The sequence below is a fragment of the Heterocephalus glaber genome, unplaced genomic scaffold (genome assembly GCF_053883595.1).
Source record: "Heterocephalus glaber isolate CG9 unplaced genomic scaffold, H.glaber_assembly_v1.0 deba00000071, whole genome shotgun sequence".
In the NCBI taxonomy this organism is placed as follows: domain Eukaryota; kingdom Metazoa; phylum Chordata; class Mammalia; order Rodentia; family Bathyergidae; genus Heterocephalus; species Heterocephalus glaber.
Window position 1 is genome coordinate 1,451,902 of NW_028258137.1, and position 238,382 is coordinate 1,690,283.

Sequence of the window (238,382 nt, forward strand, 5' to 3'; positions counted from 1 at the left end):
CTACAGAGCCATTTCCCGCTGTGGTGCCGCCCCAAGGGCAGGTGCAGTAGTGGCCTGGAAGGTGCAGGCTTAAAATAGGATTAGATGTGGACAGCTGTGCTCTTGCTGGCTGCTGGTGTGGCGCCACCCCGTGGCCAAAATGAAAACAGCGCTCTGTTCTCCTCAAGTTTTTAAAAGTTGGAGATGATTTATATTTCTTGAAATTGTGTACAGGAACCACAACTGTCCCTTTTTAAAAAGCCTGTCCATAGTGCTGCTCCATTGCTCCCTGGGGAGCCCCTGAACCCCCCCCCCCAAGCCGTCCCTGGGGGCCAGCTCCCATTTTGATGTCCACGGACCGTAAGTATTGATCTCTCCTTAGCTCCTGGGGTCCTGCCCCCACGGATCCTGCCATGCCTGGTGGTTCCTCTGCTAGGAAACCTGACAAGGGTCACCGACCCCAACTTAGACACCTCCACCGAAGGGTGACCCACCCGCCAGGCCCCCTCTGCAGGTGGGGTCCACCTTCTCCCACACACTCAGGGCACCTCTGATGTGCCTCTCTGGAGCCATCCAGGAAACCCAGAATCTGGGCCAGGCCCAGCCCTCAGGAAATAGGAAGGGGTGCAGCACTGCTCCTCAGTTTTCTGCAATGGCAGAAACGATCCATGTGTGCTCAGTGAGCCACATTGGCCGGCAAAGCCCAGGAAGTGAGAGATTCAAGTTCCTTTGGATTCCACTTAGAGGGCCTCACACCCTGGCAGTTACCGCAAGGCTCAGAGAAGGCCCCATGGGCCACGCACATCATTTCAGAGTAGGAAATAAAAATAGGCGCACAGCCCACTCACAAAACAGCCAAGACTTAAAAAGAAAATACCAAGTGTTAGCAAGGAGGTGGAGAAATTGGAACACAGCAGTGCTGATGGGAAGAAAAATGAGGCGGCTGCCGTGGAAGAGTCTGGCGGGTTCTCAAGAAGCTAAACAGACATCGTGTGCCCCAGCAGTTCCACTGTCTCCCCAGCCTGAGCACAAGGTGTGCAAACGGGTGCCTGGACGTGGGCGGTCAGCACTGTTCACAGCAGCTGTTCAGAGCACAGGGCTCGGTCAGGCATGGGAATGCTGTGTGACAACACCAAAGGACCAAGGACAGAGCGAGAGGTGCTGAGCCATCCCGGGCCAGACCCAGACCCAGACCCAGAGACGGAGCAGACCGGCTGGCTGCTGACTCGGCCCTGCACTGTCCAGTGCTTTGGCGCTGGACAGAAGCAATGGTTGTACACATTGAATTGCACGCTTTACAGAGGTTAATTTTGTGTGATGTGCATTTCATCTTTTTTTTTAAGAAACCACACGACCTTTCTGTGCCCTTCACCCAGGCGGTAGTGTCAAGGGTCAAGGCCCAGGAGGTGGGGTGGTATCAGGGAGATGGGGAGGCTGAGCCCTGCTCATCTGAGAGCAGCTGTGTGCCCGCCTCTCATCTCAGGCTGGGGCTGGGGGGCTTCGGTGGCTCTCAGGGCCTCCAGCCGATGTCCCCATCCTGTGAGGCAACCCAGGGTCTGCCCCAGGAGGTGACTGCCCCACCCGACCCAGAACAGCAGATCCAGCGGGGTAGAGACAGGCAGGCTCGGCCCAGGCCGTGGACAGCTGCTGGCTTGAAGACCGACCTGGTCCAGCCAGGGACACCGCCACCACTGCCAGGGGCAAGGCCAGCAGCAGGCCGCAGAGGAGTGCCGGGCCACGGCTTCGTGACCACGGCTGGAGACGGCACGGAGCCGCCCCCTCGCATGGGGACAGCGACTGCCTGGCCCACAGGTGCCTGTGTCCTCCTGAGACCTCACGCAGATGTGACTGAATCACATCCCTGGGACAAGGAGATGAGCCTGGACCCCAGTCCGAGTCTGTCCTCAGGGCCCCCACAGGGACAGGTGGGGACAAGAAAGGAGAGGCTGCTGCCTGGGGCAGAGGAGGGGTCCCCGGCCTGGCACAGGGAGGGTCCTCCTCCAGCTGCCCCAGAGAGAAGGCAGCCTGACCCCACGCAGGCTTCCCATCCCAGTGACCAGGAGGACAAGAGTCATCACAGCCGGGAGCGGAAGCTGCCGCCCCGCCCTGCCTGGCGGGTAAGAACGCTCCAAGCCCTCGACTGGGCCGTTTTCTGTCCCTCTGTCCACCCGCCCATCCCCTGCGACCCAGAGGGGACAGAAATGGGGCTGCCGGGCACCACGTGAATACAAACACCCCAAACAGTTCATGAAACAGAATTACACGGAAAAGATTCATCCTTGTTCATCAGAAATTCCAGCTCTAGCCAAGCTCCAGGATTTTATCTGGCAACCTTAGACCAAAAGGGAGCCACCGGGAAGGAGGGGAAGAGGGAGGGGCTGCGGCGGGCCCTCGAAGTGAAGGGGTGGAGACCGCTTTGGATTCAAAGTAACCTGGGCCTAAGTTCCTAAGAATGGACAGGAAAAACTCCTGGGGACGTCCGGGGTCTTCAGAGGGGACAAGTGGTCACCCCCTCCCCCCGATAGGTTTGAGGGACCCGGGAACAAAGCTGACCGTCCCCAGGTCACCTTGGACCCGCTGCTGCGAGGGTCATGGCCCCAGTTGCTAACCAAGTCAAGATCAGAGAGGCGGCTCTGAGGAGGAGCCCTGAGTCTGCTTTGCATCTCCCGCTCCACTAGATCAGGAGTCACTGGGGCCAAGAAACGGCCTTTTCCCTCTCTGAACGCAGGAGCGGCCTCAGGGTCATTCCTGATGTACCCTGGATCGTTCAAGGCCAATTGGCTGAGTGCCCACAAGGTGGCGCTCGAGGTCCCCGCAACAAAATACTGTACCGCTAGGGTCACGGTCTACATAAAAGTTTAATTTTCTGATACAGTAGTTTTAGATTTTATATGGACATTGCGAATGTGATATAGAGACTTTCTGTGTAACCTGCACCCAGATTCGCCTAACATCCTACCCTGCCCTGGAACAAGTGTACGGATGCATTGTTAGTTACCAAAGGCTACATTTGATGCAGATTTCTTCAGCTGTCTTTTGTTTTTCCCCAATACTAGGAATTGAGCCCAGGACCTTTGCACTGAGCTCTTTTTATTTACCTTTTGAGATAAGTTGCTCAGACCGGGCTCAAACTTGTGGTCCTCCTGTCTCAGCCTCCCCGTGTGCTGGGATTGCAAGGGTGCAGTGCCACACCTGGCTTTGGTTGCCCTTTCTGGTTTCCCTTTTCTCCTCCAGGACCCCAGATGACACCCAGCCACCCTGTCTCCCTAGCTCTTGTCCCTAGCAGTGACGGTTCAGGCAGGTGTTTTGTAAAGCGCCCACCATGGGCAAGTCTGCTGTTCTCATAAGACTGGAGTTGCGGGTGTCGATGCCAGAGGGGCGGAGGGAGGTGCCTGGTCACACCCCAAGTGTCCCCATGGCAGCACATCTCAGTCCTGCCCGCCTGGCTGAGGCTGTGGCCGGCTTCTCCCAAGGAGTTATTCCTTTTTCTCTCTTCTCATCCCTTGCTCCTTGGATGTCTTGGGAGTCATCCCCCCAATATTTGGGGATTGAATACAGGGTCTTCGTACTGAGCTACATCATCCCCAGTCCTTTTTAGTTTTTGCGACAAGCTCACTAAGTCACTAAAGTGCCCAGGCTGGGCTTGAATTTTCCATCCTCCTGACTCGGCCTCCCAGAGTGCTGGGATTACAGGTGTGCACCATTTGTCTGACTTTCCCTTTTTTGGAAAGCCATCCCTGCCCCAGGGTGAGGAAACAGGGCAGGGACAGGTGACACCTCTGCAGAGACTGGGGGCAGCCAGTGGGGCGGGGCGGGGTGGGGGGCGTCTGTCCAGAGCCTGTGGGCACGGCCACGTTTCTGGCACTGCTCTGGTTCCACCCGCATTTCTCATGCAGAAGGCTCGGTGTTGCTGCTTTTGTGGCACATGGGTCCTTCATCCTCCTGGAGGCCACACAAGGTGTCAGAACCTCCTGGCCTCTCTTCCTGCCTGCTCCTGCGGGGGGTGGGGGGGTGGCTTTGCTGAGGGCGGCGGCCTGCTCACCTGAATCTCCGCATTGGCAGGTGGCCTTATATGGCAAAAAAAAAAAAAAAAGCAGCCACTGCTACCACACACAGCTGGGTGCACACAGGAAGTCCCCGGTCTCTGGAGAGTGTTGCGCAATCTGCAGAAGGCCTGTTCCACGGGGGTGGCCAGGCAGCACTTTCCATGGGCCAGAGCAGCCAGGGGTCGTGGGAGCTAAGGGGAGCTGGCCCTACTTCCGGGGCGATGCAGGGGCCGGGGCTGGCATCTGGGGAGACAGGCGGGGTTAGAGCATCAGGCGGAGCTTGGGGACGCTATCGATTGGCTTCTAGTGTGGTCACTGTGGGCAGGTGCAGGCCGCCAGGCACCAGGCGCTGTGGGCCAGGTCGTGCTCATTCAACCCTCAAGTCAAAGCCAGACAAGTGGGGGTCGCCTCAGGAAGCCCACCTGGGATGGACAGCAGCCCCAGCCCCAGGAGGCTCCTGAGCTCCCGAGCTGGCCGACCGAGGCCGAGAGGGGCACTGGAGCTGCGGGCTTGGAGCTGTCACTGAAGAATGCCAGACACCTGGCACTTTAAAGCTCTGAAAAATCAGTTCCTGGGAGCTGCTGAAGGTTCAGAGGACCCATCTGCCCTCAGCAGGGCCCCCAGTGGGGATATCTTTCATGACGGTCACACAATACGCAAACCATGACGCTAGCGCAGGCACACGAGTGGGTCTAATTGCAGGGCCCCTCATCACAGGGGTGACAGGGCCACTGCACGGCCACAGGGAGCCCCCACTGCCCCTCAGGGACTCCAGACTGCACAGCTGGCACCCTAAAAGCGTCACTTGGCTTCATTGCATAAATCAGACAGGTTTCTAGTTCAGGCCATGCTCCTCCCACTTTTTGTGGCACTGGGGACCGAACCCCAGCTATATCCCCAGCTCTTTTTTCCTTTTTTGAGACACCAGCTTGCCAGGTTTCTCAGGCCAGACTTGAACTTGCAATGCTCCTGCTTCAGCCTCCTTAGTGCTGGGGTTACAGGCTGCACCACCACACATGACCTCATGTTTCCTTTTTGTAGTACAAGTGCTCAGAAGTTTAGAGTCCCAGGTGGGGCTTGCTTTCCACTTCTTCCCATCAGCTCTGTCTTAGCTCAGCCTGGACACAGCCACTGCAGCAGGCCTCAACCTCCTGAGCTGGGCTCAGGGGAGACCAGGCATCCAGAGTCTGCACAGCTGTCCACACATTCCTCGCATTTATGGAGCACCTACTGTGTGCTGGGTGGCAGGCAAAGGGCGGGGGACACGGAAGGAATAGACCATGACCTGACCAGTGAGGAGAAGCGGGCCAGAGGTGCTCCATAAACCCTGGAGGACAGGGCTACATTGTGTGGCAGCTGCCCCAGAGAAGTGAAAATACTGCCCCTGCCTGCAGAGGGCGCTGATGCGCGGCTGGAGTTTCCATAGGTCAGTGAGAGCCACTGGAACCCGGGCCCCAAGCACCAGCAGCCCAGCCCAGGGCCTGCCCCAGGTTCCTCTGCCTCGGGGTGTTTCAACCCAGCCACACCACAGGGACCCCTGGGGGGCTTTTTATAATTTGTTATGAAAACTTTAACTTGCAAACGATCAGGTGGATAAAACACTATGCGCCCTGAAGCTAGGCAGCGCTTTGCCGGGTTCCCTGCACTCATGGGGCTTTGAACCAGTGCATCCTCCTGACTCTTCAGCCTCAGGAGGTCCAAGGCCTGTCTGGTTTTAAAAATAACATACTCTCCCACCTGTAACTGCAGGACTCAAGAGTCTGAGGCAGGAGTTCAAGGCCAGCCTAAACTACATAGTGAGACCCTGTCTCAAAACAAAACAAAAATGACAAATTCTGATGACTCACAAAACCATGAAGGCAGCTGACAACACTCACAGTGGTTCTGTGGCTGTGACACACTGCCCCAGGCTCTGGCCACATTGCATGCCCGTGCAAGGCCAGACCAGGCCCAGAGCAGGCCCAGGAAGGGACTTGTTGCTCCGCAGGCTACTGTGGCCGGTAGTTTCCCCTCTAAGTCCCACCACGGAGGCCTCGCCCAGGCCCAGGAGGAGAGGTATAAGGAAGCAGTCACACAGTAGGGTGAGGCCTGCCTCAGCATGACCCGTGTCTTCATTTTTATAGTCAGAAGCGGCAAGGCTGGGGATGTAGCTCAGTGGTTCCGCCGCCTGCCTCACAAGCGCAAGGACCCGAGTTCGACCCCCAGTACCAAAAAGAGAGAAAGAAATCAAATAAATGCTGGCCAGGCTGTGGGAAAAAGTAGTTCTTCTGCGTTGTTGGTGAGGTGTAAACCAGTGCAACAACTGTGGAAATCATCATCACAGAGATTCCCCAAAAAGCTAAAACTTGAAATTCCACTGGACCCAGCTAGTCCCCTCCTAGGTATCTTCCCCAAAGGGCTGGAGACACCATATTACAGTGGTCCATGCACACCCATGTTTACAGTAGCATGACTCATGAGAGCTAAATCTTGAAAGCAGCCTAGATGCACAGCAGCAGACGAATGGATAAAGAAAATGAGCTATTTACACACAGTGGAGTACCACTCTGCCATAAAGAAGGATAAACGTGAGTCACCTGTGGGAACATGGATGCACCTTGAGACCATAATGTTAAGTGAAATCAACCAGAAACAGAGCTTAAACATTACATGGTTTGTCTTATATGAGAAACCCAAAGTATAAACAAAGACCAAAATAAAAGATAGATCATAGAAAGGAGGGAGATGGCTTTCAAACGGGGAGGTGAACAGGAGTTGGAGGGAGGACAGGGATGGAGAGGAAGGGGCTGTAAGAATTGAGCGGTGTTCCACGGGTGTACAAGCTGCCCACAGATGGAATCATGTACGCCGTCTCCCTGCTCAGCAGAGTCCCTGCCTTCTTGAGCCACTTGGGTGAACTAGTTCCCGCTCCCCCACACCCTCACTTGCAGGGGAGGGGCTGCCAGGTGTCCCGAGGAAAAGTCCCCCCCTGGGGGAACCTCCTGCTCCCTCCCTGGGGTCCTCACTTGGGCTCCTGCCTGGAGGGGCACCTGGGGCTCGTTAAAAATGCAGACACACAGCCCCCTGGGAGACTGAAGCAGGAGGATCACAAATTGCAGCCCAGCAATTTGTACTGACTTAGCAAAACCCTGTCTCAAAAAAACAAAAACAAAACCCAAAAACCAAAACAAACGAAAAACACACACACAAGCACTCGGGCCCCACAGACTCCAAACCTGAGCCCAGGGCTGGTGCCTGAGTGTTTTCAGGAGCCTTCCAGGGCCCCAAGCTCAGGCAGATCCTGCTCCTCAGCCAGCCCGTGGGGATCCTGGGCGATCCGCGCTCCCTCCCTCAGGAGGTCTGAGGAAGCAGCAGCCCAAGCGGCGGCCCTGACCCTGCCCATCCTCCCTGCCGGGCCCGCCGGTTCTCCTGCCTCTTGCTCTTACAGAACACAGTGGTTGGTTGGTTGGTTTGGTACTGAGGATTGAAGCCAGGGCCTTCATACTGAGCTACATCTCCAGTCCTTTTTTATTTTGAGACTGGGTCTCACTAAGCTGCCCGAGCTGGGCTCAAACTTGCAGTCCTCCTGCCTCAGCCTCCCAGAGCACTGGGTTCAAAGGCGTGCGCCAGCTTGGCACGGTCTCTACCAACCTGGAATGCCGTTGTCTCTTTATACAAAAGGCTTAAGATCGAGACATCTCGCAGGCCAATTAAACCACCTCAGGGCTAGCGTAAGTTTGCCTACTTAGTTTACCAACTTAAGACGTTTGAAGAGAGACAGTAATGCCAGCCGTCATCCCCTCTGCTTCATAAATTTCATTTCTGCACCTAAGTCTTAGAAAAGATGAGCTTTAAAGACGCGGTGCCTCCCTGCAGAGAGCCCTGAGGTCTCAAGTGGGACACAGACCTGACAGCAGCCTCCTGGGCTGGGCTCCCGCAGTTGCCGGTTCTCAGAGGGAAGAGGGGGCGGTGGAGCTGTCCCCATTCCTGCCCCCCAGCTCCAGTGCCTCCACAGCATCATGGAGAGAAGAGAAGAGCTCGCCAGCTCCTCTTCCCATCTAAGGACACAGCGTGGCTCCCCAGGCTTTTCTAATTTACCACAGTGCGGCACTCGCTTGTCCCTCATTAGATCTGCAGACCCACCCCAGGGGCGAGTCCAACCAGGTGCCCAAAGACACCAGCGCGCCAGGCCCAGCTGTGGCTCATGGAGAGAAGGGCCGGCAGGTGCCCTTCGCTCCAGGCAGGCACGGGCCCATTAGCGCCATCAAAGCCCAGCTGCTGCAGGCTCGAGGGCCAGAACTGGTTGGAGGCTGCACCTGGTCTGGCTCCGCCCGGCCTCCCAGTCCCTCTGTCAGGTGGGCTTGGAGCCAAACCCTTGCTCCTAAGCCTGCGCTGACCGACGCCGGCCCGGAGGTGGGGTGCACATCAGCGCCTGAGAAGCCCTCCCAGGAGCGGCCCTTGTGGCTTACACGGCTGAGGAGCCTCGCTGCCGGGCTCCCAGGGGACCCATGTGTCCCGTCCCCAGTCCCTGCAGGGAGGAAGACAGGCTGCAGCCTCCTCTAAGGAGATTCCGTCCGCTGCGAGCTCCTTCCCGTCCTGGCTCCCGGGGCCTCAGGATCGGTGGCATTACAGGGAACTGGCCGGAATCTGGGGCTGGAGAAGGGCATGAGGCTGTCAGGCACCGCCCAGGGGTGGGGGCCACCCATGTGCCACAGTCTCAGCCTGAAGAGGCGACCCCACCCAGCAGTCTGCATGGCTCATGGCTTTCCGGGGACCCCAGCACCTAGGGGAGGCTGCCAGGGGTGGGAGGATCGGCCTCCAATGGGAGGCTGTGCTTTCTGAAACCTCAAGGCCACACAGGAGGGCCTGGGGTGACCTGAGCAGCCCCACTGGTGTGGTGCCCAGGTCCCCGATGCTCAGGCTTGGGGCAGCTACAGAGACGACCCGCAATGGGGCGCACGGGGACACACACGCCGTGGCAGATCCACGGGAGGGAACCGCCGCCTGGGGCCACACGGCCTTCTCTCCTGCGTGAAGAGTGCACCAGCTGGTGAGACTCGAAGCCCCAGCTCGGGACCCCCCAGCCAAGGGCAGAAGCCCTGAGGTCACCTGGGTGAGGTGGGGCTCCGAGTCAGGCCCAGGTGCCTGGGCGGAAGGAAACCTGAGGCCTGCAGGGCCGGGCTGCCGCCATTCACTTTTCCAAGTCTGGAAAACAGTTCGAATCCCAGATGACAAAATCACCCTCTCGTCCCTCCCTAGGATGGCGCCCGGGGTCCCCGGGGCTCTCCGGGGTGCAGACGTGGTCCCCACTGTCCACCGTCCTCAGGGGCACCTGTGTGACCAGTGGTGTCTGTGTGACCTGGTGCCTGCCTTCTGCCACCCAACCTTCCCTCTTAGGGTCGGTAAAGACCCTGTTGCTTTCCTACTAGCGACCAGAGAAGCTGCCAGTTTGGCCTGTGAGAAATCCTCACACAACACCCCACTTTCCCATTTTTAGGTCACAAGCCTGGGGCGCCCCTACTTCTTCCCTGTCCCATTTCCATGCTTTCCCCTCTTTGGGGCCGGAGGGCACCCAGGGCCTCATGCATACTAGGTAACAGCTTGGCCTCTGAGACACACACCCAGCCCTTTTTATTTTTTATTTTGAGACAGGGTCTAAATTCCTGGGGCTCAGCTCCAACTGGAACCCTCCTGCTTCAGCCTCCTGAATAGCTGAGATTACAGCGCTAACCTCCATGTCGCGCCCACCACACAGCTGCTGCTTTTTGACAAAAACAGGAGCCCGTGGTGGTAGCACACTCCTGTAATCGCAGCACCAGGGAGGCTGAGGCAGGAATATCAATTCGAGTTTGAGGCCAGTCTGGGCTACATAGCAAGACCCTGTCTCAAAAATCAAAAGCAGGAGCCTTTGTTCACTACGTGTCTCCTAGGGCCCTGGGGACCCCACCCCAGCCCTCAGCTAGGCCTGGAGCTCAGTGCAGGTTCCTGGAGTCCAGGCTTTTCCCAGGGTGGGGCTGCAGGTCCCAGGGAGCAGGTTGCCTCCATGTGCGGACCTGAGCTTTGGCTTCCCTCGCTGCGCCCAGTCTGCTCCCAGGGCAGCAGAGATTCCTGTTCACAGCCATTCGGTCAGCCGGGCTTTGCCGCCATGGATCTGCTCATCTCCTCCAATCTGACCCTGACTTGCCTCAAACTTGTGATCCTCCTGCCTCAGCCTCCCCAGAGCACTGGGGCCTCAAGTGTGCACCGCCACACTGGACTTGGAATCACTTTAAAAACCACAGCGTTCACCATATTTTCCACCCAGGGGTAGACCTGGATAGAAAGATGGCTACAGATACAGGGATGGCTTCATGCAGCCCAGGCCCACGAGCTTTCCTGAGGGCCTGGACTCCGGGCGGGGACTCACAGTGAGCTGGGGACAGCCCTGCTGTCCCAAGAGTCCCCTCTGGAGGGAAAAGCAGACTTGGGTTCAAATCCCAGCTCCACCTGTCCTTACAAGGGCAGCTGTGCATCTCAGAGCCTCAGTTTCCCGTCTGAGAAATGGGTCAATCAAGCCAGCAACCCTGCAGGGATCCACCACACACGCTGGCGCACTCGGCTGGGACGGGGCAGCTCCTGGTGATGCCCAGGGCCTGGCTCCCCTCAGAGCCATGCGCTGGTTTCTCAGCAGCACAGAGTGCTGCTGGCTCCCACTTACAGCTTCAGCTCAGGGCCAGTGTGGCGCCTTCCTTTAGCCCAGGACCCCCAGGCCCGGCTTGTGCAGCTGCCACCTCTGGGCTGGCGGTGCCCCCAGGGGACCTTTTGGTGCCTGAGCCAGGGCTGGTGAGGACGCACACCGCCCTCTCTCCGCACCCTGCCCCGGCACCAGGCCCACCCTGCCAGCCGGCTTGTCCCCTGGTCCCCAAGGCAGGCTTTGTGCTTGGGGTTTTCTTTCTCTCTTTCAACTCAGCGATGCCTACCCCCCAGCGCTGCCACTGCAGCACAAATCACAGGTGGGAGGTCGGGGTCCCCCACAGCATCTGCTCAGGGTGCTTATAAATCTCCACAGGGACAATGGCAGCTGTGTCACACGGTAGGGCTGCTCGGCTAGAGGGGGCCTGGGGCCCCATGGGCTGTGCGGGACCCCACAGTGCCATGGAAACCGGCCCTGAGGGGAAGGTTGTAGAAGGCCTGACCTGGCTGGCCGGAGCCTGTGGGTTTTCAACCCCAAGCCCACTGTCCCATGCCCCTGTTCCTCTGGCTGAGGGCTCCCCACTCCCACACTGGCCAGAGCGAGGACATGAGGCACCAGTCACTGTGGCAGAAACCTCCCAATCTGAGCCTTCTCCCGGAAACCAGGAGATCGGGGACACAGGCTGCATCAGCGTGGGGTGCAGCTGCCACACCAGAAGGGCCTGTCCCTACCACGCTTCCACGCCCACTGCCCCAGCACCTCCCTGATGCCCGCCTCTGTCCTCCTTCCTCACGACCCAGGGCTGGGGGACCATGAGGGCAGAGCAGGGCTCACCCCAGCAGGGACAAAGATGGGGCAGGGGCCCCCCCAGGAATGGGCCAGGCCCAGGGCTGGGGACACAGATGCTGAGTCCCAGCCAGGGGAGTCGGCTTCAGATGAGAGGGGTTGGGGGCCAGAGATGTGGCCCCGCTGCCAAGGAGAGTGTGGGGCGGTGGCTCAGCGGGTTAGGGCTCCCTTTAGGGTGACGTGGCGGGTTGCATGCTTGAAAATGATCAAGGGTATGCAACGCGGATTTCACTGCACTTAGAAGCCTGACTACCGCCCAGCCCGGGCCAGGCACAGCGAAGCAGGGTTCGGCATCATTCAGCACCCAGCTTGGGGGCAACCCGATAAGTCACGGGAGGATGTGCACGCTTGGCCCAGAGGTCCTTCAGAAAGTGTCCAAGGAAATCGGAGTGAAGACGTGTGGACCAGCAGGCTGGGGACAGTGCTAATGAAAGACAGATTCCAGAAACAAGCTAATGGTTGCTGCAATAGTTCTCTGTTGTCCTGTAGGAGATCCACAAACTTAACCCCGCAAAGCCCCACTTCCCAGTTTGCAGCCCTGTGAGCTAGAAGTCCCAGCAGGGGCTGGTCCTCACCCAGGGGACTTGGGGTCCACGAGCTGCTCACTCCAGACCCAGGACCCCTCATGACTCGTGCAGTGGGTGGATTCACTTCCACTTCCAGGCGCTCTGGGGGAAGGAAGTCCCCGGGCAGGAGTCCCCCACAGGCCCTGGAGCCCACTGTCAAGCCCTCTCCTCCTGTCCCCGTGGCCGTTATCCTCCAACAGTCTCGGGCCAAGCTCCTCTGCTCAGCCTCAGCGTGGCCACTCAGACGTCCTCTGCACTCTCACCGAGGGTGCTATTGCTGATCCACACGATGCTGGATACCATGCAGCAATGCCAGCAGATGCAGGATATGGTTAGCACATTACCATTATTTAAAAGACGATACTGGGAGGCTGAGGCAAGAGGATCGCCACGAGTTTGAGGCCAGCCTGGGCTACATAGTGAGTTCAAGGCCGGCCTAAACTACACAGCCAGACCCTGCCTCAAAAATAAATAAATAAAAGTAAAGACAATAAAACCAAGCCTCAGAGTTTTGTAACTTATCCTGGGTCACACAGCAAGAAAATGACAGAGCTAGGATTAGAACCCACTTACTTCATCCTAATGTCGCAATAGCTGTCATTCATTTCTATTTTCTTTTTTTATTCATCAAGTTTATTGGTCCATTTTAGGTATACAATATGATGACATTCATCATTGGGAATTTGTACCTTTACAAGATATATCTTTTTTTTTTTTTGGTACCGGAGATCGAACTTGGGTCCTTGAGCTTGTGCAGCAGGCGGCGAAACCACTGAGCTAAATCCCCGGCCCTACAAGTTCTATCTCGGTTCTCATTTTTTACAAAGACTTTGTTTCCATTTTTTCCTTTTCTTTATTTTCTTCTTAAAGGAGAAAATACGCATGTGCTGCCTAAATGCAGTTTGCTTGGCAGACAATTATTCCAGAGGTGAGGGGGAGGGAGACACAAAGGGACCCCGACGGCGAGGAGCCCACACTGCACATCCCCCCGCTGGGGCTGCTCCCCAGCCTCCTCTTACTGTGCCCAGGCCAGAAGTCACCACCTTGGGGTTCAGGCTGCTCCTCAAGGATGCTGCCATCACCCCCACCCCAGCAGTGCACAGTGTGGTCCCAGAGTCGCCATGGCAACAACTGGGGCCCATTCACACGCAAGGCAGAGAGCTGTCTGTCTCTCCCCACTGAGGCTTCAAGGAATGACTCCCTCCTCTATTCAACAAATATCTACGGTGTCACCCGGGGTGACCGACTCCCCAGGCACTTCCAGGCCGATGGCAACACCGAGGCGCTAAGGAGAGGAGGGAGGACTGAGGAGGACTGAGGCCAGAGACTCAGGCTTTCCTCCTTCGGATCCAGAGCTGCCGGACAGGTGGAGAGGACAGAGCCCAGGCTAGGGATGGCTGGGCGGAGCCAGCACACAGGAAAAAGCGGAAATTCCCACCCTCTGCCTGAGGAGGTGCCGACGATCCAAGCTGCGTCGGCGCAGTCCAGGCTCTGCGTGCGGCTTGGGGAGCCAGGCAGGGCCGCACTGCTCCCTGTCCAGCCTGGGGCTCCGGGGAGCCCATCTCTCCAGCCTTCGACGTGCGCCAGCCGTGTGCCAGGCCCACCCTGGAGAGGCTCGAGGGTAGGAGAGGGAGGAAGAGGCCCGTGGAGGACTGGAGAGCGTGTTCATGGCTGGGGCTACCTCAGCAAACTACGCCTCACTCTGTCTTCACCATCTTTTCCTCGTTTCTCCCATCTGGTCTCCCTGTCTCAAATCTCCCTGTCCCGTCATGGGAAACGTAAGCACATCTGTAAGATGCTTTTCCCACTGAGGCCCCTCGCCCAAGTCCTGGGTATGGGCCTGTCCTCTGGGAGCCACCATTCAGCTCCCTGCACAGGGCATGGGGAACCTCCTGGAAGCAGCAGCTGGGAACTGAGTGCTGAGCCACCCCCATCTCTATTTCTTGAAGAGTAGCTGAACTTTGGGCTCTTGTTCTTATCTCTGCTCTGCAGCTCACTGTGGAGTAGGCCACCTCTCCCCTGGCCACCACCACACCCCAGAGTAGAGGGCCGGCAGGAGAGCAGGGCAAAGTAGGGAAACTGAGGCACCCTGGATGGGTCAGCACTCACCACCACCATGTGCTGGGCCCGGAGCTGCAGGCAGGTGGTACGGCCACATTGCCCGGCCACAGCAAGGCATGTGGGTCTCCCAAAGGTCACAGAGAGCTAGGGCCTGGCTGGATCTGAGATGCATGGCACTCACCCCCAAAACTCCCAGAGAGCAGGCAAGTTTTGAGAACAGGCTGGGAGAGCACACAGCTTTTCCTGGTTCTATCGCCATGCTGGCTCTGGGGAGGCCAGTCCCACCACCCCCAGGCCCCACACCGAGGGCAGAGTCCAGTGCTCCCACCACAGCCCCACTGAGCTTTCAGACACCAGCTGGAAGCAGCTGCCAGGCCCAAGAGGCCAGCCTGAGTGTCCAGGCCCCACAGCCAAACCAAGAGAAGTCTCTGCCCTGGAGAACTGCCCTGCTGAGCCCTTCCTGAGTGGCCGCCCCAAATTGAAGGCAAATGAACCACTAGCTGCTTAGGGCGGGGTGGGGTCACACAGAGAAACCTGACTGTAGCAGTCCTGGGAATCAGTGAGCTGAGGTCGGACCATGCCAGGCAGACCCAAGCAGACCCCAGGGGGCCTGACAAGGGGTCGAGGACAGCAGGGCCATCCCACCAGCACTGCCAGGACCCTCCAACTCTGTGCCACACTTCCCCAGGGAAGCCCCCCAGGACAGCCCAGCTGGGTGCAGGGCCTCCTGACCTTCCCACCCACGAGGGTGCCTCTCTGTTGTGTGCAGACACTTGTCTTTTGCCACTGGATGACCTGCCTGGGTCAGCACCCAGCTTGTGGCCAGGGTTCCAGAAAGCTCTGCATTCACCCAGCGCTTCTTATTGGAGGAGCCTCCCTTCCGACCCCGCCCACCTGCAACACTGGACAGAAAAAGGGAGGTGTCCTTCGCCCACCTGGAACTGGAATTGCTTGGTCTGGGATGGAGGCTGCTGTCCTTCCAAAGTGCTCTCAGTGGCCCTGGCTCACAGCCTTGGGGAGCCGCTCATTCCTGGCGCACCTCCCAGGCAATAGGTGACATTGCTGCCCACTTTGTGAATGAGGAAACTGAGGCTCAGAGAGGTGACCTAACTCACCCCAAGTCACACAGCTGCCAGCAGCTGAACAGACATTAGAACCCAGGTGCAGCAGGGGCTGCCCGGCTGTGGGGTGACCTCGGCTCTGCAGCCCCAGAGTATGGCAACCTGCCATCACACCACTGTCTCTCGCCCGGGGCCCTGCACCCTGCCAGGCTGCAGTACCGTCTCAGGAGCCCTGAGTTCAAGCCCCAGCTCTGCTGCTTTCTCCCTGGTGACCTTGGGAATTCATCTGACTCAGTTTCCATAAAACAGGGACAAAAACAGTGCCTACTTCTTACAATTTTTTTTTTTTTTGGTACCAGGGATCAAACTTGGGTCCTTCCACTTGCGAGGCAGGCGGTGGAACCATTAAGCTAAATCCCTGGGCCCTTACTTCTTAAAATTGTTAAGAATAAGCTCCCGACTGTGCCCGGCCCGGCCCAGCCCCAGGCAGCCGCAGCTGCCTGTGACATCTGAACAGGAAGACAGGCTTTGTTCTCTCAGTAAAGAAACTGCAAGACAAAGCAGAAGCCAAAGTTTTGTTGTTTTTTTTTTTTAAAAACACAACATTTATTTCTGTAAACTGCTTGGTGCCAGAGCTGTCTTCGCAGCACATACAGCAGTTTTCCTCCCAAAATGGAAGGAGCGAGGAGAAAGGAAAAAGAACCTAGAAAGAGTGCTCACAAGGGACCAAGCCAATCCCACCTTCCTGCACACGGCAAGGCTAGCCTGGGGTGCCGGGCTCGAGTCACCCCCTCCTGAAGTCCCGCTCCCCAGGCGCCCTCCGTGAGCCCGAGGCCAGCCTGGAAATGGTCCTCAGACCTGAGTCTCCTCACTCGGGAGGATTCAGCCCGGAGGGTGGGGACGGGGGTTCCAGACCCGATGGCTAAGCTACTGCCGGGCACGTTTTAAGGCAAATGTTATAATTTCTTATTTGGTCCGAGCCAGACCTAGACTTCTCCCCAACGAGCAACACTACCTCCATGCAATTTTGGGCAGGGGGGGATGAGGGCCCAGGAGCATTTGCAGGAGGCCTGCACCCGCTGATGGGTCAATGTGTGTGTTCAGGAAGGCTGTGGCAGCCTCCGGTGCAGCAGCAGCCTAGCAGGAAGCAGGAGGCCCAAGGAAACCAAGATGGCACAGGTCAGGGCCAGAAGCAATAAGAGGCCATGGTGCCCAGACCAGGCGGGCTATGAGGAGCACAGGGAAACACCAGGCACGGCCACCCCGGGAGGCACGTTGGGGCTGACGACGTACATGGCCTCGGCATCAAAATGATTTTTCTCTAGAAAAAGGAAAGAGAAGAAAAGAAGATCAAAGGAAGATGTTCTGTGAGCATCGAGAGACAGCGGGGTCTGGAGGGGACAGAAAGGGGCCTGCGCTGCAGACACAGGTGGCGGGGAGGCCTCTCCTCGCCTGTCCTCTCCTGGTGGGCTGCGGCGAGGCCGGCGGTCCCCTCCCGGGACAGGACGGGGGCGACTGGGCAGGGTTACTCTGTCTGGGCGTCGTAATTCACGCCCCCCGCCTTCTTCAGCTCGTTCTTGATGAAATCTTCCTCCAGCTCCTTCCGATCGCTGATCACGAACTCTTTAGCAAAATTCTGCAAGAAAAGGAAAACAGAGTCCCGTCAGGAGGAAGGAGCCGCGCGTTGCTCGGGCGACACGGCGGGAGTCTCAGTGCCCAAGACTTCCACAAAGGCTCGAACGCGGTGGCGGCGACAGCAGCGCTGTCTGCCAGAAAACGGCCGGGCAGGGACCAAGAACTGACGCACTGCGTGGGCCTTGGTCTGCAGGCCGGGGCCAGACCCGGGTGTGACTCACTGGCACCGCCTGGCGGTCACCGAGGTTGCGTCCCTCCTCTGGGAAAGCCGGGGTGCCGGGGAGGAGCGGTCGGAAAGGCAGGCTCGGAAAGGCAGGCGGGGCGCAGATAAGAGTGACACCCGGCTCTCTGGAAGAAAAGGAGCGATGGAAAGGGAGGGAAGGAAGAGGAAACAGGAAGGGGAGAGGGGAAACGCCAGGCCTGGGTTTGGAGAGCGGCCGTGTGGTGCGAGTTCTCACAGCTGATTTCCGATATCCCGTGTGCGGGGCGGAGGCAGGCAGGGTTGACCCACAGGTGGCTTTGGCCACTGCCAGGCACAATGACGCAGCGGCTTCTGGCTGGGTCTGAGGCTCGGCCTGGCAGGGCGCTAGGATTCCCAGTCGCCCTCATTTACTTGCGCACAGGGACTTGGTTTGCATTCATTCAACAAACACGGCGGCAGGAAGGATGAGGACATGGTTAGGGTGGCTCGTGGTGCGCGGGTCCCCGTGCATATGGCGCGTGGCCGGGCTAGCGGGTGGTCTGGCTCACTGGCTCACCCAAGGCTCGGGATGGATGGGCACTGTCTGCGGGTCTCGAGACTTCGACAGAGAAGGGGGTGGCAGGATGAGAGAGGGGCCAAAAACGTGAGTCTGGGGCCGGGGATGGAACTCAGGCTCGAGGTCCTCAGTTCCATCCTTGGTACAAAAAAGAGTATGAGTCTAGAGCTCAGAAAAATGAGCCACCGAAGGCCCCAGAAGGAAGCGGAGTGCACAGCAGCGACCATCATTAAGCACCTGGGTGGGCGTTCACCGACCACACTCGTCCCTAGTCCCTAAGATCCCCACAGGCAGCGGTGCGGTCACGCAGCCGGCTCACGCTCGCCTGACGCCCCTACGCAGCCTCGCCCATCACACACCAGGCCCCAAAAAGGCAACTCCACCACAGCCTGCAGGCGAGGTTCCGGTGGGCGGAGACAGGAACAGGAAGTGACAGAGGCGTCCTCAGACTGCAGGGCCTTGAAGGCTGTGCAGCTCCGCACCGTAACCGAAAATCGCTGACGGCTGCAAAAGGGCGAGCTGGCGCTGCGCCTGGAATCAGATCTCCCCTAAAGCGTGTTCTAAAAACGGCCGAGGACGAGCAATGTTACCTCCACTGGGAAGATGAGAGCCCCCAGACCCTGCCCTGTGGTTCACAGCAAGGTCGGGCAAGAGCAAAGCTGGCCCCAGAGGGTCCCTCTCGTTCTGGGGAAACGACAGTTTCTTGGAACTAGATGGGTGGTGCTTGCACAACACTGTGAATGTCCTAAATGCCATGAACTGGGGGCCTTTAAAATGGCTAGTGAGTCAGAAGAATCCGCCACCAAAACCTGGCTGTGAGCCAACACTCAGGAGGCTGAGGCAGGAGGCTCTCTGTGAGCTCAAGGCCCTCCTAAGCTACACAGCAAGACCCTGTCTCAAAAAGTTTTTTTAAATAAATGGATAATTTTATGTGAAGCAAATTTCACCCCAATTTTAAGAAAACAAAAGTCTCCAGAGCCCTCAAGGTCGAGTTTGGAGGTATTAACCATTCACTGAGCAAAGCCCCAAGCCCATCACCAGAGAGGGATGCAGGGTGGTGGGTAAGATTCACTGAGAGCTGGCAGGCGTCAGGCACAGGTTTCTCTGGGAGCCCCGTTATCAGCTTCGTGTTTGGTTAAGATAAAGCTCCAGGCTGTGCTGAGCTGAGCCTGGCCCAGACCCCTGGCAGAGCTGCACTGGGACGTGCGTGTGGGCGATCACTGCAGCACTGAAAGCCAGAGGCGGAACTTCGAAGCTATTTCTTCCTCATCCCCGAGCCCTGGCCTGGGGGAGGGGCCGACCGCCCGGGCAAGTCAGGAAGCCGCCCGCCTCACTAGAAGGAAGTCCAAAGTTCCCTGGCCCGTGATAGCTATATATGGCAATGTAAAGAAGCGGTGGACACCTGATATTTTTCCTCAGTCAGCTATTAGGAGATCTAGATTAAGAAGAAAGAAGTTTAGAGCCAGGTGCACACCTGTAACCTAGCCCTTTGGGAGGCTGAGGCAGGAGGATTGCAAATTCAACCCCAGCCTGGATAACATTAACAACTTAGAGAGACTCTGTTTCAAAATAAAAAATAAAAAGGGGTGGGGACAGAGCTCAGTGTGAAGCCCCTGGGTTCAGTCCCCAGTACAAAAGAAAAAGGGAAATAAATTTGATAAGACGCCTAAAGGGTAAGAGACAGGAACTGTACACAGCTCAACTGAAACCACAAGTGTGGGGCAAACCAAACACTAGCCAATCTCACAAGTAGTGCAGGACAGCAGAGTCCAGCACGGTGTGGCGGAACAAACCCCTCTGAAGAGCAGGCTGGGACCCGAACGACAGAACCAAGGCAGCCCCCCAGAGGATTAGCAAGAAAAAGGTTCCAAATCACAGCAGAAAGCGCGTGGTGTCGCTGGGAGTGTTCAGAGAAACTGAGTCACTGTGATGAACAGGGCCACAGCACTGGACGCCCCTCCACCAGGAGTCCTCTCCTTCCACTCTCAGCAGAAGAGTGGCAGAGGGCAGCACCTGAAGGAGACATGCTTTTGGCTTGTCTCAAAAGTGAAACTTAAGGCAGAAACCGAGCGACCCCAGCCCTGGCCAGACGGCCGGGGACGCTGCCCCACCACAGCTGAAGCCACAAGAACAGATCCATGCACGCACAGGGCCTCCCCCACAGCCACGGGGCCAGCGGCGACGGGAAGGCCCAGGACGGGTCCTTATTCGGAGTGTTTTAGGGTCTTACAGATCGCAGCCACGGTGACAAGGTAAAAGAGAGCCAGGTGGCACTAAGTTTAGTTGTGTTTTACCCAAATATCTGTACCCCAAACATTGTCACTTCATGGTGCTCAGTCCTAGAAATCACCTAAGGTAAGCCCTTGCTGTCAGCCGCCAATGGGTTGATGAGGAAACGGGCAGGGTGCGGGGTGGGGCTTGGGGGCAACACTTGCCCAGCCTGTGCCAGACCCTGGGTTCCACGTCCAGGAGCAAAACTTCGGGGGGTGGGGCTGAAAGAACAGAGCCCACCTGGTGGGGTCCTGGCCACCAGATCCCCGACCCTAACCCCGCCTCAGGCTGCTGCCCTTCCCCATGCCCACATCGGCAGCCTCGGGCTGCCAGGCAGCCAGGCAGAGCTCTGAGCAGGACGTCCCGGCTCCCGAGGCTCTAGAAAGCCCTTTCTCGTTCTGTGCAGGAACGCACCGTCCGACGCTCCGGACAAGGCCTTCCCTCTTGGGCCACAACTGGACTCCAGCAAGTCGCACTCCCAGCAGCTTCGGCCACCCTCAGAACGGCTCGGAAACATGAGAGCACCAAGCCAAGGACGAGCAATGTTGCTGTGACTGTCCTCTGCTGCCTGTGTGTCCCTGCCTCGAGGATGCGAAGTGGACACTGGTGCAGAGAGGCAGCTCTGGGGAAGCGGTGGGGAAGCCCCACACAGGCGGGCATCTGTCTGTTTGCAGGGCTGGCTTCAGAATGTGTATGTCCCCCAAAAGGAATGTGCATAGCATGTATCGAAAACATAGACCCATAGAAAGGACAGACTTATAAAAAATAAAATTCAAAAGAACATGTTTTCCTACCTTGGTTTTAAATCCCCTTCATTTTTATTTATTTATTTATTTATTTTTTTTTTTGGTACCGGGAATCAAACTCGGATCCTTGTGCTTGTGAGGCAGGCGCTGGAACCACTGAGCTAAATCCCCCCCCCCCCTTCATTTTTAAATGGCTCCCGGCTGCCCGGTAGAAATCCCAGCTCCAGCCCCAAAGCACGCTGGGCATGGGTCTGCCCCACACAACTTGGGTCCCGGTGCCTCTCCCGCAGCCTGTCCCTCCCAGGGCGCAACCTCCCCGAGCCTCAGGCTCTTCCTCTGCACATGGGGCTGGGGACAGGAAGAGCAGCCCATCCTGGCCTGGAGGCTCGGGCCCCGCATATGGGGAGCCCAGGGAGCTTTAGGGAACAGCCCCAAATGGCTGTCTGTGAGGCCCCAGAGGGCCTTGACCAAGGGAGTCTGGGAGGAAGGAAGAGGGAAGCACAGGAAGTGGCCGCTTCCCCCCTGCACCCCCAAGTTCAGTTCTTAGCAAAGGCAAGTGCCAGGAATCCCTCCCAACATCCCAGGCATGGATGCCGGCTGCGGGCCAAAAAGAAGACAGCAGAGCCCAAGCTGCACTAGAAGTCCGGGCGGCAGCGGCAGCGGCGGCTCCTCCACTCAAACACCTGGGCTGTGGGGTGCCCCAACCAAGGCGCAGAATGGGGTGCAGGGGGCGTTCCCGGCAGAAAAGTGGGCAAGGAGCCTGACAGCAGGGTGGGACGTCAGGAAGGCTGGCATTCATGCCATGGGCAGGGCAGGAAGCATCCTCACTGTCCCACTGCGACAGTGAAGGAGCCGACGTCACGCATTCCGCGCCAAACCTGTGTTCACTGGAGACCACTCTCCTACACCTGGGAGGTCCAATTCTGGTACCACATGACTCCCTGAGGGGCTGAGAGCAGAAAGAGCAAGCTGGGGGCTCTGAGACGCCCTGAAGGCAGCACTCTAAGCTGAGCTGGGTGTGGTGGCACTGTGGAAGGCTGAGGCAGGAGGGCTGCAAGTTCCAGCCCAGCCGGGCAACTCAGCAATTAGGTAAGACCCTGTGGAAAAATACAACACTTTATAAAGGGCTGGGGACTTAGTTCAGTGGGAAGGCCCTTCTCTAGTAATGGGGGAGGAGAAACTAGAGGAGGAGGAGACAAAAAGGAAGAAGAGGAAGAGGAAGAGGAAGAAGGGAGGGGAGGGGAGGGGAAGGAGGAGAAAAAGAGAAGAAGGAGGGGAGAGCTGGCCCAAAGGGTCTCCCAGGCTCCCGCAGCCATCCAGGGACCTCCACCCAAGCAGGCCCTGGAGCGGGGCCCAGGGGACACGGGCCTGTGGGATCAGGCACAGCTCTCCAGCCAGGGCTGCGCACGGCTTCTGGGCCCCAGCAGCCCGGCAGAGGAAGCACAGGGACGGCCTCTCCTCACAGCTGAGGGGCGCGGGGTGGATGGGCACCTCCGCCCGTGGATAGAGAATCAGAACCCAGAGAGCTGCAGCACTGAAGAAAGCCACAGGCCCCACCAGCCCACAGCCCGCCAGGAGGAGGAGCCTCGGCACAGGAGCGAAGGGCACCGTGACCCCCACTGCTGGCGTCCAGCCGCCAGGCCCTGGTCCCCACGGCACCCTCCTATGCCATTCTCAAGTGCCTGGCAGAGCAAGCCTGCGATTGGCCAGCCCGGTGTAGTTTACTCAGAAAGAGCAGGTTCTCGGCAAATCTGCCTCATCACAGGAGAAGGGAAGAAACACACGATCAGACGGGGATGGCCCCGCGCCTGGCGCACCTGTCACCCAGCCGGACACAGGTCGACGGCCACACCTCAGTGGGCACAGGGTGATCCTCCAGAGAGACAGGTGGATGTCGTACTAGCACACCACACCCAGAGCAGCAGTTTCCCCAGGCCTGGCCCCGGGCCCCTGGCCCTGTGTGGCCACCCTCTCTAGGCACCTGCGTGGCTGCCGGCACTGTAACCTCTGTGTTCCTGGCCTCGGTGATCTCAGACACCCAGCTCCCAGCTGTGGCTGACTCCACTGCTCCTGCGGTGGCCACGCAGACATCACCAATCAAGCACGCACCCCGCACCTCAGGACCCTTCACCAGAGCTGCACAGAGCTCCAGCCTCTCCATCAGCAAGAAGCCAGAGACTGAATCCAGGTTTTATCTCTAGCTCCTGCCTGTCAAACATGTTGTGCCTAGCACTTCCTGTTCCGCAACCATACTCACATTTGGGAACTTTTCCCAAAGAAATAATTCAACAGAATTTTTAAAAAATGATATCACATATCCTCAAAGATGCTGTCGGTAAATACCAGACTATTTCCATATTTTAACAAAAAATGAGTAAACAAGTAAATAGTATCTCTTTTTTCCCCCTTTTCAGTACTGGACATTGAACCCAGGGTCCTTGCACTGAGCTATAGTACCCAGCCCTTTTTTGATTTTTTGAGTCAGGGTCTCACTAAGTGTTAAGTTGCCCAGGCTGGGCTGGAACTTTCGATCCTCCTGCCTCAGCCTCCCAGAGTGCTGGGCTCGCAGGCATCACCACCATATAACCTGGGAAGAACACAGAGCCCAGGGCTGTTCCAGAAGGGCACAAGGCCTCAATCACGCTCCAGGGTGAAGCCTCTGGGGGATCCCCCTGCCCTCCCAATAAAGAACCACCTTCGAAGCAGCCTCTGACCCCCCACAACCTGGCATCTGCCTCACACTCACCTTGGCTCAAGGACTCCCCTGCCTCAGTTTCCCCATCTGTACATGGGGGTTAAGTCCAGCACCTGGCCCCACCTGGCACTGCCGCTGGCAGCTTTCCGCTGTGCAGTCAGCAGTTTGTGTTGTCCAGTGTTTAACACGCCCCCTTCCTGCATTCAGGCTGCACCTCCTGGAGGCTTCAGGACAAAGGCCCAGGTTCAGAGGACACGGGCGCTCCCCGCAGGCAGACACGGGTGAAAACAAACAGCTGGGCCCCAAGAGCAATGCACAGACCCCAGAGAGATGACTACAGTCCCCTGTGATGGTCCCCCGGTGCGCAGGAGCCCACCGATGCTCTGCAGGGAGCAAAGCCCTGCAGCCCTGTTCTCCCTGCCACCCCCCAAACAAAAGCAGGGCCCAGATTCCAGGCACCAGCCCTCCAAGGTGGGACTGGCTCCCCCAGCTTAACTCCGCCCTCAGAACAGGTACATGGCGCTTCTCCCTGCTGTTCTACAATCATGGAGCAGCAACGTGAACAGACTCGTGTCTCTTCCGAACAGCTCTGCCTGACACACTGCGCCCGTGGCACCTATGCTAACGCAGCCAGGACTCCCACCCTCGGGCGCTGCTTTCCCTCTGGGCACTCGAGCCCGGGCCACTGCAGACACTACAGGAGCGGCTCCTTCTGATCACAGCTGGCAGGTGAACGGGGTAAAGAACCAGGGCTTCACAGGGGACGATTTCCATCCAGTGTCCTAAACCCCAAGCAATAAAAACAAAATCTCTCTCTCTCACACACACAGAATCAGGATTTTAGCCAGGCGTGGTGAGAGGCATTTGAGCCCAGGCTGGGCAACTTAGTGACTTAGCAAGACGCTGTCTCAAAATAAAAAAGGGCTGGGGATGCAGCTGAAAGTGAAGGAGGGAGGGGCAGGGGAAAGAATAATTGGAAGTGGTTTTTCTTTTTTCTTTTTTTTTGATTCCGGCGATCAAACTCGGCACCTTACACCTGCAAGGCAGGCGCTAGAACCACTGAGCTAAATCCCCGGCCCCAGAAGCGGTTTTTCTTTAATTCTAACAACTCTGTGAAAACTTAAATTCTCTTTTTCGTTAAGTGCAAACACAGAGATTCCAGAGATCAAATTTCTTGGCCAGGGGTCGACAGAGCTAGAGTAACAGCAAGGGAAACACTGAGCAGCCACATTCCATCTCCAGCTTCAAAGTTTCCACCATCGAGAGGGACTGGAAACAGTAAATTCAAACACAAATGAAAGTGGAGCGTAGGGGCGCATACCTGTGATCTCAGGACTTGGGAGGCTGAGGCAGGTGGGTTACTATGCGTCTGAGGCCAGCCTGGGGTACAATGTGAGTTCAAGGCCAGGCTGAACAACATCTTGAGACAGTGACTCAAAAAAATAAATAAATAAATAAAAACCACACAAACGAGAGGGCGCTTCCTGCAGGACTTCTCGGGCCCTCTTACTTGCTGCTCACAGCCCAGTCGTTTCCAGCTCCCACTGGCCTCACTGTGGCTCTCGGTGCTGGGCACTGGGACCTGGGACCTGTGCATGGTCACCACACCCCGCTTCCCTGGCCTCGACTCCTGGTCGGGAAGCTGGGGAGGGAGACCCGGAGAGGCCTTCAGCAGGGACACAGCAAAGGGAGGCCCAGCAGAGGGGCCAGCCCACGCAGGCCCTCATGGGCCCTTCCAGCCCCTTCCCAGGGCTGGAAGAGGAGGGATTTGAGACTGTCTCAAAGTTCCAGAGATGGTCCTTGAATTCGAAATCCTCCTGCCTCAGCCTCCTAAGTGGCTGGGATAACAGGCGTGCACCACACACCTAGCTCAGATCATTCACATATGTAAGTGCGGAAAAGTGAAAATGGTAACGGTCAGGAGATTACACCACAGCCAGCAGCCAGCAGCCAGCATGGTGGCACTCGCCTACAGTCCCGGCTACTTGCCGAGGGAGGGAAATCGTGCCTGAGCCCCAGGGCAGCCGAATCTAATGCTGCAGCCCCCTTCCCAGCTCCCACAGCCCAGAGTCCCCTCTGGCTTCCCTTACTTGAGCCTGCACACAAGTGAATTGTAGCCCTCTTCCCCAGGGGTCTCCCGGAGCCTCCCGGCCCATGGAACCGCTCTGAGATGGCTCCGGATCGGACAGAAACCTGCACACTGCAAGCCCAGGGCCCGGCCACCTTGGGGTGGACTCGCCCTAGAACAGACTCTGGTGGCCTGCGACTCAGGATGTGCTCAGGGCCCCGCCAGTGCGCCTGGAGTGGTTACAATGCCGAGTGCTGTCGCTGTTCAACTGCGGTCTTAGAAACTGAAAGAGAAAGGGAAACTGCCCACTGGACACCTGCCCAGCTTTGGGAGACCTTGGCCAGGAAACAGGATACCCCTGCAGCCGGTCAGCCTTTACAACCCAATTGGACTGAGCAGGAATGGTGGCACACAACTGTAATCCCAACCCTTGGGAGGCTGAGGCAGGAGGAGCTCCAAGAGTTCAAGGCCAGCCTGGAATATATAACAAGGTCCTGTCTCAAAACACCAGAAGAACAAAACCATGTGGGCCGAAGGAAGCTGTGCCAGGAATGGGCAGGCTCGGGAGCACAGCAGGACACAGGGGCAGCACTGAAGTGGTCCTGGCCAGGCAATGTCACCAAGGCCATGCAAAGTCTGGGCAGACCGCTGAGCCTCTGAGGCAGCCGGGCAGCCCAGACCTCTAAAGACGGACTCTTGTGCCTGTCAGCCCTGCTCCTGAGCATGAACCCAAAGAAATCATTCCACAGAGAGAGAGGGAGCTGCCCAGCTGGAAATGCTGCTCAGGACGTGATTTATAAAAATGCAATCGGAAGCGGCTCCTGAGGCCAGGAGCAGGGAACGTTCAGTACAGCAAGGGGAGCCTGTGAAGTGGGGCACCCTCCTGCCAGGGAGCAACAGTTACAAAGGCTGTGGTGCCCACAGAACTGGCGAAACCTCGTGTTAACCTAAAAAGGAGCTGCGGGGGAGAGAGCGGCCGGGGGCTGTGACTGCCACACGCAGAGAGGTGGCAGGGACACGGACAGGGGCTGGCGGGCGCTCACCACACCACAGAGCCGGGACAGCAGGCCTTCAGGTCCTCCTCTAAAAGACAGGTTTATTCCGGAAGAGCTAGGCCAGCAGAGAAGTTGCAAGAGACAGGAGCCTCTCAGCCCCGCCCCAACACACTCAAGCCAACTCCTGGAGACCAGAATACTGGGGAAGCAGAGGTGACGTGGATGGCAAGCGACAGCACGGTGCCTCCTATACAGGAAACCCAAGGATAAACAACGGAAAGAGCAAAATAAAAGGCAACAGGAAACAGGGAGGCCGAAGGGAGGGGGGGACACAGGCGTGGTGCGCGGGGACCAGCTCCCCTCGCCACAGGCATTGGCTACGTATCACGAACACGGACTGACATAAATTTTAGGGAATCTTTAGCATCTCCCACTCCGTGACACCTCTGCTGCAATGATTTTTTGGGTTTTGTTTTTTTTTTGGCACCAAAGATCGAACTCAGGACCTTGCACTTGCTGGGCAGGCAGCAGAACCACTGAGCTACATCCCCAGCCCTGCCTTACATGGTTTTGATTTTGTCTTTCACAGTCCAATGGTTTTTAGCATTTGCACAGCTAAGTGAGACCATCGTAATAGTCAATTTTAGGACATTTTCATCACCTCCAAAAGAAACCCCGTACTCTTAAGTGTCACTGTCCTCATTGTTAGCCCATGATTTTTTAAACTGATAGGAACAGATACTACATTTGATCTTAGCCAAAAGGCCGAGAAGCGGTAGCCCATGACTTTTTAAACTTTACTTTGGACCAGTTACACTGCTTCGTGTGTGTGGCGAAGGAGAGGTGGTGGTACCTGCACCCCTGCAGCAGGCGGCTGCAGACAGGGCAGCCTTGTGGTGCTGCTTCTGGTCGCTCGAGGGAGTTTCAGTGCTGAAGAGGCGGGGAGGCCTGGGCTCCCCTGCACACTGCAGCCCTGCGGTGAGGACAGAGCGCTGGCCCTTGACCCAGCCCCGCTGTATCTGCCTGGGATCAGATGCTCTTTTCTCGCGGTGACCCCAGACCTCACTGCAAGCCACCAACCTCAAGAGTTCCCAACAGCTCCAAGTTGCTTCCACTGCAGAACAAAAGGGCTCCAGGCCAGAGAATGCGCCCCAGAGAGCGGTCAGGGCTTGGAACCAGGGCCAAGAGAGCTGCTCCCTGTCCTTCAGTGGGACCCGGGACACCTTTCACCCTGAGGTCACCAAGTCATAACCCCGCCGCAGTCCCTCCTACCGTGGAACAGCTGGCATTGCCAAGAGTGACCAGGCCCCGTGTGCTGGCACTGAGAGGGCACAGGTGCGCTCCATGGATGTGGGCGGGCACCTCCGGGGCCGGCGTGATGTGCCCAGGTGGTGGCCACTGGGATGGCACAGGTTGCCGGCCCCAGCCCGCACCCGGAAGCGCTGTTAGTCACATCTCCCCCACAGCCCCGCAGTCCCCCCTGGGGGACGTGGCCATTACCTGCACCACTTCCTTCACCAGGGTCTTGTCTGTGCCGGTCTTGGCACGCTGTAGCCCGCTGACATTCTCCCCGATCCATGTGATGAGGGCAAACTTGGACCGCTTGCTCATGGCGTCCCCCGTGGTGAAGCGCACAAAGGCGAACAGCCGGACGTCATCTGTGCCAACAGCAGAGAAAGCGGGGCTCAGGCAAGTCCCAAAAGCCCCCGCAGGCATAAGACAGTCCCATCACCCCAGACACTGGGCCGTCACCACTTGAGCTGGCCCAGCCCTCAGTGGTTCAGGAAGCACGTGTGTATCTCGCGTGCCCTCCACAGCAGTGCTGGGCTAGTGCCACCGCCACCATCTAATTCCACAACATTCCCGTCATCCCCAGAAACTCCGAGCCATGAACAGTCACGTCTCCAGCCCTGGCTACCACGACTCTGCTTCTGTCCCTGTGGACAGGCCTGTCCTGGGCATTTCACATAAATGACATCATACGACACGGGCCTTTTGGGACAGTGCTTTCCGCAGTCCCGTTTTCCTGTATGCTCCTAGGCCCTGAGGGACCCATCATGATCACCATTCCCTCCCTGAGGACACTGGCTGCTTCCGAAAGGGGGACCGTCCTCCTCCTGCATCGGCAGACCCTGAGACATGGCCTGAGGGTTCGCTGTGACAGCAAGTTGCTCCCGGCCCTCCAGGAAGAGCTCCGCCTGATGGCCCTGCTGCTCCGGGAGTGGGCGCACACAGGAAGCCAGGCTGCTACAACAGGGACTGAGTTTAGGGGAACACACACAGCACCTGGGCTGAGCACGGGTGCCCTGAAGCACCCGGCATCTCCACAGTGCGTTTAAACAGCAGCCTTGACCTGACTGGGAGCTGGACTCCCATCCCCGAGCCCTCGACGGATCCCGGCCTTCACAGGAAAGAGAAGGCTCGGGCTCCATCCCCATGGCGACCTCTCTCAGTCCCTGGGACAGCACTGGGAACCAAGTGCCGGGCCCTGGCCCAAAGCCCCCACGCAGGGAAGCCGCCAGGGCCACCTTGGCAGACGGGGGTTCTGGAGCCCTGCCCCTCCGTACTGCCAGGTGCCCGGCCTCCGGGTGCCCAGCCTCCGGGGACCTTGCTCTCCCAGCCTGTCGGTCCTGGCCACATCTGTACCTGGCCTTTCCAACACCCCCAGTTCTCGAACCCCACTCCTCCTGCAGAGGGAAGGAGTTCAATCAACTTCTGGGGGTCTGGGGGGCCCAGACCCTCTAGATGAGTCTGGCGTCACCCTGGCTCCGACTGCTGAACCACAGGCAGTAACAGTTCCACCCCAAGTTCCACCCCACCCCAGGGACGTGGGACCTTCCAGAACCACAGGCTGATGTCATCTCAATTATCCCAGGGGAGCCAGTGAGGAGGGACAGTTTCCTGGTGACTGCTCCGGGCTTATCTGACCATGCTTTGGTCAACAAAGACTGCTGACAGCGCATCCTTGCGAGTCACGTAGTCCATAGCTCAGCTGCCGGCCCAGCGGGGAGTCCGCAGGGCAGAGGGGGGATGCGGGGCGAGCAGCATTTCTGCGTCTTTGTCCCCGGCCTGTGCCCCAGGGATCCTGGAGGAGAATCCACGCCAGAGGATGCTGGCCCCACTCTGCCTTTCTCTCCTCTGGGCCACATGGGCCCCCGCATTGGGACCAGGCAGGGCGCCCTGCCCTCCCTGGCCTCCTGGCAGCTCCATGCTGCCCGCAGGAGAACATGGGCAGGGCCACGCATGTGCCCCCTGGGTGCCCGGGACCAGGCCGGGGCACTGCTACGATGGCAAAACTGGCTGGAAGCTTGGTTCCTGAGCTTGTCCTCACCCCAGATGGGCCCCCGGGGCCCCAGCAGGACCCAGGTGACAAGGAGCCAGTCCACTCTGCCTGCCCGTTGGGAAAAAGTCAAGAACTATGGTTCTCAAAGTGTGGTCCTCAGAGCTGCAGTCTCAGCAGTGCCCACAAATTCAGCTTAGATGTGGGTTCCCAGTGCCCAGCCCAGCACCTGCTGATCGGAAGCCTGGCATGGGCCGTGGGGCGGGGTGGGGCAGGGACGGGGCACAGGAGTCAGCAGGGCAGAGTGCTGGAGCTCAGCACCCCCTTCCTCCCCACGCTGTCCTACAAGGGGCTTCCTCTCTGGGCGTCCTCCATCCACACCAGCTGCAGAGTGGAGCATGCCTGGCGTGGACCCCAAGCTCAGCCCAGGTGAGGCTTCAGGCTGTCCCTCACCAAGTCCCACACCAGAGAAGCCACCGCACCAAAGGAGGGCTGGGCAGTGACACGAGGTCCCCGCTCCCCATGGCCTGCGCCCCACATCCAGGTCCCCCTTCCTCCATAACCCAGCTGCCCAGGCTGGGTGGGGGCAGCGGGGACCGGGAACCAGGATGACACTGAGCAGTGGCAGCAACAGGGACAACAGAGAGTGGGAGGGGTGACCGCGAAGGGGAGGGCAAGGACGAAGACGGGGGAAGGCAGAGTCCTCTGAAATCACATGAGCTGCTGCCACCCTCCCCCAAAGGAAGAATGGCGAATAACCCCACCCCAGGCCCACACCTCGGGCCGTGTGGGGTCCGACCAGTCCCAGCCTGTGTTCACAACAGCTGGCCGGGCAGAATCCACACGGACTGAGGCCCCTTCTTTCTGAGGCAGGGTCTGGAGAGGTTCTCCCTCCAGGCCGGCCTTGAACTCCCTATCTTGAGCCAAGCCTCCTCCTCAGCCTCCCGCGGGTGAGGACTACAGGTGTGGGCCACCGCGCCCGGCTGCCCTGTCTTCTTGCAGAAGGAGCTCTGGATTCCCCTGCTGACCCCAGAGCTAGTCTCTCTGCCAGAAGCCACAGCCCTGGGACTGAGGCTCTACCATGCACAGCTTCCCTACACTTCTGCAAATGTGTGCAATGGGTTTTCTCCTTGTACACAGGGCACACCCTAAGTGTGGGTGCATGAGAAATAAGAGTGAGCAGAACCAAGCACCCCCGCACTGGCATCACCCCTGCACACCTCTGGGCACGACTGTCCTTGATCTCCACGTCCAGCCCTTGTCTCGTCCCTGGGCCATCACATGTCCGTCACCCGGCCACCGTGGGGTGACAGGAGAGACGGCGGGATTTCATCATTTCCATCCCTCCATGAACGCCAGAGCAGGGTGAGGAGAGGGGTGGAGGTCAGGAGGAGGCTGCCGGAGCACCCAGGGGTCGCCTCGAAGGAGCGAAGCCAGAACACCGGCTTCCACGGGGAGCTCAGGGCGGTGGGGTAGGGGCCAGGCGCCTCGGCGAGGCCACTGCTGGGCACCGGCGTCTCCAGGGCAGCGAGGGGGTGCCCCGAGGGGAGAGAGGCCCCTCCACAAAGAGGATGGAGCGCTCTGTGGGCACGGGCACCAGGGCTGAGCTCCTGCCCTTCGAGCCTGAAGGGACCCCTCGTCACCAGGGCCTCGGCCCTCTTGCGCTCTGCCCAGGCCCTGCGTTTTCCTTGAATGAGCAAAACAATGAAGCAAGACCCTCCTGCCCCATTCAGAAATATTTTACAAAATCTTAAAAAGTATTTCAAAATGTGTACCCCGGCCGAATGTGGAGGTGCACACCCATGATCCCAGTACACGGGAGGCTGAGGCAGGAGGATCGCCACGAGTTCAAGATGCTACACAGTGACTTTGAGGCCAGCCTGGGCCACATAGCGAGACCCAAATATTTAAAGTTTAAAGCTCCAGAAGTCACGATGCCTCAGAAATAAAAGTGCTGTTCAATTTCAGCGCATTCCTGTTTACCCCTGGGGTCTACACCGCTGTGCATGCCAGCATGTCGGGTCGCAGCTACCGCGTTTGCACTCAGGTGCATGATGTCATGATGTCTGACATGCTGTCCCTGGTCCCCCAAGGCCAAGGGCTTTGAAGACGCTCCTGACCGGGCTCTCATTAGACGTGAGCGACCTAGCTTCCCAGTGACAGGAGGGGGATGCTCACGCCCGCAGAGCCCCAGGGGGCCAGCTGATCCCGATACCCAGATTGTTCTGTGCTCAGAGGCCCGTGACAAAGCACCAGTCCCTCTCAGAAGTGCCTGCTCCTCATTCCCTTAAATGGAAGTCAGTGTGGCCGGGTCCTCTCCACCTCTGACTCCGAAAGCTAAAGGGTCCCTGGAGGTCTGAGAACCTCACCGCAGAATCTATGCTGAGATCCTGGGGTCACTGCAGGATCAGAGTCTGACTGCCAGGGCACCGACAGCCCTGGTGTGCACTGCTTTGTCTTCTTACATCTCCCTTTTGTAGTTTTGCTCCCAGTCAATTGACAGACATTTGACAACCTGTGCTGCAGGGACTTTCTTGAAGAAAACACAATCCCTGCCCTCAAAATCTGCCCAGGCCAGCAGGACAAACCAAAACACTGTGTAGGGTTGGGGTGCTACTCCGAGGCAGAGCAGCTGCCCAGCACCACACGCACGATAAGCAGTACGCAGAGACAACGACATTAACCCTAGGACAGGCTGCTCTGGGAACACGGAGAAAGAGGTTAGATCAGGGCAGGGCGGCTGGGCAGGCTTCCCGGAGGAGCTGATGCCTGACCTGGTCCTGAGGAGCCGGTGGGGGGCCGGGCTGGCAACCCCAGGGCAGATTCTGACAACCAGGCCAAGCTGGGCGCCTCCCTCCACCTGCCCCTCCCAGTTCCAACTGCCAAAGGCCCCAGGGCCTGGCAGCGGGCGGGCACCTCCTTCCCTCGACACCAGAGCACCTTGAATCCCAGCACAGGCTCAGTGAACAGTTCTGGGGGACAAAAGTCTCGTACCCCATCCTTCCTCCCGGGAGGGGCCGCTCCCACCCACCCTGTCCAGCAGGATCGGCCGGAGCAGATCCCAGGGATGGACTTGCCAGCCCTGCCTGGGGACAAGGGGGCAACCCTGAGCCTCACAGGGTAGCAGGGCATCGCAGGGGCTGACCTCGGGGCAAAACCACCCAGAGCCATGAGAGTCCCATGGAAAAGGTGAGGGGAAGTCCTTGGGATGAAACGTCCCCACCCCAAGTGCAGCCCAAGTGCATCGCAGCTCCTCACTGAGGCCCAGGCCCTGGCCCTGAGCCCTGCCGCCTGTCCCAACTGTGCGTGATTTCTGTCCTCCGCCCCCTTTGCCTTTGGAGTTTAAAAACTGACACTGTTTCTCAGCCTCCTGCCCAAGACAAGTGCAGTTTAAAAACCTGAGCAGCCACGTGCAGGCACTAAGCCCACCTTTGCTGGTACAAATCCCTAGGTCACCAGGGCCACAAGGCTCCTGGACGTATGCCTTGGCCCCCCAGGGCATAGGGTGGGACCTCGGGGCCCAGCACACGGTGGGTCCCAGGCCGTGCTTGCCGGGGAGAGGATGGACACAAAGCAAGAGTAGTTGCTCCCCGGCCAGGCCGCGAGTGCCCACTCTGTCCCCCGGCTTCGACACTGGCTCCTGCACACCAGGCTGGCTCCTTCCACCCTCCTCAGCCCCCAACCTGGCTGCCGACATGGGCTCCAGGTGCTAGAGGACATGGCGCCCACGGCCGCCCCACAGAGGTGGACTCCAGCAGGTGCGCGACACGCGAGCACCAATGGCCCCGGCCTGCTTGGCCCGCAGAGACCCTCGGGCCACCACCGGGCGCCTTTCTCTCAGGTCTTGGAAGCTGCCGGACCCCAGGTGCAGCGCCGAGCTGGGCAGCTCCAAGGCCCGGGGAGACCTTCCCAGTGGGATGGGCCAGGGCCAGTGCGTTTCATCCCCCCGCTGCCTCCCTCTGTCCTCCACACCAGACCCCTGCTTCTCGGGCCCCCGAGCGCCCACCCCTCCCGGATCCCGGCCTTGGTTTCAGCTTGGAAAAGACCCCAGGTGAGACCAGAGCCACCGAGAAGAAAGGACAGCAGGACAGAGCGGCTGGCCTTCAGGCCAGCAGAGAGGAGCTTTCTTCCCTTCTCTTCACCATGCTGGGGGTGGAAGCCCCGGCCTCCTGCATGCTAGGCATGCGCTCACCACTGAGCCACAGCCTCGGCTTCTTTTTGTAACTCCATTTTGGCTGGGGATTTGGCTCAGTGGTTCTGCCGCCTGCTGCGCAAGCAGAAGGATCCGAGTTCGATCCCCAGCACCAAAACTTCATTTTGAGACAGGCCCTCAGTAAGTTGCCCAGGCTCAAATCTGCGATCCTCCTGCTTCAGCCCCCTGAGTTGCTGTGATTCCAGCCTGTATCCGGCTCGAGGGTCCCCCGAGCAGAGCCCCGCTCTTCCTACCTGGACACTGAGGCACGAAGAGGCTAAATGACTTGCCCAAAACCACACAGCTCGTGACAGGGGAGCGGAGCAGAGCAGAGGTCCTGGCATGGGCAGGGTGAATTCTCTTCTCAAAGCAGGAGACAAGGGCTAGACATGCAGCCTGCACTGCCAGGAAATCAGCACCCAGGCTTCGGCCCACAGCCTGGCCATGCAAGGGAGCAAGCACCAAAGGGAAAGCACGCAGGCGCTGGTGACAGGAAGGGCAGGGAGCACTGGCAGCGGACACCGATGACCCCGAGGGTCAGAGAAGCCCACAGCCACGCCCTCTGCTGGGGTCAACACCACGAGAATGAGGGGGACCTCAGGGTGGAAGGGACATTGCCAATGGGCCTTGATGGGTGAGTAAGAGTCCCGCAGAAAAACAGAGAGGAGGACTTGGAGGAGAGGAAGGCAGCCCACAAAGGCTAGGAAGGGAGAGGACAGGCCCAGATCTCGACTCCACCACCTCAGAGCTGGTGGGGCGGCAACTCTGGCCACGTCAGGTGCCCTGGGGTTGCTCTCCCATGAGACGGGCTGAAGGCCGCCTTGCACAGACCAGAGCCACGTGCTGGGGACACGCCCTGGGGGCTGCTGGCTTGCCTGCCACAGGGACATGGTATCTGAGGGGCGCTCAGCCAGCCACCTCCAACTCCAGTCACGGAGGCCAGGGAAACAGCGGCTCAGGGCTTGGCACGTAGTAGGTGCTCAGCAAATGCCCTGCAGAAGACGAGGCCTCCAAGAGGGGAGACCTGCAGGCTTCCAGGCAGGGTGGGAAGGTGAAGCCACAGAAGGAAGTGAGAGCAGGGATGGAGAAAGAGAACGGGCAGGCGGAAGGAGGGGACCCACCCTTATCAGCCAAGCTCTGTCACCAGTGAGGACAGGGGGAGGGAAGGGAGACGCAAGAGAGGACGCTGCTACATGGGCAGTGAGCAGCTCCCCAAGCCCGGGGCCAGGGTGCCTGGGGGAGAAAGGAGGGCCGAGGGCGTGGGGATCCCACGGAGCCACAGCGATGCCTCCAAATGCCCAGCAGAACCCGGATGTGGTGGTGCCTGCCTGCAATCCTGGCACTCAGAAGGATGAGGCAGGAGAATCTTGGAGCGCTCAAGGCCAGCCTGAGCTACACAGTGAGACCCTGTCTCAAAAAGCGAAATGCAGGCGAGTGCACGCACATACACACACACAGAGACAGGCACACATACAACTGCCCGCACCTGGCTGTCGTCAGGAGCCACCCGGTGTCACCTCATGCCAGTGAGCAGGGAGGGCCGACCCCACCCTACCCGGGCCTGGCCAAGCACTCTGTCACCGTGGCAGAGGACAGCGCCTGGCCAAGGAGGGCTCCGCTCAGTCCCCTTCACAGCACCTGGGCCAAGCGGTGAGGCAGTCTCTTCTGGACCCCGACAAGGACGGGCGCTCACTACCACTCCCGTGGTCCCCATCCCAACCTCGGGACCGATCTTCTGACCCCTCCCAAATCCACCCCTGATGTTTTGGCCCCTTTACCGTGGGGGGTGGAGGACAGGACAACGAGGAAGCACCACACCTGCCATGCGGCCCCTCACACTCCCATAGTCAATACCCAAGGTGTCTCTGCTCTAGGCAGAAAATTCCCCACTTCTTCAGCCAATGCCACACAAATGTTGGTTTTGGTTTGCTAAACCCAGGGCCTTTGCACTGAGCTCCATCCCCAGCTTTCGTGTTTATTATTATTATTTATTATTATTATTATTATTATTATTATTATGGTAGCCAGGATGGAACTCGGGTCCTTGCACTTGCAGGGCAGCTGGCAGAACCACTGAGCTACATCCCCAGCCCTCATTTTTATTGTTTATTTCGAGACAAGTTCCCACTAAGTTGCCCAGGCTGAGCTCCAACTTGCCATCCTCCTGCCTCCGCCTCCCCAAGTGCTGGAATGAGAGGTGTGCTGCTGAGGGAGGTTCTTAATTCCTTGCCCAACTTGCATTCCCTCATCTCTGAGCCTGTGCCAGCTGTCTTACCTGGGGACTATGCCCAGGACTCTCAGATGAAAGTCATAGCGAAGCCACTGAAACTGGTTAATAAAAATAAAAATAATAAACCAGGCAGAGTTGGGCTTGGTGGCACACACCTGTAAACCTAGCACAACAGAGGCTGAGGCAGGAGTATCTCTGCAAGTTCGAGGCCAGTCTGGGCTACACAGTGAATTCAAGGCTAGCCTGGAAAACACAGTGAAACTCTGTCTCAACAAACAAACACAAAAAGTGCCAGACATGATGGTACACAGCTGTAACCCCAGCATTCTGGGAGGCTGAGGCAGGAGGATTTCAGGTTCAAGCCCAGTCTGAGCAATTTTCCAACTCAGCGAGACCCTGTCTCAAAAAAAACCAAAAAAGGCTGCAGGCATAGCTCAGTGGGAAGGCCCCAGGTTCCCTCCAGTACTGGGAATGGTTACAACAGTAGTGAGAACTTCTCATGTAAAGGGGCAGTGTCAGGACACGGCTTCAGCCGTGTGATCGTGTCTGCTCCTGCATGGTCAAGCAGATGGCCTGAGAGCCCAGGCCCTTGCTCTTCTTCCCTGTTTTAGCCCTGGGGACAGAAGGGGCTCTCCCAACGGCTCTGTCCAAAGTCCCAGGAAGGAACCCGACCAGCTTGACTGAGTCCTATGAGCCCAGCCTTGAACTAATCAGCCCAGGGCGTGGCTTCCTCTACGGGGTCAGGCGGGGAGGGAGAGGCCCCAAAGGGCAGGTGCTGGGCCCCCGAAACCTCAGCTCCACCTCCTGTGAGTGGTGCTTAGGGCTGCGCAGAGCATCATGGGAATATCCAGCCATCCTCACAGGGCTGCCCGGCCAAGCCCCCCTGTGACACTGCGGGACCTCCACTCACCGAGAGTCCCGGGGGGACCTCAGGCCACACACAGTCACCTGTCAGCCTCAGTGAGGGGCGCGTGCAGGAAGCACAGTGTCACGAAGCACCACTGAGGCAAAGGCGGTTCCATAGACAGAATCATCATGCTATACACAAAACACACGGCAGTGCCAACTGCCTGTGACACCTGAGAAATGAGGTGGCCACCAGCCCTCCCGGGCCCCTGGGGACTCCATCAGCACAGAGGGAGGGACGAACCTGCCCGGGCCATGCAGCAAGGCGGCAGCTGATCTCAGGGTCGGGCAGGTGGCATGAGGAAGGCACGGCCCCTGCCACAGGGTGGGGGAAGAGGAATTCCACACAGATGGAGCCTCAGAGTCAGGGTGCAGGTGCCCAGGAGGGCCGTACGCAGCTAGCAGGCAGCCTGTGCTAGCACAGCCGGAAGCAGGGACCCACGGGTTAGCAGGCAGCCTGACTCGAGGAGCCCAGCCGTGTGGGGCGGGGGCCCCGCCAAGGGAGGCCAGGGTTAAGAGGGGCAGGAAGAGTGGGGCTGGGGCACTGCATCTCACTGGGCCCCTCTCCTGGAAGCAGAGCTCACTTTTCCCCACCCTGGGCCCTGCTCCAGGGCTGGCGTGGGACCAGGCCTGGCCACCGCAGTCCTGGCATTGCCCCCGGGATTGACACAGGACCTCAGCAGGCCAGAGTGGGACCTCTGAAGTCGCTGGCAAAGGAGTCACAGCTTCCTCTCCACGAGGATGCTCTACCCACGGGCTGACCCTGCAGCGGCTGGTGGCCATGTGCGTCACTGCTGAAGGAGAGCCTACCAGGAAGGGACAGGGGCAGAATCCCCGGCGACAGTGGCCTCTCCGGCCACAAAGAGTCTCTGCCTCGACTGACCTTCGCGGGCTTCTCCCACTGCACTCAAAAGGCCCCGGTGGCCCGTGTGCCCTGAGCTACAGCCCAGGCCAAGACAGGACCGTGCAGTCAGCGAGGATGGAAGGCGAGAGCAGGCAGAGTCCTGAGCAGATAGGAACAGGAGGAGGAGGGCAGCAGAGAAGCCAGCCTGGAGCAGGGGACAGAAGAGAGGCAGATGCAGGGACAGGCTGCGTCCTGGGGAACAGGACCAGGGGAAGAGGACAAGAGGGATGGGGGCTGGTGCGGTGCCATAGCCTTGTGGTCCCAACACTCGGGGGCCCAGCCTGGGAAACTGCAACTTAACAAGACCCTCTCTCAAAATTAGAAAATAAACAAAGAAATTAAAAGAGCTGGTGATGTGGGGGATGGATCAAGGGTTCAACCCTCAGTGGGGGAAGGGGGCGATACGGCCTCGGGGGACTAGAAGCGGAAAGGGGGGTTCGGAGGAAAGGCCTGAGAGTGGGTTCACAGGAGCCCAAGGACGCCCCCACCCAGCTCCTCCAGGAAGCCAGGTGCTGTCGGGGCAGCCAGGGGCAGCCGGGCGGCCGCACACACCTAGTGAGACGTTCAGGACCAGATGGAGCCGCAGGACCCTGCCTGCAGCACCAGTGAGCAAACATGTTACTCACAGTGTGCAAACCAGCCCACAGGGTGGGAGCCTAACCACTTCCTCTCAGGCCAAGAACATGGCCCGAAGCCAGCTGCCTGGCTTCAAGTTGGGGCTCTGCCACTTCTCAGGGAAGCCACTCAGCCTCCCTGGGCCTCAGTTTCCACACCTGTAGAAGGGGAACAACATCAGTCCTGCCCCACAGAGCTGACAGGGACAGGGAGAGGGCAGGAAGCAGTTCCTAACCACAGCACCCAGCCTGTGATCCCTGGAATATGGGGACAGAGCTGGGAGAGGAACAAAAGCAGACACAGCAAGCAGCGCTCGCCTGCGCTTTTCCCACCAGATGGCTGGGGAGAGAGAGGAAGCAGACTTCAGCTGGAGCAGAGCCCCAAGCCCGAGCCCATTCTCCAGGCTCCACCAGCAGCAGGGAGGCATCTTCAGCTCCGCCCGCCTGTCCCTGAAGAGAAGAGGGCATGGGGTCAGAGCTGAGCCCCGGGCCCCAGGAAGGACGTGCTCTCTGCTGCAGCCCAAGGTCGGCATCTGCTGAGGCCACAGACAGGATGCTCATCTTCCTCAGTCGCCTTCTCCCGCTGGGGGCGAACAATAGCCTGAGGCAGAGCACTGCCGCCGGGAGGGGCGAGATTCTGCTGAGTGGACCAACTGCACTGACCGACTGCACAGGGACTGCACTCAGCCGGAGCCGGAAAGCAGTCTGCCGCAGGGGGCTCGCAAAAGCCCTCGCAGCACAAGCGGCAAATCTCTGGGCTGCAGGGCCAAGGCCGCACCCCAGCTGCCACCTCACTCTCCAGGCTGCCCCGCGCACCTCGGTAAGGCGCAGGTGCCCAGTGCTTTGCGCTTCCAAGATTTTAAGCAAATTATTTACAAAGGAGATGAATGAATGTCTAGAGGCGATTCTCAAGGGGAAAGTTTAGTTGGGAGAACACACACACACACGCACACACACACGAGCGTGCACACGCACAGGAATCTTAGTACTACCCAGCATGTAGGAGACGCTTAATAAATATCCTTCGAATAAAACGCAGAGGATAATTAGGTTAAGAAAGCAGTTAGGAAAGAAGTCACGTGATCCCGGGGAAAATCCTGGACTTTTATTTCACAGGAGAGCCTGTTGTTGGCCCAGACACTAAGCACAATGACTCAATCTCACGACAGCTCCATGAGGTTACAGATGAGGAAACCGAGGCCCCCAGGGATTCTGTGACTTTTCCCTACCGGCACGGCTATAAGAGGCGACCCTGGGATTCAAACCCACACCGGTGGGTGCAGAGCCCACGCCCTACCTCCAGGCTGGGCTGCCTTTGTTTCTTACAGAGCACCAGAGAGGGGAAGGGAGCTACCTTCACCAACTCCTTGGGGTCCCCCACCAGCAACCCAACCCTTTGTCTGTGTCGAGGGGCTCCTGGCTCCTGGCCACCACCCGCGTTCTTGCTGTCCATGGTCACACGCGGCAGAGACACGCAAATGCCCACTCTTAAGTATGAGATCTGACGATCTCCACCTACGCACACACCTGTGTGGCTCTGGCCACGTCATCCCCAGCTCCCGGCGGCCTCCCAGGGGTCTCCCCAGGGATGCCAGCCCTTCGGACTTCACGCCTGGATCGGCGTTGGACCTTCTCCTCCGGAATCTCACGGGGATGAGATCCGGGGGCGGGCAATCTTTTGTGCCTGGCTCCGTAGCCTTCAAAACTCATCACCAGAGCACGGACCGCGGCGGCGGAGAGGAGAGGACGGCGAGACCCCCAGAAGGGCGCGGGTCGGAGCCCGGGGGGCGGCGGGGCCGGGCCGGGCCGGGCCGGGCGCCGCGACGGCCGCGCTCCTACCTGTGCACTGCTGGACGAAGTGCTGGTACTCGGCGCCCTGCTCGCCGGGGACGATGGTGGCGCCATCGTATCTGAAAGTCACCCTTGGGGGAGAAGAAAGGACACAAGTGAGCTTGGGCGGGCGAGCGCGGGCGGGCGCGGGCGGGCGCGGCCCTCACCAGATGACCGCCGAGCCGTCGTCGCGCACCAGGTTGTACGCCTCGCGGCACGCCTCCTTGTCGATCCTGGTGGCCATCGCCGGGGACTCCACCCCGAGCGGCAGAGCGCGCCCCGGGCCGGCGGCGGGGACGGAGCGCAGCGGGGACGCGCGGAGGGCGGCGGGGCGCGAGGACGGCGAGCTCCGAGGGCGACAGCGGCTCCGACTGCGGGCGGGCGCGCGCGCGGGGACCCCGGGCCGCGGTCCGCCCCGCCCTCCACCGCCATTAGCTGCCAGTGCCGCGGTCCTCCCAGCCCCCAGTCGCCATTGGTCTGTAGGCCTCGGGGGCGGGGCGTCTTTGCTCTCCAGCGGCCAATCCCGGCCAGGGTGGGTTGCGCAACTCTGCGGAGGGGGCCGGAGCCGGGGTTTTCGCCTCCCTCCCAGCCCTTCTCGGTCCCCTCCCCCTCCCCCTCCCCTCCCCTCTCCTCCCCCTTCCCTCCCCTCTCCTCTCCTCTCCTCCCCTCTCCTCCCCTCTCCTCCCCTCTCCTCCTCTGCTCTCCGTCCCGCTCCGATTCTCCCTTTCCCTGGACTCCTTGTCCATCCCCTTTTCGTACTCCCAACCCATCTCCTTCCCCTCACCCAGCAACACTACTCTAACGTCCCTGTCCCTCCTCGTTTTTCCTCATTCTCTCTCCCCCCCCCGCTTTTCCCCTCCCCTCCCCCTCGCCCTGCTCCCCCTCTCCTTCGCTAATTCTCTCCTTCCTTCTTCCCCTGCTCACCCCGCCCCTCCCCCTTCTTCCCCTTCCCCCACCCCAGCATCGCCCCGTTCCCGTTCCCCTCCACCTCGTCCCTCCTCTCCACCCCTTGCCCTGGCTGCGGAGCTCGGGGACCGCTCAATGGATGACCTAATGCAGTGGACAAGGACACGGGCTGGCCACTGCCCCCACCCCAGCGTGGAGTTGTGGGGGGCGGGTGGAGCATTTTAAATAGGAGAGGAGAAAGTGGAGTGCTTCCAAGACGCTGGTGGGAGCCCTGTTTACTTTGTCCGCCCTCCCACTCCAGCCAGAGCTGACTCAGGGTCCTCCTCCAGCCCCTCTCCCAAGGCAGCCACCCCAGGGCCAGGCTCACGGATTGCACCTGGTGCTGTCACAGTCCACCTCTGGCCCTGGACAAGCCTGAGACCTGTCTGGGTCTGCTTTCCTCAAACGGGATGGTGACAGAGTAGGTGTCACTGCTGTCTGAGGTGTAATTGAAATGACACGTGTAAACACAGAGGAGGCACCCGAGAAAGGCCGTTGTTAGTTATTAGTAATTAAAATAAATCCTGAACGCAAACCCAGTGGGTCAGGTTCAATGTATAATAAATGTTAGAATTCGTGCCAAGCAAAGGAAAAAGGAAACGAATGAATGAGCCCACCCATGCACGGGTGAATGGCTAGGTGGACAGGTTTACAAACAAGTGGGAGCAGATGCTGCTGTAAATAAAAGGACAAAACAAAGAAACTCCTGATGGATCTATGAATAAGAAACCCCCAAGGGCATCAGAAGAGGACTAGGCAGCTTGCTTGGTAAGCCTGGGATGGGAGAGGTCCTTCCAGCCAGAAGCCATAAAAAGATGGATATTTTCAAATCGTAAGAACCCTGCTTCAAAAAGAAAAAATACTACCACGTACAGAACGCAGGAAGAAAGGCCACAGCCGTGAGAAGTCTTTGCCACTCAGTTCACAAAGAATCAGTGTCGACGGCATATGGAGAGGCCCAACCACACAAAAGAAGAGCGGCACAGATGTGACTGGGCGGATCGAATGGCTCGAGTCCCCAACCTCAACCCCAAGAAGAGAGATGCAAACTAAAGCAGGACCAGGACACCTGCAAGATAATAATAGCAATAATATATCAGGTTGGGCCGGGGATTTAGCTCAGTGGTTTCGCCGCCTGCTGCGCAAGTGCAAGGACCCGAGTTCGATCCCTGGTACCAAAAAAAAAAAAAAAAAAAATAGCAGGTTGGTGAAAATCAGAAAGTTAGACAGGTATCCTTGGCAGATGTCGAGCCTATGGCATGCGTGCCAGAGCAGGCTGCTTGTCACTGAAAGCTGTAAAAGGTTCACGGCCACTGGGCTATGTAGCAATGCGCTCACACCTTCCTCATGGGGGCCATTTGGGGAATCTGGCAGAATTTCAAATCTGTGTGGCCACAGCCAGTTTTCCCTGGCAGTCCTGGCTAGACCCTGGGATGCCAGGTGAGGAGTGCCCTGGTGCTCAGATTCTTTAAAGTCCCACAGGTGACTCATTGCAGCTGGGGCCGAGAGTCACTGCTATAGCTCTCCTTTCACACAGGCAAAATACCCACAAGGTTATTTGTTGCTTTATTTCTGGCTGTGGAAGTGAGCCCTGAGTTCCCACCAGTAGGGGACTGGATGACTGACAGTGGAGTCCTGTGCCCCTGTAAAAGGAAGAAAGATGAGGACCTCCTGCTCTCAGTTGGGCTGTCCTGGCTGCCTTGATGTCCTGAAGCGACTGAAAACATTTCCCCTTCCCAGCCATTCCGACTTTGGGGAAGAGCCAGAAGTCGCACAGTGCAAACCTGGTGAATGAGGATGCACACTCGTGTGTTTGTGAGCCTGCCTTTCCTGTCAGCCGCAGCAGTCACTGTGTTTTTATCACACCTTTCTGTAAAGACACGAAAGAGGACTTGTAGAGCTGGTTCAGAAAGTGACAAGGAGATTGCAGTGTGTTACTGTGAGTGTGTGTGCGTGTGCATGGATGTGTGCGCGTGTGCATGGATGTGTGCGTATTGAGAACTCAGAGAGAGAGAGAGAGAGGGGAGAGAGAATCTGGAGATGAGGAACCCAGGTGGAGTGGGAGGGAGATTTCACTCTCTGTCTTTTTATTGTACTTTTATTTTGAACCACGTGAAGGCACAAGTTGCCAGGAAAAGGTGGAAAGGTAGAGTTTGAAGGAGGCGGCTGCCAGAGACCTCACTCCAGTCGCCCCAAGCGCGGCTCTCTCTTCATTGTCGCGGGCTCCCTCTGCTGGACAGAATACGTAAAAGTTTGGTTTTAAAGAACTGTCAATTTGCCCAGCTAAGGCAGGAAAAAAAAAAGAAAAGAAAGAAGAAAAAAAACACAAAACAAAACTGCACACCAGAAATAAATACTGTGTGCAAAGATTTGTTTCAATTGGGATCCACACCATATAAAAAGCAATCCAGGGCCGGGGATTTAGTTCAGTGGTTTTGCTGCCTGCTGTGCAAGCGCAAGGACCCGAGTTTGATCCCTGGTACCAAAAAAAAAAAAAAGAAAAAAAAAAAGAATTGGGGGAGTATGGCAGGCGCAGGGGTACACACTTGTGATGCCAGCTACTCCAAAGGCAGAGGCAGGAGGATTACAAGCCTGAGGCCAGCCTGGCTGACTTAGTGAGAGCTTGTCTCAAAATAAAAAATAAAAAGGGATGGCAGTGTAGCTTGCTGGAAAAGCACCCTTGAGTTTGGTCACCAGTACTGCAAAAAATAATGATAACAGTAATGGAAGCTGTGGTCTGCAGTCCCTCACTCACCTCTTCATCTGCTGATTCCTGGCTGGCCCATTGTGTGAAGGCCAGTTGCAAAGTCACCGGCCTGTAGGGGGCAGGCATGTGATTTAAATGCGCCCTTTGCTCAGCCTGGGAGGAGGAGTCTCTGGGGAAGGGATCTCTCTGCCCCCCCTCCAGGGGTCAGTTCCCTGCAGCGCAACTTCCACTGGCTCTCAGATCTGGCCCATTTCCCATGCAAGAGCCCAAGCCTTCCAGTTGTTTAAGAAAAGCAAAAAATCTAGATCTCTTATTCTTAAACTTTGGCAATAAAAATATGCCATATATGAGTTGGCTGTGTGTGAACTTGGACTAGGCAAATATACCCCAGCTCCTTTGGGGCTTATAGTCTAGCATAGGAGACAAGCACCGACTTCAGGGTGAATACTATGGGTTGTCAGCAACAGAAAACTTAATTGGAATCAGCTGAACAATAAAGAAAGCAAAGGCCCAGCAACTAAATGATCTAGACCATAGTGGGATTCAGGCATGGTTTGATCAAGGCGTTGCCTCGTTGCTCTGCACACATCTATTTCCCCTCCTTTGGGTATTAGTTTTATCTTCAGGCAAACTCTGCCCTTCTGCCTAGCATACCTAAGCCCACACCTTTGGAGTTGGTTTCTCATTCAGACTTCAAATGTTAGCCCCTCGGAGGGGCCCTCCCCAAGTCCCAAGCCGGAAACAGTCTCTTCTGGAATCTCCCATCAGGGAATCTATCACACAGCCTTTTGCTTTCCACAGCTCTTACTAATCGCTGTCGAAAATCGCCTTTCATTGCTGTCTTCTATTTTCTTTTGTTACCGGGACTGAGCCTTCACACCGAGCTCCAAGCTCCCCCACCAGCCCCTTTTAGTTTTAGTTTTAGTTTTATTTTGAGACAAGGGCTTACTGATTGCCCCAGGCTGGGCTCAAATTTGAGATCCGCCTTCTTCAGCCTCCCAGGTGCTGCGATTCCAAGCATTCGCTGCTACACCTGGCTTCGATTTTCCATTGATGTCTTATGGGTGCTTTGTCTGTCCACTCTTAGGACAGTGTCCTCTCCCTCACCACCTGGTTTCCAGCTGCCTGAGCCACACTAGTGCAGAGAGATGCCCAGGTCGCCGCTGTACAGACAGATGCATCCAGGAGGAGAAAGTGGCGGGAAGGGGTCCTGGTGAGAGCACAGACGGGCGTCAGTGACACAGAGCTCGGAATCCAGAAATGAAGTCCCACGCTCAAGGGCCACTAATCTTGACAAGGCCACCAAGACCATTTGGTGGACGAGGCCATCTTTTTAGCAGCAGGTCCTCAAGAATGATGCTGGAGCCCACCCCACGCCATGTACAAAACTAACTCCAGTGGATCGCAGACATGAACGGAGGAGCCGGCCTCAGTGAAAACACAGGCATAAATCTCCATGCTCTTGGCTTAGCAATGATTTAGATGTGATACAGAAACCAGAACCGACAAAAACATTTGATAAACTGAATTTCATCAAAAGTTAAAATTTTGGTCGGGTGTGGTGGCACACACTTGTAATCACAGCACTCAGGAGGCTGAGGCACGAGCATCACCATGACTTCCAGGCCAGCCTGGGCTGCATAGTGAATTCAAGGCCAGGCTGAACTACATAGTGAGACCCTGTTTCAAACAACCAAAAAAAATTTTTTTTTTACACATCAAGTTATCCTGTGACCCTGCAATTCCACGGCCAGGCACACACCCAGAGAAATAAGAGCACGTGTTCACATCCAAACTTCCCCGTGGACATTCACAGCAGCATTATCCATCGTGGCTCCAAAAGTCCTCATCAGCTGAGGAAGGGAAAGCTAAAGGTGATGCAGCCACACCACGGAGTATTATGGGGCTGGAATCGGGGGAGGACCCGTCTGCACTTCCTCAGGAGCCTTGAGAACACAGAGGCAGGCTCAGAAGGCCCCGCAAGTGCAGCTGTGTTGATGTGAAATCCACAGATGCAGAAAGCAGCCTGGCCCGGGCGGAGGGGGTGAGGGGCTCCTGGGGTGTCTCCAGGGCCTGCGGTTAGATGGCACCGTGGCTGCACCACTGTGTGAAGGCCTCGAATTGTGTCCTCTCACGTGTGTGTTTGAACTGAGGAAGAAAAGAGTCAAAGGCAGCTCCCAGGTCTGGGGCCTGAGCCTGGGGGAGTGACATGTGGAGAGGCAGAGGGGGGACAGGTGTCCCTGGAGCGGCCCATGGGACACGGGAGAGGAGACGTCCCGCAGCCCCAGGTCTGGGTCTCAGTGCTGAGTGGCAGAGGGAGGAAGCGTAGGGAAGGTCTGGGAGGCAGCAGAGGGACAGTTCCATGTAGGCTGAGGAGCTGAAGGGAGACTTGAGGGCCTCCTAGGGTGGGAGACAGGGTTCGCCCCCAAACTCATGATGAAATGGGCCCCTGTGCAGTGTTGGGAGGTGACCTCCAGAGTGGCTGTGGAGAGGGCTCCTGCCTTCTCCAGGGGCAGCTCCCTCTCAGGAACCATTCGCCCTCTGCAGAGCCAGCTGTCCCCGCGCCCACGCCTGCTGGCCCTGCCGCGTCCAGCCCTGCGTGGAAGCAGCCCAAGGCCCCGCAGGACCCAGCAGGTGCTGCTGCACTCTCAGGCTTCCTGGGCCCTGAACCATGAGCCAGACAAACCCCTTCCTGTGTGAACTACCCAGGCCCAGCCCTTTTGCTCTTAGAGCCACAGAAACTGGACAAAGACAGGGCTATTTCCGGAGGTGGGGCAGGATCGGCACTGGACAAAATGAGGTCCAGGCCCGGAAGGAAAGGAGGCAGAAAGGGGGGAGAAGCCTAAAGAAATTGTAGGTGTGTGTATGTGTGTGTGCACACGCCCTGCGTGTGCATGCACAAGGTGATGTCTTGGATTGCACCCAGGGCCTGCCATCCACTAAGCATAATCATTATCACTGAGCTACACCTCCAGCCCCAAAGAAAATTGTGTTGTTGTTGTTGTTGTTTTGAGAAGGGTCTCACTATGTAGTCCAGGCTTGCAGTGGTCCTCCTGCCTCAGCCTCCTGAGTGCTCAGATTACAGGAGTGTTCATGCCACTGCACCTGGCTGGCTTTATGTATTATTGATAGCAATTATATACCACACCTATTACACGTTACAGTAGCTGTTGTTTAAGAGTGGTAATAATAACGTCCTGTGTGCGGTGTGCCATGCCAAGTGCTTCTCGGCTCTTTTCTCATTAACACTCACATCAGCCGGAGGAGATCCCGTCCCTGAACCAACACAGCCAAGGAGCCTGAGGGTTGAACACCACGAAGTCGCTGCTAGAGCCCAGGCTGCTGGCCTTGGGGGATTTGGCCAGGCTTGGAGATGGCAACTGGCCCGGGCCCTCCGAGGCCATTCCCCAGACACCGCCCTTCCACGTGGGCTCTCTTCTCAGTGCTGCAGAAACCCTGCAGCCTCTTTAAGGCCAGTGCCCAGGCCGCCACGTTTTCCCTGGGGCTATATGTTAAAAGAAGAAACAGTCCTGCCTCGGCTGTGATGGGAGGCAGAAGAAAACTGAAACTGAAACTTGCTTCTCACAAGGCGCCCAAGGCCCTGCAGCAGGGGCTACACAGGATGGATATTTATAGAAAATGCTATTTGTGGAATCTGAGCTGATCTCATCACTCACAGCTCCCAAGAAGAGGCTCCCGGGGACCAGGACCGCCAGGGCATCAAAGGGCTCCTGAGAGTCGATCCCCAGGCACCAGGCAGGGCAGAGGGCCCAGGGCTTCGAGGGGCAGGGGGCTCTAATGGTTATCATCAGCAGGCCCTCACCCCCGTCCTGGCTCTGCCAGACCCTCCCTGAGCTTCAGTGTCCTCTTGCTGGAAATGGAGTCCCCCACCCAGGTTGTTGAGGATCATATGCACAGAATATGTGCAAAAGCCTACTGTGGTAGCTGATATTTTAAATGCTAGCCACCCAAATCGGTACATCTGTACTCAATCTGAAAGTAAATCACTAGAAGTAGCCCATCCATCGGATGTGGTGGTGCATTCCTGAAATCCCAGCTACTCCGGAGGCTGAGGCGAGAAGCTGAGACAGGAAGATCTCAGGTTCAAGGCCAGCCTGGGCAACATAACCAAGTCCCACCTCAAGATACAGAAATAAGATAGAGTAGCACACCTAGCTAAAGTCCACACTGCAAACTGAAACTATCGTATTCGTATTCAAGTACCCAAAAGTAGGAAGAAATCGTTTGAGACAGAGCAGAGCTGAGAGGGTGAGTGTGTTAGTAAGGCCCTCGATGTGGGTCACAGCACAAAGATCAGGCACCAGCCCTGGGCTGGAGGGAGGTGGGAGGAGGGAACGCCTCAGCCCGGGTGACTGGCGCGTCACCAAGGGGAAGCTGGGGCTGCTGGAGGTGCTGAGAGGGGCGGAAGTGCCCGGCTTGTCTTCCTTCCTACCAGCTGATCTCCACCCTGCTGCCCACTGACAGGGAGCCTGGGGAAAACACAGCCCGTGGGGCTGGGGATTTAGCTCAGTTCCAGCGCCTGACTCCCAAGCGCAAGGTCCCCAGTTCGATCCCCGGGAAAAAAAAAAAAGTAAACAGCCCATGGGGTGCAAGGCCTGTCCCCCAGGTCAGTGCCTCCCACTGTGCTTCCCCCAGAGCCCCCCAGGACCTCGCTCCCCCTGGCGGACTCATCCTGCCCCCAGGGATTCAGACCAGGACTCACACCCAGGCCCAGGGGAGAAAGGGTTGCTCTAGCTGGAGGACCAGCAGGGCCCTGCCCCGCCCCGCCCCGCCCCTCGTGTGCCTGGAGAGTGGGAAGCCGCCTGTCCTGGGTGTTCTCTGTTCCCCCAGGGCAGGTGCGGATTTTACAGGAAGCCGCAGGGGCGTAGGACCTGTCTCCCAGGGAGGCAGTGAGTTCCGGCTCCCAGCAAGGGCTCCTGAGAATTCATCCGCGATGGAGCTGCTGCCCTTCAGAACTAGCTCCTGCTTCCGCCCTGGTCATTTCCAGGACAGCACCACCTGTGTCAGCCACTCACCGGTCACACCAGCTCCGTACAAATTCTCCTCTCTTCCCCTTTACAGGCTGCGCATTCCGCACAGCAGGAAGGTGTCTGTGTATCTGCCTAATTTCGGCAAACAAACGATGTGGGGTTTGGTGAAACTGAAAAGAAAAAGAAAAGCTTCCTGCAGGAGTCCCTTAAACAATAGTTTTCTCTAGAACAATTAAAACATAGTAGGCACATAGATGATTTTCTCTGAAATGTTTATCATATGCTGCTGGACAAGGGAAAGTCTTATCCTAGGAAGGCCCACAGAGAGGGCCACATCAATGGGGCAAAGAGACTGGTGTGGTGGTGCATGCCTGTTATCCTAGCAATCGGGAGGCTGAGGCAGGAGGATCACAGGGCTCCTGTGGGTGTTGGGGCCGCATCCCTTAGGCCAGTGTCTTCATCTTGGGCCTGAGGGCTTTCTCTCAAACCCCAGAAGATGGCCCTGTCCAGTTGCCCAGGCAGCTGTGGGCGGGGGGGGGGGGTTGTTGGACACCGTGGGCAGCTTTCAAGCAACACCTGCAGGGTGGACGTGGCACCCGGGGCGCCCAGCCCTCTGTGAGGCTCCGCCCCTGTGCACCCTGAGCACCCCTCGGTCCCCCTCCCGCCCAAGGCACCCCAGGCTTCCTGTGCTTGCCAAATTAACCACTTGGACGTGAACCCTCATTTCCGGGTCTATACTTGGGGGGACGCAGACTCAGGACAGAGGCTTGGTAGCAGCAGGGTCATCGCTGTCAGGAGGAGGACAAGGCCACAGCCCTGTCCACTCACCTCCCCCTGTGGGCACCGAGGTCAGGTTCCCAGGTGCAGCCCAAGACCCGCACCCAGCGCCCCTGTTTAAAGAGGCCCCTCGGCTTCGCGTAGCTCTGCTCTCCAGCTGGGTCCCCGCCGGCCTGGTGACCTCCACCTGGGCTGTCACACAAGGCTCTGCTGTCTCTCCCTTCACTCAAACACCCAAGCAAATTCACCACACCCTGGGGCTGCCAAGAAAGTGCAGCATTTAAAAAAAATTCTCAGAGTCGCCTTCACACCTACAGAGTAAAAGGGAAAATCCCTGGGACCGCAGGTGTGTGTGTGTGTGTGTGTGTGTGTGTTTGTGTGTGTGTGTGTGTCTGCGTGCGCACGCACACCCATGAGCCCACAGCGGACACTTACTTACAGCACCCCGGTCACTGTGCTAAGCTCTCTCCACGTGAGGACGCACTCGATCGGCCCCCAAGCCCTAGGACAGGCCCTGTTCTGACCCTCATTTCACAGGGGTGAAAGTCAGGCCCAGAGAGACTGTGCCACTTGCCAGAGGTCACACAGCTGCTAGGTGGCACAGCGAGAGGCGAACTCAGACCTTCCCCACACCGCATGTTATCACAGCATCCGTCACCCAGTGAAGGAATGCAACCTGAAAAACCAAAATGAAGCAAGGTGCAGAGGGGACAGTCCCTGGGCAAGGCCCTGCAGGGGCTGGAGGGGCTAGAACAGGAAGTTCAGAAGCTCTGGCAGCAGACAGTGGGGTGGCCCACAGGGCAGGCCCCTCCCATGCAGCAGGCTCCCAGGGCCTGCATCCCCGCCTGCCTTGGGCTCTGTGGCAGAGCTAGCCCTGACCCTAACTCACTGCTCTAATTCTGCCCAGCACCTGGCTCTCCCACTTCTCCAGCAGGCCCTGGGGGCCTCACGTGGCTCTTGTTGGCCCGGGCCACTGAGCCAGCCTAGAGACAAGCTGTGTTCCTGGACAAGGAGAGGAAGGTGACCCCAGGAGTCCTGTGGACAACACAGCCAAAGTCCACCAGGAGGCAGCCAAGCAAGGAGCCAGGCCCGGCGGCCACCAGGTCTCACGGGAGCAGCCTCCAGCTGTCTAGGGCTGACCACATGCTCACCATGTGGGCAGCAGGCTCTGAGCTTGAACTCTTCAGCCTGGACTGTGCCCCTGGGCTTGTGCAGGACAGGACAGGCAGCTCGTTGGGGACAGTTGAGGTACTGCTGGAAAGCGTGACTTTGAGTTCTGCCTGGTGCTCTGCTCCTGGAATCCCTCCACTACCTCTGAGCTCAGGGGGAGAGTGTGGCGATCGATTAGCAGTGTCTGCCACAGGCACAGCGGGGAGAGGGTCGCTTGTGCCTCGCTTGTACCGCGTGTTTACCATCTTGAGTTGCAGAGCTATGCAGGTGGGAGCTGGGAATGAGCACAGCACCTAACGTTTGTTAGGCACTGGACTGGGCACCACGTTAAATGCTTTTCCTGCTCTGTCTCACATAATCCTCAAAACAACCCTGGGAGGTAAGTCCTACTGCTATCTCTTCTATACAGGGCTCGCTCCATGCAGGCCACAATTGTTTAAAAATCTGCATCATTTAATGCTGTGTCCTCGGCTCCTCAAAGAGCAGCTGGTCTGTGGCAGGCACTCTGTATTTGCACCTGAGTAGATGAACTCCCATTTTGCAGATGAGGAAACTGAGGCTCTGCACAGTAAGTAGCTGGCTCAAAGTCATGCAGCCAGCAAATCCCACAAAACCTCTGTGAAGATGGAAATGCTCCACAATCTGCACCGTCCGATACAGCAGCCACTGCTGTAACTCTAGCCCTAACCCCAGCTCTGCTGTCCTCAGACCCACACTAGGCTGGCAGCCTTCAACCCCACATCCCGGAGTCTCTGCATTTCAACAGCTGACAGGGGAGCAGTGAAATGTCCAGTGCGCCTCAGCGGAGCTGGCTGGAGTGCTGGCAGCCTGCTGGGGACCTGAGCGGTGACTGACTGCTTGGAGCGGTTCTGACCAGGGTAGCACTGACACACGTGGTGTGCTGCTCCTCCAGGCCTGTCTGGGCTGGCATCGTCCCCTGCCACCTCTCAAAGTGTGACCGTAAGAAAACACCAGAAGCTGATGACCACTGTGCCCAGCTGGCGCCCAGAAAACACCCACTTCTAGACGAGAGACTCAGAAGCTTTTGCCAAAGAGCGTCCGCTCCCTGTGGAGCATCCGGTGTCATCAGCAAGAGCCGAGGTGTATGGAGCTTGACCCTACAGGCACTGTTCCGAGTGATGGTCACATATGAATTCATTTAACTCTCAGACCAGGAGCCACCCCACTCAGAGGTGGGGAAACTGAGGCACAATGGAGTTAAGCAGCTGGTGCAGTTTGTATACCAGAGGAGCAGCCAGGCCAGGGCTGAGATCCAAGCAGAGCTAGGAGAAAAACATTGGAGAGAAGGGAGGAGGAGGCGACAAGTGCTTGTGATTTATTATTTAGCTGTACTGCAGATCGAACCCAAGCCTTCGCACTGAGCTACATCCTCAGCCCTTTTTATTTTATTTTTTTATTTTGAAGCAGAGTCTTACTAAATTGCTAAGAGACTTCCCAGGCTGGGGTCAAACTTGGCAATCCTCCTGCCTCAGCCTCCCAGAATGCTGGGATGTGCAGGCATGGGTACCACCATGTGCCCTACTCCCAGCTTTCTTCTTTGACCTGGGCTGAGGGATCACCCCAGACTGGCCTGGGCACCCCAAGGCGGCCCTACTGAGTGTTAGTTACCCTCTGGAGGCCCAGTTGCTTCCTGACCCTGTGTCTCACAGCTCCAAGCTCACGGGAGTGTGTGGCCGAGAACCCCGAGTGCAGAGGTGATGGGGACTATGGCCCTAGGCCTGCACTCTCATGCCAGGCTGTGGCTTTTCCAGATCACTCAGCCTTCGGGAAGCTGGCTGGCCCAACGACTAAACTCCAGCAGGCAAAGAGGGAGTCTGGAGAGCCGGGCACTGCCGCCTCTGCCCAGCCTCCTCCTCCAGGAGCCTTGGAAGGAACAAGTGAGCTGCCAGCAGCAGACAGCCGGGCCAGTCCAGGGGAAGCTGAGAGGTACTGACCCCCAATCTCTGCAGTCCTGGGGCTCAGGGCATGGCAGGGCCAACACCAAAGCCCATGCTGGGCTATCCAGTGTGGTTCCCTGGGAACCACTGGGCGGCAGCAGAAGGGGCCTGGGCTCCCTGTCCCGGTTCATGCACTCACCAGCTGGTGATGCCACCGCATCAACAGTCACTCAGACCCCCAGCCTCCCCCCTGCAAAATGGGCATAACAAGAACACCTTGTGCACATTAGGCAAGCACTTAGCACTGAGCTAGATCACAGCCTGGACTTTTTTTTCCAGCGCTGGGGATTGAATCCAAGGCCCTGTCCTAAGCTACATCCCCAGCCCTTTAGTAATATTTCATTTTAAGAGAGCCTCAGTAAGTCACTCAGTTATGTGAGCTGGGCTCACAGTTGTGATCCTCCTGCCTCAGCCTCCCAGAGTGCAGGGATGGCAGATGTGTGCCAGCTCATGTGGAAACAGCATGCACCTCACTTGTGTGGGCCTCTTTGGTGACAGCCCCAACTGTCTCACCTAGGGCAGCTTCACAGGTCTGCAGCCTGTGTGGTGCTCAGAAAGGCCCAAACTTAAGCTTTAATACTCAGACACGGTTGCCTTGGAATTGGGAATAATTTCACCTTTGCATTTGTGCCATGCACTCAAAGCATGAGGCAGGGGAGCAGGTGCCAGGGGGCTTGGAGACTCAACTCACAACAGATACCGCCTCCCCAGGACACTAGGTCACTCTGCTCCCTCGCCCCTGCCTGGAGGTCCCTGTCAAGTGGTGGGGGCCTGGGCACAGGTGCTGGGGGCGTGGGTGTGGCCTGGGCATGCTGCCCACCAAGTCACATGGATGCCGGCAGGTACCTGAGACTGTCCACCTATGTCCCGAGAGTCCCGTGCCTGAGGGAGTGCAGCAGGAAACCGAATAGAAAGCAGGTAGCAGGTGGAGAGAGGGCTCTGCAGAGACAGGAAAGACTTCCCACCTTTCGCACAAGTGGGGGCGCAGTTCCAATCTGCACTGGCCCTGCCTGCGTCTCAGTGGGACAGCCTGGGGCCACTGTTGGGCGCACCTGCTCCCACCCTCGGAGACTCGCACCCTCTGGCCCGGAAGTTCCACTCTGTCCTCAGAGAGGTGCACAGGAGGCACTGCAAGGATGTTCACCTTGCTGTTACTGACGTTAGTAACACCAGTTGGATGCCCAGGGACAGGGAAAGCCACTGACACAGTCCTCGAAGCCCCAAGGACCATGTCAGAGAAGAAAATGCGTTGCTATGAGAAAAACTTGTGATGTTGGGAAAGGGAAAAAAGTAGGTTAATAAAGAGCACGCACCCGTGACCACATCTGCGTACCTGCACGGGGAAGGACGCACCCATAAACACTGACGGCTGACCAGCTCGGTGGGCCATGTTCCCCCCCGCTGTGCTCATCTGTTTTCTGGTTCTGAGCAAAGCATCTGTCACTTCATCGGTGCCCGGAACCACTGGCTGCCCAGTGCCGGGCCAGGTGCTGCAGGCTGACAGGATGGGTCAAGCCCAGCTTCACTGTTTCCCCGGCCCACCAAAAGATTTTTTTAAAAATTTTTTTTGAAGGTGAGGGGCTGGGGATGTAGTCCAGGGGGAAGACTCAGGATTCAATCCAAAATACTAAAAAAGGGCCAGGGATTTATTTAGCTCAGTGGTTCTGCTGCTTGCCTCAAAAGTTCAAGGTCCCGAGTTTGATCCCTGGTACCAAAAATAAAAAAAAATTTAAACATCCATATAGGGAGAGAGATTCATATGCACGTGCATGCAAGTAGGTGTGTGTGTGTGTGTGTGTGTGTGTGTGTGTGTGTGGAGAGAGAGAGAGAGAGAGAGAGAGTCTTTCACTATAAAAAAGAGTGTGTCTCAGAGCCGGGGATGTAGCTCAGCAGCACAACACCTGCCTGGCAAGCACAAGGTCCTGAGTTCAATCCCCAGCACCAAAAAAAAAGAGTGAGTCTCATTCGAACCTAACTCAGAGCTGCCCACACTGTAACAACTACTGATCTGTTTGTCTCTCATCCTAAAAGCCCTGACAGCTCCTCCTCTAACCCCAGCACACATCAGGTGCTCTGGAGTCACCAACTGAAGGAACAGAGGGCATGAGTCCTGGTAGCAGGCGAGACAATGGCCAGGTTAGCTTCATTTAGGGTGGGAGGGCAAGTAAGGCCCCAAGGCGGGGCAAGTGAACTTCAGATAAAGGAGATGCCAGAATATGGCTTCAAAAGGTAACTGTGTTTGGCCCATAGAAAAGAAGAGAGAGGGTTTTTACCTAACTCGTGTTGAGAGAGATCACGTGTATACGTGTGAGTGTGTGTGTGTGCATGTGTGTTAGGGCACTCTACCACTGTGCTACCTCCCCAGCCTTTATTATTTTGAGATGGTTTCTCACTACACTGCCCAGGCTGGCCTCGAACTCCTGGGCTCAAAAGATCTTCCTGGTTCAGCCTCCTGAGTGACTGGGACTGCAGGCACACACCACCACAACAGGCTTTTATACTTTTGATTCTGAGAAAATTAATATTTCCTAAAATTTTATTGGAAGTAGCCAGGCGTGGTGACCCAACACTTGTAATCCCAGGACTTTGTAAAGCTGGGGCAGGAGGACCAAAAGTTGGAGCTCAGCCTGGGCAACTTAACGAGACCTTGTCGCAAAACTTTTTTAAATGGGGTGACGGTGTCTGAACAAAACCAAAAAGCGCTATAAATGCCAGGCCAGTGTGGGAGGAGCAGCGTGGAGTGGGAGTCAGGGGAGCAGAGGGGGCTGTTCCTGCTCCTACCAACCTCACTCCCGCAGGGCAACCAGGCTGGGGGGGGGGGGGCGCGGAGCACGAGCTCCCCTGCGTCCGGCTGCCCCTGTGCGCCTCAGACCGCGCCCACGCCAGCACCCACAGCCCCCGCTGCACCCCACGCTGCGCCGGCGACAGCTGTGCATCCACTGGGAGCCGCAGTGAGGCCGCCCGCGTGGCACAGACAGCTCCCGCTTCCCAGCTCCCCGGCAGCCCTCCTAGGCTCCGAGCCCGCCCGCCGCGACACAAAGGTGGCGGTATAGGTCCCCTCGCGTCTGCAGCCTTGGGGTCGCTGCTGCTGGGCAACAGGGAGGCTCTCGATTGCCTGAAGGCCGAATTCAGTTATTCACTGCACAAATCCGGGGGCGCAGCCAGGGATAAAAGCGCCAGTACGCTCTGGCCTAGAGGACTCCTAAGGGGAGAGAAAACAGCCCTTAAAACCCACGAATGGCTCAGTGGTTTCGCCGCCTGCTGCGCAAGCGCAAGGACCCGAATTCGATCCCCGGTACCAAAAAAAAAAAAAAAAAACCCCACGAATGATGAGTGACGTAAAGCCCTCGTGGGCTGGGGCGGAACCCCGGGTTCGAGCTTCAGCACCGCAGAAAGGAAATCCTTAAGGGGAGAGGAAGCGGGACGCGGGACAGAAAGAGGGGAGGCGGCTCCACGCCGCGTGGGCAGCGGAGGCCTCCCACAGAAGGGCGCAGGGGAAAGGGGTGCGGCCTTGCAGCCCGGCCTGGCCTCCCGCGTGGCCCCGCCCCTGCCCGGGCCCGGCCCCCGCCCCGCCCCGCCCCCGCGCCCTCCGCCATTGGCTGCGCGCCGCCCCCGCCCGGGCCTTGCACTTCCGGGCGGAGCCCTGGCGGCGCCGCGGGTCGACCCCGGGCCTCCCGCCGCCCGCCGCCAGCCACCCGCACCCTAGCGCCCCTTCCGCCGGTGGCCACGCTCGCCGTGCCGGGGCGCCGGGCGGGGGCGGCGGTTCGCGGTCACCGCGTTGCTTTGTGCGGCGGCCGCCGGTGGGCGTCGTCTCCGCGGTGGAGGTGAGCCTCGCCCCCACGGCCCGCGCCGGCGTCCCGGATCCCCAGCCGCCGGGGCCCAGTCGGTGAGTCCCGGTCCCGGCCGCGGGGCGCTTCCTGCTCCGGCGCCCCCACCCTACCCCCTGTCCCGGACGAGGCTCTGCCGCGGGCCTACGGAGGGTCCCCAGGGGTCCCCACCGCTCTCCTGCTCAAGAAGCCGGGCAGGCAGCTGGCACCCAGCACCCGGGAAAGACCGAGCCCCAGACCTGGCCGGGGGCGGAAAGGAGCCTCCAGTGCTGGGGACTCTGGATATCTCGGCCTGGAAAAGATTGCTTCTAGCGTTGGAGGGTAAACCTGAGGGGGATCCTGTGTTTTCTTCCGTGTGACCGTGGGCGAGCCCTTCGGCCACCTGAGCCCGGGTGTCTCCCTTGGGAATGCTGGCTCCCCTGTCTCTGAGGCCAAGGTGAAACGGGAAGTCATGTGCAGTAGGTACTGCAGGAATGCTGGTCCCCAGGGCGACCCAGCTGCCTGGGGCCACAGAGAAAGGCCTGGGTTCGGGCAGCTTGTCCTGATCACAAAGTGGGCAGTTTGTCCAGAGATCTATCTGTCCCTTGCCCGGAGAGAGTGGGACAGGAAGAAATGTGCCCATATTCATTCCTCCCAAGGGAACACGGGAGTCCCTTTCATGTCCCCATTTGTCTCAGAACAGTGCCGATTTCTTACCACATTGTTCTTTATTAGCAGAGACTTCATGGGTAACAGGTTGGTTCTTAGAGACTCAGCAGGAGAACATTCTTCCGGGAGCCCTCAACCCAGTGTGTGACTTGTGCCCACCCTGCCCTCCCAGGCCTCTGATGCCTGGCTCCAGGTGGTGGATGAGCTGCTTGGCATTGCAGCACCAGGGGAAACCGTCACCCCAGCCTGTTCTGAGCGTGATGGTGAAGTCAGAGGGGTTAACACTCTGGCCCAAACCTGTGTTTAAGATGGTGCAGGGCCACAGAGGTGTCCTGCGGGGTGCAGCAGGCCGTGTCATTGAAAGCTCTGAAAGGTTTGCCAGCACTGGAGGGGTTAAGAGTAGCTGGAAGCCTCCTCCGTTGGAGCCCCAGCTCTGCCACTTGTTGGCTGAGTAAAGCTGAGTGGGTTAGTTCAGCCCCCTGCTGTCCCCTCCTTCTCTGTGACCCCAGGAGAATAATGTGCTGGCCCCAGGTGGAGTGTGGGGGCTAAATGAGGGGAGATGGGAAGAAGCCCTAGGATGGGGCCTGTGTCTGGAGCGCACCATGTAGGTGTTCATCATCACTGCATCGCGTCCTTTGCCTCCCGTATGGTCCCCACAAAGCCAGGACCTCGCTCAGTGTCCTCAGGCACAGGGCCTGAGTGTTGAAGCTGGACAGACCCAAGTTTGATTGTCAGCCATCTGCTAGCTTTGAGACCACAGTTTCGTTGTGCTTATCTGTGAAGCGGGCTAAGTGACGTCTCCTGCCCACATAGTTGTGGAATGAAAGGAGGCTGCATGTGGAAGTCCTTTAGCTTGGTTCCAGGGCCACGGTCTGGGCTCCAAAATGATCACTTAGCATCTAGCCAAGAGCCCCACTGCAGATGAATCCGCCAAGAGCCCCACTGCAGATGAATCCCCCAAGGTGGGTACGGCACACTGTCATCAGATTTTTAGATGGTAAAAGAATTTGAGTTAAGTGTTCACAGCGATGCTGACAACCTGATTTTCTCAACTCATAGTAGCAAAGAGTGTGTTGTAGTACTCTGTTCTCTCCCACTGTTCTCCAAGTGATTGTTTCCGAGCTTGTCCTGTCTGCCAGCGAGGCCCGCAGGGAATCAGTAACCTGGCGTTCATGCCACACACTCAGGATTCCCGTTCTGTTCCAGGGCTGCGGTCTCTTCGGCGATGGAGGCAAGCAGGCAGACCCGAGTGTCTCGGCCATACAGGATCAGCGAGTCGTCAAAGGTCTGTGGACAATGCTCACTGCCTATGTCAGGCTGACTCTGGTTATTGGTGTTGCTCATCTCCTTGAGGACTAGAAGAGGTAGAAACAGGCAAGGAGCATACAGTGCAGTAAAATCAGAGGTAGCTCGGGCCACAAGCCATTCGTGACATGATGGCTGGGTGTTTTCATTTTCCATTCTGGCATTTCAGAGCGTCCTCTGTGTCACAGCTTGGCCCAGTTATTCTCTGTATCAATGGCAGGAGGTCAGTGGGACAGGGTAAGAAGTCCCGATTGGCCATGTGTGCTAGCACAGGTCTGTCATCCCAGCACCTGAGGCAGAGGCAGGAGGATCACCAGGAGTTCAAGGCCAGCCTGGGCTACATAGTGAGGTCAAGGCCAGCCTGAACTGCAGAGCAAGACCCTGTCTTTCTCTCTCTCTCTCTCTCTCTCTCTCTCTCACACACACACACACACACACACACACACACACACACACAGAGAGAGAGAGAAAGAACTAAACATGGCCAGCTGGCTGGAGACCTGCTCAGCTGGAATCTGAGCAATCTGAGCTCAGGTCTGGGTAACCCGACCCCAGATGATTCTCAAGAGGATTCGGGGCTGTTGTGGTGCCCACAGCTGCTCCAGGTAGAGACTGGGGGTGTCACTACGGGGACAGTCCCCATTTTCTTATGTCTCCTAGTTACAAACACTCTTGGTGCCCTGTTTTCGGTAAAAGTGTCCTTTTGGAAGATCTTTTTTCAGTACTGAGGATTGAACCCAGGGCCTCTGCACTGAGCTCCACCTCCAACCCTTTTTATTTTATTTTTTAATTTGAAACAGGGTCTTGCTAAGTTACTCATTTCCCCAGGTTGGGCTCCTCCAGCCTCAGCCTCCTGGAGTCCTGGGACGTCAGATACCCTAGAGATTAAATGTTCTCATTCTTTCAGATCACACATTCTCAGTGAGGGGATACACTGTTCCCAGGGGGTGAAGATTGGTTCTTGAGGTCCAGAAGGAATTTTATCCTTTCTCCATAGAGATATACAGACAGCCCCTAGGTAGACAGCAGTGTGCTGGCAGTGGCTAAATTGGGGGGGATGGGGATGGTGGCTCTAAGGACAAAATATCTTGAAAGGCTTCTTAGTGCAAAATAAGAGAGAAACACTGTGCTAGAAAAAGGGAGTCATGAGCAATCGGAGGTTGAGAGGGGACAAGGCTCTGTGGGTGCAAAGAGAAGAAAAATGGGGCTTCGCTTGTGAGAGAGGCCGGTTCCCTGAGAACGCTCTCTGTTGCCAAGGTCTGCTTTATCTTGTGTGAAAACCCAGCAGCTCCGGCTGCACTCTCAAAGGGGCTTTGTTTCCGGCATCGGCCTCAGAGACAGTGTTGCTTTCTAAGTTTGATACCGCTGGAAACCTTTGTCCTTCGCAGCCAGATTCCGAGTTGGTTCCTCTGGGCAGAGCTCTTAGCAATAGGGTTCTCTAGCCCTTGGCTGATTGTGTTTCTGTTCCTAGCACTCTCTGGAAAAGTGTGCCCTTGCATTTCTAGACACAGAGCGCACCATGTAGCCAGCACCTAGATGGAAAGAAATAAGCAGGATGCGGTGGCGCAGCCCTGTAATCCCTGCACTCTGGGCGGCTGAGGCAGGAGGATCGAAAGTTCCGGCTCAGCCTGGGTAACTGAAGGACTTAGTAAGACCCTGGCTCAAAATAAAAAAGAAGAAGGTCTGGGGATGGAGCTCAGTGGGGAGGTTAGGGTTCAATCCCTGTACTGGAAAATTGCAGTGGGGTCAGTGGTGGCCTTGGGTGCTCCTGTCCCTGTCGCTAAGCATGCCCTCCCCCGCAGGTGTACCACTGGGCCGACCACCCCACCACGGTGCTGCAGCGGCTGAATGAGCAGCGGCTCCGAGGCCTCTTCTGTGATGTGGTGCTGGTGGCCGAGGAGCAGCGCGTGCCTGCTCACCGAAACCTGCTGGCTGTGTGCAGCGACTACTTCAACTCCATGTTCACGCTGGGCATGCGCGAGGCCTTTGAGAAGGAGGTGGTGCTGGTAGGTGCCTCACCCATCGGGCTCAAGGCCGTGGTGGACTTCCTGTACGGCGGTGAGCTGGTGCTGGATGGTGGCAACATCGACCACGTGCTGGAAACGGCGCACCTGCTGCAGATCTGGACGGCGGTGGACTTCTGCTGCGAGTACCTGGAGCAGGAGGTGAGCGAGGACAACTACCTGTACCTGCAGGAGCTGGCCTCCATCTACAGCCTCAAGCGGCTGGACGCCTTCATCGATGGCTTTGTGCTGAGCCGCTTTGGCACCCTGTCCTTCACGCCCGACTTCCTGCAGAGCGTGTCCATGCAGAAGCTGTGCCTGTACCTGAGCAGCAGCCAGGTGCAGCGCGAGTGTGAGCACGACCTGCTGCAGGCGGCCCTGCAGTGGCTGACACAGCAGCCAGAGCGCGAGGCGCACGCCCGCTGCGTGCTCGAGAACATCCGCTTCCCGCTCATCCCCAAGGGCGACCTGCTGCACCGCGTCAAGCCGGCTGTCTGCGCACTGCTGCCCCGCGAGGCCGGCTGCGAGGACTTTGTGGAGGAGGCCGTGCGCTACCACAGCAGCCTGGCGGCGCAGCCCATCCTGCAGACGGCGCGAACCGCACTGCGCACGGACGGCGAGCGCCTGCTGTTTGTGGGCGGCGAGGTCTCCGAGCGGTGTCTGGAGCTCAGCGACGACACCTGCTACCTGGACTCCAAGAGTGAGCAGTGGGTCAAGGAGACGCCACTGCCAGCCCGGCGGAGCCACCACTGCGTTGCCGTGCTGGGCGGCTTCATCTTCATCGCAGGTGGCAGCTTCTCCCGGGACAACGGAGGGGACGCGGCCTCCAGCCTGCTTTATAGGTATGACCCCCGCTGTAAACAGTGGATCAAGGTGAGACCAAAGCCCATTCTTTCTCTACTCCAGGCGTCTGGGGTCCCCTTCACCCAGCCCCGACCTCCCGCCTCCTCTGGGCCTTGCCAGCTGCCGGCTGTGTGCAAGGTGTGGCAGCCACCCACCTCCCGCCCTGGCTGGGGAGAGGAAGGGCGGCCGTTGCCCGTGGCTCTTGCTCCATTTCCGGGAGCATCCTGTGTTGGTGCTGCAGCACGGCAGCCACCGGCCCTGGTGGCACTGACCCCTTGACATGTGGCCAGTGCAAACGAAGAGGCACGTCTTCCGTTTTCTTTCATTTTAGCTAATTAACATTTAAGTATAAACAGCGACACGAGGCTCTTGCCTACCAGATGGTTGTCCCAGCAAGATTCCTTGTGCAGGGCCCAGGATGTAGCTCAGTGGTGCCGCCGCCTGCCTCGCAAGCGCAAGGACCCGAGTTCGATCCCTGGTACCAAAAAACCAAAGATTCCTCAGGCCTCATCTTCTGTGTGGAGCTCTGCTCCTGCAGGGGTTTCCAAGAGGCACTGGAGCCGGGCATGGTGGCACACACCTGTAGTCCTAGCACTCGGGAGGTGGAGGCAGGAGGTTGGCCTGAGTTCAAGTGCAGCCTGAATTACAGAGCGAGACCCTACCTCAAAAAACAAACAAAAAATGAAAAAGAAAATAGGCAGCAGAGCCTGAGCCTGGCCCTGGCTGTGGGGGGAGCCTGGGCCGGACTGGGACTCGACCCGTGATTGCACCGCAGCCCCTCCCGAGGGTGGCCGGGGCAGGGTGGCCGGGGCGTTGCTCTCTGTGCCTACGCCCTCACCTGGTGTCTATTCCACCCCTGGAGACTGGCGTGGCCTTGAGGTCCGGGGCTGTGGTACAGGTTGACTGGCATGCCCCTGGCTCACGGAAGGGCTCCCCGTCTCCCACAAACCCCTCTCCAGGAAAACCCTGTGTGAGCCTTATACTCACCTCCACGTTGCTGTGGACTGGGGGTTTTCCTGAGCTGAACACTCTGGACGGATTCCAGGTGACCTTTCCCTTTTATTCCCAGAAACCTGAGACAAGGGCTGAGTCACGTGCGTGGAGGAGGCTGCAGCCCCACAGTCCAGCCCCAGAAGCTCCGTGGCGGGGTGGATGTGTGGTCTTGTGCATGTGTCCTGCTGAGATTATTCAAAAAGCAAGAGAGCTGGGGTTGTCTGCTTTTTAATTTTCTGTTCAGTGCCGCTTTCTGCTGCTAACAGGGACAGCCATCATCATCAGTGTTTAAAAATATCTGGAGCTGGGGTGTAGCTCAGTGGTAGAGCATGTGCCTTGTACACACGAGGCCCTGGGCTCCATCCGAAGCCCCATGAAACAAATCTGAAGGAGTGGAAGAAGGGAAAGTTGTTTGTTTTTTTTTTAATTTTTAGAAAACTGCTAAGTTGACAGTTCTGAACTGTGTATCCTGCAGAAACTTAGTCCACGAGGTTGAGCACATGGCCAAACAAGTTTGGGGAACCATGTGTCTGTACCTCCTCCCAAGGCTGTGCATGTCCTAAGGACCCTCGGGGACTCTGCAAAGCCTCTCTGGAGACCCCATCTTTCCTTGGTTTAAGTCCTGTTCCCAAGCTTGCTTGGGCACTGTTACACCCTCCTGGGGCGTGGCTTCCGGGACACGGTTGAGGTCACAGCACCCAAGGGGGACATGTCCCCAGCTTGGGGGGAAGGTACAGGTGTCTCACCTCCGCAGGTGGCCTCCATGAACCAGCGCCGTGTGGATTTCTACCTGGCCTCCATCCAAGACATGCTGGTGGCCGTTGGTGGCCGGAATGAAAACGGAGCGCTGTCTTCCGTAGAGACCTACAGTCCCAAGACCGACTCCTGGTCCTACGTGGCCGGCCTGCCCAGGTGAGTGGGGGCCTGCCCAGGTGAGTGGGGGCCTCTGCAGCTCACTGTTCCAGGGTGATGTGGCATTTGTCCGGTCACCTCCCACATATTCTGGCTTCCACGTTTGGGCAATATTTCCTGGCTTCTCATGCATAGCAGTGGGTGGACCAGGACTGGAGCCGAGCTCCGGCTCAGACCGCCCAAGTGTGGGCATGAGCTCCGCTGCCGAAGGAGGCATCCCCCACTTTCCCAGTCTGCCCCACTCCCGCGGCCAGGGAGCCGAGTGTTGAGCTGTGACTTTAAGGCATTTACTGAAGGCCCCCAGTCTGGGCAGGAGTGGGGCAGTGAGCCTGTTTTAAAGTCACACTTGGGGCGAGTCCCAGCCCCTCAAGCTCTAGGTGACAGGTCCAGGCAGGCGTTCTGGGCAGCCAGGGCGCAGTGCTGCACCCCGCTTGCTGAGCCCTGACTCCCAGTTGGCGCCTCACTGCGGTGCTCCAGGCGATGACGCCCGGGTGGGCCCAAGGGTTTCACCGCTAAGCCAGGGCCGCCGAACGGGCAGGTCGGTGGGGTGAGTATCGGCCCACCTCCGGGTCCCCGCGGTCTTGGGGCTCTGTCACCCCACACCCCAGATGGAGGGGTGGAGCCTGACAGTGCGGTTCCTACACTTTGAGCGCATCAGAGTGAGTGCAGTCCATGTGTGCCCACTGCCGCACGTGGTCCGTAGCTTTCCTCGTGTGTTGCCTGCACTGTAGAAGGGGGCGTCCACCACCTGGAGCCCCACCCAGCCCCTCTGTCCGCCCTGGGCTCGGCTTCCACGCACACTGCCCCCGACCCCAGCCCGATCTGTCCCCACCTCCCGCTCGGTCCCCACTGCCCAGAGCTTCATGATGTGCCTACCTGGGCTTATTTTAACCTTTAGTTCCCATTTATTTTGTTTGCCTTTTTAAAAATTCTTTTTTATTTTTTGGTTTTTGTTTGAACTTTTTTGTTTTTTTGAGACAAAGTCTCACACTGTGGCCCAGGCTGGCCTCGAACTCTCAGTGGTCCTCCTGCCTCAGCCTCCTGAGCACTGGGATTGCAGGCTGCACCCATGCCTGGCTGCCTTTTCATTTTTTTCTCTTTTCCTTTTCAGTAAACATAAGCTTTTAGAGGAGTCTTAGGTGTAGAGAAAATTGAGCAGAGAAAGCCCAGAGTTTCCTCACGCACACGTGCTCGCCTGCCCCTAGCGCCCCACATTGGCAGGGTCCAGGGCTTGTTGCTGGTGAGGGACACTGACTTGTTATTATGAACAGAGACCCCAGTCTCTGCACGTCAGGGTCCACCCGCTGTGCCACACGGTCGTGTGCCCTCCATTAGTGTCACAGAGAAGAGTCCACTGCCCAGACACCCGGCCCACCCCCACCCCCACCCCACCTCGGACCCGTGTGTGCTTTGTCCCTCAGTGTCCTCATGGTTGGACGTGTACTCCGTTCCTTCCTTCCAGAATGATGTCTGATCGGGTGTGTGTGCCTGAATAGCACTGTGTCTCGGTTCCCAGCCACTGTGTGAAGGGTCCCAGCCTGGTCCATGCAGGTGTCCTGGCTAGGGCGCTGGCCACCTGGAGCAGAGTGAGGGTAGGACCCTGGCCAGGTGTCCTGACCGCAGGCCGTGCATTCAGTGGCTGTGTCTGTAGAGTGCTCATGGGATATGGGCGTGGTGGCACACACCTGTAAACCCTCCACTCAGGAGGCTGAGGCAGGAGGATCACCACGAGTTCGAGGCCGGCTTGGACTACATAATGAGACCCTGTCTCAAACCCAGTAAGTGCCATGGAGCACCTGGTCCCTGCTTTTCCTCCTTCGGTCCTCGAAAGCCGGATGGGGCAGGTTGCTCCAATTTGCAGCAGATGAGACTGAGGCCCCAGCCCGGGCAGGTGGAGCTGGCCGGCACTGAGCCCCTGTGTCCTCGGTCCCTGCAGGTTCACCTATGGCCACGCGGGCACCATCTACAAAGACTTCGTGTACATCTCGGGCGGCCACGACTACCAGATCGGTCCGTACCGCAAGAACCTGCTGTGCTATGACCACCGCACAGACGTGTGGGAGGAGCGGCGGCCCATGACCACGGCGCGCGGCTGGCACAGCATGTGCAGCCTGGGCGACAGCATCTTCTCCATCGGCGGCAGTGACGACGACGTGGAGTCCATGGAGCGCTTCGACGTGCTGGGCGTGGAGGCCTACAGCCCTCAGTGCGACCAGTGGACGCGCGTGGCGCCGCTGCTGCATGCCAACAGTGAGTCGGGTGTGGCTGTGTGGCAGGGCCGCATCTACATCCTCGGCGGCTACAGCTGGGAGAACACGGCCTTCGCCAAGACTGTGCAGGTGTACGACCGCGAGGCCGACAAGTGGAGCCGCGGGCCCGACCTGCCCAAGGCCATCGCCGGCGTGTCCGCCTGCGTGTGCGCCCTCAGGCCGCGGCCGGAGAACAAGAAGAAGAAGGGCAAGGGCAGGCGGCTGCAGGACTGCGGCCAGTGACCAAGCCGCCTCCCGCACCCCGGTGTCTCCCGAGCGCCCCGGACGCGCCCACGCTCCTCACCAGCTTCTGTTTACTTCTGTGACTTTTGCTATTTCTACGCCGTCACAGCCATCAGTCACATGGACTTCATGCCGTGTCCTGCTTGAGCAGTCACACCGGGACCCAGGCAGTCAACACCCTGGGCGGCCGCCTTCCACCATGGCCGGCGCACGCGGGCTCCTGGCCACCCCGGGAGTAGCTTGCACCTGAGGGATGCAGTAGTTTCTGTAGTGAGACTCGGGGCCTTGGGGGAACACGTCATTTTGGCTTTGAAAAGTAAGATTCCTGGGCTCCACCTCAGAAGTGTCAGGTATGAAACCACCGGGGAAAGAGCCAGGCATGGCAGCACACACCTGTAATCCCGGCACCCAGGAGGCTGAGGCAGGAGGATCGCCACACATCCAAGTTCAACCTGAACTACATAGTGAGTTCACAACCAGCCTGAACTCATAGGGAGACCCTGTCTCAAAAAACCCAGAATAAGTAAAACTTCAGGGAAGCCCCAAGACTGTATTTCCGCCGGTTTCTTGAGCTCGGAGCACTGGCCATGTTTGGCAGCCGCTGACAAGGCCGTAAGCAAGGACCCAGACCTGGTGGACAGTCGGAGGTAGGACAGGGACTTCCCTCAGGGCGCTGCTGCTGCTGCTTCTGAACGGTCCTTTTTTCGCGGCTAGGAATCTTTCTGAATTCTAAAAGGTAACAGGCAACCAAGAAGGGAAGAGGGAAGTGACACGAAGCTCTTTACAAACCTGAGACTGTAACGTGTGCTTTCACTTGTCCCTGTCCCTAACCTACTCACACCACGGTACGGAGCTCCCCACTCGACATTTACTTCTCAGGAAAGGAAGAGTCCATGTGGCGCCCCCTGGCTGCAGCCCCCAGAGCCGTGAGGGCTCTGCCCACTGGAACAGGCTGGGCCCACAGGGTGGCCGGCGTCCTGGGCCTGTACCTGCTGCTGAGCGCTGCTGAGCACAGGGCAGACTCCTCAGCCAGCCTTCCTGTGTCGCTCCTTCCCTAAGCGACAGGGTCAGGGCCGATGGCCGCCGGGCTCCTCCAGGTGACGGCGTCCCTCCCTCTGCGTCGGCTCTGTTGCCGATGGCAGCTGCACCGCCTACAGAGCGGGCCTCCCCGCCCACCGCCCCTCCCAAGCACCCTGGACCGCGGTGAGAGGCCCCCGACTGACTGGGCACAACACGAGAGCCACGGGGAGGGGGATCGGCTCAGTCCTGAGCGGTGACCTGTACCTCAGCGGAGTCTGCTCACAGGAGAAGATTCGTGGTGAGCGCTGACACCCGAAGAAGCAAAGCCGCTTCCTCTTCCCCTGCTCCTCTGTCCCCCGCGGGGCTCGCTCGGTTTGGATCCTCTGCTGCTCCCTAAGCCAGAAGGGCAGCTGGGGAGACGAAAGCCTCCGTGCACACTGTCGCTGGTGGGGTGAGCAGCGTGTGGGAACCTGTGTCCCCTGCGTGTGGCGGCCCCCAGAGGCTTAGGGACCGCAGTGAGGCTCCGTGCGGCCGGGTGTGTCAAAGGCTCTGAGAAGGCCTGTGTTCACTGCTGGCTGCCTCGCCAGCCTTTCCAAAGGCCCAGCCTGCGCAGTTCATTTCATCCCTAGTCCCAGACCTCCGTGAAAGGTGTTCCGGAGAGATTGGACGGCCTGGAGCCCAGCAGAGGGTGCTGTGGTCAGGCCGTTCACACAGGGTGGCCCTGGCCCCAGGAGAGGCGAGCCCCGAGCTTCAGCCTCACCCGTCCTCCCCATTTTGCTGCTGGGCCTTGCCTGGGGCAGCTCTGGCCGGCTCCTGAGTCTCTGGTGCCTTGTGGGAGAGGCAGCTTGCGGGCCATGAATGTGGCTGGTGATGGGTCAGCTCTGCTACTGGGGCTTCGGAACTGGAAACCCACTGCACTGTGCCATCTGGCCGGGGCGAAATGGTGGGCAGAGTGGTGGCAGGGCAGAAGTGGATGGCCTTTGGGAAGAGGTTGGGCCACGGTGGCAGCCAACTGGTCTGAATGAAAACAGCATGCCACTTTTGGGTTAGACTGTCCATAGTCCCAGCACTCGGGAGGCTGAGGCAGGAGGGTCGCTTAGGGTTGGAGGCCAGCATGGGCTGTGTAGTGAGTTCAAGGCTGGCCTGAACTACACAGCGAGACCCTGTCTCCACAACAACAACAAAATAACCTGTCCGTGCTCTGGGGTTCTTGGAGCTTTGAGAACACCTGGATTGTTTTTCCTCAATCTTTCAAAATCAGGATGGCTTTTATTCAGGTTTTGCTTGCTCTTTTTTTTTAAGAATTAAGAGTACCAGCTTTGTATTAGTTGTGGGCTTGGTCCTCACCTAAGTTAGGACCCTGTTTGCATAAGACATAAACGTGATAATAAAAGGGACAGGGAATGGAAAGCTGAAGGGGGCTGGTTGTCCGCAGGGATCTGCTGCTTCAAATATGTATCAAGGGCCAGATGCGGTAGCACGCACCTGTAGTCCCAGCTACGCAGGAGGCTGAGGCAGAACGATCTGCCTGAGCCCAGGGGTTTGGGGTCAGCCTGGGCAACATAGCAGGAACCACCCCCCAGAAGCGCTCACCTGGCAGTTCCAACATTCTGCCCTTTTATCAAGGCTCCCACCCGGGCCTTTGAGGCCTGGATTTAGGCAGAGCCACAGGTGTGTATCTGTATTCCAAATGCTCGGCCTCCCCTGAACCATTCAGTGACCTCTGGGGAATTTGCAGGGACTCCAGAAGCTAACTCTGAGTTTGGGGTGTGAAGGCAAACGCCAGGGGGCAGTGGTATCCATCCTCTGAGGCCCAGGGCTCTGCCCTGAGTTTGAGGGAATTAACTGGTGGTTCCAGGTGCCCGGCCCTAAGCCAAGAGGGACCTTTCAGCGACATGCAGCGGTGGCCAGGCCTCCTGGTGTCTCCTGCATGCTGCTGCCCACAGGACAGTGGCTGGCATCGGGCCCCAGCTGAATCTTCTGCAGCATACGTGGGGTAGCTGCATAGATGCCTAGACACCTGACCCTGCATCTGCCACACCTGGCTGTTTTTAGAGTTTTTTGAAATGTTTTGATACTTTTTGATACAATTTGCTAATCACCATTTTGTAGTCGCCTGCCAGGGGCCCCACCTCACCCCCTACCTGCCTGCACCCCAGGCTTGTCTGGATGAGCAGTGTCCTGTGGCCTTGGCTTCAGGCATCTCTGTGACTGAGTCTGTCCTAGGCCTGGTGGCCCAGAGGACATGGGACCCCCCCTTCTGAGGGCCCACCCGTGGGCTGCCCACGTGTCCCTGTCTCTTGTGGGCCATTTCTCCATACGTGTATGGCCGGGCCTGGTCTGTTCCCGTCTGCCTTTCTTTTAAATAAAAGCGGCGAACCCCCTGGCACGTGAGAGACACACTGTCCTCAGCAGGAGGGGTTGTTCATTTCTTTTTGTTTACATGGATAAAATCAATGGTTTCTGAGGGGGCTGCGGATGTCAAGAAATTCTCCTTCGCTTGCCTTAAAGAGTTGAATGAGGGGCTGGAGATTTAGCTCAGTAGTTCTGGCACCTGTCTCCCAAGCGCAAGGTTCCGAGTTTGATCCCTGGTACCAAAAAAACCAAACTTGAATGAATGTACCCATCTCTGGTGTAGGGACAGACAGAATGTGCTCTTCCCTGTCAGCTCTCTAAGAAGAGCAACGCCAGCTTGTGGAAGTTACTGGAAAGCCGTGGTCCAGGTTTCTTCGTAAGCAAAGGAGAGTTAGATCCTTTGGTTTAATCATCAGCCACCGTCCCTTTCTAAATTAGTTAATTTGATGATTAAGTAACTCATTGTTTATGTTCTGGTTACTAATGTCACTGAAATCTGGAATTTCCATTTAATTTGTTGCTTTGTTGTATTTGTAATTTTATGACATTCAGAGTTTTTTTGTTTTCCTCTTTTAATTAATTTTCTGCACAATGCTTTTTTTTTCTTTGATTTTAATTACATACAGAATATTCAATTCTTGCAAACACATTAAAATAATGTGCCTGCTAGGGTATGGTTTATTTTATAATTACATTGCTAGTCTCGTGTGGCTGTTGTAATGACCTCTATCTTCTGTGCCTTTATGAAAATGAACCCCTTATATGTGAAGCCCAAATATCATTTTAAAAATGAATCAGATTTCCGTTTAGTTTACGGGAGGGTGGGACATTTTGGTTCTGCTTTTATTATGCTCCTAATTACTATGTTTATCGAGGAATTTCATTCAGATCTTTGATTGCAGCACTAAGTCCCTGTGACCTGAAATGCAAGTGTTGCTGAAATTTGTGTCAGTGGGGTAATTTGATTTGAGGAGGAAAACAGGAGCCAAAGGAAGCATTGTGTCTGACGGGCAATCTGTTTCCTCTGCCTGGAAGGAGCAGGAGCAGTTGTGTGGGCACAGAGGCGCCCTGCCCCCCAAGCCTCGGAGAGGGGCCACCTCCCTCCCTGCCTGCAGGCCTTGGCAAGGCCACCTGCAGACTGGAAACCCAGTAGAATTTGCCATGGGCCACCGGGCCAGGACACTGGCTGCCAGTTGCTAAATTTCTCACCTGGGTCCATTTCTGCTTCTGAAGACTGCGGGAGCGCAGACCTCGGGAGTCACTGTCCCCAGTTCCCTCGACCGTGAGGCCTGGCCCCAGTCGGCTTCGCCCTTGGGTTGTGTCGCATTCTCTGGAGAACACAGGACCTGCGGTGAGGCCTTGGACACAGGTGGCCCCTTTGAGGGAAGTGGCGACAGCACAGAAGAGAGCTGGGAACGAAGTGCTTTGTCCTTCGCTGAGTAGCAGGTTGGATGCCAAGCAGCGCTTAAAGCTTAAAGCGTGATTTCTGGTGCCAAGGAGCCCGGGTGTCAGCTGGGCCCAGCTGGGCACAGCTCTGGTCGCAGTGCAGATGGGACATGCAGGCGGCTCCTCTGGCCGACTGGGAGGACAGTCAGCTGCTCTCTGGCTCCAGCTCCTCGCCCTCCTCTCGGGAGAGACACTGCGCGTGCGGTGGAGAGTGCACTGTGACAAGGGGGCACTGTCAGCCCAAGGCCGGCCGGAGCCTGCCCCGGGGGAGGCCACTGTGGCCTTGGCTGGAGTCCTGAGGCCCAAGGGCCTGCTTTGGGACACCAGAGACGCAGCCACCCTGGCGCTCACCGCCTCTGACCAACCCTGGAAAGACTGGGCCAGGGACAGCAGCGCACAAGCCTGACCCGGGGTCCAGCTGAGCCTGCACCCGGAACCAGGCTTCTGACCCAGGAACTCACCGAAGCTGGCACTTGACATTGGCCTCTAGCGCGAGAGCCAGTGGGGCCACCTGGGTCAGCTTTCAGAGAAGACGTGAAAGGACAGCAGCAAAGGCCTTTTGGGCCACTGCCCTCTTGTTCCCGCAGTGATAGGTTCTGCTTGCAGGACTCATCCTCTCTTCCCTCCAAAGCACCCTTTTCCCCTTGAGCAAGTCTCCTTTTTCTTATTTCTGCCCTAAAATAAATGGTAATTTTTCACATCCAAAAAAAAGACTGCATCCAGACCCACCCTGGGTGGAGGAAGGCAACCCAGGGAACCCCTTGGCCTGGCTCTTTCACCTTGGCCAGACGGAGAGCTTGAAGCCTTGAAGCCACAGTCACCTGCAGGCAGGTGGAGGCCACGCCCACTTCTCAGGGCTCCGCCCATGGCCTTCGATCCCGACCAATCATGACACGCCTCTGCGGAGCCTAGCTGGGTGCCAGGCCCGACACCTAGCTGAAGTCCTGAAGTCCGGGCCCTGCTCTGAAGGCCCCTGTGCCCTCCCTGAGGGTGAAGGCAGTGTGTGTGATATCTACATCACAGGGAGATTTTTTATTTTTAACTGCATGGGCAGAGGAGCAAGAGGCACAGAGAGGGCAGAGAGGCTGGGCGTGGGGAAGTGGGCGAGGTGCGCAGAAGGGCCCGGGTGCCCCAGGGGTAAGGAGGACAGAGCCCGAGGGAGCCACCAGGAATCAGCTACACTCAGGTCTGGTGGCTGAGGGCTCAGCCTTTTCTTTATGTCTTCTGCTTTCGTGGGGAGACATTGGGTCACCCGTGGCACCACTTCTTGTGGAGGGGAGGCCACTGCCATGGGACCTGACACCTGGGGTCAGGCACCCAAGGCCGCATGTCAAGGGCGAGGTCCCCACCTTGCCCCTGCGGGGAAGGGCTGGAGCCTTTGAGCCTGGTGGGAAGGTGAGGTCACCAGGTCTCACCTTAGGAGGGGCTGTGGGACACCAGTGTCCCCTTCCAGCCCACCCCCCAGCCCTGGAGGGGGGATCCCCTGCCCACATGCTGCTGCAGTGCTAACCACCCAGGGACTGAAGCCTCAGCACCATGAGCCAAAATAAACATTTCCTTGTGCATGGGGGTGAGGAGGTACTGGGGATCCAACCCAGGACCTTGGCCCTGAGTACACGCCCAGTCCCCCTTTTTTAAATTTCTGAAACAGGGTCGTGCTAAGTTGCCATAGTGGGATCCAACTTGTGATCCCCCTGCCTCAGCCTCCCAGAATACTGGGATTACAGATGTGCCACCATGCCTGCCACCAGTTCCTCTCTTTAAATTGATTTAACTCAGGTATTTGCTACAGTAATGGAAAGCTGACAACACAGAGCTTCTTTGTTCTTTCTCTTAAAAATTAGCATACAAACTGGGCAGGCGGTGCACGCCTGTAATCTCAGCACTTGGGAGGCTGAGGCAGGAGGATAGCTGCAAGTTGGAGGCATTCTAGGCTACATAGTGAGTTCAAGGCTAGTCCGAACTCCATAAAGAGACCCTGTCTCAAAAATCAACAAAAAATTTAAAGCAGTATCTCAACCCATCTTTGAGTTCTGCTGGTGTCCTGAGAGCTACAAGTCAGACTGCCCTGCCTGGACTCTACTGGGCCTGGAAGCTGGGGTTCAGGGCGGCCTCTGTGCAGGGCCCAGGGTGTCCTCCAGGGGGTGCTGTGGAGCATCTGGCTCAGCGGAGGCAGCCACTTGGCCCACCCTGGTGGACCTAGGCAGCCACTCGGGTGAGCTGAGCTGTCGTGCTTTTGCAAGCCCTCCCAGTGACTTATGCGTGCTGAAGTTGCACACACACTGCTCTCCAGAGGTGGCTGCCCCCCCCCCCGCCTGTCTGGGCTGAGTCCCCGCCCACCAGCCTGCACAGTTTGTTCTGGCCAAGTCTTGAACCTGGGGTTCCCCAAGGTCAAGCACAGGCTGCTGCTGATACCAAAGCTCCCAGCTGGGGAAGGCAGGAAAGGCTGGCATCTCCTCGGCAGGGCCCAAACTGCCCTGTCCCATTGAGGAGGCAGGAAGCCCGGGCCCCTGGAGGAGGCTGCAGCATCTGGGGCTCCATGGCCTCACTGTGTCCTGGAGCGTTTTACAGCCCCACTGTGATAGGGATCCATCCCTCAGGGGGCCTGGCATCCAGGGTGCTAAAATATAGCCTCGCACACAGAGCCTGGTTTCCAGTGCAGCGGTGTCTGGGCCTCTTTCATTCCAGGCTGAACTCAAGAGCCCTAGGTTCCAGCCAGAGCTCATTGCTTACCAGCTTCCAACAAGGCCCCGTCCAGGGCGTCCTGTCAGGGACTGGGAGCTTGGTGATGGGAGCAGCCCAGGGCCGTGAATCAGGGTCCACAGCCTAGAGCTTTCTTCCACTCTGTCACAGCCTCCTGGGCCAGAGGCTTTGCCCGTAACATTTCACCTCCCTCGGCCCTGGCCAGCACTGGCTGGAGGCTGCTCTCTGCAGGGTCTTGTTCCCTAGGTGGAAGCAACCTCAAGAACTTTGAGGTCACAGAATGTCTGGGGATCTCAGGAAGCAATGTCCACTGGGGGACGGAGGGTACACATTTGTGTAACACGGATGCTCCAAGAGTCCCATTTAGAACCAAGCGTAGGGCACACACCTGTAGTCCCAGCATCTGGGAGGCTGAGGCAGGAGGATTGCCATGAGTTGGAGGCTAGGCTACACATGAGTTCAAGACCAGCCTGGATCACATAGCAGGACCCTGTCTCAAAAAACAAAAACAAAAAAACACACCCATTTCACTTTGCTGAAACCAGGATCTCCTGTAGTTCTTTGGCCCTGGACTCCTCCCTGTTTCCTATGTCTGTAACTCGAGGCAGTTCGTGGACATGCAGTCCTGGTAAGTGGGAAGCTGGGGGTTTCTGGGTCCCCCCAGCTCTGATGACTCGGTGACTGTCCTGTCACCCACACCGGAAGCTGCCTCAAAACAGCCAGGGGATGCTCGATGGACTCTGTAGCCCAGACCCCAGGGCCCAGCAGCTCGAGCGCTCAGCTGTCGGTGCTGCAGGTGGTGAACCCTGATCCGGCCGGGGCATCAGCCCGGCGGGGCCACAGCCCTCACTCGGCACTCAGTCCTTACCCCACGGTTCCTGAGTGCGTGTTGCTGGTGGGTTGGAGTAAAGTGGCCTTATCCTACCTGAGAGCCCAGCCTGCCCCCACAGAGTGACGGGGGCCTCTGCTGGGAGCTGCTCGAGCCAGAACGGCCATGTCAGCTCTTGGCCTGAGTCACCAGCCAGCTGGGCAGCAGACAGATGCCAGACTTGCCAGGCTCCATAGTCGAGGGAGCCGTGTGTGTTTGTGTGTGTGTGTGTGTGTGTGTGTGTGTGTGTGCACCGGGGGTTGAACCCAGGACCTTTGCATGGAGCTACATCTGCAACATTTTTTTTTTTTAGAATTTTGAGTCAGGGTCTCGCTAAATCATAAACTTGCGATCCTCCTGCCTCAGCCTCCCATAGTGCTGGGATTACAAGCGTGCAGCACCACACCCAGCTCTGAACCGCTTAAAACCAGTTTATCTCTAAATGCATATCTACATCTGTGTTAGCTTTCCCTCACTGTGGCAGAATACCTGAGACAGATGATAACTTCACAGTAGGAAAGGGTTACTTGACTTACAGTCCCGGAAATCTGCTTTTGGGCTGGTGCCACAGCAGCCTGCTGGGAGCATGAGACAGAGGAAGCCCAGCCTCCGGCAGCTGGAAGGCAGAAAGGAAGAGAGGGAGGCCGCAGGGGCCCGATCTCCCTCCGCGGCCACGCCCCATGGCTACGCCCCTGAGGCCACGCCCCTGGACCTCCCAGGGGTGCTTCCGGCTGCAGGCCAAGCCTTCTACACATGCACCTTGGGGAACAGCCAACGTCCGAACTACCAGCAGGGCAGGGGAGTGCACACCTGTAATCTCAGCACTGGGGAGGCTCAGGCAGGAGGACTGCTATGAGTTCAAAGCCAGCCTGGGCTAGGCAGGGAGACCTTGTCTCCAAAAAAAGTAAATAAAAATAAATAAATAAATAAATAATATTTAGAAAAAAATCTAGAGGTTCTACCCTAAAAAGCCAACAGTGGGGCGGGGATTTAGCTCAGTGGTTCTGGCGCCTGCCTCTCAAGTGCAAGGTCCCAAGTTCAATCCCCAGTACCAAAAAAAAAAAAGCCAACAGTATTCATCTTTCAGTAAAAGTGCTTTTTCCTACTTGCCTTACCCTCTCCCCACATTGAATCTCTTTTCCCTTTGTTTTGGGACAGAATGAACCAAACTGGACTTTTTCAGCAGGATAGAGCCCCAGGCCCCTGCCTCTGGCCCCATCCAGCTTTGGAGGCCCTGACACTAACAGAGCAGCAGCCTGCAGGTGGCAGTGCCCAGTCCTCGCCCAGGAGGCTGCGGTCTCTGGAAGTCAGCTCTGAAATGACCGGGAAGCCCACGCAGCATGGCACCACCAGCAGTGTGGCCTCAGATGCGAGTCGCTTCCACAGCGTTAATCACACAGCAAGCAGAGCAGGGTCATTACTCACCCCATGGCAACTTCGCTTTTGTTATTTCTTTAAACTTCCATTGAAAGACAGCATCTTAAAGTAGAAAGAAACGAATTGTGCCGTAAGCAAGTTTGCCAACAGATGCCACCTGTTGGGAGGCCCCCGAGGGACCGAGGTCCCCCCACCGCTGATTGAACACTCCCGTGCCTCAGGTGACATGCAGGTACCCTGACACCTGCCCTCTCAACATGTATTCTTCAGAAAAGTGCCACTGCTGGCCGAGGGGCAGAGCGAGGAGTGAAGCTAAGGAGGGAGCAGTTGGCACAGAAGCCAGCGGACCTCAGCCCCACGCAGCACCACCATTGGAATAACATTTCCTGTCCCCACCTTTCACATCAGCTGGCGCAGCCCACGACGAAGCACCCCAGCTCTTTCCTGCCTGCCTGTCCTCCGTGGCAACCTATTCAGGGAGGCTTATTCGGAAAGCTCATGCTGTTCTCAAGCTTCAGGTATGGCTGTATCCAGGAGAGCATGTTTCTCCAGCCCGGGACTCAGGGACAGTCTCTTACCTGACCACACATTTATGGACTGATGCCAGAGAAGTCCTGACAACCCAGCCGGGCGAGGTGGCCCATGCCTCTAATCCCAGCACTTGGGGCCTGGCACAGGAGGAGCTCCATCCCCAGCCCTTTTTTATTTTTTTTTATTTTGAGACAGGGTCTCCCTTGCAACCCTTCTGGCCTGTGCCAAAGACTGGTCGCAGGAGGGTGGCTTCACCCCCTGGCTGGGCATGATGTTCCATCCCCGTGTCCCTCTGTCTTACCACCAGTGTTTCCCCCAGGTTCATAGAAAGGAAACCGATCTCAAACTTGGGCTCCTGTGGCCTTCGGGCACCATACCAGCACACTAGAGTGATGTCCTCAAGCTGTCCCAGAAGGCACCCATGCTCCAAGTTGGTGGTTCGGGAACTCAGTGACCCCTGCCCCAGGTGGCTGCACCAGACCTCTGCCCTGCTCCCGAGGTCGCCAATCCTGTAGCTCTGGCTGGAGCCCAGGCACTGACCTTTCTAATCCTTCCAAGGGATGAGGATGACATTCCAGGCTGGGGGCCCAGCCAGTGCAAAGGTCCTGGGGCAGAACCTCCCGGCCCGGTGTGCCAGGAACATGGGGGAGAGGAGGGGAGGAGGAGAAAGCAGAGACAGTCTGTGGGGCCTTGAAGGCCACCTGCTCCCTCCCTGTGCTCTTGAAATCAGCAAGCATGAGCTGAGCCCTGGGGACGGGCCAGGGACTGGGCTGGCATGGAGTCTGCAGTGACAGTGAAGCGCATGGGTGCCCTCCTCGCAAAGTCACCAGCCTCAGGGGGTCGCAGGAACCCCTCTGTCCCCTCCTCTGTGTCATCTGCATCAAGTGCCCTCCTTCACGGGGACCCTGGGGTGACGGGGTAATGCCCCCATGCAACACGTCGTGACAGTGTCTTGTGGATGGTGAAAAGCAGGAACCAACCATACACACTGAGTTCGCACAGCCTGGCCCAGGGCAGTGAGTCCCACTTGTGCACCCAGCTGCTCAGGAGGCTGCAGCAGGGGGATCACTGGAGCCCAGGAGTTCAAAGCCAGCCTGGCCAACATAGCAAGACTGTATTTCAAAAAAAATAAGGGTATCTAGAGTCAGCACATGTGTGCACCCCTGAGTATGTTTCCTATGCAGTTGATGCTCCTCATCCTCATACATCCTGCATCTAGATTAATGCTTGCTTGTGGTATGGATTCTGCCTTAGCTACTTTTCCTGTTGCTGAGACAAAGCACCCAAGAGGAGAGGTTTATTTCAGCTCACAGTGTGTGGAGGGCTCAGTCCACAGTCAGCGGGCTCCCAGGCAGGGCAGCGTGGCAGAGGGGAAACAGTCCAGGGCAGGGCAGGCAGGAGGCAGGGAAGCAGCAGCCTCCCTTTCCCTTTCCTCCCACCAGGGTGCACATCTGTTGGCCGCTGCCACCCACATGCAGGGTGAGGCTTCCCATCACCCACACCCAGAAGTGTGCTAGACCAATCAGTGGTCTTATCCAGCACTGCACACCCATGGTCCCAGCATCACATCCTTAATCCACATTCACACACCCATGATCCAGCCACCTCTGAAAAGCTCCACCTATGAGCATGAGGCTTTGGAGGGACATCTGACACAATCCACAACAGGTTCCTTTCACTTCTTTTTTTTTTTTTGAGACAGGGTCTCCATATGTGTTCCAGGCCGGCCTTGAATTCCTGGCTGTCCTCCTGCCTCAGCCTCCCCCATGCTGGGATTACAGGCGTGTGCCACCACACCAGGCTAGGATTCCTTTCATTTCTGTCCAGTGAACACATAAGCAAATCCATGAATGAGGGATGCATGTAGGGGGTTATCCAAAGGCAGCATAAGGGTCCCTTCAGTACAGACCTGCCCGCTGCTGTCTGTGCCCGAGTCCCATCCCCAGGCCCCGAGGGCCCCATGCTGGGTGTCCAGGCGGCTCCTCGGCCCACCGTGCCCGCCACCCCAGAGGCCCAGCCAGCTTGGCACCTGCCTCGGCTTCACGGGAAGGCTGTGTCACCCCCACATTTGTAGGTGAGAGGAGACTGAAGGAAGGGCCTCACCTGTGTGGCAGAAATGCATGTTCTGCGCCCGGTGACCAAGGCTGAAGAGCGAGCCATTTTCTATGGGCAGAAAGGAGAGGTTGCTGGGTGAGTGGCCGAAGCGTGAGAGGCGAGCGCAGCAGAGTGTGGCCTCCCCTCATCTCCTCACTGCCCCAGAAACAGATGGGAGGCGAGCGGGCTTCTTCACACGCCGGAAACTGAGCCCCAGAAAATCAGCCTGTTCCCCCAGGTCCTGACTGAGTTGAACACTGAACAAAGAACGGAATCCAGACCAGCGGTGTAGCTTACATTTTCCTTTTAAAATTTTCTTTCTGGGGGCTGGGGATGTAGCTGAGTGGTTCCACCACCTGCCTTGCAAGCGCAAGGACCCGAGTTTGATCCCCAGTACCAAAAAAAAAAAATTTTCTTTCTTTTTTGAGACAAGCTCCTACAGTGTAGCCCAGGCTGGCTTAGAATTTGCAGGGATCCTCCTGCCTCAGCCTCCCACGTGTGCCACCTGGCACAAGATTTACTCCCTTTCTTTAGCCGCCCCCCCCATCAGAGTCCTAAAGTGGCTGCATCGGAATGGGATCTGGCGCCTGGCAGGGACGGGATCTGGGAGTTGAAGGAGGCTCACCTGTAACACGTGGACTCTGTGTGCTCCGTCACCAGAAATGGGAGAGCGAGATAAAACAAAAGGGCAGGGCCAGGGATTTAGCTCAGTGCTGCCGCTGCCCGCCTTGCAAGTGCAAGGACGCGAGTTCCATCCCTGGCACCAAAAAAATAAAATAAATAAATACAAGGGCAGCTGGTCCCTCTAGTGCCCTCAGCCATCTGTCCCAGTGCAGGAACGGGGCTGAGGGGTCTTAGTTGCTTTTGCTTTTATCACTAGTTATTATTATTTGTAGTGGGACTGGGAATTGAACCCATGGCCTTTGCATTGAGCTACATCATCCCCCTCACTCATTTTCTTTCCTTTTTTTTGTTTTTGGTACCCAGGATCGAACTCGGGACCCTGTGCTTGCGAGGCAGGTGGCCAAACCACTGAGCTAAATCCCCACCGGGACCCCCCACCCCGTTTTCTTTTGAAACAAGGCCTTACTAAATTGCCCAGGCTGGGCTCAAACTTGTAAATCTTCCTGCCCCAACCTCCCAATCCCAGCTGGGATTACGGCAGTGTACCCGTATACCTGACATCCAGCTGAGTTTGATGTCAATGTTTAAAAATAAACATATTAATGTCTGGGTGTTGTGGCACACACCTGTGATCTCAGCACTCAGGAGGCTGAGGCGGGAGGATCTCTGTGAGTTCCAGAGCAGCCTGGGCTGCACAGTGAGGCCCTGTCTCAAAAGACCAAAAAAAAAAACAAACCCAATACAGAACAACAACAACAAAAAGAGGGGCTGGGGATTTAGCTCAGTGGTTCCGCTGCCTGCCCCACAAGCGAAAGGACCCGAGTTCGATCCCTGGTACCAAAGGAAAAAAAGGAGGAAGGAAGGGGAAGCAAGGCCAGGGCCTGCTGGCTCTGTCTCCCGGTTCAGCCTTGGGGAGCCCGAGCTCTGGGAACCGCTTTGCTGAGTCCCTGGGCCTCTGGTTCTCATCAGTCCACAGACAATGGTTGAAGATGCCCTTCGGGAGCCTGGTCCTGCCGAGCCCTGGGCTGTGGATTCGGCCCGCAGGATCGTGAGGCGCTTCCAGTGCTTCTTGTGCCTCCCAGCAGCGGAGGGAGGCTCAGCTGGCTGCCTCCGTGTCTCTGAGGTGCCTGGGACTCTGCTGCTCCGAGTTGGCCTGGGCGTCCTCCCCTCTCAGGAGCTGTGGAGTTGGCTCCGCAGTGCGGTCTCTGCCTGCTGAGCCTCCGGGCTCAGGCCTCCCCTCAGGCCCGCTGGAGTCACCCACGCCACCGAGGTCCCCTCTGCTTCCTGCTCCCCCACCAGCATCTCTGCCTCCAACTTCTCCAAAATTCGTGCCACTCCATGGTTACCAGGAGCTTGCCAGATGTGCTTCTTTTTTTTTCCTCTTTGTATTATCCTCAAATATTTTAAAGCAGATCCCAACATCAGGTCATTTCATTCTCTACATCTCTCAGAACAAGAAGGGGGCCCAGGTGCAGTGGCGCACACCTGTGCTCTTAGCATTCTGGGAGGCTGAGGCAAGGGGATCTCCAATTCAAGCCCAGTCTGGACAATTTAGCAAATCAGTGGGACCCTGTCTCAAAATAAAATAAAAAAGGGCCAGGGATTTAGCTCATTGGCACCTTGCCTGCCTCGCAAGCGAAAGGTCCTGAGTTCAATGCCTGTTACCACACACAAAAAATAATAATAAATAAATAAAAAATAAAAAAGGACTAGGGACATAGCTCAGTGCAAAGATGCTGCATTCGATTTCCAGTATCAGAAAAAAACAAACAAACAAGAAGTGGTATTTTCTTATAAACCCCAATGCCTCATCACACCTAACACACTTATTGTTAAATAATTCCTTGGTGCACTCTAGGCCTTACCTAGCCTGGGGCAGATGCTTAGGAATCCCTTTTTTTGGGTACTGGTTTTGACTCAGTGTCCACATAAGAAATAGCCTGCATTTGGCAAGTCTTTTTAAAAATTCTGACAGCTGGGCCAGGGATTTAGCTCAATGCTGCCGCCGCCTGCCTTGCAAGCAAGGTCCTGAGTTCGATCCCCAGTACTCCCCCCAAAAAAATTTCTGACAGCTGTCATTTACCTCATACTCCCCATTTTGTTTTTTTGTACCGGGGATTGAACTCGAGTCCTTGCCCTTTCGCAGCAGGCGGGGAAACCACTGAGCTAAATCCCCAGCCCACATTCCCCCTTTTGAATACGATGTGCTCTGAAGATACTGCTTGCTGATCAGCCATCTGGTACATGTCCGTTTACTAGAGGACCAGGTTTAATATAAACACAGAAGATGGCAGAAAGGATTCAGTAGGTGGCCTACAGGGGCTGCTTAGAGAATCTTTTCTTTGGTACCAGGGATTGAACTCAGGACCTTGCGCTTTCGAGGCAGGCAGTGACACCACTGAGCTAAATCCCTGGCCCTTGGTAAATCTATTTTTTAAGTCTCACTCTGTGCCCCTTACAAAGGGCACAGTCTCAGTCTCACTGGCTTCCTTCCGTTCCAGCCTAACGTGGAGAAGCCAATAGTGATTGCCTTGCTGGGATTTGTGAGAATTGAGGAGGATGTTCATTCAACAGATGTTTTTTGAGTAGCTGCTGAGTACCTAGCACTGATCTAGGTGCTGAGAAATTTCAGGAACAGGAGTACGAAGTGGCTCCCCAGAGCTTGGATCCAGGCGGGAGGGCAGACCATACACTCATAAAACCAGATCAGTGGCCGAGTGTAGCAGCACAGGCCTGTAAGCCCAGTACTTTGGGAGGCTGAGGCAGAAGGATGCCAAGTTCAAGCCCAGCCTGGGCCACACTGCAGCTTAGCAACAACATATCTCAAAGGGGGTGGAGCGGGGCTGGAAATGAGCCAGGGCAAAGGCCTCCCCTGTACTGCGAAGAGAAACAAATCTTAAAGGAAAATGACAAAGTTGTATGTGCAGTCAAATCAATGGATTTTTTGGTGGTCTTTATACATTTGCCAGTATTTATGTTTATTGATTTATGGGGCTGCAAGCGCAAGGACCAGAATTAGATCCCTGGTACCAAAAAAAAAAAAAAAGAATATTTAGGGACCTCGGGTCAAACTCAGGGCCTTCCAGTCGCCAGGCAGGCGCGGTGCCTCTGAGCCACATCCCCGGCCTTGGCCTTGAAAGCTTGAATTTTATCCTTGGCAACAAACCTTGTGGAGTGCAGAACTCTCCCTGTGCTAACATCGCCTTCCTTCTAAGGGTTCTGGGAACAATGATGGTGGCTTCTACCATGAAACCCTCGGTGTGTGCCAGACTTCTGGCTAAGGGACTGACACAAATCCTCGTTACCATGCTTGTTTTCACTAGAACCGCCCCCAGCCGTTCTTGGTCCCATTTTACAGATGAGGAAAGCGAGGTCCTGAGAGGTTAGATACCCACTCCAGGTCACACTGCTGTGCCACTCCTCTGTATTGTCAGAGTTCCAGAAAAGATTTTTCTGGGTACCACAGGCTAAACTGAAATACTCTACCATCTTGGGCCAAGAACTCCCGAGGGCATGATTGTAGTGTAATCCTAGCACTTGGGAGGCTGAGATAGGAGGATCACCTCAAGTTTGAGGCCAGCCTGAACTACACAGTGAGACCCTGTCTGAAGAAAAAAAAAAAATTAAGAGTAGGTCTTGTGGTACAAACCTGTTACTCAAGCACTGAGGAACGCTGAGGCATGAGGATCACAAGTTCTAATACTGCCTGGACAATTTAGAGACTTTGTTTCAAAAAAAAAAAAAAAAAAGTGGGGCCAGCGTGGTGGCACATGCCTATAATCCCAGCACTCAGGAGGCTGAGGCAGGAGAATCTTGCAAATTCCAGGACAGCCTGGGCTACATTGTGAGTTCAGGGTCAGCCTGAACTGCATCGCAAGACCCTGTCTCAAGAAACAAAAAGTGGGGAGAGCTGAGGATATAGCTCAGAGTGAAGGCCCAGTATCACCAAAAAAGGGGGGAGGGGGACTAGGTCTTGTTTATTACAATTTTTATTTTTCGCTCAAGCAACATTACGATAAAGTCAGAATGCAGTACTGAAAGTCACCAGTCTCTGTCGTGTGTGGATCTTATTTTTCTGTGGTAGTAACCACAGCGGGCCAGAATGATATAAGACAATAACAATATCATAATAATAATAACATAGTATTTGCCTCATCTTTTTGCTGTAAAAAATTTCGGACAGAGAAACCTTAGCGGACTGTTGTTAACCTTTTGCTACATTTGCACCTGCGCTCTCTGTCCCGTCCTGTGACAGTTCATTTTTGTTGAGTCACTAAAGGCTTGGCAGGCATTGTGAGATTCACTCTTTAATTTCCGGCAAGCACATTCTGACAATAAAGACACAGTGTCCTGTTTACACTTTTAAGTTGCCCATAATTCACTAAGCAGCTATATCCGATCCACATACGAAGCTCTCCAAAAGAAATAGGAAAACGGCCTTAAAAGACAGCGAGAGCTGGCATGGTGGCTGACGTCTGAGATCCCAGCTGGCAGGAGGCTGGAAAAAAGAAAAGGCAAAACAAAAGCCAAGGAAGGAGAGGCTAGGGACAGCAGGGTGCCGCCTCGCAGGCAGGGACCTGGGTCCCAACAAACCGAGAACCACAGCGGTCCTCGGGGCGGCTTTTCTGGGAGGGAGAGCCTCGGGCAACTGCGGGGTCTCGGAGCTGCAACTGCAGCTTTAGAACCTCGAGACCCTTTTCCTTCCTCCCTCCTCACTGCCGTCGGGACGGACGCACCGTAATTCCGTCCTTTTGTCCTTCCCACTGGAACAGTCGCTCCGGTTCTTGGAGTCCAGGTCTGCGGCTCCAGAAGGCGCTCGCGGACCCGCGCGCGGTTCGGTTCAGTTCAACCTTGCAAGAAGCCGAGGTCGCACACATCTCCCGAGCCCCTCACGGCATTCTCGTGCGTGGAGCACCTGGCTCCCGACCCTCGCCCGGGAGGACACCAAGGCTCGCTCAGAAGTAAGCGGCCCGGGCCGGCGAGCGCGGGGTCGGCCGCCAGCCCCTCCCCTTTCCTTTGCCGGTGGGGGGACCGAGCTGCACCGCGCTCCTCCTCGCTCCTCCCGAGGCAAGCTCCCTCCCGCGCCGCCCGGCCGGGCTGCACCCAAGTAGACGGCTGAAGGAAGCGGCGACGCGAAGCTGGGCGGCTCCTGCTGAGCGCCGACCCCGGCCCGGCTCCGCGCGCTCTCGGGAGCTCTCTTCAGTCTGCGTTTCCTTCCCGCCGTCCGTCCGGCGAGAGGCTGGGCCCACACCCGGCGCCCGCAAGAGGGCGTCCACGCGAGCGAATGAATGAGCGCGTGAACGCGGGGGCACCCAGCACCTTCAGGTCTCTCCGGCGGCCCCCGCCTACAGGCCCTGGGAGGCTCGTGGGCCCCGGGCCGACCCCCGGAGACTGCTCCGGGCTCCAACGCCCCGGGACAGGACGGCGGCCGCCTGGCGGGCTCGGCCTGGGGCTGGGGATGGGCCCATGCAGCGCCGCGGGGCGGGAAGGTCATGCGGCCGGATACGCCCACTTGCTGGCACGCAGGCGCAGAGCGCGCCCCTGCCCCACGGCGCCGCCAGTGCGCAAGCGCGGCGGCCGACGCGAGCGTCTGTGCGGCGAGAAGATGGCGGCGGCGGGGAACGCGGCGTGAGGAGCCGGAGCAGCGCCGAGTCCCATTGAAACGGGGCGCCATGGCCCTCCACGGCCCGCAGGTAGCCAGACCGTGCTCCGGCCGCCTGGCCCGAGCTCCTGGCGGCGGGCGGGATGGCGGGGGTTGGGATGTGGGTATGCTGCAGGCCTAGGCCCCTGCCGCGCCCCTCGCTGCTGCTCGAGCGCCGCCCGCCGGAGGCCTCGGGGTCCCAGGGCGGCGGGGAGAGGTTCCGCGTCCTGCGGGCAGCGGCTGAGGCCGGACACGCGCGGGCCGGGGCGGGGGCCGCGGGATCGGGTGCAGGCGCCTCACGCCCCCGGACGCTCAGGCCGCGTCTCCACGCGGGGTGGCGCGGTGCCTGGCGTTCAGCCGAGTCGCGGAGCTGCAGCCTGAGGCTGCCGTGCTGGAGAAAACTCTAGACGACTCGGGGGCCGCACTCGCACGTGCACTGGTGACAGCGTTCGCGCAGATGCGCCGGGAGACCGGACCGGGCAGGCACTCAGGCCTCAGGGTCCTCTAAGGCAGCCCCCGGGCAGAGGAGCCGCCGGGGAGGCGCTGCGAGTGGAGTGGAGCTCCCGCGTCTTCCCCTCCCCAGATCGCAAGGGTTCTGGAGGAAAGTCCGCATCATGCGGTTATTATTACTAGTCGGGTTTGCCTTACTGTAGGTTTGTGGACGTCGAATCCCTAGAAACTGTTGCACACTCTTATATACTGGAGAAATAAAGTAGCTATTTGGAAAACTGGTGGCGGGTAAAACTAACCTTTCACACGTACATTGTTTTTTTGTTGTTGTCAGGGCAGATAAAGCTAACCTGATCAGATGTCTTCTAAATAATGATTTTAATATCTAGCTAATGCATGTTATGAAATCTAAAACTCGAAAGCAACTTTTAAAAATTTAGGTCTTACAGGAAATTACAACGTTATTAAATTTGTGGTACTTAACCTTAGTTTGCATACGAAGGTCTCCTGTCTTTGTTCACTTGTACATTTACTTAAGTGTTTAGTGTAGAGGGGTTTTTTTGGATCAGAAAGGCATTTAGTAGTTGTTGAAAACTTTTTACAAATGTGTTACTGAGAGATTTTTTCTTTTGAGATTTTTGCTTAGCTTTTTAATTAGCTTATTTTATTGCTATAAACAAGTATAACAGTCTGTGAACTAATTTGCGATTGTGAGATGAAGAAAGCATTTTTAGGCATAATTCACCTTATTTAATAAGCACAAGTTACAAAGAAAAGTGGTTTGAAATGTTAATGGTGATAATATGTACATTTTATGTAATTGTAATTTCTTTTGTGTTGATTGTCCCAGTATTTATTTTATACAACCATATTGCATATACACATTTTTAGAAAATTAGGTTTTGCCAAATGTTAGCTGAACATTATTAACAGCACTTTGTGTTTAGTTATTTAGAGTGTGATTGGAAATGTTTTTAAAGTCTAGCATGGAGAAGGGAGCAAAGAAAATAGTTTAGTTTCTCACAGTTTTACTCTTAAAATAATATTGAAAATATAATCGAATCATATATGACAAACTTGGCTCTTTTTTTTTGAAACAGGGCTGATTATATAGTCCAGGCTGGCCCTGAATTCACTGTGTAGCCTAGGCTGGCCTCCATTCCTGGCAGTTGTGGTGTCTCAGCCTTCTGAGTGCTGAGATTACAAGCCATGCCACCTGGCCTGGCTGGGCCTGAGCATTTTAATAAACTTGTGTTATCCGGTTGCACGGCGTCTGCTAAATGTCTTGCAGTGTGCCTCTCTATCTCTTTTCTGTCTTCCTTCTTACTGGGGGTTGAACCCGAGGCTTTGGCACTGATCTATATCTCTTAAAGTTTATTTTGAGACAGAGTCTTGCTAAATCACCTAGACTGGACTCAAACTGGGGGGCTGCCTGTCTCAGACTCCCAGAGTGCTGGGAAAACAGGCTTGTGCCACCACACTTGGCCAGGTCTTGTTAGTCTTTTTTTTTTTTTTTTTTTTTTTGGTACCAGGGATCGAACTTGGGACCTTGCGCTTGCGAGGCAGGCGCTGGAACCACTGAGCTAAATCCCCGGCCCAAGTCTTGTTAGTCTTAACAGGGCCTGATTAATTCTCCAAGCATTGACTCTACTGTGTGCTCAGTGCAGTGATGTGCAGCCTGCTTGTTCACTGTTGGAAAACAAGGTAATAGTAGGCCGTTTTGTCTGGACACAGGGCCTCACTGTGCAGCCCAGGCCGGCCTTGTCCTCCCAGTGCTGTGATTATAGATGTGCACCCAGCTGGCCTCTGAAGGCCCCATTTTAGGGTTAACTTGCTAAGGTTATAATTTGCAAATTTTATTGTTTCCATATTATTAGAAATGATCAGTTGAGTCCCATTCCCAGGGCTGAAGTGCTGTGGTAAAAACTGGTAAGGAGCTGGGCATGGTGGCTCACACCCTAACTCAAGCTACTTGGAAACGAGGCAGGAGGATCACAAGTTCCTGGCCAGCCTGGACAACTTAGTGAGACCCCTTTTCCAAAAATACAGGGCCGGGGGTGTGGCTCATTGGTACAGTGCCCTGGGTTACATCCTCAGCACCACATGGAAATAAAACCCCCCAAGTATTTCAGATGCCCTTCTCTTTCATCATTCTACACTTGATCTTAGCCAAAAGGCCGAGAAGCGATTCTTTCATCATTCTAACCAACACAAGTGGTGGTCTTTGGCAGTTGAAATGTCACTACATTGCTAATTTATGAGGATTTTTTTCTTTTTTTTTGGTCAGAAGGGAACTCATTAAATGATTTGGGATAATAAATTTGGAGCTACCAGTTTTGCCTTATGCTTGGGAAACTAGTTGAGATCATTGAAGTCATTTACAATCTTTTTTTGTTTTTTTTTTGTTACGGGGATCAGACTCAGGACCTTTCACTTGGGAAGCAGGCGATGGAACCACTGAGCTAAATCCCCGGCTCAAAGTCATTTACAGTCATTGCAGGCTCCACAAGACTGCTTCCTGCACCCACGTTGGGTGTCAGCGCACTGGGTTCTGTCCTCTCTTTCCCCAGACGCCCCTTCTGTGCGGGTTTCAGTGGAGTGTTACTGTGTCATTGGATGGCTAAGCCATGGCTCAGCTTGGTCCTCAGGAGACACCAGTGAGCAGCTGAAGGAAATGATTGGAAACAATGACAGGATCATTGGAGACAGTGTTCTTTTTTTTTTTTTGGTACCGGAGATCGAACTTAGGTCTTTGCGCCTGCACAGCAGGCTGCAAAACCACTGAGTTAAATCCCCAGCCCTTGGAGACAATCTTCTTTTCTATAGTGACAGTAAAATATTTAAACAGGTCACAAGACCATGTATAATACTAAAAATAAAGGTCTGCGAGCTGGTGGTCATCGAGTGGCTTCCTGAGCTCAGCTGGGCAGGGCCGCTGTGTCCGGGGCCCCATTCACACTCCTCAGCCTGGCTCAGGGCTGCATAGCACCTGAGCCCCACCAGGTCCTGAGCCCTTCTCCAGGGAAGATGTTAGCACACGCGTATCAGCTTCTTTGTGCAGGGCTAATGGGATTTAAACAGCAGTTTTTCTGGGGAAACTCGGGGAAAGGGGTTCCAGAGCTTGGTAATGGTCGAGTGCCAGCCCTAAGTGGCATGTTTACTTTGTGCTGCACTGAGAACACTGTAGGGCTCAAGTCATTGAGAAAAGTTGTATCCTCTGCACTCGGATCCGTAACGTCAGGGTTACTGTTGTGCTGTACAGATTTCGGGTATGCAAGTACATGCTGCTAACAGGTGTGGGCTGTCAGGTGGCACAGTGAATGTGGTTGCGAGGACACTTCTCACCAGTGTGTACTGAGTTGTGAAGAGTAGTACTCTGGGGACCTGCTTTGGAATTTGCAGTTAGGCTGTTTCATCACTGTTTCCTCTCACAGGCGTGAGAGTCACTGTCTCCAATGAAACTCAGTTCTGTTTGAAGTGGAATTTGCTGGCCTTGGGCTATTGGATCACTGCCATTCGTCACTGTAGTGCCCTGCAGCAGTGTAGATGTTCACTTCCAAAGACATGCCTGTGCTTGGCCTGCGGGTCTCCCAGAAGGCCCTTCTGTCCGCTTCTGTCAGTGCAGGTTGGGTGGCCTAGCCTGGGATGGAAAGGGGCCCAGTGGGCTTGCTTTTAGGGCTTGTTTCAAGGGCCAGAGCCTATAATGTGGTACAAGTCTGGATGCAGAGCCTGTGGGTGCAGGCTTTCCCGAGCCCTTGTCTTCTGCTGTTGGAGAGCTCCTGGGCAGTGACCTCTCTCATCTGCAGACCTGGGAGGCTAGAAGCAGCCTGCCCCACCACGCCCTGCCCCAGAGGCCCTGTCTGGCAATGAGAAGGTGGGTGATGCCCCAGCCGCCCCTGTTCTTGTGCGGACCCTCATGGCTTGCCTTCTGCCCTCAGTTCGCTTTCTTGGCATCTGCTCATGGGCCACGCTGAGCCATGCCGCTGCCTTCAAGGGTCTCATGCCTGTGAAAGGCAGGTGCTCCCGCTCTTGCACTGCCGTGCCTGCTGTTAGACCTGGCCGCCCCATCTTCTTCATTTCTGTTGTGTATGGACATAGCGATAGGCCCTTGCTTTTTTCTGGTAAAGTAGTTGTAAAATTATCAGAAGGTTTACTGTGATAGTTCAAAACTATATTCTCATAGGAACTATTCTGAAAAAAATGTTTGTATGTGAATCGAGTAATATTGGATGGATTAGGTGTGCTTTGCTGTGAGAAACTGGATATAGAGAAAAACAAGCATTAAAACTGCACAAAACATAGGCTAGACTGTTGCCCAGTGGTAGAGTGCTAGTCTAGCAAGTAGGCCTTGGGTTCCATGCCCTATAGGAGGGAAAAAAAGAAAAAGCTGAGCATGGTGGCCCAAACCTGTCATCCCAGTACTCGGGAGGCTGAGGCAGGAGGATTGCAAGTTTGAGCCCAGCCCGGGCAGTTTGAAATGCAGCCTGTCTCAAAATAAAAAGGGCTGAGGGTGAAGATCAGTTGAAGGCCCTGGGTCCAATTCCCATTGCCACCCAAGCAAACAACGACAAAAGCCCAGGCCACATTTAGACCTGCTACCCTTGGCACTTTGGCTGGGGTGGGAGAGGAACTACCTTGTGACTAGCTCACCCAGGCCCTTGGGTCTCTGAGGTCTGGCTGGGTGAGGCGTGGGCGGGCAGCTTTACATTCACAGGGATGGAAGTTTACCATCGCTGTAAGCACTGCTGTAAGCACCCCTGTAAGCACTGCGAGGACTTTCATGTTTTCAATACGGAGTAGCCGTGATGCACGCATGTAATCCCAGCACTCAGGAGGCTGAGGCAGGAGGAGCACCCTGAGTTTGAGGCCAGCCTGGGCTACATAGCGGGGCCCTGTCTCAAAACAAAAACATGGAATAAAGTCAAATTTACGTTTTGCAAGCCATGGACCTTATGAACTAGAAGTGGCCTAAGGAGTTAAGTTTGCATTGTTTAATTGTTCTCACATAAACACAGTAATGTCCTTTGCTGCAGATACGAGCAATACATTTGAATTTTATTGTATTAATTTAAATTTGGGACCAATTGTGAATATATTTGGTATTCTCATAGCTGTCAAGAGGCTTTCTAGCACCCCCCCCCTTTAGCATTTTTCCTTTATGAGGCAGGCAGTTTATAACTCAGAAGCAAAGCAAGGCTTCTCCTAAGAGACTTCTATCCTATATCATTAAAATACGTACTTGGCGGGTGAGGGATTTAGCTCAGTGGCGCCTTGCCTGCCTCACAAGTGCAAGGTCCTGAGTTTGATCCCCGTACCAAAAAAAAAAAGTACTTGGCCAGACATGGTGGTATATACCTATAATCCCAGCACTTGGGGGGCTGATGCAGGCGGATCTTGAGTTGGAGATCATCCTGGGCTATATAGGCAGTTAGTTCAGAGACAGGGTGAGCTACATAGAGAGACCTTGTCTCAAAAAATCAGAACCAAAAGCACATACTTTCCCTATTCTTTTTTTTTTCTTTTTTGAGCCAGGGTCTTGCTATATATTTCAGGTGGGCCTTGAACTCACTATGTACCTCTCAGGCCTGCCTCAAACTCAGAATGATCCTCCTCCCTCAGCTACCCTTGTCTGAGATTACAGGGGTGCATCACCATGCTAGGCTTCTCCTTGTACTTTTTTTTTTGGTACCGGGGATCAAACTTGGGTCCTTGTGCTTGGGCAGCAGGTGGCGAAACCACTGAGCTAAATCCCTGGCCCCTCTCCTTGTTCTTTTACAAGATGTCAGCCTTTTTTCTTTTCATGGGGAATGTTGAGGCTTTGAAGTAAATAGAACAGAGCTTAGAAATAAAGTTTAATTTTAGTTTTTGGAGTTTCTTGCACAATGCTGTGAAAATACAATTTCTTGATATAAAAATTTTTTTTTTTGGTACTGCAAATCAAACTCAGGGCCTCTTGCTTGCCAGGCAGGCACTGTGTTGCTGAGCTACATTCCTGGCCCTCTTGATGTAATTTTTTGTCATGCTTCTGGGATCAAACCCAGGACCTGCAACACACTAGGAATATGCTCTGCTGCTGGGCTACACCCCAGCCTGTCTCTCGATAATGTCTTTAAATTTTTTAAGACTATTTTTTAGACTAGCAAAATTGAGAGGAAGATGCATTTTCCAGATACCCCCCTTCTCTTGATATTTTAAGTAATAATTTTTCTTAGCTGGCTGCCAAGACCATGTATGTTGAAGACCCGAAATAGGCCTTCTGGATAGATCTGATTGTCATATTTACCCTAAACACTGTTGCAGTGATTAGCACTTGCAGACTGCTGCACTGTGTACAGACTGCGCGTCTGTACAGTGCCGCGGTTTGACTCTGAGGGAGCCTGTAGTGTGTGGTCACCACCATCACAGAGCGAATAGGGTGAGGGACACCAGGGCACATCCAGGACTTAGAGCAGGGCTGGCGACGTGTAGAGCCTGTGCCTTTTCTCCTTTGCTGAGTTGCTTTCTGGAAGAGACAGTAAAGGACACAGGGTTTGTACTGTGATTTCCTTGAAGTGGTTTCTAAGTGAACATCTGTCAAGTGGAGGGATGAATAAAAGACTTAAATGTTTAAAGACTAAGGTTACTATTACTCAGTCCTGTGTGGGGTACATTTTGATAAAAGTCCTTCCTGATTTTATTCTTAATTGAAAAATAAAGACAGCCGGGGATTTAGCTCAGTGGTTTCACTGCCTGCTGAGCAAGCACAAGGACCTGAGTTTGATCCCCGGTACCAAAAAAAACAACAAAAAAAAAAACCAAGAAAAAAGACATAACTATTTGTAAATCATGCAAACAATACAGAACATTTGGAGTAGAGAGAATCAGTTGTTCTCTGACAGCCCTGACTCCCCCGCCCCGCCTGCCCGATGTGGCTCTGCTGCGTTTGGTTGTCCCTGTCCTGCTCTTCCACAGTCTGTGCTGACAGCCTCTGCCTGGGGCTGTTCAGATGAGTCTTGTTTTCAGAATGCCTACGCCATTTACCCAAATGGACAGATACTCTTGAGGTTAAAGGCTTGTGAGTGGCAGGAATACAGAGGGTGTGGAAATGCCATCAAGACATTTCTGAGTAATAAAATGTTATTTAAATAATTAACAGTTGGTGGGGATTTAGCTCAGTGGCACTGCCCGGCACCTGGCTCGTACGTGGGAGGTCCTGAGTTTGATCCCCGGTACCAAAAAAAAAATTGTGACAGTTTTTTTCAAAGACTCTCAACCCCGTGGCTGAGTTAACAAATCTGACCTCAAACTTGCAGTCCTCCTGCCTTAGCCTCCCAGAGTGCTGGGATTACAGGTGTGACCACCATGCCGGGTATCTGCTCTGATGCTTTTTTTTTTCCCCTTCTGTACTAGGGATTGAACTCAGGACCTTGTGCTTGCCAGGCAGGTGCAGCACCACTGAGCTACATCCGAGGTCTGCTCTGATGTTTGTATTGGACAAGAAGGTGATTCCCATTCAAAGTTTGTTTTTTTTTTAAGAGTCATTGAACCTTTGCTAGCAAGCTCTCTACCACTATCCCATTGAGTTATATCCCTAGCCCCCGCCCCCCAATTATTTTGATTTTGAGACAGGGCCTCACTAAATTAGGCTGGCCTTCAACTTGAGATCTGCCTGCCTCAGCCTTCTAAATAGCTGAGATTACATGTTTGCAATACTGCTCTCAGTCCCTTCCAAATTCTTTTAAGTCCATTCCCTAAAGTGCCCGAAGGAAGGAACTTTTATTGGTTGGAAAGATTGATAGATCATGTGATGTTTCTCTGTCTTCTCCACAGCCATGTTTTCTTCCCTCACTTTGATTATGTCAAAGTGCTGCAGTGGCACAAAATATATTGCCCAACTCAGGTCCCTCCCCATGTTTAACCACCTCTGGCTGTGGCACATGCAGGTCAGGTGAGGTCTTCAAGGGTAGCATTCTATTTTGTGTGGAATTTATTTTAACTGTTTAAAGAAAGACTTTTTCATGGCTGTGCATTAGGAATATAGAGTCAGAAAGAGTTCTTATGCTTCAGTAGTTCATTAAAGTAGTAGGGAGAGAAACAGGCCAGTGGGTGTGTGAATCCAGTTCTAGGGTGGTAGTTCCTGTGTGAACAACATGGTCAAAAAGTCATTCAGTGGCTTGTCCATCCATCCGTCCATCTGTCCGTCTGTCCATCCATCCATCTGCCCATCTGTCCATCCATCCAGTAGTTCCTTCAGGGCTTTGAGGGTGGAGTGATGAGGAAAACCAGGCTTTGTTTCTCATGCGAACTTATGGTCTGGCAAGGTGAACCATTGCTGATCCTGTAATCACAGAGACGCGTTCCACACTCAGAAATATGTTCTGAAGGAAGGAAGGAAGTGCCACTTGCTAGTGTACTCCAGGGAAGAAGAGAGGCACTTCCCTGGGAGAGTGTGCTCGTTGGTGCCAGGTCTTGGGGCTGGAGGGGACTGTGGTGCTGCAGAGTGCTCAGGAGAACCTCTGTGTCTCTAGCTCTGGGCTGGAGGGGAGGGCCAGGCTGGGTTGGTCCTGATCCAAGAAAGACTCGGAAGAGTGGATGGCACAGCATTTTCGAGTTGGCAGTCAGATTGCAGTTTGGGATGGTTCTGTGCCAAACACAGGCTGGACTCCAGGAAGGTCACAGTGTATCAGGAGACCAGCGAGGAGGATTCTTGAACTTCTAAACTGGTTGTGTATGGCGTGGTGAGCAGCTGGGAGCTGTCTCTTATAGAAAGGTGACACTTGGGCAGAGTCTTGTGGGCGGAGCCCTGGAGGAGAGTGTGCAGGGGAGCGGGTGTCTCCCGGTCTCCTCATTCGCCTGCGGAGCGTTTGGGAAGCAGAGACCAGTTTGGGCTGAAATGCTGCACGCTGCACGAGTGAAGTATGAGACTGGAGGTGGACAGGAGCGGTCGGGAGCCTTGAGAGATAAGTTTTCACCTGTTTGCAGGTGGGGCTCTGTGGGAAACCACAGATTGGAGGAGCCAGGCTGGTTGTGGGGCTCTTACTGCGTGAAATGATTGTGAAGGGGTCTGATTGGGGTCTTTGGTGAGTTGTCAGGTGCTTGCTTTTTCAGACCCTCTTCTAGATCGAGAATCTGTGCTGCTCACCTTAGTACCTCTGACGTCTCGATTCCCATAACTTTGAGGAAAGAAAGTAGGGCATTTCTTTTGATGATTTCTAGATTGATGCAAGGTAAGTGGCCCTTGCATGTCCTCCGGGGTAATTGGATGAGTAGATAGGGAAGGTGGGGTTTTTTTGTACTGGGGATCGAACTCCAGTCCTTGGGCTTGCAGGGCAGGTGGCGGAACCACTGAGCTAAATCCCCGGCCCTGCGGTGTTTTGAGACATTATCCCTCTTTGTTTTTTGGAAATCAGAATACCTTAAAGGTAAGAATTTCTTCTCTGTTTTCTTTTTGTTTTAATTTTAAAATTGTTTATTTATTTATTTATTTTGGTACCAGGGATTGAACTTGGGTCCTTGCGCTTGTGAGGCAGGTGGCAGAACCACTGAGCTAAATCTCAGGCCCTATTTGGTTTTTTTGAGTCAGGGTCTTGCTGTGCAGTTCGGTCAGGCCTCAAGCTTGTGGTGATCCTCCTGCTTCCACCTCCTGAGCGCCTCCCCTGACTATTGTTCTAGAAAACAGTGTTAAGAAAAGTGTATCCCTGTAATATCCCATGACTCTGAGATGATTTCTGTTAATATTTTAAAATGTTTCAGTACTTTCGGAAGTAAATTTTTTAAAAATTGGAGTCATTGTATATAACTTTTAATGTGAGGTCCTTGGGCACTGTGGCCAGCATCAGCATTGGCACCCATGTCCTGAGTAAGAGGCTTGGGAACCGCACCCCAGGTCAGTGCTGGAACAACTCCCAGGTTACCTCATCCGGACGGAAGTTCCAGGGCCTCCGTGTGGCTCTGGGTACAGCTTCTTTCCTCTAACCTGCTGAGTCCTTTCCTCAGGAATAGGGATAAGTGAGCTGTATTTCAGTCAAAATGTTTTAAAGTCTCCAGTCTAGATTAGCAGTGAACAACAGCAACAAAAGTATATAGGGTAGGGCCGGGGATTTAGCTCAGTGGTTCCGCTGCCTGCCTTGCAAGCGGAAAGTCCCAAGTTTGATCCCTGGTACCAAAAAAAAAAAAGTATATAGGCTTATCCCTCTGGGTGATCTGTGATTTAACACTGAGTGGAGCTGTGGAACGGTTGTAAGCAGAACCAGTGTGAGAAACCTGAGTTTGCCTGTTGAAATCCAACATGCTGGTTCTTCAGCGTGGGATTTCAATTGTTTGAAGTTAATTAGGTAATTGATTAATGAATTCTTTTTCAGCAAATATTTATCTACCACTTGCTTTCTGTCCGGGCCTTGTTGGGGTTTATAAGTTGCAAAGCACGTTAAAAAACAAACACAGATTTGTTCCCTAGGCCTAGCTAGTTGGTCGCTCTGTCCTCATCTTGAGTAGGACCCCAGACCTCACCCTCGCTCACGGTGACCATGACATTGCAACTAACCTTTCCTGGAGCCTTGTGGTCACCGTCTCCAAGGATGTGTGCACAGCACTAAGCCAGTTTGCCATCACATTCTCACCCCCTTTTTTGTTGCTTATGCTGGATTTGTCAGCTAAGGAATTCTCCTCTCTGTGTTTTCACAAATTGGTGCTAAAGTGATTGCTCTTGGTCCCACTTTGCTTCCTAACTCTGCTCTTCCCTGCCATGATGACACTGTAAATTTATGCCAGGAGTGCAGACTTCCGTCTTCATCTGGGATTATAGTTCTAGTCAGTGAGGAAAGAGAAGCTCTTTTCTTGTTTTGAAAAGTGTTCTCTCCAGTTTTGACTGGCAGCTTCTTTGGGGAATGTGGCTTGAACTGGGCCCCCAACAACCCTACAGCAGTAGCCTGGCATTCACTAGTCTTGGACCCACTTGCTGTGTTTGCCAGGGCACCTGTTAGATGTATTAGCTTTCTTTTTTCTTTGGTACGGGGATCGAACTCGACCTTGTGCTTGTGTGGCAGGCACTGTGCTGCTAAGCTAAATCCCTGGCCCTATTAGTTTTCTTTTTTTTTTGGTACCAGGGATCCAACCTTGTGCTTGTGAGGCAGGTGAGGAAGGCAATGAAACCACTGAGCTCTTTTTAAAATGGACACAAAGTAAAGTACATCATTGTTTTGTTTCTTTGAAGTGGCTTCTTTTTAATCACTTTTGTATGAAGAAGGGAAAGGAATCCCATGAATTGGGTGTGCCTGGCTTCACCTTTGCCTCCGGTCCTGTGGACTTCAGCTCCCCATGCACCCTGTCTGGCTTTAGCTGCTGGTGCTGGCCCTGCCTCAGAGATGGGGCATGCGCCAGGCAAGCAGCTGTGGACAAGCCTGAGGGATCCCTGGCCTTCGGGGTCTGGTTGGTGGGCAGGGAGTATTCTGGAGTCTGGCGTGGTCTAGCTCCTGCAGCATCCCATCTGCCCAGCACAGTGGGCATGCAGGGGTTTGCCCAGCATGTGAGCTGCTTGACACAGGGACCAGGGGAAGGGAGTAACAGACATTTGGCTGTCTCCAGGTCTGTTTCTAGGAATAAGGGTCAGGACCATGGCTTGCACAGCTGTGGGGGACAGCGAGGCTTCTGTGGGAACTTGCAGTGGTGTGAGCTGATGAAGAGGTGACTGCTTTCTGTGCGCATTCTGTATTAAGGGCAGCTCTCTGTCCTGTGAGGTGCCTTGAAGCCAGGTGATAAGTTCCTTAGACTGATTCCTCTGGCTGTTTCTTTCTTTTTTTTTTTTTTTTTTTTGGTACCAGGGATCAAACTCGGCACCTTGTTCTTGCAAGGGAGGCGCCAGAACTACTGAGCTAAATCCCCGGCCCAAAGGCTTGTGTGAAGGTGGCCACACAGATTTCTGTGTAAGACTCCAATGCCCTGCTCAGAAGCTGGCCACTGACTTTTTCTTTTTGTGGTACCGGGAATCGAACTCGGGTCCTTGCGCTTGCAGGGCAGGTGGTGGAACCACTGAGCTAAATCCCTGACCCCCTCTGGCTGTTTCTCCACAGTGTAGACCTGAGATCTGAGGCAGGTGCTCTAGGAGAGGGTGTCAGTGCTGGAGCCCTTGTGGGTCCAGCTGGTGGCACAGTAGTGGTCTGAGCTGACCTGGCTGGAGCAAGTGCAGTTAGCTCTGCATCTGGACCACGGAGTTGTCGCCTTCCAGCGAGCAGCCCGATCACACCAGTGGTAGCGTGCTGTTCATTTGCCCTCACCCTTGGCGCTGTAGGTAGCTGGGTCATCATTCTACTGGTTGTGTCCTGAGCTCAGCTGTGTGCCAGGGCCGACGCAGGAACAAGTCTGCAGCGTGTGGCTTCTCAGGGAGCCCTTAGCAGCCTGTCCACTGCACGCTGCTCACACTTGCTGCCCTCTTGCCTTGCTTTCTCTAGAGTGTGTACCGCCTTCTGCACCCTGTGATCTCTTGTGCTACCACAGGTTTTCCTTTGTTGTTTGCCTGCCCATAATGTGTTTAATGAGGGCAGGGATTTTTGTTTGTTCTGTCCACCACTATGGTGCCAGGCCTAGAGAAGCTAAGTGCAGTACTTTTTCATTCATTTGCTTTTGTGCTGCTGGGGCGCCCAGCCCATAGTAAGTATTTATGGTCGAATAAGCTTAAGAAAGCTATACCACAGTTGGTGTTTCCAGAAGCCCCACGTGAGTCAGGTATAGGAAGGAGGTTAGATAAATGCCTCACGGTCCACATCCAGAGCGAGTGTGTGCACACTCCTGTTGTCCCACCACCCTGGGAGGCTGAGGCCCAGCCTGGACAGCTCTCTAGAGGCCTGGTCCCAAACCAAAGGGGCTGGGGATGGAGCTCTGTGTGGAAATCCCTGGGTCATTTCCCAGCACCCACAACAAAGACAAAAAGCCAGAGTGAGTAGTGCCTTAGGAGAGTCCTGGGGAGAGGGAACCTTAGCTCAGGTTTGTTAGGAAGATGGTGCACCCAGCCGAGCCTCTCTCTGTGCACACCTCAACGAGAGAGGCTCGAGCCGGGCTCAGGCCCAACTCAGGTGGAGCAGGGGCACTCTGGACAGTGAGCCATCCCAGGGAGGCTGGAGGGAGCGCCGGTGGGCCCTTGAGAAGTGAGGTGGGTGGTATCCAGTGCGGGGCGGGGGGGGGGGGGCTCAGTCCCCTGTCCTTGGAGTGATGCCTTTCCTCGGTAACAAGAGGGGGCTGTACCACACGTATTTAGGGAAGTGTCTTCCCTCACTTTTGTATTGTGAATATTTTTCTATCAAATGTTTTCCTTCAGGGTTTTTTTGTTTTGTTTTGGTTTGGGTTTTTGAGATCAGGTCTTGCTGTGTAGTTCAGACTGGGCTTGAGCTTGCAGTGATCCTCCTGCCTCAGTCTCCCAGGTGCTGGGATTGCAGGTGTGAGTCACCACACCTGGCTCTTCAGTATTACTTTTAAGGACTGCAGAGTACTCACAAATTTATTTTAGTTTCACGTGCTAAAAACAGATGTCTGGGATGTTTTGCATTCATCTTTTAGTTGTCTCAGAATTATTTCACAGAATATTAAGACATCATTGTAAACTGAAATTTATTATTTGTGGAGTAAAGGGAGGGCTATATTTTGCTAAATGATATTAACAAAGTAAACAATCAAAAACAAGTTATACATATGAAATACTTGAAAAATAGGGGGTTCCATTTTTGAAATACTCCAGGGTGCCAGGGATTTAGCTCAGTGGCTCCGCCGCCTGCCTTGAAAGCACAAGGTCCCAAGTTCAATCCCCAGTACCAAAACCAAACCAAACAAAACTCCACTGGGTGTGTTGGCGCATGCCTGTAATCCTAGCCCGTGGGAGGCTGAGGCAGGGGAATGACTGAGTTTGAGGCCAGCCTGGGGTACTTTCTTAGCAAGACTCTTTCTAAAAACCAAAACAAAGAAACAAAAACTCAGTGAAATGCCTTGTGTTTGGTGAAGGCTATTTTAACTACCACTATAGATATTGAGGAAGTAAGCAAAGCATTCCTCCCCTGAGTATGGCAGTAACTCAGGTGTGAGAAACAGTAGGAGCACCTTAGAAGATGTAATTAAGTCCTGAATTACGAGGTGCATTTGGGAAGTTCTAGTGGTAACTTAGAAAATGGACGTGGCCCAGATGCCAGCTTTGAGAAGGCAGGAAGATTTGGACAAATGGTATGAGGTTAGATTTCACATTAACCTGATCTTGCTTGTGTGGTCCTCAGGCTGCTGCTGCTGAACTGTGTTAGATGCTTTAAAATAAAACAACCCTGGTTTCTCTCTGGGGACTTATTGGCTCATGAAACTAGAATTCCAGAGGTAGGTCAGCTTCCGAGCTGGTTTGGTTTAACCGTTTAGTGGTGTCTTTGAGGACCTGATTCTTCTCATCTTTTTACCTCTCTTATGCTGGCTTTAGCAGTTAGCGGCTTCACCACTCTTTGCAGCCTCCATCACACCAGCCAGCCAGAGCAGGAGGTGAGCATGTGTCCTAGCCCCCTAAGTGGCAGGTGTCCTGAGCTTTGTGCACTTTGGGTCCCTCTTGGTTTTCTTTCTTTCTTTCTTTTTTTTTTTGAGACAGGGTCTCACGATGTAGTTTAGGCTAGCCTCAGACTTCCTGCCTCAGCCTCTCGTGCTGGGATTACGGGCGTGTGCTGCCACGCTCAGCTAGGAACCCCCTTGAAGTGAGCCACATGGCTGGGAAGGACTGCCGGTGGCGCCCTCTGCCCCTTGACTTGGGTGACCGCTGTACGGCTAGGGGGAGGGGAGGCGGCTGCACTCCAGCACCACCCCTCCCCCGTCCTTGCTCCTCAGCTCCTCAACGAGGCGTCCTGTGTGGTGATGCCTTGCATTGGCTCCAGTCCTCCTCAGCGGTTACTGCTGCTGTTCTGTGTGTGCCTTGAGCCAGTCCCTGCTCCAATCCTGGCCTTCCCATTTTCTGATGGCTTTTCTGAATCTCAAGGGTTTTTACCCTCATCATTCAGTTAGTAGGTGTTTATTAGATTCTACATTTTGTGCTTCCTTGAATGAGATCCAGAACAGACACAGGTCCGTCCTGTAGGTGGTGAGAGTGAGTGTGGGTATGAACAGTGCTCCACAGAAGTAGAGCGTGGGAGGCTTCCTGAGCAGGGATGCCTAGATTGAGTCTTGTGTGCGAGGTGTGCGTTTGTGAGCACGTGTGCTGTCTGCTGAGGTGTGAAGCGGAGTAGTGAGTAGGTGGAGAAACTGTGACCTCAGGTGCCCTAAGAGATGGGCTGGGTGGGGAGACTCCCTCTATGCTATGTGCCTTACAAGTAGGAGTCACCGATGTCCTTCCTGCTCTGTACCCATTGTCCCAGAGTCATCAGTGGGGATCTTGTCGCTTTGAAATGTACCCCAGGTTTGGGTGGATATGTGTTCAGCAGCTCTCTGATAGCAGTGTGCCAGGTAATATGCTCACCTTAGAAGGACCCTAGGGTCACACAAGGTAGAGCATAGTTACACTTCTCAAGTTTAAAAACTGTCAAGAACTAGATGTTTGGGCTGGGATGTAGCTCAGGGCAGAGTGCTAGGATGACGTGCGGGAAGCCCTAGCTAGGTTCCATGTCTGGCAACTCCTCCCCCAGAAGGAGCCAGCTGGAGGTTAATAGGCACTTGAGGGTTGAATAGGTCTGGGGTGGGCCCGGAGAGCTGCACACCTCGCAGATTACGCCATCCTGGTGACCATACCCTCCAGAAGCAGGTAGTGCAGGGCTCTGGGAACTTATGGTCTGACATCATATTCCAAAATGCTGTGTGTAGTGCATTTTTCAGGTAGTAGGCCTAATTCTTTTATGTCTGCCACCACCCAAAAATGATTAGGAATTATTGTCTTTTAGAAAATGGTGTGAGACGTGTATTAACTGCCTTTGACATAGTTTCTAGTGGTGGCAAACCTAGGCACACGGCAGGCGGCAAGCTGTTTGTATCATTGAAAGCTCTAAAAGGCTCTCTCCCCATCACTGGTCTAGACCATGTTAGACTTTGAGGATGCTGTAGATCTCTGTCCTCCTTCCCCTCCCCCTTTCCAGTTCTCTGAAGGGAGGAACGTTGCTTTAACGTCTTACATGTACAGAGGACTGTAATATTGATTATGCCCAAGGCAGCTGTGAAGAGTCAGCCCCACCACTGGTTGTTTATAGCAGTGAGTCTGGCTGAAGCCTATGTGCCGAGGTCAGGCTAACTCGCACCCAAATTACGTTCCCACCACTAAACCTTCAGACTAGAAGGACAGTGTTGTAATTACAACCATATATTTTGTCTATTCTGTTCCTAATTTGAGAATGCTTTGTCTTGTCCTTTATGAGCCTTGTTTACGTTAATTTCCATAGAAACTGCACATAGCTTGCCTTTACCCCAATTGATTGTCAATAAAAGTCAGTGCCTGATACTGGCCCAGCGCCTTTGTCAGTTGCACCGGCATTGGTTGTCCTGGGCGTCGCCGCCCCCCCCCCCTTTTTCTCCTGGATCTGTCTTCTCTTAGTGTATTCATTTCTCAGGCCTGCGTGGTGTACTGGGCGGGTGGGTACTGGAACCTAACTGAAGGGGTCTCCAGGATGCATGTCTTTTAAAAATTCTTTTTCAGCCTTTGGTGTTGAGCATATGTCTGGTGTGGTGACAAACCGTGTAGGTTCATTAACCATTCTGTCAGCACTTGGGAGTCTGGCCAGGGCTGGGCATTTCTCTAGGTAGCTGCTGCACATGTCAGGTGTGGGAGGTGTAAGCAGAGCTTGGGCTGCATGGGTCCCGTCCGCGGGACTGAAGAGGAGATGGATCTGTTGTTTGACTTTTTAAGTGAACTTACTGAGTTCTAATACATCGTCAGAAAGCTGCTTCTCTTGCCTGTGATCTGTAGAGATGTTTTTCTTTAGTCTTCAATTGCAGGTGATTTTGGTATGGATTAATTAATTATATTCTTTTCTTTTTTTTTTCTTCTCGGTACTAAGGTTCAAACTCAGGACCTTGTGCTTGCAAGGCAGGTGAGGCACCACTGAGCTAAATCCCTGGCCCTGGATTAATTAATTATAATCCTTATTTCAGTTTATTCAGTTGCTGCTGTACTTTTTTTTTTTTTTCTTTTTGGTGCTAGGGAAAGAACTCAGAACCTTGAGCTTCCAAGGCATGTGCAGCACTGCTGAGCTAAATCCCCAGCCCAGTTGCTGTTGTTCTTGCCAAATATATTCTGGAAAATTTGATATTTCACTGAGACTGTCCCAGCAATTTGGGATTTGTGATTGTCTTAGCATATTTGGAATGGAAAGAGTATACAATTCAAGACATTTTCAAAGTTTCTCACCCAAGAGATTGGAAGAAAAACATAGTGTGCCATTGACACAGTGTAGAGGCTTGTTTTGAGACAGTAGTGACCCTTTAAGGTTAGACTAGAATATAAATGTGAAAGTGTTGTGGGTTTGACGGTTTGAAAGATGGAACTGGAATATAATTGAGCAGTCCAAGCTGAAGAGTTGAGTTTGGAATTAGTCATCGTGGTGGAAGCTGCGAGGGTAGGTCGGCTGCACGCCTGCGTGCCAGCCCAGAAGAGGTTAGGTGGCTGGGTAAGGGACCGACTCGGGTGCTGTGGAGTTGCGGAAGCCACCAGAGGGAAGGGCATGTGTGCAGGTGGTCTTGTCTCTAATGCTTTAGGGAGAATGACAGGCGTGGGAAAACAAGAGTGACCTTGGATTGGGAGGTTATTTTTAGAAAGGGCATTGGTGGGTGTCCAGGTGAGATCTCAGTGAATAGAAGCAAGTAGGGAATGAATTCATTTACAAACGAAGTCTTTTGTGCAAAAGACAGTCCTGAAAAGTTGCATGGGAGTTTTACTGTCAAATTATTTCTAGTTGTATTGTAGTTTCTCTTCAGATTGACATTTAGCTTTGATATTCTTTGTCTTTGTTAAATTGTTATTTGCAACCCTTGAGAACCCTAAGAGAGTTCACATCTTATTATTTTTTTTCTCCATACCAGAAATCAAACTCGGGACCTTGTGCTTGCCAGGCAGGCACTATGCCGCTGAGCTACATCTCTAGCCCAAGAGTTCACATTTTTTTTTTGGAACCAGGGATCAAACTCAGGTCCTTGTGCTTGGGAGGCAGGCGGCAGAACCACTGAGCTAAATCCCCAGCCCTAAGAGTTCACATTTTAAAGATGTCTTTTTGGATGTTGCTCATCAGCTTATAGAGTGAATAATTATCTCGGATTGCTTTCTAATTTCTTTTTGTTTTGGGGCATAACTGGATAGAGAGTGGTTCTGTTCCCCTTCCTGCTTTTGGCTTTGCTTCTCCTACTCACCCCAGGCCCTGTCGGGACAGCTTTCTTCTAGGTGGGTCAAGGAAACACCCCTGCCCAGCATTCTGAGTCTGACTGCCAGCTGCAATCCGCTGGCCTGGGTGAGGCCTGGCTTCTGCCTCAGCCCCTGACCCAGGCCTGCTGCAGGGCTAGCTGGGGCTGCTCGGCTAGGGTTGTGCATGGTCCCGGCAGGCTCCTGCCCTGGTGCTGACCTCCTCCCCAGCCAGGTGGTCACCACGTGGGTCAGGCCTGCTGCTTCTGTACAGAAAAGTCTTGAGAGCTGATGGGGTGAGAGCCCTGCCCTCCCGGGTGGGAGTTCAACTCCTGAGATCCACATACTCACCTGAAGGCCCACTTCCTGAAGTCCCAGGTTACATTTTTATGCTACACTATTCTCTTTTTTTGGGGGGGGGGTACCGGGGATCGAACTCGGGTCCTTGTGCTTGCGCAGCAGGCGGTGAAACCACTGAGCTAAATCCCTGGCCCTATTCTCTTCTTTAAAAATATTTTGTATGCAGATATTTATTTTTAGGGGTTGGGTTTGATGCAATTAAATAATCATTTCAATCTCAGTTTTATTGGTTTGGACTCTGGTTCCATTCAGCTCATTATAAATGAAATCCTTATGAATTAAAAAAGGATTTAAGTGAGAATAGTGAATTTAAATTAATAAAGAACAGAGTACGGGGGGGGGGGTCCTTAGGTCAGTGGTTCCACTGCCTGTCTCAGAAGTGCAAGGACCCGAGTTCGATCCCCGGTACCAAAAATAAAACAAAACAGAAAAGAATGGAGTACAAACCGCTGTGTTATACTTTGGCCAGTAAGCTAAACATGCAGAATTAAAACCTGTGAAAGACATTTTTCATCAGATCATTAGGTGAAAAATTGAGAAAGTATATGACGAACTGTTTCCTTAGGGATTTGGGCAGAACACAGCTATCCGAACCCTTTTTTTGCATTCTTTTATTTTCTGCAAACAGTGATTTTGCAGCTTTTTACTTTTTTGACTGACCCATCTAATAAAACTTTGTTTTCATTAACAACCAAAGCAGGGCCGGGGATTTAGCTCAGTGGTTCCACTGCCTACCCTGCAAGCTCAAGGACCGGAGTTTGATCCCCGGTACCAAAAAAACCCCACAAAACAACCAAGGCAGCTTATTAAAGCAAAAATGCTATGTGGACTTATTTCACAAATTGGAAGGGGAGGGAACTAACTATATGTAACAGCTCTTACTGGTACTGCCCATTAGGCAGCTCTGGATTTCCAAGGTATTGAAAGAGGCCGCTGGCAATGCCAACACTTCAGAAGGAAATCATTTATGTCATCAGACTTCTGTGTTCATGGGTGCCCTTCAAAATGAAGCTCTGCTTTGGCCATGTGCTTTCCTTTCTGGCAGGTACCTTTCAGGAGCCACGCTTGTTGGCTTGGCTCCAGCATATTTTATTAAGTGACAGGTCTTGTAAAATAGATGGCACTTACAAGTATCTGTTCTCTTAGCATTGTTCAGTGAAACACTAAGGTTTTGCTTCAGTGTTTTGTCAGTAGTTGTCTGTGTGTGGTGTCGGGTTGGAGGACATGGGGAGCGGGTCTCCAAGGCAGTCAGGGCTGAGCCAAGCAGGTGTGATTTGAGATGGCTGAGTGATGAAGGGACACAGGCTTAACAGTGTGTGGGCACCACTGATGTGAGGCAGGTAGCAGAATACAAATACGGTGTACAACATTTTTAGGTGTCTTTAAACCAAGCAATGCAAAGTCTTTTAAAAATCTCAATATGTGGATGCTTACTAGTTCACAGATTTCAGAATTCTACTTATGTGAAAATGAAAGATTAAAATTGCTCCATGGCATTTGATTTTATTTATTTATTTTGGGGGGGGGTACCGGGGATCGAACTCTGGTCCTTGCGCCTGCGCAGCAGGCGGCTAAACCACTGAGCTAAATCCTTGGCCCCTTGATTTTATTTTTGAGGCAGAGTCTCTATTTTGCAGATCTTTCTGCCTCAGTCTCCTGAATAGCTGGGATTACAGGTATGCACCACCTCCCTCCCACCTCCCTGTTATTTTTAAACTCTAAAAGCTGCCTCATCCACCTTGCCTGTCCATCAGTCGTTTTTAAAAAAACCTTTCTGAAGTATAATTTGACTCAATAAATATATCCATTTTAATGATCACCACACTCAGTGCCTAAAAAGTTGCTTCATTACTCTTTATCATGAAGCCCTACCTCTATCCAGGCAGCCAGTGAGGTCACTGCCCCTTCAGCTCGGGTCTGAGCACAGACAGAACTGTTTCTGCTATGGCTTCTTTTTTTATTCGTCTTCGATTTCTTTTTCATTTCCTTTTCTTCTCTCTTAAGATTGGCATCAAGGGGCCAGGGATTTAGCTCAGTGGTTCCGGGACTTGCCTTGCAAGCTCAAAGTCCTGAGTTTGATCCCCAGTACCAAAGGAAAAAAAAAAAAAAAAAAGATGGGCATTAAGGTGATTGTAACAGATATGAAAATAGGAGGAATCTTGAACCCCCACTAGGGCTGTCCAGAAAGTGTTTCCTCATTCACTTCCTACCCTTACCAGCTGCTCTGCTCCCTGTGAAGAAAACTCTTTATAGAAAGGAAGGCCTTGGATAATGAAAGTCCTTGTAGTGTCCTGTTCAGTACACGTGGAACAAGTTAAAACTTAACTCTCATTCAGTAATTTAGCTCAACCATAAACACAGGCCTGGTAAGCTGGTAAAATTGGGTATCTAAGTGAATCATCTTTTCTACTTCGGAGATGCAGTCTGTGGAAACCAAGTTTAGCTCAGAATCTCCAAGAAAGCACTGAAAGAATGCAGCCAGCCATTTAAAAACTGCATTTTAGAAGGTGAGAGGATCCCTTTTTGGCAGGACAATAGCAGTCCAAGGAAACACACGGATAGGGAGAGCAGACCGAAGTCTGCAGTGCTTGGTTCCGAGCAGGAGAGGTGCTGTCCAGGAGTGGCACTGTGACGGGATTTGTCCACTTTGTCTCTTCTTTCCAAGACCCTCTCTGTACCAGGAAAGTGAAGCAGAAATCTCCAGGAGCTCAGTCAGTGGAGGAACATAACTTTCCTTTGTCTGCTTTTGCAACTGCTGTTCACTTGCATTGTGCCAAAGCTGTAGCTGTCCCGACCCCTGTGTTTATTTAAAGATTCATTCTCACTCTCTCCCACAGTGCAGTGTGGATAGTTGGCACTCAGTAAATCCTGCTGTGCACTGACCATTTGCAGTGTCTTCAGAGCCCCAGGCCCACATGCAGCGCTTTCCAGAGCTGAAAGCACAGTTCGACTGTTCAGTCAGTTAGCATCCATCCCGTGCTGTGCTGTGAGCAGTAACTTCTCTTTTGAGCCACATACTGACCTGTTTTTCTCTTCTTTTATTTTATTGAAACACTCACCTGCCGTGCTATTTCAGTGGGTTTTAGTATATTCACAATTGTGCAGTTATCACCAGCCAACTATCACCATGTCTTATCATCCCTGAAAAACTCCATGTCTATTGGCAGTTGTTCCCCACTGTCCCTGTCCCCTAGCCCAGGCACCTCCAGCCTGCTTCCTGTCTCTGTGGATTGGCCCCTTTGGACCGATCCTTTGCAGCTGGCTTCTTTCAGTTAGCAGCTTGCCGGCCAGGTTCATCGAGCAGCGCACGTTCCATCTGATGACAGTTCCAAATCTGTGTCTTAATCCTTGTCACGACCAGGAGGTCCTTTTGGAACTGGGAAGAACTCTAGAGGTTGTCCATTACATCTTCATTTTATAGTTGAATTAACACTTTCATCTCAAACCAGTTTAGACTCCTTGTTTCCTCACGCCTCCCAAAAGGAGGTACTCAACATCAGCAGGAAGCGAGAGGAGAATCATGTGCTCTCTTAGAGTGGGACCTGGTCACACTCCTTGCACCACGCCTGGTGTTGGGTCTGAGGATGGGAGATTATTCTAGAGCTTGGTGATGGCTGTCCACCCACATGCAGAGTATGACCTGAGTGCCTCACAGCCAGCTCTCCTATTGCCATCAGCCGTTTTGAAGGCAAAGAGCGTGAATTTATTTTATTTTATTTTATTTTTTGGTACCGGAAGTCGAATTCGGGACCTTGCACTTGCAAAGCAGGCTCCAGAACCACTGAGCTAAATCCCTGGCAAAGAGCGTGAATTTAGAGGCAGCCTGCATATTTATTTATTTGAGTTTCTAGAGATGAATAAAGGGCTCAGCGTGCTGTGCTCTGTCGCCCCCTAGTGCCACGCTGCCGCAGTCGTCTTCGCTTTCCTGTGGCTCCCTTAGGTCTGCAGAGTAGAGGTGCGGAAGTGCAGGCCGGGGTAGACCTCTCCCTCCCCTTCCGTGGGCGGGGAGTGAAGAATTTCTTTCCGAGTGCACTTTGCTTTTCAGCTAGTACAGCCGCTGGTGTGTCCTGTTTTGCCCAGCCCCTTCCCCAGGACCCTTTAATACTGAGATGACCCCAGTTTCCTCCAGAAGATGACGCCAAAAGTGGCCCGGGCAACCTATGCTTTGGCCAGGTGTCTTTTGTTGCATCCCATCTGTGCAGTGTGCCTGCTCTGTCTTTCCTGAAGTGTGTGTTTCTGGGGATTGAACCCAGAGGTCCTCTTCCCCCAGCTACATCCCCAGCGCTTTTCATTTTTTATTGTAAGTTTTGCGACAGATCTCACTGGGTAGCCCACGCTGGCCTCAAACTTAGGATCCTCCCACCTCAGCCTCCCGAGGAGCCAGTTACAGGTATGTGCCGCTGCACCTGTGTAAGTGTTTCCTTCTTGTCCTTTCTGGAAGGGTCAGGAAATAAACAGATGAACAGCGAGAGTCTTGAAGGCAGGGAGCGGGGACGGGGATGGGGATGGGGATGGACTCAGCTTTGCTCCCAGTGCCGGTGGGCAGCAGCTGCCCCGATGAGCACTGAAGGCAGTGCAGATGCCGGGCCCTGGTGGCACAGTCCCGACTGTGACTGCTGACGTGCACTGTGAGGTCACAGCACATGCCAAAGGCCCACTCGATGCTGATTTCTTGTTCTGTCTGTCTGTCTGTCTTGTCCTGGGGATTGAACCCAAAGCCTTTGCACTGAGCTACATCTCCAGGCTCTGTGTGTGTGTGTGTGTGTGTGTGTGTGTGTGTGTGTGTGTGTGTGTGTGTGTTTTGGAGACAGAGCCTTACTAACTTGCTGAGTTCCTCAGTCTGAGCTATAACTTGTGATCCTCCTGCATCAGCCTCCTGGAGTGCTGGACTTACAGACATGTGCCACAACACCTGACTGATGGTGCTTTCTTGTTCAGCCCTTTGACTAATAATTCTTCCAGCTCTGGTGAGGCTTGCATAGGGTCCAGAGTGTTTCCCTGCGTTTACAGCATGTGACAGAGCAGTAGTTACTGCTGGCAGTGTATACACTCTGCTGGTTGCAGAGGCCTTTAGGTGCTCTTGTATCCTTTATGGCAACCACACATGGCCTCGGCCCTGCGGTGCACTTTGGAAAGGCCAGAAAGCCTGGCCTTTGCAGTTCCCTGTGCTAACTTCATTGTCTTTTTTTTTTTTTGGTACCAGGGATCGAGCTCAGGACCTTGCGCCAACTTCATTGTCTTATGTTTTATCTCTGGCCTGTAGGTCAAAACTAACTTGTTATTAGTGGCGTCTCCTTCCTCACTAGATTACAAATCCTGCGTCGTTGGGTACCAGTCTTTTTCATCTTTATTTTATGCAAACACCTACAATATTTTCCCCCACACATAACAGACTACAGGCTTTAACATAAATTTATTAACCCTCCAGAGAAAGGAAAATATTTTACTCTAAGTAGAGAGGTGAATGTGATTTTCAGTTTTGTTTTGCTTTTTAATGATGCTAGGGATTGAACCTTGGCCCTTGGGCATGCTTAGCTTTCTCTTTGTTTGGAAATAATTTTCAAGTTTACAAAAGCTGTAGAAAGAAAAATAGCTCTTACCCAGATTGGTCTGATACCACCCACCTGTTTAGTCCCTTAGTTCTGTAAACAAGACACAGGTGGAGTGGACACCTGCTGAGCGGCACTGGCACACCTGGTTCCTGAGCTCGGAGGCTGGATTCTGTGCGCCATGACCTTTCCCCCAGACCTGGGCTTGTGGGTCTCCCGAGAACGGGGCCGTTCTCTCACATGGCACAGCCACACTGTAGTCACTGTCTTCAGACGTTCGCACTGTGACCAGTGCCTCCCTCCTGCCGCCTGTCCTGTCCGAATCTGATGCTGTCATCAACCTTGTGATGTCCTTTCCAGCAGAGCTCCACCCCGTGCAGCACAGATCCCAGCAGGGAGTGGATTGAGTGTCCACTTCAGTTTTCTATGATTGATGCTATTCATGTGAATGGGTCTGCATGCCCTTCCCTACCCCACCCTGTGACAGTCCTCATTTGGCCAAACACATACACTTTCTTCTTTTCTTTGGTGCAGCTGGGGGTGGAAGGGAGGGCCTCTTCCATGCCTTTTCCATGCTGGGCAAATGTTCTGCCACTGAGCCAGGCCCCTAGCCCCTAAAATAATAATTTTTTTTTTTTTTGTAGTGCTGGTGATCAAACCTTTAAAATAATTTTTGTTTGAAAGCACAGAAAGCTTGTAGTGAAGTTGGTAAAACCTGAACTTTCTTTTTTTTTATTTGAGATAGGGTCTCACTGTGTTCCCAGCTTGCCTTGAACTCATTATTCCAGGCTGGCCTCAGACTTGGGATCATCCTCCTGCCTCAGCCTCCTGAGTGCTGAGATTACAGGTGTGTACCACTATGCCCTGCAAACTGAACTTTTTTTGGTACCCGGGATCGAACTGGGGACCTTGCACTGGCAAGGCAGGCAGCGGAACCACTGAGCTAAATCCTCAGCCCTAGCTGAATTTTTTTGGTACCAGGGATTGAACTCGGGTCCTTGGCTTGCAAGGCAGGCGGCGGAATCACTGAGCTAAATCCCCCGCCCAAGCCTCAATTGTTCTCCATGTTGGTTCCTTGCTGTGTTGGCTCCTGGAGGGCTGGCACCTTAAGGGAGGTCCTGTCTACCTGCCAACAAGATATCTAATTAACTTACCTATCTATAATATTCCCCCCTCTGAAGAAGTACCCCTAACTGCTATGAGGGGGCAAAGGACGAAGACAGTTCTGGCTACTTCGAGCTAAAGAGGGTGGTAGTTGTAATCAGCAGTCAGAGTTACTCTACAGAGTCTTATCTAAAGGCCCTCGATAGGTGCCAGGCATTGTCATGTTGGTAGCCATATAGCTTTGAGTCTGGAGGAGACAAAAGCCGAAGAAACAGTTAAGAATATACGGGCTAAATAATAAGGTCAGCTGGACTGCTATGAATATAGCCAACAAAGGTTTGCACTGGAAGTAATAGCCTCCAACAAAGAGGATAAGGAGAAGGTCCAGGGGACTCAGAATCCAAAATAGAAGTCATTACGTAGTTTAGCAGTTATGAGCTGTTTATAAGGTCGACCTAGTGGATCCTGGTAAAAGAAGTCTAGCAGGGCCGGGGATTTAGCTCAGTGGTTCCACTGCCTGCCTCGCCCAAGCGCAAGGTCCCGAGTTTGATCCCCCCCACCAAAAAAAAAGAAGAAGTCTAGCACATTTGTCCTTGGCTCCATTTGTGTGACTGCTTGGAGTTGGCAGCCTCTTTAGATACTGGAATAGTGATTGTAACCTGCTGACTCAGATTCTTTCATTGATAGAGGTTATATATAAGTCTGATACTTTGTCATAAATCTCTCTAGTTTTAGCAAAGATGTAGGATCCTGGAGGAAAGGTTCCTTCATGTCCTGGATTCTTTATTGACCTTGAGGGGCCAGGGCCTAAATATTGGCTGTCCTCTTAGCCCAGTTACTTTTCTAGTTTTGATCTCCAAACTTTAGTTGTTGAACACCCAGAAGAGAAGATCAGTGACTTAAGTATTTCAGTAGGAGCAGTGAGCTTAACTATTATAATTTCATCTGGATGTTAAGCACTTTTAAAATACATTTTATCAACCGTGGTCATTTTAGTAGTTGAATTGAATCCATGTCCATCTTAGTATGGAATAGTCTTTCAGTCAAACACCTCCATCTGATCCCAAGACATTAAATGACATAAAGAAAACTCTCATTTGTTATCCTTAAGTAGGATGCCATCCCTGACCAGTAATCTCAGTGGAAGACCTCCAAAATGATATAGGGGTAAGAGATGTAACTCCCAAACCTACTAGATATCCAAAAAGCGAGTTCGTGTTCTCTAAAATTGAAGAATGAATTCTAGGAACAAGAGAGGTTAAGAGTAGGAAAAATTTATTGGGAGAGGCCTGGGGATGTAGCTCAGTGGTTCTGGCGCCTGCCTCGCAAGCGCAAGGTCCCTAGTTCGATCCCCAGTACCAAAAAAAAAAAAACAATTCCAACAGCCTTTTTAAAAGAGAGCAACAGAACACATTCTAAAATTTATTGGGAGAAAGAAAGCTTCTGCCTGAGACAGAAGGGGGACCGGAAAGTGGGTTGTCCTGATAATGGATAACTTTAAATATAGCATTTCTACTATTAGATAATGGATAACTTTAAATATAGCATTTCTACTATTAGTGTTAAACAAAACAACGTAATTCCTGATTAGCGATTCTCAACATTAAATAATTTCACAGCTACGATATTAGGGTTTTTTTAGATTTTACTTCATTGTTCACCACGCTTGTGTCTCTTGAATTCGTTTCCTAGGATTTATAAGCAGGGCTTCTCTTTTTCAAGAAGAGGGTGCACGTGGAGCCGGAATGTCCCTTTTCTCTCTGGTGCTGGAGATGGAGTCCAGGGCCTCACACCTGCTACATGGTGCTGTACCCCAGAGCTGTGTCCCCAGCACCACAGAGTGGTGATTTTCCTTATGCATTTGAGTAATAATCTAACTGTGGGATAGAGCTCTGAAAAAATACTCTAGAATTCTGGGAACAAAGTACTTTTTCATTAAACTTTCAGAATATTGCCCTGTTGCTTTTTGTAGCTTTGTTGATTCTATTAAAACTTGTTGAGGGCCCGGGATTTAGCTCAGTGGTTCCGGTACCTGACTCGCAAGCGCAAGGTCCCGAGCTTGATCCCCAGTTCCCCGGTACCAAAAACTAACAAGCGAACAACTTGTTGAGTTTTTAAATACAGCATTTTAAATTTAGTAGCTTAAATTGCACACTTTGCTATTCTCTAGAGCTCTTCTCATGGCAGCCTGTGTTTTCTGCTTCCTTTTCACTTGTGGACTTCCCCTTCCTTTGCTTAATGTGTGCCGAGTGGACTGAGTCAGACTTAGTTACCAGGCAGCCTGGAGCTCCTGCCTGTACTCGCCTTTGAGTCAGAGAGGGAGGGAGCTGCACAGGCCACCTCACCGTGCCCGTCCTGCTCCGGTGCTCGCGCTGCGGGCTCTGAGCAGACGCTGACCAGGGACTGTCGCTAGGGAAGCCCATTCTTACCGGCTCCCCTCAGCACTGGCTTCTACTCCTGCTAGCTTCTGAACTGGTAGGCACTTGCCAGACTCTCGCGTCACCTCGCATTTTTCCAGACTCATCCAGAGTTCTGTGAACTCAGGGCTGTGCCTTATCCAGTGTGTGTGTGTGCATCGGGTTTAAATGATTTTCAAAATAAACGGCACACGGGGCTGGGGTGGATCGTTGGTAAGGCAGGTGCTGCTTTGTGTGCAGCCCCGGGGCTGAGCCCATAGGACTTTTATTTTTTAAAAAAGGACACACACATGTTTAGAGAGCATTAATCTGGATCGTGAGCTCTCCTGTCTTTCCGCTTGTGCCGAGTTTCCCACCTTTCTTCAGTCTGTGGTTTGGCAGGGAAGACTGCGGCAGAGGTAGCCCATCTGGGTCAGCGGTGGGCATGGAGGGAGGCACGTGAGTCCCTTTCTCTTGCAAGCAGGACTTAAACTTGTTGTAACAATTGACATATTTCAAAACAAGCTTTGTAAGTTTCAGAGTGTTCTGTGACAATGTATGGAAAAGGCCATTTTGTTTTTGAAATTGGAAAATAGGACCCTTAGAGATGTCAGCTGAAACCCTCAGGGGTTGATTGAGAAAAGACTTGGGGGCTTCCGGCCTAACTGCTTCATAGAGTCCTTGCTCTCTGCAGTGTTATGGGCAGGGGGCATACATAATTTGTATATTTTATGTGATGGGTGACTCTTCTTGTTTTTTTCAGTATATTTTTGGAGATTTTAGCCCTGATGAATTCAATCAGTTCTTTGTGACGCCTCGCTCTTCAGTTGAGGTAAGACAAAACTGTTTCAGTGAATACATGAGATATACTTACGATTATGCTTCCATTTAACTTTCTAAATTTGTTTTTTAATGAAGAATTCTGATATATAGAAAAATACTGAATCTGATCTACAAATGCCCTGAACCCATCAGCTAGATTTGCTCATTATTAAGGCTTTGCTGTATTTGCTTTAGACTTTTAAAAATAAATCAGACTGCACAGGGACAGTGGAAGCCTCCTTTGCAGCCTCTCCCACCTCACTCCTTCTTCGGGAGTGCATCGGGGCTGTGCTCAGTGGGTGTCGGCTCCTGGCCGAGGTACTCACCTTGTAGGTACTGCAGGACAGCTACCACTGGTGTCTCCGCCTTTAAAATGCCACCTAGATGACAGGTACTCTGTATTCATCCTTTTGTGGTTTAATTAAGCTAATGTTATATTCTTCCTGTTTATCTACTTTTGTGTATTTGTTCTTGTCCTTTGATTTTAGTACTCTCTGTCAAATGAACCATAATTTCCTTGTTTTCCTATTGAGAACCCTTTAGGTTTTTGGTTCAACTTTTTAAAAATGTGGCAGTAAACGTGCTTTGTCCTGCCTTCTCATACTGAAGAGTTTTCTCCCTCACACTTTTAAACAGATTTTGCTAGTTCTCAGCATTGGCACACCCAGAGTTTTTGTCACTGTCCTGTGTAATAAGTGGGTTCTCATTGTTTACACATTTCCCAGATTACAAACAGTGGGGCACGGTGTCAGTATTTTCACGTCTGTTGACCGTACAAGTTTTCTCTTCTGTGAATTACTTGATCTATATCTCTTGTCTGTGATTTCAGATCATTTGGCTTAGTCTTTCTCTTCTTGATTTACAGGGTTAGTAATCTTTGGTTTTGCACATTATAGTTGTCTCTTTCTACCACCAGAGAATTTCAACTTTATATATGCTGCACTGGTTGGGGTATTTTGCTGGGAAAGGGGAGTATATTGATTTTTCTTCTTCCTCATGGTTTCTATATTTTTAGTTTTTAAGAAGTCATTAAGAAATTTCTCCCTTCCTGAGAGAATAAGGATGTTTGTTTGTTTTTCAGTGTGTGATATGAAGCAGAGGCACTGATCTGTGTGTGTGTGTGTGTGTGTGTGTGTGAGAGAGAGAGAGAGCGGAGTCTGCTCCATTTCCTGGGACCCTAGCAGGTTGTGTCAGTGTCCCACCAACCTGCTCGGGACACATCTCCCCTGTGCTCATGGTTTCTGCCCTGCTCCGGGGCTGGCACACATGTCCTCCGCTGGAGTGCTGAGCCGGCCTCGGGGAGTGCTCACTTGCTCCACGCACCCTTGATCTCCCATGTCTTTAATTCTTCGTTACAAGTACTTGAGCATGCCAAGTCCCATGAAAAATCTTACTGAAATTTTATGAGAATTGCATTAAAATTATGACTTGGTTTGTAGGAGAATCAATACCTTTATGGGCGTGAATTTTCCTAAAATGATTCTTGTAGATTTTATTATTCATTCACATTTTCCCCCTTTCTCCTCTATAGTGCTGGGGGTGGAACCCAGAGATGCGGCCACATGAGGCCTGAACACTGCCATTGAGTGCCAGACCTTGCCCGGGCTGTTCAGATTCCCCTCTGATTAGTTATTTCTGCTTTAGCTTAATTAAAACTTATCTGGGACCTTTTTCAAATGCATATTTATTTATTTATTTTCAGACAGGGTCTTGCTGTGTAGTTCAGGCTGGCATTGAACCCTTAAATCTCTTGCTTGTGCCTCCCAAGGGCTAGTATTCAAGTGTGTGCCACCATGCCTGGCTCAAATTTATATTTCAAATATGAAATATTGAAAATACAAAAAGGGAAAAAAGAAAAGTGTATATAAAGTAAAATCTATCTATCTATCTATCTATCTATCTTTTCTTTCTTTCTTTCTTTATTTTTGAAACCTAGGGGTTTATGCACATAGCCAAGTGCTCTACCACTGAGCTATATGCCTGGATCGTTTTAGTTTTTCGAGACAGTGTCATGCTAAGTTACCCAGGCAGTGCTCAAACTTGTGATCTTCCTGCTTCAGCTTCCCAGGCTTGGTGCTATAATTAAAGGCATGTGCCACTAGTACCTGGCCTTAGTTAACTTTTAATAATGCCTAACTAGCTCTTCAGGTTGATAAATACTTATGTGTGAAGAGTTTTTGTACAGAGGAGCTCACCCTTAGAGTGAGATCAGAGGCCAGGCCCGGGGTCCCACTGAGCCACTGTGTGTGGCTAATGTCTGAAGGTATAGCGGCACTTGCCAGAAACAGCAGAATTGCTCTGCTCTTTGTGATTAAGGATTTAAAAAATTATAAAGCCTGCCTTCTGTACTTTATAGTATTTCTTACATTTGCACATATGCGTGAGTGCGTGACTGTTTGCAAGTATTAGAATAAAATTTGGGTTTTCATCTGATAGAAAAGTGGAAATGCACCATATTTCTAGTTTGAAGACCTGGAGTTGGTCCAGCTCTGCCACTTCAACAGTTTCCTAGGCAGTTTCTTCATTTCTTCTTGCCTCTTTCCCCTGCTGCCTTTCCCCTCTTAGAAAAATGGAAAACCCTCACTGACTTTATAGAAATGTTGGGAAATCGGCTAATGTGTGGTCTGGTACTTGGGGGATGACAAATGTCAGTACAGTAGATGTAAGTAATGGATATGGTAAAGTTAGGCCAAATCTTTTATTTGGAGAACTAATGGCTGTCACCAGTCATTTCTAGGTTTAGAAATCTTAGTATAGCTGGGCGGAGTGGTGCACACCTGCATTCCAGCCCTTGGGAAGCTGAGGCAGGAAGGTCACCCCAGATTTGAAGCCAGCCTGGACTACATATTGAATTCAAGGGTGGCCTCAACTACACAGTGAGACCTGTCTCAGAGGGAGGGGGAACACAGAGAAAGAAATCTTAGCATGTCTGAGTTCTCTTTCTCTTGTTTTTGAGCATGCATTAAAGTTTGAGAGGGCACAACAAATGTCTGTCCCCCAAAGGGAAACACAGACTAACATAATTGGACTGGGTTCCTCTCAGTATTATAATTTCAGAGTCTCTGTTACTACTGTTTGCTCTCAGGGGTTCCTGGCTGGGTGAGTGATGGCCTTCACTGCATAGTCAGTCATTTGGAAAGAGATCCAGTCAACTTATTAATAAGTATGTGGGACCTCAGCCATAATAATGTCATTGATGCTAAAAAACAGGGAGGAAATGCTCATTATTCCTGAAAAATATACAGACTCTCAGTACTGGAGACAGTACTCGTACCTCAGCAATTACTGAATAAGTACAAGGAAACGGAGTACACACAGACTGTAGGTGTCTGTGCTGAGAGAGAGAGAGGAGGAGAGAGAGAGAGAGAGAGAGAGAGAGAGAGAGAGAGAGAGAGAGAGAGATTGAGAATATGGGCAGTTAAGGGATTAATGCGAACTTAAGACAGTTCTCACTTTGGTGTCCTAGTGGGATTTCAAAAGTAGAAAGTCCTGGCTGGGCACACCTGCAATCCCAGAACTTGGGAGGCTGAGGCAGAAGGATTGCCTTGAGTTTGAGATCATTTGGGGTACATGGTAAGTCCAAGGCCAGCCTGGAATGTATAGCAAGACCCTGTCTCAAAAACAGAACAATCGCCGCCTGCCTGGCAAGCACAAGGACCCGAGTTCAATCCTCAGTACCAGAAAAAACCCCAACAAAGACAAAGTAGGGAGTCCTGGTTCGTGGGTCTTTTCAGTGGAGGGTGAAACAGTGACAGCACCAGGAGGAGTCTGAAACACCACTGTTGCTTGAACGCTGGCTTCCTCTGTCTGATGTCCAGGGAAGCAGTACCCCCTCCCCGAGGTGTGGAGCAGAATAGGAGGGGCTGGGCCGTGGCTCTGAGTGCGGGTGTTGCTGTCTGGTGTGGCTAGTCGGCATAGGCTGACCTTCGGTACCATAATGAAGTACGTGTGGCAGGTTAGCTGTGAAGAAAGAGATGGATTTGGGCTCCCAGTTACAGAGGTCCAAGGTCCAGGGCCCGGTCAGGTTCTGGCCTTACTATGGAGCTGCAGGGGAATACAGCTGTTCTGTCTCTGTCCCTCTCATGAAGTCACCAGCATTCAGTCATGAGAGCCCCGTGCTAATGACTCGTCTAACCTTGGTCACTTTCCAAAGGCCCCACTAGACGCCGCGGTGCGTCAGGGTCTGAGCGCATTAGCACACCCTTTGGGTTACACTGCATGATTGCAGGGGGCAGACCTCATTTCATCACGCTGTGCCCTCCCCGGCTGTCAGCCTGGTCTGTCGTCCCCACATGCTGCCCAGGGCTGGAGGCTTTCCTGTCTTTCCTTCTCCAAGTGGAACAGAATACAGTAAGTATGAAGAAGCCATTGTTCTGATGCATGAGGTTATGAAAGCCAAAAAGAGGGTTTCTTTTTTTTTTTGGTACCGGGGATCAAACTCGGGAGCTTGCACTTGGGAGACAGGCGGTGGCACCACTGATTTAAATCCCTGGCCCTAGGGTTTCTTGATGTTACAGTGATTTTGTGTGAGTAGCCGGTCATTCAGATTCCTTTTTGTGCCTCAGAATAATTCAGATGGCCACCTTCAGGGGCCCAGAGTGTTGTGACAGGAAGCGCAGGCGCTCTGGTGACAGTGCAGGGACCTGCTGTGCGTTGTGCTTCCCAGACCCCTGTGCACGTTGTCCTTACAGACGCACTGTCTGCTTTGGCTCTGTGGTGTGAGTGCCACTCTGCCAGCTAGGGGCTTGGCAGGGTGGAACTCACCCCATCTCAGGCTTTGCGGTCCTGGATCTGTGCTGTGTGCTGGGCTGCCCCCTGGTGAGGGAAACGCACAGCTCCAAGTCTGCGTTCTTTCCAGTCACTGTTTTTTTCTTAGCTTCTCTGTAATGACTGAATTGTCTTGCTAAGAGTTCATAAAACAGCAGTTTCCAAGCCTCGGAAGGCATGAGAAATGCTTGGCTTGGAGAAATGCTGCCCCAAGGTGTTGCGCTGTTTTTGTTTTCTTCAGGTAGCAGTGATTTTTCTGCTTACCTCATCCCCTTTCCTCCTATACTTTCTCGTGCCAAACATGTCCGCGTCAGGTATTCCCAGTTCTTGAGTAAATACGGAATAGCTAGGAGGGAAAGTATTTGAGAGTTTCACAGAACTTCTGCTTTTTTACAAAGAAGCCAGACCTGTGCCATTGCCTTCTCTCTTCCAAATCACAACTGTGATGTTAGATATTGATTCTGTTATTTTAGTACGCCGTGTTGGATAGGGAGTCTCAGTTCCAAGGCCCCTTCCCCCTGAGGGTGTTCTCAGCTCTGACCTGTCCCGGCCCTGATGGCGAAGAGGAAGTGCAGATGGCCACTAGTGGGCAGAGAAGAGTCTGCTCAGCCAGAGCAGCCGGGAGAGGGAAAGCAGGCTGTCAGGAGCACTGTGTTATAGCTGATTTGTGTACCCATGGAGCTCATTTTCAATTCCTTAGCCTCATTTTTGGATCTGTGTAACAGTGATTATAAATATTTGAAAGCATTCCTGTAGTGCTTTTCCCCTTAGGGTAGTTGAAGGTAATGCAGATTTTCCCGACTTGTGTGGCATTCTGGTAAAAGGAGTGTCCTGAGAAGTTGCATGGGTAGAGTTTTAATGCAGTGTTGTCTTGATGCAGTAGCACATGTTGTGTGTTAATATTCTGTTGAATTGAAATTTTTTTTCTGATTCCTCATGCAGCTCCCCCCGTACAGTGGAACAGCTCTGTGTGGCACTCAGGCTGCGGACGAACTGCCTGATGGTAAGCTGGTCTCCTCCTCCCTTATGAGCTGGTGTGTGCCGGGTGGGCAGGCTGCCAACAGACGCTGTCTCTTGGCTCAGACTTTTGGAAGCAGCATTTCCTTTCAGCATGGAGTTCTTGCGGTGGACTGTAGTATATTTAATCCCTGGAGCTCTCTGACGGTTGGGATTGCTTTATACCTCAAAAGGCCAGGCATTTAAGATTCAGTGAGTTCTTTTTTCTTAGCAGTTCTCAGTGCCACAGGTATGTCCCTTGCCATGGCTGCGTGTGCGGGCTCTGAAGGACTGGCCTCTTTCTTTTTTTTTTTTTTTTTCTGGCACTGGGGATTGAACTTGGGACCTTGAGCTTGCCAGGCAGGTGCAGTGCCACTGAGCTTCATCCCCAGTCCTTGATGGCTGTCCTGTCTTGTTGCTGTTCTGATGCCTGGGCCCGGGGTGGTTGGCCTGGGATGGGTGTGCTTTGTACATCTGAGCAGCCGAGCCTGCCTGGTTTTAGCAGCTTACACTCCCTTCCCATCTGTCACAGGCCCCCTGGGAATTCAGCTGCTGGCCTCACCCCCTGGGCTGGCACTTATCCAGGTGCAGCCCTCCTGCACTGTGTCAGCTCCAGTGCCAAGATGCCCTGGCAGTCTGGCTCACAGGAAGGGCCCTTGAGGGCTGCAGAGAAGCTGGAGGAAAGCATTTTCTTAGAAAGCCAGGATTTGGAGGCTGTGTTTAGTTAGCGTAGTCAGACTTGGGAGGAGGGGGTTAATTACAGTTTAGGGTTAGATATGAACTTAAAGAGACTAACCAAGCCTTTTATGCAGTAACATCGTTTTATAAGAAGCAGTAATACGGGGGCCCAAACAAGACAGAACAGATTTCACAGGCGCTTAGGATGATTGATACAGTAAGCAAAACTCTAGGGACCTACCACCAGCTGCTCAGCCTCCTGGCTGCCTCTTCCGCTGCTGGATCCGGCCCTGACACCTGCTCCTGCGCCTGTCCTCGCTGTGGTCTGTGCTGTGCTCTTGGGCGCATGCTGCACACGTGTGTGCTTGCAGGCAGCACACTGCCTTTCCTTCCCTTCCTGGGACTCCTTCTTCCAACTCCCAGTCCTTGGTGTTGCAGATCCCCACCCTCAGCCCTTCCTCCTGCTAGGCTGTTGCCCCTTCTCAGTCCCTGCCTCTTGACTCATCCTTCATTCTCTCTTCTCTTCCACCTTAGTCCATCTTTTACTCTGTTGGAAACAGCTAGGACTGTGCCACCTGCTTGCATGTGCAGTGACAGGCCCACTGGAAGGCCCTGCCCCCCAAGCCTCTTTGGTCCACCTGCTCGAGTGCTGTCACTGTCTCTCTCACAGGACCTGCCCACTCACTGTCTGGTAGCGACTCTCCTCCTCTCACACTGGACCCAGCCATGTTAGGATCTGTGTCTGTCTCCCCACTACACGCTGTGCATATGCAGTTCTGTGACCCTCGGTGCATTTGTTGGAGAATGATGTAAAACGCTGTCTTGTGCTCCATCCCTCCAGCACCAGCACCAGCAGCCCGCCTGCAGAGGCAGTTCACCATGGCATCCACCTTTTCTACCTCTGCCTTTTCCAGACAGTTCTGAGAGCTCATTTTCACCCCCACCCCATCCACTCATCTTTCAGGTCCCACTGGCCTCTCTCGATGCTGATTGAAATTGATTCCCTTTTCCTGACTGAGTCCAGAAAGAAGTCCATTCTCTCTATAGAGATGCTCATGGCCTTCTCATGCCCCCTCTTGCTTTGTTATCCGCAGTCACTTAGTCAAAATGAGCTCCCTGAGCAGAGGTCTCGCCTTACCAACCTCACCCTCCAACCCGCCACCTGCCGCCCAGGCTTTGGCTGTGTGTACTGCAGTGAGCACCCTTTGAGAAATGATGCCCTCGGGTGCTGTTTTAGCTCAGCTGGTTCTCCTTCCCTGACAAACCTGCTGCCCACAGGACCTGAATGCTGCTTTCCAGAGTATTGTCTGGGCTATTTAAAGCCATTTGACAGGTGTGGTGCTGTAATCCTAGCACTTGGGAGGCTGAGGCAGGAGAATTGCTGCAAGTCCAAGGCCAGTATCCTGGACTACATAGTGAGACCCTATCTCAAAACAAAAAAGCAACAGCCAAAAAAAGCGGTGTTTATAGGGCTCCCACAGCACACCAGCCTCCAGATGGGGCTGTCGAGTTCCCACTGTGCAGTCCGGGGGTCCTCTGTCCTGGCTAGGACTCTGCTTTTCGAGATACGCCAACTGTTCCGGGTAGCGTTTTGGAAGTGGCCGTGACAGTGAGAAAGTTCTGTTAATGTCATTTCACTTTCTAAACATTTCATGCTCTGATAAGATGGAGAGTCAGACTGGAAGCCCTGTGCACATGGGAAATCATCCGTCTTGCAGAAGCTGCTCAGCACATGGCATGCTCATTCTTAGTGTGATTTCCCAGTGTCCCCTGTCCCAAAGGCAGCCCCCAAGTGGAGCCCTTGCTTCTCAGGCTGCATCTCTAGACCCCATGGGCTAGGAGTGCCTGGAGCGGAGAGACGGCCACCCTAGTTGTACAGGCCTCCCTGGCCTAATGACCGAGCTGTTCCTGCAACCAGGTCACTAAGCATATTGGTCACGGACTGAGGAGTTGTGTATCATATGTATATCACAACATTCAGGACAGTGAAATAGTCAAAGAAAACTCCAGCTTGGTGACTTCGCTTTGATTTGTGTCACTCAGTACTGTAATGTATAGCAGATCACGGAACTAGAGTTTTGAACTGTATAGTACATTCAGCGGAATTTGCAGTACTGCATGAACGGTGTACAGTACAAAAATGACCTTGAGGTTCTATAAACAAGATGTACGGAACTTTACAAAAGAAAGTCGGGTTGTTAAGCCTGAACAGGTAGGTTGTTAAACGAGGAGTATCCATAGTAACAAGTTTGCTTCTCTTTGGTGATTCTTTTCAAAGTAAACAAAAAACAGTGTCCAGATGAATCGATGTCCTGTTGGTGCCATTGTGTGTCAGCTTGCTGGTTAGCATAAGCACGATCTGTTCTCTTCCAAGAACTTTGTGTTGTTTGTACCAGATTGATCCCCTGGCCCCAGCGAGGGCATCCAAATGAACAAAGACTCACCTCCAGGGTCTGTGTAGGTCCTGTCCTCCTCCTGTCCGCTCATGGCACATAGCCGCCCTCCCCCGAGGAAGGCTTCTAAAGGCCCCTTCAGGGTGCAGTGTGTTCAGGTCTCTGTAGTAAAGGCTGTTCGTGAGCATTATGATTCTTTTCTTGAAATATGTGCCTGAAAAAATAACTGGAGCCTTATGGTACACCTGAAGGCATCTTTATTTATGCACTAAAAATGGATCCCGAAGTGTGTGACCTTTCCTTAACTTCAGACTTAACAGCCTCTTCATCAAATAGGAAATAGCGTAGTTGCTTCAGGTCTGTTGAAAAACAGGACTGATTCTGGAACATGCGCCTTGCCATGAATGATATGTGTAGATTTTGTTTACTGGGAGGAAGTATTGAAAATTCCCCAGAGAGGTTTTTTTTGGTACCGGGGATTGAACTTGGGTCCTTGCGCTTGCACAGCAGGTGACAAAATCACTGAGCTAAATCCCTGGCCCGCAGAGAGGTTTTTAAAAGTTTATAGTCCACATTTATCTTTTGGTATTTTGGGACCTATGGGGGTTTTAATCAGGCAAAAATACCATTTTTTATTTTTATTTTTTTGCGGTACTGGGGACCTTGTGCTTGCAAGGCAGGCACGGTGCCACTGAGCTAAATCCCCGGCCCAAAATAGCATTTATTTTCATTACAAATTTATTTTAGTTTCTATCTTCTGAAAGTCTTCTTTAGCTTCGCAGAGAGTTGAAGATAAGGACAGGCTTCTGTTTTTTATAACCCTAATTAAATACAGTTTTATAGGTATTATTTATTTTCAGCAAATTATCTAGCATAGAAATGATAACTTAGGAAAAGAACTTTTTTCAGTTTTCAAAGAGAAAATGAGTAATTATTTATACTTTTATAGTCTGTAGATTTAGTCTTAACAAGATATTTACTAACCATTTTGTTTCTAAACAGGACAAGAGTATCAGAGAATTGAGTTCGGTGTCAATGAAGTAATTGACCCCAGTGACACTCTGCCGAGAGCCCCCGGCAACAGTATTTCAAGCACATTGAACCCTCAGGCCCCTGAATTTATTCTTGGTTGTACAGCTTCCAAAAAGACCCCTGATGGGCTAGACCAGGAGGTGAACTCCAGCTCCCTTGACCACCCATACCCGGGCCCAGCCCTGGCCTTGGACAGCAGCTCGCATGCTGAGGCAGAGGCTCTGGAGAACACTGGTGGCCCAGGTGGCCTGGGACAGAGGGAGCGGAAAAGGAAGAAGAAGCGGCCGCCGGGGTATTACAGTTACCTGAAAACTGGGGGTGACGAAAGTATTTCCACAGAAGCTGTGGTCAACGGCCATGCCAACTCAGCTGGCCTCGGTGGGGTGGGCGCCGAGGATGCGGAGTTTATGGGTGACATGCTCCCGCCGGTTTCGCCCAGGACTTGTGACAGCCCTCAGAACTCCACGGACTTCATCAGTGACACTGTGCCTGATAGTCCTTACCCTGGAGCGCTCGACAGCGCCGCCAGGACTGTGGGGCAGCCCGAGGGCTGCTGTGGGCCTGACTTTGAGCAAGCCTGCCTCCCCGCAGACCGCCTGCTAAGGACAGCTGTGGCTCCGCCCTGTGCTGCTACCGATACTACTGAGAACCTTGGCATCACCAATGGACAAGTACTTGAATCCTCGAGTGTGGGCACAGCTGCCAACGGGGAGCTGCACACTGTGGAGAGCACAGACTCAGACGTGGCCAAGCTGGAGCGTGCGCCACCTCCCGCTGACAGCGTACTCCCTGCACCCATTCCCATTAACCAGCCTGCCAAGTCCTGGGCCAGCCTCTTTCATGATGCTAAGCCCTCTTCCTCCTCACCCGTGGCGTATGTGGAAACTAAGTGTTCACCTCCTGCCCCATCTCCCCTGGTCTCTGAAAAGCAGGTTGAAGTCAAAGAAGGGCTTGTTCCAGTTTCAGAGGATCCCGTAGCCATGCAGATCGCAGGTACAGTGAACCAAGTACAAGCTGAGCACAGAGCTCAGCATCCGGAGGCGGGGCTTTGAGGCAGATGGGGCTCTCACAGTGACAGATGGTGCCATAGCGACAGATCACTGGGGTACAAATGGGAATGGCTAAGGAGCGCCTGTGTCTTAGACTTTGACTAATGGGGAGGTAAGGGGTGTCATACCCTCACGATAAGAAAAGAAAAGTCCAGGCCAGGGGTTTAGCTCAGTGGTTTCGCAGCCTGCTGCGCAATCACAAGGACCCGAGTTCGATCCCTGGGACCAAAAAAAAAAAAAAAAAAATCCATTTTTATTACAGGTCCTTTTGTACTTATAATTCCATTTCTCTCTCTCTCTCTTTTTTTTTTTTTGTACCGGGGATCGAACTCGGGCCCTTCCACTTGCAAGGCGGGCAGCAGAACCACTGAGCTAAAGCCCTGGCCCCCATTCTCTTTCTTGCCTTTGTTAAGTAACTGTACCACTGTTCATATAACGAGCCTGTCCCGTGTCGCAGCTGTTGTCTGCTTTTGGTGTGACAGTCCCTGTTTGTATTCACTTGTACTGTTGCTTTTTTATATTTCTCAAGCTTTAAGAAAGCATTTGTGATTCATGTGGGTTTTTCCTTTATTTTTAAATTTTTTTTGGTACCAGGTATTGAATTCGGGACTTGGTTCTTGCGCAGCAGGCGCCAGAACCACTGAGCTAAATCCCCTGGCCAGGGTATTTCCTTTTTAATAACTATTTTGGGTTGAATACATGGATTTTATTCAGTATTTTAGTACACCAAGGTCAGCTCTTGACAGGAAAAGGAAAAATTATAAAATTTCACCCTAAAGTTAACATCTTGTCTTAATTAACAATAAAAAGGCAAAGCAGCATAATGCATAGGTTGTGTTTAAAGTGAAGCAGGGAACCAGCTGCCCAGGGCTCCGTGCTTATCTATACCTAAGAGGTGAAGGCTGGGCGGAAGTGAGCTGGAGTCAGCTCTCGAGCTGCTCTCTGATTCATGTGTGCCAGCAGCCACCTGCAAAAATTGCCTTTGTGAGTGGGCAGTTTCATCAGAAATAAAACACATTCTTCATTCTTCTGGTGGTGGTAGGATGACAAGTACTTTTTTTTTGGTGCCAGGGATTGAACTCGGGACCTTGTTGTGCTTGCGAGGCAGGTGGTAGAAGCACTGAGCTAAATCCCTGGCCCTGACAAGTACTTTTTAAAAAACATTCCTTATACAAAGTATGGTATTTTGAATCTTGGTTTTCTGGGGATCTTTTAAAATGAGGAAATAACAGGGCAACCATTGTTATTTTGAGTCATATACACATTTAAAGCCAAGTGGTTTCCTCAATAGTATGTAAAATAGTTTAGAATGTATTTGTTACAAGGCCCACTGTCACAGTTAGGGTAAGACGGTATATTCGTCCGAATATGGGTTAATGTGTCACAAGTTTATTTTTGACTTATAAGGAGAAATTCATGGAGGAGTATGTTCACAGCCATGTGCTTCCAGTTCCCCCATGAGAGCATTGTAATTATACTTCTCTCCTGAAAGTTACTCTGCAGAGGAGAGCTTTACATCCCTAGGAAATTTTTTCTTTTTAAAATAAGAAAGAAAAACTTCCCTTTAAAAGTTTTAAGACATTCTTGTATAAGCCTAAGTGTGGTTTTCTGTGTCCTGTGTGCATTAAAGTCTAATGAGGCTGAAGTGCGTTTGCTGGCACACTCCTGTGATCTCAGCACTCGGGAGGCTGAGGCAGGAGGATCACAAGTCTGAGCCCAGCACAGGTAGCTTAGCAACTTAATGACACTCTGTCTCAAAATTTAGGAAAGGGCTGGAGATTCAACTCAGTGCTGAGTTGCCATGTCAGTCCCCAGTACCACGCGCATGTGCACACACACACCCCGACAGAAAGAAAAGGGTTTTGAGACACTAACAGTAGGGCTTTCTGCTGGCTGGCGCTGTTTCGGAGCCTCACCCCCAGCCCCGCTGCTCCTGGTGGGTGTCTCTCACGGCCTCCGCATAGCTGTGTCACTTCCCACCGTGCTGCCACGAAGCCTGCAGAGGTGATTACCCAGCACAGCTGGGCTCTCCTGGTGGGTGCCCTGACAGCACCCTTTGCTGTGGGCCGTGTAGGCTGAGGGAAAGCAGTTCTGTTGGAATTTTTCCCTGTTCAAATTTTCTTATGGATTTACTTTATTAAAATGATAAAACATGTCCTTTGTTCTAAGATGTACTAACTGCACAATCCCTTCGAGGGGCATGTTTTTAAGTATGGACCTACTTATTTTAAGCAGCAGTTAGCTGAGTGAAATTCTAATTCCACTGAAAGATCTTTGATGTTGGTTACAATAGAATTTGACTTGCATTGGAGTCTAACTGGTTCTACTGAAAGAATAAGTTTTTTGTGTTTTTTTTGATGGTGATGGTACTGGAGATTGACATTTTTATCCCTAGTCCATTTTTATTTTTATTTTTTAAATTTTGAGATAAGAGTCTCAAGTCACAGAACTTTCCAGGCTTGGCTTGAACTTCCTGAGTGATTGGTTGGTTGGTTGGCTGTTTTTTTTGTTTTGTTTGTTTCAGTTTTTTAACAGGGTCTGGCTGGATAGTTCAGGCTGGCCTCCAAACTCACAGCGATCCTCCTGCCTCAGTCTTACAGAGCGCTGGGATTGCAGGTGTAGGGCAGCAGCAGTGTCTGGGCCGCGCATGTGCTCGGGAGGATGCACGGCATGCCATGCAGTGCGTGGTGCCATGCTGTGGCCTCCCCCACACGGTCCAGAGTGGACTACAGCCGCCATGCCTCATGTTCCCGATCAGTACTGGGGTTTGATGGACATGGAGGTTCTTCTGAGTTTTCACTAAGGAGCGTACATTGTATTCCAAACCAGACTGTGTCAGATGCTTTCAACATGCAAAAGGAGCTGTTTTGTATCTGATGTTTTAAAATCATGTCAGTGTGGCTTGTTTTAACAAAGTTAAATAATGCTGGACATGAGGGGAGACCAGGCCAAGTGCCCGAGTACAGTAAACTGCAAGAGAACTAGGCAAGCAGGCCTTATGGGGTGCTGCTGAGGACTGTGCTGCCTGCTGTGCGGTGTCAGTCTCCACACCCACGTGTGTCTGCGTGTAAAGGGAAACGTGTCCTAAGTCTGGTCTTTTTTTTTTTTTTTTTTTTGAGACAGGGTCTTGCTGTGTAGTCTAGGCTGGCCTGGAACTCACAGTGATCCTCCTGCCTCAGCCTCCCGAGCACTGGGATTACAGGCGTGTGTTTGCAAGACTTGTTTGGTTTGGTGGTTCGTCTATCACATAGGTACTTGCCGTCCTCTACAGGAAGTGATTCGTGGGTATTTTGCATTTCTTCTTGAACCCTGAAGTACCATAGCAATGATGATGTCGTGTGCCCAAAGAGTTAAGAGGTGCAGCCCTGTCTGTGGGGTGCCGCCCCCCTGGGCTGCGCCTTCTAGCTGGCCCACTCGCAGGCCTCTGAGAACCCAAAGACAGCCTGCAGCCCCTGGTGGTGGTGCATCTTGGACACTTTGCTGCCCCCCGCCCGATCAGGCAGCCGGGATAGCAGCCTCTGTTCTTGCCTGGTGATGATAACAAGGAAGAGAGGCTGCGGGAGACAGAAAGGAGAAGAGCACAGAATGTCAGCTCTGGGCCGTCACCAAGCCCTAAGAACGGTGAGCACTGTGCACCTTGCATTGGTGTGGATTTTAAGTGGTAATATGACCTCTAAATCCTCATTTTAGGAAAACCAGCTCTTTGTACTGAGGATATACAGCCCTAGCCCTTTTTATTTATTTATTTTGCAACACCAAATTGCTAAGCTGCCCAGGTGGAACTGGGTCTTGGAATCCTGCTGCCTTAGCCTCCTGCAGGGCTAGGATTATAGGTATGTGCCACACTTCTGGCTAGGAAAACAAACTTGCATGCCTAAAAATATGCGCAGGCAGAATCTCAGCTTATAAGAATGTACGTTCATATCACAAGTACTGCTGTTGAGTTTATCAGTCATTTGAGTTGAATCATTGGGCAGCTTTTGTGAGCTTTGTATAAAATCTTGCAACAAAGTGATATTAAGCAGCTCAGTTTTTCTGCCTGTCCACAGATTTCATAAAAAGGTTAAACTTGAATTGAACCTTTCAGTGTTACAGAAATGAAAGGACCAGTGTCGACCTTGTGTCTCTTGAGTCACTGGCAGATCCTGCCTTTGTGTGTCCCTTGTTCTGGGCAGCCCCATGGGCTCTCACTAGGGCCAGGCAGGCCCAGGAGTCCTGAGGAGCTGGCTTCTGGCTTGTGGAGGAAGAAGGGTTGTTACCAAGTCAGCTCTTGAGTGTTTGCCCTAAGGAGGGAACAGTAGACGGACCAGCTCAGGACCTGGGACACTGTCAGCCTCCATAGCCCGCTTCCCCAACCCCCCCCCCCCCCACCTCAGGGCCACCTCCCCTCGTTTTATCTCTGGACTCCACAATTACCTGCCTGTTGGGTTAAGGCTGAGGGTAAAATGGCCCATGGAGCCAGTGACCCATGCTGCAGGAGTGACACTGGAGAAGTGAGCTCACCCTGGCTTGTCTACAAGTCCTGGCTTAGGGATTCTAACTGCAGAGCTCACTCCTTGTGACCGCTCACTTCTGTAGCTGGGTGTTGGCTCTTGACAGGAATTGTTTTGTTAAAATTTGTTTTTCTTTTTGAAAAACAATTCATTTGCTGTAGCACTGGGGATCTACCCTGGGCCTTGCCTATGCTAATCACACATTAGGCCACCGAACTGCATCCCTGGCCCTTTAAAAATTTAAGGCAGGGTTTCGCTAGGCTGCAGAAATACAGAACTCACTGTGTTTCCTGCCTCGGCCTCCGTGGAGTCAGGATTGTCTTTGCACCTGTAATTGTGGAGCGTGCTGGGCAGCTCTGTGATGTGTTAGCTGCTCTAGGAAAAGGCTCAGTGGACAGCATGTTACAAAACTGGGACTAAAGATTTCTGGGGTATTTGGATTGTAAGAGAAAATCCTAGACAATAAAATACTTTTATCTGAATTTTTTTTACAGTCATTCGATTTGAAATGGAACTTCATATTCACAGAATGTTCAGAACTTCAAGTTTTAGGGAATTTAGGTTAATATTGCAGAGACTTGAAATTACTTTTTCAGATCCTCACATTAACTTCCTTTTCCTTCTCTTCCCACCTGTGTCTGTTCTTCTTCCACTGAGGCTTGTGGCCATCGGTGACATGCCGGCCGAACACTTGGCTCTCGCCTGTGGGGAGCCGAGGTGTGAGCCCGGGTCTCTGGCTCGGGAGCCTGGGCTCTGCGGGCCCCGCGGGTGTCTTGACTGTGAGGCGGAGCCAGCTGTGGGCGGGCGGGCTCCTCGGTGTCCCATCCTGTGTGCACTCCGTACAGCGTGCACTCCCAGGGCTGAGTCATGAGTGGCCTCACCTCGAATGTGGTCTGTGGCACAGATAAGGAGGGAACAGACAACAGAGCTGTGTGGGGGACAGAGAAGGCCAGTGGGTCCTTTACCTTGGACAGGGAGGACTCTTGTGCACTCTGAAGTGTGATGGTCGTTTTTGGTTTTGGTTTTTTTTTTTGGTACCTTGGATCAAACTCGGGTCCTTGCGCTTGCGCAGCAGGCGGTGAAACCACTGAGCTAAATCCCCGGCCCAAGCTGTGAGGTCTTATATTTAAGCAACTTCCTATCCAAGGAAAGAGAGTTGTTGCTTCTAGATCAAGGCAAACAGTGACCATGTCTGCTAATATGGAGACAGCGCCAGAGGGACAAGATTGTTTTTAGACACTCAGTCTTGGGTAGAGAATCAGATTCAGGAGCGATAGAAAATACTAACCGTGGAATGATCCTTAATTTTATCTAAGGTGTTTGTTTGTTTGAGTACCAAGGATCAAACTGAGGACCTTGCACTTGCCAGGCAGATGCTGTGCTGCTGAGCTACATCCCCAGCCCAATACTCAGTTTAGCTATTAAAGACCTATACAGAGTTGTTTTAGAGTGACAGTAATCATCAAGGGAAATCCAGGTGGTCGGTATCTCTGCTGTTTTGTGTGTGAAGATTTCTTTTGACATAAGGATGTTGTACCAGAGCACCCCTTCCGGAGGGTGCTAAGGCTTGAGAGGAGCTCCCTGAGCACCTTGTCAAGCTGGGTGCCAGAGACCTTTTCATTCCACTTGGGCCTGAGTTTTTGCTCTTTTGCTTTGTGGAGGTCCTGTTGTTCGCAGTTACTGAACAGACTGCTAGAGGGTGCTGCAAGATTTAGACTGAAGCTGCTTTTTCTCTTTTTTGTACCAGGGAATCGAACTCCGGACCTTGTGCTTGTAAGGCAGGTGGCAGAACCACTGAGCTACATCCCCGGCCCTTAAGCTGCCTTTTTATCTGCCTGTTCCTCAAATCAGCAAGCAGAAGCCAGTGTGGGCAGGCAGGTTCTGGGAAGGGGTGGTGTAGAAGCAGTGGCGGTCCGACCTGTGTGCACTTTCTCTAAGTAAGTGCTGGAAAGAAGGCTTCCTAGGGCCAGGGATTTAGCTCATTGGTGCTGCCGCCTGCCTCACAGGGGCCAGGTTATGAGTTCGATAATTTTTTTGGCACCAAAAAAATAAAAAGGAAGCTTCATAGCTGACTTTAGGTTTAGAACCATAGCTGGCTTTAGGTTGGATCGTCCTCTGGCTCCTCTGGCTCCGCCATGCTAGAATGCTGCAGCTGCCAGTTGTTCAGGCTGTTACCAGCCGCAGCCACTTAGGAGCACTAGGAGGCCCATTCTCAGGTGGCCGTAGTGCAGCCAGGCCTCGATGGCTTGCACCAGCATCCCTTCTGGATGGTGTTAGCTTTGTCAAAAGTGGTTTTTCCTGTAACTGAAACTAAGTCCAAAGTACTCTGAACTGTTTGCGATCAGATTTTTGAGTGTTCAAACAGTGGAGCCAAACACAGTGGCGCACCTGTGACCCCCGCCCTCTGGAAGGCTCAGTCCGGAGGGTCACAAGTCTGAGCCCAGCTTTGGCCACTTAAGTGACTTAGCGAGAGCCTGTTTCAGAATGAAAAAGGCTGGGAATCTATTTCAGGGTGGGGGCCCTGGTTTTAAAAATAAAAACCATACCAACTTAACCTAGGAGGGAGGCTTCAGACAGAGCAGTCCTGGTCCTGGTTGCTTCCTTTTCGTTTCCCACCGGTGTCTGTGCTGCACCCAGCCCCACCAGACTGCCTGTCTTACCAGCAGGAGAACCGAAGGCCTGTCTCCTGCCAGGTGCACCCGCCTTGGCCTCGATTCAGTTCCTTCCTCCTGTGGCCTTGACTCCAGCCGAGCAGTGCGTGCTCACTTTGCTCCCCAGGGCCTTGGACACATTGCTCCTCCCGCTGCCGTGTCATCAGACACACACTTCCTGCCCTGCTGGGCCTGTGTGTGCCTATGGGAGGGGAAAACTGAACTCACAATCTGATAGAGGCTTAGCACACGCATGCTGGTGTCCTCTCAGTACCCCTGCCAGCCCCTAGGACAAACCCACTGTCACCTCGGCATGCAAACACAGCACGAGCCCTCCCGCCAGGCCTGTCGCTTTTGGCCACGTCACTGGTTTGTGAGCTGCCGGAGAGCAGGGCTGCCATGTAGCTGTGTGTGCCCGCTGGCTCAGCAGGTGTCCTTCGCCGTCAGCAGAAGGCAGCGAGTCATTTAACAGAGCCCCTGTGGTAGGAAGGCTACTCGCTTTACATCTTTTCTTGGTGATTGCATGAAAAGTTAATTGTTAGACAGAAAAATACTGTGGCAGGTTGGTGGCTGGACGCTGCCATGGGAGGTTGTGCCTCTGCACTAGGGAGTCGGTGTGTGCTGGAAACACAGGTTTGTGCTGTTGTGCAGCATGGGCCAGACATTATAGAATGTTGCAGTGCAGCTCTTAAGACAAGTGTAAAAGTCCCGTATAAGTACAAGATCTTAGGCTTGTGGCCAAAGGTAGGTGGCTAAAACTTTACCAAGAAAAGTTTTTCTTTTTCTGTACCGGGGATCAAACTCGGGTCCTTGTGCTTGCGAGGCAGGCAGCGGAACCACTGAGCTACATCCCCGGCCCCCATAAAAAGTTTAAAAGTGGATTTCGATCCCCAGTACCAAAAAAAAAAAGTTTTAAAGTGGAACCCAGTATATATTGGAGAAGAAAGTGCGGCCTCTGGATCCAGGCTCACAGGTTGGTTCGGTTACGTGGCCTTAGTTTTCTCATCTGTGAAGGGGGCACGGTCGTGGTGCCTCTGACAGGGCTGTGAGTGATGATTATGAATAATGTGGATGAAGCTCCACACGAAGCTCGTGTCTTCCCTTCCCATGCACACAGGCCCCATCTCCCTGGCAGTCACCAAGTGGGATCTTGGGGTTCAGGTCCGTGACGGACCTGCTCACGGGTCAGGGCCCAGGGCTGTGCTCCTCAGAGGGAGGAGAAGGGCTGTCCGAGCTCAGCCTAACTGAGGAGTCCCACTGGGCTCTCAAGCCTGGAGGGTCTCCCTTTGTGTGCAGGGGGCCGTGTGAAAATTACTCCCCACCGTTCGTCAGAAGAGGGAAGGTGTGGAGTGTGCGTGTTGGTACTGGAGCTGCTCCCAACTTGTGTGTGAGCCCGAGACCTGCCAGTACAACTGTGTTAGGAAAGGAAGACTTTCTCGTCCCACCTCAGTGGGTGCTCCTGTCAGACGTATGCCTGGTCAGGTTTCTTTCCCGCTGTGCCCCTTACCAGCCAGAGAGGCAGGTAGCGTGGCCCAGCCCGGTGGGCCTGGCCATGCCACCCTTACCCTGTAGCTCACAGCGAGCAAAGTATCTCGGATGGTTATTTGTATAGGAGCGGCGTTCAGTCAGAGCCTTCTTAAAACTGGAAAGAGCCCTGTGTGCGGGCGAATCTGAGGATACAGAGCTTGCTTGCGTGAAGAGATGACAGTGTATGAAACAGTCACCACATTGGACTTCTGATGGAAAAACACAGTAATATAGGAGACGCTGTCCCCAGAGGACTGTCTTAGGGAGCAGCCACCAACCACCCCTGATGTGGGGTGTGGCATTGGTGGTTAGGGATTCAGAGATGGAGACTCAGGTTCCACACCAAAATCCTTCTGTGCGCAGTGTCCGAGGGACCTGCTTGTCACCAAGGCAGGCCCTGCTGCCAGCACTGCAGGGGAGATGCCTGCAGCGTCTGTCTGTTCTCCAGCACTGGCACCCTGCAGTTTGCTTCTCATTAAAATCGCCACTTACATTCCCATAGGAAGATAGATAAATATTAGCATTTGCTGGGAAATAGTAATTGAAACACATTTTTATCATTAATGTACTTGACGCAGAATTGAATGAAGCTTAACAACATGGATTTTCTTCGGATGTGTGCTTTTTTTGAAGGGAGTGCTAACAGTCTCCCAGACTAGCACATTTTGGTGGATTTAAATGTTACTCACAGGATGTTATTAACTTCTTAAATATGCTTCTCACTCTTTCAGAGTTACTGGAGAACGTAACCCTAGTACATAAGCCAGTGTCATTGCAACCCCGCGGGCTGATCAATAAAGGAAACTGGTGCTACATTAATGCTGTATCCTTCTTGCACGCTGTCCGGGGCCAGCTCACTGCCGCCGTCCCCTCTGGGTGCTTTGGCTTGGTGCGGCTTCCACGAGGCCACTAGCCTGAATGTGGGATCCAAAAAAACTTGGTTCGGTACCTGCTCTGCCTAACTGGCTCATGGACAGGATTATTCGTGACCCCAGCTTCTCCAAACCTGCGCAAAAAGAGGATTTTTGACCTGAGTGACAGAAGCGGGCCAGTTTTATTCTCATCAGCATGGTCCCAAAGAGCAGGGCACAGTGGCCACTTGGGGCTGGAAATTTTGTCCTAACCAATTTGGTGATTTTGGTTGCATCAGGTACTTGAATGTAACCCTGACTGCACAGCAGATCCTCATGTGGATTTTGTTGGGCCGTTACCCTGCCAGTTAATGGTTTATTCCTTTTTGTGTTACTTATCAAAGTAGTTCAGTGTCCTTGACCTATGTAGGTTTTGTTTTCTCATTTTTTTGGTACCAGGGATCGAACTTGGGTCCTTCGTTTTCTCATTTTTTGAGACAGGGTCTCTATTCAGCTCTGGCTGGCCTTGTATGCTACATAGCGCAGACTGGCCTTAAATTTGTGGTCCTCCTGCCTCAGCCTCTTGAGTGCCAGGATCACAGACCTGACCACCACACCCAGCTTGAGTTTTACTGGCTGTGCTGACTGTGCCGGGGGAGCTGGCTGTGCCTGTTGCATTCCTTCACATTCCTTACTGCCGACGTTTAGACTCTGCAGGCGTTGGTCGCTTGCCCTCCGATGTACCACCTCATGAAGTTCATTCCTCTGTACTCCAAGGTGCAGAGGCCTTGCACGTCGACGCCCATGATAGATAGCTTGTAAGTAAGACGCTTAATGCGTGTGGAGGGGCGGGCTTTCCCCTCTGAGAATTAGAATTGGAATGGTTGAGCAAAGCGTTCAACTTCCTACAAATGAATTCTATAGTTCTTTTCAAGAAATGTGCTGTTCTTGGTTTTATTGAAGCTAACAGAAATGGAATCGGAACAATTTGTCTGTGTTCTCTAGACTCAGTAGAAAACATTGCAGTATTTAACTGGCTTAAAATATACTGAAAGTGTACATGGTCAGGCATAAGAATTCACTAGTCATTACAGTGCTGGTCACTATCATCTGCCGAGTTCATCGTAATTAATATTCTGCTTAGCCAGCAAGGCTGGTTGGGGAGAGTGCATCTTTTCTAAAATGTCCTGCTTCCCTTTCCCCCGAATTTAGTGTTCGGCTAATGAACGAGTTTACCAACATGCCTGTGCCTCCGAAGCCCCGCCAAGGTGAGTGAAAATGGGGACTTCTGCTGCCACTGCATGTTGGGAGTTACGGAGTCACTAGTGTCACCAGATTTGGGGAATTCGATCTCGTTGGTGGCCACACTTGTGCTCTTAGCCTCGGGGGGCGGGGGTGGAGAGGGGTTGATTCTGCACTTATAATGTCCTCTTAGATGGGAAACTCTGTGTCCTGTTCCTACTGCAGCTCTTGGAGATAAAATCGTGAGGGACATCCGGCCTGGAGCTGCCTTTGAGCCCACGTACATTTACAGACTCCTGACCGTCATCAAGTCGAGCCTGTCTGAAAAGGTCTGGGCCCGCTCCGACGGGGCTAATGGAAAGCACTGCCTTTGCTTGCCTTTGTCTGGTAGCTGGTGCTGGCTTAGCGTCCGCTCTCCGTCTCCAGTGCTGTAATTTGGTGGGTGTTCAGGACTGAAGCCTAGGTTGATGGTGGAGTCCCTCGATTGGATGAATTGAGAGTGTGCCAGTCCTCATGACTGGGCCTAGCTCATGTGACATCCACTGTGCACCAAGTATTGTTCTAAGCACCAGCGCCATGAGCAAAGTGTGATTATTGTGGCTCTGTTAGAGTCCACAGAGGTGAGGCCATCGTCGGGCCACGTTGGGGCCACACAGCTCATCAGCGCTGCCTCACGGCTGGAGTGGAGTGCTGCTGTGCTCACCGCTCAGACCTTCACAGCTGCTAAATGCCCCTGGGCCTTGGCTTAGGTTCTTCACCCTACACTTCCATACCAGAGGCTTGGTGCCAGCAAGCAAGGGTCCGTACTGATGGCCCTGCTGCTTCTCAGGTGCGCAGCAAGCACCCTTAGCATAGCAGGCAGCAGCGTTTCTGTCTTCGCTGGTGGAGGTGGCGAGGAGTCTGTACAAGCAGTTGAGGTCATGCTTAGGGAGACACAGTCAGGAAGACCAGTGGACAAGATGCCATTTAAACTGGTGAGTCCTGTTGGAACTGCACACTCTGAAGAACGATGCGTGCCCAGGGCAGCAATAGTGGACACCACAAGGGACAGCCCAGAGTTTAAGCTTTTAAAATGCTCCTAACACAGCTTTTGTGTTGAGTTGGATTGTTGTCCAGGTAACAGGAGACGTGCCGTGTTTGCTAGGGACTCAGAAATGCAGTAAAGCTGCCTTCTGCCTGCCAAGCACTCACCTTCCAGGGCCGGATTAGCACAGCCACAAGCACAGATGACAGATGCGCATGCGCAAACAGGATGAAGGCTGCCAGTTTAGGGGCCAAGGTGGGGGCGCTCAGGGAGGGCTTCCTGAGCTGAGCCCTCCGGGACTGTGCTCCGAGGGAAGCAGTGCTGAGACCAGAAGTATCTTTCTGAAGTGACTTTAATGTGTTGAGATCCCCAAGAGCACCCTTGGGCATGGTGACTCACTGGCAGGACTCAGGCTGGTACACTTGTGGTTCTGGTTTATTACAGCAGGAGGATCCAGAGCAAATCAGGACAGGGGAAACGCACATGGGCGCCATCTGGAGGGCTCCCTGGTTCTTCCCCTGAAGCCGTCCCGCAGCGCAAGACTCCCCCAACATCACACCGTGACAGCAGGTGTGGGGGTGGCCTCCCAGGGGCACGCTAGAGACACAGCTCCCCCTGCCTAGCTTGAACCTAACTTCCGAATGTCCAGAAGGAAGACAGATCTTCAGCCAAAACCACATTGCTTATACAGTGTAGGCACAGTTCCTTACCAGTTCATGGATTGGCGGGAAACCCTAAAATCCAGATTCCCAGACATGCTCTGTGGCCAGCCGGCTGAGCAGGCTGTTGCTGGGAGGGTGGCCCCGGCTCGCCCTCACTGCACACGTGTGGTGCCTGCTCACTCCAACCAGCTGTCCATGGCTGGATCTGTTTGGAGAGAGCAGACCTCCAGGTATAGCCTGCTCATTGACCTGGAGTGGAGGGGCGTGTGGACCAGGCCAGGCAGGTGTGTTCCAGGAGCGCAGTCAAGCCTGCCCAATGAGTCAGCTTCGCAAGCCAGCCAGGGCCTGGAGAGCCAACATGAGCCTGTGTGTGCATGCATGCAATACAGCCTGCGGCCGATGTCCACGCAGCTTCCGCACATGGCCCAGTCCTCTCCCCAGTGCAGTGGGCACACGCGGCTGGGAGTGCACAGTTGCTGTGGGCGTGTGCCGAGGGCCTGCGCAGCACGTTCTGCGTCACTGATACAGAGAGGCGACTGTTAAGTAACTGTACTGTTGCTAGGAGCTAATATGTATTCATTGTAGGGAAAATCTAAAACACAGAAAAACATAAAGAAGGAAATTTAAATCCCCAGGTGTCCTAGAGCTAAGTGTTGGACTGTTCCTCCCCTCCGCTTCCCCCAAGGACTGCAGTCCAGAGCCCTCCTGGCAGTTTGCGAGCTGCTGCCTCAGCGGACGAGCCGTGGTCCCAGGGCCTGGGCAGTGGTCACTTCATCAGTGCCATCGCGTTTGTCCTCGCCAGGGTCGACAGGAAGATGCTGAGGAGTACCTGGGCTTCATCCTAAACGGCCTGCACGAGGAGATGCTGAGCCTGAAGAGGCTCCTCTCACCGGACAGTGAAAGTAGGTTCTTTCTCTGCACGCTGCGCCTGGCCGTCCTCCTAAGTTTTGTGTTAAGCAAAGGTTGCAGCTCATTTCTGTGTTGTCACCTCTCCCCTTCCCATGCTCATTTGCCCATCAGAAATCCTCCTTTACTTCCTGAGATGACACCAGTTATTTTTACATTGGTAGCTCTGTACCCTTGATAATGTTTTACTTGGCTAAATTGAAGTTTATCCAGAACCTCTCATGTTGATTCCTTCAGTTTTAATTCAGAAATGATCATGGGTACAGAAAAGCTTTAGAAAGAATGGTCTGGGGAATCCCCACGTGACTGCGGGAGTCTGCATTCTTCGCATACCCTTATTATTATCTCTTTGCACACACACTCACACAGAGTGTGTGTTTACATTCTCCCGGGATGAGTGGACTTGGGCCTCCATGCCAAAGCCTGCACCCCCACCCCGAGGGTCAGGGACCTGGCCCATAGAACCGCAGCCCCCAATCTAACTCGGACTTCTAACTGCTTCCCCGTGCATCTCACAGGCTCTGCTTGGCCCAAAAGCGTCCTCCACAGCCAGTCCAGGGACACTGCCCTGGCTGCGTGGGTTGCTGAGAGTTGGTGTAGACCATACCCTGAGTCTGTAGAATGCTGTTGACACATCTGTCCCCCAGTTCCCTCCAGGCCTGGCTTGTTGGTGTGGTCTGATGTCCCCATCAGTGGCCGCCTGAGCACACCTTCTCATTCCAGAACTCACGGTTTCCAATGGGCCCAGAAGCCCCTTGCCCAAGGACGCAGCACAGCAAGAGCAAGGTGAAGGCAGCGAGGAGGAGTGGGAGCAAGTGGGCCCCAGGAACAAGACGTCGGTCACCCGCCAGGCGGATTTCGTTCAGACCCCAATCACTGGCATTTTTGGCGGACACATCAGGTTTATGATTTTCTGGAATAATTAGTACTTGCCCGTTCCAGGGTTTGCCATCCTGCCAGCAGGGGAGGCGTGAGCACTGTCCTGCCACCTTGTGCCCTGGCACCGCTGCCTGCTGTGTGCTGGTCCTGCTGCTCCCTGGGGATTTCCTCTGGCCACTTCTCCAGGGCTCGAGGGCCACAGTGTCTCTCCGGCCTCAGCTGCTCGCTGCTGCATAGTAAGAGAAAAGCAGGCTAACTGAACAGTTAAAAGAGAAATTCACAGACCCATTGGGGGCATTTCGTGTGTTTTATTAACTTTAGAGCCCACAACATGAAGTTATGACACTCAGATGGTTTCCACAGAGAAGCAGGCGACATATCCTTCATCTCACATAATTACCCTTTTTGTTGTGTTATTGCTGCTGTCCCTGAAGTCTGTGTGCTCAGATGGGGCTCAGCAATCCTGATCTCCCTGGGTGGAGACACCTAGGCAAGGTCCCCCGGCCCCTGTGCCATGAAGCCCAGGGACCTGTCCACACTGCTCCATTCTGCTTGCAAACCAGGCCATTCAGACTGCCGGCATGGAATCTCCTGCGAACTCCTAGAGGGTGTCTTTGCTGAGGCTGAATAAGAAGCACCAAATGTAAAATTTTTTACTCAGAAAAAGAAAAATGAAATGAAAAACCAACTAAGAAAACAAAGTTGAACTGGCAGCCTTCTTGGAAGGGTGGTGGCCTGTCTTCCTGGGAGACAGCTTGTTTTTATTCTCCACTCCCTATCCCCCTTCTTTTGCGCGTCATTTTGTAGGGGGAAAATGCTGTTAAAAATACTGTTTACCTTGGGGTTTCCTCTATTTTATTAGAACAGGCTACGATACTTTGAAAACATGAAGTGTCAGCAGTTTGAGGCCGTGGGAAGATAGTCGCATTTATTAACTGGTGCATTGAATCGTAGTGTGGTCCGGCAGTGCAGGAATTTGGAAGGTGAAATGTTTCCTTCCAGAGCGCTCAAGTGAGGGTATCTCAACAGGCAGATTTAGTTGCTAATACTGAGGGGTGGTGTTCAGCAGGTAATTACTGTTGAGTGTATTTTTGGCTTTTCTGTTGTCTCCAGGCTTCTGAAAGTGATCCCGAGTAATCTGAATTTCCGTGTTTATTCCTCTTCTTCTGTTGGTTAACCCTAAGGGAAAGTAGCAAGGAGTGGGCTCTTACACTGTTTTGCTTTCAATCCCTAGGTCGGTGGTTTACCAGCAGAGTTCAAAAGAGTCTGCCACCCTGCAGCCATTTTTCACATTGCAGCTGGATATCCAGTCTGACAAGATACGCACCGTGCAGGATGCGCTCGAGAGCCTGGTGGCGAGAGAATCTGTCCAGGGTTACACCACGAAAACCAAACAAGAGGTGCGGCCCTGCTGGTCTGGAGCTTTGGTCCCTAGCCATTCTGGGAAGATGGGAAGAACACAGAATTAGGGACGAGGGGGAATAGGTTGCAGCTTCACCTCTCCCAGCAGTTGCTTAGTTTGTTTGGACAGAACATTTGCACGATTCTAGCGTGGCATGGTCGGAGAGATGACCCAGCCAGCACTTAGCTGTCAGGATGGGCATGGACTCCAGCTCCCTCTGAGTCGGTGATCCTGAGCTGCATGTCGTTTTCTGGCATCTAATCACAGTTTCACGAAGTCAGCACTGCCTCTGAGTAGCTTGTTTATATTCTTGGTTCGTGGCAATTTATTAGATTAGTTAGGGCCTCTCAGCACATCTGTTTTGCATTTGACTATAGATCTTCAAGGACATGGAGGCTAGAAAGTCATTGTTCAGATGCAAGTTGCCCTTCCATTTGATCTGAAAGGAGAGTGACTTTGAGGCTCTACCAGGTTCCAGCTCAGGTCGCGGCCAGCATCCGGGAGGGACAGCCCGCTCTGCTGAGGTGGCCCGGGCCATGTGGAGGGAGAGCCCTGGCATGTGGGAGGTGGGTGCTCCTGTGGAGCTGTGTGTGAACCACTTTGTGGCTCCACATACCACAGCCGGGTGGTGTGTCCCATCCTGTGGCTTGTGCCAAATGGAGGAGGGCAGTGGGGATCCTCAGCCTGTCCACAGCTGGCCCCTCACTCTGGACCGGCCGAGCCACTCTCCAGGCCTAGCTGTGCACTGTGTGTTCAGACGCACACAGGGAGCCCACGACAGGAAGCCGGCCACTGTGAAAGTGAGCAGGGGGAGAAGGGTCTGGCAGGAGGGCGGCAGCAAGGAGGGCTGCTGCTCTTCCCAGCAGGGCTGGGGTGGCTCCCGGGGGCAGAGAGCAGATGTCCCAGGGAGGAAGTGGACAGGCAGCTGGGCCTCAGGTTGAGTCTGTGCTCAGCATGGAATAGGCCCTGGAGGTAACTGGGCCTGGTCTCCGGCACACCTGCCTGAGCTCAAGGGTTCTGCATGGGTGCAGGGAAGCACGGCATTTGTACCCCTGGGTCTGATGGGAGGGGAGGCAGGCCTGGGAAGGCGTTGGGCTCAGGGCACCCCTGGCGCTGACTCCCGTGCCAGCCTTGCCTAGCCAAACGCCGACTCCTGCACCTCCAGCTGGACACGTGCCTGTCCCCAAAGAGTGTGCACTCCTCGGTGTGTTACTATCTTTTGGATGGTTAGTTTAAAAACTATTTCTATCAAAAGAATATTCTAAGTCAATAACAGGTTATTTTGTCTGTTTATTATGAGATGAGAGCTTGCTGTATTGTCCAGGCTGGCCTCGAGCTCATGGCAATCCTCCTTCCTCAGCCTCCCAAGTGCTGGGATCACAGGTGTGCACCGCCACACCTAGCCCGGCATCGCAGAGTTTTAAGCAGAGTGACACAGACACATTTTACTTTCAGGAACCTGGCTAAAAAAAAGAAAAGAGAAACCTGGCTTTATTTAGAAGCAGCATCCATTAGAGTACTTCAGGGCGCATTAAATTGATAAAACCAGACTGTGATGAAACTGAAAGGAGGGCTAAATAGCTGGGGCTGTTTAAAACATCTGATTGAAAAACACCTTGGCATCAGCTGTGTCAATTCCACGAGAGTATGGCGCATGCCTCTTTCAAGCTCCCCGACTTGGCTTTTCCCTCTGATGCTGCCTTGTTACGGGGGCCGCGGAGCACAGCTCTCCACTGGAGTGTGGTGACTCAGGCCCCAGGGCGGCCTGGCCTGTGTGGGGTACCGTGTCCCCACGCCGGGGCAGAGGCCAGTGTGCGCTGCTGCGGTCAGATGGGTCAGCACATCCCGCTGTGCTCCGTGTCCTAGGTGGAGATCAGCCGGCGGGTGACTCTGGAGAAGCTGCCTCCTGTCCTTGTGCTGCACCTGAAGCGCTTCGTGTATGAGAAGACTGGCGGCTGCCAGAAGCTGGCCAAGAACATCGACTACCCCGTGGACCTGGAGATCAGCAGGGGTAAGGCTGTCCCCAGCCAGCCCGGCCGTGCCCTTTGCCTGGCTTCCCTCATCTTAAACTTCCTGACTCTGAGAGACTTTCATAGTCACACCGTCCTTAAAATGGCTTTTTAAAAATAGAAATGAAAATGAACAAACCCTATAATTTTGCTAGATCAGAAAAATAGTTGCTTTTGTCCACCAGAAAGACCTAGCTTTTCATTGAACAGCGTCTTAGGAATGGGTGGGTAACGCTTGTCCTAGACCGAGTCAGGGCTGCTGTGCTGAGCAGTCTGGTTGCACAGCAGCGGGGGCTGCTCCGTGGCAGTGGCACTCCGACCCACACGTGTCCACGGGCAGCCGGTGTAGCGGTTTCATTTCATTTTATTTTATTTTTGGTACCGGGGACCGAACTCTGATCCTTGCACTTTCGAGGCAGGCGGCAGAACCACTGAGCTAAATCCCCAGCCCCAGGTGTAGTGGTTTTAGAGCGCTGTGCCGCAGCTGTCTTTCTGAGCACAGCTCGGGGCGCCCGGGCCGTCCTACTGCTGAAAAGATAGAACACAGCTTAAAGAAACGTTATTCTCAAAAGCTTCAGAATTTGTGGGAAACATAGAGAGGTGAGGCTTGATGGGGAGTGGGGCAGGCCTGAGGGGACATGCGGATGGCACTGGTTGGGGACAGAGAGGAGGGGCTGGCAGCCTTGCGGCCCGTGCTGAGGAAGCAGCCCGTCTGCTGTCCTCCCTGGCTGGCCCCTTGGGCCCCTCTGCTTGCTTCCTTCCCGCCAGCGGTCCCCTGTGCAGCAGCGGCTCTGGCCTGCTCCCAGGACCCTGCTGGCCAGGCGTGAGGCCGAAGCCCATCACCTGTCCCTGCCTCTCAGCGGTGGCATCGTGTGGTGTGTGTTCCTTCACGCTCTGCTTTGTCTCTGGAAGCCCAGAGCACAGACAAGGTCCTGGCTGCTTCCCGCCTCTCACCCGCTCGTCCTGTGCTGAGCGAGGGCTGTGGGGTGCAGCTTACACTGTACAGAAGGAAGATGACACGTGTGGGGACAAGAGGCCACGGCGAGGGCGCTGGGCGGGAAGTGGAGAAGGCGCCCCGCGGCTCGGAGCTCTTCCTGGCCCTCGGACGCCGCTTCCGGGAAGCCAGCCTCATGCCCCGAGAGCGGAGCCCTGTGGCCGTGATCGGACGCAGTGGGAGTCCTGGTTCCTAGGTGTCCCTGGTGTTTGGGGTCTGCAGCCTTTTGCTTTCCACTCTTTAGAGCATCTGTTTCTCAGGTGCTTCCAGCGTGAGCTCCTCAGCGCTGTGTTGGGTCTGCTGTGGACTGTGTCACCACACTGCAGACTGACATCCCTGTGGAGCCACCGGGCCATGGCTTTGTTACTCAGAGCTTCTTGAAGTCTTTTTATAAATGGGTCCTGTTGGTGTTTTGTTTTTCAGAACTGCTTTCTCCAGGGGTTAAAAATAAGAATTTTAAATGCCATAGGACCTACAGGCTCTTCGCAGGTAAGTGACTTTGTACCGTGCTGCTTCCTTATTAAAGTGGTGAGAAATGAGTTCACATCGAGGCGCCTTCGAGCTGTGATGCACTGAACGTGGAGAACGGTGTGCTGTGTTGAGCGTGCCGGCAGAGCTCGCAAGCCAGGAGGCCTGCTGAGTGTCTCCACCTGAACTTGAGAGCCTAGCGTTCGCCGAGCGCCATCTGGCCCTTCGCTGGCCCTGTGCCGGCCCTGGCCCCCCGGCAGTGAGTGCTTCTGCTGAAAAGTCACTATGCCAGAGTCGGCAGGGCAGGTGCCCTCAGCCAGCTAGAGTGCATCCCAAGCCGGCGTCCCCACGTCCCCGTGTCCCCCAGTTTGTGGCACCGGCTCCTTGGTTGCCACGCTCCCTGAAGTCTGCCAGAAGGGCGAGTGGCACACACCCATCGCCACTGGGCAGGCCTGATTCTCTCACCCCCTGGCCCAGAACTTCCCGCCAGGCTGGGTTTTCTTCCAGACTTTTCCCTTTCCTCCCATCTTCTGTCCAGAGAGCCCCAGTCTTCTGAACTCCATTGAGTCTTTACGTCTTTGATTTGCAGCAGTTTGTTTGCTTTTCTGGCTGTGTTTCTTAGAGTTTTCTAGCTTCTCCTTTGTGTCTTTTTGTGTTGCCTCTGGCAAGCCTGTTTGTGTTTAAAAATCAAGCCTGCCACTGTGGCTCTCGCACTCTGATCAACCGTTTCGGTACAGTTTGCTCTCGGTAGCCGTCCTGAGAGGTGCATGTGCTTCCCTTTATGGAAGGATTCCCCACACTCGAGGAGAGAAGTCAGTCTTCTGTGGCCTGCAGGGCCGGCAGACCCCTGTCTGCCTCAGCTGCTCCCGTGCTCCTAGGAAGTCTGATTGGGTCCTGGCCTGCGTGGATGTCCTCAGCTCTCCTGGCCTCCCGAGCCCACCTCAAGCTCCTTCTCTGCACCACACCGGCGTAGTCCTGGGCAGGGTTGGGGAGTCCTTGTCTCTGGGTCCAGGGCCCCGGATGAGTGCAGGCCCTCCCCACCTGCCCTCTGCACCCTAATCTTGACTCTTGTCTTGGAAATAAGGTCACCAGGCTGCTTAGAATTCTCTGTAAAATGTGAGTAAAGAATTATTTTTTTAAATGGTTCTGATTGTGGGACTGAGGAAAATTAAATAATGTGCATTCTCAAAAACGAAACTTTGAAGAGCTTTCACAGACTGGTCCTCCATTGTGGTCCTGTTGGTGGGGTCGCCAGCAGGGCTGTGGTGTCCCCTGGCTGCTCTGAAGAGCCCAGGGTGCGGCGGCGCACAGCTCTGCTGAAGCATCTGTGGCCATGTCCCGGGGACACAGACCCACAGCCTCAGGCCCTGGCATCCTGCCACACAGTCACTGAACAGTGTGCAGCTTGGAGCTGGAAAGGAGGACAGAGTTCCAAAGCAAATCTGGGGTCCCTTTGTCAGTCACCCGGATCCCTGGGCCCCACATGGCGTCTCCTTGAGTCTGTGGCCAGGGAGCGACAGCACCTCTTGGCACACCCCTGCCGTCCTCTAGCCCTGGGGTCCCTGCCCTGGGTGGCCCTGTGGCCACATCTCAGTGCTGGGGCTTGTCCCCCGGACGCCGTGGGTCCTCACACCCGCCCAGGCCCACGTCCCCCGGCCACTGGCTCTGCTCCTGCCGCGGAGGGGAGCACATCGCCCAGAGAGCCTCTGGGTCTGAAGCCTTGACCAGGGCTTCTTGGTTGGGCTACAGGGTTTTAAAAGAAGTAAGTAACGAGTGGTATTTTTATCTATTAAGACCGCTGTAGGAAAATGAGCGGTCCCTGGCGCGGCCTCTGCAGGGTCCCCACAGCTCCGGCTCCGCCCGCACTGCTGTGGGCCTCCCGTGCCCCGCTCCCCGCTCCCCACAGGCCACGCTCTCCTCGCCCTGCAGGTGAGCCGGAGGCGAGCTCAGAGCCACACTGTCAGAGAGAGCCTCTCGGGGCCTTCTCTTCCCACCCCGCTGCCCACAGCCGGGGGCCTGGCTGGGACCAGAGCCCTGGGTGGCGGGGCCGCCTCAGCTCTTCCCACGCTTTCCACCCGAGCAGGCTGCTCCTCCGCCCGAGGAAGAGCGGTTCCAGCACGATCTGCCCATCACTGCCCTCCTTCCCGCCAGTGGGCAGAGTCTTGATTTTTCCATTTTTCACTGACGCCGACACCCTGACCTTTGTCTAGGGTTCACATGGTGTCTTGAGGACAGCGTGGAAATGGAGTTGGCCAGAGGCCAGGGCACGGGAGGAGTGTGTGTGGGTGTCCAAGGGCGATGGCTGTGGAGGTCTGCGTGAGGCTAGGTGTTTGGAGAGTTCTTAATGTGTGTGTATCTTAGGTGCTGTGTGTGAGAGAAGGCGTTTTACAGAAGTACATGTATGTACGGAATGTGTACATGCATACGAGTGCACACCCGCAGACTTAGACACAGATGCACCGTCCGTGTAGGATCCATCTAACCAGCTTTCTGTCCTAAGTCGCCTGCGGCCTCATGACCCACACCTGCTCCGCACCCTGCAGGCGTGCGCGCTCACAACCCCGGCGGTCTCTTGCAGTGGTCTACCATCACGGCAACAGCGCCACGGGCGGGCACTACACCACCGACGTCTTCCAGATCGGGCTCAACGGCTGGCTGCGCATCGACGACCAGGTGGTCAAGGTGATCCAGCAGTACCAGGTGCTGAAGCCCGCCGCCGAACGCACCGCCTACCTCCTGTATTACCGCCGTGTGGACCTGCTGTGACCTCGCGTGCCGCGTGTGTGCCTCCAGCCGCCTTGTAGGGCTCCGGCTCACTGACTTCTGCCTCGTTAGTGGCTCCTTAGAGAGATTCCCTTCTGCAAAAGTGGGCTAGAGTGGAAAGATGCTGTGGGATTTGTGTGCAACATAGTTTATGTTGACTTCTTACTTCCAAATCAGAATCATTTGGTTGAAACAGACTGTCGCTTGATTTAAGAAAATACACCAAAACCCATAATTCTGAAATAATGCTGATTCCTGATAGAAGAAAGGGAAACTTGCATTTGATTCCCAGTTTAATTGCTTAATAGAATAAATCTACACCAGCAACTCTTGTAAATTTGTGAAAATGAATTTTATCTTTCCTTAAAGAATAAATTTTTTAATCCACCACACTTTCCTCCCCTACCCTTTAGTTTTTGATAAATGATAAAAAATGAGCCAGTTATCAGAGAAGTAGTTCTTCAAAAGAAAAATAAACACAAAAAATAAGTTGCTGGTTCCTAACAGGAAAAATACATTTTAATAACTGCAATGAAACACTGCTTACATACACGTTGCAGATCGAGTATTTGGAGTTAAAAGATGTTAGTCTACCTAGATGGGTGATTGTAACTTTATTGCCATTAAGATTTCGAATTGCTTTCATGCTTCTGTGTACACATAATGAAACACGGGCAAAACACTGAAGATTGGTATTTCCTGAAATCTGCTCTCTCATTCTGCTGTCTGCCCCTCTAATGCTGCGCCCCACTTGTACACAGTTAGTGATACCTAGGAGTATAAAGTTGTCGCCCATCAATAAAGTCACGAAGTTGGTTTAGAGTTGTGTGTGTTTCTTTGTGTGAGTGCCCTCCCAGTGATGGGTCTGTGGGCCGCAGCCCCACAGGGCCCCCAGGGACAGGGCCAGGGTTAGAGTCCCCCACTGCTCTGCTTGGGGAAGGAAGCTCTTGGATCCTCGGATGCAGGCACAGGGAGGTTTTCCTCCTTTCTTTCCTCCTTCCATTGTTTCTCTACCCGGCAGTTTCAGGAGCACCGGGAGTGGTTTTCCGTCAAGGCCAGGCATCCTTATGGGGCAGCTCCTGGCTGCGGGGAGCTCTAGATGGGAGGGACAGAGAGAGGGCAGCTTGGACGAGGTGGGGTGCCCGCAGTGGGCTCCCAGCTGCCTGCTCCCCACCCCTCGCCAGATCTCAGTGCAGTCAGAGTCTTTCTCTACCTTTCCTGTGTACCACCTGGCATTCCTAACTGTAGCTTTGTGTCACCTGTGTCAGAAATAGCTTACTTTGTCAGCTCAGTGCACTACTGTCATCCTCTTAGCCCCCTTACCTGGTCAGAACCCAGTTCTGGTTTGCTTGGCTGAGTTATAGTCATATCATAATCAGCTGCTCGTTACCATAACACAGTTCCTGTGGAACATACGGGGATTGGAAGCCAAAGGGGCTTTGGGGCAAGCAACCCACACCCACAATAACCCAGCCAAATGCAACAGAAGCCTCTTCTAAAACACTTGGGGCTGGGTGTGGTGGTGCAGGCCTGAAATCCCAGCCCTCAGGAGGCTGAGGCAGGAGGATCTCCATGAGTTCGAGGCCAGCCTGGGCTACATAGTTCAGGGCCAGCCTGAACTACAAAGTGAGACCCTGCCTCAAAAAAACCAAAAATAAGCACTTGGTTTGAGTTCTGGAATGTGTCTGACCCTGACCAAGGGCTGCTTCTGTGCCATAGCTGCCTATCCACCGCGGTTGTGCAGCTTCGGCAGTGTGTAGTGACTCACCGTGCATCCCTCTGGAGCAGGGCCATCTGACGGGCGAGTGCCCTGATAGGAAGCTGGATCGAGGGGCTGTGCAGAGGAGCACATCCAGATCTTCAGGTGTGTCCTGTGTGTTGCATGGGAACCTTTTCCCGCAGACGTCATTCATCAGCTGGCAGCTGCTGGAGGGCATGTTTGGTCAAGCTCAAAGTTATCTGGGAATGGAAGGGACATCCTGAGATTCCCTTTGTGGTGTCGCAGGTCTGTTTGAAGAGTGGAGAGAGGAACTGGGGCCAATGGGGTGTCCACCACGTTAGCATGTGACACGTGGCAGTCCCGCATCTGCTTCCAAGGCTGCCATCCCTCATACGCTGTGCTCGGCGTTCTGGCCACCTGCTAGCCAGCAGAGGTTTCTTGTCACCTTTCATGTGGCTGCATGGGAAAGCTGGTGCTAGCGAGGCAGCATGCATATCCCATAACCAAAACACCAGGGCCAAGTGCTGGAAACGACATTTCTCAGTCACGGAGGCTGAGGTGCCGACGGAGCACTGGCAAGCCGTGTCTGGGGTGGGGCCTGCTTCTGTCTCGTCAGCGCCTCTCCGCCTTTGTGGGCAGTGAGCTCTGGCCCAAGGATAAAAATCCCTCCCGGAGTCTCCGGCCTGTGACCTCACCCCAGAGACCCAACCTGTAGAGGTTAGGGTATCTGTCAGTGTCGGGGGACGCAGCATGTCCTTGCTGGTCCACTCAGCTTGAGACTGTGTGCATGTCAGACAGGAGCTATTCAATAGCACTGCCTAAGCGGGGTGGGTGCACTGCCAACTGCAGACGGGAGAGAGGGCTCAGAGGGGCAGGACGCGCCATGGCACCAGCCCAGAACCAGGAATCACCAGCCTTTGGACCCCAGGTGCAAACTTGGCCCAGGGCTAGAGAACAAGGTGACCCTCCTGACCACGCCTTTCCTAGAGTCCTGGGAACGGCAGCCTGTCACCCGGTCTTGAGACTGCACTCAAAACATTGCTGTTTTGTGCTGCAACATTTAGTACTTTTAAACTGTTTCCCTCGCTTTTGGTCACTGATACAGAGCTTGGCCTGTTGTTAGCCCTGGGGTGGTGGTTTTAGATGGGATTTCCCCTCTGGGCACTCGATGCATCTGAGTGAGTGGCTTCTCAGGCAGAGTCTTACGGGAGCGCCCCAGGGAACGACCTGGCATCCCCTGCATGGAAGGTGGCGGTAGCCTCAGCACAGCCCCGATTGGCCCGGGCAGACAGTCTGCCTTCCTTGCTCTGTGTGCTTAGTCTTGTCAGTGTGGGCCACAGCGTGGGCAGCACACACAGGAACCGCAGCTGGCACCAGTCATTTTGTAATGTCTCCTTGCCAACCTTTCTGCTTACTGCTGCCTGAGGTAGCTTGTCCTGTCCAGGCTAACTAGTTAGAAAGCGGCCAAGGTTGCTTTTGAATTCACCAAATCAGCCGATGTAGCATCGCACAGCTCGGGACTAATTTGCCTGATGATAAATCCATCTGTTGGGCCAGAGTGGCTACAGCAGCCTGCAGCCGTCAGAGGACGTGAGCCCCATTTCTCCACTTCTCTGCTGACTGTCCAGTGGCCTGAGCATCCCTCGCCTTACAAGCATTAGGCAGCCTGTTGGTGCTTTCAGTCCTGCTGTCTAAGCAGGCCATGCGATGGCAGCTGAATGTGATGTCCTGAGAAAGTCACCAGGCAGACGGGCCGCTGCCCTCTCGCTGGGAATTGCTTTGGGGGAGCCCGTGCTCACGGGGACAAACGCTCCCTCCCCTCCTGATCTTTCCCTCTTTCCTTGTCTTCCCACCCGAGGAGACAAGCTATTCTGATTCGCACATGTGGGTTTTTTATCGGGGTTTCCACTCCACGGTTGCGCTTACTTTTGCCATCTCGGCTGCATGCGCTGTGGTCTTCATTCGGGGTCATCTGCTCCGCTGCAGCGTGTGGACCCCGTAGCGTTTTGTCCAGTGGCCTCTCCCTGCAGAGAGTGCCCTGTGCACTTCCAGACACGAGAGCCCTCTGTGCCCTTGTTGATTCTCATCGTCCACAAGGGGCCACTTGGGCCCCTGCCGCACCGCTGATCTCTGCCCAGGTGTCCATCTGTTCCCTGCTGCTTAGCCTCTGATCAGGTCCCCACCCCTCTCTATCTTCAGTACCTGCAGGCGACAAGTGGGCGACTCCCTCCGGGCTCTGGAGAGGTGGCCTCTCAGCACCTTGGGCTGCCCGGCCACGTCCGGTTTACGTGGCTCTGAAAGGTGTGCATTTGCTCTCCAGCAAGCTGCTCCAAATGCTCCCCACTGCGCCGGATGCCATGCAAGGGTCCTGGGGCCGTGGTCACTCGGATGCACCCCGTGTGCTGGCCGCGCCTGCGTGGAGCACATCTGTGGTGTTCAGGCCTGAGCTGTGCTCCCCGCGGGTCCCAGGGTCCCGTCCCTTCCCTCTTAAGGATGCGGTCTCCCTTTCCCGGCCTTCAGCTGGGGACTTGGTGAGGGGGGTCACATGCCTTTGCCTGCAGCCCGCTGCTCCAGAGGTGGAAGTGATGGCTCTTTGTCTCCAAGGGAGAGCGTTTGTCCCCGTGAGCACGGGCTCCCCCAAAGCAATTCCCAGCGAGAGGGCAGCGGCCCGTCTGCCTGGTGACTTTCTCAGGACATCACATTCAGCTGCCATCGCATGGCCTGCTTAGACGGCAGGACTGAAAGCACCAACAGGCTGCCTAATGCTTGTAAGGCGAGGGAAGCTCAGGCCGCTGGACAGTCAGCAGAGAAGTGGAGAAGAGGGGCTCACGTCCTCTGATGACTAAACACTTCCAGAGAGAAGTCACCAGACCGCAGGCTGCTGTAGCTGCCACTCCTGGGCTGAGCCCGCGCGGCAGACAGTGAAGGAGAGGGGAATCCCTCTGGCTGGACTAAGCCTCAGCGCTCGACTGACACAGCTGGGCCAGAGGTGCACAGTGGGCAGAGGCCACGTGGACAGCCTTCAGCCCCACGGCCTGCCCTGGACGGCCCCCCGGGCTCGCCTGTCTCGGCAGCAGGTGTGCTTTCAGCACAGTGGCCCTGGGCAGCTTGTCCCTTCGTGTTGGGGACCCTCTGCAGGCTGGGAGCACAGAGCCAGCCGGGCCTCTGCGTCCACTCACATGGGCAGGTGTGACGCTTCCCATGGGAAAGGATGTCTGGATCCAGGGTGCCCCTGCCTGAAACATTGGTGCCTGCATTTGAACAAGGGCCCCACAGCAGATGTGCAGGGGCACAGGAGAGGGGACCCTGGCCTTCCTGCTGGCTCTGGACTTCTTCCTGCCATCCACCCAGGCAGCCTTAGTTCAGCAAGGCCAGTGTTTGCTCAGGGACACCGGGAGTGATGTTCACCATGGGCGAATTTCCACAGGAGAATGCAGGGGTCTGGTTGTTGCCCCGTCCCAGGCAGCCAGCAAGTCACCTGAGCCACTCAGCGGGCCTGGGTCCCTCCCCTGCCTTCCTTCCCCTCAGATGCCCATCCCTGTGCTCTGCTGTCCTGGGCGTCACTGTGGGAGCTGCTTGGGACCCAAAAGTCACTGGGGCACAGGAGTAACCCAGCCGAAGGGGGGACGGCTCCGCCTCGCTGCTCCCGTCCGAGGAAAAGCAGCCGGCGTCCTGGGACGCACCAGGCCTTACAGGCCGGGTGAGTGCCGGCTGAGGGTGGGCAGTGAGCAGATGGCCAGGGCCAGGGGAAGGGGAGTGTAGAGGAAAGAGCAGGGGAAGCAAGAAAGCCAGGCCGGCCATGGTGACCACGCTGCACCCTTTGTGGTCCTCGCCAGCCCCTGAAACTGCTTGCTGACCCCTCACCCTCTGGTCTCTGCCAGGGAAGAGCCGGCCACCATTTCTCTTCAGGAATTTATATCTGAAGCAGTTTCCTCTTGAACTCCAGAGGTCTCCGTGTAAGGAAGACAGGGTCTGTGTGTGCCAGCAAGGCCCCTGGTCGCACACGGGCTGCTGGGTGCTCTTTTTACGCTCAGGTCTGCAGGGCCTGAAGGCTACACAGTGATGCCCAGCTTGCCTTTGACCAAATCTGCTGCAGTGTCCTGGTCATAGTGGTCCCAGTGGCCACAGTACGGTAACAGGAGCCAAACAGAAAGCAGAACCCACTTTAAGGGTTTAGGATAGATGGGCAGAGAGCCTGGCGTGGTGGTGCATGCCTGTCATCCCAGCACTCCAAAGGCTGAGGCAGGAGGATCGCCATGAGTTCAAGGCCAGCTTGGGCTTTATCATGGGTTCAAGAGTAGTCTGAACTATGTAACGCCAAAAAACAATAATAATAATAAAGGCATCTCTGCCCTACTGGGTCGAAGCCTCTGTTTGCTCTTCATGGGCCATCGTCACAGCAGGAAGTTCCCGCAGGTCCTAGCTGCTGCGTCCCTTCCCTTCTCCACGCTCCTGCCCCGAACTGGACTGAGAAAGCTGTGGCTGGGAATCTGCACTGCCAGCCCTCGCAGCTCAGAGCTGACCTACTGGCCCACTGCACTGGTGACCCGCTGGGTCTTTGAGCCTGACTGAATGCTGACACCCTGAGACATTTGTGGCTGCCTGAGTGCCCGGCACCTTTTTTGCTGAAACCATGAGCTCAGGAGGGCGGGGGCCAGGGCAGTGAATCCCTGGGGAGCCGTGAGTACTGAGGGCTGTGTGTGCTGTTTGCAGCGGTTTGGAAAGTGTCGTGAGAAGACAAGCAGTCACCGCGAGTCTGCGTGCTCATATGGTTTGGATTTGCCTTGCAGCGCGCCACCACAAACCCCTCATTTCGTGTTGACTCAGATGAGCCGGCCTACTTACCGGGGGCAGGACAGCCGTGGCTCGCAGAGTGGGGCGCCAGGCACCTCGGCATCTGCAGCCCACGCCTGTGCGGGAGGCTGTCCTGTCAGGGTGATGTGGACGTGCTGACCTTGACCCAGCAGCCAGCAGCACCCCGCCTTACTTGCCAGTACTCCCTGGGTCAGGTTTGGCTCACTTCCGGTCACGGCATCCTGCGGCACCTGCTTCCGCACCATCCCCTGGGATGCACGGGTTTGGTGCCCACGGCATGTCCTTCTCACTGCTGAGTCTCACTGTCTGGTCCCACCTCCCACCATGCCTCTGTGCACCCTGTGACAGTGAACGGTCCATGGCGTCCAGCTAGGGCCGCCCTGGACGTCTGGGATGTGTCCTGTGGACAGCCGCACCCCACCCCTCCTCCTGGGGCACACTGAGAAGCGCACAGCCTGTGACCAGCTCGAGGAGACAGTCACACAGTGTCCCACACCCACTGCGCCCGCCCACCAGAGGACTCCTTGGAGCCTTCTGGTCGTGATTCCGGGTGCACTGCAGGGTCGCTGCAGGCCGTCCCTGAGCTGTGGTCGCTGTGTTCAGTTCACCACAGGGACTGACGCACGGAGCACTGACCAGGGAGAGCCACCTGTGGGCCAGGCCAGGTGGCATGGTGCCTCTTCCGACAGACATGGGGACGTCATGTCACCTCGAGTGCCTGTGACAGACACCAGGGGTGTCCTGTTCCTGTACAGAGACAGCTCTGGGGGGTATTTGGCCTGAGGAATTTTTTTCCAGATTGAAAAATACAAGTGTTACAGAGTCTGCTGCAGTGTTCTTTGCTAATTCTTTTTTTGAGTCAGGGTCTGGCTGTGTAGTTCAGGCTGACCTTGGACTCACTATGTAGCCCAGGCTGGTCTCCAACTCGTGGTAGTCCTCCTGCCTCAGCCTCCTGAGTGCTGGGATTATAGGCGTGTGCCACCACACCCGGCCTCTCTTTGCTAATTCTTCAATTGAACGTAAATACTATGAATTGCAAGCAGAATTTGTGTTTTTTTGGTTTTTTTCCCTGGTACTGGAGATCGAACTCCGGTCCTTGTGCTTGGGAGGCAGGCGGTAGAACCACTGAGCTACATCCCTGGCCCATTCAAGCAGAATTTGATATGCTATTACAAGATTTTGTTGATTCGATTAAAAACCCCTCAAGCTGTTGGGCTTTGAGCTGCACGGCGGCAACCCTTCAGCTGGTCAGCACTGTGTGGTCACCACCGAGGGTCAGGCTGAGCTTCCCCGGGCAGGAGCAGTCCTGGGTGTAAGCAAGGAAACAAGAGCTTCACAGCAGTGGCCTTCAAAGTGGCCGCCCCATCCCCGATGACGCCACCTCTCCCTGCCCTGTCAAACTCCGTTTCTGTGGCCGCCCTGAGATGGGCAGAGGTCTGCGGGCAGAGGGGCAGGTGTGGCCACACTGGAACCCCTGCTGCCCACCACTTGGGCCACTGGCCTGGCCCTCGGGGCCCCTGGGGCTTTACCAGAATTGCACCCTCTGCATGCCCGCCCATCCTGATGGAAGCCTTGGCCTGCCCCGCCCTGCCCTCCAACCATCCCAGTCCCCAGGGCCACATGTGGCCGCCTCCTGCCAGAGCTTATCAGAGCTTATCGGGATTCCCGTACTCGAGGAACCCACTTGCCAGGTCCACGCCTCCTGAAGCTCACTGCCAGTTTGAGAATTAGCTCAGCCACACACACACCCGGGACTTGGGGTCTGATGCCACGTCCAAGGCTCGGGGACAGAACCTTCTCGGCCGCCCAGTGCCGTTCCATTCGGGTGAGTTAAGCACAAACAAACCCTAAACCAAAGATTAAGTTCTCCTTAAACACTGCTGGGTTTCCAACGTCAGGGGAAAATGTGCCTGGGAAAATATCTTGGGGTTTCATCAAACACTTGGAAAATAATTTGAAAACATTTTTCCAAACCCTCCATGGCTCAGCCTGAACCCTAATTGACCCTTAATACCCACGTTGCCAGGGCTTTTCTATGCTCTTACTGTGGCTGTGATCAGCTGAGCGACGTCTGAGCTCCAGTTCCCGCTGGAGCAGGCACATCCGTCTGCTGGGCTGTCCCCACAAAGGCCTGGCCTCACATCAATGAAAGGAGCCAGAGCCTGGATCACCCCTTCCCGGAGGCCTGCAGGCCAGAGCGGAAGCAGCAGGGCAGGTGTGCTCCGCTGGGTTCCCTTTCACAGTGTTCCGCCCACACTGGGTTCCTCTGCTCTTCCATGCCAATTTCTTATGTCAATGGAAACCTGTTGGGATTTTTACCAGAATCATCTTAAACCTGTCCACCAGTTTGGGGATGATTCATAACAGAGCCATAATTGAGTCTTTCAATCCATAACCACTGCATGTCTTTCCATCTACTTAGATCTTCTTTGCTTTATTTCATCAGCATTTTGATGAAACATTCAGATCACATATAAGCATTGTCAGATTCATGCCCTGGCGTTTCATTTTGGAGGAGCCGTTGTCAATTTTTTAAATTCCACTATCTATTGCCTTTTAATAGTATACAGAAGGATGTTTGATTTTTATATGTTGACCCTGGGTGCTGAGATCTTGCTGAAGTCTTTTTTATTTTTTATTTTTGGTGCCAGGGGTCGAACTCAGGATCTTGTGCTTAAGAGGCAGGTGTGGTAACGCTGAGCTAAATCCCTGGCTCTGAAGTCATTATTTCCATAAGTTATTGTAGTAGGCTCTTTATTTGTTTTGTTTTGTTTTTGTACCGGGGATGGAACTTGGGACCTCGCGCTTTCGAGGCAGTTGGCGACACCACTGAGCTAAATCCCAGGCCCTTTTTGTTTTTTAATATAGGACCTGGCTATGTGGCCCAGGCTGGTCTTGAACTCTCGATCTTCTTCCTCAGCCTCCTGAGTGTTGGGATTACAGGTGTGCACCACCATGCCTGGAGGTTTCTTTTCTTATGTGTTTCACTGGCCAGCCCTCCCAATAAGACATGGACAAGAAGGGTCCGAGTGTCCAACTGCGTGTCCTGAGCGTGGGGATGATGTCCATCTTCCTCAGAAGTATGGTGCTGGCTGGGCTTTTGCGAAGGCCGCTTAGCAGATTCAGAAAGTACTCTTGTTCAAGGGTTTTTTTGGTTTTGTTTTGGTACCGGGATCAAACTCGGGTTCTTGCACTTGCGGGGCAGGAGGTGGAACCACTGAGCTACATCCCCGGCCCTGTTCAAGGGTTTTTGTCGGGAATGGCTGTTGAGTTTTGTCAAGTGATTTTTAGCTGAGTGTGTGGCACACGCTTGTCATCCCAGCCCTTGGGGCTGGGGTGGGAGAATCACTGTGAGTTCAAAGCCAACCAAACTCACTCTCCTAGGTGGGATAAAGCCGCTTGGTCTCATGTATGCTATGTTTTTCTATCAGTGGATGGGTTTGCCGGTATTCTGCTGTTTGCTTCTGACGGACAGTGGTCTGTGCCACCGCTTTTCTCGTTGGGTCTTGGGTGTTTTGGTGGCTGTGTAACACTAGCCTCACAGGATTTCTGGATTTCCTGCCTCTCGTTTGTGTTATTTCCCCTTCACCAGTGAAGCCACCGGACCTGGCAGCACCTCTCCCAAGGCTGGGCATCGGAGTTGGGCAGGGACACTCGCTGTCAGCCCATCTGCCCTTCCGTGGCACTTTGCTGCCTTCGAGCTGCCATGTGACATCTGTGTCCCCAGACAGCGGCTGCCTGCGTCCTGTCCATCCATCCATCCATCCATCCATCCGTCTGGGCAGCCTGTGCTCCTCGTGGGGCCCCGGGGGGGTATGTGTCCGTCAGCCCGTCCTGACCATTGGACCACCAGGTCCTCCTCCTTGTAGCAGTGGCTTGGGAGAGGCCAGGCCTCCTGGCGTGGTGGGGACCCAGAAGTCGGCCATCTCCACGGGGTGCCAAGGCCAGCCTTTCGGTGCAGGGTGAGCTTCGCCCGCTCTTCCTGGGAAAGTGCAGGCCAGGTCAGAGCGTCCTTCCCGGGCTCGCCAGGCCGATCGGGTTACAGAAGGAGAGGTGGCCCAGGCGCGGTGGCTTGCGTGTGGTGGGGCTGAGCGTCGCCGGCTCCTGCACTGCTGCTGGGGCCCGGGGCTCTCCGAGACCGCGTTGGTCTCACCCAGAAGTGGAAGGGTTAGGGTTGAGCGCTTGCCATGCCATCCTACGTTGGTCATCGGTGTCCACTGGGGATGCAGGGCGCCCTGGGCTGGCTCCAGCCTGGGGGGATGCTCGCAAAGAACGGCTTCCCCGCCCCGGCCGCCCCTGCAGCGGGAGGAGCCGCTCGCCTCCCGGGGACCGGCGCGGAGGCCGCTGGGTTTGTCCTCGTTCCCAGGCAGCTGGCCTTGTGCCCTGTGCACCCCGGCTTCCTAGGGACGCAGCAGGCGGCGGGGTGTGGCCCGAGCAGCGGGACCTGGGGACATGGGAACCGGTTCCCTGCCTCACACACCCTCCTGAGGGAACCCAGCCGCAGGGGAAGCCTTAGGCAGTGGGAAAGACACCCAGAGCCACATTGTACTTCCTTTTCCTTGTTCCATTCATGTACTTAGGCTTGTGCCTTGATACACGCTGGCCTCTTCTGTGTTTGCTCCATCTGGTCCCTAAGTTCCTCCCACACCCAGGCTCTATGTGTGGCCTTAGCTCTTCACACGCTAGTGAGAGCTGGTGTGAAATCCAGGTGAGGCAGAACACAGGGCCTGCATCGGGATGATTTCTCTTTCCACTCGAATGCCCCTGAAGTCCATCCGTTCTGTACGTGGTAAAGACCTAACAATTCAGCGTTATAATTGTCACTTTAAACAATCCGGTTCTTCAATTGTCTTCTTTTTTAAATTAAGTTTATTGGGGATTGGGGATTTAGCTCAGTGGTTTTGCCACCTACTGTGCAAGGGCAAGAACCCGAGTTCGATCCCCAGTACCCACCCCCCAAATTAAGTTTATTGGTACATTTTAGGTATAAAATACAGTTACATTCATCGTTGGGATCTTGTACCTGTACATGGTGTGTCTTGGTTCTTCTTTTTTCCCCATTCCCCTGCCCTCCCTTCACCCCCTCCACCCTTCCCTATTTACAGAGACTTTGTTTCCATTTTTTCCTTTTCTCATATTTTTTCTTTTCCCTTCTTTCCTTTCCCCTTCCCCTCCCACTTCCCCTTCCCCTTTGGACCTTTTCTTCCTATTTCACATTATCAATTATACCATTTGAACCTTATTTACACTTTTATTTTTTCACACCAGAGAAACTATTCAGTATTTACACACATGTGTCCTATTTATTTCACTTAACACTATGGCCTCAATATGCATCCATATGCTATAAATGTCTCTGGTTTTTCGTTCTTTATGGCTGAGTAGCACTCCATTTTATAGAAAGACCAGATCTTCTTTATCCAGTTTCCAGTTGATGGGCACTTGGGCTGTTTCCAAGCCTTAGCTATTACAAACTGTGCCACTGTGAACAGGGGTGCACATATATCTCTGTGGTATGATTCTTTTAATTCTTTGGGGAAGATCCCCAGCAGGGGAATAGCTGGGTCAAATGGGACCTCTAGTCCTAGTTCTTTGAGGAATCTCCATACTGATTTCCACAGTGGTTGCACCAGTCTGCACTCCCACCAACAATGGAGAAGGGTTCCTTTCTCCCCACAGCCCCACCAGCATTTGTTATTGGTTGATTTCTTGATAGCAGCCATTCTTCCTGGGGTGAGGTGGAATCTCAGTGTTGTTTTCATCTGTATCACTCAAATGACCAGTGATGTTGAACATTTTTTCATATATCTAATTACTGCTTTTACTTCTTTGTCTGAGAAGTGTCTGTTCATTTCAGGTGCCCATTTTTGAATAGGGTTTTTATATTTGGGACGTCTGATTTTTTGGAGTTCTTTATGTATTCTAGATAGTAGACCTTTGTCTGACGTACAGCTGGTAAAAAAATTTTCCCACATTGTGGGTTGTCTCTTAGCTCTGTTAGTGGTTTCTCTTGAAGGGCAGAAGCTTTTTAATAAGATGAGATCCCAGCAATTGTCTTTATGGATTGAGTTTTGATCGTATCTAAGAAATCTTTGTATCATTCAAGGTCACAAAGAGTTTCTTCTGTATCTGAGCCTGGTGCTCTGGGAGGCTGAGGTGGGGCGGTTACAGGTTGGAGCCCAGCCCTGGGTGATTTAGCAATTTAGTGAGGCCTTGTCTCAAAATAAAAATAAATAAAAAGGGCAGGGGGGCGGTGTAGCTCAGTGCAAAGGCCCTGGGTTCAATCCCAGTATTAAATAAATAAAGAAAAATTTAAAAATATTTTACAGTTCCAAGCTGTCCAAGATGTATGATTTGATTGAGTTATTTTTGTATGGTGTGAGGTGTAGATCAAAGTTGCGTTGGGGTTTTTTGGTTTGGTTTTGGGATCTGGTTGTCTAATTCTTCCAGTACTATTTGGTTTTCCTCCCCTTCTCCTGCCTCCTCCTCCCCTACCCCAATCCCCTTTTCTCTCCCCTCCTCCCTTCTTCCTTCCTCTTCCTCCTCCTTTTTTGGGGGTGGTTTTTTGACATACCTCACTATGTAGTTCAGGCTGGCCTTGAACTCACTGTGAGGCCAGGCTGACCTCAAACTCTCAGAGATCCTCCTGCCTCAGCCTCCCGAGCACTGGAATTACAGGTGTGTGCCACCACACCTGGCCAGCTGTAGGTTTGTGTAGATGCCCTTTATGAGCTGAAGCTAGTTTCTTTCTATTCCTAGTTTGCTAGTTTTTTTGTTTTTTGTTTTTTGGTACCAGGGATCAAACTCGGGACCTTGTGCTTTTCAGGCAGGCAGCAGCACCACTGAGCTAAATTCTTGGCCCTAGTTTTTTGTTTTTTAAATTAGAAATGGATGTTAAATTTTGTCAAACACCAAATCTATCGAAGTGGCTGTATGGTTTTTCTTCTTTTGTTTGTTCACATTGTGAATTACACTAATGGATTTTTAAAATGTTCAGTCTTGGGATAACTTCAGATTTTACAGAACAGTCGTGGCCCTCGCGTGTGGCTCCTGCACACTTGTCGGGTTTGTGTCGACGCTGCATTCTGTTGAGGCCCCTGTCCTCCAACTCGGGTTCTGGGAGGTCTTCTGGGTTGGCTCCCGGGGCCTTGGGACAGGTGTCTCTTTTGGGCTATTTTCTTTTTTAGGGGGTGTTTATTTGGTTTTGTTTTTCAAAGTACTTTCCTGGTCCCTGGAGCAGCAAGGCACAGGGCTTTGTCCTGCCTCACACTCCCTGCCCTGAGTATAGCACCTGCCTTTTCTCTCCAGGCCCTGCCTTCATGTGGGGAACTCTCATAGGGTGCAGAGCGGGGTCCTTCTCCCAACTTGCTGGATTTGGCTTGCTATGGCTGGAACCCAGGGCTCCCTCACGCTCACCGTGGGCCCTAGCTGAGCTCATGCCCGCCGCTTGATAGCATCTTCCTAGTGCTTCTCACGGATGTGGTCCTGTCCCGTCTGGCTTTCGTGCCAGCGAGCTGGGGAGCGCTTCTTCCTCTTGCATCTCCTGGTAGGGTTGGTGTGATTTCTTCCCTAGAAGTTGGGTTCAATTCACAGTGGCTCATGCCACAATCCTAGCACTCTGGGAAGCTGAGGCAGAAATTAAAATTCAAACCTAGCTTAGGCAACTTAGCGACTTGGCAAAACTGTCCTACATCCACGCATGCACACACACACACACACACACACACACACACACACACACACATGGGCAGGGATGTGGCTCAGTGCAGAGGCCTTGGGTTCAGTCCCAGAATTCACCAGCAAGCCGTGGGGTCGTGAGTCTCCCTTCCAGGCAGGGCCTCTGCACTGCTGGGCCTCTGTGTACAGAACTGGGGCTCTTCTGGTTTCTGTTTCTTCTCGAGTGACCTGGTCTCCTGAGAATTAGTCCATCTCAGCCACCAGCACCATTGCTACACATGCTTTCCTAATGTTTCTCACTCATCTTTTCAGTGTTTCTGGGATCTGTAGTCATGCTCTTTGTCCCTGTGCTGGTCTATCTTACTCCTTTTCATCTTGATTAGCCTAAATAGAAGTTTATCAATTATACTAAGATTTTTCAAAGAACTAGTTTTAGGCCTTGATTTTCTGTATTGTTAATTTGGTTTCAATTCCATACATTTCTGCTTTTATTTTTATCATTATCTTCCTTTTCTCCCCTCTAGATTAAATTTGCTTTTTCTTTTCTGCTCTTTTGTTGTTTTTGAGACGTCTTACTATGTTGCCCGTGCTGGGCTCGAACTCCTGGGCTCACGATATCCTACCTCAGCTTCCTGAGTAGCTGACCCGCAGGTGCATGTCACCACAAACTGCCCTTTTTTGCTGCTTTGTCCTTCTTCTGCTTTTTCTTTTCTTTTCTTTTTTTCTTTCTTTTTGGAGGGGCAGCCCTGGAAATTTAAACCAAGAAGCACTAGGCTGTGCTCCCAGCCCTTTTTACTTCACTGCTTTGGAGACCGGGTCTCACTAGGTTGCTCTGGTCAGCTTTGCACTCGAGGTCCTTCCACCTCAGCCTCCTGAGTGGAAGGAATTACAGGCATGTGCTACCACACTTGGCTTCTTTTCTGCTTCGTAAGGTGAAAGCTTTCGTCACTGACTTGGGACTTCTCTTCTTTTCAGATATTAGCATTTAATGCTATTAACTTTTAAGTGGTACCTTGGTCGTATCCCGCAAGTTTGGATAGATCATGTTTCCATTTCTATTCAGCTAAAATTCTTTCCATTTTCCCTTGTGACTTCTTCATTCACCATTGGTTACTTAGAAATGTCTTAATTTCCATGTGTTTGGAGATTTTTGTTTTTTGATTTTTTTTTTTTTTTTGGTACCAGGGATTGAACTCTGGTCCTTGCGCTTGCACAGCAGGCGATGAAACCACTGAGCTAAATCCCCAGCCTAAAATCATGGCTTTCCCTTTTTTTTTTTGTACCAGGGATCAAACTCGGATCCTTCTGCTTATGAGGCAGGCGGTGGAACCACGGAACTAAATCCCTGGCCCATTGTTTGGAGATTTTTAAAGATGTTTTTCTTTTATTGAGTTTCCTAAAGTTCAGTCCCACAGTGCTAGAGGACGTATTTGTTAGGTTCCAGGCTCCTGACAGCCACTGTGTGAAACGCGTCCTTTGGTCAGAAGATGGGCTTCGGGCTGCTCCGAGTCCGCAGGCCGGGACCATGAGGACCAAGGTACTGTGAGGCCAAGGCCCGAGGTGCAGACAGAGCCAGGTGGCCCGGCACTGCATGGCCCGGTGGCGGCAGGGCCTGTGGAGTCCCCACAGCTCAGCAAAGACAGGCCTGCTTCTGGGTCAGGACCCGAGTGACTTCACCCAGGCTGGAATGTACCGGGCTATCTGGAGATTAAATCACAGCGCCAGGGGCTGGCTGTAAAGGCCCGCTTGTGGCGGGACGGTTTTATTTATTTAGGGTTTGTGGGAAGCTGTGCAGGAGAAGCCGGTGGCCCTCTAGGGATCACGGGCCCAGCTGCCAGGGGGTATTTTATGCATTTAAGGTGGGTATGTTCTGCTGAGGGGGGTGGAGCAGCCCCTAAATGTTCAGTCAGCGTCTTAGTAACTTTGCTTCAGCTTTCTGTAGCCCCACGGGTTTCCTGGGTACTTGTTCCATTAATCAGTGAGCGAGAGCTACTGGGATTTCCAGCTGTGAGTGGATTTGCCTCAATCTCCTCGCAGTTCGGTCTGCTTTTGCTTTCTGTGTTTACAGGCTCTGTTATTAGGCACATACACATTTAGCAATTCTTTTTTTTTAGACAAGGTCTCACTGTGCAGGCCAGGCTGTCCTTGAACTCAGCGTGTAGCCCAGGGTGACCTCAAACTCAAAGCAATCCTCCTGCCTCAGCCTCCTGAGTGCTGGGATCACAGGTGGACGCCATCAGGCTGGGCCACATTGAGCAATCTTATGTATTCCTGATGGGGGCTTTGCATCAGGATGGCGAGCTCTTCGTGTCCCTGGACAGCTCCTTGTCCTGGGGTCCACACTGCCCTGTACCAAACAGCATCCCAGCTCCCCGTGACTGTCAAGTTCGCTTGTGGAAAACACATTTCCTTCTCTTTCCTTTCAACCTGTCTGGAGCTTTGTGTTTCAGCTTGGTTTCTTACGGACAGCACGTGGTTTGGCCTTGATTTTTCATGCAGTCTGACAACCTCAGCATTTTAGTTAGTGTTTAAAACATTTGCAGTTAGTATAAATATCAACATAATTGGGTTAAAACCCACACAAAAGCTATGCTTCAATTTGCTTTAACTCTTTCTTGTTACTTTTTGTTCGATTTTCTTGTCTTCTTTTAGATTAACTGCATAGTGTATCTGTTCCCAATTTAGCTCTCTTATTTCTTTGTGGGTGTTTGAAAACTTGAGGTGTCATTAGAGAGGCTTTCCCTAAACAAACAAGACCAGGCTCTGGGAGAACCAGGGCAGAGTTCCAGATGTGGGGAACGGGTCCCTGTGAGGGCTGGGGCTCCCCAGGCACGTGGGGACTGACGTGTACTGAGGGACACTTGGGGCCTGGCGTGTATGCCGACCAGCTCACCAGTTTGGGGTGCACACACGTGCAGGGCTGACAGAGCCCCGCATCCTCACTTCCTGTGATCTCCTGCATGACACTGAGGCCACACTGGTGTCAACCCGCTCTGGCCTATGATACAGGGTGCAGCTGCTTCTCCTGCACTGCCTGCCCAGAGGGGTCTCAGCCATGCCTTGCAGTGGGCTGGACAATGCTGACCCCTGGGCTTTCCCAGGCAGGCCAGGCAGCGTGGACTTCCTGTTTCTGTCTCCCCCAAGGACCTTCAGAAATGTGCTTGTTTTTGGGGTTGGGGACACAGGACATAAGACCTCCTCTCTCCCTAGGAGATGCTTCTAACAGGCAGTAAAGTCATTCACGTGACCAGATGGAAGCAACTCCCCACATCCACTCTGTGCCTTCATGGAGAAGGTGCCACCTGGCTTCCTGGGTGTCACAGCATGTGCAGCGGCCCTGAGGCACTAAGCCCCCATGAGTTCAGAGCAGGAGGCTGAGGCCTGGGCGGCTGTGCTGGAGGGAGCTGACCCTGACAGCCTTCAGGAGTGATGCTGAGGTCTTGGCAGAACAGGGCAGGGTCGGCCAGGCTTGGGTTCTCTGTGGTCATTCTCCATACAAAGTGAAGCACAGAGAAGGGGAACAGTGATGACTCACAGGAGTTTTTAAAGAAATGCCAGGGGCTGTAGGTGAGGCTCAGTGGTGTGTGAGGCCCTGGGATCCAACCCTAGAACCTGTCCCTACTCAAATCAGACACTTTCAGTGTTTTTGAGACAGGGTTATGCTATGCAGTGCAGCCTGGCCTTGAACTCACTATGTATCCCAGCCTGGCCTTAAGCTTGTGGAGGTCCTCCTGCCTCAGCCTCCCAAGTGCTGGGATTATAGGCGTGCACCGCCACACACAGGGAAGTCAGGAACTTTGTACATACGATTGCATCAGATGACCTAGTGGAACAGGTATTAATTTAATGGCACGCTCAGCTATCTGATCTTTGACATAGGGGCCACAAACACATCCTGGAGGAAAGATCACCTCTTTAGTTAGTGGTTCTGGGAAAAGTGGCTGTCCACATGTAGAAGATTGCATCTAGACCCATATAGCCCCCTTGTAAAAATCAAAATGGATCAAACATCTAAATTTTAAAACACAAACAGTCTACTGGAAGATAAAATAGATACAAGTCTCGGAGTCATTGGCATAGGTAAGGACTCACTGAATAGGACCCGTCGGCACTGGAAAGAACATTGTGAATCAACACATGGGATCCTAGCAAATTAAAAAGCCTCTGCACAGCACAGAAAGCAACCAACAGAGTGAAGAGACACCCTACAGAGTGGGGAAAGTTGCCAACTACTCCTCAGATAGAGAACTAATATTTAGAATATATGAAGAACTCAAAAAATTAGACTCTCCAAAGTAAAAGACCCAATCAAAAAATGGGCAACTGAAATGAATACACACTTCTCAGAAGTACAAATGGCCAATAAATACATGAAAAACGCTCAACACTGCTGGCCATTAGAGAAATGCAAATTAAAATAACAGTGAGATTCTATCTTACTCCAGAGAATGGCCATCATTGATAAATCAGATAACAACATGTTGGAGAGGCTGCAGGGAGAAGGAACCTTTGAACGTTGGTGGGAATATAAACCGTTACAAGCACTGTGGAGATCAGCATGGTGATTCCTCAAAAAACGAAAACTAGAAATTCCATTCAGCCCAGCGATTCCTCTAGGTATCTTCCTGAGAGAGTTAAAGGCACCATAGTACAGTGATCCATGCATAGCCATATTTATAGCATCATAATTCATAATAGCTTAATTGTAGATGCAGCCTATATGCCCATCAACAGATGAATGGATAAAGAAAACGTGATATTTACACCCAATGGAGTACTACTCTGCCATAAAGAAGGATAAACTTGAGATATTCATAGAAAAATTGATACACCTTGGCTGGGTGTTGTGGTGCACACCTGTGATCCCAGGATTCAGGAGGCTGAGGCAGAAAGATCACCATGAGTTCAAGGCCAGCCTAAGCTACCTAGTGAGTTCAAGTCCAGGCCAATCCAAACTGCATAGCAAGACCCTGGCTCAGAAAAAAAAAAACATGGATCCACCTCGAGACCGTAATATTAAGTGAAATAAATCAGATGCAGAAGCTTAAATATCACATAAGAGAAACTCAAAGTATAAATTAAAAGCAAAATAAAAGAGAACAGGAAACTGGGAGAGAGAGCTTTTGCAAAGGGAAGGGGACCAGGTGAAGGAGTGAGGGGGAGACAGGAAGGAGACTAAAAAGAACGCAGACGTGCTGAGCACAGCACCAGCTCCCCAGGAGCCATTCCTTGTGTGCTGCAAACACAACTGCATCCACTTGGAAACCTCCCCAGTAGGCGGAGCAGGGTTCGGAGTCAGGGCTGCAATCCCTGGAAAACCGAGCCCAGAGGATCTGGGGGAAACTGCGGGCTGAGCCCAGCACCTGCTGTCCCTGCAGTGAGGCCAGAGTCACAGCTAGTGGCGGGAGAGCAGAGAGGCCGGTGCAGCTGCTCCAGCGTCAGCTGGGGACCTGGTGGCTGCAAGAGCTCCTGAACTCGCTGCCCGATGCTGGGTACAGAAGCTTCTAGAACAGGCAGATGAGTGTCCAGCGAGGCCGCAGGCCGCAGACCTGTGCCCAGGCCAGGGCGCCATGGCCAGTCGGAGGGTAGACTGCGGCAGACTCTCAGGAGCGGCCATTCCCAGGCCCCCGGCTCCAGGGTCCCTGCCTCCGGGGCCTCTGCTGGGGTGGTCAGGGCTGCTTCCGGACCCCAGGCTGTCTTCCCCGTCTGCTTCGGCGTAGCTAGCCTGTCTCCTGCCCAGCAGACGAGGGGAATGGCACGGAGTGGCCTTCAGCTTCCCCGCGGGTGACAGCCCCGAGGACTGCTGGGGGCCTGGGAGAACTTGGCCTTCAAGTCAGCAGCGCATAGGGGCGGAAACCAGTGCTGCTCTGTGGGACAGAGGTGAGGGCCAGAGAAGCAGGCCTCTGTCCGGAGCGGGAGAGGAGGGCACCCCAGGGCCGAGGGGACGGGTCCCGGTGGCAGGATGGTGGCCTTAGAGGAAATGCTGCTCCAAGCCCTGCACCCGGAACCTGAGAGCATGATCACCCGGAGAAGGAGGCTCTCGTTTCTGCAGACGTCATGGCGTGGAGGGTCTTGAAATGAGCTCATTCGCATGACCAGGGGAGGGTCCGTCTAAGAGCAGAGCCGGCATGGAGGGGCACAACTGGCAGCCTAGGGACTCAGAGAGACCCTGTCTCAAAATGAAAAGTAAAAAAGGGCCGGGGATATAGCTCGGTGCAAAAGCCCTCCCCATAAATAGATAGATAGATAGATAGATAGATAGATAGATACATACATACATACATACATACATACATACATACATAAATAAAAATGAAGCTGCAGAGGCCATGTGAAGACTCGGGCCGAGACCGAAGAGCCCAGAGTGCTGGCACTGGGCAGGGTGGGAAGGACCAGAGGGAGCAGCTGCCCGTCTCCTGCCCGGGCTGTGTGCGGCTGGGCGCCTCTCTGTGGTGTAAAGGGCCAAGGTCCCCCTCCCCGGGTTTGCAAAGCCATGGAGACCCTAACCCTGGCCACCCCCGGGTGTCCCTGGGCAGGGACAGATGGCCCCGGCAGCTCTGAATGGTGCGGCCGTGGACTGATGCCCGGGACAAGGCCCCTCACGGACAGAGGGGATCAGAGCCCTGGGACAGGACAGGACAGGACAGGACAGCCACTGCCCCCAGGTGAGGCCACCTTGAGCCTAGCATTCGCCACCAGCCCTCCAGTGGGGTGGTGACTGCCTCAGGGCCAGGAGCCCGAGTCCCTTCCACGCTCCCCACCCTGCGCTCCTGGACGGGCACTGTCCTCGGTCCTCGGGCTGTCTGGAAGGTGGCTGGGATTGCGGGGAAACCGTCAGGGTGCAGGCAGCTTTCGGGGTCTGATGAGCTGGTTTTCTGGTCTGCCCCCGCCCTACCCCTTGCCCGTTCACAGAGCGGCCAACATGGGTCCGAATGCACTCCCCGAGGCCGCTGACAAGCTGCCTGCTCAGCCTCAGTGGCCTCAGCATACCAGTAGCCTCCTGCCCCAGGGGTCAGTCCCGTGGTCCCTGGTCAAGGTGGTGGCCAGGCTGGCTCCTTCCTTCCCCGCTGTCCAGCTCTGGGAGCCCCCACACCTCTGGCCGGGCGCCCATCCACCACCCTCCTGGTGCAGGACTCCAGCCCTGCACCTGCCATCACGTCACCTCCCGACTCTAGGCCTGCTCTCCCCCAGTTCGCGACACTGACGGCTGCCCTGGGCCTGTGGAGAGTCAGGCCACGGCTGCCTTGAGCTCCTAAGCATAGCCGTCTGCAGAGGCCCCTTGCGGGTGTGTGCTGGGTTGAATCTGGTCTCCTGGAGCATGGGCTGGCAGCCGGGGCTCAGGCCACTGCAGGTGCAATGGAGCTGTGATGAGGCCACCCTGGACGAGGGGCCCTGATCCAGCGGCTGAGGTTTCCGAGGGGAAGCTTGGGCTGGACACAGGGGCGAAGGCTGTGAGGTGCTGGCCCAGGCTGCAGGCAGGAATACCCAGGGCCGCGGCTGGAGGCCACACACAGGGCCTTCGGGGACAGCCTGGCCTCCAGTGTGAGGCTGCTGTTGTCCCAGGACCCCAGGCTGTGGTTCTTCTCACAGCTCCGGAGCCCAGCGTGCTGGGTAAGAGGACAGCCACAGGTTCCGAGAGGCAGTGTGTCCCTCACATGGGGCGCCCAGCCAGCCCCCAGGAGCGTGTGGGTGTGACCCCGAGTCCCTGCCCCGGCCTTGGCCCGGCAAGGGGAGCCTGGCCCGCACGGTCCTGGGCACCTGAAGTCCGAGCCCAGGAGCAGTGGGCCTGGCTTCTCCCCGGTGCCACATGTGCCTCCCTTCAGTCCCCGCACCCGGGCCCTGCCTGACTCAGGCCAGGCCAAGAGCTTGGTGAGGTCCTGGGTTAGGGTTTGGAGCTGACTTCTGGTGACACAGCCCAGCGGAAGCGCAGAACATTCTGGAAGCACAGCATGTCCATCCCTAGGGTCCTTCAGGGACACTTGCTGTGCTGTCGCTTCCAGAACATCCCCCCAGCAGGTCCGTGACAACATGACACAATGTGTCAGTCAGCTCTGCCAGGAAACCAGAGGTTCACCGGCGCTGACAACGCGTGGTCCTCAAGTCCAGGCTGGCGCTCGCTGGTGCCCTGCTGGTCTCCGGCTCCCTCCTGCTGTCCACCGTGACTGAGGGACGGCAGCTGGGTGTGGGAGCCTGCTGCAGGGGACCTGTCACCACTTCTTCCTCCACATCCCTGGGCCCCAAGGAGTCGTGGGCAGAGTGAGGGGAGAACAGCAAAGTCACGCCACGCAGGCAGGACGCGGAAGGGGAACCACCCAGGGCAGGCGCTGGAGTCCTGCAGGGTCAGCACCTCCGGAGGAGCCATTTGGGTTCCGGTGAAGAGCAGGACCCATCTGTCAGCAGGCATGGTGTTGCACACCTGGTGTCCCAGCAGGATGATCCGGGAGGATCACCATGAATTCAAGGCCAGCCAGGGCCAATAGTGAGACCCTGTCTCCAAAAAAAGAAAAAGAAGAAAGACAGAAAGGCCCTGGCTGGGCATTACGTGTCCTTGGTGGGGGCGGGTGACAGGGGAGCCCCTCAGTTCCCAAGGCCTCAGTGGGGCTCCTGCCCCCCAGCCTGGCCTTCCCAGGGGCCAAGGCTGCCCCAGCTTTGGTCAGGGGTTGGGAAGGGGCCCAGGCCAGTTTTATAAGAACATGGACCCTGCACTCAGAACTCAGTGCTCTGCTGCGAGACACGGGACACCAGGTCCTGAGCCCTGGCCCCATGGTGCCACCCTGCACACCAGGCTTCGGTGGCATCCCTCACGGCCCCCTCCGCCCCTGAACTTGTGCCAATCCTCCTGCTTCAGCCTCCCGAGTGCTAGGATTATAGGTGCATGCCACCAGGCCTGGCTGTTGTTAAATTAGTAATAACCTTCACTTAAATCATACTAACAGCAACAGTTACCACACTCAGGGACCTTGCAGGTCACCCATGTACTGCACTGGGCAGTATCCCCTATGGTCACAGCCTCCTGGCCTCAGAATGTAGCCTGTTGGGAAACAGGTCTTGGCAGATGTCTTGAGTTATGAGAGAAAGTAGCTGTGTTGGGTCAGGGTGGTTGGTTCGGGGGGCCGGGTTCTTGCAAGGAAGGAAGGACAGGCTGGAGGGATGCGGCCACAGGACAAAGAATAGCAGGGATCAAGGCCAGCTCAGCTGGAAGGGACCAGGAAGGGACCTATACCGTGACCCTCGGAGGAACATGGCTAGCCAGCACTGATGTCAGGCCTGTGACCTCCAGACCTGGGGAAAAAGCATTTCTGTTGTTTGAGCCCCAAGCTGGGGCAGGTGGAGTTTCAGTAGCTACAGAAACCTACCCCCTTGGTGACAGGGTCTCAGTCACTTCACTGTTGAGGGACACAATGGCCAGCATCAGCAACTTAAAGGGGGAAGGTTATTGTGGCCCATTGCTACAGCTTGTGTCTAGCTTTCCTCCCAAAGCCTCATGTAGTCAGAGCTGGGGCTTTTTCAGAGGTGGTTGAATCTAGAGTATGTGATGCTGAATTGATTCATAGTGCAGTATTAGGCTCAAGGGCACTAGGATTAAGGGTGTGAGTGCTGCCTACCTCAGGTAGCCTGAATAAGATACAAGGGGTAGAAAGAGCTGTGGTTGCCCATTGTTGCTTTGCTGCCTTCTGCCTGCCATGAGCTGTTTCTCCTCTGTGATGCCCTCTGCCACACCACCCTCTCTCGGAGCCAGCCAATTATGGACTGAAACCTCTACAAACTGTGAGATAAACAAACCTTTCCTCCTTTAACTTTGGGTGTTGGGTATTTTGTCTCAGCAACAACAAAGGTAACTAACACAGAATTCGGTACCAGAGAAGTGGGGTTGTTGAGGGAAAGTGAGACAGCTCAGCATTGCAGCCAAGTGTTACAGCTCTGTGTTACAGCTACAGCACTTTGAAGACTCAAGAATCCAAATGCCACTCAAAGAGATGGAGAAAAACCGAGTTTTATTATGCCAGCGAACTTTATTACGCTGGCGAGCTCAGGAGTTTGAGCACTTCTGGGCCACGAGTTACAGTGAGATTGAGTTTATATACAGTTGGGAAAAGAAGTTGAGAGGAACCTTTTAGGGTGGAAACATAGTTAGAAGCGGGAGCCTCTTAGTGGAGAGTTGACCGAACATTTTTGAAACCTTAGGTAGAAACACAAGTAGCACATACAGTTATGCTGTTTGAACAGCACACTTTTGATATATTGGGCAGATACAGCCTGCAGCACAAATGGTTACATTTCTTGAACAGAACATTTTCTGGCAAAAACATGGGGGGAGGGAGGCAAAGGTCTTTCCTTTTGTGCATTATCGCTTTATCAAGGTCATTGCTGTGACTGTACCTGACCATGTGGTTCGGAAGCCTTTGGGACTGGCTTGTGGGAAGAGTTTGGAAAGGTTCGGAGATGCCTGCAGAAAAAGCAGAGCTGGAGCACCTGAGGCTGTACTTGCTAGGAGATTCTGGTCAGAAATCAGAAGACTGGAAGGCTGATGGAATCCTGCCTGTGTAGATCAAGCTTGGGAGCTTTCTGCTGGGAAGAAGGACTGTCCTGGCTGCTGGACTCCAGACCATGTGTGTTATGCAGAAAGTTTGTCTGCGTTTTGCTCCTGTCCAGAGACTTTGCCTGAGACTGAGATTCAGGGTGGTGGACTAATTAATTTTGCAGAAGAAATTTCAAGGCAGTGTAATGATGAGGCAGTGGCATGGCTACTGTTAGGGGGGTTTTAGTCAGGTTTATGTTGAGAATAAAGAGCGAAGAGCCCAATAGAATGATTCAAAATGTGAGTTTTGCCAGAAAGGGGGCTCTAGTAAAGTTGTGGCCTTCAAAGATGGAACAGAGGAGAAATTGGTCGCTGAAAAGACTAGCAAGAAAAAGCCAAGTATTTAGGAAGAAGACAACAGGAAAAATGGCCTGCGGATATCACAAGAAGTAACAGGACTCCAGCCTCTCCAGCCTCAGAGTTGCAAAGACTTTGCTTTGAGGAGACAGCCCCAGAGGACCATGTTCCAGGACAGTGGCCTAGGAAAGTTGTTCCTCAGGATTTGGTTCACAGGCACTGGACCCCTTTGGGCGAGAGAGAAGGAAGCCTGGCTGCTGCTCCAGCTGGTGACAGACCTTGGCATCATCCACGTGGTGCTGGTTTTAGGCACATGCAGAATGCAAGAGCTGTGGGGGCAGGAAGGCCCCACCCAGATTTCAGAAGAAGGCCTGGGAGGCTGGGCAGTGAGCCCTGAGAGGGCAGCATGTGAAGCTGAGTGTGAAGCCAAAGGTGTGGCAGAGACCCCAGAAGTTTGGAAAAGCCAGGGACGTGGATCATCTGAGGAAAGCTGCAAGGAGGGAGCAGAGCCAGCCTGAGAGAGAAGCCATGGGAGCTACCACCATGGCAGAGCCACCCAAGCCCTTTGGACCTCACAGCTTGCCACAGGTTGCTGGGTGTGCTGGGAGTGGAACTGTGGGATTTAATGTTTGTCCTGCTGGATTTTGGTCTTGATTTGTTCCCATTCTGTGCCATCCCTGTTTGTACCTTTTGGAGTGGAAATGTCTGTCTTGTGCCATTGAATGTTGGCAGTGTCTAACTTCGTTTTCATTCGTACAGAGGTTTGCAGCTAAGAGTTTGCCTTCAATCTCAGTGGAGACTTTGGGCTTGGACTTTCCAGCAGTGCTGAAACTGTTAGGACTTGGGCAACTCTTGGAGATGGACTAAATGCCCTTTGCATAAAGGGACGTGCATGAGTCTTTGGAGGCCCAGGGGTGCTATCCTATGACTGTGTCCAGATGTCCCCACAAAGGCTCATGCAGTCATAGGTGGGGCTTTTTCAGAGGTGGCTGGATCTAGAGTGTGTGACTCTGGGATTGGTTCATGCTGCAATGCTAGGACCAAGGGCACTAGGATCAGGGTGTGAGTGCTGCCCGCCCTAAGTAACCTGGATAAGATAGAAGGGGTAGAAAGAGCTGTGGTTACACATTGTTGCTTTGCTGCCTTTTGCCCACCATGAACTGTTTCTCCTCTACGATGCCCTCTGCTTTGAAGCCAATGAATTATGGACTGAAACCTCTACAAACTGTGAGCCAAATAAACCTTTCCTCCTTTAACTTTGGGTGTTGGATATTTTGTCTAAGCGGAGAAAAGTAACTAACACAAGTTTTAGTCCATGGTTGGAGGCTCTGAAAAAGCAACAGTGTGCCAGAGGGTTTGACAGGGGAGAGCCGCTGGGGCATGGTGGACCGGAAGCAGAGGGTCCAGGCCACGCCCTCAGTGACCACCCTTCCTACCAGGCCCCGCCCCTCACAGCAGTCAGCTGAGAGCCCCGTAATCCAGTCTGCTCCCAAAGCCCCACCTAGAGGTGCAGGAGGCTTGGAGGACATCTAGATCTAAACCTATGGACGGTGACCCTGACCAGCCTGTTCAACCTATGACTGCCGACAGATGAGGTCGACTCTTTCCTGGGGAGGAGGTCAGGGTGTCATGCGTGTGGAGCGTAGACGGGTAGGATGGGGCAGGGAACCAGGATCTGGGGGCTGAGAACCCTGTGGTTGTAGCAGCATTTCACATGAGCCCCCTGAGGCCACTGCCCTTGGCCCTAGGCCAGATGTGGAGGCCCAGCCCTGGGTTTCTGTGCTGCCCTTGGCTGGCGTGGGCGAGGGTGGCACGCATAGGAGAGCCAGTCGCAGCTGCTGCTCCTGCGCCTGAAGTGTTCATATCATCCAGCAGCGTCACACCCTGGGCACCAAGCCAGGGCCCAACCAGAGGCCTCGGAGTCCTGCGGGTAGCACTCACCAGGGCTGCTTTCTGGAGGGACCTCCCTCCTGGCAGCACCTGGTCCTATGCGAGGCTGTCAGGCTGGGTGTGGGCTGCCGGTTCACAGAACAGGATACGGTTGCAACATGTGCCTTCTCTGTTGAGCAAACTCACTTCTGTTGTATGAGTTTCTCCTGGCCAAACAGGTGCCGGGTGGGGGATTCAGAGAGAAGACTCAGAAACAGTAACAAAACAAATTCTTTTGTTCCAACATTAGAACTGTTTCATTTGTAAAATAAAGATGTATCAAGATTAGCTATAGTGAACAACAAAGTCCTCCATCCTCTCCCAAGTAGGGTGAGACATTTATTTTTCCTGTACTCTAGAGACCTAGAAGGCCAGGGGCTCAAGTTCCACTGTTTGAGGCTCTGTTCCCAAGGTACCTCATGGTCCAAGATGCCTGCTACATTCTAGCCATCACACCCATAACCAGATAGGAAGGACAATTGACAGGTGCATCTCAGAGTTTGGAGACTTCGGCTCGGCCCTTCTGACCGCGGCCTGTGCCATCCTGGGCACCCCAGTCAGCACCTGACCTTGGGTTCCTCTCAGTGAATAGGGCCCCGAAGGCCGGATCTCTGTAATGTCTCATCCACGAATATCCTGGGTGTCCAGGAATCTGCCTTCTCTAGGCACCCAGAGAGGAGGGCACCATGATCTGCCTCGGGTCAGCCTAAATGGCCCAGCAGGCTTGGCTTTCTGGCCACCTCTTAGCCCCACACACCACGCCTGGAGGGGCCATGCCTCAGTGCTGCATCCTCGGGAGGGACTATCCTCACATGGCAGAAGGGGTGGCAGGGGGACCCTCCCACAGGTCCCGTGTGAGGACCTGAATCTCATTCCTGAGGACTCTGTCCTGCACCTGGTCACCTTCTGAAGGCCCAGCTCAGGGCTGCTCGAACTGCTGGTTCAGTTGTAGCTGCTGAATTGTGGGTGGCACTTCAGCCTGCAGCCTGGCTAAGTGGGGCAGCTGTCCCATAGGGATGCAGGTGCGGCTGTGGGGCTGGCCGGCCTGAAGTGGCAGGGACCTGCAGGGACACATGCAAGTGTGGACAGGGTTCACTTCAGTGCTTGATGGACAGTCGGTTGTTCACCAAGCCACTGTCCCGCCAGGCCTGGGCTTTCTCTGGATGAGTCCACACCTACAGGGACTCTTCTGTGGATCACCCTTGTCGTGATGGCCTTTTGAGGTGTCCCCAGCTTATGGTGCCAGGCCACCATGACAGCATCGCCCTGTCTCCCTCATTTCCTCCAGGGGTGGAGCCAGCTGGGTTCTTTCTCCAGGACACCAGAGCAGGGAGATGGTGAACACAGCCCTTGCTGGTCTCTAGGACAAAGGGCACTTGGACCCCATGCTGGTGGTGGCCACCTTCATGGGGAATGGACCAGAAGGGAGATTAGAGTCAGAAAGCAGACCTGGGGACCTGCTCCGGCCCCGAGGTGACTCTGCCTGCTGCCTCAGGCTCTGCACCACCAGGCTCCTCCTGGTGGCCTCCTCTCTGTGCAGCCGACCGAGCAGGCCTCTGTCACTTGCCATCGCATTGCCCCAGATCTCTCCACTGGCAGTGCCCCTGCTGCCACTACAAGTTCCTGCCGAGGTGCAAGGTGGAGCCTGCCGCCTCCCCAGCAGTCCCACGGAGAGCCGTAAGGGCCATGAGGCTGGCACCTGCCGGCATGGAGCCAAAGCCTCTTTCCCCTCCAACCTTTTGGTTCCTCTTTCTGAGCCACGCCCATCCCAAAGCAGTACCATAAGATGCGGCCCAACGCCAGTCCTTCACAGGCTTTGATGCCGCATGGGACCTGGTGTCATTCTGTCACTCGGGCTGGGTGTGGCAGGGACAAATGACAATCTGGGACTTCCTAACCTTGGCTCCGTGTCAGGTCAAGAGCCTCCAACAAAAATAACTGAATCGGAAGTTGGTGCAGAGAAGTCATCTGCCCTCCAGACCCAGCATGGAGGCCGGAAGGAGAGGCCTTGACCTGCAGCCATGGCCCCGCCGGCCCCTTCTGCAGGCTGCACCCCTCCATCAGCTGCTCGGTCCCTGATGGAGGGTGGCTGAGGGCTGGGCCTGCGTGTTTCTTTTTCCAGGCAAAGGTTCATCAGGCCCGAAGGGCTCCCCTTTGTCTCAGACCCATGACCCAGCCAGGCCCTGGGTCACAAACAGCATCCTCTGCTGGGACCTCTCCAGGGCACGAGGGGCCCATCCCTTTCTGGAGGACTTGGAGATGCGCCGTGGTCCTTCCCCTTGGGAGTTCCAGGAGCCTGTGTGGCCCGTGATGTACCATTTTATTCCAATCCCAATGTTATTTTCTTGGAAATTACGCTCTGAGATTACAAAGTGATAGAAAAGTTGATCAAAACTAAACTTCTCTCTTTCTCCTTTGCTTTGTTGCTGCTTATGGCAATAATATTAACTAATACTGTGCATCTCAGGCCCTGCTCCTGTTATTTTCCATGTTAACCACGTAAGGCCTTAAGGGAGACGGAGAGGAGAGGGGAGGGAGGGAGGGTCAGACCCTCGTTTTACAGATGGGCACTGAGCAGAGACTGCGTGACTTGTCCTCAGCCAATAGCCTGGATGTGCAGGTGCTGGGATTTGAAACTGGGATTTGGCCTGACAGCAATCTCAGGGCTGTCATTGCTTGGGTGATCCCGACAGGGAAGCAACTGTGGCCCGGAGAGGTTGGGTGAGCAAAGACACAGAGCAGGGTGGGTGCAATCAGAACTCAAACTTTTATTTTTTGGGTTTTGAGGCAATGTCTCACTAGCAGTTCAGGCTGGCCTTGAAGTCACTCTGTTTTTTGTTTTTTTTGTGTTTTTTTTGATACTGGAGATCAAACTCAGGACCTTGTGCTTGCAAGGCAGGCAGCAGAACCACTGAGCTAAATAAATCCCCGGCCCAAGCCTTGAATTCACTCTGCAGGCCAGGCTGGCCTTAAACTTTTGGTGATTCTCCCGCCTCAACCTCCTGAGTGCTGGAATTACAGGCCTGTGCCACCGTCCCAGGACTGAAGAGATTTTCAAGCAGGTCTCCAGAGTCTTTGTTCCTGCTTGCATGGAGATGTGGCCTGTGTCCCTCTCCTCAAACTTGGCAGGCTCTGTGGTTGAAGCGCCAGCAGGGCAGACCTCCAGTGCTTAGTCACAAAGCCTGGAGCCTCGAACAAGGAGTGTGGCATCCTCATCTGTGGGCAGGAGCTCATGTGGGGGCTCCACAGGCAGCAGCCCCCACGGAGCTCCAATCACATCCAGTGTTGAGTGCCTGGCCCACACCCCCAGACTAATTGAGTCTTCCAGTGTGCACAGCCCTAGACAACACTGGTTGGGCTCTGAAGGCAGAGCACTCCACATAGCAAGTCCCAGCTTCCTTACCTACAACGTGAAAGGCAAAACAAAATGGTGTTCTAAGCCACTACAGTTTGGGATAATTTGTTACCCAGCAACACTAACCATAACATCCCATCTGAGAGGCTTATTTAACTCCCTTTTGAAACAGCTCAGAAGTGTCCAGAGGGCTTATACTTCAGCAAACCCAGACTCCCTGTGCCCACAGGCCACGTGGCTTAGAGACTAAGGTCACACACTGCCTCAGTCCTCTCAGGCGATGATAACAAAATACCGCAGCGTGGGTGGCTCAGTCATGGCAGCCTTTCTCTCTCACAGTTGTGGAGCCTGGGATGTCCAAGGTCAGGCACCGCAGGGTGTCCAGCAAGGACTGCTTTCTGGTTCACAGACAACACCCCCTTGCTCTGTCCTTGTGGTAGGAGGGGAAGGAAGCATTGTCAACTCCACTGAGAAAGCCAAGGCCCTCCACGTGCCCGAGCCACAGTCTCCCCCTCTTCCCACTGGGCTGGAAGACGCAGCCCCAAAGCCTGAGCATAAACAGCAGCCCTGGGGGGGTGGGCAGGTGGACGGGAGGCCACAGAAGGAGAGAAGAGGAGAAACGGAGGGAAGGGAGAAAGTGAGGGTCTTAAGTGAGGGGACTCGGCAGTCAGGCAGGGAGGACAGGCCATGGGGTCCCCTGGCTGTATCTCTGCCTGCACGGGGAGGGGCATCCCAGAGGCACCTTGGGCCAGCAAGAGGCCTGCAGGGTTGTTGTAAAAAGCATCTCTAAGCTGGCTGTGGTAGTGCACACCTATAGCCCCAGCACTCTGGAAGCTGTGGTAGGAAGATGGTAAGTTCAAGCCCAGCCTGGCAACTTAGGGACACTCTTTCTCAAAATTAAAAAGTAAAAATAAGCCTGGCACGGCGGCACATGCCTGAAATCCTAGCACTTGGCAGGCCGAGTCACGAGTTTGAGGCCAGCCTGAACTACATAGCAAGACCCTGTCTCAAAAAGTAAATATTTTTTAAAAAAGGGATGTAGTTCAGTGTGATGGCCCGGGGTTCAGTCCCCAGTACTAAGGGGAAAAAACATCTTTAAGCATCTTCAAGGAGGCAGAGGTCAGATTAGGAGGGCTGTGGACATTCCATTGTTAACAACGCCAGCCCCACCCAGATGATGGGCCTGGAAGGAATCCGGCCCTCACAGCGCCCTCCGCTGGCTGAGTGTGGAGCGAGGACCCACTGTACTCTTCCTCTGTCCCTGTGGCTTACTGGTCCCTGGAAGTGGCAGCCAAATGGGCAAAAGTGTGAGTTCAAATCCCAATTCCTTCTCCTTGGAGCGCTGTGGCCTTGGGAGAGCAACTCCAGTCCTGTGGGTCTGGTGCCTTCCTTGGCAAAGCGGGCTGCCTGGCGCTGGTGCCCGCTGGTGGCCGGGGCTGGGGTCCCGGGCGAGTGTGTCACCTGGGAGGTGGCTGTGGACATCATCCCTTCTCCTCGTGGGTTGGTCCTTTGCCAACCCCAGGCTTTGCTCTGGGGCAGAGCAGCACACAGCTGGAGCTTAAGCAGTGTGCGTGAGCGGGCGTTGGCCCGTTGCTTCTCAAAGGGAGAGGGAAAAGGAAGACAATGAGGATGCCCGTGTGGTTTATTTTTGGTTTTTTTCTTTCGGTTCCGGGAATCAAACTCAGGACCTTGTGCTTGCTAGGCAGGCGCGGTGCCTCTGAGCTCCATCCCGGCTGCCTGCTTGGTTCTTCATCTGCATGTCTTGCACAGGGGTTCCTGGCTTCAGTCCGCGTCCCCTCCACGGCCCCCAGCCGGGTGCTGTCTGCACTCTAGGGCCGCCAGGGAGCGGCTGGCGCCGGGGTCCACGTGCAGGGAGGAGCCGTGCGAGGCCAGCAGCCTGCCCTGCACACAGGAGGCCCCGGGCGAGCCTTAGCCCCGCCGGCCTGCTGCTTCCAGGCCCCCACTCGCGGTGCACAGGTGATTTCTGACCCCAGGACTCCCCACGGGTCCAAGGTGCCCGGGGGTTCCTCGCTCCGAGCCCACGTGGGCGGAGTCCCTGCCACCTGCAGGCTCCCTGGGCCGAGCGGCCGACGCTGCCTATTGCCTGTTCCCCAGCTGCAGACCGGGCGCTATGCGCCCCGGGGTGCGCGCTGCTCTCGGAGCCCACGCCCTGGCCCACGTATTTGCTGGGGTCCCGGAGGTCGCCTTCCGAGTCCGTCTCCACTTGAGCCGCAGACAGCGGGGTCTGGGAGGCGCTGGATGAAAACGACTTTTATGGTCACGGCGAGAAGCCGAGCGCGCCCTCGCTGCCGGCCGGGCTAGGGATCGCCGCCCGCCCCTCGTCCACTGCGCAGGCGCTTCCCTCCGCCAGCCTGGCCTCCGGGGCACGGCTCTAGGGCGGGGCCGGAGCTGCGCGGCCCAATCAGCTGCTGGTGGGTGTGGCCTCGGGATCTGGCCGGCCTATAAGAAGCGGTGCAGGGGCCCAGGCAACCACTCGCAGCTGTCTGCGCGTCCTGATCCTCGTTCCCCGAGCTTCGCGTCGCGCCATCACCCACCGAGCCGGCCGAGACCGCGCAGCCGCCACTCCACGCGGAAGACGCCGCGAGGTGTGATCGGAGCCCTAGAAGGTAAGTGCGGCGTGGCTTCCTCTCCACTGCAAGCTGCAACCCTGTGCCCCTAATGTCCGGGAGCTGGAGTGACCAGAGGGAATGCCCCTGCTTGGAGCGTAGCTGGACTGTGGCGAGGGCTCTCCCAGCGGGCAGAACCTTGCTTTGAGGCTTGCCCTTTACGCTGAGGAAACAGGCGCTGGAGCCTTGGCATCGCAGTCCCTGGGCACAGGGAGCCCCTCGGTGGCTGCAGCTTTCCCCTCCTTGTCAGCTCTCTGGGGGCTGTGACGGTCCTGTGGTCCCTGACAGCGGCTGATGTTCCTGGAAGCTGGTGGAACACGTGTTGGGCGTGGAGAGCTCCACCCCCGTGTGGGGGCAGGCAGGGTGGGCACAGGCAGGTGCCTCCTGCAGCTCACAGGGCCACGCCCCTTTACCCGTCGTATTCCAGATGGAGAGTAGAGGGCAGAACCAGTCTGGAGCCCAGCTCCGGAGCTGCTGCAGCTTCAGGGTCACGGGGCCAGCTGTGGGGCAGACAGTTCCTGCAGGGCCGGGAGCACCCTTCGGGGGCTCCTTAGCCAGAGTGGGCCTCCCATAGCTGTCCGTGTGGGTAGACGGGCTGGAGCCAAGGGCTTGCTCTGGGTCCTGGGGGGTTCATGCCCCAGATGGAGAGAGGAGAGTCAGGCCAGCAGACCCAGAGCCTCCCGAGCTTGGCTGACCGGTGGGCACACCAGGAGGGGCTTAGCCAGTGCCTGGGCATTGTCAGCCTGAAGTTGAGTTGCTGGTCTGGAGAGAAGCTATGGGCGGCTGTGTAAATGCCCAGCTCACCCTGCAACTGAGAGTGGGTGTGGATTCCACTCTGAGCCTCCAGGGTCTGGCGTCTGCTGTTCGGGGCTCTCTGCTGTAGGCACTGTCGTCCTGCTGTGCCCACACCTGGCTGACTGCACGAAGAGGGAGCAGCAGGAGGTGCCGGCAAGTGCGAGCCCCGAGCATGCAGTTCACCCGCAGCACACCTGGACAGCTGGGGAAACCGAGGCCCGGCAAAGTGCAGTGCTTGCCCCAGGTTCCCCAGCTGGTGTGTGGCGTCAAAGTCACCCAGGTGGGTATTGGCCTGTGAGTCCTGCTTGTTTTAGGACCAATCTCTACCCGCTGCCAGCCCCACCTCTGACACTGGCCTTCACACAGGAGTTGTTCCATTGGACAGGGGCTCAGGGGACACAGCTGGATGCTGCTGGCAGGGAGGAGGCTGAAGCAGGAGACTGACTTCGAAGGGTGCCTGTGACATCAGAGTGGGAGTCCTGCGGGTGTTCCCGGTAATGCCCAGCTGACTGGCCGGCAGGACTCCCCGCTGCTCTGCGAGCTTGAGCTCGAGAAGGAAGTCATGGGCTGCCCTGGAGGCGGCCAGTTCCGAGGGGCACCCCGAGGCTCAGGCAGCCCAGGCTGTGCCCAGTGTGCCAGGCGGGGTGGGGAGGGCTCCACCCTGGCAGCGCCTGCCTGGCTTCCAAGGACAGTGCTTGGCCAGTGACGCTGGGGATTCCGGGCCCTGGAGGAGTGTGCTGGCGGGAGATTGGGCTCAGCTGGGGAGGGATGTGGGTCAGCACTGCCCCGGAGTGCAGCCTCAGGCTGGGGAGAGCTGAGGGCCAGAGCACAGCACCAGCTCCTTAAGGCTCAGAGCCCTCCCTCAGAGACCCGGGGGAGGGGACACTTGAGCGGACCCCAGCCCAGACCTCCTTGGCCTTGTGGGAGCGGGGCTGTCCTCTCCCTGTCACTAGCCAGTTCACTCCCTCTGGGAGGTGCCTCCCTGTCTGCTGCTGGCCCAGGAGGTTTTTTTCAACCTCTCTGGGTTTTGATGAGTCCCAGATGTGCACACCCAGCGTCACTCGGGGGCTGGTGGCTGTCAGGAGGGGAAAGCACGGCGGGCGTGATTCCACGTCACTGTGGCTTTGAGTTCAGTAGGTGCCCAGACTTCCGTGGGCTGGAGACCCGGAGCAGCGCCTCAGAAAATCCCAACTGGAGCACACTGTGTTCCGGGCAGGCAAGGCTGGGCTGCAAGCTGAGCTGTGTTCGCTTTTACTTTTCCTCGGGAGACACCTATTGTGGTAAATTCATGCGAACCTAAAATTTACCATTTTAACTATTTGGAAGTGCACATTTCAGTGGCATGAAGTATTCTACAGTGGTGCATGGCCATCCCTACTACCCAGTTCCAGAGCATTGGCATTATACCACAAGGGAGTCCTGTACCCATGACCAGCCAGTCTGGACCCCAGCCCCACCCCGGCAGTCACCTGTCTCTCTGGATTTGCTCATTGTGGGCATTGCATGGGTTGGAGTCACACAGTGTGTCTTTGTGTCTGGATGTTTTCACTCAGTATTGAGTTTCCAAGTCTCATCCACTTTGTAGGATGTAAGAGAACCTCGGTTCTTTTCTATGGCTGACTGGTTTTCCACCAGTTGCCCATACTTTCATGCGTGGAGGCGTGGCTGTCTCACCCTTGGCTCATCCCACTCTGAACATCTGTGAGCAAGACTGTGGACATCTGCTTTCACTTCTCTTGGTCATGGCCCTAGGAGTGGCATTGCTGGGTCGGAGGTGACTCTGACCTGTGTTCTCTTTTGTTGGCTCGAGGAAGCTCAGGTCAGCAGATCCCATTCCAGGAAGCGTTGAGGCCCCTCGCCGTGGGGCAGGGAACCCCGCATCTGCCCCCCCTTCAGCCACAGCAGCAGCTGGCAGGGAACCCCATGTGGACCTGGCCTGGGGGAGCCCTGCTCCACACCCGGCTTGGCTCAGATTGGTGGGGCTTCCAGCCAACAGCCCCCCAAGGCTGAGGACATTGTGGTCCAGCCAAGAGCGATTTATCTCTGATTGTCTCAAGCCCTGTGTCAGCTTAGACCAAAACCACAGAATCAGAGAGGAAAAGGCCTGACGAAGGATTTTGCAACTTCGGAACTATTTTTTGAAAAAAACCAAAAAACCCAGAAAACATTGTAAATTTTGAAATCCCACATTTTCAACTCCAATTTCTGGACAGTGTCCCATTTTGAGAGCAGAAGAGTGGGATTCCAGAGGGAAGGAGAGTCACCCTGCTTCGTGCCTGCAGCCCCAGGATCCTGGAACTGGCCCTGCCCCGAAGCCTGTGGCTAGGGAAAACCCCACTTGGCTCTCTGGGGCTGGGAGCTGGCACCTGGCTGGCACTGGGTGCGAGACCCACCAGATGGGAGCCTGGGGACGCCCGGGACAGGAGGCAGCCCCGGGAGCAGGAAGGGGGTGTGGGTGGGAGGGGCTGGGGCTGGCCAGGGCTGCCCAAGTGTGAAGGGCCTGGAAGTGGGCAGGGCCGTGGCAGGTCCCCTGCGGGTGTGGTGAGCTGCGGCTCCGCTCGGTGGCAGAGTAGCACAGAGCCCTGCCCTCAAGCACAGCGTGCTCTGGGACGAGCGTGTGCCTGAGATGTGCCTGAGATGTGCCTGAGCATGTGCACTGGCCATCAGGGAACCCACAGCCCCTCCGCCTTTGGGAAAGGAGAGCCCCAGGCGGGACCCGCTGTGCCTAAGGCCCCCACACCTGCTCACCCTGCAGACAAAGCCCAGGGTTGCCTGGCATCCAGCTGGGAGGTGGGCGGTGTCCCGAGCCTGGGCCTCTTGCATCTGGTTTTACCCCCACTTTCCTTCTCTGCAGAGGGGACCAGATTTCTGCAGTAGCAGGGCAAGAAAGTGACCTTTTTAGAGTAAGCTTCTTGGAAGCCAGGTGGGGTAGCATACGCCTGTGATCCCAGTACTGGGGAGGCTGAGGGAGGCAGATCGCCATAGCTTCAAGGCCAGCCTGGCTACATAGTGAGTTTGACACCAGCATGAGCTATATATCGAGACTCTGTCTCAAAAACCAAATCAAGCAAACAAAAAAGCAAATTTCTTGGAGCCCAAAAAAGCAAAGTCATCTTAAATAAAAATGCAAAATACGTGTGAATACAGGTAGATGCAGGAAAGTGGGCAAAACATGGGAAGGGGGACGTGAAGGACTGGGGTTTGGGGACCCCCGATCACTGTGAGGGAAGAAGATGGGCTGTGAGAAGCTAGAGCAGAGGTTCCCAAAGTGGGCTCCCCAGACCAGTGGCAGCACCCGGGACCTTGGTAGAAACGCAGATGTCCGGTGCCACACCCAGACCTCCTGGGCCGGAACCCAAGAGTGGCGGTGTGCCCGTTTTAACAAGGCACCCAGCACTTTCTGGTGGGGCTCAGGCCTGAGACCCGGTGTCCTAGAAATCAGGGCCTTGGCGCAAAGCTGGGGCTGCCCGGGAGACTGATGCCGGGCCTGGTACAACCAGAAAGGAGTTGCATGGTGACAGTGGCAGGAGCTGCTTGGTGGCTGAGGAGCCCCACACTCCAACGCCAGGGAGGCAGGCCCCTTCCGCACTTAGCAAGGAGCCATCCCAGCACCAGAAAAACCAAACCAGTGCCAGCTTCTGGCTGTTTGGAAGCCTGGGAACAGGCCCAGCATGGTGGCGTCCGTGCACAGGGCCGGGCCCAGCCAGGCTCCCTGGAGGGTGATCTGTGTGTAGCCCGGCAGGAAATCGCTGTTTCCTGGGAAGAGTGAGATGCTTCTTCCAGGAGGCGGCCCCTGCTGCCGGCTTCTCCCAACACAGGCTGCCGGGCCTGGCAGATATTTTCGGCGGGGCTTTGGCAGCACTGGACAAAGTGCTCTCAGAGTGGGGATGAAGGGCTCCTGTCTGCGGGGTGGGGCGGGGGCCAAGTGGGCGCCTGCAGCTGGATCTGGCCAGGCCTGCTGCTCTCCACAGGGGCACTCGGGGGCAGGCCCCAGGCGTCCTCTCCTGGGCTGGTGGCAAACACTGCTTCTCCTGATCCTTCCTCAGGCAGCCCACATGGCTGCACCCTTAAACAGCAGCAGCTTCCTCAGTGAAGTTGAGTGGCATCATGGAGGAGCGCCTTCGATTGTTCATTCCCACGCCACAGGATGATGTTCTCAAAGATGAGGCCGCAGAGCTGAGCAGCCTCCACCCCAGGAAACCATTCCCCTCCTCCCGGCACAGGCTGCCTTCTCGGGGTTGAACGCACACAGAGACCCGAGTGCTGGAGCATGGGAGTCAGAGTCCGTTTGTGGTTACTGCAAAATCAGTAGCCCTCAGAGTGGCCTTCAAGGCCCCCGGTGTCCCCTGGACCCCAGCCCTCCCGGCTGCACTGGTCCAGTGCCTGAGCCTGCTCCACCCCTGCGGCAGCACCTCCCACCCCACCCTCAGCTCTCTCCCCAAGCGTCTGGCGGCCTCCTCCCGCCCGGCAGGTGCTGTCTCACCCACTTTAAGGATCCTCAGGACTCCCCAGCGCCGGCCCTGGGGACCTTCATAGTGGAAGAAGCCGAGTTTCTGACTCACCCCTGCTACGACACCCCATCCCGGTGAATCAGCGTGTCACCCACGGCGGAGACACAGGCCACCTTGAGTTCACCCAGAGGAGAAGAGTTACAGATAGCCCTGGCTGCCGGGGCCTTAAAGCACATTGCGTGTGGCCGCTGCCCCTCCTTGGCCTAGCCGGCTGTGTTGGTCACAGACCCTCTGGGAGAACCTCGGCCCTGAGGGGTGGCTGGATTCGAACCCAGGCCCGAGCCGGGGCACTTCCTGCACTGTCCTCTAGGGCTGTCCTTCCTGCAGAGCGGAGGGCTCCTGTCCTTCTGCAGAACTTCTGTGGGAACCACGTGTCCCAGGAAACACCCCAATTCTGCAAGAAGAGAGGCGGCTAGAGTTACTCGTGGGGAATTTTGAGAAGACAACGCTCGATCACTCAGGCCCTTTAAAATGGCATTTCTTACGGAGCATCTTGGCTCGCGTGGAATGTGTCTGGTTTTTTTCTTCTTTGCACAAAGTAGGTTAAGTGAGTGACGAATGATCATCCTCCCTTTTCTGCCTGGAAGTTTGCGTTTTCTCGTGCCATGTTAAGATGCCCGGTGGGCGTTGTGCGCCGGCTGTCTGTTGCGTGGGCATCCTTGGTGGTGGGGAGCCAGTGGGACAACAGGCAGGGAAGCAGCCAGCCTGTCGCAGGCTGTAGGGAGGCTGACAGATCTGGAGGCTGAGATGGGGCCTCCCCCGCGTCTGGGCGCCCCCTGGTAACGGACGTTCTGCCCTCCCGCCTGGGATCTTCCGCCACAGCTTCATTCCTGGAATTTCTGGGTGGTTTGTGGGGATGGCTGGGCTCTGCCCTCTGCCTTCTTGGCCTGTGAGTTCTAGGTCCGCTGTGAGGAAGAGCAGAGCCCAGGGAAGCCTGGGCTGGGCCGGCTACTGCCTGTCGTCAGGGACAGGGACAGCCGAGGGGGCGTGGCTGTGTGGACGCAGGGTTAGCAGGTGGCCCTCTGCATGGCCACGAGGAGGCGCTTCTCTTCCCCGAGCCCCAGGTTCCTCGTGTGTGGAATGGGGTAATAACGCGGCGATCAGAGCCACCCGTGGGGAGGTCGGGAGCGAGGAGCCAGCGCCCGGCCCTGCATCCTCCCCGGCACCGGTGCTGTTTGGGTCACGACTGGCACGAGGGTCCGCTGGAGGACCAAGCTGGACAGCCCCAGGGGCCACCAGCGGCGGGACAGCAGATAGGCACATTTCAGAGGTGGGGAGCAGCTCAACATAGCCACAGAGAGATGTTGAATTTTGCAGGCTTGCGATTAAACAGGTCATATTTAAAATCCAGGTAATGCACCCTCAGAGCAAACCACCTCCAGCGTCTTTCTGCACCCTCTGCTCTCTCTGCCCTTGGGTTGCTGGTGTCCACTGCACCCTGGGGTGCAGTCACAATGTGGCAGGTTCGGGAAGGGCTTCCTGGAGACACCCACTCAGGGCTGGACACCGGCCACCAAGGAGCGTGGACACCTCATGGGGCCTGGGTCTCGGGGAGAGGCAGGCAGTGACCATGGACAGCCAGACTGCTGAGCCCAGCTGCGGGACCCCAGGAGCCCACTCAGAGCCACGGGAGGGGGCGAGCAGCACGCAGAAGTGGCCCTGATGTCTCACTGTCGTCAGTGTGAAGGACCAAGTCCTGGGGGCCCTGCAGGCCCGGTCAGGCCGTCCTGAAGCTGCCGTTCCTCAGGGATGCCAGTGCGGCAGACACCAAGCTCAAGTCAGTCTCCAGCGTTAGTCTCCAGCCTGGTGGGGCCCTTCGGTATTTCTCTCAGGTGCTGGACACCAAGAACTGGGTTTTGTGAGGGCCAAGGCTGAAGAGAACTGCCCCTTCCCAGCTTCCCGCTGTTACCCCAGGGTTTTCAACCCCTTCCCGTGGGTGTCAGTGGCGCCATCACTCCGGGCCAGTGTTAGAATCAAACCCAGGTCTTCCCTGAGAGCCCAGGCTGCAGACAACCAAGAAGGGAAGCTGAGTATGGTGGTGCATGCAGGTAATCCCAGTACACAGGAGGCTGAGGCAGGAGGACTGTGGAGTTGAGGTGAGCTCTGGCTGCAGAGTGAGTTCTGGGCTATATAGCAAGACCCTATCTCAGAAAACAAAACCAAACCCCAAACAAGCAGGAAGAGGAGGAGGAAGACACAGAAATCATATCTCATCCTTATATGGCTCCCCTGGTCCAGCTGGGAGGAGAGCTGTACTTTCATCCCGTAAATATTTACTGAACAGCCACTTGTCAGACCCTGGGGACTCAGCGCTGAGCAGGCCCGAGGCTTCCAGGAAGCCCCTGGGGATGCGCAGGAGCTAATCTGCCAGGCCTGGCCTGAGGGCGCCTCAAGGTCAGGGAACAGCGTGTGCAGGCACAGAGCTGGCCGGGCGGAGCTGGCAGCGGACTCCAGCAGACTTTCCCAATGTGGGAATGCAGCCGCACGGAGGACGCCGCACCGCACCCTTCCTGTCCCCTTGCTGCAGGCTCAGCTTAGTGTGCAGTGGCATTGCTGAGGTGCCGAGGGGACCCTTGCTGGATTTGGAGCACAGTGCTTTGCTGGCCCTGGTGTGCACAAAGTCCCATGGGGGGCAGGGGTGGTCGGTGGGTAACATTGGCGGAGGTTAGGTGTCTGGCTGTGCCAAGTCCTCCGGGCACTGGGAGGCTGGGCCGATGCCCCTGCAGCCTGGCAGGCCCTCGTGGGCTGGTGGGGCTCTCAACAGGGGAAGCCCCGGGTGCAAAGAGCACCGCACAGGGCCTGCTGGGGACAGGGCTGACACATTGCTGTATGCGCTTGAGATTCTGATGTGGAATTAGTACCTGAGGGGAAAGATGAGGCTCTTGAACTCAGTTCTGCTCCACACCCCAATGCCAGCCCTCCACTGAACTTGGTCTGAATTTGGTCATGGTTCTGTCACCCACAGTCACACAAACACACGTGTGTAGATCCATAAATCATGCATAATATATAGGCATGTATTTTTTCTCTCTTTTTCCAATGCTGGGGATGGAACTCAGAGCCTTGAGCATGATAGGCAAGTCCTCTCCTATATCCTGAGCCCTGTTTTAAAATTTACATAAATCATACCATCAGCGTAATATTCTACAACTTGCTTTTAAAATAGCCATTGTATTTAATATTTACTACTGCCCATGGACAACCCTGGCAGGCTCTTTTTCCTGCAGTCTAATAGTCCACCCCCTCTGACTCACCACGCCCCCTACTGGTGGCCTTTGAGCTGTGTGTGTTTGAGTCACGCCCAGGTTTTTGTCTGGACCATCACAGCAGTCACATGAGCAGCTTTGTGCCCCTCATATGCTGCAGCACAGATTGAGACGGCTTGAGTGCCATGTGACGCCGGGGCCCGGCTGGTGATGTCAGCGCCCGGCTCCTTCGCCTCATTCCCATGTCAGTGTGCTTTTGGCAGCACTTCCGCGGGCCTGGCCTCCGCAGCTGGATGTGCGTATATGGTGGGGTGACCAGCCTGAGAGACAGGCTCAGAGGTTCTTGGTTTGGTTCCCAGCAGTGCTGGGAGCACACAGTGTCCTTGCTGCCCATCCTGGCTCTGCCCCAAGAGGCGGCCTCCGGGGACAGCGGCACTGGTGCACTACGGAGGGGCAGCCCAGCCCATGGCACAGGCAGGCCGGGACCCGGGAGGGTTTCCAGGGCTCGGGCTGGGAGCCGCAGCATTCCCAGGGCTCCTTGGCTCCCTCTCCGCCGCCGGCTGCCAAGGCTGTGCTTCCTGGGGTGCCCGTCTCGGCCTGCGGCCCCCGACAGGTGAAACCCGGGCTGGCTGCAGGGTGTGGCCAGGGCAGAGCCGGGAGCCCCCTCCGGGCCTTTGGTCAGTCTTCTTCCCTGCCAGGGACGGGCTCCCTCCTCTGCCCCTGAACCAGCCCTGAGCTGCTCGACCCCAGGCCCAGCGCCCTCTTCATGCAGCGCACCATGCAGCCGTGGCCCGGCACCGAGAGTCCTTGGCCTCTGAGTCTCCTCTTAGCCGGTGACCTGGGCTGCTCCTGCCGCCCCCTGAAGCCTCAGCCTCCTGTCCTGTGAGCCAGGGCAACCACAGCCAGGCTCCCGGGTTATGGCACTGGCGGGAGGTGAGGCAGATAAGTGGCCAGCTGGGAGGGCACTGATGGGGGCTTTGTGAAGGCCCAAGGATCCAGAAGGCTGGGCCGGAGCCCAGCACAGCTGGCACCAAAGGCATCCGTCTGTGAGCGGGGTGAGGACTCGGGCTGTCGCACCTGCCGAGCCCACCTGAGGTGACGGGGCACCGGGCCCCAGCCCAGCCCAGCACCTGTCAGGGTGGCTTCCAGGAACACACTGGACACACAGCTCCCGGACGGGGCGGGGACACTGGGGTCTGGGGCCACCATCTTCCCTTTGTCCCCTCAGCCCTGGTGTTGGCTTCATCACCTGCAGGAAATCGGGCCTGCATCTGGCAGATTGCCAACCCCCTGGCAGGGCGGGACCCATGGCAGGGAGGTGGTGGTACGTGCACAGGTACCAGCTACCCCTGAGAGCCACTACGCAAGTGGCCAGGTCAGTCCCGGAGTGTCTGTGACAGGCTCCCTGTTGGGCGGAGGCTGGGGGAGACTGTGTGGTCCTTAAATGCTGCCCTGCGCCATTTTCTGTGGCTGTCACTAAAACCCCCAGGCTGAGAAGTTGATAGAGAAGTTTACTTGCTCTGGAGGCTGAGGTCCAGGGTCCCAGCTCTGGCATCTGCTGCACTGTGACATGCAGGGGCCGCCTCCTGGCCTCGCCTACACCTCACGGCTCCCAAGGGCCCCACTTCCAAAGAGTCTGGGGACCTGGTTTCAGGCCTGTGAACTTTGGGGGACTCTGCAGAGCCACAGAGTGGCCTGCGTGGTGGGGACAGGGATGGGGATGAGGGGTTGTGGAGGATGCGGTCAGCGGGTCGCTGCCTGCACTGTGCCCAACCTGTGGAGGATGGACGACTGTGTGCTGGTAAGTGGGGCTCGCGCGTGTCCTTCGGTGGCACGAGATGACTCCACGGGGCCAGTCTGGGCACGGGGGATGGAGCCCGATTCGAGTCCTGAGGAAACGGAAGCGCTGGCAGAATCAGGAGGTGTGAGGGGTGGCCTGAGAGCTCAGGTCCCGACCCCGTTCTGGGGCGGCTCACCTTGCTGAACCCTGGGTTTGGACCCAGCCCTGCCCTTCCTGTTCGCAGGACACTGGTCAAGGAGCCTCTGGCCTCAGTTTCCACATCTGCCAAGTGGGAAGGAGCGCTCTTGCTGTGGCCAGCTCAGCCTGATCTCCTCCTTGCACCCTCTGCTTCCTTCCAGAGCATCCGCATCCGGTGCCACCTGGAGCCCAGGCTGCCTGCCTCACCCAATCCCGATGCACCGTGGGGCCATGAGCTGCGTCCCGAGTGGCTTCGTCCCCTTGGGGCTGGTGCTGCTGGTGTGCGGTGCCCAGGGCTTCCTCCTGCCCAACGTGACTGAGCTGGGGGAGCTGCTGGGCCGGTACCAGCGGGCCGAGCCGTACTCGCGGGTGCGCAGGGCCATCCCCCGGGAGGACCGTGAGGAGATCCTGCGGCTGCACAACCAGCTCCGGGGCCAGGTGTCCCCGCCCGCCTCCAACATGGAGCACGTGGTGAGAGCACCCGGCCGCTGTCCTCCCTGCCACAGCGGTGCCTGGGGCCACGTGTGAACATGGCCTTGTTCCCAGTGCCTTTGTGGCACCTCCCTCGCCCAACCCCGGCCTCAGTTTCCCCCTCCCTCTGTTCCGGTGACAGTGAGATGCCAGATCTGGGTCTGTCCCACCTTGTCCCCGTCTTCCCAGGGTCCCAGGGGAAGCCGAGTCCTTGAGGGGGCTGCTGGAGGTGAGGAGAGGCCCTGGGGTCCAGCACCCCAGCCTCCACCCCTTGCTTTCTGAGGTCTGGGGGTCGTCCCTGCACGGATGTCCTCTGTCCCAGGCATCTTCATCCGCAGGGATTCTGTCCACACAGCAGCCGTTACCCAAGGCAGCTTTTAGCACTTAAAATGTAGCCAGCATGACTGAGGAACGCAATTTCTTTTTGTGTTTCCATTTTTGAGACAGGGTCTTGCTGTGTATCCCAGGCAGTGATCCTCCTGCCCCAGCCTCCCGGGTGCTGGGATTACAGCGTGTGCCATGACGGCCAGTTTGAGGAACTCAGTTTCTAATTGGATTTCATTTTAATTAGGTTGAAGCTCCTGCCTGTGGCTAGCCGCTTCTGTGTTGGCCAGGGCAGGTCACCCCACCCCACGAGCTGTCTCCAGAGCCTGTGCTGTCCCTGCCTGTACCCTGTTCTCACCCACCCCTGCCTCCCTTCCCTGCAGACCTGGGACGAGGAGCTGGAGCGGTCAGCGGCAGCTTGGGCCCAGCAGTGCATCTGGGAGCACGGGCCCACCAGCCTGCTAGTGTCCATCGGGCAGAACCTGGCTGTGCACTGGGGCAGGTGAGAGCCAGCTGCATGTAGGCTTCCAGCGCCTGCAGGTTGGTGTCTGTCCAGAGAGGCCTGGGCGTGGGCGCGAGAGAGCACCCTTCTTGTTGGCAGGTGGGGAAACCAAGGCCGGGCGCCCAGGAACGCTTGCCACAGTGGGCAGAAGGGTGGGAGACTGGGCCGGGCGCCCAGGACGGCGGGGAAGGCCAGTGCGCCCCAGCCCCGCACTTTACACTGCTCTGGCCATCAGGGCTGCCGCTGTGTCCCTCTGGGCCTCCAGCTAGCTCTTTGTCCCCTGTCTGCAGGCAGCATGGACAGCTGCCCATCACCGTAGTGACCGGCCCACCACAGAGAGCTGGGCCGCATGCCCCAGTCCCCTCCCAGGGCCCAGGGCCCAGGGCATCTCAGTGACCACAGCCAGGGCAGTGGCGAGCGGCCAGGGGAGACCAAGCGCCCAAAGACCCCAATTCACGTCCTCACTGCCAAGGCCCAGGACCCTGATCGGCCTCCTCGTCGCCCTGCCTATGGGAGCCTGGGCCGGGCCCCTACTGGCTGGTCACTGCACCGTCACGTCACGCCCAGCTGTCAGGCCGTGACAAGCCTGGCAGGTGTCACTGGGGGGAGAAGGCGACCTCGTGGAGGGAGTTGGCACTGCTCTTCCTTTGGTGAAGTTTGGTTTTCATAAAAACAGCCCACGATGCTGTCAAAAGAAAACGTCCGGGGGCAGAAGTGTCAGGCCGCCGAGGGGCTCGCTCCCCAGCGTGCTGAGCTCCTCCAAGGGTCTGGCTGGAGCCCGTGAGCCTTTACGTGCTTGCAGCTGGAGCCCCGAGCTCTCCTCAGAGCCTGGCCACTCCTGGTCACGGCCTCGGGAGCTTGGCCTGCGAGCGCCTCCCACCCTCTGTCCAGCTCTGGTGCTGGCTGAGGTGATGTCATCAGGACGGCTCGAGGGTGGACACGGCACCTCCTCCTGCTCAGTTGCGTGCCGCCACGTTTTCCCCAAGCAGCCCCGGGACAGGAGGCCCTGTCCCTGGCCTCGCTGACCAAGCTGTTGGCGCTGGGCCTAGCAGCGAGGGCTACCAGGTGTCTGCTGCCGGCTGCATCGCTCACGCAAACAGTCCGCCCTTTGTCCGCTCTTCTCTGTGCGGAAGCCACTCTGTCCTCACGGTGACAGTGCCCCACCATCTGGATCGGGTCTCTCGGCTTTCCTCGTTACAGCAAAACCACACGGTGCCCCCTGGCCCGTGGGCCCAGGAAGGCAGAGGCTGTGTAGCCCTTGTGGAGGACGTCCAGGGACAGGTGCAGAGGCAGCCCCCGCAGTGTTGACACTGCCGGGAGCCCTCGGGGTCAGGCTGCCGGGACCCCGGAGTGTGTGCTGGCCTGACCGCCACAGACGCCGGAGCTGAGGCACGGGCTCCTCCGGGAGGGCCACGCGGGGCCTTCCCCAGACACAGGCTAACCTGTCCCTGTGGGTGTCCCAAGTCGAGTTTTGTCGTAAGCTGCAGCCCCTGCAACTGCGGAGTTCACGGCTGCATGTGTGAGGGTACACGCACGACTAACCCAAGAAAGGCCCCGGGGCCCGGGAAGGGCCTCCTGCATGGCGGTGTGTGGCCCCTGGCAACCCACAGGGACCCAGGTGACCCAGGGCATCCTCGCGGTGATTTTAGGCACCTTCCATGGTGGCGGGATGCCCGGGCTGCACCCTCCGAGCAGCCCCTGCCTGCCCCAGGTGGTGGGTGTGTGGTGGCCGGGCTGTGACCCTATTTTCACCCCGCAGGTACCGCTCGCCCGGCTTCCACGTGCAGTCATGGTACGACGAGGTGAAGGACTACACGTACCCCTACCCCCATGAGTGCAACCCCTGGTGCCCCGAGAGGTGCTCGGGCGCCATGTGCACCCACTACACGCAGGTGAGGGGCGCCCAGCCCTGCACCCCAGGGCTTCCTTCCCTTCCCCCAAGGCGTGGCCAGGCCTGTGGGACCTGGGCGAGGTCATGGCTTTTGTGTTGACTTTAAGGTGTGGTGGCATCAGCTGTCCTCACTCCCACACCGCGCGTGTTGTGTTGCTGGGCAGTTGCCGGCCTTGTGTGCCTGGGACTTTGTTTTTCAATACCCGCCTGTTCCTTCTGGGGGCCGCTGTCCCCCTTGCTTCCCTGCACATGCTGTGCCAGCCCCTCACACATCCGGACCACCTTGCGTCATCCGGGGTGCCCTGTCCCTTGAGCTGTGACCCCCGAATGTTCTTTGCAGATCGTCTGGGCCACCACCAACAAGGTTGGCTGCGCCGTGCACACCTGCCACAGGATAGACGTCTGGGGGGAGATCTGGGAGAACGCCGTCTACCTGGTCTGCAACTATTCTCCCAAGTGAGGGCCGCGGGCGTGGGTCGGGACCTGCTTGCCTGCCCAGGGGCCCAACAAAATCAGCTTCACCAGGGATGTCTCCCCTCCGCCTCACGCCCCTTGCCTGGGAGTGGGGTGAGCTCTCGTGGGGGTCACCCGGCCTCTCCCGGACGGGACAGCTCTGGGGCATCTCCATCCCATTTAGGGGGTCCCCCAGTGCCCTGGACCCTGTGCGTCCCAGGCCAGCCCGAGTGGAGCAGAGGGTTGGGCCTGCAGCGGGCTCAGGGCAGTGCCCTCCTGTGCCTGAGGGTGAGGGGCCCAGCTGTGCCCCCCGCCCCTGTCCTCCTCACTGCCCTGGGATTCATCCGCTCCTTGGGGCCCGGAGGCTTCAGGCCACAGACGGGCTCGTGTCCGGCAGCTGTCTTTGTAGTTTGTCCTCTGGCGGCGGCAGCAGGCCATCTCCTGCCCTCCCTGGGAAGTGGTCAGAGGGTGGCACCGGCTGGGCCTGTTGATTTAACCCCAGTCCTGAATGGGCCGGACCTTGGGCCGGGCCGCCCAGGGCTTCCTACACCACCCCCTGTCGGAACCCACTCAGCAGGGGAGGAGCAGAGGCCGGGGTGGGGACACTGGCCCCGGCCACCCTGGAGCCTGCACTTCACCCAGGCCTGATGGGGCAGAAGGGCTCAGCCCCCTGCTTTCTGGGACCCAGTTCTCAGGACCCTGCACTGCAGGCTGAGATCTGGACAGGGCTGCGGTGGGCGGGTGGGACAGGGCTGCCCTCCTGATGGTGTCTCTGCTCTGTCCTCAGGGGGAACTGGATTGGAGAGGCCCCGTACAGGACCGGCAGGCCCTGCTCCGAGTGCCCGCCCAGCTACGGGGGGGGCTGCAGGAACAACCTTTGTTACCGAGGTAGGGCACACTTGCCTCGTGAATGCAGCCCTGGGAAGTCCCCATGAGGGCTCCCTGGCTGCGCTCCAGCACCTTGAGCACCACCTGTGCCTCCCCAAAGTGCACAGTCTGATCAGACAGAAAACTGAGCTCAAAGTCCCAGGCAAACACCAGGAGGGCAACAGATGAGCCAGTGTTGGGGCGCCAGAGTCAGCCCGCTTCCAGCATCCCCAAGCATGCGCCTTCCTGTCCCCAGGGCAGTGTCAGACATGGCTCCCCTCATCGGGGGCACTGGGGTCCCCCTCGTGGCTGCGTGGCCTGTGCCAGCCCCTGTTTGGCCGCCAGCCCCGGGAATCCTGGCCTGTCCGTGCAGCTCCCATTTTCCCGCGGCTATATGGGATCCAGCAGCCTGCCCAGAGCCTCCCCTATATCTCGGGGCTGGGAGATGCGAGGAATGGCCCAGGAGGGCCATGGTGGGCCGGGGACCTGTGTTCCACGCGGCTGTGTCACAGGCCCGGTGACGGCTGAGAGGTGGGCAGGTGGGACGAGCGAACCCTGTGGCCCTGACCTTCCCAGGCTGCCAGGTCAGCTGTGGGCCCTGTGGGCCAGAGCCAGGGTCCTGGACCCTCCCAGAGCCCGGTGCTCTGACCCTGCCAGCTGTTCCTGCTCACTCTGGCCACACTGGGGACGTCTGAGAGGGGCTGGGGCAGAGGGAGAAGCCACCCGGACACCTGACCCAGCCCCTGCCCCGCCCCCCTTGGGTTCTCATCACCCCAACACCTGGGGACCCTGTCACCCAGTGGCTACCACTCCAGGGCCTCAGCCATGGCAGGTGTGTCCTGCAGGCTTAAATAAAAGCACCTCTTCCCCATAAAGGGTCAGTTTTAGAAAACAAACCCACACAGAGGCCTTAGATTCCAGTTTACCTGTAAGAACGCTCCATATACTCAGCTCTATTTTTGGTGGACAATGCTCAGCTTCTCGTGGCAGCCCTTCTGCTTCTAGCTAACCATGCGAAGTCTCGACAAAGCACCTTACTGCATAAGCTACTTAGCAAGCTCCAGCTGACCTGTCAGGGCGACTCAGGGATTTAAGGATCAGAATCGGGAGAAAGCAGTTTCCCTCCCCCGAAGCCCCCTGCGTGGGGATATCGGCAGCGGGGCTTGGGAGGGAGGAGCTCCGCTCCCTGTCCAGCTGTTCTTTGCTGTGTGTGCTTAGGGTGCTCCCCTTACCTCTCTGAGCCTCGGTTTCCTCCCCAGTGGTGTGGGCAACAAGTTGGGGTGGGGCCTTTTGTCCAAAGCACATGGCTCTGAGCTTTGTCACCAGTTTTAGGACCCGGGAAATGTGCAGTGTGATGTGCAGGTGGCCCGGTGCGCTGAGCCTTGGTTGCTGGGCCTCCAGATGTGCCCGCCCGCCTGGGAGCACCCATTTCTGATGTGTGGGTCTGAGGGCAGGAACTCTGCCAACCCCTTAACACCTAGCCCTCCAAGTGCCCAGCTGCTTCACCCGGCTGGACTCAGCCAAATAAAGCTGCGATTATGAGTCTACAAACCCCAAAGGCAGTGGAAGAAACCAGGCCTGTTCCCGAGGCCGCTGGGTGTCCACAAGGCTGCACTGAATGGCTGCATTGATGGGGCAGAGTCGGCGCTGCCACGGGGCATGGCCCTGGGAGCCCAGGGTCTCAGAAGGGTCTGCCCGTGGCTTTGGCATTGGTGATGCTCCCGGGTTGCTTCCCGGGTGTCTTTAAACTGTGCTGGGCGTCTGTTTTCCTCGGGGCAGAACCCTTGGTTGTGGATGACTCACTCAGTTTGCTCGAGCAGCTACTGAGTGTCGGGGGCTGGGTGCCCGGTGAGTGTGGAGCTGTTTGGCTCCTGAGCTCTGGAGCTCGTGGCAGATTCCAGCCTAAGTGTGCTGCCAGCCTGGCGAAGGAATGGGGCGGTGCCCAGCTGGGGCATTCATCCGTAATCCCAGCACTCTGGGAGGCTGAGGCAGGAGGACCCAGTTTGTTCAAGGACAGCCTGGGCAACTTAGTGACTCAAGGAGACCCCATCTCAAAATAGAAAAGTAAAAAAAAAAAGGGGTGGGGAATATACCTCAGTGCAAAAGTCCTGGCTTCAGGTCCCCAGAACCACACACACAAAGGAAAACAGTAATGGGATGGGGACTCGCCTCCTGGCCCAACCATCCAGTCTCCCTTCGGGACAGGGTCTCCTGGGGTGGGAGTGAGGCCACCAGGAAGCAACCGCAGAGTCCCCGCCTGGGAGAGCATCGGGGTCACTTAGGGCTGGGGTTCAGGTCAGGGTTAAGCTGGCCTTCGTCTGGACGCCTCGTGCCGTGTGGACACGGATTGCCCGGGGCCTTTGGGCAGAGAGGCCGCTGCTTAGATGTGGAAGCCAGACTCTGGGATTGATGGCTCTTGACGAATCCCAGAAGTCACCAGGCACCGGCGGCGGTGCCTAGTGCCCAACAGTCCACGTACGACCTTCAGGAGCCAGGCGGTGTGAAAGCCATGCCGAGTAGAAGGGTGCTCCAGACTCTGGACTGGTCTCTCCTGGGCTGCGGTTTCAGCACAGCCCTCTCTTGCTGCCCAGCGCAGCTCCCCTCGGCTGTATGAGAATTGAGAATCCTATGAAGCAGGCTTTGGTTGGAGGACTTGCCCAACCCGGCTGGATGTGTGCACTTGGGCACCTTTACAGCCAGCCAGCCAGGCCAGGCCGCTTGGCGCGGTGCAGTAGCTCAGGTGCATTTCTGACCTGGGTCCTCTCAGCTGAGGTGGGTTTTCAGGAAGGGGCCCTCGGTGAGGTGAGGGGCTGGGAAAGCGGGGGTCCCCGTCCCGCTGCACAGGCCTGCCGGCCACCCGCCCCAGCTCCCCTTTGAGCAGAAACAGCTTCTGGCTTCTTACTCTGGCTTGGAGTTACCGAGGGGCGTCCTGGCCGTCTGAGGATGGCTTGTGGCAGGCGGTTCATGGCTGGCCTTCAGGATGAAAATGAAATCAGCAAACTCAGGTTTAATTCTGGCCATTTGGCCCGTTAATTGAAACATCTTAGAGCTCAGGGGTTGTGGTCATGGCTGGAGGAACAGTGACTTTCGCTGTCCTTGCTGGGCAGAAGAGTGGGACAGGAGCTTCGGGCTTTTCACCAGGGGCTGGGTCCTCAGGCTGTGGCCCGGCAGCTCCCGCAGTACTGGAGAGCTCAGCTCCAGGCAGAGAGGCGGTGGGGCTGGCTGAGGGGTCCCTGACTCCAGGGCCGAGAAGGGCACAAAACGTGTGTGGCAAGGTGCACTGGGGCCTGTGTATCACACGGGCCAAGGCAGAGACTAGGAGCAGGGACACTTCTGTCCCCGGGTGGGTGGGTTCTACCCGGCCAGTTCTTTCCCGAATGAACCCATCCCGGCTCCTGAAGTGAATCTTGGTGACACTGAGTGTCGAACAAGCTTCGTTTTCAAATTGCACTTTTCCCTCCAAAGTACGTATGTTATAATCTTTTCTTTCTCGGTACCGGGGATTGAACTCGGGTCCTTGCACTTGCGGGACAGGCGGCAGAACCACTGAGCTAAATCCCCGGCAAAAGTGCGTATGTTAAACTGCAGTGTGTTGTGTTTCTCTTTCCTGCCTCGCCGCCGTGAAGAAGAAGCCCACCACCCCACGTCCGAGACAGAGGAGATGAACGAGGTAGAGACGCCCCCGGCTCCCGATGAGAAGCATGCCTGGGTCCAGCCGAGGGTGGTCAAGCCCACCAAGCCCCGGAAGACCCCTGCAGTCACCTACATGAGTGAGTCACTGTCGCTGCCTGGGGGAGGGGGAAGGTCTCTTTGGGGCGAGTGGAGTCAGGGAACGGGGGCTGGGTCTCAGGCTGACAGCGAGGCGGGACACAGGCAGAGGAAGAGTGCTCGGGTGGCCTTTTGGAGCTTCCTGTGTCCTTTCCGAGCAGACCTGGCTGAAACTGGGCTCCTGTGGGATGACTCCTCCACACGGGGCGGATCATGACTGCTCCGGGGGCTGTGAGGGGCTGAGATTCCCCAGCAGCGCCCCCATCCCTGGTGGGTGAGCAGTAGATGCTTTTCCCGACTTCTGGAAGTCACAGGTGCAGAAAGTGCCTTGTAGCCTCCTGGCACCTGGCCCGCACCTTGAGGCTTCTGCTTCCAGGCTCTGGTGCTGACCCCCCTTCTGCCCCCTGGACCTGAGTGGGCTGAGTTGGGCCAGATACCTGTGGTTCTGTTTCCCCGAGCACCTGGCCTTGCCTAGGGGAGCCCCCTCTCTGAGGCCCCCTCCTTTCTTGGGTCCTTCAGCCGCCCGCCAGGCCCTCCCCTTGTGGCCTTTGAGAGCCTGGCCCAGTGCCCTACCACAGAGCTTTCCTGCAGCTCACTTTCACCTGAGACGTGCAGGGGCCCCGCTCCGTTCAGAGCTGCAGAACAGGGCCAGTTTTAATAATGCAAAATCGTGACTGTGTTTTTTTCAAACAATGACGCCATCTCAGACTCTGATAAGTCCTTATAAAATAAAACAGGATGCCTCGCTGCTCCCGCTGGGAGGAGAGGCATCTTCCCCTCCTCGTCTATCTGCCCTCCGGAGCTGGGGGGCCTTCGGGTGCCCGTTGTCTCATTTAATGCTCACGAACCCTCTGACAGTGGCATGCCCCGGCCCCATCATTGTGTGGACACTGAACTTTGGGTGTGCACGCCCTGGTCACACTGCATGGCACAGAGTGGCTGGCAGTAGCCACGGCCAGGAGGTGCCATGTGGCTCTTTTGCTGGGGTGTGGTTTCATGGTCCTGATGTCCCGGGAGCAGGAGGGTCCTGCGGCCCAGCCTAGCCCTGGCTTCTTGCCGTGCGTGACACACTTTTCCCTTCTTCTCCAGCCCAGATTGTCCACTGTGACACCAAGATGAAGGACAGGTGCCAGGGCTCCACATGCAACAGGTGAGCAGGGCCAGAGTCTGCCCCAAAGCTCCTGCTGTGGGAGCAGGGCACAGTCAATTGGTTGGCTGCCACCCATGCCAGGCTCTGAGCAGTCTCCTGGAAAATGGTGCTCATCCCTGTGACACAGAGGTGGGTGGCCTGCCCTGTGCTGTCAGTCCATCCCAGCATGACATCTGGTAGGCCTCTGGCTGCCCCCACTGACTGAGAGCTTGCCACACCACGTTTTTGAAAACCCAGGCCAAGGTTTCCCACCTGGCCACCACTGACACTTTGGGCCAAATAAGTCTTCATGGTGGGGAATTCCTTTGCCTTGTGGGGATGTTCCGTGCATTTCAGGGATGTCCTCTGCATTATGGGAAGTGTCCTGTGCATTGTGGGACATCCTGGATTACAGGATGGCCTCAACCTTCCAGATGCCAATGTGAAGCCCCCTAGTTGTAACAGCTAAAAATGTCTCCACACATTGACAAATGACCCTCAGGGGTACCCCTAGTTGAGAATTACCCCTAGTAGAGAACCACTGCCCTGGAGGATTGCCCCAGTCCCTGATCCCCTTCCAGTTTAGTATTTTGTCCTGGTAGGGAGAGGGTTACAGCCTGCAGGCCCCGTGACTACTTCTGAGAGCATCACCATTTTGACCCGGTGGTTGTTGGCGTGGACAGTGGCTGCTGGCAAATAAGCCTGTCGATGCCCTTGGTGTGGACACCTCATCAGGGCCAGCACAGCGCCAGCATCTCGGAGTGTTTAACACACCACTGCCCTCTGCCAGACCCGGGCCCACACCCTCTGAGGCCTCGGCTTTGGGGTGCACAAGGCACATGCTAGGCTTCGGGGTTCTGAATGTGTTGGCAGAGACCCCCAGGGAGTTCTCAGTGCGGCAGTGAATGTGCTCGAGGCTCAGAGCCTTGTGGAGCCCCTGTGCTGTCCGCAGACCTCAGATTCCTGGCCCACCTGGCAGAGAGGGGTAAGCACGGGAAGTCACCAGTGTGACCTTGAGAAGCAAGACTCAAGGACCAGGAGAGTCTAAGCTCGCTGGGATGGGGTGAGGCTGCTGTGGCTGGAGGCGACTCCCGGGCACGGGTGGGGGCCGCGTGGCAGGCTGGGGCTGGGGAGGCCGACACTCCCCATCACGTCCCAGCTGGCCCAGGCTGCCCTGGTTTAGCACCGGAAGTCCGGGAAACCCCTCAGCCCGGGCTCTGGATGCTCTGCTGACCACCAGGAAGGTGATTCAGACAGACTCCTGAGAGCCACTGAAGGACTGGGATGAGGTGTGGGGCCTGCTGTCCCGGTGTCCCCAGAGCCGGTCTCTTCCCCCACGTGCCTGCTCATGTGCTCCCGCTGGGCTTTCCTCCAGGGATGTGCTGGTCACTGGTTTAGAAAGGAACCGTGGGACCGTGGAATCGGCAGATGTCAGTGGCAGATGTGCTGCAAACGTGAACCATAGGGAGCTCTGGACTATGCCTCTGCCCCCCACCACAGGGGTTCCAGCTGGATTGGCCTTGGGCTGGGCACCCAGGCCTGCGGGGATAGACAGGGCTGCTTCTTGGGAGCCCCTCGAGGACAGAGCCCCAGGCGCAGACAGGACTGTCCAGCACCACTAACGAGATCTTCAGAGGTCGGAGATCTTCCTTGGATTCTGTCATCAGTTTGTCTAAAGCCGAATTGAATTATCTAAAGCACCTGCTGAGAAGAGAAGGCAGCGGTTCCCACTTTTTCCTCGGGGCTTTGGAAGCTAGCTTGTCAGAAACACGCTGGCCAGGGGCTGCGGCCTTCTTGTCCACTGCGGGTTAGTGCGTCCCAGGGTGAGCCTGCCTGTGACAGCTCTGCTGGCTCTGCACACACGGTGCCAGATGAGCCAGATGTGGCAGCCTTTGGAAGAGGAAGGGCTGGGACACAGCCAGCAGTGCCAGGATGGGGCTCCCCCACACCCCGAGCTCCCGGGCCCTGTGCCATGCTGTGCCCGGCTAACTCCCATGAAGATGTCACACCCAGGGCCTGCTGGAGAGGCTGAGCGAGGACATTCCCGGTGAGATGGCCCCAAGCCACCCCGTGGTGGGGTGGACAGGAGTGTCCGGCAGGGAGAAGGTGGGCTCTGTCCCCAAACATGGGCCGAGGCCCTGCGGACACCCAGACTCACTGGTAGAAGCCTCCCACAGCGTGGTTTGTCCTATGGGTAGATGGGTCTAGTACTGCTTGTGCAGTTTCACTTATACATTTTATAATATATTACACATGTTTTATTATACATATAAGATTTTTCAAAGTGCATAAATATTTCCCAAATGCTTCATTTTTAGTGGCTGTGTAATGTGCCAACGTACAGCCACACGGAGCTCTGTTGGGCCATTTCTTTGTCACCTGCTAGCTTATTTCCGGTTTGCACAGTTATAGACAGCTGGAGTACAGGCAGACTTTTATGAGGAAACCCCAGGCTCCGCGGACGTGAACGTAAGGTTTCCTAAGAGGCCCTGTCATGAGCAGGGGCACCACCCTGAGCCTGCCCCGTTGCAAACCCTTGCAGCATGATGCCCACAAACGCTGCCGGCTCCTCACTGGTGCGTCTTCAGTGACGAAGTAGAGGGGCTTGGGGTGCATCGGGAGCCCCATGACTGTTTCCTGTGGCCCAATGTGTGGGGCGTGAACTTCAGTCAGGCTTGGCTCTCCAGTGACGGTGTCTCCACGAATGAAACTTTTCTAGGTTGAATAATGGAGCCGAGGCCACTGAGATTCTGTCACCATGATTATCCCTAAGCACACTGTGTCCCTCTCCCGCCAGGTACCAGTGCCCAGCAGGCTGCCTGAGCTCCAGGGCCAGCGTCTTCGGGACTCTGTTTTACGAAAGTGTAAGTGTGGCCTTGGAGCCGTGCGGGCTCCTCCGGGCCCTGTGTGGACGTCTGAAGCAGGTGGGGTCAGTGGGCAGGGTTCTCTTTCCACCCTGGGAGAGTGGGTGTGTGGCCCGCTCACGCGTGCTCGGGGTGCGGCCAGGCCTGGCCCATGTCAGTCTCTGCCAGGCCGGTCAGCATGCGCCATGAGTGGGGAGGAAGGGCTGCTTGTCGCCAAGCTCGCGGCACAGTGGTTGGGTGAGTCCCTTTGGGTGAGCAGTGAGGACGGAGCCGTGGCTGTGGGGATTGGAGACTCAGCTGGGGTGAGGACAGCGGCTTAGGTGTCTCCCACCAAGGTGGATTCGGACCCACGCGTGGCCTCCCCTCCCCGCAGTCCTCCAGCATCTGCCGGGCCGCCATCCACTATGGCATCCTGGACGACAGGGGCGGCCTGGTGGACGTCACCAGGAATGGGAGGAAGCCCTTCTTCGTCAAGTCCCAGCGACACGGCGTGGAGGCCTTGAGGTACTGCGCTGGGGCCCCAGGAAGGCTCTCTTTGGGTTCCGGAGGTGTACGGAAGCTTTGAATGGTAGCAAACCCTAGGAAGACGTGGGAAGAAATACAGATAACCCAAATCCCGGGGCTCGGAAGTCACCCCGGAGCCGGTCAGCATGTGTATTTCTAGCAGGTTTTTTGGAGTGCAGGTGTCACTTGGTTGCATTTAGAATCCTACTTTTTCTGCTGTCCTGGCCACCAGAAATGTATCACAGTGAATGGTTGATGGTGTCCTTGAATGTGAAGGGGTTTTTTGGTCTTGCAGTGTAGCCCAGGCTGCCCTTGAACTCACGGTGATCTTCCTGCCTCAGCCTCCTAAGTGCTGGGATTACAGGCACCTTAGTTCTTTTTTTCATTTTTCATACCAGAAATTGAACCCAGGGCCTACATGCTTGCTGGGCATGCCTTGTACAGCTGAGCTACATCCCAGCCCCAGGCAGGCGTCGGCACCACTAAGCTAAATCCCCGGCCCCAGGATAATTGTTGATCAGCACTTTATCTTGCTCCCTAAGGAATGAGACTTTTTGATGTTGGGCTTCTTTTATACAAAGTATTTTTTTCCAACTTTTTTCTTTCAACCAATTGGGAAATTTTAATTTGGAAATCTGCGATGCAAAATGTTGTGAAATTGGGAACATTTAGGGCATCTTATTAGTGCTTAAACAGGTGGGGTTGGATCACTTTGGGCTTTGGATGCTGGATTGGGGATCCTGGGCCGGTGAAGACTCCAGGACACCCTACCTCTCCCTCCACCTCTGGTCCCAAGCCGGTCCAGTGGGCTCACAGCCTGTGTTTGCTCATCCCGGAGGTGATGCTAATCACCTAGGACAGTGGCTCCAGGGCAGTGACTCCTGTATGCTGGGACAGAGGCGCCAGACTCCTGGAGACCTGGGCCCCCGGGCTGCAGGGTCCAGTGGGCCTGACTCAAGTCCTGCTGCTGCCTCTGTGGGCCAGCTCCTCCTGCTCCTGGGGGCCACCCCTTTCTCTTGGGAGGCTCACAGCAGGACCCAGGGCTGCCACCTGAGGGTCCACACCAGGCCGAGAGCTTCCCTAAAATGTGGTCAGGACAAAGCTGTAGTCCTGAGCACTGGGGAAGTTCCACCTCCCTGCCTGAGCCCCGCCCCATCCAAGGCCTGGGGCCTGGTGTGCGGGGGTGGGGCGCCGGGAACCCTGCCTGCGTCTGGCAGTGCTGGGCCATAGTGAATCTCAGGCTGATTGTGTTGGCAGCCTGTCCCTTGGACAGGGTCCCACGAGAAGAGTTCAGGGTTTCCCGGGTCTGTACCCAAGGAAAGCGGGGACAAATGCTTCTGTTCGTTCTCTGTTTCTGTCCCAGTTGTGAGCCACCTGGAAAACTTCCAGACCATCAAGGGATCCCTGTTTGCAAGGTCTCTGCCTCGGGCAGCGTTCCCTTTCTGTCCCAGGGAGGGACCTGGGCTGAGATGTTGGCCCGGTGACCGGGGTCAGCCACACCAGGCCCAGCGGGGCAGCCATGCAGCTGGGCACCCGTGGGGTGTTGGGGTCCTGGGGTGTCTTGGGATGTCTTGGACTGGCCCCTCCTGCAGGGCGGGGTTCTCCCGGGGCAGGACTCACTCCAGTGGGATGTGGCCCCCCCTTCCTGCGTTGTGCTGGCCGCAAACCTGAGCCTTGTGAGCTGGGCCAGTGGGTTCTGTCGGCCTCTGGAAACATCCGCAGTGCCTTCACCCTTAACCACACTCCGTGTCATGTATAATGAGGAAGCACGACTCAAACCCTAATGCAGACAGCTTTAATAATACTACTGACATGCAGGCGTGATGTCTCAAGCCTGTAATCCCATTACTTGGGAGGCTGAGGCAGGAGGATGCCTTGAGTCCGAGGCCACCCTGGGCTACACAGTGAGTCTACATAGTGAGACCCTGTCTCAGCCCCCCGCCCCACAAACAAAATGGTACCGATATCTGATTTCCTTTCTAATGTTTGAAGTTTACGTTATGCTTTTTAAAACCATCGTTCAGGGCCGGGGATTTAGCTCAGTGGTTTCGCCGCCTGCTGCACAAGCACAAGGACCTGAGTTCGATTCCCGGTACCAAAAAATAAAAATAAAATAAAATAAAACCATCATTCCAAGAAAGGGTCTGTAGGCTTTGCCAGGCTGCCAGCTGAGTCCTTGGCAACAGAGGGGGAGCAGCTCTGCTCTGGAATGTTCTAAGGTCGAGGTGGCCCAGTGCTGTGCTAGTGGAGGCCTCTCCTCAAGCACTGACCTCGTGTTTTCTTTTCCAGCAAATACAAACCTTCCAGCTCGTTCACGGTGTCAAAGGTAAAAGGTAAGCTGGCAGGCACCAGGCTGCGTGGGTCGGGTCAGTTTTCCCAGGACTCTCACTTCTGGCTGTCATCAGTGTCACTGCTCCGGGCTCTGCATAGGCTGCTTCTCCAGCTGGTCTCTGCCCACATGTGCACTGGAAACTGACTGTTCCTTGGTGGCTGACCTAGGAACACAGCTCTGGGGTTGCCACAGTGCTGATGCCTAGGGCTGGGCTCGCCAAGATTCTCTGTGGGGAGCTGTGATTCCTACCCCTTGGTTGCAGCCACCTGGAGCACAGGTTGTGTTGAGGATCTGGGGCCGATCTGGGCTCAGCAGTGAGCAGAACTCACTGATGGATCAGTGATGGATTAGTGATGTCTATCTTGGACCGGAGCGGGAGCGGGAGCTGTTCCTGCTGTGCTGTCCTAGGGGAGCCTGCTCTAGCCGGAAGCAGCTGCCCAGGTCCTGCCTGCTGACGTCTGTCCTTTGGGCTAGGAATGCTGGTCATTTGCCCTAGAGGCAAGAACATCTGCCTAGTGACCATAAAAATGTGCTGCAGTGCTTTTTTTATTACCAAAACAGCGCTTATGTGATCTAGGTCATTTTTAAAATACAGAGAAACATTTTTTCATGTTTTAAAATATTAACTTTACCTAAATTCTGCTACTTAGAGATAGCCGCTGGGAACATCTGGGTGGATATTCTCATTTATTCCCCTGTGTATTAAAAAGGTATACATCAGTGATGGATAGTCTTTAAAATTTGAAATGGAATGACTTACAGTTTGGTAACCTGTGTTTTTCCTTAAATAATTGTGAGTCAGGAACATATTTTAGCACTTTTATTTTTTATGTTATTCTAAGTCCAGTTTTGGTGACTCCCCCAACCTCCCACTGACCAAGTCCTTCCAGGTCCTGAGTGGTCCTTGTAAGGGGGCTACAGAAAAGTGGCCCCCTGTCCACGTAACAGGCTGGACCAGGGTCAGTAGGCTCCAGCCCTGAGCCAGATCTGCCAGCCACCTGTGTTTCTTTTCTTTTTTTTTTAAAAATGTGAGACAGGGTCTCACTGTGTAGCTCACACTGGCCTCCAGCTCAAAGTGATCTCCTGCCTCAGCCTCCCAAGTGCTGAGATTACAGGCCTGTGCCGCCACGCCTGGCAATGTGTTTCTAAATAAAGTTTTATTGGGACACAGCCACATCCATTTGTTGAGATACCATCATGGCTGCTTTCAGCTAGGGCAGCAGACTGGAGAGGTCCTGACATAGACCATGGGCCCACAAAGCTGAAAACGCCGACTCTGTCCTTAGAGAAAGCTCACCCAGGTCTCAGCTCTTCTGAGAGGAAAGCCCCTGCCCGGTCCAAGTAGAGGAAAGCATCTAACTCAACACGCCTTGTTCTGCTGGCCGTGGGGCAAACACCTGTGCTCCAGCCACTCAGAGGCCGAGGCAGGAGGATCGCAAGTTCAAGGCCAGCCTGGGCAACTAGTGAGGCCCTGTCTCAAACACAAAACAACAACAAAACCCAGAGCGCTGTTCAAAGGGACATCGTCCCATGTAAAAACCCCAGAGCTGACTCAGTACCACACACCTTCGTGTTTCCGTCCACAGAGCAGGACCTGGACTGCTACACCACAGTGGCACAACTCTGCCCGTTTGAGAAGCCGGTTTCCCACTGCCCGAGGTAAGGCAGGAGGAAGGCTGATGGGGCAGGGACGGGAAGGGACGGTCCCCGCGAGGTGGCCTTGGGCCAGGGAGGACTCTCCCCCTCGTCCCTGAGCTTGAGATTTGCCGTTCTGCGCTCGCAGACCGGCCCAGGACTCTGGAAGGTGGGTGACCTTTGTCGCCTTTAGAGTGGCTCAGCGCTGACCCTGGCCTGGGCGTTTCCTGCGGGTCACTGCAGGAGGAGCCCATGAAGTGTGCATGCTGAGCTCCGCCCCACGAGTGTACAGCGTGATGTGTGCAGACGCTGGGCATGGGGTGTAGCCACCACCCCGAGATGAAGAGCCCTGTCAGCCCGCCTCCCACCTGTCCCCGCCACCCACAGGTCCTTCCACTGGCAGGGGCCACGGCTGCTGTCGATTTTGGGGTCTGGCTTCTTGTGCCCTCCTCATCTTTTTGACACCCGCCTGTGCTGGGGGGTCCGGAGCCCACTCTCGCGTTCCCAAGTGGTGTCCCGTTCTGCCAGTGTGGCCCCGCGCCTGACCCCGTGGAGGCTCCAGGCTTCTGCCCTGACCTCGGTTGGCAGGTTCCTGGAGTCCTGGAGGTGACACCCACAGCCTGACGGAGGGTGTCCTGACCCCGTGTCTGTGGTCCCTGTGCAGCCCATGGTGCTCGGCAGAGGGGCCCCGAGGCTGAACGTGGCCGGCCCTCGGCCCTCTAGTTGCTGCCTGCCGTTGCCCACTCAGCAGAGCATTCCGACTCAGCCCCACATGGAGCTGGGGACACGGTGGGGTCCCCTGACCCCTTAAACACATGGAGGACAAGGACAGCCACCTTGAGGGCAAGGATGTAGCATTCCAGGAGCCCCGTCCCAAGCCCGGGGACTAGAGGGTTCTGGAAGGAGACCCCCAGGTCTGAACAGGGCAGGGGGACGTGGGAGGGAGGGAGCCTGGGGGGACCCTCACTGCTCCCTGACTCGATTTCCCCACACCAGGTCTCCCTCCCCAGGCTCCTCTGCCCCTCACGGCCCCACTGACCCTCCCACCTTGGACCTTCCCATGGGGATGGCAGCCTTTTAGTAATTTCCTTCAGCATTAAAGAGAAGCAGAGGGAAATGATTTCAGAAAATTGAAAGAAAAAGCTGACAGAGTGCATGTGTCTCAGATGTGCGTTTCTCCTGCCTGGAGAACTAGGGAGATTTGAGCGCTAGGACTCCCGACTCTCCCTCTCCCTCCCTGCCTGCCTGGCTCTTTCCCCTCAGGCAGGCTTGGCCCGCACCCTCTGCCACCTTGGTGTCCCGGCCGAGCAGAGCAGCACGGCGGCCTTTCCTGAGGCAGAGCTTGTTCCTCCTGGGTAGACCCCAGCCCTGTGGCCCTCCGTTTCCAGCTTGAGGCGCCTCCTGGTGCCCTGGGCCAGTGCGCCCCGGTTCTCAGCAGCCCACAGGCACACTGACCGGGCGCCACCCTTTCCTCCCCGGCCTGGGGCAGTGGCCGAGGGAAAGGCCACAAGGCCCAGGCCGGGGAGGCACCACGGCCCCCTGGCTTCCGCCCCTGCTTGCTTGTGCGGTCCTCCTGCCTGCGTCTGCTGATGGCCCCTCTTTCCCAGAGTCCGCTGTCCGGCCTCCTGTGGGGACGAGCCGGCCTACTGGGCCCCGGTGATCGGAACCAACATCTACACAGACGTGAGTACTGAGTGCGCCGGCCCTGGGCCCTCTGCCTCCTCACACCTCAGGCACCGACCCCCTGTTCCAGGCCCAGCTACACGAGACCCCTCCTTTGCTGTCCCTGTTTCTAGAGAGGTCGTCGCCTGCAACCCTGACCCTCATGAACACGGTGCAGCTGTGCCTCACTTTACCCAAGTGGCGTTTTCAGCTTGAAGCTTTGGTGGCCCACGTATCCAGTTCCCACATATTTAATAATCTTTCTGGCTCTCAAGTGTGTCTGCAGAAAGAAACCAGTGACTCCCCGAGGAGCCTCCCCGGGGGTCCCTGCAGCCTCGGCTGGGGCCCATAGAGAGTCCGGCCCCACGGGGCTGCACAGTCACAAGCCCAGCAGATGCATGGGGGCCCGTCTCCCCTCTCCCTCCTGCCTCTGACGCGGATGCGTCTGCCTGGTGTTTCTGAACGGATCCCAGACCTTCACCTATTCCCTCAGCCGTCTAGGGCCGAGGGATGTGGAGGCCTGGCAATGTAGTCATGGCCCCAGATCCTGTGGGTGATCTCGCTGCATCACCTGCCTCGCTGTGGAGTGGCCCAGAGCCGGGATCACCCAGGCTGGGCAGTCTTAGGTCTAAGCCGCCATGGGTCATCACCACTGGCCTCCAGCCAGCACTGTACTTTGTAATCAACCTCCCTCAGCTTCTAGTTCTTTGGGGGCTGTGGATGCAGGGTCTCCCTGTGGAGCCCAGGCTGCCCTTGAACCTGCAGCGATCCTCCTGCCTCAGCTTCCCACTGCTAGGATTGCAGGCTGTGCCACCACGCCCAGCTCCTCATTTTCTGTGTATGATTCCCCTTCGACACCGCCATCGTCACCCTCATCTGCCTTCAGCTGTTGCAGATTCTCGTAAATGTGAGGGAACCTTCATGATTAAGCTTTCCGCCCCTCATCCTTTCTCTTTCATCTTTATTTATTTATTTTTTTGGTACCGGGGATAGAACTGGGTCCTTGCACTTTTGAGACAGGCAGCGGAACCACTGAGCTAAATCCCCAGCCTTTTCTTTCATCTTTAAAGAGCCCTTTTCTTTTTGAAAATCATTCAGCTAAAATTGAATTCTAAAAGTGAGGACTTTTTTAAAGGAGTAAAATAACGTATATTGATTGTCACACTAAATGTGTGAACCAAACGTTGCTGTTAAAGGCCGGAGACTGGGCCAGGGACCGGGCAGGGTGGTGCATGCCTGCAACCCCAGGCCACTAAAATGTAAGTGCTCCAAAGTGTCCCCAGACTGAGCCTCGGCATACAGCGAGGACAGAGGCTGAGGGTGGACGTAGTCGCCCCAGAGGCTGAGGCAGAAGCAGGAGGATCGCTGTGAGTTCAAGGCCAGCCTGAACTGCATAATGAGACCTTGTCTCAAAAAAGCAAAACAAGGAGGGCCGGGGATTTGCCTCAGTGGTGCCACTGCCTGCCTTGTAAGCGCAAGGTCCCGAGTTCGATCTCTGGTACCAAGAAAAAAAAAGGCAAAACAAACAAAATAAAGGATGGACAAAGCTATTCTAGTCAAATACAACCGAACAGCAAGAGCACCAGTGGACATACTGCTACCTGGCCATAGGTAGCAAATGGGACCAAGCCAGTCCTTATGCAGTCCGTGTGCATTAGACAATACGGCAGCTAAGTATAAAGCAGGAAGAAGTTAGAGACATGGGGAAAGTGTGATGCTGAGGAGCGGTGGGCAGCTGCTCTGTATGACACGCCTGTCACGCATGGGGCTCTCTGAAGGCACCATCCAGGGGTCACTGTCCCCCTTGGTGCAGGAGGGAAGTGGGTCAGAATAACCCACCCAAGTCCCACGGTGCCCGCGGCCGGGGCCAGGCACAGCGGAGGAGGCTCTGGACTCTGCTCTTTCCGCTCCCTTCTGTCTGTCTGAAGGAACCCACGGCCACGCTTGCACCAGTGAGTGCAGGTGTGAAGACCTGGACGTGGCCCGGTGTGGTGACCTGGGCTTGTGCTTCCGGAGTCACTATGCGCATGGCGGGTCTGACACTCAGTGATGCTTGGTCAGCATTCGTTAGAGGAATAACCGAGATGTCCCAGTAGTCAGTGCTAAAAGGAAAGAAAGGAAGAAGAAAGAAGAAAGAAAGAAAGAAAAAAAGAAAGAAAGAAAGAAAGAAAGAAAGAAAGAAAGAAAGAAAGAAAAAGAAAGAAAGAGGGGGAGGGGCAGAAGACAGCCAGCTCCCGTCAGCGGCTCCCTCCTGGCCTTCATTTCTGGGTCAGTCTGTGTTCTGGGAAATGTTGATGCTGTGGAAACTGTCTGTGTAACTGAGATTTGTTTGGGGAGCGCCCTGCTCCGGCCGTGCCTCCTGGCCACCCCTCCCTGGCTGCCCTAGCTGGCAGCTGAGGCTCCGGGCCGGAGCAGGGCTGTGCTGGTCCCGGTTCCTGTGTGGGATTCCGGACGTCCCAGCCTCCCTTGCTGCTTGTGAGGTTCTTACATGTGTGCACATCGGACCTCCTCGCCCCCCCCACATGCTGGACTGGAGCCCTGGTTCAGATTTCCCAAGACGCCAGCGATCCTGACTCAGTGGGGCTGGGAATCTGCATTTCTAATGCTCCCGGGTGAGGCCGCTGCTGCAGGCCAGGGCTGCGTCTGAGCACCCCTGGGGCGGCCACCGCAGTCCTGAGCACGCTGGCTACTTGGGGTGGTGATGGTGGTCATTGTAGCTCACAGCTGTGAGCACAGTGTGCCATCTGCTTCCACTGTGTCTCACCTAACTGTCACCGTGGCCTTCTGTCCCTCCCTGCTGACACCCCTGCTGGGACTCCTTCAGGCTGCAGGCCTTGGCCAGCGGTCCTCTACTGGCCAGCTGCATGGCTTTGGCCAGGCGTGGCCTCCCTGACCCTTGCTGTTTGTCCTTTGAGAGAGACTTGTCCTCATTTTTAGTGACCCGGCTCATTATGTCCCTGCAAGTGAAACGCTTTGAACAGGGCCACTAAAATGTGAGTGCTCCAAAATGTCACCGTGCTGAAACCCGCTGAGCGGTGAGGACAGAGGCTGGGGGTAGATGTGGTTACCCCAGGATGCCCAGCCCCTGCACACGGTGCCAGCCTCCAGCTGATGGCAGCAGCTCTTGACATGCAGGAGTCCATTGCACCAGGCCCTGAGGACGAGCAGACACCTTGCACCTTCTGCAGACATGGGGAGGGGAGAGGCACAGCCAGAAGTGGGAACGCATCTGATGTGTGGTGGAAGTATGCATTGGCAGTGGGCAGTGTGACAAAGAAACACCCTGCAGCTCGCTACCAAGGCCACGACTGCTTGTGATCCCGGGAACCTTGGCTTAGCAGTGTGCAGAGCTCCTCTGGGATCGGGGCAAAGGACTGGCGCCCTGGTCACCTCAGCAGCTCTGCAGAGGCTCCCACCCCTGGCAGTGTGTGTGGAGGGCATCCCTCCTGCCTCTGGTGGGAAATAAACCCAAGGCCTTGCTTCCTGTGATCAGTCCCTGTGACGGACAGAGCCACCTCCCCACGCGATTCCAGAGCTCTCAAGCCTGCTCCAAGTCTCCCTGCTCTTTGAGGTGGATGCAGACCGACTGCCTATTAACCTTTGGGCTTTTTTCTTTTCTTTTTTTTTTTTTGGTACGGGCGGTCGAACTCAGGTCCTTGTGCTTGGGAGGCAGGCAGCAGAACCACTGAGCTAAATCCCCAGCCCTGCCTGTTAACCTTTGGGAGGCACAGACCTCTGAGAATTGTGGATCCTTGGGGGGCACCCCCTGCAGACTGGGTGGCCCACCGTCCTGTGGCAGGGGCTGCGGGGTTCCCTGTGCCCAGGCCCAGGGGCTCTGGAAAGCAGGTGCCATTCTCCTTACGCATGAGCAGCGGCTTGGCGGGAACCCTGGTGTTTGGAGGACAGGGCAGTAACTGGGAGCCCTGGAAGGACTCAAGCTTCTCACAGGCGTGGGCTCTGAGGATGCCCACTCGCCCGGCTGCTGGTGCCTCCAAGCAGCACTTCCGGGAGCCCCTCTCGGCCACTCCCACCTGGAACCGCTGGGTCTGCCCCTCTCCCTGGCCCGGGTGGTCAGAGTGGACCCAGGGAGGAGAGCGGTCCCCGCCTCCTGCAGTCACGGGAGGCCCACGCTCTGCGGTCATCATGGTTCCTTTGGCCTCAGGTCACACATTCGCAGGCCTGGGATTGGGCTCTGTCATCTCTGGGGACCTTGGTTCTGCTGGCCACAAAAGCAGCCCCACCCCCTGCCAATCCAGTTAGCATCTGCTCAAATCACACCTTCCTGGCCTTGGCAAAGTTTCTGAATGCCATGAGCCCTGGCTTTTCTGCCTGAGAACGGGCACAGTGGTCCTCACCTGTCTTGGCTGATGATTAGGAGACCATGAGCAGCAGGCAGGTGGCACGGCCAGGAGATGACGCACCCAGTGTCCCCTGAGGAGATGCGGGTCCCAGCGCCCCAGAAAAGCTGAGGGCAGTGTGGCCAGAGGGTCTGGCCCGGGCATGGTCTTGGGGGTCCTGGAGGAGGGAGGCCGACGGGGGTGTGGATTCACAGAGGGCGGGGCTGGCTGCTCCCCCAGCAGGTGGCAGTCAGCTGGTTCTGACCAGGTGACCCGGGTGAAGAGCTGGGGACGCGGCCTGGGGGTCGTGTGGGCAGTGGGCACCAGCCACTCCCGCTGAGCTCTGAGGGCGCTGGGCCACTGGCGCTCAGACAGCTCCCCCAGGGCCATCTTTCTTCGGTCTGGCCTGAGCCCCCGGGAGCACAGCCCCGACTTCCTCACCAGAGCAGGCTACACGGGGGCCGGGAAACAGCACCTCCCGCCCAGCTGGAGGCCCAGCACTGTGACCTGTGCCCTCTTTCTACTTTGGGGACCCAACACATTCGCTCCTGCCCCAGGGCCTTTGCACTCCTGCCCCGCTGCCTGGGTGCCCTGTGCAGTTACCCCACGGCTGCGCCTTGTCCCTCCTCTTCCAGTCTTCCCTGACAGTTGCTCTGTGGCTGCACTGCCTGTCTCAGGCCCTGCTTCCCTTCCCCACGGCTGAAGGGACCTTGCTGTGTGTGTGTCGGCCTCCTTCCTGAGTCTGGGGCCCGGCACACCCTGGTGCTCAGGAAGTTATGGAGGAATGAATGACCCAGGCCTCCAGAGAGACGCCAGGTGCTGCTGGCTGTCTGCGAGGGTCGACGCGGTCTGCCCCAGCGGCAGGGAGCAAGGCCGTGGCCCGTCAGGGGCTTCCTTAGTCTCACATCCCCAGCACTGACCATGCCTCCTCCCTCACTTGCAGACGTCCAGCATCTGCAGGGCAGCCGTGCACGCCGGCGCCATCCAGGACGACGTCGGGGGCTCCGTGGACGTGATGCCGGTGGACAAGAAGCCCAGCTACGTGGGCTCGCTGAGGAACGGCGTGCAGTCGGAGAGGTAGGCGGGGCCGCGCCGACCCGGGGTCCTGCTCCCACGGGCCGCCTGGTGGGGCTGCTCCATCTCCTGGGGCTCTGGCTGCGCCCGGCCTGTTTCCTGCTCAGCCTTCCAGTTTTCAGAGTAAGAACTTCTCTGTCTGTGACCAACGCGTGTTCTCGTAGAAGTTTTAGAACCTGCAGAGTTTTCAGACCCTAGGAAGAAGAGCAAGCCTCCTACCTGTCAGCTGGGGGGCAGACGGGCTGCTGGGCTTTAGTGTGGCCTCCAGGTCCTGTGTGTGCGTGTGCAAGCACACATCTGCACTGATGCATTTTTTCCCGCCACAAAACAAGTGAGGTCAAAGTGAAGTTACATAGCGTGGTTTAAAGCCACACACTAATGCCCTTAGGCGTTTCCTCAATGCAGGCGGAGGTCGGCACTCAGGGCCTTGGCTCTGCTTCACACCAGCTCTCAAGCAAGCCCTCCCCGAGCCTCAGTTTCCTCTGTGCAGCAGGGAGCATAGCAGCCCCCACCTCCCCCCATTCCCTGAGAGAGTCAGGTGCCATCCAGGCCCTCAGGAATAAGGGCTCTGTTGACTTCCCATTTTCCCTCAGCCCCGCTTCCAAGTCAGCTCAGAGCATGGGGCCAAGCACCGTCCAGGCCACGTGGCTGCGGGACAGACACACCAGGGCCGCTGCATGTGAGAATGACACAGGTTGCCGTGTACCTGTGCTGTCGGCGCTGTCACCCCTCCTTCTGGGGGCTCCACCCCCACATGTTCCGCTCACTGCATGGAGCAAACTCAAGAAGGAGCCCCGGGTCTACGCCGAACATGCGTGGGCATCTTCCTGCCATCATCCCCAAGCGACACCGGGTTAGGCTCTCTCCAGAGCCTTCCTGTCGGGTTAGAGTATATGGGAGGACTCCCATGGTGCCGGTGACGTTTTATATACGGACTTGAGCATGCTCAGGGGGTCAGGACCAGCCACCCCAGATCCCAGGAGCCGCTGGTACCGTGCTGGGGAGGGGAGAGCCGCCCACTTGGTCTGCTGGACATTGTCCGTGTGCGCAGCCCAGGGTACTCACGGTCCAGAAGGACAGGTGCTACGGGCACAGGCGTGGCAGGCTGAGGGCAGGTGGCGTCTGGTGGCCCTGTTTTTGCTGGCGGGGTCGTCTTGGCCAGGCAGCGTCCCCGAGCCCCAGCCCCTCCTCTGTCAGAGGTGTCACTGTGAGGAGTAAGTGTGATTCGTGTGCAAAGCCTCACCCTGGGGCTGCTGGGAAGTGTGTGCTGAAGGCCTCAGTGCTACAAGGTGGTGAGGACGGTTTCCCGCCTGGAGGCGCAGCGCCCGAGGGGAGGAACAGCCCTGCCCTGACCCATCCCCAGTAGTTGCTGGGCACGGAGGGATCCCAGACGGCCCCGAGGGAGGCGTAGGTGTAGGACACTGCGACCAGCACGTGGGAGATGGCACTTCTGTTTTGGAACCCTTTGGTCCCTCGTACAAGGCCCCCCCCACCCCAAGCAGAGGCCTCGCTCTGCCCCGTCATGGTGGCTCTGGTTTCACAAGGTCCTGTGCAGGAAGAGGCTTCCCGGAAGTTGTGAGAGGCAGGGGAGCCCAGGACGGCAGCCCCTCTCCCTCACCGGGGAGCCGGGAGGGCAGAGGCATCTGGAAATGTGCCAACAGTGGCAGTGGATCCCTGGCCACGGGGTCTTTAACAACATCACCCCCAGCAGGGTTGTGCGGGGGACTCTCCTGTGGGCAGGGTGCTCACCGGCGCTCGAGGCAGCCTCTGTGCTGGGTGTGTCCTGGGGACAGAAGGGACCCAGGTCCCCGTCCTTCAAGGGTGGTGTCCAGTCCGAGGGCTGACAGTGGCCATCGTGAGCCCATACGGCATCTCAGGAGGGAAATGCTAAGACGCCTTTCTACAGTTTTCTCTCTTTTTTCAGTAGTGGGGATGGAACCCAGGGTCTTCACACTGAGCTGACCACAGCCCTTTTTATTGTTGCTTTGAGACAGGCTCTTGCTAAGTCAGAGTCGACCAGGTGGGGCATGAGCTTGGAAGGAGGGTGTTCAGGCTCCTGGGCATTGAGTGCCTACTGACTGCCCGTCCCGGATGCCCCTGGCCCCACAGATCCCTGAGGAGCAGGCGCCTGCGGGAACCCAGGTTCAGGTGTAGCAACTGAGGCTCAGAGAAAGGGCTCCCGGCCCGGGCCCTGTAGTGGGATCAGAATCCACTCAGCAGAGGCATGAGCAGGCTCAGAATCCCTTAGAGAAAGATCTATAGACACATCCACCCTCCTGTCCCACATGCACACACATGTACAGAGAGGGGCGCATGCGTGTGCAGGAGGCATGCCGTGGGCTTTCCCGGTCATAAAAGGAAACCACCCTTTAAGAAGCCAGAGTGCGCAAATGTTTGACAGCCATGTTCCCTGACTCCTCGGGGACGGCTCCTGGGCAGCTCGGGGCCATGCCGACCCTTTCCTGGCCCTCGAAAGGCTCCTCCTCCTCCTCGGAGAAACTTCCAGAAACAGTGGAGCCCGTTTCATCACAGAGCGCTCAGCTCCCACGCCCAGGCGTCTCCCCAGGTTCCCCTGGGTCTCCAGACTCTCCCTCCATGTGTGGTCCCCACGGCTGTGAGCATCTCCTCCAGCCTGTCTGCTGGGGCGGGCCATCCCGTGGCAGCCCGTGCAGCGTCTGCGGTGGATCCACCATCACCATTAGAATCGGGCTGTTTCTTTTCTCATTTCTGTAATAAACAAGCCCAGAAAGCACCTCTTGGCACAAGCAGTCCTTCTGGCGGCTTCCTGGGGTCACTTCCTATCACCAGAGTACCCACGGCCACCCAAGTACCAAGGTGCCATCTCCATGTTACAAACGTGTATCTCTGGCATGGCCCCTCCCAGTGGCTTCCCACCACACTGGGTGAACTGACTGCCCCTCCATCCTCTGGCGCCTTCTCTCTGTTCCCAGGAAGCACTGTTCCCAGGGCCTTTGCACCTGCTGCCACTTAGTCATGGGCCCTCACAGCTCCATCCTGGGGTGGGGGTCCTCCTGCCAAGTGTCTCACCCTCCTGCTTGGATCTGTGCTGTCACTCTCTGTGGGGTCGCCACCCTCTGAGACCATTTCTTGTGTGTATTCAGCAGCTTTTCTCCCGACCCCGGCTGTAGGCTCCTTGAGCCCAGAATGCATCCATTTTCTTCCCTGACCCTGAGCCCAGCACCCAGCACCCAGGACACAGTAGGTGCTCAGGAAACACCGGTCAAATGACAGATTGCTGGGCTCAGCAATGTATGCAGAAGGGGTTGAGGGATTTTTAATGCCCTTTATCAGTTTTTATAGCGCCTTTCATGAAAATTGTCCAACATCTTTTATAAAAGTATCCAGTGCTTTTTATGCAAATTTCCCAGGATTCTGTAGCTGTTTGTGATCCCTTTAGATGCCTGGGGAGTAAGGAGCCAACCCAAGGAGACCGTTGGGAGGCCTCGGCCTGGGAGACTGAATCTGAATTATGAAATCACAGCCACTCCACCAGACATGTCTCTGCCAGCGTGCTGGGCCCCTGCAGCTCTGTGAATGGGGGCGAGGCCCTCGCCAGCCCCGGCCCTGGCGTTCTGGCAGCACTGACAGCTGCAGGTCCACATGCCGTGGTGGTGGCATCACCCTGTTCGCTGGGCCAGGTGCTCGGCAGGCCCAGGGGAGAGGGCTAGGGCCCGGGCTGTGTCCCCCGACTGCTGCCTGGTGGCTCCCTTCTCGAGGTTGCTTGGGGCCCTGTGGGTGTGACAGCCCCTACCTGGCCACACAGCTCCTGGCCCCCAGATGTGGGGGTGGGCGCGGGCGTGGCCCTAGCGTGGCCAGGTCACCAGCAGGGGCTCTCTGGGATCCTGTGTTAGTGGGGAAACCCTGCAGCCTGAAGCCTGCGCTCTCTGCGACCCCTGCCCGCAGCCCTCTCCCTGCCCTGGGCCGAGCAGCTGCTGCCTCCTGGCTCCCTCTCCCTCCACTCCTCTTAGATCCACATTTCCAGAGTTCAGTCCCAGGGTAGCCAAGAGCACAGAGCTGCCATGAAGAAACAAAGAAAAACAAGCAGGAATTCCGGGCAGCTGCTCCCTGGGGATTGCAGTCTCCCGGGCCTGGGGGCCCTTGCCTGGGCCGGGGGTCAAGTCCCATCAGGATCTCTCGTACACAGCGACCCGGAAGGAAATCGTGCTCATAAGTCAGCCTGGGGTGACCCCCTGCTCATGGGTGTGCAGAGCAATGCACAAACTACATGTTCAAACCCACCCAGGGCTTTGCCCAGCTCCCCTGCAGAGCACTGCCGGGCCGACCACCGAGCCTGGAGGGCTCTGACCTGGGGGAGCAGCTGTCAAGGTTCAGGAGCTTCCACTGTGCTGCAGCGGAGCCCACCCTCCCCTGCCCCGAGGTGCTGGCTCAGTTCCCCAAGGTTGGCGAGAGTGGAATCCCCCTCGAGCCGCCCAGTGGAATCTGTTGGCTGCCTCAATCCAGTGGACAAACAGGGAGGGGCCCTTCACTCCAGAAAAGAAACAGAGCCCCAGAGGGAGGAAGTGCTGAGTGCTGAGTCGTGCGCAGGTGCAGGCAGGTGCAGTCGTGCCTCTGTGGGAAGGGCAGGAGGATGGAGTCGCTCACGGCTGTGGAGGAAGTGGGGGAGGAGGTGCCGTTCAGTCGTAGAGCCACACACAAGGGTGACCTGTTCAGAAACTAAAGAGCACAGCCGAGGACTCTTCTCCATTGTAATTCTGATGTAAAAGGAGCCCTCCCAGTTGCATGCTGGCACGCAAAGGTACGAAGTTAGACCTTTGCCTCATACCGTGTTTATAGGTTTTCTTTTTTTTTCCAGTACTGGGAATCAAACTCAGGACCTTGTGCTTGCCAGGCAGGCGAGGTGCCACTGAGCTACATCCCTGGCCCGTGCTTATGAATTAATTCAGAGTGGGTCAGAGGAAGGCTTAACATAAGTCCAAAAAAATAAAAAATTTTAAAATAAGTATAAGTCATCATGACCCTGGATTAGGTGATGGCTTCTTAGATATGAGGCCAAATGCGTATGTGAAGTGAAATACAGGTAATTTGGACTTCATCACAATTTAAAAGTTTTGTACCTTAAAAGACATCATTAAGGAAAAGACAAACCACAGACTAGGAAAACTTTTTTCTTTGGTACCAGGGATCAAACTCAGGACCTTGCACTTGTGTGCGCTTGCGAGGCAGGCGGCAGAACCGCTGAGCCAAATCCCCGGCCCTAGGAAAACATTTTTGCAAACTGTGTATCTGATAAAGGATGCCGTGTGTGGGAGTGTGTGTGTCTGTGTGTGTCTGTATATAAAGTCTGATGACTCAGTAATAAGGAAACTAACAACTAGAAGGTTACCCGAGCCGAGGTTTCCCCAGTGAAGACACAGGAGGGTTGCTACGCATACAGAAAGAGGCCCAGGGAGACGTCACACCCCTTCGGGCAACCTGGCTTTGAGGGCCGCTGGGAGCACCCCGAGTGACAGAAGGGAGCTGAGTGGCGAGGCCGTGTGCCCCAGTTAAGTGTCCAGCCCCAGGGGCTCCCCCGAGGCAGCGGGCAGCACTGTGGTCTGCAGCCCAGGCCGGAGGCTCACAGCACGGCCATCCCTGAAAAGGGAACCAAAGGGTAAATGCAGAGTGGCCATCATGCAGTGGGTCTAACTCAGCCAGACTGGGGAGTTGGCGCCAACACACTTGGTGGCGTGGAAGAAACCAGACAGTGGCCACGTGGTACACGATTTCGGGTATGGTTACTGGAAATGCCCAGAGATACCCGGGCTAGGTCACCAGGGTGGCCACGGGAGGTGAGTGGGCATCGAGCCCCTGAGATGGCTGAAAGCAGCAGGGCAGGAGACTCCCCGAGCGCGCGACGTGAAACCCACTGACCTGTCCCCGTGAGAGCCGCGTGTCCAGCACGTCGTGCTCCTGTGACGCTGTTAAACGTGGGCGCATCTCGGTCTGTGAAGGGTTTGCCTCCCGTGAGAGGGATGGCGTGCTGACTGGCCAGGAGTGTGGCCTTGGGGCAGCCACTCCACCTCCTATGAAACAGGCCTGTGAGCGTCACACCAGCCTGGAGGACAGTGAGCAGCAGCCTGCAGAGCAGTGGGCACCGGAGCCAGGCCTCCGGGCAAGCCCCACCCGGGACTCCGGTGGCCAGGTGGCCGCTGACTGGGCTGACAGGTGGCAGCGAAAAGCACGCAGAAGTCTTAAAGGGTGAGGCCGGTTCCCAGATGGGGCCGGTAAAGTCCGAGTTAAAAGAAAATAACTTTAACAGCCCTGACCTAGATTCAGCCCGAGGCTCCCTGCAGAGCCAGCTGTGCCTGACTCAGGGCCGTCTTCCCAGCAGCGGCTGGGCCGTGTTCCCCGCAGGGCTGTGCCCGCCGTCCTGCCTGTCCCCCTAACTCGCTGTCCCATCTCCCTTCTTCTCTTGCAGCCTGAGTGCCACCAGGGATGGGAAGGCCTTCCGGATCTTTGCAGTCAGACAGTGAACGCTCAGCACCGGGGACGAGGGATGTCTTCAGCAGGGACTTGGGGTTTTGATTTTCCTTTTTGTCATTGTGGGGAGCAGGGTGGGGAAGCGGAGGGTCAGGGAACTTCCTTGGAATGGTGTCAGCATCGTGTCCCTTGTCGCTCTGTGGCAAGGTGACATCTCAGGCTTCACCTGAGCGGCAGCATTTAGCATCTGTCAGACAACTGGCACCAGACCTGCCGGGCCTGGGTGTCCTTGCAGGGCCCCTCTCCTTCAGGGACCTGCCCCGTCCCTTGGAGGGGACAGCCCCAAGATGGCCCTCGCCCCGTGTTCTCTCGGGAGTGGAGGGGCAGATCCCACCCTCGAAAGAACACAGCATGTGGAAGTCGCCATTGCCAGGTGTTGGGGCCGGGTGGGTTTCGGGAACAGAGAGAGAGTAGTTATTTAAAAATGGAAAGCCACAGTCCATCCCTGCTGGTGGAGAAGAGGGCTCCACGTTTGCTGGTCAGACACTTGGCTGGAGGAGCGGCTGGGCCCCCGGCAATGTCCACCCATCCCGGCCAGGCCCGCTTGGCAGGGCAGCCATGGAGGCTGTGTACTCAGCAGTGCTGGTGCAGACTTTAGCAGCAACCCCAAGGTGCATCCTGTCTCTGTCACTCCCTGCGTCCTATGGCCTGTTTCCCTCTGTGATCCTTGGTCTCATTGAGGACTGATGCATCTGGGTCCCTTCCGTCCCCCCAGCGTCGCTGCATGGCCAGGGCCCTGTTTACAGCGCGCTCTGGCTCCCCCCACCCCCGGGGTCTGGGGGTCCCAAGAAGGCATCGGAGCACAGCCGAGAGGATGGCGCCGGGCAGCTCCCCTCCCAGGCGAGGCCGACCTAGTTTTCCTCTATGAGTGGATGGATCCCTGCTTATTCCACTTAGGAAAGCGCGTCTGGTACAGCAGCAGCAGCAGCACAAGGGCAGCGCTGGAAAGGTTTCTTTTCCTGTCTCCGTGACCCAGCTCCTGACAGACCTTCCTGGGTCTCACTCTGGCCTCCGTCACTCAGTCTTCAGGAGCCAGGGCGGAGGTGCAGCAAAACGCAACTCCCTTTGGAAATCGCCTCCCCGCAGAAAGTGAAATTCCAGGCTGCGGCCTGAGCTGCACCATCTGCTGAATGCCAGCTTCAGGCTGATGTCACTGTCATCAGAATGCGTCACGGGGAAGGACTGCAGCAGGAAACCAAGCAGGTTCAGCTGGCGCCTTTCTCTCTTGTTCAGTGGCCCTCATCAGTGCAGACCCTGATGGTCAATCGCTTTTTAACCATCAACCCTCCTTGGGGTTTTGCAGGCGAGCTGCTGGCCTGCCTGAGCTCAGTGTGCAGTTCAGGACCCCGATGTCGGGGCAAAACGATTTGGTTCCCGCTCAGGCGGGCAGCTCTTTAGCACCGGACATCGGGAGGTTCTGCATGGAGGGGTTGTGTGGCCGGACCCCGGCTTTGCCCCGGCGTCTGTGCCCCCGCCAGGAGCCCTGTTGAGTCCAGCAGGGTCCAATGCTTGGTTCCAGAGCGCCCACCCCAGGCAAACCGGAAGTTCCAGCATGGCCGGCCATCACTTTAGAGGCCCCAGGTCTTCGGTGTCTCCTTAGCTGCCTTCTGCCTGGGAGGCTGGAGACAAAGCCAGGGCCAGAGCTGGAGGCCTTTTCCATCCTTATAACATTTGGAGCCGGAACCACTGTTCTCCGGAAGTGAAGTAAGAGCGTGAATGGTGAATGTCTGTGGCCAGGGCCACCTCCGATTCTGGGCTCTCACAGGGTCCCTCCTGTCCCCTCCCCAGGGAGGTCCTGGTTGGCTTCAGGTTTTGCCATTGTGCTGGGAAGGGGTTTGGATTCCTCAGTTACCTGTAGGCTCAGTCGGCCCGCAGTATATGTGTGTGCTTTTTTCTATGAAAAATGATGTATTTTACTACTTCTGTACAAAAGTTTATTATAAATGTTTTTTGTGCTTTGCAAGAACAGGGCCATGTGGGTTGTTGCTATGGTTCAATAAAACTGGTGTGATTCCTCAGTGGTCTCTAAGGGTCTTTTATGGGCAGTTGGGCAGCCTGTGAGCTAGGCACCAGGCTGTGGGGGTGTGCTCTCTCTTCTCCTGCAGGCTGTGTGCCTGGGGCCCGCCCCGGGGAGAGCAGGCGGTGACAGCCCGGCAGGCACAGGCCGCAGTCTGGGCCGGGGCCTGGCCTCCACGCTGTCACAAGAGCTCGCAGCGGGGTGGCACTGTGTCCACACTGCCTCTGCTCTGGCTGCCCCATGCGCTTCCTGATTGTGCGGCTCCATCCTGGAGGCTGAGGGCCCAAGCTGGAGCTGGGCTGGGGCTGCTGTCCTCGGAGGCTTCGCTCCTCAGTTTGCAGATGCCGCCTTTGCTTGCGTCCTCCCCGGCCTCTCCTATGTGTACACACTGGCCTCTCCCTCCTTCGATTTGCAGCCCTGGGTACTGAACCGACAAGGCTCTGCTGCTGAGCTACATCCCCAGACCTACCTGTTTAGAATTTTCTTTTGGAGACAGGGTCTTGCTAAGTTGCCCAGGCTGTCCTTGAACTTGTGGTCCTCCTGCCTCAGCCTCCTGAGTAGCTGAGATTATAGGTGTGTGCCACGGTGTCAAGGGTCCAGTGGCAGTGAATTAAGGTACCATCTTGTGGCCCATGTGGCCTTGATTGCCGCATCCCTGAATGTGGGACAGGTCGAGGGCTGGGTGGAGAACACCCCAGTGTCTGTCAGGAGAGAAACCATCCCCAGGCTCAGCCAGGTGCTGCTTTTAGGTCCACTTCACATGGTTGGGCCACGACCATTCCTAGGGCTCTCACAGCAGCGGCTCAGCAAACAGAGCAGAGTTGGGAGGGTCCAGACTCGAAACAAACGCTGGCCGCAGGAGGAGCAGTGGGCCAGCCTGGCTATCTCAGAACAAACTGAACCAAACCAAACCTTACCTCTTAGGCCCTTAAAAAACGAACTTGGTGGTGAAGCCACAGTTTGGAAACTTCACAGCATTTCTCTTACCTTTCGTGGTGTCCAAGAGAACTGGGCATGGCCTTCCCAGGGAACAGGGGACAGCCCAGAAGTCTTCCCGGCTTCCCTGGCCCCTGGCCTGGCTCTGGAGGGCTCGAGGCTGCTGGGGAGCCCACCCTGCAGCCCCACCTCAGCCCTGCTCTGAAGAAGGGTGCCATGGGCGAGGAGGAGAGGATTCACTGTGCCAGCTACCTGCCCTGGTACGAGCCAGGCACCAAGTGCATACATGAAGGCTCCATAGGAAGAGCGCACTTCTGCCATGCCCGCTGCTTCTCAGCCACTTCAGTTCTGTGTGTCACACGTGTGGCTGCACGTGACAGGCTGGCAGAGGGGCACAGGTGGGGCCGGGTGTGTGTACTCAGGTCCCCCCTCCCTCTGCCACGCCTCGCTGGGTAGTAGCCCTTGTCCTGGGCTAGGGTGGAGCTGCCAGGGAGGTGCAGGCCAGCAGCAGCCCCTACAGTTCCCCGTACGGTGTGGTTCAAAGCTAGAATTTCCTCCTTATTCTCATTTTCTGGCTGAGATTCCCCAGCTTTTCGTTCATCTGAAAGACACTTCCTTTCTGCCTCTGTATTGATGTGTCAGCAGCTTCCTATATGCTGGTCACCCTTTCCCTGCACCATTGCTCAGCAAGCTTTCTCTTGAAGGACCCAGCTTACAAATATGTCAGGTCCAGTGCACGGAGTTCCCTCGGTACCTCGCAGCCTGGGCGCTGCAGCAGGACAGCAGCCACGGCAATGAGACCCGGGCATCTGTCACAAGAGTGACAGGAGACCTCGCAGAGGCAGGAGGCTGGCCTGTGGACCGAGGTGTGGCAGCCTCTCTCTCTTCTTCCAGGACGGGGGACTGAAGCCAGGGCCTTCACACTGAACTAAGCCCCCAGCCTGCTTTTTAGTCTGTTTTAGTTTTGAGACAGGATTGCTAGGTTGCCCAGGCTGGGCTCAAACTTGTAGTCCTCCTGCCTCTGCCTCTGCCTCTGTCTCCCAAGTGCTGGGATTCCAGGTATGTGCCACCGAACCCAGTTGAATTTCTTAACAGACTTTTTGCTTTTCATTTTGGCATCATTGCAGACCTGCAGAAAAGGTGAGAAAGAACCCCACACCCTTCCACAGCCCTCCCCACATGTGCGGTCCTCTGCTTTCCCTGGGTCCTTCCAAATCATTGACGAGCTCCATGTGGCCAAGCGGCGCTTCTGTCCCTAGATGCTGCATGCGGTGGGACTCACTGGGACCGAGGATGTGCTCCCTATGGCGGCACAGTGCTCCATCCTGGGAGCCTCCGAGGAGCCCAGTGTCCAGTCCATGCAGCACCTGGATGTCACTGGCTGTTCCCATGGCCTTTATGATCATCTCACGCCTGACCACATGCAGTCTCCTCGCCTCCTCAGTGTCCTTGAATCTGAAACCAGGTTGTCTTGGCCCTGTGTGGCACTGGCGTTTTCAGCTGATTGCTGCCCACTGGTTTGCACCTCCAGTTGCATCTGTCAGATGTCTCTTCACGACGACAGCCAGCCCAGGGCAGCCACAGTAGGGATGGTGTGTCCTTCTCGTGTGTCCGATCGGGAGGCCCAGTGGGTGTCGGTTCTGCCTGCTGGGTCAGGAGTCCCAGATGTTCCCCTCCCCCTGGGAGCCCCTGCTTCTTCTGTCCCTGTCCTGTGGCAGCCCTGTCCCCTGTCCCGACAGCCCTCCCCTGCTGGCTTCAGGCCCTGTGGCATCTTGCTGATACAGTGTCTCAGACAGTTGCCAAGCGGTGGCATTTCTGGTCCTCGCACTTTTGAGTTCGTCCTTCAGCCTGGCGCTGCAGGACGCATGATGAACCCTTCCCGTTCATCCACCTGCAACACGTGTGTGCCAGCTTGGGCAGACAGCTACTCCACCCCACCCTCCCGGCGCAGGGCCTCGGTGCTTCACTGTGCTCCTTACTCAGAGCGCAAATCCCCCAGCTCTGAACAGCGGCGGCTGGTCTAGCTGCTGTCAGCAGCTCCTGATGCCCGGGCTTCCTGGCACTGGCTGTTTCTGGCACAGTGAGAGCCCCTAGTCCGCCTTTCCCAGTCCTGGAACACACTGTGCCCCCCAGGAGCCCGGTCCCTTGGTGGGCGAGATCCCCCGATACCCAGATGGTGCTCCCTGGTGGGACGAGTGAGTGGAGGATGCCTGTGCCTCCACACAGCGGATGGACACGGACGGGAGAGCTCAGCCCTCACTCTGCCCACACTGGGGGGCGGGGAGCAGAGGCCGGGAACAGGGAGTCCATGTCTGACGCCGCTTCCTCTTGCAGCCCAGGACCGCTGTGTGGCTTTGTGTGTGCTCCGTGCCTTTCAGCTGGGAGGCCCTGGTGCCAGGAGTGAAGCCCCAGGGCTTCTCCCATGGGAGAGGGGGCTGCAAGGGCCTGCAGAATCCTAGGGCTGCAAGGTGGGGTGCCAGTTGGGGGGCAGGGCAGAGCACGGCGGAGGCCCCCACAAGCAGCAGTGCCCAGGAGTGGTGACAGCCAAGGTGCCAGTGCCCCTAAAGAGAGACCTGGGGATCTGGAGGCCTCTTCACAGGGCACGGGTCTGGGCGGAGGCACGGTCCTGTCAGCCGCAGCCAGCACTGCAGCACTGCAGACGCAGCAGTGACCTCTCAGCTCCTCCTCCCCTCGGTCTTCCGGGGCCCCTCCTGGCTCCTTCCTTAGGCAGGGGACAGGTGTGCAACATCACAGGCTGCACCCAGCCCACTAACTCCCAACCCTGGACACAGGAGCAGAGAGGAATCCGAGGCTGGTGGCCAAGGCCGTGCGGAACAGAGGCAGCCCGGCCCAGCCGCTCCCCTTCCCGGCCAAGAACCACGCGGGTCACTGCTGCACAGGCCCAGGTCGCGGGCAGCTCAGACTTGGGGGTGTGGGACTTGGGGACCCTCGCTCCTGTCCCCCTCCACATCCCCAGGGGCTGCCTGGCCGGCCGCCCTCTCCCCCAGGGCGTGCGGAAGTGGGCTTTTGCCCTCTTCTTACTCTGGGTTTGTGTGGCATCCCCTGGAGCCTGGGGCTCCTGTGAATTTGAATTCAACACTGCATTTTCTCCCAGAGAATCCTGCCCACCCAGCCACGGCTGCTGCGGAGATGGCCTGCGGCTGGGGAAAGGAGTGCTCCCCATCTTGTTTCTTTCGACTCTGAGACGGGAGGCTGCGTGGAGAAGGCCTCTGTGAAGCAACTCCTCTGTAAAGGCGTCTGTTTGCTGGGAAGGCCGAGGCAGTACTGGGGTCTCATTAAGTTGCCCAGGCTGGGCTCAAACTTCATCCTCCTGCCTCAGCCTCCCAGAGTGCCTGGGTGACAGGCAGGTGCCACCATGCCCGGTGTAGCTGAGACTCCTTTAAGACTTGAGCCCGAGAGATAGAAAGGCCTGGATGTCCCCTGAGCCCCGGAAGAGAAGTCACGGCACAGGGCAGAGCCTCAGCGCCAGCCACCTGGCGGGGGAACAGTGGGCAGCGGTGGGCAGCAGTGGGGACACAGCAGTGCTGGCCAAGCAGGAACAGTGGCAGCAGCCCAGCCAGTGGGTCCCCGGGACCTCAGCACACCGGGGAGTCGGTCCAGTCTGCCTGGGGTGGGCAGGGTGGGCGTGGCCCTGCGCCTGGAGCCCCGCAGGCCCTGGGCCGTGTGGCAGGGCCGGCTGTGGCAGTCCAATTGCTACAGGGCTGAGAGCACAACCAGTGGTTTGGAGCCAGGAGGCCAGTGTAGCCCGGGACCTGTGCTTCCAGCAAGTTCCCCGGCCACTGCCCCGTCCGTGTCCCAGGCCCTTAGTGGCAGTGTGGCTCACACCAGTGTCTGCACATTGCATATTCACTCAACAGACACAGGACCGTGCCACCCCGCTCTGCGCCCTAAGCACCAGATCAGCTGCCCCGTGGAGCTCTCAGCTGCCCTGGGCCCCAAGCCACCCCTGTCCGCACTTCCCCTCTCTCCAAGCCGCTTACATAAGTGTTCCCTGAGGCCCGGAAACTTCCAGGTGGCCCGAGGCCTGCCTGCCAGATGCTCTGAGCCCTGAGTCCTGGCCAGGCTGGGCTCCAGGGAAGGCTCCTTGCTCCTCTTCCAGCTGCGAGTGACCCAGCATCCTTGGGCTTGCTCCTTGTGTATTGATTTATTTATTATTATTATTATTTTTTGGTACTGGGGATCGAACTCGGGTCCTTGCGCTTGAGCAGCAGGTGGCGAAACCACTGAGCTAAATCCCCAGCCCATATTTATTATTTACTTTTTACATTTTTATTAGTCCATGTTCACAGGACATGACCACATTCCTCAGGGGAGTGAGGGCATGTACACGACCCATCTTGATTCTTTTTACGCCCCTTTCCTCTCCCCCGCTCCACCTCTTGGTCCTCTTCCCATTTGCAAAAGATCCCCTCTCTGTTTCCTATCATCTTCTTTTATTTTGATCTTTGATTTATCTATACTTTGAGTTTCTCATATAAGAGAAGCCATGAAATATTTAAGCTTGTGCATCTGATTTATTTCTCTTAACACTGTGTCCTCAAGATGCACCCATTTTCCTGCAGATGACACAAGCTTGTCCTTCTTTATGGTAGAGTAGTACTCCGTTGTGTGGGACACTTGCCATTGGCTTGCAGGCCCACTCTTACGCAAGACAATCTCCGGTCCAGATCCTTAACCCAACCACTCCTGCACAGACTGTCTTTATGATGATGTCACGTCTGCAAGCTCCAGGTTCTGAGCATGTCTCTCATGTTCTCACCACTGAGACAAAATACCTGACACCAGCAACTTAGAGGAGGAGAGGCTGATTTGGCTCACAGCTTGTAGAGGTTTCAGGCTATGGTCGGCACGCTCCAAGGCCATCTCGGCACAGCCGCCTGGTGGAGGAGAGCTGCTCAGGGCATGGTGCACAGGAAGCAGGGGGGAAAGGGAGGAGCCAGGAAGGGCCAGGTACCCTTCCAGGCTCCTCCCCATGACCGCCTCTTCCGGCAAGGCCCCGCCCCCGGCGGCAACTCACCCGTGAGCCCTGGGATCCAGTCCTTCCAAACACGTGAGGCTTCGGGGCCCTTTAAGTCTAAACCGCACAGCGGAGTCCGGATGTGCGCACGCCTACTTGCAGGTACTGCTCTTGGCCTGCGAGGGGCAGGACAGGAAGGGGCGCCATGGGCCCAGGGTGGAGCCTCGGGCCTGCCGCCCCCACAGTGGGCCGGCTTTCCCTCCACCCAGAGGCAGCGGCGTATCCTGGGCTGGCGGCCCTGAGATGCCAACTTCCCGCGTCCGGTGAGCGCCGCTGCTAGGACCTCCCGGGCCTCGGCCTCTGCCCCAGGGCCGTCTTGTCCACCGCGGGCTCAAACCCACCCTCAGCTCCGCCCCCCGAGCTCGGGGTGCAGCTGCCCCGTCTGCCGCAGCCTCCACTCCACTGATGAGGGCGGCGGGGAGCGCACCGGAAGTCACTGCGGAGCTGGGCGCGAGTCCCTGGCCGATCCGGAGAGAGCGGGCAGGTCAGGGCCCTCACCAGGCAGGGTGCCGGGCCTGGAGGCCGACAGGCCGCTTCTCCTGCGGTCGGTGTGTAGGCCCGCGGGGGACCCTGGCCTTCTCTGCCTGCTTGGTGAAGCTTACAGACAGCAGCCAAGATACCCTGGGATTCTAGTGGCGCTCTCCCCCGGACTTGGACTTGTTCTTACTAAGGTGCAAAGGGTGGTAGCAGTGCGGGCACCGCTGTGGCCGTGGGGCGCAGGGAGAAGGATGGGAGGTGAACTGGCCCTGCCCACTCTTCCTCCTCCCAGTCCAGTACTTCTGCAAAATGAACACAGCTGCAAATAAGGGCACCCGGTCCTCCCCAGGCTCTTCTAGGCCCTGGAGCAGAGCGTTCTTGGGAACCAATCTGCTATCAGCCATTTACTCCTTAGCAAGAGTGAGTCCCAAGACAGCGCTTGTCCAGCAGGTGTGGGGCTGCTCGCTGGGAGGAGTCGGAAGAGAGGGGATGCACAGCCTGGAACCCAATCCCTGCTCCACGCCCTTCCCGGGTGCCCAACCTCTCCGACCCCAGGGTTCCTGCCAGCACAATGGGAACACTGGGAGTACCAGCCAAATAAGTCTGTGTGGGTGAGATAAGTAATTCCAGGGACACCCTGGACCACACACGGTGAGCGCCCAACACATGCTGGGGAGCTTGCTTCATAAACAGGTCGGAGACATCGATGATGTCCCCCTCGGCCAGGGGTCACACTTGGAATAGGACTCTGCAATTCCACTTGGAAGCATCAACCCAGGAGAAACAAAAACTTGTGTTCACGAAAAAACCTGCTGCATGAGCTGGGCATGGAGGTGCACACCTGTCATCCCAGCACTCTGGAGGCTGAGGCAGGAGGATCGAAAGTTTGAGCCCAGCCTGGGCAACTTAGCAAGACTCTGTCTCGAAATAAAACTTTAAAAGGGCCAGGGAGGGCCAGGGAAGCGTCCGGAACAGGAAGTCTGGGGTCAGAAAGTGCTCTGTTGGCCGAGGCTGGGGATGGACTGAGGGACTGGAGCAACCACTAAGGAGGACGGGTTCTCTCTGAGGTGCTGAGGTGTCCTAAACAGATCGCAGTGCTGGCTGCGTGGCTCGTGAGTGCTCAGAAGCCCCTGAGAATCGCAGCTGTTGTGCATTGCTAATGAGCGTTCCGGAGTTCCACCAACATCCAAGTTTTCCCGAGTGGACTCTGAAGCAGAGCACTGAGAAAAGATGCTGGTTGGGGTCCATGGCCGGAAGGAGGGCTCTGTTCCTGCCAGCGGCAGCAGCCCGGCCTGTGGCCATTTGCCAGGCATGCTTTTAAGGCCACAATGGCACCGATGTGCCTGTGAACAGCCCCTGCAGTGGCTTCAGCCCTGGGTGGGAGGAGCTGCAACTGCAGGCCAGAGCCAGGTGTGGCGTCCACAGCCACCTGGAAGCCGCAGCCATAGGCGGAGCTGTCCCAGGAGAGAGGACAGTCACCAGGGAACAGCCGGGCTCCTAGCAGGGGAGGGGCGTGGGACTGTCAGCAGTACACTGGCCTCCAGGCTGGGGGCTCCCTGCCCTCACTCGGGACCAACCCCCAGCATCAGCTCTGCACCTCTGGCAAGTCCCTGCCTCAGTTTCCCATTTGTGAGATGAGGCCTATTGGGCTGTTGGTGGTCACTGTAGATCCTGACTGCCCCCCCAGGAGACCCCATCTTTGGAGTTGGCCTGTCCCAGCCCAGCCCTCCCTTCCTGCCCCAGATCCATTCAAAAGCCTGGTTCCTGGGCTGCCACGGTCTGGCCACTGGTTTGCTCCTCAGCCACGAGGCCTCCCCTGCAGGACAGGGCAGGTGTTTCGGGCTCCTGCGTGCACCCCATGCCCGGCCACCCAGGCACCCTGGGGTGGACAAGCCTGCAGAGCGCTCCCCATAGGCCCTGATGAGGTGGGAAAGCCGGTGCCATGCTGGCCACAGCCGCTCAGCCTGGCTCGCCTGACAGCCCTGTAACAGGACGCCGTGTAGCCGGAGTCTGCCGAGCCAGCGAGGCCAGTGGTGGCGTTGCCTCGTTTTCTCCGGCCTGGAGGAGCCTGGCCTGGGCAGGCGGCCTGTGTGCTGATTCATCAGCATTGGCCCCGGAGCCGGAGCCTGGCGGCAGTGGCCAGGCCAGAGCCAGCCTGCAGCTCTGAGGTCTTCCCAGTCAGGAGGAGGGACAGTCATCCAGGGGACAGACGGGCTCTGGAGAAGAGCCTGCCGTTGGTCCCTGCAACCCCCAGGGACCCGCGGCCCCACTGGACCTGTTCCAGCCGGGCTCCTCGAGCCCCCTCGGCTGCGACCTTGGGCCCCCATTCCGTGTGTCTGAGGCCCCAGACCATGGCTGTCCCCAGTTGCAACGACGCGAGTGAAGCCCGAAAGGGCCCTGAGTCAGGAGGGTGGGCTGTGTGGAACATTCGCCGACTGCACACTCTGTCCCGTCCTGGGTGCCGGGAGGGCTCTCCGGGGAGGAGGGGCTGGAGCAGAGGGAGACGAGGTGCAATGAGCGCTTCCCGGCTGTCACTCAGGGACATCGGTTCCTGTCCTGAGCAGGGGCTGCTCCAGGTGGGCTCCTTCCAAAGGCCCCGGAGAACCGGTCCCTGCCTTCCGCAACTCCCAGAATCCCTTGCACTTCTCGCTCATGGCACCTTCCTCCCCCTTTTTAATTATTTAATGTTTATTTATTTAGTTTGGTCTTTGGAGACAGGGTCTCCCCCTGTAGCCCAGGCTGGCCTTGAACTCACGGCGATCCTCCTGCCTCAGCCTCCTGAGTGCTGGGATCACAGGCTGCACCCCACGCCTGGCTCTTCCTCTTACGCCCCCATCCCGTCACTCTCTCCAGCTCCCTCCCTAGGTCAGTGTGCCAACCCCAGCCCAGCCACCTAATCCAGGAGGCTCCCAGCGCACGACCCCTAACTCGGTCACATCCCCCAAGTCCCTTTAGTTAGTCCCCTTCACAGGTCGGACGGGGACACGGACACTCTGGGGCCACTGCTCTGCGGACCCCATACTCCATGGTCTGCACCCATAACAGGTGGGCCTGCCTGGTGAAGGTACTGAACTGTAGTCCTGTGACTTCAAGCCTGGTATTACTAAGGCAGCTTCTCTTCCGCTCCCAACATCCACCTCCTTCTGGGGATGGTGTCCCTCAACGTGGACTACATTTCCCAGCCTCCTTTGCAGTTAGGAATGCCCCCATGATTGTGCCCTAAAAATGAATGGGCTCCCTTTGCCTTTTCTTCCTCACTATCTAGGATGTAGGCATGATGGCAGGAGCTAGAGCAACCACTGTGGATCCAAAGAGAATGCAGAAACATACAGAGCAGCCTACCAGCCCTGGGCCAGCTCCCTCTGGCCTGTGAAAGAGGAGAAAATGCTGTTCCTGCCAGTGGATTAGGGGCCTCCACACTGCTCAGTGTCCCCTAACTTGGACATGGAAACCTGTGTATCTGAGAGGTCCCTTGCTCTGCACACTGCCCATGAACCTGAGGGCTCCACCTCCTCTCTGTCCTCGAAGCGCTGAGCTGTGGAGACCCCAACATCACCAGTTCCCGATTCAGGCACAGAGGAGAGACTCCCAGGGTGGAGGGTAGCGGTCGGTCCAGCAGCCATGTCCCAGTGCCCCGGATGCGCTGGTCGCTTGCTCGTGCTGTCCTCTCCTCTCCCAGTGGTTGTGCTTCCCAGGACCCTCCCCTTGAGCTTCAGGCTCTGCTTCTAGGAGACCCAAACAAGGCCGAGGGGGAACTAATATTTGGGGAGGGCTTGACCTGTCCCTGACTCACAGGAAGGCCCTTGGAATTTTGGGGCGTCTGCACCCTGACCCTCCAGGGCTCAGAGCATAGAGAGCAGTTAGGCTGGAGGCTGGGTGCCAACCCCCGCGAGGGTCACCCTGGCTGCTCTGCCTGCCGTTGCCACCTCCCTGGGGCCCTGCCCTGCCAGGGTCACCCTGGGGTGAGCAGTCCTGTCCTCGGGTGCCCTGCTGGGAACCCTGAGCGGGGTGTGGCTCCCTGCCCACTGCCAAGACTCTGGGGCCTGGTCAGTGTCTCTGGGCCGCTGGCTGCCTGCTCAGCCTGGCTCTGGCTGGGCCGGTGTCTGGCGGTTGGGGCCCAGGTCTGACACTGGCCAGGCTGTACTCTGCCCACCTGACCTCCTGCTCTGGCTTTCCTCTTGCCACTGCTGCGGTGCCCAAACAGGCCGATGGGCTTAGTGGGTGGCCTGGTGCCACCTGGCTGTGGCTGGGTCCACCCAGCCAGATCTGGGTCAGCAAGGATGCCCAGGCCAGCTGGACAGCTGGGGGTTGCTCTGGGCCAAGCCAGGGCCACTTGCTACTCGGCCCGCGGGGGAGGAAGCCCAGGGCACGCCTTGCAGGACCCCTGTGCGGCGGCTGGCTCAGCCCTGCTGGTCACCCGGGCCCCTGAGGCTGAGCCCGCAGCCCCTCGCCGAGTCCTGCTGGCTTGGGCTCATGGAAAGTTCCACCTGCCCCGCTGACCTCGCCGGAGACTTCCAAGGCTCAGGGCTGCTGTCGTGGCCATGAAGGACGCATCGGCTGCGAGGCTGGAGACCAGCGTTGCCAGGGGAGAGCCCTGTGCCTTACTCTGTGCCAGCCCACGCTGTGTGGCACCAGGCCCAGTGGGCTCTTGCTGCCTCCCCCGGGGATCTGACGGCTGCCCGCTCCCTAGGTGAGGAAGCAGGGCTCAGAGTGGTTGAGGAATCTGCCGAGGGCACACAGCGGGGACAAACACCTGGACCTCAGAGCCCGAGGTGCTGGGTGACACAAGACTCCTTTCGGAATCAGCATTTATTTGACTCTTCCGTCATTCTGAGGGTTTTGTTTTTCCAAATCAAAACCAGTTGTTGCTCTGGCGGGGGTGGCGCCAGCCCGAGGACGTGAGCAGATGTTGGCCCCGAATTGGTTCCAGCCTTTGGGAAACATTCTCTTCTTCTTTTGCGTTTGTTTGCTTCAGTCTGTCTTCTTTGTGCTCAGAGTTTCCAGCCGGCTTTCTTTCGGCGAGGTGGTGTGGGAGGCCACGCCTGTGCCATCCTCTGTTCCCGCAGACGCCATGGCAGGGTGGGGAGCTTGTTCGTGCATCCTGTAGACCTGGGGTCCCCGTCTGCACGTTCCAGATCTGGGGAGCCCCCCGTGGCCAGGTCCCCTCGCCTCCCCGCCAGGTCCTCAGCTGTGAGTGCCCGAGACGCGGTGGGTCAGGGACAGCTGCCCACCCAGGCCTCTGCTGTCCCAAGGAAAGTGGGCGCCGTGGAGTGAGCTCTGTGGGACCACGGGGGCCTTCAGGGACCACAGAAGTGAGGCTCAGAAGATGGGGTGCTGGGCCGGCCCTGGGGAGGAGGCATCGGGGAGGGGCCTGGCCACAGACTTGAGGAGGGTGGCCTCACTTGGGGACAGTGGGGACAGGGAACTGGACGGGACAGGAAGACACAGGCAGGGGCCCAGGAGGGGGCCTGGCTCCCGGCTCAATGCCTGGGGGTCCTTGTGGCAGGGCGCTGAGGCCGGAGCTCAGAGCCCAGGCTGGAGGCTGGGTCTGGTGTGTCTTGGTCCATCTGTCAGTGTGGGATCCCAGACGTCTCTGGGAGACCCAGAGGGGTCGGAGGGAGGGTTCTGGACAGGGTGGCACCCAGGGGGACACTGAGGCAGGGAGAGACAGCCCAAGGGAGACCCCCAGCCCTGCCTGGCTGCAGTCCCCGCAGTGGTCTGGCCAAGAGATTGGCCTCTCAGATGCCCCTGTGGCCATCGACTGCGGTCCTCAGAGGTGACTTTGCTCCATGTGCCCCTGACCCCCGAGGGCCAGCCGAAGGAAGCCGCCTGCTCCCCATGGCCTCTGCGTGGTGAGGCAGCAGGGTTGGGGACAGTGATGCAGCTCCCAGACATGCCAGGCCTAAGTGGGTCATCCCAGGGGCTTCTGAATCGCGCAATGACAGGGCGGGCTTCTGCCATGGACGCCGGGCCCCGTGTGGCCCTGCGTGTGAGAGACAGCATCCCCCACTGAGGCTGCAGACCCCTGGCCCTCCCCATGCTGCCGTGAGCAGCACACCCCTGACCCTGAGTCCATCTCACCTGGAATCTAAATTCCTGCCCCGCCATGGCCCCACACCCAGCACAGTGGTCACGTTACCCACTCGCCTGTCTTCCGGGACACAGAAGCTGATGCACTCTTGTCTTTTCTGGGAGAATTAGGGTGTCCTGCGGGCTTGGGGGTGATCCCACGAGGTTTCTCTGCCCCTCGGGTGTCTCTGATGTGGGGAGTCAGCCCTCACACCCAAAGGGCCCCATTCCAGGGATGGACAGACGGACGGACCGACAGCAGTGGGTCCCAGGCATCCCCAGGATGGGCCCTGCAGACCGGGCCACAGGCTGGCTAAAGCAGCAGGTGCCACTGATGCGCACAGGAACCACAGCTGAAACTCGGTGAAGTGGGTCGTGGATGTGGAAGACAGGGGAGCCACGGTGGCCGCCGTCTCGGGAAACCCGGCCTCTCTCCCACTGGGCTCCAGAACATGGAGGACTAAATGACCAGGACCACCACCCAGGCTCTGACACAGACCCCGAGCACACTTCCACGGGACACGCTCACTCCTCCCTGCGGTCTGTGGCGTGGTGATGCAGTGTCCTTACTGTGAGGACCGGAGCAGTGGGCCAGGCCCTGTTCGCGTGTCACCATTGCTGTGGCACGGGGCAGAGCCCACTGACCTGAAGACACCCCCGCGGCACTGCTTCTGGCCACCCCAAAAGGCCCTTTTCGCACCTCAACATCATGAAAAGTCCCTGCATCCTCTTCCCTTCTCTCCGCCTGGGCTGGGCCGAGTCCCCTTGTTACAGGGGAATAAATGTAACTCCCAACCTCCTGGTGTCCCCACTTCGTGTTCCCCCAAATCGAAGAATGAATTCTGAGGAACAATGGAGGTTAAGAGTAGCAAATATTGGGCTGGGGATTTAGCTCAGTGGTTCCACTGCCTGTGTCACAAGCACAAGGTTCCGAGTTCGATCCCTGGTGCCAAACAAAGAAACAAAATATTGATCCAGTGGGGAAGCAGGTCACACAGCAAGTATGCGTGGAAAGAGTAAGGATGTTTTTAGGAAGGGAGGCTCTGGAGGTCCTGGTCAGGCCCCTGGGTGACTGATGTGTCGAAACTTTATTGGGCCAGGTGATGCTGATTACACTATAATCTCCAGTTTGTTGCTTATCCCCTGGGCCGGCATGTAGAACTGGTCACACCAGCTTTATGTTGAGTCCTGGGCTTTGACAGATGCGCCTCCAGCCACAGCTGTGCTGTGTTCTCGTCCTCTGCCCTGAGTCCCTCGAGAATATTCCTACCTAACTTAGCCACCTGCAGTCCCTTTGACGCCTGGTGGCCGCACAGCGGGAGGCTCTGCCCAAAGACCCCAACCCTGAGGGCCCCACTGCCAACAAATGTCCCATGCATGTAGTGATGATTGACTGATTCCGTCAATGTGGGTAAATGGTGCCCAGCTAAACTGGCTCAACAGAGTCTGGGTGTGGGAGGCCCCCAGACGCTGCAGACGGGAGACAGAGAGGGAGGACTGCTTTCCCCTGGACCGTGGTCTCCTGCTCCCAGCGCAGACTCTGCGGCCTCCCGACTCAGACTCCCACGGGACACCATGCGGGGCTCTGGGCCTTCACGTGGGTCCTTGGGTCTCCAGTGGACAGATGGTCTGTCTGCACTCTTCACACCAGGCCCTGCAGGCAGCCGTGGTGAGCCCAGCTGTGGGCTTTTATACTTGCAGATCTGTGTTACATCTGTTTCTCTAGTAAGCACTGATACACAGGTGGAGTCGGGTCTGCAAGGAATGTTACAAACTAGCGAGTGACAATTCTTCTTACGCAGTGCTCTTACACAAATGCCCGTCACCTCAGAGTGAGGTGATAAACAGGTCCCGGGCCAGACAGGGCCTGTCGCCTCTGCCCAGCCTTGTCCCTCGGTGCTCAGGAATGACAGTAACTGTGAGACTCAGGCCAATGGGAGAATATGGTGTGTGCATGGCAACAGGAGGAAAGGACTTCTCCTTCTTCGAGCCCTTAAATTATTATTAGCTTGTACATATTAATTCACTAAATGAATAAGAAATGAAATACATTCTATTGATTCCTTAGGTTAATAGAAATTCATATATTTTATTTGCCTAATATCATCTTACTCCTTATTTAATAATGATTTCCGGGACTGGGAATTTAGCTCAGTGGTGCTGCTGCCTGCCTCGAAAGCGCAAGGACCCAAGTTTGATCCCCAGTACCAAATAATAATAATAATAATAATAATGATTTCCACTGGCCACAGGCAATGGCAGGCACAGTGGAGACACAAGGACAAACCTGAGAGGGAGTGGCAGGGTCCATCTTGGAGACCTGCTGCCACCTCTGTGGCCACAGGGCTATTGCACATGCTCACACCTCTCAGAAGGCCACAGTGAGGTTGATGCGGGGCTGGGACAGTGCCTTCTGATGGCCGTTCTGGGAATGGCCCCTCAGTGCGCACGCTGCACGCTTTTCCCTGGTCAGGCCTGCCTTCCTGGCCTGTCCTGCTGAGGACGCCAGTCCCCTGGGTGCTGGGTGGACAGCTCAGCGGCCAGACTCCCAGCAAAGGCAAAACCCAGCTCTGGCCTGCAGGAGGCGCCTGTGGCGGCCTGCACCATGCCTCGCTCTCACTCCAGAGGCTGTGCAAGGTGCGGGGTGCAGACCACTTCCCCACCCCTGCAGGCCGAGGGCATAGACGCACTTGTCCCACGCAGAAGCAGTGGACCGGTGCCCAGCCGCAGACAGCGACGTTCAGGATGAATGCGCCAAAGCCAAGGCCGCCAGGAGCCGGGCCGTGGGACACGCATGCCTGGCGTGTCAGCAGCAAGTCCGCTCCCTGTCAACTCGCCAAGCACAAGCCGGGGTGTGCATGGCCACAAGGCCCTGCAGGGGGACAGCGAACCCCTTCTGATTGGGTCATGGCGGCCCAGCCTGCCACTCCTGCACACATGCGCCCCGCGCTGCTGGGTGACAGGAAGTCAGACAGAACCAAACACCCAACCCCAAACCCTGCTCTGGGGGAGCGAGGCCTGGTGGGTTCTGGATGTCAGGCGGGGCAGCGTGGGGAGCAGGGGCCCGGGCCTGTGGAAATTTCCTAGCGCGGTTTATTTGGAAGGGAAGGTTTGGCAGAGGCACCCCAGCCTCCTCCGCCAGACAAGGGCTCTTTGAAGAGAGTCTCAAAAACAGCAGAAAGATGGGAAATGGCCTCCAATGAGCTGGTTTTAGTGGGAGCCTCTGCTTCCAAAAGGAACAGCCAGACGCCAGTGTGGGCCGGGCCTTGAGGAAGTCAAGCCAGCCCACCTGTGGTCAGCCGAGTGCCTCGCCCTGATTCCCGGAACCTGGGCTTTCCCCCACGTGGCAGAGCGGAGAGGGGGCTCACAGCTGTGGCAAAGACTGAGGCCTGGGGAGGCGAAGAGCATCCTGGGTAATCTGGGTGAGCCGCATCAAATCGGGTGAGTCTCAAAGCCAAGCACGCTTGCTGGCGGCAGTCAGGGGAGTTGTGATGGGACAGTCGGGGAGTGGGGAGCGGAGGGCACAAGAGGCTGACAAAGGAACAAAATGCCCTCCCTGGAGCCCCTGAGGAGCCAGCCCCGTCCAACGCTGGCCTCGGCCCGGCAGTGGTGTTGGCTGCCATAGCCATAGGGGTCCACTCAGGCCCCACCCCTGCATCCCTGGAGACCTGCTGCCCGGAGGCTCCAGGGATGAACTGATAGCTCCAGG

At 55.5% G+C, this 238,382-nt stretch overlaps 5 protein-coding genes and 1 pseudogene across 27 annotated transcripts; 3 read left to right on the top strand and 3 right to left on the bottom strand.

Annotated features, from left to right (window-relative positions):
* Positions 1-15,784: 15,784 nt before the first annotated feature.
* Cotl1 (coactosin like F-actin binding protein 1) lies at positions 15,785-40,719 on the bottom strand. The gene is made up of 4 exons (XM_004842719.3): positions 40,503-40,719; positions 40,345-40,427; positions 27,880-28,037; positions 15,785-16,847 (listed from the first exon to the last, which is right to left on the bottom strand). The coding sequence occupies exons 1-4, from the start codon at positions 40,577-40,579 to the stop codon at positions 16,737-16,739; spliced, it is 429 nt and encodes a 142-aa protein (XP_004842776.1). The 5' UTR covers positions 40,580-40,719; the 3' UTR covers positions 15,785-16,736.
* LOC147830579 (U2 spliceosomal RNA) lies at positions 27,064-27,156 on the bottom strand (annotated as a pseudogene).
* Positions 40,720-56,521: 15,802 nt separating the features above from the next.
* Klhl36 (kelch like family member 36) lies at positions 56,522-69,953 on the top strand. Of its 2 annotated transcripts, XM_087198558.1 has the most exons (6): positions 56,522-56,769; positions 58,565-58,643; positions 60,169-60,295; positions 60,466-61,539; positions 63,257-63,414; positions 65,351-69,953. In XM_087198558.1, the coding sequence occupies exons 4-6, from the start codon at positions 60,622-60,624 to the stop codon at positions 65,904-65,906; spliced, it is 1,632 nt and encodes a 543-aa protein (XP_087054684.1). In that variant the 5' UTR covers positions 56,522-56,769; positions 58,565-58,643; positions 60,169-60,295; positions 60,466-60,621; the 3' UTR covers positions 65,907-69,953. The 2 variants fall into 2 exon arrangements, with proteins under 2 accessions (XP_087054684.1, XP_004842777.1); XM_004842720.3 differs by lacking the exon at positions 60,169-60,295.
* On the bottom strand, positions 67,136-84,442 carry LOC101696467 (uncharacterized). 19 transcript variants are annotated; one of them, XM_087199091.1, is made up of 8 exons: positions 79,551-84,440; positions 78,926-79,057; positions 78,310-78,369; positions 77,797-78,025; positions 75,724-75,777; positions 73,819-73,920; positions 71,189-71,402; positions 70,048-70,943 (listed from the first exon to the last, which is right to left on the bottom strand). In XM_087199091.1, the coding sequence occupies exons 6-8, from the start codon at positions 73,860-73,862 to the stop codon at positions 70,230-70,232; spliced, it is 972 nt and encodes a 323-aa protein (XP_087055217.1). In that variant the 5' UTR covers positions 73,863-73,920; positions 75,724-75,777; positions 77,797-78,025; positions 78,310-78,369; positions 78,926-79,057; positions 79,551-84,440; the 3' UTR covers positions 70,048-70,229. The 19 variants fall into 19 exon arrangements, 18 of the variants coding, with proteins under 18 accessions (XP_087055217.1, XP_087054901.1, XP_087054834.1 ...); XR_015446547.1 differs by lacking the exon at positions 77,797-78,025 and adding an exon at positions 67,136-67,319 and having other exon boundaries at positions 70,491-71,402; positions 79,551-84,441; XM_087198775.1 differs by lacking the exon at positions 77,797-78,025 and having other exon boundaries at positions 70,048-71,402; positions 79,551-83,422; positions 83,661-84,442.
* A 48-nt stretch (positions 84,443-84,490) lies between these two features.
* Usp10 (ubiquitin specific peptidase 10) lies at positions 84,491-147,155 on the top strand. 3 transcript variants are annotated; one of them, XM_004842724.3, is made up of 14 exons: positions 84,491-84,617; positions 113,489-113,557; positions 119,257-119,317; positions 123,384-124,406; positions 133,865-133,956; positions 134,693-134,802; positions 135,197-135,252; positions 135,452-135,555; positions 137,715-137,814; positions 138,542-138,719; positions 139,932-140,097; positions 141,966-142,110; positions 143,526-143,591; positions 146,149-147,155. In XM_004842724.3, the coding sequence occupies exons 1-14, from the start codon at positions 84,597-84,599 to the stop codon at positions 146,334-146,336; spliced, it is 2,379 nt and encodes a 792-aa protein (XP_004842781.3). In that variant the 5' UTR covers positions 84,491-84,596; the 3' UTR covers positions 146,337-147,155. The 3 variants fall into 3 exon arrangements, with proteins under 3 accessions (XP_004842781.3, XP_087054568.1, XP_004842780.1); XM_087198442.1 differs by lacking the exon at positions 146,149-147,155 and adding an exon at positions 144,359-146,142; XM_004842723.4 differs by lacking the exons at positions 84,491-84,617; positions 113,489-113,557 and adding an exon at positions 117,013-117,897.
* A 32,042-nt stretch (positions 147,156-179,197) lies between these two features.
* Crispld2 (cysteine rich secretory protein LCCL domain containing 2) lies at positions 179,198-222,154 on the top strand. Of its 2 annotated transcripts, none has more exons than XM_004842726.3 (15): positions 179,198-179,332; positions 189,984-190,293; positions 191,001-191,119; positions 192,879-193,011; positions 193,351-193,466; positions 194,251-194,351; positions 197,957-198,100; positions 199,188-199,248; positions 202,025-202,091; positions 202,465-202,595; positions 204,885-204,928; positions 206,514-206,586; positions 208,170-208,245; positions 213,505-213,638; positions 220,075-222,154. In XM_004842726.3, the coding sequence occupies exons 2-15, from the start codon at positions 190,039-190,041 to the stop codon at positions 220,127-220,129; spliced, it is 1,509 nt and encodes a 502-aa protein (XP_004842783.1). In that variant the 5' UTR covers positions 179,198-179,332; positions 189,984-190,038; the 3' UTR covers positions 220,130-222,154. The 2 variants fall into 2 exon arrangements, with proteins under 2 accessions (XP_004842783.1, XP_021112273.1); XM_021256614.2 differs by having other exon boundaries at positions 197,960-198,100.
* Positions 222,155-238,382: the final 16,228 nt, after the last annotated feature.

What these genes read in the sequence shown, in the direction of transcription:
- Klhl36 (XM_004842720.3), top strand. Translation starts at nt 58,584, where the DNA reads ATGGAGGCAAGCAGGCAGACCCGAGTGTCTCGGCCATACAGGATCAGC. An exon ending in GGATCAGCGAGTCGTCAAAG is followed by an intron (nt 58,644 to 60,465) that starts GTCTGTGGACAA and finishes CCTCCCCCGCAG; the next exon opens with GTGTACCACTGGGCCGACCA. An exon ending in GCTGTAAACAGTGGATCAAG is followed by an intron (nt 61,540 to 63,256) that starts GTGAGACCAAAG and finishes TCACCTCCGCAG; the next exon opens with GTGGCCTCCATGAACCAGCG.
- LOC101696467 (XM_087198775.1), bottom strand. Translation starts at nt 71,207, where the DNA reads ATGTCAAGTGCCAGCTTCGGTGAGTTCCTGGGTCAGAAGCCTGGTTCC.
- Usp10 (XM_004842723.4), top strand. Translation starts at nt 117,766, where the DNA reads ATGATTGCAGGGGGCAGACCTCATTTCATCACGCTGTGCCCTCCCCGG. An exon ending in GGACCTGGAGATCAGCAGGG is followed by an intron (nt 142,111 to 143,525) that starts GTAAGGCTGTCC and finishes TTTGTTTTTCAG; the next exon opens with AACTGCTTTCTCCAGGGGTT. An exon ending in GACCTACAGGCTCTTCGCAG is followed by an intron (nt 143,592 to 146,148) that starts GTAAGTGACTTT and finishes GGTCTCTTGCAG; the next exon opens with TGGTCTACCATCACGGCAAC.
- Cotl1 (XM_004842719.3), bottom strand. Translation starts at nt 40,579, where the DNA reads ATGGCCACCAGGATCGACAAGGAGGCGTGCCGCGAGGCGTACAACCTG. An exon ending in GACGGCTCGGCGGTCATCTG is followed by an intron (nt 40,428 to 40,502) that starts GTGAGGGCCGCG and finishes TTCTCCCCCAAG; the next exon opens with GGTGACTTTCAGATACGATG. An exon ending in CTTCGTCCAGCAGTGCACAG is followed by an intron (nt 28,038 to 40,344) that starts GTAGGAGCGCGG and finishes CTGTTGGCACAG; the next exon opens with ATGACGTCCGGCTGTTCGCC.
- Crispld2 (XM_004842726.3), top strand. Translation starts at nt 190,039, where the DNA reads ATGCACCGTGGGGCCATGAGCTGCGTCCCGAGTGGCTTCGTCCCCTTG. An exon ending in CAGGGCTCCACATGCAACAG is followed by an intron (nt 199,249 to 202,024) that starts GTGAGCAGGGCC and finishes CTCTCCCGCCAG; the next exon opens with GTACCAGTGCCCAGCAGGCT. An exon ending in GGACTCTGTTTTACGAAAGT is followed by an intron (nt 202,092 to 202,464) that starts GTAAGTGTGGCC and finishes CCCTCCCCGCAG; the next exon opens with TCCTCCAGCATCTGCCGGGC.